Raw genomic sequence first — 287,300 nt, forward strand, 5'->3', positions numbered from 1 at the left:
ACCCAACATGGGTCAGATGGAAATGGTCCTGTCCCTTAGAGTGGACAGATGGATTAACAAAAGCCTAAGCCAACACTCAGAATTAAAATTGTATTTTAAATAAAGTTGTGGCCAAAACAATGCCAAAAAACCCAAACCTAAAATATTGTGTGAGTTGTGAGTTATTTAGGGGGATTTCTGGGAGCTTCGTCATGCAATCGCAGGCTCCCTCGGCCTATAGAGCGAGTTCGTGACTGGCCCTAACGGTCAGCGGTACCTTTACTTTTATTGTGGCTGCACTGTGGCGTGAGTAACAAATAGGGCCGGCTCTAGGTAGACCCCCGGTGGCGCGGTGCGCCAGGGCGCCACGCAGCAAAGCTGCGTGGAAACCATGCTGTGCCCTGCGAGGGCGGGGGCGCCAGAGCGATCTCTGCCCCTCAGCGCCAGGGCGCCCGACCTGCTCAAGACTGCCCTGGTAACAAATATACTGCAGCTGCTAATGTCATAAATGAATTAAAGCATACACAACATGCCAATGTAAAATGAATTTAGAAGCAATGAAAACAGCTTTGTAGCTAGAAACAACACCTTAAAACAATATAAAACAATAATGATGAAATAAAGGAACAGTCCACAATGCTTGGCACCCATGTATCCACCTCTGCTAATCTCCAGATTGGGACTGCCCTAGAAGATGACTGAGCAACTGCAGTTGGTCCAAAATGCAGCAGCAGAGGACTGGCTGGATTTCCATTTAGATCTTCTAAAACCCCTGTTTTAAAACAGCTGTGGTGGCTGCCATTTCTGGGCCTAATCCAAGGTGCTCTTGTTAGTGTTTAAAGCCCTAAATGACTCGGGCCCCAATTGAAAGACTGCCTCCTTCCCTATAGATGGTCTTATGTGCTGTGACCAGCAGAAGAGGGCCTTCTTGGTCATTCTTCCACCTGAGCAGTTTGTGCATGCATGTTTGTGTGGCCTGAGAGAGGGCATTCTCTGTGGCAGCCCCTAAGATGTGGGACTCCCTCCGCACAGAGGTGTGTCTGGCACCTTCATTATACAGTACATCGCCCAGTGGATGCTGAAGATGCACCTCTTTACCTTAGCTTGATGTTGCAAAAGCCTCATGCCCACAAGCTACTCAAAATACATGAGTCTATTTTGACCACATTTATGTACGTACTGCGGAAACCACCAGGTTGCGATTTCCAGTACCGGTAATTCCCGATAGGTCAGCCTTGTTGGTAAAGACTCTTTCAATACCCATTCTGGACAGCAAATCTTTGAGATCATAGGATGTAGACATTAAAAATTTTGGAAGGTGCAGGCTAACTTCTCTAGGAAACAAGAGAACAAAAACATTAAAACAATAGGCAATAAGGAGTTTTATTTTGCGAACATGTGTCCATATTTTCCAGATTTACAGAAGCTGGCCAGGTTTCTGATTTGATCCCGGGATGTCCCACTTTTCCTTAGGATGTCCCTATTTTCACTGGAGAGATGTTGGAGGGTATGGAGTTATGCAACCCCTGAGCCGAGGAGATACAACCTTTAGAAGATATCTGAAGGCAGCCCTGTATAGGGAAGTTTTTTAAATGTTTAATGGGCAGTGTAGAAACAGCAGCAGCAGCAGCAGCAGCAACAACAACAACAACAACAGAATAGGACATCCTTATTTTCATCAGAGAAATGTTGGAGAGTATGCATGTGGCATTTGGCGTTTCAGATTTGCATACATTTAAAGGCGGGCATTTCAGGTTTTTTCCTGCTACAATAGTTTTGATTGTGGTCTGCATTTATTTGCTGATATCAAGAGTGGAAGCAGAATGACTTCTTAAAGGATCATTGTGAGCTTATGAATCATATGAATCATACTATGTCCCTCCCAAAATCAAGCAGGGGTAAATCTGCCAAGCCCATGTTTCTCTGGAAAGGAACCTCAGTTTCTTTCTCCTTGGGAAGGACCTCCCTCCCTATGCACTGTGGATTTTCTACCTGCAAGTTTAGGAGCTGAGGAGGAATCTTGGGGTGGGGGGGCACCAGACTCCTCATTTTTTGCTACTTCATACTACTGAGACACATGTGCTTGGCAATGCCTCTGATTGCTTTAATTGACTTTTAGTCTGGGCAGGAAAGACGAATCAGGAGATGAGGGGTAAATAGCTGAGGCAGTACAGTGGTACCTCAGAAGTCGATCGGATTTCGTTCCAGAAGTCCGTTCGACTTCCAAAATGTTCAGAAACCAAGGCACAGCTTCTGATTGGCTGCAGGAAGCTCCTGCAGCCAATCGGAAGCTGGAGAAGTCATGTCAGATGTATGGGTTCCAAAGAAGGTTTGCAACATTCGGGAGCCAAAACGTTCAATTCACAAGGCGTTTGGGATCCAAGGTATGACAGTATTGGGTTAAGAGGACTCTTTGGTCATCTGATGCTGCCTTGAATATGGCCATTGGGGCATCCTTTAGGTTTGGCATGCACATTGGTGGGGAGATGCTGAGATAGCAGGGCCACTCTTCACTTGTCTAGTTCACAAGGGTCTTGGAGAAAGGAGGAAATATTACTTCCAATACTTTTCTCCATGCCCTCAAACATGCACAGGAGTGGGGAGTGACCTGGTTCCTCCCAGCTAGGGAAACTTTTCTGCACAGATTACCGTATTTTTCGCTCCATAGGACACACTTTTTTCCTCCTCAGGAGTAAAGGGAAACCTCGTGCGTCCTATGGAGTGAATGCCATGGCTCCGGCAGTGGGATCCCTTGGATGCCGCTGCGGTCCAAGCGGAGGGATGCCTCTGCCGCCGAGCCAGTGCCTCTCCAAACCACAGGCTGCGGGCAGCTGCAGAGGCGGGGGGCAGCCTAGAGGCCAAAAGGAGCACCCCGCCTCTGCAGCTGCCCGCATTTGCCACTCGCAAGAGCAGGGATCGGAGCCTGAGGTCGGGAGAGACACAGCTCGATGCTGTGTCTCTCCCGAATGCAGGCTCTGATCTCTTGAGAGCATCAGAGGCAGGCAGCGTCAGAGGCGGTGGGCAGCGGAGAAAGAGCGCCCGAAAGGACTCCTTTTGGCTGCGTCTCCACCCCCCTGTCCAGCTCTGCAGCTGCCCGCCTCTTCCCCTCACAAGAGCAGGGATCAGAGCCTGCAGTCGGGAGAGACACAGCACTTCACTGTGTCTCTCCCAAATGCAGGCTCCGATCTCTTGCGAGCTGCAGAGGCGGGCAGCAGCAAAGGTGGAGGGACAGACGGAGAAGCGGCCAAAAGGAGCCCTTTCTGTTGTGCCGGGGGGGGGGGGGGGAGAGGAAGAGCAGCCAGCGGGGAGGAGATGTTTGACAGGGAGCAGGGAAGGAGTGGGAGCCGCCCGCCGCCCGCCCGCCTCTCCATCCCTGCTCCATGAAGCATCTCCTCCACTACCCCGCACCTCAGCCGCATTCAGTGAGAAGTGGGGGGCAGCGAAGGGATGCTGCTAGTTGCTCCCCAACTCTGTTTGCAAAAACAAGCCAGCTTTCGCGAACGGGGTTGGCGGGGAGCAACCAGCAGCATCTCCTCCCCCTCCCCCCGCGTTCAGAGAGAAAGCTGGTGTCTGAAGGGGGCGGGGAAGGCAGGGGGAGCTGCCCCCTCCAGCACCCCCTCCCAGCCTTTTAGAGGAGGGAAACCAGGAAAATTTTTTTCCTGGTTTTCCTCCACTAAGAACGAGGTGCGTCTTATGGTCCAGTGTGTCCTATGGAGTGAAAAATACGTTATATTTTGATTAAGCCAAGTATAATTTGGTCTGCAGATCCTGCAAGGAGCCATATTCAATAAAACTTTATCATTTTCACCCCGAGTTGTCTTCTGGTGTATCGGTAAAAATCCTTTGCACATATGTTCTCCTTTGTTTTAAAAGAATGCCTTCATTCCATACTCTTGTGCACAATAAATACTACAGAGGTACTTAGAAACGGCAGAGAGAGAAAGATTACCCTCGTAGTAAAGTTGTTTTCCACCTGGCCAGAGTATTTTGCCCCAATGAATCCTCCACTGTCTTCCGTTTCCCTTTGTCTGGCAGAACAAACCAGGCGACGGCACCTCCTCTGTACGGAAGTTCCACTAACCAGCAAGACAGACGTTCATCGTGGAGATAATTGAGAGTCTCAGTTTTGCGCATCATATTGACTTTCAAAGTTGTCTTTTCATCGACAAAAAAGGGTTGTTCCCAGGTAAAACGAGCTTCAAAAGGGTTCTCCCAGTTGTCTTGGAAGAAAAAGAATAGGTAACTGCCTATTTGAGGATTAACCTTCAAGCATGAAAGCAGCGCATCACATCAGGCAAGTGCAGTCAAAGGAGAAAAACTACCAAGTGCAATTCTGCAGACCCTTGAAGTTTTAGAAGAGAGAAAGGAAAAGACAAAAAGGGGAAAGCAAGGTCCCACAGCCCAAAATGTAGAGGGGCACTGTTTCCTGTCTGGTAGAAGCATCCAGGGACAGGAAATTTGGTGCCCTACAGATGTTATACCCCAACTGGCATGGCATTGGTTAGGGATGGTGGAAGATGTAGTCCCAGAACATCTATAGGGACATAGCTTTGTCACCCCTCCCCTCAACCCTTGCCCTTCTCTAATATTGCATTGAACTTATGTATTTTGGAACTTTCAACTCTTTTATACTTTACAAACTTTCAAAAATTGATCTGCAATATACTATTACAAAATCAATTCAAGACATGCAACTTTAAAGTCACCCATTTGAAAGTGATAACTTTTCCACCATTGCCTGCCAAATTATGTACTTTAGAGAGTAAATGTTCCTTTGTTTGTCATTCCTGCTATCTTCAGGTGATTAAGCAATTCAAAACATTGAATATTTGTTACTTATATGTCTTCAACATACCTTTGAAGTAGACATAGTTCCCAAGAAACATGCTAGTGTCTTGAGCTAAGTTTCTAACCATTTTGGTTATTTTCCCACGAGTTTTCTCTTTCACATAATCATTTATCTGCTTTTCAGCCACTGCATTGTCTTTGAAGTCAACAGCAAATATCTCAGATTTGTAGAAACTTTGGAGATCCTTATTGTACTTAGTGGCTATTTTGATGCCCTTAGTTAGGTACTGGACATTCCCTATGTTCACCTTGCCTGCTTTTTTTGAACTGGTCAGCACCTTGAGGAGCTTTTGAAATCCTGCATGTATATCGCTTGTGTCAATTGTCCTCAATCCAAGTCCGCTGTAGATCTGATTTTGGGTTTTAGACTTAGCACCCAGGCCAAGTGCTGAAAAAGCCATGGAGATACTCACAGGAGAGAACAAAATATTTTTGCCACTCTGGAGTGAAGCTACTTGTCTGGAGAATTTAAATGCAAAGTCAGCAATGCTGGAAGCTAGCTTTTCTTGAAGCGGATCTTTACCTCCATGACCACTGTGGACTTGAAGGCCAATCAGTAACAAGGAGAACTGGATGGCGGGTTTCATTGTGATTTGAGATTTGCTTAAAACAAACAAACCAAATGCAACACAACACAGAATATGTTAGCACTCTCCTTTATAAACCTACTGAAAGGAATTCATTTTGATCAAAAGCAAAATTCATTGGGAATTAGACACCCTTATTTGTGAGTGTGGCCCATGTAACAGAAATAAATCACTCTGCATACAGTGATTCAACCCACCATCCCCAGCAGGTTTGTGTGATCTCCTCCCTTCCCCAGCACCAGTGCAAGGTGTGCTAGTTTGGGGAGTGTCCTGTGGAGATAGTATACAACCTCAATAGAGCCTATTCCCAATGTTACTTGCATTTAAGAATGGCAGACAGCCTCTTAAAAACAGCCACTTCAGCAAGGGAGCACAGGGCTTGAGATTAACTCCACACACCTTCATGAGCTATCTAGCTTACCTCCTACTGCTTTTGCCTGCATTTTCATTCTATAGTTCTACTCCCCCACCCACCCACCTTGTGGATCATGCACAAACAATTATGAACAAACATTCCACGGATCCTTTTTTATACCTAACCTGGGTTTATTGTAAAATGTTCCCTGGTACCTAGGCACTTGGTCTGTCAGGCTTGAGATGTGTGGTCTTCACTCTTACACACAGAGTAAGCTCTCTTACTGGGTTGCTTTCAGTTTATAGCCCTGGCTAACTTCTACTTCCTGCTGCAGCAGGAAGGTTAAGGGCAATTAGGTAAGGACACGTAGCTGCTTTGAAAAATACAAAAAAATGGGGCCTCCCAAATTCAAGTCCAGTGGGTTGTAGTTTACTAGTGGGATTTAGGATAGTTCAGCCCCCTGAGTATGAGTAGTTTTGTCCGTTGAGTGGGTAATGTTTGATATTTTACTATGTTTTACATATGCTGTAAGCTGCCCAGAGTGGCTGGGGAAACCCAGGCAAATTATCATTCTGTTTGGAAGCTTCAGAACTGAAATACTTTACAACTGGTTTTAAAGAGAATTAATTGCTGAAATCTTTAACATGGACCAAGGCTTACTCTTACACTATAGTTTATATTCAGAAAACAATGAACCTCTTACCTTCAGAACAGAGTATGTATTATATCTCATACTGCCTGATCAACCTGGGCTATTGATAACCTTCATCTTGACTATACTTGTTACACAGAGGGTTCAAAGGAACTTAATGGCAGAATTAAAAACATAAGCATAAATAAAAATAAGCAGGTTTTGACATCCTAAAAACGCTATAGATGCAGGAGACAGCCTTCTTCAACCAACTGGGAATCCCACAGAATTGCAAATATTGAATTAGCTGGGGAAGTGGCTCTTTGAGGCTGGGTTAGACAACATTGTGTCTGTAGTCATCATGGGCGTAGGCAGGGGGGGCAGGAGGGGGCAGCTGCCCCCTCTAGAAGCAAAAAATTATTGTATTTTACAGACCATAACCAGCACTTTTCCCCTCCAAAAACTGAAGTGGAAAGGGCTTTGCTTTAGCGAGAGCAGCTCTCCACTTGCTGGGGGGCGGGGCAGGAACACAGCTGTAACAAAAACACATCAAATAAATAAAGCAAAGTGGCTACCGGTACTTAAGCAGTTAAGACAATGGAGCAGAAAATCCCTTCAGGCAAGGTTTGATAGCTGACCAATTCACCCTATTGTTCTTCAGTGGTAGTTGTTAATGAGCATTCAGGGATCGCATTAAGAGTTCTATTGGCGATTTAATGAGGGTGCATTGACTAAGGTGGCTCTGCAAGGCTAAAAGGAAATGAATAAGAAAGGGGGGGGGCTGTAGCTTTTGATAGACAAAGTGATGTTTATAAAAAGCAGAGGTGTTCCAGTCTGCCTCTCCTCCTGCATCTGTATACTGCAAATCAGGGGTGGCCACCTCCCAAGAGACTCTGATCTACTCACAGTTAAAAACTGGGAGTGATCTACCCCCTTTTGGGGGGTTCAGGTCAAAGCTGTTGAGTTTTTTTAAGGAAGGGAAGCCCTGTTTTTTTGAGTTTAGGTCAAACTTGTTGAGCTTCTTTTAGGAGGAAGGGAGGCCCATTTTTGTTTAGGGCTTCAGGTCATAGTTCAGCTTTTTTTAGGGAGGAGGAAAATTTTGGGTGAGCTTTTTTTAGGGGTGCCAGTGAACTAGCGGTGATCTACCACAGACATCCAGTGATCTACTGGTAGATCACAATCTACCTGTTGGACGTGCCTGCTGTAAATCAAGCAGAGAGAAAGCTGCTTGCAAGGCTCCTGTACAGGCGTACCAGTATCTTCCTCTTGCTGCATCACAGCGTCACCCAGCATCACAGCGTCACCCAGAGGCACCCACAAATGTGAGTTATCCCTCTCTCTATTTCTTCCTTCCTTCCCTCCCTCTTCCGTCCTTAATAAAATACGGGGGGGGCAGATAAGCCCCACATAGAAAGCCCATCAACATGGGGGGGGGGGTGACTCTTTAAAATACAGTATTTACCAGTAATTGGGGGGGGCACCTAGGCCTCTAGGAGTTGGCTGCTATGCTTAGGACAATTCAAGAAAGCAGATTGATGCATATGCTATGGTAATATATCAATAGAATCATGGAATTGTAGTCGGAAGGGACCACAAGGGTCATCTAGTCCAACCCCCTGCAATGCAGGATCTTTTTCCCAAGGTGGGGCTTGAACCCACGACATGGTTGAAATATTATGCTGATATGCAGCAACACCTCGGAGCTGTCGTGACTGCGGCCGTGCCTTCCCTCGCCCTCGTCTGCCCTGCCACCCCCTCTCGCCTGCCTGACCCTCCCGTCCTCTTACTGCAGAGTTCCAGCATCACAGCATCACCCAGAGGCACCCACAAATATGAGTTATCCCTCTCTCTATTTCTTCCTTCCTTCCCTCTTCCATCCTTAATAAAATACGGGGGGGGGGCAGAAAAGCCCCACATAGAAAGCCCATCAACATGGGGGGGGGTTGACTCTTTAAAATACAGTACAGTCGTACCTCGGGTTGCGAACACCTCGGGTTACGAACAACCCGGGTTACGAACTTCGCAAACCCGGAAGTATTTTCACCGTGCGCGCGTGCGCAGAAGCGCCACACGCCTTTGCGCATGCGCAAAGCGCAAAAATAGCGGAAATAGCAGTTCGGGCCCTTTTCGGGTTACGAACTGCGACCCGGAACGGATCGCGTTCGTAACCCGAGGTACCACTGTATTTACCAGTAATTGGGGGGGGGGGGAGATGCACCTAGGCCTTTAGGAGTTGGCTGCTATGCCTAGGAGTAGGACAATTCAAGAAAGCAGAATGATGCATATGCTATGGCTATATATCAATAGAATCATAGAATTGTAGTCGGAAGGGACCACAAGGGTCATCTAGTCCAACCCCCTGCAATGCAGGATCTTTTTCCCAAGGTGGGGCTTGAACCCACGACATGGTTGAAATATTATGCTGATATGCAGCAACACCTCGGAGCTGTCGTGACTGCGGCCGTGCCTTCCCTCGCCCTCGTCCGCCCTGCCACCCCCTCTCGCCTGCCTGACCCTCCCGTCCTCTTACTGCAGAGTTCCAGCATCACAGCATCACCCAGAGGCACCCACAAATATGAGTTATCCCTCTCTCTATTTCTTCCTTCCTTCCCTCTTCCATCCTTAATAAAATACGGGGGGGGCAGAAAAGCCCCACATAGAAAGCCCATCAACATGGGGGGGGGGTTTGACTCTTTAAAATACAGTACAGTCGTACCTCGGGTTGCGAACACCTCGGGTTACGAACAACCCGGGTTACAAACTTCGCAAACCCAGAAGTATTTTCACCGTGCGCGCGTGCGCAGAAGCGCCGCACACCTTTGCGCATGCGCAAAGCGCAAAAATAGCGGAAATAGCAGTTCGGGCCCTTTTCGGGTTACGAACTGCGACCCGGAACGGATCGCGTTCGTAACCCGAGGTACCACTGTATTTACCAGTAATTGGGGGGGGGGGGAGAGATGCACCTAGGCCTTTAGGAGTTGGCTGCTATGCCTAGGAGTAGGACAATTCAAGAAAGCAGAATGATGCATATGCTATGGCTATATATCAATAGAATCATAGAATTGTAGTCGGAAGGGACCACAAGGGTCATCTAGTCCAACCCCCTGCAATGCAGGAATTTTTTCCTAAGGTGGGGCTTGAACCCACAACATGGTTGAAATATTATGCTGATATGCAGCAACGCCTTGGAGCCGTCGTGTCTGTGGCCGTGCCTTGCCTCACCTTCGCCCGCCCTGTCACCCCTCTCGCCTGCCCATCCTCTCCAGCCAAGCAGGGTAGCCATCGATGCTGCCAGCCCCAGAAGCACAGCCCCAGAAGCTGCCGCCGCCACAATATCATCAGGCCAGCTGGCCCTGTAGCCCTGCCCACGTTCCCACTTCGGGGCCCCGCCCCTGAACGACCATGGCTTGCCCCCCCCTAGTTTTGATCCTGGCTACGCCCCTGGTAGTCATTGTTTTCAAAAGATGAATCTGCTCTGAAAGTCCATTGTCCCTAGTTAAAACCTTCCTGGTTAATCATCTTTGATTGATTGATTGATTGATTGATTGATTGACTGACTGACTGACTACCGGCTCATACTACTTTTTATTACTGTATTATTATTTGCCCCAACGAATCTATTTAAGAAAATATTTTAGCATTGTTCATCTCTCCATTGCTGTACATGCATGTTGATGTGCTTCGTTGTTAAATCGCCCCTATGCTTTCTAATAAATTCCATCTTTTCCTACAATCTCTGTGTGGGCACACTTTTGTAACTTGGTAGGGTTCAAATGGACACACACAGGACAATGATTAGTTTTGCTCCAGCTACAGATCCTTTTGTGGGCAGTGTTTCTGCAGGGTGTTTGGCCACCCACATGGGTGGCCAAATAGACATGTCTGTCCGACCATCCCTCCCATTAACAATGGCCACCTTCTGGGTAAAAGTGACAACAACTAGTCCTACTTAAAAATACCCCAAAGTAAAATTGACGGGCAGAATATTCTACCATCAGGTTGCTTCAGCAGCTGGCAGCAATAATGGTTTGTTTTCATCTTTGCTGTGCTGTTTACTGGGGGATAAAAGTGCCACAGTTTGATCCTCCACACCAGGGGAATCTTTAGCATATGTGCTGCCGGGGTGCAAAGATCCACCCAGCGCCCCCAAATTTAGTTTAGCCCCAAAATTAACTTTTATTATGCTTATGTCAGACACCACGCTCACGCCTTATCTCTTGTTTACGAAAGAAGGGAGGAAAAGCAAACAAACTTTTTTATTTGCTCATTTATTTTACAATACACTTATACTCGTTGAGTCTGACAAGTGCTGCAGCGCATCTTTGGTAAATGAGTGCACAAAGTCAAAAGCCCTTTAGTGAAACAGTCAGTATACATTTAGGTAACACCTAGGTGTATATGTATTTTGTTATTTCATAACAGGTAGATACTTGGGCAGCTTCAGCGGCGGCCCTGCTCCACACTGAACCAGCATTTGTCAAGACGTGGCTTTAACCAAACTGAGGTCAGTGAGCGCATAGAGATTTCCATCATTTCCTCCTGAAACCCAGGAGAGCATTGATCACAGATGAACAAGCTCTTCCAAAAAAATAAATAAATCTAACTTCTAAAAAATATATATGCATGAATTATGCCAAATGTTTTTAAATGTTGAGCTGACATTTCCATTATGAAGCTGAGGGTCACATCAACAGCTACATCCACCTAGAATTCAATTGAGCTTCCCATCATAAACTCATCCCAGTTATGCATCCTGATCTTGCTGAGAGCATTCAGTGTTCTGATGAATGCTTATCAGATGTTCCACCCTCCATGCTTATCTCATCTTCCTATATGTGTTCTGTACCCATTTAGATTGCAAGCATGCATACTGTGCCTCTAATGCTTGTTCTGCTTGTTCTGCTAGTTTCACTGTCCATTAGTTCCACTTTCCCCTATTCTTATGCCAGCCTATTATACCAGGATATCAACTTAGTAGAGTTCCACACGCCCCTATATCCTTGATGTATCTAGTTTCCCCCTTTTCCTAATTTAGTTAGGTACCTTCAGCAATGAGCAATGTTTGCCTCCTTGGCAGCCCATCTGGCCTTTTCTCCTCCTGCCAGCAGCTATGAATCATGCTTAATTTAAACTTAAGAGAGCAGAACCTAGTATTCAAATAATTTAAATCAATAATGGGGACTTCAAACATGCTTCACATCCATTCCCGTCTGCTTTCCAGCTTGGCCATAGCACCAAAACTGCCTTGGCTTCCCAGTTGGAAGAGAGATGGCAGTGGGGGCGGGGTGCAGGGTGTGACCTTGTTGGCTCTCCTTGACCTCTCTGAGGTTGTTGAACACAGTAGCTTTCTGGATTGGCCCGGGGAGATGGTGGTTGGGGTGGGAGCACTGTATTGTTGCACCCCACCCAGTCTCCGAGCGTCAGCCTACAGCCTATACTAGCTTCCACGTGCTGCTGACGGAACCAATTAGATCAGGGCACATTTACTTATCCTTTTTGTTATAAACACGTCCTGGCTGCTGCAGTGGTAGTTGGAGGTTAGCTACATGTTCTGATCCGATTGGATCCAGATGTCCATGTCTACATGGGCTCGACTCAGCTATGCAGCTGCATCCAATTCCAGTGAGCTGAAGTTTGATGCTGGGATTTAGGACAGTGGAGCCCCCTGGGAATGTGGAATCTTATAAGTGGAATGGACAATGTCTTACAATTCAGTGGGATTAAAGGGAGGATGTGGAGAGTAGCAGTCCCTCTGGAAAAGCAAAATAAAATAAAATAAAAATCTATATGGAAGCTTTAGAACAGAAACGAGTTTTCAGTTCCTTTCAAACTGATCCAAATGATGAAACCTTTAACTTGGACCATTGCAATTTAATTTATATATTCAGTGATCAAGAAAACTGTTGTTTCAGATCAGAAAATAGTGGCTATCTAGCACAGCATCCTTTTGTCACCGAAGTCAACTGGATGCCTCTGGCAAATCAGCAAGCACAAGAGTACTCTTCCCTCTTGGTTTCAAACAACTTGTATTCAGAAGCATACTGCCTCTGAAAGTGAAGGCAAAGCATAGCAATCATGGTTGGTGGTCATTGATAGCCCTCTCCTCCATGAATTTTTCTAATCCTATTTTAAGGCCATCCAAGTTGGTGTTCTTTACTGCCCTGTGCGGGAGCAAGTTCCATAGTTGAACTGTGTGCTGAGCTGCAACTTTTCTTCATACAGGAGCTGGTCGTCATCATTTCTGAACCTGTTCTGTCTCTGCAGTATCCATTTTGAGGTGAGGCAGCCAGAACTGCACACAATATTCCAAATCATCTTGGGGTGGGGGGGGGGAGGACAAGTGGAGTGCCACAGGATTCTTTTCTGGGCTCATTGTTGCTCAACATTTTTTATAAATGACCTGGATGAAGGCATTGAGGGGATGCTAATCAAATCTTCAGATGGTTCCAATCTGGTAGGGGAAGCTAATGTCACTGAAGCTATAATTGGCATTCAAGATTTCCCTAACAGATTGGAGTACTCAGCCCAAACTAACAAAGTGAATTGTAATAAAGATAAATTTCAGGTTCTGTACTTAGGTAGGAAGAAGCAGCTGCAACAAAAAATAGGATGGGGGTTGGGGACACCTGGCTTGCCAGTAGTATATGTGAAAAAGAACTAGGGGTCTTCATAGACCACTAGGAACAGTGTGATGAAGCAGCAAAAAAAAAAAAAAAGCTAATGCTATTCTAGGCTGCATCAACAGAAGAACAGTGTCCAAATCAAGAAAAGCATACAGTCGTAAAAAAAGTCAGGTAAACAACTTTTTTGCCTTTTGCCCATTTATGAAAAAGCAACATTTCCCTCCTCTTACACAGTTAGGCCACATCTACTTCCCCCCTTCCAAATAATGACCTCATGAACTTAATGGTTCCTGCTGTGGCTAGCTAGCTGTTCTGATCTAATTGGCTGCTGCAGGAGGAGGGAGATGCTATCTGGAGTTATAAATTGAAAGCAACCAAAAAAGCCTGCCGTCTCAGAAACTCGGCCCAAGCAATCAATCATCAAGTCCCAAGTGGCACTGGGGAACACTTCCAAAAAACTCAGGTCTGTACAAAAGTGATGGGCTCTGCCTGAACCAGAATGGGAAAATACAGTTTAAAATGATTGCCGGGGGAAAGTGAGCAGGATCTGAAGAGTGCCTGGTTCAGAATAAATCATCCATTAGGGATGAGGGTCAAAATATTTATGATATCCTAAAGGAATAGAACTAGGCGCCAAAACTGCAGGAACACTTAACAACATTCTAAGGAAGCCAAAGCACTGTAGGGCAAACACAAATGCCCAAAAACATTTGGCAGAAGACACAGTTTACACATGTTTATATACTAATGCTATCGACCTATGGGCCAAGGGGGAGACAATTCAGTACCTGTATTGTTAAAATATTGGACTTTACCCCAATCTTAGCTCTCACCTGGGATAAAACAATCACTCCCCTCTGTCTCCCAAACAGTTTCATGCTGGGTCAGACTCTTACTCGAGGGCCTGAAAATACCATGTCCATCTGTCTATGTACATTCAACACCAGTTTGTCACTGAAATGGTGAGATGGAACAGGCACCCAATCTTTTTCATTTTGTGACAATATGAAAGTGTCACCAAATACAGCCTGAGAGGCACCAGAAAATAGGAACAACGTGGTTCCACCTTGCTTCAACAATATCCCTGGGGCAGTTCAGTTGAGCTTGTTTGAAGGACTCAGAGGTGCAATCGCAAAGTTCAGGGATGATTGTTCTGGCAGCATTGATTCGAGGCCGCACTTTCTGCTTTGTGTTATCGGCCCTCTTTGGCTTGAGATGTCTATGTCACAGTCATCACTGTGATAGCTCTGTGTGAGATGAACATAGTTCAACACTGATTGTCCAGTGACCTTGCATATCGTGAGGACACTTGGTGTTTTGCCTTGGTAGAAAAGAACTCATGCAGCTAGTAAGCTAATAGACACCACCCAACTGCAAACATTCTTCATTATGTCATGGTAATGAGAAATTTTAATTGTGATTCTTTCTGTACAGACTACTTCCAGGGGAAGAAGACAATGTTTCATACCTACCTATATGGGCTTCTTGCTGGGTTCTGTGTTTTTGCCCACTGCCACCATACTTATGAACGCTGGGAAGACCATGGCAGTGATCCACCCTCTTTGCAGATAGCCCCAGGAAATACTGGGTTTGCCTTTAGATCATACCACCAGCGTGCTTCCGAACATTCTTATAATAACATTTTCTTTTCACCTTTGAGCATTTCCACTGCATTTGCCATGGTGTCACTGAGAGCTAGAACCACCACGTTGAGTGAGCTTTTGTCAGGACTTGGCTTTAACCAGGCAGATATCAGCGAGCAGGAAATACACGAAGGTTTCCGCCATCTCTTCCAGATGCTAAACAACCCCGATGGTGAAATCCACTTGAGCATTGGGAATGCCCTATTCACAGATGACCAAGTGCAACTCCTAGACAAGTTCTTGGATGATGCAAAAACTTTTTATGAGACCGAAGTTTTGCCAACTAATTTCAAAAATCCTGAGGAAGCTGAAAGTCAAATCAATAGCTACATTGAAAAAAAACTGATGGGAAATTAGTTAATGTTTACAAGAAGCCTGGCCCAGATGCTGTAATGGTTCTTGTGAATTATATCTTCTTGAAAGGTAAGTCATGAGGACATAAAAAAATTCCTTCAGTAGCACCTTAAAGACCAACTAAGTTTATATTTTGGTATGAGCTTTCGTGTGCATGCACACTTCTTCAGATACACTAGCTCATACCAAAATATAAACTTAGTTGGTCTTTAAGGTGCTACTGAAGGAATTTTTTTATTTTGCTTCGACTCAGACCAACACGGCTACCTACCTGTAACTAGAATCATGAGGACATGTTTTATACAGTGTTGTAAGTTCTTTTTTTGCTTATTCCTGCACTAAAGTCCACCAGGAAGACCTAAGATCTAATTTCCAGAAATGAAAAAAAAAAGTTTTTTATTGTTCCAAAAAGTCATATTCCTTTTAGAGTTTGTGAAATGGATTTTTACCTTAAGTATGGTCTTATTTTGGCTCTCTTCCTCCTGCTCTCGATCTCCAATGACCTGTATGCTGCTGTTGTTCTTCTTTCCATAAACCTTTTGGGAAAACCCTTTTGATTCTCAGAAAACAAAAGATAATGACTTCTTTGTGGATGAACAAACAGCAGTGACAGTCCCTATGATGAAAAAAGACAGCTTGCTTGAGTTTTACCAAGATGAGGATTTGTCCTGTAAGGTTGTGAAGCTTCCCTACAAGGGCAATGCTTCAGCATTATTTATTCTTCCTGACCAAGGGAAAATGAAGCAGTTGGAAGATGCTCTTAATGAAGACGTTTTGTTAAAATGGATGAATTCACTGAAAACACGGTAAGTGAGCATGCAGTCATGGAAAGAGTGTTGCACTTGAATATATCAATGCAGTTGGTTATAGCACAGTGCTGATAGTGCCAAACCTCTTCTTTGGCAATCACTCACAGCCGAATAAGATTGTCTTCCATAAACATGGTTTTAACAATGAGTCCATAAGTGACTGTGGAGACCAATTCTGGATCCACGATTGCAGGTTCAAACCCTGTATGGGACAGCTACATACTCATAGAATCATAGAGTTGGAAGAGACCACAAGGGCCATCCAGTCCAACCCCCTGCTAAGCAGGAAACACCATCAAAGCATTCTTGACATATGGCTGTCAAGCCTCTGCTTAAAGACCTCCAAAGAAGGAGACTCCACCACACTTCTTGGTAGTAAATTCCACTGTTGAACAGCTCTTACTGTCAGGAAGTTCTTCCTAATGTTTAGGTGGAATCTTCTTTCTTGTAGTTTGAATCCATTGCTCCGTGTCCGCTTCTCTGGAGCAACAGAAAACAACCTTTCTCCCTCCTCTATATGAAATCCTTTTATATATTTGAACATGGCTATCATATCACCCCTTAACCTTCTCTTCTCCAGTCTAAACATACCCAGCTCCCTAAGCCGTTCCTCATAAGGCCTCATTTCCAGGCCTTTGACCATTTTGGTTGCCCTCTTCTGGACACGTTCCAGCTTGTCAGTATCCTTCTTGAACTGTGGTGCCCAGAACTGGACACAGTACTCCAGGTGAGGTCTGACCAGAGCAGAATACAGTGGTACTATTATTTCCCTTGATCTAGATGCTATACTCCTATTAATGCAGCCCAGAATTGCATAGGCTTTTTTAGCTGCTGCATCACACTGCTGACTCATGTCAAGTTTGTGGTCTACCAAGACTCGTAGATCCTTTTCTGCTCTCAAGCCAGGTGCTCTCCCATCCTGTATTTGTGCCTTTCATTTTTTTTGCCCAAGTGTAGTACTTTACATTTCTCCTTGTTAAAATTCATCTTGTTTGCTTTGGCCCAGTTGTCTAATCTGTTAAGGTCATTTTGAAGTGTGATCCTGTCCTCTGGGGTATTAGCCACCCCTCCCAATTTGGTGTCATCTGTAAACTTGCTCAGGATGCCCTCAAGCCCATCATCCAAGTCATTGATAAAGATGTTGAATAGTCCTGGATTGCAGGGGTTTGGAATAAATGAACCTCAACATCCACCCCAACTCTACAATTCTATAATCCTATGTGTGCATATATAGAGATCTTAATACATTCTTTCAGCTTCATCTGATGCTAATCCTGCTCAGAGCACATCCATTAAAATTAATAGATATATTTTAGTCTTGTCTATTAATTTCAGGGGGTCTGCTCTGAGTAGGACTAGCACTGGATATAACCCCATTGTTATAAAAAAATCTATTTATTGTGATCTTTGGCTACTATTATTTAATCTTGTGCTTTTAGCAATACTTCACAACCCCTTTTAATCTAGCCATATTGTAAATTTCCATTATTTGCCTTATGCATTTTTCTTAAAGTGTACCTCACCAGCCTCTGATTCCTCTTTCAACAGGAGAATACAGCTATTTCTTCCAAAGCTTTCAATCTCGGGCAGCTATTCTATCAAAGGGAAATTACAAAAAATGGGTATTACTGACGTATTCACAGATCAAGCAGACCTCTCTGGATTTACTGGGAAGCCTGAATTGCAGGTTTCCGAGGTAGGCTTCTCAAAATCAATCACGTTGATGCAAAGGCTCTTTATTTTATTTCATCCTACATTTTGAGTCAAAGGGTTTAGAGTGCTTACACCACCATCCTATCTCTCATGGAGAGGAGGAGCCAAAAAACAGGCACGTAGCAAGGGAGGGGCGTAGGGGGCGGGCCACCCCTAGCTCCACTCTGGCGGGGGCAGTGCCCCCAGCCTCTGGCCTGCCACTCGCCTCCTCTGCCAGAGCAGGGAGAAGCAGAGCGTGTAAGCGGCTGCCGCTTTCTTTCCATGCAGGGAGAAGGGAGGAGGGAGCCGCGAAAGCCCCATGCATCCCTTCTCCCTGCACAGAAAGAAAGCGGCAGCCGCTTGCTTACACACATGTAAGTGGCTGGGGGGTGTCCGTAGCGTGCATACGCATGACACCGGGGTGCCTTCAGGTTTGCCGCCCCGGGTGGCCAAGGGGCTCCTTGGTTCAAAACAGTTCAAAACTGCCAAAAATTACTTCGTATTCCAGCTGTGCTGATGAAGAGGCACCACAAACAGCTTGATGACAATTGAGGAAAAGCCTAAGGTCTTCCAACAGAACTGGTGGAGAAAGGTTTAAGCCCCAGCTAACATCATATAAATATAAATAACACAGTATACAAAAAAACAGGCATCCATTTATTAAAATACATCTTAAAATTAATTCAGACAAATTAAAATCTAGACAAATGGCAGTTATCAGGTTAAAATTGAGAGCAGTTAGTACTTGCCAGGACCAACTGTTTTCACTGATAATATAAGGACCTGTGAACAGGCTGGGAGGCCTCCTTCATGCTTGTTCTTATACAAAGGAAAATAATTATGCATCAAATTCATCTTGTTTGACTTCCTCCCATGGCTTTCAATTTCAATCATCATCTTGCATATCATTATTTTTCCTATAAATTTCAAGTCTTATTTATAAATAGATTGTCCAGATTTAACCCATCATAAATGTTACAACCCTGCTAATGTTTTAACATATTTACAGTGTTCTTTAACATATTCTATAAATTTTATGCAATCTCGTGAAAATTTCTTCTCGTCTTGTTGCCTAATCCTCACAGTAAGTTTTGCCATTTTGGCATAGTCTATCATCTTCGTTATCCATTCTTCCTTTGTTGGTGTACCTTCTTCTTTCCATCTTTGGGCAAAGCATTCTGGCAGCCATGCATACATAAACAATCTCTTTAGGTTCTTTGCTATCTCTTCCCCCACTATTCTAAGCAAAAAGGCTTCTGGTTTTTTATGAAAGGTTATCTTAAATATTTTTTAAACTCATTATAAATCATTTCCCAGAAGTCTTTTGCCCTTCTACAAGTCCACTACATATGCAAAAAGGTGCTGTCATTATCTTTACATTTCCAGGATACTTTCGTGGAGTTTTTATACATCTTTGCAATCTTAACTGGGGGAAGAAGAAGAAGAAGAAGAAGAAGAAGAAGAAGAAGAAGAAGAAGAAGAAGAAGAAGAAGAAGAAGAAGAAGAGGAGGAGCTTGGATTTGATATCCCGCTTTATCACCACCCAAAGGAGTCTCAAAGCGGCTAACATTCTCCTTTCCCTTCCTCCCCACAACAAACACTCTGTGAGGTGAGTGGAGCTGAGAGACTTCAAAGAAGTGTGAGTAGCCCAAGGTCACCCAGCAGCTGCATGTGGAGGAGCGGAGACACGAACCCGGTTCCCCAGATTACGAGTATACCGCTCTTAACCACTACACCACACTGGTACTAACGACACATCATTTTCATGTAGTTTTCCTTTAACGAGCAACATAGAGTAAATTTTAAATCCTCTTTCCACAGCTTTTCCCATGATTCAAGTGGGATATTATGTCCCAAGTCTTTTGCCCATTTTATCATTACATCTTTAACCTCTTCATCTTTTGTTTCCCATTCCAACAGTAGCTTACACATTTTTGTTAATAGTTTTTCATTATTTTCCAACAAATCTTTTTCACACTTTGAGAATTCCTTCCCAAAGCCTCTCTCCTTGTCACTTCTAAATATGCCATTTAGTTGCTGGTATTGTATGGTTACCAGATTTTTGTCAATGAATCCGGGGGCAATTTTTTTAAAAAAAAATTTTTTGAAGCTGAGTAGCAACGGGGAGTCAGTAGTGGGGGTGGTGAGGCAAAAGACCCTGGGCCAAAGCACACATGCATATTGCATAAAGATGCAAAGCTCTTCTTTCGCACGCTGTAAAACATAAATGCACAGAGTTCTTTTAAAAAAAACTGGGCAACGGCGCACCGCTCGCCTGTGACTCCCGTGCCTTCCCCGATGATCTGCCCCCTTTGTTTTGACAGATCGGGGGAGGCTCGGGAGTCACAGGTGGGCAGCCATTGCCCAGGAGGGGCGCAAGGTGTGCTGTTTCTCTGCCGGGCAAGGTGCAAAGCCCTTCTTTTGCACCCTGTGAAACATAATAAATGCACAGAGTTTTCTAAAAAATACTGAGCAACGGCTAGCCAGCCATGACTCCCGAGCCTCCCCTGATCAGTCAAAACAAAGGGGGAAGGGGGAAGGAGATTGGGGGAGGCTTGGGAGTCATGGGGACGTGGTGCGCCGTTGTGCAGTTTTTTAAAAACTCTGCACAATTATGTTTCACAGGGTGCAAAAGAAGGGCTTTGCACCTTGCCCGGCAGAGAAACTGTGTGACTTGCGCCCCTCCTGGGTGTGACTCCTGAGCCTTCCCTGATCTCCTTCCCCCTTCCCCCTTTGTTTTGACAGATCAGTGAAGGCTTGGGAGTCACAGGCGGGTGGCGTGCCACTGCAGGAGAGTTCCCCCCCAAGATTTCTTGCTTTTCTTTCCAAATATACTGGAAAGTGTTCTTCTTCAAATTTCCACTTTCCCCACTTTTATCACTAAATCATCTCTAATCCAAACAGAGTCTGTTCTGCCAGCTGTCTGGTGTGGCTTTGAGAAATGTGTATACTCTCTGTTCCATGGGTATTTGAATCCCCAAATGTCCTTCAATCTGTGGTTTTCCTCCAGATTGAAGAATGTAAGGGATAGTCTCCCTTCTTTAGAGTCTATTCTCTTTGTTGATCTGTCCATGTCAGGGGAGACTACCCCATTCAAGTCTCCCATTAGAATGATTTTTTGATCCATATGCTCAAACATCTTCTAAATCTTTGTGAAATTCTGATTTTTTTCCTCATTGGGTGCATATATCCCTATAATCAATGTTTTTTTCACCTTGCAATGTTACTTGTACTGCAATCATTCTTCCCATTTCATCTTTAAATAATTGTTTTGGTTGATATTCCTCTTTTCTTACTTACATCTGAGGAAATAATATCTATGCCTATTTTTTTAATTGATCAAGACTCTTTTATGTTTTCTTGCCACATGTGTTTCCTGTAGGCATATTATGTCCAAAGTTTGTTTTTGTAAAATATGTTCAATTTCATTTCTCTTTTTTTATCATTTAGTCCATTAAAGGTCTATGTTAAAAGTTTCAAATCCATTATCCTGATTATAATTAATATTTTTTTACCTTATTTCATGCATCTACAGGTTCATTGTCATCCAAATCTATTTGTCCTGCTGTCTCTCCCTGTTCTTCATCACTCCTTGGTCTCTTTATCTTTAAATGTTTTTTTTTCCTTAAAGAACATTTCTGCCTCCTTTGGAAACCTACATCTTTGTTGTTTCCCTTTATAAGTAAATGAAATGCCTTTCAGATACTCCCATCTGTATGTTATTCTGTTACTTCTCAAGGTTTCTGTCAGAGCTTTATAGTTGGCTCTCTTTTTCCCCAATATTCTCATCGGGATTTCTTTCAAGATGATCACCCTTTGGTTATCAATCTGGAACTTCTTCTCATAGTTAGTCTATAGAGTGAACAAGGTCTCGACTAAAGAAGATTGGCAACTTAAGTTGACAGAATATGCACAATTTGCAGACTTAACATATAGAATAAGAGAAAAATAAGATTGGACAACATTTACTGATTATATGAAAAATAACTGTACAGCTGAAAACGCTGGCAGCATTAAGATAAATTCAACAGTGTGAATAATCGTTGATGGATTGAATAATGGAAAAGCAATTGAAATAATTTTTGTAAAATATGCAAGGATACAATATATGCAAAATGAACCGTGGAAAGGGAAGAAGGGAAGTCATTGGTATTTTAAATATGTAAAACATTTATTTGAAATTGTAAAACAGAAAATTTAATAAAAATTATATATACACCACTCAGATCCAATTCTACACCCCCACCTCCATTGATGAAGACTTTTACATGAACAGATAGATAATAAATGGGAGATCTAGTCAAACATATCTCTGTTCTTGCCATGCATCAAAATTACGATCAAAGTAACCGTAGGCTTACTTTGAAAATTTGAGACCCGATTTCATTTTGAAAAGCGTAAAACTTGTGATGCATTTTTGAACTAACCCTAGCAATGGTGAGGAAGAAGAGAAAGTGTATTGTCCTCTGAGGCCAAATTCTTGAATAACTGGAGGTGTGCACAATACACTCATGATTGGTGGGAAAGAGAGATTAATACATCATAGTTGTGAGAAATTACAAAATGAATTTTGTCTCGCATACCCTCTTCTGCTTGCAAGGGCCAGGACCATCTCTATCTAATAATAAGATATTGGCCTATGTTTGAGACTAATTCTTGATTGTCTCGCTGGCAGGCTTTTCATGAAGCTGTTCTGAATGTCCACGAGGCTGGCACTGAAGCTGCAGCTGCCACTGCGGTGGAAGCAGCTGGCCAGAGGTTTCGTCCTACAGTGATGTTCAACATGCCCTTCCTTGTTCTCATCTTCCATGACATCACCAATTCCATCTTGTTCATGCGAAGAGTTGCAAACCCTCAGAAGGGGTAATTACACAGCTAGGATACATCTTGCATGACTTACAATTATGTTCTAATTTAGTGTACAGTGTGTATGAAATTGTATTTTGAGTTAAGGCCACCATTGGCACAAATTATTAAGCAACTGAAGGATTTGTGGGATTGTTGTTGTTGTTGTTTTTAGTTTGACTGGCTGCTGCTTATTGTAATTCAAATGATGTTTGCCCAAGATGGACTTGAAGTGCTTGAAACCCAAGAGCAATTTCACACATATGTTGCCATTCTTTTATTTATTATTATATTTTATTACGAACATTCACAGCCTGACCTTCACCTTGGGCAGCACAAAAACAACAAAAATACAGCACATAAGATTACCTTAAAACACAAGAATGAACACACACAAAAACTTGCATAGATTTGCTCTTCCCCAAACACACCAGTCTTCACTTCAGTGCGCCCTTTTTTCCTTTGCAGGATGGGCTTCTGCTAAGAGCTGCATAGGAATTTTGGAGGGAGACCCTCATTTGCTTGGGGAATCCTCTATTCCACCTACTCCATACTGCTGGCAGTGCTTTGGTGTACTGGTGTTGTATTTTACCTTGTTTAATAAGCGGTCAACTATAGAGCAGGCATTGATCCTTAGACATCTGGCGGAAAAATACTCAAGAAAAGGAGGCTCCTTATACACAGCTTTTATAGATTTCAAATCTGATTTCGATTTAATACCAAGGGATAGACTTTGGGAAAAGCTTGGCACCACAAGCATAGAAAGACACTTATTGCACCTTATCCGTAGTCTATATGAAAACACTAGGATCAGGGTAAGATGTGATCAACAGGGCCACCTAACTAAAGAAATTCAAACTTATCACGGGGTTAAACAAGGGTGCGTCCTTGCGCCAACACTATTTAATTTCTATATTAATTCTTTAGCAGGAAATATGGCGAAAGAAAATGCCCACCCAGCCAAATTAGCAGGTATGCCCCTCCCAGTCCTCTTGTATGCGGACGATGCAGTCCTACTTTCTTTTTCCTGTGTTGGTTTAAGGAAACTTCTGAGATCACTTGCTAATTATTGTCAAGCCGAACAATTATCAATTAATTACAGTAAATCTAAAATTATGGTGTGTTTTTTAAAAAAGAAAACAAGAAAACATAAATGGAGAATTGATAGTCATCCAATTGTGCAGGTAGCAACCTTCAAATACCTGGGAATAACTTTTCAGGAAAGGGGCTCCTGGCACTATAAGATGAAAAACGCCATTGCCAATGCAGGAAGAGCAACCAAAGCTCTAACTAGATTTTTTTACGAGAAAGGAGGTCAACACATCCCGGCAGCCTCCCAAGTTTTCGCTGCAAAAATACTTCCGCAACTTATATATGGATCCCAGGTATGCGGTTTCAAAAATTTAGCTCACCTGGAGGCATTTCAAACTAATTTTTTTCATTGCCTACTAGGGATCCCCCCCCCCTGAGTTTCCAATATAGCAGTCCGCTTAGAAGTTGGGCAAATACCTGTCAGTGCACGACTGTGGACTCTAAAGATACACTATTGGCTAAAACTCATTTTTCCCCGGCTGGGCTGGCTCCTCTAACATTACTAGATACCTATCATTCTAACTGGAAAGACACTTTGTATGAAAAGTTAAGAAGCCTGGGGTTCTCTCCGCAGACCTTGATAGCGGTGGGATATGAGAGAGCCAGAAACCAAGTGCGCCAACGAATCAGGGACGTGGAGTTGCAATGTCATATGGGCAAAATGGACAAACCCGCTGAAATAAGAGATTATGGGAGAGGGTTCTCTCCTGCAAATTATCTGACAAAATTACAAATACCTAAGTATAGGCATTCCTTCTCCATGGGCAGATTTAATGTACTCCCCTCTGCCCTGTTGCAAGGCAGGTATGAGGGTAAACCTTATGAGACACATATTTGCCCATGTGGCTCATCGGAAGTAGAAACAAATACACATGTATTGCTATACTGCAGCCTCTATGAGGATTTACGTTTGTCCTTTATTACCCCAGTTTTACAAAAGTTTAAGTACGAACCAGAACCCCAATGCCTGAGAGCCCTGGTGGAAGTTAAGGACCCCGAAATCATGACCAATGTTGCAAAATTTTGTGTATCTGCTATTAGACGTAGGAAACAAGAGTTTCCGAATGGCAATTCGCAGGGGAATGCTAACATTTAATCTTATGTTTTCTAACTCTAAACTGTAATTGTTGTTCAACTTGTACTGAAATTGTCCCTGGTATCTTTCTATGTTATGCTCTGCTGACTCGCCACATGAGTCGAATTGGTCTGTGACCGTTCAATAAACTTTGATTTGATTACCTTGTTTAACTGCCTGTTAATCTGGGTAGGAAATACAACTAAAGAGATGGAGAGGCAAATAACTGAGGCAATATTGGGTGAAGGGCACTCTTTGATCACCTTATGCTTTCTTGTGTTGGGTTATTTGCGGTGCCCTTTGGGCTATCTATGTGCATTGGGGTGTATGCCAAGCTGGTGGGGACACTGTGTGCTTCTCAAGTCACATGTCAAAGGTTCTTGGAAGAAGGAAGAAGTAATGCTTCCAATCCTTTGCTGTAGGGCCACAGGTATTGTCTGCGGAGTAACCTGGTTCCTCCTGTCTTAGGGAAGTACGCTTACCCCTTCCTGGATGTGGCAGTATTGTGGGTCGGTCAGTGCCTCCTCTCCCCAAACATGGCGGAAGCCATTGGGGCCGGTGGCCATTCCCAGCCAGTGTGTGAGCTACGGCTCTCACTTCTTGCCTGGAAAGCTGGCTCTGAGCCAGCCTGCCAAATGGGCCAATGGCAGCATGGCTCAGAAGGCAGGAACTGCCCCTGAGGTGAGCCTGACAAAACAATTAGACTTCCCTCAGGTCCCACAACCAAGCTGTGCCTACCCTTGGCAACTGGCTCTTTGCATCAGATCAACCCACCCACCCACTCCTTCAATAATGCATTTTACAGCTGCTTTGGCATTGGTGGTTGCTGTATTCAGGGCCAGGTAGGAAATTGCCTTTCAGGCAATTTGGCTATGCGTGAAGGGTGAGCCTACCTCCTAGCAGTCATCACAAGTTTAGTGGTTTAGGCACTGGGTAACCTTGGTCTTGGCTGGAGGGGGGGTTGTACCCTTGCATCACCTTCCCCAAATAGGGTACCCCGTTAAGATAAGATAAGATATCTTTATTGTCATTGTCCCCTTGCGGGAACAACCAAATTACTCTGTTGCTACATCCACTCAGATAAAGCATTCCGCATAATCCAAAATTACAAAACCAAATTAAAAACAGTAAATATAATACAAAATAACAAGTAAAATAAGATGACTTCAAAGTCCAGGCTTTCCATTTAAGGCCAAAATCGCTCTAGAGAAGAAACTGTTCCTGAGACGGCTCGTTCTTGCCTGCATAGTTCTATATCTCCGTCTTGATGGCAGGAGCTCAAAGAAATGGTGACCAGGGTGCATTGGATCTCTTGATATGTCTAGTGCTTTTCTATGGTGCCTGGTGGTGTAGATTTGTTCTAAGGTGGAGAGTGAGCAGCCAATAATGCTCTCTGCTGTTTTAATAATTCTACGCAGCCCTGCTCTATCCTGAGAAGTACAGCTTCCGTACCACACACATAAACCGTATGTGAGCACGCTCTGTGTGGCACAGTGATAGAAGGCAAGCAGACACTTTAAAGGAATCTGTGTAAGAGTTGCTTCTGTCCTTATGCCTGGATGGGGGCCTGAGCCTCAGCACTCCCCTAGGTGGCGATCCCTGCCAGGATTCCCCCCATTTGATGTAAGTTATAAGAATCCCTGCTGCTGGGTTGACCCTTGAAGTCATTTCTGGCATATGGGCCAGAAGTAAATTGTTACCCATTGCCTTCATCTGTAGTCAATAAAGTTGTGGCCTGACTTGATCACATATTGATTGTGTGGTGTCCTTCATTTCTGGTCTGGATGGTGAAGTGGCAGGGGGAATGCATGGCCTGAGTCTACAACTTTCTGCTTTGTGCATGTGTGGGCACACATTAATCCACCTTTGTCACTGGAGGCTTGATTGGTATATGTGGTTTGAAGAATTATTATTATTATTATTATTATTATTATTATTATTATTATTATTATTATTCCCCAGCCACTCTGGGTGGCTTCCAACAGAAAAATAAAACACAGTGATCTATTAAACATTAAAAGCCTCCCTAAACAGAAATGTCTTTCACACAATTAAATAGTACAGTAAAACATGTGGTTGTATTACTGTGGGTGAGGAGTTGTTTAAGATTGGGTGGCTATCTGTAGGCAATGAAAGGTCTTCCTTCCAGAGCTTGAGAAAGAGAACTGTCATTGTCTAGGAGAGGTTGTAGATCTCTGATGATGCTTTGTACTGTTTTAACTTGGGAGCTGTATGTGATTACTAGTGGTGTTCTGTTATTTTCTTTTTTGGGTCTGCCTTGCAGCAGGTTCTCTCTGGGTATCAGTCTGGCTCTGTTGATCTGTTGTTTAACTTCATCAGGCAGATATTTTAGTTCTAAAAAAGGTTTGCTGCAGATTTCTTAGGTGAGAGTCTCTGTCTGTAGAGTTGGAACAGATACGGCTGGTTATATACAATGGATTGTTTGGTATGTTTGGGATGGTAGCTAGAAGCATGTAGATATGTTTGTCGGTCAGTTGGTTTTCGGTATAGGGTGGTGTCTATACGCCCATCCTGTATTTTTATAGTAGTGTCCAAAAATGTATTTCTTGCACAGATTGGTTCACTGTTATGTTGATGGTGGGGTGAAATTCATTGAATGTCTGGTGGAAGGTGTCCAGGGTCTGTTGACCATGTGTCCAGATAATAAAAATATCACCAATGTATCACAGGTACAAGAGAGGTTTGAGTGGGTAGGAAGTTTAGGAAATGTTGTTCTAAATCTGCCATGAAGATGTTGGCATACTGTGGGGCCATGCGGGTGCCGCTGATCTGGAGGAACAGGTCATCACCAAATTTGAAGTGAATGTGGGTAAGGATAAAATGGCAGAGTCTGGTAGCAAAGTCCGCTGCGATTTTATCTGAAATGGTGTTCCTTATGGCTTGTAAACCATCATTGTGTGGGATGTTGGTATACAGAGATTCCACATCCTTAGTGGCTAGTATAGTATTGTTAGGAAGATTTTCCTCAGAAAACCTGTGGTGTCATGTACATAGCTGGGAGCACTGATGGCATATGGTTTCAGAACAGAGTCCACCCACCGTAATAGTGCCAATACATGAGATGATGGGGTGTCCTGGATTTCCTGGTTTGTGTATTTTAGGTAGAAGATAGAAAGTCCTGGTTGAGGTTCCACTGGTGTGTTTGTGAGAATCTGTTCTTGGATGTGTGGGGGTAGCTCATTAACAATCTTGTTCTGTTCTTTTTTGTATTCTTGAGTGGGGTCTGAGTCCAATTTCATGTAAAAGGCGGTATTGGAAAGTTATCTGTGAGCCTCCTCGATGTAATCAGTTTTGTTAAAAGCAGGGGCAATTAACAGCCATCCAAGGAAGCCAAAGCACTGTAGGGTAAAATGCACATGCCTAAGATATTTGACAAGAGACACAATATACAGATATTGTTTGAGAAAACCATGCTGGGGCTTAGTAATCACAGCATCCATTCTAAGTGCTCACAGGCAGATTGTTTAATTATCTGTTCTAGGACCTTGAAGTCAAGGTCACTGGTAATGTCTTCTCCCCCTCCCCTTTTGAAGATGGGGAAAACATTTGCCCTCCTCCAGACTGCAAAGACCTCACCTGTTCTCCAAGAATTCTCCAAGATTAGAGACAGAGGCTCTTAGATTACAACAGGAAGCTCCTTTAGTGCCCTTGGGTGCAGCTCATCAGGCGCTGCAGATTTGGATTCATTTGAAGTTCCCATACCATCTTTTTTCCCTGTCTTAGACTGCAGCTCCTTCTATGGATTATTTTTTCTGTTATCACCAGGTTGAGCATTGCTTTTCTTTTCAGTGAAGACAGAGGCCAAGTATGTGTTGAGCAGTTCTGCCTTCACTCTGCCACCGAATATAATTTCTTCGTGTTCTCCACACATAGGACCTACTACTTGCTTATTCTTCCTCTGGCTTTGTGCATAGTCAAATAAACCTTTTTTAATATTTGTAACCTCTCCTGCTTCTGCTTCATTGACTATGCAAAAGCCTTTGACTGTGTCGACCACAGCAAACTATGGCAAGTTCTTAAAGAAATGGGAGTGCCTGATCACCTCATCTGTCTCCTGAGAAATCTCTATGTGGGACAAGAAGCTACAGTTAGAACTGGATATGGAACAACTGATTGGTTCAAAATTGGGAAAGGAGTACGACAAGGTTGTATCTTGTCTCCCTGCTTATTTAACTTATATGCAGAATTCATCATGCGAAAGGCTGGAGTAGATGAATCCCAAGACGGAATTAAGATTGCCAGAAGAAATATCAACAACCTCAGATATGCAGATGACACAACCTTGATGGCAGAAAGTGAGGAGGAATTAAAGAACCTTTTAATGAGGGTGAAAGAGGAGAGCGCAAAATATGGTCTGAAGCTCAACATCAAAAAAACCAAGATCATGGCCACTGGACCCATCACCTCCTGGCAAATAGAAGGGGAAGAAATGGAGGCAGTGAGAGATTTTACTTTCTTGGGCTCCTTGATCACTGCAGATGGTGACAGCAGTCACGAAATTAAAAGACGCCTGCTTCTTGGGAGAAAAGCAATGACAAACCTAGACAGCATCTTAAAAAGCAGAGACATCACCTTGCCTACAAAGGTCCGTATAGTTAAAGCAATAGTTTTCCCAGTAGTGATGTATGGAAGTGAGAGCTGGACCATAAAGAAGGCTGATCGCCGAAGAATTGATGCTTTTGAATTATGGTGCTGGAGGAGACTCTTGAGAGTCCCATGGACTGCAAGAAGATCAAACCTATCCATTCTGAAGGAAATCAGCCCTGGAAGGACAAATCGTGAAGCTGAGGCTCCAATACTTTGGCTACCTCACGAGAAGAGAAGAATCCTTGGAAAAGACCCTGATGTTGGGAAAGATTGAGGGCACAAGGAGAAGGGGACGACAGAGGACGAGATGGTTGGACAGTGTTCTCGAAACTACGAACATGAGTTTGACCAAACTGCAGAAGGCAGTGCAAGACAGGAGTGCCTGGTGTGCTATGGTCCATGGGGTCACGAAGAGTCGGACACGACTAAACGACTAAACAATAACAACAAAACCTCTCCTGAAAGCCTCAGCTCATTCTGAGCATTTGACCTACCTGACCTTCTCCCTGCAACTGTTGGCTACTTGTGGATACTACACCTGCATGAGAGATAATAATAAAATACTGTTAACCTGATCTTTCAAATGGCACAGGGATCTACACACAGACCCCAAATTATCTTGGAGTGAACGCTAGAGAGCACACTTAAAATAAACAGCTTATTTTTTAGGATTGTGAAAAAAGAAAGAAAAACGCCAAGTGATTTTGCAGACCACTCAATCAGTGTTTTATTTGTTCGGTTTGGGAACATGTGACAGTAATCACTCTGATACCTAAAATCATCTTATCAATCATGCTTCATTTTGGCAACCCCATGTTTTCTGTGCTGCAACACAAGTTGAGCAATCATGCCTCAGTAGGATTCATGACTTTTCCCATGATAAGGACGGTGCCAGTTTCCTCGTCGATAGTCAGCATCAGAAAGGGGCGGTTGAATCTAAGTACAGGAGGAAGGGAGGAAGGAACCATTTCAATGGCAGTAGTAGCTGCAGCTTCAATGCCATTCTCGTGGACATTTAAATAAGCTTTGTGAATAGCCTGCAAAGAAATACAACAAAAATTAGTGCAAGATTGTGTCTGACTCAGGGTTTTATCATGAGAAAATCTAGGCATCCATTGAATGTCTTAAGAAACAACGTCATGTGGTCATTTCTCACACTGATTACCTATTGATCTGGTTCCTCTAACCAGTTCTAAGCATCATATTTCTGTATCAGTCAGACTCAAGGAGGAATGGATGGAATTTTCTGAAAATCTTGATGTCAATCTTCTCCATAATTATTTTTTTCCTAGTTCTTGTCTCTCTCCCTTAATGTTGATGAGAAGCAAGATCCCCGTCCCTGGCTGATTATGCTAAAAATACAAACACTTCTTTCATATATACATCATACAGTGGTACCTCGGTTTATGAACACAATTGGTTCCGGAAGTCTGTTCATAAACTGAAGCGTTCATAAACTGAAGCGAACTTTCCCATTGAAAGTAATGGAAAGTGAATTAATCCGTTCCAGACGGTCTGTGGAGTAAGCGTTCATAAACTGAAGCAAACTTTCCCATTGAAAGTAATGGAAAGTGGATTAATCCGTTCCAGACGGGTCCGCGGAGTACTTAAACTGAAGCGTTCATAAACTGAAGCATGGGTGTAATTGGTTCCGGAAGTCTGTTCATAAACTGAAGCGTTCATAAACTGAAGCAAACTTTCCCATTGAAAGTAATGGAAAATGAATTAATCCATTCCAGATGGGTCCGCAGTGTTCATAAACCGAAAATTCATAAACCGAGGTGTTCATAAACCGAGGTTCCACTGTATATAATATTACCCTATTACTCCTATAATATTATAAATACTAGGTTTCCAAATGTAGCCATCACATAAACAAATAAATACAAATGTTTATATAACTGGATAAAATACATATTTAGTTATATACTTTAAAATTATGCTGCAGTAATACACACAGCATACAGTTAATCAGGAGTATTATTATTTTTGAAAACTACAATGCATGAGCAGGTCAGAATAAAGCAGGTATGTGATAAATCTGCACAAAGCTTGCAAATACAGTGGTACCTAGGGTTACAAACGCTTCAGGTTACAAACTCCGCTAACCCAGAAATAGTACCTCAGGTTAAGAACTTTGCTTCAGGATGAGAACTGAAATCGTCCTCTCGCGGCGCGGTGGCAGCAGGAGGCCCCATTATCTAAAGTGGTGCTTCAGGTTAAGAAGAGTTTCAGGTTAAGAATGGACCTCCGGAATGAATTAAGTTCTTAACCAGAGGTACCACTGTATATCCGATTTCTCCTCCTTCTCCAATGCTAACTGCACTTTTTGCAAAGCAACTAGCATCTAATCATCTGCTCTTGAAAATTCTGTGTCAGAGGTGGGGAAGCTGTGGCCCTCCTGATGTTTTTGGATCCCAACTCCCATCAGCCCCAGATAGCATGACCAAGGGAAGAGGGAGAGCTGGGCCTTTAGGGTCTCTCCATCAGTTCTGTTGGGAGACCAGCTCCAGTGGGGCTCCACCCCCTAAACTGTCATCAAGCACCACTCATGCCACTAGGCTATAGCAGAGGGAGAGATGGGATATTGGTGCCTCTTAGTCATCATAGCTGGAATAGCAAATATTTTTGGCTCCTGCCCTCCATGAGAGAGGGGAGTGTGGTTCAAGTACCCCAAATTATGTTCATTTGAACCTTCAGGCAACAGTGTACCTCTGGGGAAAAATGGAGGATGCAAGAAAATATAGATCAGTAATTCCAGAGAGGTCTGCTTGATCTGTGAATACATCCATAATATTCATTCTTCTTAACATCCCTTTGATAACATAGTTGCCAGAGATTGAAAACTTTGGAAGGGATAGATCTATTTTCCTGTTGAAAGAGGAACCAGAGGCTAGTGAGATATTGCTTTGGGGGGAAAATGTGCTGGGGTGTGTGTGTGCTCTCCCAAGCCCACATTCCTAGCATGTTTGCACTCCTTTCTCAGTGACATCTATGCTTGATTGACCCTGCTCTGGAATTACAAGGGACTTGGTCACTATACAGCTTATCACTATCCCTCAAACTCACAACAATATATTTACACCTACAAATATGTACTACACTCTTTACACTATGGCAGGCATGTCCAACAGGTAGATCGTGATCTACCAGTAGATCACTGGACATCTGTGGTAGATCAGTGGCCCCCCCCCCAAAGATGCTAAAAAACTTTGGCTCCCCATAAAAAATCTCAACATCTTTCCCCAGCACCCCTAAAATGACCTGAACCACCAAAAACAGGGCTTTCCGTCCTTAAAAAAAAGCTCAATGTCACTTTCCTCTTCCCTAAAGATGCTCAACAACATTTACATGAAATCCCCCAAACAGGGCTTTCCTTCCTAAAAAAAGCTCAAAAACTTTGACCTGTCAGTCTCTTGGAAGTTGGCCACCCATTTGCTAAGAGCATTTTCCAACTGCTTCATTATTCCTTGGTAAGGAAGAATAAATAATGCTGAAACGTCGCCCTTGTAAGGGAGCTTCACAACCTTGCAGGACAAGTTCTTATCATGGTAAAACTCAAACCAGCTGTCTTTGTTCATCATAGGGACTTTCACCGTGGTTTGCTCATCCACATGGAAGTCTTCTTCTCTTGCACTCCGAGGATTGAAAGGTTTTTTCCCAATTGGCTTATGGAAAGAACAATAACAGCATACATGTCATTTAATTCTTTAATATATTAATTGTCATACTCAGAGCTTTTAATAAAAGCTTCTGTTTTAGTGGCATCTAACTGTTCTTAATCTAGTTCCCAATTACTTAATCTCATTTCCAGGAAAAGGGTACTCACAGTATATTTGATTTGTTTCAATAATGGTGAAGCTCAATTTTCTGATTGATTAAAGGAGCTTCTCTGTGATGAGAAGTCTGATAAGATTATTCTCACACAGTGGGCAGATGATGACTCCAGACTTAAAGAACATCCAAGATGCATAATGTGTATAAAACAAGTCCATCTGACTTACCTCTCATGTAAATATAGTTCACCATAACCATTAGAGCCTCTGGGTTAAGACCCTTGACAGCATCAATTATTTCCCCGTTGGTTTTTTTTTTCTATATAGCTATTGATTTGACTTTCAGCTACTGCAGGATTCTTCAAGTTAGTTGGAAGAACATCCGTATCATAAAATGTTTGGCATCATCCAGGAACTTCTGCAGGAGTTTCACTTGGTCATCTGTGAATAGGGCGTTCCCAGTGCTCAGGTGGAGTTCAGGATTGGGGCGGTTCAGTATACGTAAGAGATCATGGAAACCCTCATGTATTTCCTGTTCGGTAATATCTGAGAAGCCAAGTCCTGACAAAAGCTGACTCAACGTGGTTGTTCTAGCTCCCAGTAACATCATGGCCAAGGCAGTGGAAATGCTCAGAGGGGAAAAGAAAATGTTCTTCTCAGCGGACCCTGAAGCAACCTGCTGGTAGAATCGAAAGGCGAAGTCAGCATTTCCTGGGGCTATCTTCAAAGAGGGCAGACCTCTTTCACCTTCAGCAGGAGGAGAATGGCCATGGCCATGGTTCTCTTTGTGGTCAGGGGTATGGTGACATTGGGCAAAAGCACAGAGCCCAGCAAGAAGCAAACACAGGTAGAGACGAGACATTGTGTTCCTCTGGAAGTAGTCTGTGAAGACAAATCGCATTCAAAATTCATCATTGCAATGGCTTGCCTTCGAGTCATTCGACTCTTATATGCCTTTCTGGCAGGATTTTAACAATCTCACTTTCTTTTCTTTTGGCAGAATGTTAGAAGCATAGTAATCTTTGTTAAAGCCTTTATTAAGGATGGAGTGAGGTGAAATAAAGCAAGATTGTTTTTGTACGCAAGTTTGTGTTTCTTTGTGGAAAGCAGTATACCAAACTGTTGAATGGTTTCTTTAAATATTAACGTATCTCTTTGTGTATCTCTTTAAAGGACAGAGTTGATATCATGACCTAGTTTTACAGCTGTGAAGCAGTATAGCAGGTGCTGTTGTGTTAATTAAGCTGTGTCAGCAATTGGGTATAGTATATAAAGAGCAGCATGTACCCTGGTGAACGGATTGATGGGTGGGTCATACTTATAGATGTAATGTAATGTGATCTGAAGAAGTGTGCATGCACACAAAAGCTCATACCAAAATAAAAACTTAGTTGGTCTTTAAGGTGCTACTGAAGGAATTTTTTTATTTTGCTTCGACTCAGACCAACACGGCTACCTACATGTAACTAATGTAATTTAATGTTAGAGGAGTTTTTGTTTTTGTAATTAAAGCCAAGCAAAAGATATTTCTGTGTTCCTTCATTTTTCCCTGAACGTGTGGTCTCCCCAGCTGGAAAGGTAACCTTGACATGAGCACCCCTCAAGGAATGGGTCCCTTCTTAGAAAATTTTCTCGTAATTCATAATTCGTGAGCACATCTTTCATACATGATTGTTTTCCCTAAATCTTGTGCCCACCTGATCATTGTTTCTTTGGTCAATTCATCTTTCGTTTCCCATTCAAGAAGCAACTCATAAATATTTTTTATATTTTTGTCTTTCCCTTCTAATAAAACTTTTTCCAAATTTTGACATTTCTCTCCCAAATCCGATTTTATTATCTAATTGAAATCTTTGCTTAATTTGAAAATACTGTAGCCAAACATTAAAGAAGCTTTTAATCTCATCATATTCCTTTAATTTCCAATTCCCTTCTACCTCCTCTAACAAATCTTTATAAGTTGGCCAATTTATTCCCATATTTCCATTTTTTAACTGTAATTATTTCAAAAGGTGATACCCACCACGGCATTTTTGGTTCTAATATGTTTTGATGTTTCTTCCAAATTTTATATAATGTTTTTCTCATAATATTATTCTTAAAGATGTTATGTACTTCCATTTTTTCTTTCATCATGTATAGGTGCCAGCCGAATCCTAGACCTACTCCTTCCAGATCTAACATTTCAGTGTTTTTAAGTTCCATCCAGTCCTTTAACCATAATAACCCTGCCGCATCATGATATAATTCTAAATTTGGCAAACCAAACCCTCCCCTTTCCCTTTTATCTGTCAAAATTTTATATTTTATCCTGGGTTTTTTACCACTCCAAATAAATTTTGATATATCTTTTCTCCAATCTTTAAAGCATTTTGCTCCTCCCAGAATTGGCATATTTTGAAAATGGTACATCATTTTAGTTAATATATTCATTTTTATAACAGAAATTCTTCCTAATATTGAAAAATATAATTTAGGCCAAATTTCTAATTTTTGTCTAATCTCTTTCCGTGTTTTTTCGTAATTCTCTTGGTACAAATCAATGCTTTTTGTTGTCATCTGAATACCTAGGTATTTTATTCTTTTTTTCATTTCGATAACTGATATTTCCTGTAATTTAATTTTTTCATCCTTTCCCAAAAACATTACTAATATACCACTCTTTTTATAATTTATCTTGAAACCCATACCTAACACTGGGAAAATTGGCTAAAATGTATAAAGGAATGAGTAATATTTGTTGGAGGTGCCAGGAAGAAATTGGGACTTACTTGCATGTTTGGTGGCAGTGCAATTTTTTTTAGAAATTTGTGAAGACATATACAATGAAATGAAAAAGATACTAAGATCTTTTCAAAGAGGAGCCAGAATTATTCCTATTAGGATTATTAAATGATGATATAAAAGCAAGAGATAGATCTTTAGTGATGCATGCTACAGTAGCCAACAGACTACTCATCGCAAAGAATTGGAAAAGCGATAAAATACCAAATAAGGAGGAGTGGATTATAAAATTGACAACCTATCAAAATTTAACAATAAAAGTGGGAAAGGTGAAAGGTTTGAAAGAAGAAAAATTAGAAAAAGATTGGAAAATGTTTAAACAATATTTAAGGAAACAGGTGGAAAAAGCCAACCTCCTGACAGAAATATAAAAGGCCCAAAATTAAAGATGGAAAAAGTATGCATAACGACAGAGAGAGATATAAACCAGAGTAGAGGGAAGACTGGAAGTCACACGAGGTGAAGGGGGGGTGCGGGGTGAGGTGGTGGTAGCTTTTTATTATTTGTATTTTATTATCTGTTTATTTTTTACGCTTGTTTTGTCCCTTATCAGTTACGCATTTCTGTTATGTTAAAATTTTTGATATTTGTTATTTGATTTCATACAAGATTATTTTATGATTTAAAGAGGATTTATATATGATTTGCAAGGATTTATAATTTATAGGTTTTATATATGATTTATAATTTATTGTTTTTTATACTTTATAGTTTTTCCATATGAATTTTGTATGGGTTTTTCCCTTTAAATCTTCTGTTTATATATTTGTATGTTTGCATATTAATAAAATTTTAATTTTTAAAAGGAATGGGTCCCTTCTAAGGGAATGCCTTCCTCTTCCTCAAAGTGATCTTCTCCATCCTTGAGAACTTCATTCTCCCTGACAGCAGTGGGGTTGTTTTTATTTAGTCTGGAGAACAGAAGGCTGGGAGGTAATAGGATGGCCCTCTTCAAATATATGAAGGGCTGCCACATGGAAAGTGGAGGAGGAGGAGAAGAAGAGGAAGAAGAAGAAATGAGTTTGGATTTGATATCCTGCTTTATCACTACCCGAAGGAGTCTCAAAGCGGCTATCATTCTCCTTTCCCTTCCTCCCCTACAACAAACACTCTGTGAGGTGAGTGAGGCTGAGAGACTTCAAAGAAGTGTGAGTAGCCCAGGGGTGTAGCAAGGGGGGCAATAGGGGCGGGACGCCATGGGTTACATCCTGGGGGGTGACACTCGGTGCACCCCTCGCCTCCGCCCGTGCTTGCTGTTCGGACATGTGCGGTCTGTACGGGCCGCCACTGGCGCATGGCGGCCTTGCGTGCTACCGCGTGAGTGGCACCCCATTACGGGCTGTCGTGTGTGAGTGCCGCCCCGTGCAGACAACGCACGCATGGCATCCCAGGGGGCGCACGGTTATCCCATGCCGGGGAAAGGGGCGGGGCGTCCCTTGGCTTCCGCTCAGCTCATCCTGGGGCTGAAGGGAAGCAGGAGACTCCCAGCCCCTTTCCCCCCTCTCCTTCCCAGAGCGGCAGCAGTGCCTCAATGAGGAGGCGACGGAGGAGGTGGGGGATCCGGAGAGCGCCACCCTCCCATACCTGCCAAGTCCGTGTCATAAATATATGGGATCGGCAGCATGCGCATGACCGGAAGTTGCATGACGTGACTTCCGGTGGCGCTTCTCCCTTCTATGGGCACCAGAAAATGGCGGCGCCAGCGCCGGAAGTCGCTTCCGCACATGACCGGAAACACGTAAAAGTGATTTCCGGCGCCGGCGCCGCCATTTTCTGGTGCCCATAGAAGGGCAAGCGGCACCAGAAAAATGGCCGGGTAATTCTGCTCCACTCATAGCTGCCAAGTATCCCGATTTAAGGGACAATACCGGGATTTTTCGCTAAACAGGAGACCGCCGGGAAACGGTAAGAAAAAAGGGGTTTTCCCGGCAGATACGGGATACTTGGCAGCTGTGCACCCTCCCCATCTGCTGAGCACCACGCACTCAGAGCATGGAGCCCGCCTGAGCCACCCGGAGGGCAGCAACAGCCTCCTGCCGGGGGGGGGGAGCAGCCAAATATGGGGCAGGACAAGGAGCAGCAAAATCTGAAACTCCCAAATCAGGGCTTTGTTATGAAAGTGCAGAAGCAGACTTGTGCGTGGGTGGGAAGCAGAGGAAGCACCAAGAGACCCTGTGCACACTCCCTTGCAAGGCTTACTTGCAAGTAAATGTAGACTGAGCTGCACACTCCACGTGTAATTGAATAAACATGCGTCGGAGGTGCGGGGCGGCGCCCCCATCCACGAGAGGTTTCTAACAGGCTCTACCTCCTCAGGCTTTCTCAGAATTAATCGCCAGGGTTGGATTAAATGAGTGGGTCCCCTTCTAACTCTACGGTTCTGTGATTCTAGGATTACTCCTAAAGTAAAGTAAAGAGAGCTTTAGGGGGACGGACGGGAGCCATGGCTCCCAAGAGGTCACAGCTTTCCCAGCGCCCCGGCAAATCGGCGGGCGATAAAAAAAATCCACACCGGGTACCACGTGGGCTTGCTACACCTCTGGACAAGCCCAAGGTCACCCAGCATGGGCGTAGGCAGGGGGGGCAGGAGGGGGCAATTGCCCCCCCTAGAAGCAGGGCCACTGGCCAGCCTGCCCCACTGCCCGCCCGGTGCCGTCTCCCTTCTCCCTGGCTGGCTGTGGGGCGGGCGGCGGGAAAGCACCAGAGCCGCGCAAAGCGTTTGGCTGGCTTTCCCTCCCTCCGCCCCACAGCCAGCAAGGGAGAAGGGAGACGTCCCTTCTAGCCGGCTGGCTGTGGGGCGGGCGGAGGGAAAGCCAGGCAACCGCTTTGCGCGGCTCTGGGGCTTTCCCTCCACCTGCCCCAGCGATTGCAGAGGGGGAGGAGGGGATCGGAGCAGCCCGATTTCGGGCTGATCCTGGCTCCCCCTCGTCCCTTCCGATTGCGGAGGGGGAGGAGGGAGTCGGAGCAGCCCGATTTCGGGCTGATCCTGGCTCCCCCTCGTCCCTTCCTATCGCGGAGGGGGAGGAGGGAGTCGGAGCAGCCCGATTTCGGGCTGCTCCGATGTGGCCCCGCCCCCGCCCCTTGGCCCCGCCCCTTGGCCCCGCCCCTTGGCCCCGCCTGATTTTCATCCTGGCTACGCCCCTGTCACCCAGCAGCTGCTTGTGGAGGTGTGGAGACGCAAACCCATTTCACAAGATTACAAGTCTACCGCTCTTAACCACACTGGAGGAAGCTTGTTTTCTGCTGCTCCAGAGCCAATGGATTCAAATGATAAAAAAGGAGATTCTGACTAAACGTGAGGAATAGCCTTATGACCATGAGAGCTGTTCAACAGTGAATCAAATCCCTTAGAAGTGGGAGAAATCTCCTTCAATGGAGGTTTTTAAACAGAGGGTGGATGGCCATCTGTCAGGCCTTGTTCAGCTGTGATTCCTGCATTGCAGGGGGTTGAGCTGGATGTCCCGTTGGTCCCTTCCAGTTCTTTGATTCTATGTCATAATTTCTTAACAGCATTTCTGAAGCTGCTTCTCTCTTCTATTCCATATTTGCACCTCCATTTCCACCTTTGCCCCCATTTCCATGCCCCTTCCTCACGTTTCCTTTACTGTCTTTTCCACTTGCACACCCCTTCTAGATCTTCCTCCTCCCATTAATTGCAACTATTAAGCCATCTTTTCCCCTTCCTCCCAATTCTAAAGCCATCCCTCCTATTTTCAGCCCCTTTGTAACCCCCCAATTTTCAGCATCACTCCCATTTCAATGCCTTCATCTCCCTCCCTTTTTGCAACTCTCCCTTGCACACAGACCCCCATTTAGCTCCTTCAATCTTCCCACCCAGTGCTAATTCTAACCACCCTTTTCAACTCCCCATTTCTAAAGCTGCTTGTATTCCGCAGCCTCCTTTGAACCCATTCCCCCTTTCCACCATCACCTCCTTTTTCATACCTGCTCTGCTCCCCTCCTTTTCAAACACCCTCCAAGCCAACATCTGTCATAGCAGCATCGGGAAAGGCACGTTTGATACTTACGTTCAGAGGTGTCTCTTGGAAGAAGCAGTGAAAGCTCCTTGCAGTGAGCTACTATTTATCTGTGTTGGGGCACTGTTGAGAAATGGTATGTTGTCCTTCACAAAACAGAGCAGGCTGTTTAGTGAAGAACAAATATTGACCATTGCTGGACACCTGTAGTCCCAAGTCCTGTTGCCCTTCATTAAACAAAGAAGAACACTAAACACTAAACAAGAACAAAAATTATTGACCATGACTTTGTTAATTATATTTCCAGGAAGAGCATTTGCCCTGTTAGCTCTTTCTTTACGGGCTGATAACTGCCAATTGAGTTGCTTTCCCTGGAGCAGCAAAAATCAAGGGCCTAGCTGCACAGAACTGAATTCCGGACTGAAGTAAAAGAGCAGGAATGGATCATTCTGGGACTACAATGGGGGGAAGCCCTTGTCTACATTTGAATGGACAAAATTACGAAACGTGGTCAGTCTATTGTGAGGCACAATTAAGACGTGCAGCGGTGTGGCACGGAGTGAAAGACAGCCCACCTAATGCTATAACAGCTGTGTGGACCATGGCCATGGGAATTATAGTTTTCTTAGTGTCTCCGGAGGAACTAATAACAATTAATGGCAAAGTCACTGCTCGTGAAATGTGGAATGCGTTAAAAGACGCACATTTGTGACAAGAAGCTGGTTCTGTGCTTCTATACTTCAGAAAGTTGCACACTAAAAAGCTAGAGCTAAAGCGTTATCAGCTATAAAATGTTGGAACTGTGGAAACCATGGTCATATTCAACGGAATTGTCCCAAGACAAAAGCAAAAATATGCAGATGGCAGGAAGAGGGGGGGGGACAAAAGTCAAAGAATGTGCAAAACAAGGCTTTTGTTACACAAGTGACTTCTGCAAAGACCAAAGGCAGATTTGTTGTGGATTCTGCAGCCACACACCACATTTGCAAAGACAAGCATTTGTTTACTTCCTTCAAGCCACAGGAGGGGCAAATTCATCAGGCTGATGGGACTTCTATCCAGATAGCTGCAGAAGGAATGATCGAGCTTAAGAGCTTGAATTCTACTATCAACAAAGTTCTATTTGTTCCAGAGTCAGCTGAGAACCTGTTGAGTGTTCACCAGCCCACAGAGAAGAACTTTAACGTTTTCTTTTCAAAGGGCATCTGCATCATCAGCAAGAATGATGCAGAACTCTTACATGCTGACTATGTGAATAATCTATTTCAGATTGCTTATGATGATAATGGTGTCAATGTGCAAAGTAATGATTCTTGTTGTGTGGCAAACACAAAGTTTTCCATGCAGATTGTACTCATTCACACCGTAAGAGATTTGGTCATATGTCCTGGCAAACGCTAACCAAAATGCCGGAAGTAGTTAATGGTCTAACCATTAAATCCTGTAAATTCTACATGAAATGTAAGTCATGTGCAGAGCACAAGATAAGGGTGGCTCCCAAGGGTAAGGTATCTGGTAGACAGGCTTCAAAGCCCTACCAAATTGTCCATGCCGACCTCGTTGGTCCACTAGAGCCCTCTCTTAGTGGAGCTAAATATTTCATCGTGTTGATTGATTCTTTCTCCAGGTGTATTTGCTCAAACAAAAGTCAGATGCATTTCATACGTTCAAGGGATTCTATGCTTGGTTGCGAAATGCCCAAGGAAAGCAACTGCAATGTCTTTTCACTTATCGTGGTGGAGAATTCACTTCTCAGCAATTTGAGGACTTTTTGACTGAGAAGGGAATCCAGCATGACCTCACTTGCTCACGATCTCCATGGGAGAATGGACTTTGCAAAAGAGCAAACCAAACATTACTACAGGGTTTTAAAAACTCAGTTGAATGATGCCAACCTACCAGAATCATTTTGGGGGGAGAGTTTGAATCATTTTGTGCATACTTACAATAGGAGACTATCAAAACCCATAGGTTACACCCCCTATGAAAAGATGTTTGGCAAGAAGCCTTACGTCAAGTACATGAGAATATTTGGTTCTGACATGTGGGTACATACTCCGCAGAGCAGCAAGCTCGGGAAGCGTGGTGTACATGGGATTTTTGTGGGATATAAGACAGGTGCCTACAGAGTGTACATGCCCAATACAAAGACAGTGAAGTTCACCAAGAGTGTGGAGTATTGTGCTAAATGGGGGGACAATGGGGGAATTTTCCAAAGTCATCCTGAAGAAGAGGAAGCTAAAGATGATGGCCAAGGTTCAGATTCCGATTTAGTGGGAGGTGCTGCTGACAGTGACAGCGAAACAGTAGACTACCAGAGCGTTAAAGCCTCACTCAGACCATCTGATGAATCTGAAACTGAATTGGATGAACCACTGTTCACCAATGGCCACATTTCTTAAAACAAGGAGGAGATGAGCGTTAAAGACTCACGTCTGATACACAAATCACAAAGGGCAAACCACCCAAAAGGTTTGATGATGAGTTTGTCACCACAGCTACTGCTGTCGTTGGTAACTCAGTGAAGATGTGGGAACCTACCAATTTTCAAGAAGTTCAAGAACTGTCCTCTAAGGAAGCTGAACCCTGGTTGAAGGCCATAGATGATGAACTAAGTTCCTCGGAAAGGAACAAGACCTGGGAGCAAGTTCCACTAGTCCCAGAAATGAGACTCGCTGGGAGCCAATGGGTTTTTAAAGCAAAGACCGATCAAAATGGTAAAACTGTAAGGCATAAAACCAGATTAGTTGCCAAAGGTTTTACCCAGGTATCAGGTCAAGATTATAATGAAACCTATTTCCCCACCATCAAGTATGAGAGCATTAGAACCATGCTCAAAATTGCTGCAGAGGAGAAGCTTCACGTCTACCATCACGACGTGAATACAGCTTTTTTGTACGGGATTTTAAAAGAGGAAGTGTACATGCTTCCACCTTACGGAGTGAAAGTACAAAAAGGGATGGTTTGTAAACTAAAGAAATCTCTATCCGGTCTTAAACAGAGTGCCAGGTGTTGGAACACCAAACTTACTGAAACATTACAATCTCTAGGATTACATCAAGGAAAGGCAGATCCATGTGTATTTGTAAAAGGGGAGGGGCAACGCAAACTGTATTGTATTTGTTTTGTCAACGATCATTTGTTGTTTTGGAAAGATCAAAATTTATACAGAAACACCCTTGCTCAGTTGAAAGAACACTTTGATATGAAAGATCTTGGCCAGGTATCCAATTACCTGTCTCTGCAGGTAGAGAAAGACCAAACAGATAATTTTCTGGTTCATCAAATTCAGAAAATCGCTGATGTATTAGCCAGACTAAATTGGACAGATGTGAATCCTGTGGACACCCCAATGGTGACAGGTTTTCAGAGAGATGAAAAGGCTGAAGCATTTTCTGATATAACATTGTATAGATGCATTCTAGGCAAACTAAATTTCATTGCCAGATGCTCAAGGCCTGACATAGCTGCAAATACTAATCTGCTTAGCAGACATTCTAACAGTCCTACTGTTCAGGATTGAAAAGCTTTAAAACACATAGCTCGTTACTTGAAAGGAACTATGGACCATGGGCTAAGGTTCACAGTCAGAAGACTGGAGGTCTTGAAATTTTTGCTGATGCAAGTTTTGATAGTGACACCACAGGCGGAACAAGCACTTCTGGAGTATGCTATATGTACAACCACTGTCTTAATGATTGTATGTGCAGGAAGCAGATGACAGTGAGTGTAATTTCTTGTGAAGATGAATTAAATGCACTGTCATTTTCACTGATGGATTGAGATTGGTTGATACAACTGTTTCAGGACATTGGAGTTAAGGTAACTTGTCCTATACAGGTGTATCAAGATAACAGATTTTCTTTGGCTTTGATTAATTCTGAGAGTTGCAAGCAAAGAACTAAGTACTTGCAAATTAAATTACACCGTACAAGGGAATGTAGCAGGAAAGGACTTATTCAAGTGTCCTACATGGCAGGTGACGAGATTCCCGCAGATCTGTTGTCTAAAGTTGTCAACAAAGAACAACTTCGGGTGTATTTACAAAAACTGCAATTGGTTGGTAATAATAGTGCATAATGTTACATGGAAAGGGGGAGGTTGTTGTAATGTTCCATTCCACCTTAAGAGAGAGAGAGAGGGTCATGTGACTGTGTGTCAGTTGGTGTCAGTTATTCCTGTCGGACGTGAAGTTTGTGTGTGCCTCTGATAACTTCTATGAAGAAGAACTGTTCTAGTGGGCAGGGCCGTCTTAAGCGCCCCTGGGCCGTGGTGCGCCAGATCCCTCCGGCGCCCTCCCGCCCCATTTCCCAGCGCGGTGGGTGGGTGGGCACCACACACAGCGTGGCTGCCACAGGCACTGCTGCTTGGCGGGCAGTTGCCGTGGGCGCAGCTGCGCAGCGGACCGGCCGGCCAGCGGGTGGGTGCAGCTCGCGGCGCCCTCCTGGCGGGCCGGCGCTGTGGTGCCCTGCGCCACCCAGCCTGGCCGCAGGGCCGGCCCTGCTAGTGGGGAGAGAAGGGAAGAGGCTTGCTTAACTGCTCATGGCTTCAACACACTCTGCAGCCAAAAGCCTCATCACCACCACTGCAAGCAGCAGATTTTCCAAGTAAAATGAATAAAGCTGAATGAAATAAGGTGAGAGATGAAAGAACTTTATTTTATTTTAATTATCTAATTCAGCAAAAACGGAAGCAAAAAAGGAAGTCAGCTTCCGTTTCTGTGGGACAGCTCTGGAAGGACTCCCTTGAGAATGGGAGTAGAGTAGTAGTGACAGCCAGTGGAATCTTCTTAACAGTTCAAGAAAGGACAAGGATGGCTCTCTCGGAGAAGAAGCTCATGGCCAAACAATTGAGCTCCTGCCCATAAAAAATGGCTCCTTCGAGGAAGAAGGGTGTGCCCTTAAAATGGCATTCCTGCCCAACTGCCCACTAGGAACGGTAATGCAATGAAGCAGCTCAAATAGTTGAGGAACTCTAGCAAGCCCAAAATTGGTATAATGGAACAGCCAAAGCAAGAAGGAGCTCCTTTTGCTACAGTGATAGTGGAATCCAGAAATTGCCCCAAATCGTGCTTAGCACATGATGGACGAAGGCCAGCAAACGAGCCTCTACACTGCAACCACAGCTAAAGCCCACTGCCCGGCATGCTGTCATATCGGTAGGTTAACCAAGGGGTGAGAGGTGACGCTGCCTCCAAGACGCCCGTCTGCTCCCCTTTGAGGTTAGAAATAATTCCCTGTAATGCTCTGTGACATTGGCAAACAGAAATTTAAATCAGATAACAGCAACATGCAGCAGGAAAGAACACATTCCAGCAGACTATCGTGGAGGGAACCAAATTAAGGTACCCCACAAAATTACAATGATAGAATTGCAATGAAAATGGTGGGAGTGGGAAGCCCCACCAGGGCCAAAAGGCCCTTATATAATTAAGGGGGAAAGGGGGGGGAAAGGCAAAATTAAGCTAAAGGACAAAAGAACTCAAAAAGGGACCAAAATTAAGTGATTAATCTAAAGGGGGAAATACAAAATTAAAGGAAATTAGAATGATTCACCATATCGTCAAAAACTGGTCGCTGATTCTCTCCGGTAGGCAGTGGAGACAGGTAGAGCTCTGTTCCGATGCACTGCGTCCCGAAAGAGAAAGCTCAGGGACCGTGCAGCATATATGTACGGTAATAGTTCCACAATCTCCTTTGACAGACATCCCACAGGCCAAATTGCACACAAGATCGAGGGACCACCAATCGGGTGTTGTGACCGCACCAATGTTCCCACACACAACACACTGACTGATTGCCAGGTCCCACCGCAACACGTGCCCTCTTGTTAGGGAGGACCCGATTCATCACAGCATCCTTTTCTAAGTGCTCACAGGCAGATTGTTTAATTATCTGTTCTAGGACCTTGACGTCAAGGTCACTGGTAATGTCTTCTCCCCCTCCCCTTTTGAAGATGGGGAAAACATTTGCCCTCCTCCAGACTGCAAAGACCTCACCTGTTCTCCAAGAATTCTCCAAGATTAGAGACAGAGGCTCTTAGATTACAACAGGAAGCTCCTTTAGTGCCCTTGGGTGCAGCTCATCAGGCGCTGCAGATTTGGATTCATTTAAAGTTCCCATACCATCTTTTTTCCCTGTCTTAGACTGCATCTCCCTCTATGGATTATTTTTTCTGTTATCACCAGGTTGAGCACTGCTTTTCTTTTCAGTGAAGACAGAAGGCAAGTATGCGTTGAGCAGTTCTTTCTTCACTCTGCCACCAAATATAATTTCTTCGTGTTCTCCACATTGAGGACCTACTACTTGCTTGTTCTTCCTCTTGCTTTGGGCACAGTCAAAGAAACCTTTTTTTTAATTATTTGTAACCTCTCCTGAAAGCCTCAGCTCATTCTGAGCATTTGACCTACCTGACCTTCTCCTTGCAACTGTTGGCTACTTGTGGATACTACACCTGCATGAGGGATAATAATGAAATACTGTTAACCTGATCTTTCAAATGGCACAGCCGCCTACACCCCGCCCCAAATGCTAGAGAGGACACTTAAAATAAACAGCATATTTTTTTAAGATTGTGCAAAAAGAAAGAAAAATGGCAAGTGATTTTGCAGACAACTCAATCAGTGTTTAATTTGTACGGTTTGGGAACATGTGACAGTAATCACTCTGATACCTAAAATCATCTTATCAATCATGCTTCATATTGGAAACCCCATGTTTTCTGTGCTGCAACACAAGTTGAGCAATCATGCCTCTGTAGGATTCATGACTTTTCCCATGAATATGACGGTGCCAGTTTCCTCGTCAACAACCAGCATCAAAAAGGGGCAGTTGAACGCAAATGCAGGAGCAAGGGATATAGGAACCATTTCCATGGCAGTAGTAGCTGCAGCTTCAGTGCCATTCTTGTGGACATTTAAATAAGCTTCGTGAATAGCCTGCAAAGAAATACAACAGAAATTAGTGCAAGATTGTGTCTGACTCAGGGTTTCATCATGAGAAAATCTAGGCCTTCAAAATAAACAAATCCATTGAATCTCTTAAGAAACTATATCATGTGGTCATTTCTCACTCTGATTACCTATTGATCTGGATCCTCTAACCCGTTCTGAACATCATATTTCTGTATCAGTCAGCCTCAAGGAACTGATGGAATTTTCTGAAAATCTTGATGTCAATCTTCTCTATAATTATTTTTTCCTAGTTCTTGTCTCTCTCCCTTAATGTTGATGAGAAACAAGATCCCTGTCCCTGGCTGATTATGCTAAAAATACATACCTTATTACTCCTATTACCCTATTACTCCTATAATATTATAAACACTAGGTTTCCAAAAGTAGCCAGCACATAAACACATCAATGCCACTTACCACCTGGCCTCTTAAGGACTGCTTCCACTGCTGCTGCTGCTGCTGCTGCTGCTGTTGGAGCTGCCCAGGACTTCCCTGCTAAGGTACTGAGGGCCCCGTTCCTGCCACTCACCACCTGGCCCAGGGTGGGGCCTCACAGACCTCTTAAGGACTGCTTCCACTGCTGCTGTTGCTGCACAGTGCAGAGTTCTTTTTAAAATGTTTTAACATGTTTTTTAAATTTCTTTTCACCTTTTTAAATTGTATGTTTGGTTGGGGTTGGGAATTTGTTTAATTTGGGTTTGTTTAATTTTAGTTTGTATTTTTTTGTCTTTTGTTTGTATTGTTTTATTGTATTTTTTTTGTTTTATATAGGTTTTGTTTTGTTTTTAAGGGGAGGGGTCAGGGCTGCCTGGGAGTGGGTCCCAGCCAACAAAATGGCTGGGGCAGATTCCACAGGGGGGGATGCACTGGGACAACCGATCTCAGTGATCATGGATAGGAGGAGGAGTTATGCTAAGACCAGACCATGTCATTACCGAGGAGGCAGGCTTAGTCGTTGTCTGAGGACTATCCCTGCCTCCGTGTCTGGTCCTGACCGGATGGATACTGGAATCAGCAAGGGATACCCACATGACCTGAAGGTGCTGCTGTGCAATGCCAGATCAATGATTCACAAGACAACTGCCATCCATGACTTGATCGTGGATGGAGGACTTGACCTGGCATGTGTAACAGAGACTTGGTTGGATGAAGCAGATAGGCCTGTTTTAGCTGCTGCGTGTCCACCAGGTTTCTCTTACGCACAGCAACCCAGGCCTTGTGGGCGGGGGGGGGGGGGGGTTGCAGTGATTTTTAGGAAGTCATTAGTTTGCACCAGGCATCCTATTGGGAAGACCCAGTTCTTTGAGTGCATGTTCTGGAATGTGGGCAATAGGGGCAGTATAGGATTCCTTCTGGTGTACCGACCTCCCTGCTGCACCAAGGATTCCCTGCCTCAGCTGCTTCAGGTCGTGGCGGATGTTCTCCTGGAGACACCTAGTTTGGTTGTCCTAGGGGATTTCAATATCCATGCTGACACGACCTTACAAGGGGCCACTCGGGACTTCGTGGAAAGCATGGCCTCCATGGGGCTGTCCCTGAATAAGTCTGGCCCAACTCATAGCCGCGGACATGCCTTGGACTTGGTGTTTACCTCTATGGATGTTGGTGATCTGACACTAAGCAAAAGCGAAACTAAAGAAGTGCCATGGTCAGTTCACTACCTGGTGCAACTGGACATCTCCGCGACCCTTCCCCTCTGCAGGAAGGTTGACCTATTCGGATGGTCCACCCCCGCCACTTAATGGATCCAAATGGTTTCCAGAGAGTGGTAGGGGATGCTTTATCCCATGTTGATGGCCTTTCAGCCGATTCCCTGGTGGCCTACTGGAATGTGGAGTTAACCAGGGCTATTGACTGTTTGGCTCCGAAGCGCCTTCTCCGATTGCATGGAGCCCAGACCGTCCCGTGGTTTTCCATGGATCTGAGGGCAATGAAACAATCGCTGAGACGGCTAGAGCGCCGGTGGCGGATAACTCATTCTGAATCTGACCGGACACGGGTTAGAGCTCAATGTCGAGCCTACCAAGTGGCGGTAGCGGCAGCAAAGAAGACTTTCTTCACCGCCTCTATTGCATCTGCAGAAAACAGTAGCAGGAGACTTTTTCAGGTGGTTCGCAGTTTAGTGGAACCACCAGATCAATCAGGGCCTAGTACGGGCCACATGATCTCCTGCAACGATTTTGCAAAGTTTTTTGCAGATAAAGTCGCTCAGATTCGGGAAGAGGTAGACTCCACCGTGGGGGCAAGGCCGGGGCGGGGGAGTGCTGGAGGTCTGTCTAGTCAAGTTGTGTGGGATCAATTCCAATCTGTTACCCCCGAGGATGTGGACAGGCTGCTTGGACGAGTGAAACCAACCACCTGTCTCCTTGATCCTTGCCCATCCTGGCTTATAAAAGCTAGCCGGGAAGGGCTGGGCGATGGGCTTTGCGGGTTGGTGAATGCTTCTCTCCGTGAGGGAGCCTTCCCAGACCTGCTGAAAGAGGCTGTTATTAAACCGCTTCTTAAAAAACCATCTTTAGATGCAGCCAATATGGCCAACTATCGTCCAGTCTCAAATCTTCCATTCTTGGGCAAGGTGATTGAGCGAGTGGTTGCTGAACAACTCCAGGCACGGCTGGAAGAAACGGACCATTTGGATCCCTTCCAGTCAGGATTCAGGCCTCATCATGGGACTGAAACTGCCTTAGTCACACTGGTTGATGATCTCCTGCGGGCTAGGGACAAAGGTGAGAGCTGTTTCCTAGTCCTGCTGGATCTCTCAGCGGGTTTTGACACCATTGGCCATAACATACTTCTGGACCGCCTAAAGGGGTTGGGAGCTGGGGGTACTGTCATACAATGGTTCCGCTCCTTCCTCCTGGGCCGTGTTCAGAAAGTAGTGGTGGGGGATGAGTGTTCAGGCCCCTGGGCTCTCACTTGTGGGGTGCCTCAGGGTTCTGTCCTCTCCCCCATGGTTTTTAACATCTACATGCAGCCGCTGGGAGAGATCATCAGGGGTTTTGGGCTGGGTGTTCATCAGTATGCGGATGATACCCAGCTCTTTTTTTTAATTAAATGTATTAAAGATTTTACAAAAATACAAAACACACAAAGAAAATTACAAAACATGAAAAAAGAAAAAACAAGAATACAAAAAGAATACAAAAAAGTACAAAAATGCAAACAGAAACATACATATATAGTTCAAAAACCATTCATCTTTTCTGACATTGTAAGTTGACCTCCTCAGCCCCCCTTACTGTGGTTCATCTTATACCCTCTTTGGCAATTTCATACTCTTCATCTTAACATTATTTCTTTCTATCTTAAACATGTTTATACCTTTTAAATTTTACACCAAATTTCTATATTTATCCTTTTCGTTATAGATTACATATTTATCATCTATGACAACATCATACTCCTCTTTCCTTACATATTATATTTCTGCCTTAAACATACTTCTTCATTTAATTCATATTATAAAATTCTAAATCTACTTTTACACTATACTAAACTAAAAATTCTCTTCCTTATACCCACACCTCTCCTCTAAGAACTCCCCATCTCAATCACAACCATATTTCTATTGTTAACCCTACTAATCACAAGTCCCCTTTTATGGTCGGCAAGTCTATATAAACAGTCCTATTTCGATTCGGATTACCCTATTACATAGCCAATTATATACTATTTACCCCACCCCCTTCCCCACCTTTCTTTCTACCCTCATTCCTTTAACCTTCCCCTGCTGCCCTGCGTCTTTCTTCAATCCTGTAATCCTAAGCACCCCTTTTCTGTTTTCTGTGGTCATCTTGACTCCTTGGTCCGATGTCTTCATCTGTCAAGAGGAGATATTTTTCAATTCATACTGGTTTTTCTCAACTACTTTTTCGTGCACAGATGGACTCTCACTCCTTCTGTACCACTCGATTTCTTCTAAATGGGCTGGGGTGCTCTCACCCTCCCCCAGTCCATCTTGTTGAGTTTTCTCCTCCAATTGCGACTGGACAGTTGGGCTCTCACTCCCACTGTTCAGTTCTTTCTGATCATCGCAACCTTTGATTTTTCTAATCTCCAAATTGCACTGTACCAAGTCATTTTTAATTTCCAATAGCTGTGCCAGCACAAACTGCATAAAGTCAGACATGTTTTGGCTATCTGATTTCCTTCTCCAAGGACAGTCAGTGTTTGCTGCTCAGGAAATGGTGGCCATAACTCACCCGAAAACGAAAGTCAAAAATAGTACTCCATTTTCAAACAATATATCCTTTTTTCTTTATTTTCTTCACCAAGATCCGATCCAATTCCCTTGTATATCCAGTCCTTATATTCAGTAGAGCTCTTGGCAATTCAGGAATTCAAAATCGAAAGTACATTCCTTTAGAATGAATCACAATAGCCTTTCGCCTGCCGCTTAGAGGGCTCTCCTCCAAAGTAAGTAACAACAATTTCCCCCAGTTCTTAGCTTCTTAAATTCAGATGCAACTTTGGGCTCAGGACAATATTATTGCCTTTTCCGTCCCACAATAATCAGGGGCTGACTTCCTATTTTCCACCCCTTCCCGTGGCCCGATTTTTGTTAATTTAGCTGTTCAGATATTTTTTCCACCGGTACTCACGGCACAGTCCTTTTTAGTTCCAAATTTAGAAAGAACCAATCGCTGATGCTGGCAAGGTCGCAACTTCGTGCCTCCGAGATAGCTTTGTTCCGCAATGCGCCGTGTTTTGCTTCTACCCCCTGCTCTCTCAGCGCCCAGAAATTAGGCGTCTGATGGAGGGGGGAGCACGCTCCTGGCGTCTGCTGGATCCATGCCCCCTAAAAGCTCAATTAGGGGTTTTTTTTCCTGGGGAGTTGCTGTGCTGTAGCAATTTCCCCTTGCCTCGAAGGCACCCGTCCTCCTCAGCTGAGAACAGTGCCTGCCATTGCATCGCAATCGGGCAGAAGTCTGGATGATACCCAGCTCTACCTCTCAAATCAGAACCAGTGAAGGTCCTGTGTGAGTGCCTGGAGGCGGTTGGAGGATGGATGGCGGCTAACAGATTGAGGATGAATCCTGACAAGACAGAAGTACTGTTTGTGGGGGACAGGAGGCAGGCAGGTGTGGAGGACTCCCTGGTCCTGAATGGGGTAACTGTGCCCCTGAAGGACCAGGTGCGCAGCCTGGGAGTCATTTTGGACTCACAACTGTCCATGGAGGTGCAGGTCAATTCTGTGTCCAGCGCAGCTGTCTATCAGCTCCACCTGGTACGCAGGCTGAGACCCTACCTGCCCGTGGAATGTCTCACCAGAGTGGTACATGCTCTAGTTATCTCTCCCTTGGACTACTGCAATGCGCTCTACGTGGGGCTACCTTTGAAGGTGACCCGGAAACTACAACTAATCCAGAATGCGGCAGCTAGCCTGGTGACTGGGAGCGGCTGCCGAGACCACATAACACCGGTCTTGAAAGATCTACATTGGATCCCAGTACATTTCCGAGCACAATTCAAAGTGTTGGTGCTGACCTTTAAAGCCCTAAATGGCCTCGGTCCAGTATACCTGAAGGAGCGTCTCCACCTCCATCATTCTGCCAGCACCGAGGGCCTTCTGGCGGTTCCCTCGTTGCAAGAAGCCAAGTTGCAGGGAACTAGGCAGGGGGCCTTCTCGGTAGTGGTGCCCACCCTGTGGGAGGCCCTCCCATCAGATGTCAAAGAGAAAAACAATTACCAGACTTTTAGAAGGCATCTCAAGGCAGCCCTGTTTTGGGAGGCTTTTAATGTTTAATAGATTACTGTGTTTTATTTTTCTGTTGGAAGCCACCCAGAGTGCCTGGGGAAGCCCAGCCAGATGGGCGGGGTATAAATAAATTATTTTTATTTTTATTTTTATTTTTATCAAAACAAAAGTTTATATAACTGGATACAATACATATTTAGTAATATACTTTAAAAGTATGCTGCAGTAATACACACAGCATATGGTTAATCAGGAGTATTTTTTTATTTAAAAAACAAACAATGTATGAGCAGGTCAGACTAAAGCAGGTATGTGATAAACGATACTGTCTACACGAAGCTTGCAAATATATCCGATTTCTCCTCCTTCTCCAATGCTAACTGCAGTCTTTGCAAAGCAACTAGCACCTAATCATCTGCTCTTGAAAATTCTGTGTCAGAGGTGGGGAAGCTGTGGCCCTCCTTATGTTTTTGGATCCCAACTCCCATCAGCCCCAGATAGCATGACCAAGGGAAGAGGGAGAGCTGGGCCTTAAGGGTCTCTCCATCTGTTCTGTTGGGAGACCAGCTCCAGTGGGGCTCCACCCCCTCAACTGTCATCAAGCACCACTCATGCCATTAGGGAGGCAGAGGGAGTGATGGTATTTTGGTGCCTCTTAATCATCATAGCTGGAATAGCAAATATTTTTGGTTCCTGCTCTCCATGAGAGATGGGATTGTGGTTCAAGTACCCCAAATTATGTTCATTTGAACCTTCAGACAACAGTGTACCTCTGGTGAAAAACGGAGGATGAAAGAAAATATAGATCAACCTGTTGAATTTTGAGAAGCCTACCTTGGAAATCTTCAGCTCTGGCTTCCCAGTTATTCCAGAGAGGTCTGCTTGATCTGTGAATACCTCTGTAATATTCATTCTTCTTAACATCCCTTTGATAGCATAGTTGCCAGAGATTGTAAACTTTGGAAGGGATAGATCTATTCTCCTGTTGAAAGAGGAACCAGAGGCTAGTGAGGTATTGCTTTGGGGGGGGGGATGTGCCGGGAGGATTTTGGGTGTCATATGGCAGGACAGAATTCCAATCAAAGAAGTGCTCTCCCAAGCCCACATTCCTAGCATGTTTGCACTCCTGTCTCAGTGATGTCTATGCTCAGTTGATCCTGTTCTGGAATTACAAGGGACTTGGTCACTATACAGCTTATCACTACCCCTCAAACTAACAACAATATATTTACACCTACAAATATGTACTACACTCTTTACACTATGGCATGCACACTTACTGTGATTTTGTTGAATTCATCCATTTTAACAAAACTTCTTTGCTAAGAGCATTTTCCAACAGCTTCATTTTTCCTTGGTCAGGAAGAATAAATAATGCTGAAACGTCGCCCTTGTAAGGGAGCTTCACAACCTTGCAGGACAGGATCTTATCATGGTAAAACGCAAACCAGCTGTCTTTGTTCATCATAGGGACTTTCACCGTGGTTTGCTCATCCACATGGAAGTCTCCTTCTCTTGTACTCAGAGAATTGAAAGGTTTTTCCCAATTGGCTTTTGGAAAGAACAATAACAGCATACATGTCATTTAATTCTTCAATATTTTAATTGTCATACTCAGAGCTTTTAATAAAAGCTCCTGTTTTAGTGATATCTTACTGTTCTTAATCTAGTTCCCAATTACTTAATCTCATTTCCAGGAAAAGGAGTCTCACAGTATATTTGATTTGTTTTGATAATGGTGGAGGTCAATTTTTTGATTGATTAAAGGAACTTCTCTGTGATGAGAAGTCTGAGAAGATTACTCTCACACAGTGGGCAGATGATGACTCCAGACTAAAGCACCAACAAATCTGAACCACATCTTAAAGTTTAAACCTCAAAGTGAGAACATCCAAGATGCAAAACGTGTATAAAACAAGTCCATCTGACTTACCTCTCATGTAAATATAGTTCACCATAACCATTAGAGCATCTGGGTTAAGACCCTTGACAGCATCAACTATTTTCCCATTGGTTTTGTTTTCTATATAGCTATTGATTTGACTTTCAGCTACTGCAGGATTCTTGAAGTTAGTTGGAAGAACGTCCGTCTCATAAAAATGTTTGGCATCATCCAGGAACTTCTTCTGGAGTTTCACTTGGTCAGCTGTGAATAGGGCGTTCCCAATGTCCAGGTGGAGTTCAGCATTGGGGCGGTTCAGTAAACGGAAGAGATCATGGAAAACCTCATATGTTTCCTCTTCGGTAATATCTAAGAAGCCAAGTCCTGACATAAGCTGACTCAACGTGGTTGTTCTAGCTCCCAGTGACACCATGGCCAAGGCAGTGGAAATGCTCAGAGGGGAAAAGAAAATGTTCTTCTCAGCGGTCTCCGAAGCAACATGGTGGTAGAATCGAAAGGCGAAGTCAGCATTTCCTGGGGCTATCTTCAAAGAGCGCAGACCTCTTTCACCTTCAGCAGGAGGAGAATGGCCATGGCCATGGTTCTCTTTGTGGTCAGGGGTATGGTGACATTGGGCAAAAGCACAGAGCCCAGCAAGAAGCAAACACAGGTAGAGGCGAGACATTGTGTTCCTCTGGAAGTAGTCTGTGAAGACAAATCACATTCAAAATTCATCATTGCAGGACTTCTGGCCACCGCCAGCGCTGATCGGCGGGGTTCGCCTCGAGCTCCGAGGCAACCCGGCTTTGCGAGGGGTGGAAAGGTGAGATAGCGACTCATCTCCCCAAAAGAGCCCCAGGTAGTGCTTCCTGGGGACGAATTAGCTCAGCGGCATCCCGATCCGCGACTCCTCAACTCCCCGGTATGCCTTAGAGCTCCGGAGAGAGTTGGAGTGGTAGTCGCGGGGGGGGGGGCATTTTGAAGCTACGTGCCGGCAGCGGAGAGCGGTGGATTCCTTCCCTTTTCTTAAACTAAAGAAGTTGGGACCCATGAGTAAATTATTTAAAACAATTGGAACTGAATCAATTTGGACACGGAGGAGGGGTAAAAGGGAAGTCAACCTCCTCTATTGAGAGACTGATGAAACAGTAACCTGATCCCTGCTGGGAAGGTGAAAAGAAACATTTAATTTGTTATCAATTGGACTTAAAAGCTCTCTCCCTGAAACGGGGGGGGGGGAGGGGAGTGAAGAGTAAAGTTTAAATTAAATTCCCTGAAGAAGCCCGTTCTGGGTCCCTGGAGGGACTGGCGCATGGACCATAGAAATTAAGTGAGGATTATGGATTTCATTTAACTTGGCTTGGATTGGATCTAAAAAAAAAAGCAAAGAACTTTAATCATAGAGTGAATTTAAAAGAGAAAAAATTTCCAGACTGGGTTTAAAATGGAGAACTAAATTTCTAAACAATATTCCTGCCATTTCCGGTTTTGCACTTGGCTGTTTTCCCACGGGATGGAAAGTGATAAGATGGCTGTAGTCTCAACATTTAACAAAGATGGACTCTGGCAAAGGATTTCTATGATACTCCTGGACATTAAAAATGAGCTGAATGAGCAAAATCAACTATTATAGAATATTTTGGACAATAGACATGGAGAGGTGTCAGAGGACCAAGAGGAACATTTGGCAACAGACAGGGAAACAGAGCAGCAGATTCCTATGCATGTTGAAGAAGAGGAGGAAGATGAGAAAAATGCCCCACAAGTGAGAGATGTGGGACAGAGAAAGGACATGCTACAAGAACCACTCAAGGAAAAAACAGGATGGGCCTTTGTACTCCCAGTGAGAGGGGGAGTACAGGGCATATTTGAGGGAAATTTTTAAAAGGCTAAACGATGTTGGGAGGTAGATAGAGGGAGGGAGAAACAGAAGGAGTGGTACAAAAAAGTTGGAAAGAGGATATGGGAAAGGGTGGGAATGGGGTAGAAGAATTCTATGAGGAATTAATGGACTGATGATATGGAAGACCCGATACTGGTTTGAATTACGGAATTCGCTGAAATCTCCAGAGAATCTGGAATTGGTGGAAGGAGGGATGGAGTTCTGATTGTCATAAATGTATTATGTATCATGATATAAGAGATAATAATTGAAGGATGATTCATTGATAGCAAAAAAATGAAGGTGAGGGAAAGTTATGGATTATATATTGAAAGGTAAATAGAAATGTGAGATTGGAATTATTGGAGAAAAGGAGAAAAAAGTAGAATTGGAATATGAGATACCATGTATATTGAATACTGTTAATCTAGTTATTATAATGGACCCAATATGGGGAGAATTGGGGAGGTCCTATAACGAAGTTATGAAAAAAGATTTGATAGCTAGATTTTTTTTGTTCTTCTTTTTCTTTTCTTTCTTTTTTTTTCTTGCTTTGTTTTGTATGTATGGTATTTTGTTTTTGTCTTTTTTTGTATTTTTGTATGTTTTGTTGTTTGAGAAAATTCTTAATAAATATATTTTTTAAAAAAACAAAATTCATCATTGCAATGGCTTGCCTTTGAGTCATTCGACTCTTATATGCCTTTCTGGCAGGATTTTAACAATCTCACTTTCTTTTCTTTTGGCAGAATGTTGGAAGCATAGTGATCGTTATTAAAGCCTTTAGTAAGGTTGGAGTGAGGTAAAATAAAGCAAGATTGTTTTTTTACGCAAGTTTGTGTTTCTTTGTGGAAAGCAGTATACCAAACTGTTGAGTGGTTTCTTTAAATATTAAGGTTCATTGTATCTCTTTGTGTTTTTCTTTAAAGGACAGAGTACATATCATGACATAGTTTTACAGCTGTGAAGCGGTATAGCAGGTGCTGTTGTGTTAATTAAGCTGTGTCAGCAATTGGGTATAGTATATAAAGAGCAGCATGTACCCTGGTGAATGGATGGATGGGTCATACTTATAGATGTAATGTAATTTAATGTAAGAGGAGTTTTTGTTTTGTTTTGCAAAAGATATTTCTGCGTTTCTTCATTGTTTCCTGAACGTGTGATCTCCCCAGCACAATTTCTGCAGTGCAATTAATCTGCTAAATACGCAACACAAACCTCTTTCAACTAGCAAGCAGCTGTTTACCTGTCCATTGGAGTAAAATGCAGTAAAGAGTTTTGTGGCAGTTTAAGGACTCAGAGCACAATCCTATCCATGTATAATTGAAAGAACTGGTGCTTACTCCCACCTAGGCAAAAGGCTATCTGGGCAACAAGCAACATCTGAAATCCTGGCACCAGGCAGGCAATTCCTCCTGCAATCTGTATGCCCATCGCATACATATATTCCTAACTACCACAATCCCCCACCAACCCAATGAAGAGGTAACTTTGACGTAAGCACCCCCCCCCCCAAGAATGGGTCCCTTCTAAGGGAATGCCTTCCTCTTCCTCAAAGTGATGTTCCCCATCCTTGAGAACTTCATTCTCCCTGACAGCAGTGGGGTTGTTGTCATTGTGGCAGCGGGACCTAACTACCACCTCCCTGAAGCCCATTTCCACCGCTGTCTTGGCTTCTCGTACACTTTCTAATTCTGCCCCCTTGGCCTCAAAGGAATGAACTTGATCCCAGGGGACCATTAGCTCATTGCACCTCTGACATGCCCATGGGGAGATAATCATACATACGGCCGAGGGTGCAAAACACTGGAAATCCCCCCATGTCCCTAATGACTTTCTACATGCATGGTTGGTTAATCTGTTGTCGTTGTTGTTGTTATCCGATTAAGATTAAGAGTTAGGGATTACATTGGGCAGAGTGGGGTGCCCTGGTCTCCTTGCCCTGCTGCTGAACTCACATGTCTAGGGCACTTCATCAGCCAGAACTGATTCTGGTTCTAAATTTATATTCTCCTGAGTAGCTCCTCCCAGCTACTGTAGTAGGCAAGAAGATCAGGATGTGTGGAACAACTTCCGTTAGCCTCCTGGGGATGGGGAGTGAACAATGGGTGGCTAGTAAATGACGTTTAAATAGTTGATTAATCAACCGTCTCCCTTCCTGAAGAAAAGCTACTGAAAAAGCTCACTGCTGTAGCTTTTACTTTATTTTTGTTTTATTTACTGCCAACAACCCACTTTTAAAAATGCCTGTTAACATATAGTTTTAAGTGGTACATTGCCCTCTTGTTTTGGATCATTAATTTGCTACCAAGACTTATGATGAAGAGTTGAGGGAGTTGGGTATGATGAAGAGTTGAGGGAGTCTGGAGAACAGAAGGCTGGGAGGTAATAGGATGGCCCTCTTCAAATATATGACGGGCTGCCAAATGGAAAGAGGAGGAGGAGGATTTATTTTCTCAAACAGAACACAGTTTTAGCACAGAAATCACTTTGAAAAATGTTAAATGTGATGCTGAAATTTAAGTCTCTTTAATGTTTCAATTTCAAACAAATCGAAATCATAAAGGGCCCAAGAGCAGGCAAATCACTCACTGCAACCTCTCTGTCTCGCAGAACTGCTGGGAGAAGTCAGGACCTCTGACCATCTAGCTTAGCACTGCCTGCACTGACTGGTAGCAGCTCTCCAGGGCTTTGGGTAGGGGGTTATTCCCAGCCATACCAGATGCCAGGGTTTGATCCTGGGGCTTTCTGCATTCAAAGCAGATGCTCTCTCACTGAGAACAACATAAAAAGGTACCTTATTCTGAGTTCAACCACTGGACAATTTAGTTCAGTATTGTCTACACTGACTGGCAGCAACTCTTTGAGATTTCAGACCAGGAATCTCTCCTAGGGATTGAACCAGAGACCTTCTGCATGCAAAATAGTGTTCTCACCATATAATAATCAGTGGTATACTACCATGAATGGTGCATTTTATTGTACATATTATGGGATCAGTGTTCCTTATGCACACACATTTTTCACAGCATCCTCAAAACACTGTTGGCCTAAAAATACTAACCTGTATCTCTCCCCCCACCTTTAATCTAGATTTACTTTTTCCATGGGAATTCCTATACAGTAAAATAAAATCCTGTTGCTAGTGCCCTATTTCCGATATCCAAAGTACCGTAACTGGAGTGGCTATATTAACAAACACAACACACCCCAGTCTGGAAGCACCCACTGCTGTCATGGCAAAAAGCCACCGAAACTGCCTCTGAAATCTGCCAAATCTTTCAATTATGCAATCTAAATTAGAAGCATCATCGTTTTGTGGCATAAGTTAAACACAAGTAGTGTGAAAAGAAGTTGCAGTCCACTTAACTTGCCTCACAGGGTTGTTGTTAGGATGAAATGGGGAAAGAGGCAGACCCATACAGAACTCGCTCATGCACACCAGTAATGATACAGATTAACACCAATGATTCCTGAGGAATAACTATATGCTTTTTAATCTCCTGGTTATTCATTCATTCATTCATTTTTTAAGAATTAAAACATTTTGGTGCATTTTAATTTGGTATTGTATGCTTTTAAAAAAATTAAGTTGCTTTGAGACAAAAAAAAATTATATTAAGCAACCAATACATATTTAATCATCATCGTAAGTGGTTTGAAACCTGGAGGGGAAGGAAGTCCGAGGGACAGCAACTGCCCTCTCTGAATGGCACCACTCATCTTGAATGCAGAAGTTCATTTGATGAAAATAAAAAGACTTCTCCCACTCCTATTTTCTGCTCAGTGGACTCACTTTCATCTCTGGCACAACTAACCAGAAATGTCACTGATAGTTGAGAGGAGGCAACCAGCTGTTTTGGTCCTGTGACCTCTCATTCATCTTCCCTGACTTGACTTGCTAATGTGCTCAAAAATATCAGCCTGCAGTTTCTCTAGGGCTCCTAATAGGTGTACCATATTTACTTTAAATGTGTAAATAATTTTTCATATGCCAGTGAAGAATAAATTTAATTTCCCACAAATGTGCAGCACAATTATTTATGTTCCAGAAAGTCGCTATTTTGGGATGAAATCCAGGCAGCCGGCGTGCCAGGCAGCTGGCAGCTAGGGGCGAGGGGAGTGCCGCTCCTCGCCATCCCGGTCACCGCGGCTAAGGGAAGAGGCGCGTGTGATGCGGGGCCGCGCGGCGGGCTGCGCCCCCAAGGTCCCCGGAAGGCAGGAGAAGCAGGAGTGGCACAGGAGAAGAGGGCAGCCAGAGGGCGCCGTGCCAGCCCCATCCCGGGCGCAAGCGAGGCTGAGGCCCACCTAGCCATCGGGGCGTGCACGCTCCCACTTCGCGCTCCGTCTTGCGGTGCTCTAGGCCGCTCTAGGCAGCTCTGATGACGCAAGCGAGGCTGGGGCCCACTGAGCCGTTGGGGCGCGCACGCTCCCACTTTGCGCTCCGTCTCGCAGCGGCGGCAGCGTCCTCTCCTGTGTTGGGGACCCGGACACCTAACCCACCTGGGCTCATGGCGCTCGGCAGGGCGACAGGGCGAGGAAGGGGAAGGAGCTGGGCATTGCAGGGAAGTGCCTCTGCAGCCAGCAGCAAGCAGCAGCAGGAGGGAAAGTGACGAGAGGCGAGAGGCAGGCGAGCGGGTGGCAGGCTGGCAGCGCCCCTCGGATGATGGCGCTCTAGGCAGCTGCCTAGCTTGCCTTTATGGACGCACCGGCCCTGCCTTCCCCACAACAAATACTGTGTGAGGTAAGTGAGGCTGAAAGACTTCTAAGAAGTGTGACTATTCCAGGGGCATAGCAAGGGGGAGCAATGGGGCAGGGCGCCCCGGGTTCCACCCTGGGGGGTGACACTTGGCACGCCCCTCACCTCTGCCCGCACTTGCTGTATGGACATGTGTGGTCTCTACAGGCTGCCGCTGGCGCCCCATGCAGACTGCGCACACGTGGCATTCCAGGGGCCCACGGTTATCCCACACCGGGGAAAGGGGCGGGTGTCCCTTGGCTTCTGCTCAGCTCATCCTGGGGCTGGAGGGAAGCGGGAGGCTCCCAGCCCCCTTCCCCCCTCTCCTTCCCAGAGCGGCAGCAGTGCCTCAATGAGGAGGTGGAGGCATACCTGCCAAGTTCCTGCTGGAAAAATAAGGGATTGGCAGACTGGAAGTAACGCTGCCGCCATTTTGGAACTGGGTAGAGCAGCATCAAAAGTCGCTTCTGAGCATGCTCTGCCCAGTTCCAAGATGGCCGCCGCGCCGGAAGTCGCGCTGTGGCCATTTTGGAACTGGGCAGAGCAGCATCAAATGTCGCTTCTGAGCATGCTCCACCCAGTTGCAAAATGGCCGCCGCGCCAGAAATCGCTTCTGCACATGTCCAGAGGCTCCAGACATGCGCAGAAGGAGCCTCCCCTCGCCGGTAAGTAAACCGGGGGAAAACAAAAAAATCCGTTTTTCCAGCTGGGAACGGCTGGAAAAACGGGGGTTTCCCGGGGAATACGGGAGACTTGGCAGCTATGGGCGGAAACAGAGGAGGAGGTGGGGAATCCGGAGAACGCCTCCCTCCCCATCTGCTGAGCGCGATGCACTCAGAGCATGGAGCACGCCTGAGCCACTTGGCGGGCAGCTGCTGCTGCGGCACAACATGGAGGCGGCAGTGCCGCCACCAGGCTGCTGCTCCTGTCGCTGCTAGCCACAGTGGTACTTTGGGGGAGCTTGGCTGGGCGCCGTTCGGGGCCGTTCGGAGCAGCTTGGTTGGGGACCGCTTTGGGGCGGTGGCGGCGGGGGGGGGGGCAGTCGGCAGCTGCCTTTCCCGGGCTTGGGGAGAGCGGGGAAGCCTTTTGTTGTGCAGTCGGAAACTTCTCCGCACAACTCAATCTCCCAGGACATTCTATACAAGAATGTATATGAAGAACACTTCAATCTCCCAGGACATTCTATACAAGATCTCAAAGCATCTGTTTTATTACAGAGAAATTTCAGGAACAGACTGGAAAGAGAAGTTGCTGAATTGGAAATCATTACCAAGCTTAAAATCATGGAACCACCTGGGATGAATAGAGACATTGGATTCTTATCTCATTATGCATGATCAAGCTTTCTTTAGCACCTCAGCCCTTGCTCCCCCCCCCCCCCCAGGACTAATTGCAGCCATCAGCAGCCATTAACAGCCATCTACAGGTTTACCACTCCCATCAGCCCATCACCCATTCCCACCCACCCCCATCACCCTCTGTATATATATAGGGTCTGACACTTCTGTTTCTAGTGTATCTGAAGAAGTGTGCATGCACACGAAAGCTCATACCAAAATATAAACTTAGTTGGTCTTTAAGGTGCTACTGAAGGAATTTTTTGACAGAATTACAAGCCTGGTAGATGAAGGGAACGCTGTGGATGTAGCCTATCTTGATTTCAGCAAGGCCTTTGACAAGGTGCCCCGTGATATTCTTGTAAAGAAGCTGGTAAAATGTGGGCTAGACAATGCTACCATTCAGTGGATTTGTAACTGGCTGGCTGACTGAACCCAAAGGGTGCTCATCAATGGCTCCTCCACATCCTGGAGAGTAGTGACTAGTGGTGTGCCACAGGGTTCTGTCTTGGGCCCAGTCTTATTCAACATCTTTATCAATGACTTGGATGATGGGCTTGAGGGCATCCTGAGCAAGTTTGCAGACGACACCAAATTGGGAGTGGTGGCTAATACCCCAGAGGACAGTATCACACTTAAAAATGACCTTAACAGATTAGACAACTGGGCCAAAGCAAACAATATGAATTTTAACAAGGAGAAATGTAAGGTACTACACTTGGGCAAAAAAAATGAAAGGCACAAATACAGGATGGGTGACACCTGGCTTGAGAGCAGTACATGTGAAAAGGATCTAAGAGTCTTGGTAGACCACAGACTTGACATGAGTCAGCAGTGTGATGCAGCAGCTAAAAAAGCCAATGCAATTCTGGGCTGCATCAATAGGAGTATAGCATCTAGATCAAGGGAAGTAATAGTACCACTGTATTCTGCTCTGGTCAGACCTCACCTGGAGTACTGTGTCCAGTTCTGGGCACCACAGTTCAAGAAGGATACTGACAAGCTGGAACGTGTCCAGAAGAGGGCAACCAAAATGGTCAAAGGCCTGGAAACGATGCCTTATGAGGAACGGCTTAGGGAGCTGGGTATGTTTAGCCTGGAGAAGAGAAGGTTAAGGGGTGATATGATAGCCATGTTCAAATATATGAAAGGATGTCATATGGAGGAGGGAGAAAGATTGTTTTCTGCTGCTCCAGAGAAGCGGACACGGAGCAATGGATTCAAACTTCAAGAAAGAAGATTCCACCTAAACATTAGGAAGAACTTCCTGACAGTAAGAGCTGTTCGACAGTGGAATTTGCTACCAAGGAGTGTGGTGGAGTCTCCTTCTTTGGAGGTCTTTAAGCAGAGGCTTGACAGGCATATGTCAAGAATGCTTTAATGGTGTTTCCTGCTTGGCAGGGGGTTGGACTGGATGGCCCTTGTGGTCTCTTCCAACTCTATGATTCCATGATTCTAAGAGTCAAATGACTCAAAGGCAAGACATTGCAATGATGAATTTTGAATGTGATTTGTCTTCACAGACTACTTCCAGAGGAACACAATGTCTCGCCTCGAGGGGTTTGGATTGGATGGCCCTTGTGGTCTCTTCCAACTCTATGATTCTATGATTCTATGATTCTTTTCCCAAAAGCCGCCACACTGGGAAATGGAAACAAACACACACTGGCCATGATTTGCATGGAAGCCCCTGGATTGGTCGTTGTTGTCAACGACCCGCCTCTTGCCGGGGGGGGGGGGCAGCCAAATATGGGGCAGGACAAGGAGCAGCAAAATCTGAAACTGCCAAATCAGGGCTTTGTTATGAAAGTGAAGAAGCAGAATTGCAGGTGGGTGAGAGGCAGAGGAAGCACCAAGAGACCCTGTGCACACTCCCTTGCAAGGCTTACTTGCAAGTAAATATAGATTGAGCTGCACACTCCACGCGTAATTGAATAAAAATGCGCCGGAGGTGCGGGACTGCGCCCCCATCCACGGGAGGTTTCTAACATGCTGGTTCAGGCTTTATCAGAATTAATCACCAGGGTTGAATTAAATGAGCGGGTCCCATTCTAACTACGGTTCTGTGATTCCAGGATTACTCCCAAAGTAAAGCGAGCTGGGGAGGGAGGGAGGGACAGGAGCCGTGGCTCCCAAGAGGATGCAGCTTTGCCAGCGCACTGGCAAAACGGTGTGTGTGGGGGTGACAAAAAATTCTGCACCGGGTACCACCTGGGCTTGCTCACCCCGCAGCTGCATGTGGAGGAGCGGAAATGCAAACCCGGTTCACCAGATTACGAGTCTACCGCTCTTAACCACACTGGAGGAAGCTTGTTTTCTGCTGCTCCAGAGCCAATGGATTCAAATGACAAAAAATGGAGATTCTGACTAAACGTGAGGAATGGTTTTATGACCATGAGAGCTGTTCAACAGCGAATCAACTCCCTTAGAAGTGGGAGAAATCTCATTCAATGGAGGTTTTTAAACAGAGGTTGGATGGCCATCTGTCAGGGCTTATTCAACTGAGATTACTGCATTGCAGGGGGTTGGGCTGGATGACCCGTTGGTCCCTTCCAGTTCTATGATTCTATGTCATAATTTCCTAACCCCATTTCTGAAGCTGCTTCTCTCTTCTATTCCCCATTTGCACCTCCATTTCCACCTTTGCCCCCATTTCCATGCCCCTTCCTCACCTTTCCTTTACTGTCATTTCCACTTGCACACAGACCACCCCCCATGGCAACCTCCTAGATCTTCCTCCTCCCATACATTGCAACTATTAAGCCATCTTTTCCCCTTCCTCCCAATTCTAAAGCCATCCCTCCTATTTTTGCAGTCCCTTTGTACCCCCCCCCAATTTTCAGCATCACTCCCATGCCCATGCCTTCACCTCCCTCCTTTTTTGCAACTCTCCCTTGCACACAGACCCCCATTTAGCTCCTTCGATCTTCCCACCCAGTGTTAATTCTAACTACCCTTTTCAACTCCCCATTTCTAAAGCTGCTTCTATTCCACAGCCTCCTTTGAACCCACTCCCCTTTCCACCAACACCTCCTTTTTCATACCTGCTATGCTCCCCTCCTTTTCAGACACCTCCACTTGCACACAGACCACCCCTGTGGTACCCTACAAGCCAACCTCTGTCATAGCAGCATCGGGAAAGGCACGTTTGATACTTACGTTCAGAGGTGTCTCTTGGAAGAAGCAGTGAAAGCTCCTTGCAGTGAGCTACTATCTATCTGTGTTGGGGCACTGTTGAGAAATGTCATGTTGAATATGACTGTTGAGAAATGTCATGTTGTCCTTCCCTAAACAAGAAGAACACTAAAGAAGAAGAAAAAATATTGACCATGACTTTTTTAATGATATTTCCAGGAAGAGCATGAGCAACTGACTTGCCCTGTTAACTCTTTCTTTACTGGCTGATAACTGCCGATTGAGTTCCTTTCCCTGGAGCAGCAAAAATCAAGGTCCTAGTCTTCAGTAAGCTAGGCTCACTTTCAGATTTCCTATCACAGCAGAAGTGGCACTACAGAGGCTGCCATGAATGTTTTTATCAGGCACTTATTTAACAAACAGCTGGGCAAAAGATGAACAGATATGTTATAAGAATTTTGAGGTCACACATATATAAAGGTCACACATATATAATAAATGTTCATAAATGTACCAAGCAAACAGTACAGGAAGACAGGCCTGAAAACCATTTTGACTCTCCCAAACTGTAAGCCAGGATGAGCCAGGCTGCTCAGGTGGCAGATTTGGGTTCATTCTTCACAAGTGGTACCAGCCTCATCTCTTCACAGCTGCTTGAAATATGCCCCGCACATTGCAATCAGCAAAGCTTCCTTTTACATGCACTTCTGCTTTTAAGGCACTAGGGAACTATGGAAGCTGTGAATGCACATAAGTGGCAGCACTAGGGAGCGGTTGGAGCTGTGAATGCACATGACAGGGCAGTGGAGATGGGTAACAACAGCCTGGGCTTCTTGCTCAGGTTGTTTGCTTTCTTATGAAAGAGGCTTGAGGCAGGTGAAAAGTAATCTAGGGTGCCCACTGAGCCTCTTGGTCATATTAGGCTGCCTGATTGCAGGAAGGTGGGATCACCCTCAAGAGCTGATAGCTTCCAACACCTTCCTAGAGACGACATTTCTAGCAGGCATTAGGCAACTTCATGATCTCTCCCTGTGCCTCGTTTCCTCCCTTCTCTACTCCTGCTACTCTTGCTTTTTTAATTGCATTCCTCCTTCTGTGACCAGAATCAGCATTTTAAGAAGCGAGGCTTAGGTAAAAGGTAAAGGACCCCTGGACAGTGAAGTCCAGAGAAAAGGAAACTATGGGGTTGTGGTGCTCTTTTTGCTTTCAGGCCGAGGGTTTTGGTTTTGGTTTTGTTTTTTTTTAAAAAAGAAACAAATGTGCCAGTACTCATCATGAAGACTCATCATGAAGTTGCTATAGGAAGTTCCAAACTTTTAACAATTAAAAAATAAATAAATGGTTCCAGAACTGTGTGCCCTTGAGCACCCCCAGAGAAAGCACAGGTTAAAACCTTTGTCAATGACCCAAAATGGAATAAAGTAAAATAAAGCAAGATTTGCCTGCTGCTATTTCTAACCACCCTTTTCAACTCCCCATTTCTAAAGCTGCTTCTATTCTGCAGCCTCCTTTTCAACCCATTTTTCACTATCACCTCCGTTTTCATACCTGCCTCTTTTCTCCTTTCCTGACATCTCCATTTGCACACAGACTGCCCCCGTTGTACCATCAAAGCCAACCTCTGCTGTAGCAGCATCGGGAAAGGAATGTTTGATACTTACAGTATGTTCAGAGGTGTCTCTGGGAAGAAGCAGGAGAAATGCTTTGCAGTAAGCTGCTATTTATCTTGGGAAAATTCTACCTGTGCTGCTGACACAACTAATACTGTAGTATAATACATGCAACACATGGGCGGCACACAATAATCTCCAATTATACATCATACATTATTTATCAAACTTCTGGGGAAAATAAAAAGCCTGATGCAAAAGCCACAGACTCAATCTTTTGATTTCCTTAGGATAAGTACATAAAGATACTGACAAGGGTAAGTGTTATGTACTGAGCTGAATCCTAGAACAATAGGATTCAGAATCAGCGGGAGCTACCCAATCCAACTCCAGGTGGAAGTGAATCCGCAACCTGATTGGCCTGCTGGAGCAGCCAATCAGGCGGCTGGCAGAAGTGAATCTGCTACCTGATTGGCCTGTAGGAGCAGCCAATCAGGCTGCAGGCAGAAGTCAATCCACAATATAATTGGCCCACAGGTGTAGCCCTGAAGTAGCCAATCACGCAAGGCCCATTGTGTAAATAATGTATATAAGCAGATGGTTTGGGGAAAAGAGCCATTCGTCTTCTCTTCTCCTCCTTGATGACTATGAGCTGAATAAAGAGCATGAAATTCACTCTTGACTCCGAGTATATTTCAGTAAGTTCCATGGTATTCTCAATACTGTGAGGTGCTGATGATGTTGAAGAAATGGGAGTGCCTAATCACCTTATCTGTCTCCTGAGAAATCTCTATGTGGGACAAGAAGCTACAGTTAGAACTGGATAAGGAACAACTGATTGGTTCAAAATTGGGAAAGGAGTATGACAAGGCTGTATATTGCCTCCCTGATTATTTAACTTATATGCAGAATTCATCATGGAAAAGGCTGGACTGGATGAATCCCAAACTGGAATTAAGATTGCCGGAAGAAATATCAACAACCTCAGATATGCTGATGACACAACCTTGATGGCAGAAAGTGAGGAGGAATTAAAGAACCTTTTAATGAGGGTGAAAGAGGAGAGCACAAAATATGGTCTGAAGCTCAACATCAAAAAAACTAAGATCATGGCCACTGGTCCCGTCACCTCCTGGTAAATAGAAGGGGAAGAAATGGAGGCAGTGAGAGATTTTCCTTTCATGGGTTCCATGATCACTGCAGGTGGTGACAGCAGTCATGAAATTAAAAGACGCCTGCTTCTTGGGAGAAAAGCAGTGACCAACCTAGACAGCATCTTAAAAAGCAGAGACATCACCTTGCCGACAAAGGTCCGTATAGTTAGAGCTATAGTTTTCCCAGTAGTGATGTATGGAAATGAGAGCTGGACCACAAAGAAGGCTGATCGCCGAAGAATTGATGCTTTTGAACTATGGTGCTGGAGGAGACTCTTGAGAGTCCCATGGACTGCAAGAAGTACCTATCCATTCTTAAGGAAATCAGCCCTGAGTGCTCACTGGAAGGACAGATTGTGAAGCTGAGGCTCCAATACTTTGGCCACCTCATGAGAAGAGAAGACTCCCTGGAAAAGACCCTGATGCTGGGAAAGATTGAGGGCACATGGAGAAGGGGATGACAGAGGACGAGATGGTTGGACAGTGTTCTTGAAGCTACGAACATGAGTCTGACCAAACTGCGGGAGGCAGTGGAAGACAGGAGTGCCTGGCATGCTCTGGTCCATGGGGTCACGAAGAGTCGGACATGACTAAACGGCTAAACAACAAAAAAAAAACCCAAGAACAACAAATATTGACCATGGCTTGCATTGCTGGACAACAATAGTCCCAAGTCTATAGTGTAGTGTCCCCTCTAGCAAGGATAAAATTGGGCATGTCAGTGGGTTCTCCTGGCAATCTCATACCCCACAATGGTCCCATCATGGATCACCGCAGTCAATCCCGGATTCTGTTTCGATCTGCTGTTTCCAAAGGTCCTGGAGGCAGACCAAGGAGGAGGGGGGAGGAAGGAAAAGGAGGGAACTCATGTCTGTAGCAAAAAAATCTTCCAGGGCTTACGGGCATTGGTTTTGGGGAGAAGTGTCTCTCTTTGTGTGAGAGAGACAGCTTTAGTTTTCTGGTGACGGAGAGAAACAAGAGATGACATTGGCTGATGGGTGGATGTGGGTCAGAAAATGCAGGTCACACAATTGAAGTTGAATCCTGAAATGACAGAGGTGCTTTGTGTTCTGAGCAGTGTTGCACATCCTTGGAAGGAGCAGCTCTGTAGCATGCCGGTACTCCTGGATACTAAATGGTCACTATCCAAATACTCCCTTGAATATCAACTGAATTGCAGTACATTGTCCACTACACTGATGAATCTCCCCATTCCCAGGGAGTTAAACTATCCCAAATCCCATTATCACTTTTGAACACCGGGAATACCATGGCAGTGATCCGCCCTCTTTGAAGGTAGTCCCAGGAAATACTGGGGTTGCCTCTAGATTATGTTGGGATGCGCACCTGGGGTAGATGGTATACCCCCAGCGCCTCTGAGCGTAACCCAGTTGGCACACCTCTGGCTGGCATTTCCCCTTCAGTCCAGGGTGCCTTAAAATGGCATTCCCACCCAACTGCCCACTAGGAATGGGAATGCGATGAAGCAGCTCAAATAGTTGCGGAACTCTAGCAAGCCCACAATTGGTATAATGGAACAGCCAAAGCAAGAGGGAGCTCTTTTAGCTAAAGCGATAGCAGAATCCAGAAATTGCCCCAAATCGCGCTTAGCGCACGACGGACTAGGGCCAGCTACACCACAGCCACAGCTAAAGCCCGCTGCTCAACACGCAGTTGTATCAGTAGCTTAACCAAGGGGTGAGAAGTGGCGCTGCCCCCAAACCGCCCATCCGCTACCCTTTGAGGCTAGAAATAATTCCCTGTAATGCTCTGCGACGTTGGCAAACAGAAATTTAAATCAGATAACAGCAACAACATGCAGCAGGGGGAAACGCGATCCAGCAGACGATCGTGTCGGGAACCAAATTAAGGTACCCCACAAAATTACAATCATAGAATTGCAACAAAAATGGTGGGGAGGAAGCCCCGCCCGGGCAAAAAGGCCCTTGTATAATTAAGGGGGGAAGGGAGGAGGGGGGTGAAAGGGCAAAATTAACCTAAAGGACAAAAGAACTCAAAAAGGGACAAAAATTAAGCAATTAAACCAAAGGGGGAAATGCAAAATTAAAGGAAATTAGAATGATTCACTGTATTGTTGAAAACTGCTCTCCTTTAAAGGATTGCTGATTCTCTCGGGTCAGCAGCAGAGACAGGTACAGCTCTGTTCTGATTGACTGCATCCCGAAAGAGGAAGCTCAGGGACCGTGCACTGTATATGTACGGTAGTAATCTCACAATCTCCTTTGACAGACATCCCACAGGCCCAAATGCGCACAAGATTGAGGGACCACCAATCGGGTGTTGTGGCCACTCCAATGTTCCCACGCACAACACACAGACTGATTGCCAGGTCCCACCGCAGCACATGACCTCTTTTTAGGGAGGACCCGATTCATCACAGCATCCTTTTCTAAGTGCTCACAGGCAGATTGCTTAATTATCTGTTCTAGGACCTTGACGTCAAGGTCACTGGTAATGTCTTCTCCCCCTCCCCCTTTGAAGATGGGGAAAACATTTGCCCTCCTCCAGACTGCAAAGACCTCACCTGTTCTCCAAGAATTCTCCAAGATTATAGACAGAGGCTCTTAGATTACAACAGGAAGCTCCTTTAGTGCCCTTGGGTGCAGCTCATCAGGTGCTGCAGATTTGGATTCATTTGAAGTTCCCATACCATCTTTTTTCCCTGTCTTAGACTGTATCTCCCTCTATGGATTATTTTTTTCTGTTATCACCAGGTTGAGCACTGCTTTTCTTTTCACTGAAGACAGAGGCCAAGTATGCGTTGAGCAGTTCTGCCTTCACTCTGCCACCGAATATAATTTCTCCGTATTCTCCACACTGAGGACCTACTACTTGCTTGTTCTTCCTCTTGCTTTGGGCACAGTCAAAGAAACCTTTTTCATTATTTGTAACCTCTCCTGAAAGCCTCAGATCATTCTGAGCATTCGACCTACCTGACCTTCTCCCTGCAACTGTTGGCTACTTGTGGATACTACACCTGCATGAGAGATAATAATAAAATACTGTTAACCTGATCTTTCAAATGGCACAGGGATCTACACACAGACCCCAAATTATCTTGGAGTGAACGCTAGAGAACACACTTAAAATAAACAGCATATTTTTTAAGATTGTGAAAAAAGAAAGAAAAATGCCAAGTGATTTTGCAGATAACTCAATCCGTGTTTTTTTTGTTCGGTTTGGGAACATGTGATAGTAATCACTCTGATACCTAAAATCATCTTATCAATCATGTTTCATTTTGGAAACCCCATGTTTTCTGTGCTGCAACACAAGTTGAGCAATCATGCCTCAGAAGGATTCTGGACTTTTACCATGAATATGATGGTGTCAGTTTCCTCTTCAACAGCCAGCAGCAGAAAGGGGCGGTTGAATCTAAGTACAGGAGGAAGGGAGGTAGGAACCATTTCAATGGCAGTAGTAGCTGCAGCTTCAGTGCCATTCTCGTGGACATTTAAATAAGCTTTGTGAATAGCCTGCAAAGAAATACAACAAAAATTAGTGCAAGATTGTGTCTGACTCAGGGTTTTATCATGAGAAAATCTAGGCCTTCAAAACCAACAAATCCATTAAGTTTTTATTTTGGTATGAGCTTTCGTGTGCATGCACACTTCTTCAGATACACTGAAATAGGAGTCCCCAGGCGCTTATTTAGAGAAGGGGTGGGGAGGGGAGGGGAGGGGAAGGGGTATCACTCAGAAGGGTGGTGGATGTGGGTGATTGACTGACTGATAGCTGTTGATGACCGAAAATGACTGCAAATGGTATTGCATGAAAAAGCAAGGGTTGAGATGGCTGAAGGTCGCTTATCATGTATAATGAGATAAGAATCCGATATCTCTGTTCAAACCAGGTCCCTCCATGGTTTTGAGCTTGGTGATAAGTTGTAATTCAGCAACTTCTCTTTCCAGTCTATTTCTGAAATTCTTTTGTAGTAAGACAGCTACTTTGAGATCTTGTATAGAATGTCCTGGGAGATTGAAGTGTTCTCCTACTGGTTTTTCTGTCTTCTGGTTCCTGATGTCAGATTTATGTCCATTTATTCTTTGGCATAGGATTTGGCCTGTTTGTCCAATATAGAGAGCTGAAGGGCACTGTTGGCATTTGATGGCATACACAATGTTAGAAGATGAGCAATTGGTTCCGGTTTCCGCCTGCAGGAATGGCGGACCTGTTTTCCATCCCTCTGACCTTCGTAAGGAATTTGGCGGTTGCTAGGGGAGTAAATGGCAACCCCCTACCCTCTCCGGGGGTTACGGAGAGGGGCCGCTGGCCCGCGATGCCCCCAGACCCACTCCGACTGTTTATGGAGTGGGGGGAGCTTGGGCTGAAGCACTTACGAGGGCCAGGACTCCCGGACGCTAATCTGCATGGCGGGGATTTCCATGATTAAAGAAGATAATTAGGCTTAAATCTATGGACATACTTCAGAAGGAGGGGCAGAAGCGCTGTTTACTGCCGAGAAATCTATGCTGCTGAGGGTGAGGAGTTAAAGGCTGTATTTCATCTGGAAGAATTGATGGGGACGGAGCGATAAGGGAAGCGAGTCTTTTTTATTTTTTTTCATATGAGTTACTTCGTACCTTCCCAGACGTGATGTCCTGGCTTGTTTGGAGTGAAAGAGAAGCAAAAGACTGTGTGAGTTGAACTTTATAAACTGTTGTTATTGAGCATATTTTTTGAAGATGAGGAGTTGCTGACGAGAAAAGCCCCCCTCTAGTTGGATGGGAGGAGTGCCTGGACGCGTTCAGAGGATTTATGAGTTGTGACGCACTTTGAATTGGAGCAGCGACCTGAAGCTAAGTTCAGCTATAGGGCAAGGAGATCCATTAATTTACCAAGAGTCTATGCATGGTGTGAGGTTTGGTTCTTCTGCCTGGAAAAGCTGTAAATTGTATAAAGATCGTTAATCTATGAGAGAAAACGAAAGTGATTTGAGTTTTTTTAAGATGGCGCTGCTTCGTGTTGAGAGTCGACGCAATAGGGACGCTCCAGACCAAGAAGATTTATGGGGAGGCTGGACTGATTAACTCACACAGGAGAAAGAACATTTGTGAAACTTTGTTTGACATTTATCTCAGCAGCTGGGAAATAATCGGTTGAAAGAGGAAAACTGTAAGGGACTGTAAGGGAAAGATCTGGATTATTATGAACTCGGAGAGACGATTTGAACTTTAGAAAAAAGACGGCAGTGGACGGTTGCGAGGAATCCCCAATTTCTTGAAGCATGGGAACCCAAAAAAAATTTTCTAGATGATTTGGCATAACATTCGGTTTGATTGATATATATGTGTATAATTTGAAATAATGAATGTGATATAATTGGTTTTAATTCGAAAAATTAATAAAAATATATTTTTTTTAAAAAAAAAAAGATGAGCAATTAAATAGTCCTGAAATGGTATGTTGGATGTTGTTGGGGCCAGTAATGGTGTTGTCCGGGTGTATGTGGCAGCAAAGTTGGCATCTGGGTTTATTGCAGGCTCTGGTACCAGTGTCCATGTTAAGTCTGGTGGTTGTATTATTGTGGGTGAGGAGTTGTTTAAGATTGGGTGGCTGTATGTAGGCAATGAAAGGTCTTCCTCCCAGAGCTTGAGAAAGGGAGCTGTCATTGTCCAGGAGAGGCTGTAGATCTCTGATGATGCGTTGTACTGTTTTAACTTGGGAGCTGTATGTGATGACTAGTGGTGTTCTGTTATTTTCTTTTTTGGGTCTTTTTTGGGACTGACCACTAGTCATGTGATGACTCCTTTCTCAGTGACATCTATGCTTGATTGATCCTGCTGTGGAATTACAAGGGACTTGGTCACTATACAGCCTATCACTACCCCTCAAACTCACAACAATATATTTACACCTACAATTATGTACTACACTCTTTACACTATGGTATGCGCACTTACTGTGATTTCATTGATTTCATCCATTTTAATAAAACATCTTTGCTAAGAGCATTTTCCAACTGCTTCATTTTTCCTTGGTCAGGAAGAATAAATAATGCTGAAACGTCGCCCTTGTAAGGCAGCTTCACAACCTTGCAGGACAGGATCTTATCATGGTAAAACTCAAACCAGCTGTCAATTTACCAAACTGTTGAATGGTTTCTTTAAATATTAAGGTTCATTATTGTTTCTTTTGGCAGAATGTTAGAAGCATAGTGATCTTTGTTAAAGCCTTTATTAAGGTTGGAGTGAGGTAGAATAAAGCAAGATTGTTTGTGTGTGCATTTTGTGTTTCTTTGTGGAAAGCAGTATACCAAACTGTTGAGTGGTTTCTTTAAATATTAAGGTTCATTGTATCTCTTTGTGTTTTTCTTTAAAGGACAGAGTAAATATCATGACCTAGTTTGACAGCTGTGAAACAGTATAATAGCAGGTGCTGTTGTGTTAATTAAGCTGTGTCAGCAATTGGGTATAGTATATAAAGAGCAGCATGTACCCTGGTGAACGGATTGATGGATGGGTCATACTTATAGATGTAATATAATTTAATGTAAGAGGAGTTTTTGTTTTTGTAATGAAAGCCAAACAAAAGATATTTCTGCATTGTTTCCTGAATGTGTGGTCTCCCCAGCATGCTTTCTGCAGCGCAATTAATCTGCTAAATACGCAACACAGATCTCTTTCACCTAGCAAGCAGCTGTTTACCTGTCCATTGGAGTAAAATGCACTAAAGAGTTTTGTGGCAGCTTAAGGACTCAGAGCACAATCCTATCCATGTATAATTGAATGAACTGGTGCTTACTCCCAACTAGGCAGCAGGCTATCTAGGCGACAAGCAACATCTGCAATCCTCGCACCAGGCAGGCAATCCCTCCTGCAGTCTGTATGCCCATGGCATACATATATTCCTAACTACCACAATCCCCCACCAACCCACTGGAGAGGTAACCTTGACGTAGCACCCCCCCCCCAAGAATGGGTCCCTTCTAAGGGAATGCCTTCCTCTTCCTCAAAGTGATGTTCCCCATCCTTGAGAACTTCATTCTCCCCGACAGCAGTGGGGTTGTTGTCATTGTGGCAGCGGGACCTAACTACCACCTCCCTGAAGCCCATTTCCACCTCTGTCTTGGCTTCTCGTACACTTTCTAATTCTGCCACCTTGGCCTCAAAGGAATGAACTTGATCCCAGTGGACCAGGAGCTCATTGCACCTCCGACATGCCCATGGGGAGATAATCATACATCCCGGGCGCAAGCAAGGCTATGGCCCACCGAGCCGTCGGGGCGCGCGCGCTCCCACTTCGCGCTCCGTCTCGCGTCGTCGGCGTCGTCCTCTCCTGCGTTGGGGACCCGGACACCTGACCCACCTGGGCTCATGGCGCTCGGCCGGCCAGGCAGCGCCGTCGCTGCTGCAGCTGCTGCTGCTCATCGCCTCGGACTCGGAGGAAGTGAGCGCGGCCGGAGGAAGTGCGACAGGGCGAGGAAGGGGAAGGAGCTGGGCGGGCGCGCTCAGGTTCCACTGCCTCCCCGCCTGCAGGGCATTGCGGGGCATTGCAGGGAAGTGCCTCTGCAGCCAGCAGCAAGCAGCAGGAGGAGGGAAAGCGGCAAGTGGCGAGCGGTGGGCGAGCGGGCAGGCGAGCGGGTGGCAGGCTGGCAGCGCCCCTCGGATGATGGCGCTCTAGGCAGCTGCCTAGCTTGCCTTTATGGACGCACCGGCCCTGCCTCCCCCACAACAAACACTCTGTGAGGTAAGTGAGGCTGAGAGACTTCAAAGAAGTGTGACTAGCCCAGGGCCATAGCAAGGGGGGCAATGGGGGCAGGCGCCCCGTGTGCCACCCTGGGGGGTGACACTCGGCGCACCCCTCACCTCTGCCCGCACTTGCTGTATGGACATGTGCGGTCTCTGCAGGCTGCCGCTGGCGCCCCATGCAAACTGCGCACACGTGGCATCCCAGGGGGCGCACGGTTATCCCACACCAGGGAAAGGGGTGGGCGTCCCTTGGCTTCTGCTCAGCTCATCCTGGGCCTTCATTAAACAAGAAGAACAGTAAACTCTAAAGAAGAACAAAAAATATTGACCTGACTTTTTAAATGATATTTCTAGGAAGAGCATGAGCAACTGACTTGCCCTGTTAACTCTTTCTTTACTGGCTGATAACTGCCAATCGAGTTCCTTTCCCTGGAGCAGCAAAAATCAAGGGCCTAGTATTCAGTAAGCTAGGCTCACTTTCAGATTTCCTATCACAGCAGAAGATGAACACATATGTTTTAATAATTTTGAGGTCACACATATATAATAAATGTTCATAAACGTACCAAGCAAACAGTACAGGAAGACAGGCCTGAAAACCATTTTGACTCTCCCAAACTGACCCGAATAAAAGTGATATCCATCTTGTTGTAGGAATTTCCCCTACCCCACTGAATCACACCCAGACATTTCCACATGACTAGCAACTTGGGAACCATAATCCTGTAAGCCTGAGGCTCTGCCAACTGGACATTTCCCCATCAATGGTGCCAGACTGCTAGCCATCTCATTCACAATGGAAGACTCCTCCGAACAAAAGACAGTGATCAACTCTAACGAAAATGTTAATTTCTCTTTGTGTTTAGGAATTCACACCTGGGAGGGGTGAGAGGAGGAGAGGTGTCAAAAGTGCTCAGATTTCTACCTTGAACCCTCCTTTTTTGTGAGGTATTGATTACATAGCTGTGATGTAGGAATGATGTATTGGGGGTGTTTCTTGGTGATGGGAAAACTGATAAAAGTGGAGGTTCTATTTTGTTCTGGGTTCCTTCCTTGTTCTCCTGCGTGAGGGGAAGGACCCTGTTGCAACAGCAAAAATAAAGGCTTTGCTTCTCAAACTTCTCTGGTTGGCCTCTGTTATATTCTCTGACCGATGGAGAACACAATAAGGGCTCTTGTGTACCCCATAAGGGAATAAGGGCAGATTTTTTGCATATATCAATATACAATGTCTTCATGTCCTAAAGTAAAAGAAAGAAAATCAACTTCTCCATAGAAGTTACAGGGAGCACACTGATTGATTTACCTCAGACAGGTTAACTTAACCATCTGACACCAGTCACATGACATTCTCTCTTAAGGTGGAATGGAAAATTACAACAGACTTGCATTGCTGGACACCTGTAGTCCCAAATCCACAGAGTACTCTCCCCTAGAGTGAGGGTTCAAATGGGTTTTCCTGGATCCTGTACAGAATATGGGGATTGGGGCCCCTGCATCCCTCTCTCCTGGAAATATCTTTGCTTCTGTATATATTGTTGCAAAATAGATTCCGGGGGGGGGGGTTTCCAGGCACTCACCCACTCCTTTGGAGAATTGAAGACATGACAGAGGCTGTTGCAGCTTTAAGAAATATGGTTTGTTCCCTATTTACACCACTGTAATCTTGTATAATACCATTTTGCAGGGTGAGCCAGGGTGAGCCAGGCTGCTCAGGTGGCAGATTTGGGTTCATTCTTCACAAGTGGTACCCAGCCTCATCTCTTCACAGCTGCTTGAAATATGCCCCGCACATTGCAATAAGCAAAGCTTCATTTTACATGCACTTCTGCTTTTAAGGCACTAGGGAACTGTGGGAGCTGTGAATGCACATAAGTGGCAGCAGGGATGGGTAACAACAGCCTGGGCTTCTTGCTCAGGTTGTTCGCTTTCTTATGAAAGAGGCTTGAGGCAGGTGAAAAGTAATCTAGGGTGCCCACTGAGCCTCTTGGTCATATTAGGCTGCCTGATTGCAGGAAGGTGGGATCATCCTCAAGAGCTGATAGCTTCCAACACCTTCCTAGAGAAGACATTGCTAGCAGGCATTAGGCAGCTCCATGATCTCTCCCTGTGCCTTGTTTCCTCCTTTCTCTTCTCCTGCTACTCTTGCTTTTTTAATTGCATTCCTCCTTCTGTGACCAGAATAAGCATGCTCATGGGCGTAGGCAGGGGGGCAGGAGGGGGCAGCTGCCCCCCCCTAGAAGCAAAAAAAATAATGTATTTTACAGACCATAACCAGCACTTTTCCCCTCCAAAAACTGAAGTGGAAAAGGCTTTGCTTTAGCAAGAGCAGCTAAGTCTCCGCTTGCTGGGGGGGGGGGCACAGCAGTAACAAAAACACATCAAATAAATAAAGCAAAGTGGCTACCAGTAGTTAAGCAGTTAAGACAATGGAGCATATATCCCCAGGCAAGATTTGATAGCTGACCATTTCACCCTATTGTTCTTAAGTGGGACTTGTTAATGAGCATTCAGGAGCATTAAGAGTTCTATTGGCGATTTAATGAGGGTGCAGACTCAGAGGATTCAATTTGACTAAGGTGGCTCTGCAAGGCTAAAAGGAAGTGAATAAGAAAGGGGGGGCTGTAGCTTTGACAGACACAGTGATGTTTATAAAAAGCATTGGTGTTCCAGTCTGCCCCTCCTCCTGCATCTGTATACTGTAAATCAGGGGTGGCCACCTCCCAAGAGACTCTGATCTACTCAGAGTTTAAAACTGGGGGTGATCTACCCCCTTTTGGGGGGTTCAGGTCAAAGCTGTTGAGTTTTTTTAAAGGAAGGGAAGCCCTGTTTTTTGGGGGTTAGGTCAAACTTGTTGAGCTTCTTTTAGGAGGGAGGGAGGCCCATTTTTGTTTAGGGCTTCAGGTCATAGTTCAATTTTTTTGAGGGAGGAGGAAAATTTTGGGTGAGCTTTTTTTAGGGGTGCCAGTGACCTACCAGTGATCTACCACAGACATCCAGTGATCTACTGGTAGATCACAATCTACCTGTTGGACGTGCCTGCTGTAAATCAAGCAGAGAGAAAGCTGCTTACAAGGCTCCTGTACATGCAGAGTTCCAGCATCACAGCGTCACCCAGAGGCACCCACAAATATGAGTTATCCCTCTCTCTATTTCTTCCTTCCTTCCCTCCCTCTTCCATCCTTAATAAAATACGGGGGGGGCAGATAAGCCCCACATAGAAAGCCCATCAACATGGGGGGATGACTCTTTCAAATACGGTATTTACCAGTAATTGGGGGGGGGAGGCACCTAGGCCTCTAGGAGTTGGCTGCTATGCCTAGGAGTAGGACAATTCAAGAAAGCAGAACGATGCATATGGTATGGTAATATATCAATAGAATCGTAGAATTGTAGTCGGAAGGGACCACAAGGGTCATCTAGTCCAACCCGCTGCAATGCAGGATTTTTTTCCTAAGGTGGGGCTTGAACCATGGTTGAAATATTATGCTGATATGCAGCAACGCCTCAGAGCTGTCGTAGCTGCGGCCATGCCTTGCCCCGCCCTCGCCCGCCCTTCCACCCCCTCTCGCCTGCCCGACCCTCCTGTCCTCTTGCTGCAGAGTTCCAGCATCACAGCGTCATCCAGAGACACCCACAAATATGAGTTATCTCTCTATTTCTTCCTTCCTTCCCTCCCTCTTCCATCCTTAATAAAATACGGGGGGGGGCAGATAAGCCCCACATAGAAAGCCCATCAACACGGGGGGATGACTCTTTCAAATACGGTATTTACCAGTAATTGGGGGGGGCACCTAGGCCTCTAGGAGTTGGATGCTATGCCTAGGAGTAGGACAATTCAAGAAAGCAGAATGATGCATATGTATGGTAATATATCAATAGAATCATAGAATTGTAGTCGGAAGGGACCACAAGGGTCATCTAGTCCAACCCCCTGCAATGCAGGATTTTTTTCCTAAGGTGGGGCTTGAACCATGGTTGAAATATTATGCTGATATGCAGCAACGCCTCGGAGCCGTCGTGGCTGCGGCCGTGTCTTGCCTCGCCCTCGCCCGCCCTGCCACCCCCTCTCGCCTGCCCGACCCTCCCGTCCTCTCCAGCCAAGCAGGGTAGCCGCCAACGCTACCAGCCCCAGAAGCACAAGGTGGCCGCTGCTGCCACCGCCACGATGTCATCAGGCCCGTTGGCCCTTTAGCCCCGCCCACTTTGTGGCCCCTCCCCTTCTGTGCCTTGGCCCCGCCCCTGAACGACCATGGCTTGCCCCCCCCCCTAGTTTTGATCCTGGCTACGCCCCTGAGCATGCTAAGAAGTGAGGCTTAAGTAAAAGGTAAAGGACCCCTGGACAGTTGAGTCTAGAGAAAGGCGACTATGGGGTTGTGTTGCTCTTTTTGCTTTCAGGCCGAGGGAGCTGGCATTTGTCCCCAGACAGCTTTCCGGGTCATGTGGCCAGCATAACTAAACTGCTTCTGACGCAATGGAACACCATGAAGAGTACCAGAGCGCACGGAAACAATGTTTACCTTCCTGCCGCAGTGGTGCATTTGGGCAGAATATTAGGAACAAAGTTGCGTGACAAAGCTCCCAGAAATCCCAAAATAACTCACAACTGACACAATATTTTAGGTTTGGGTTTTTGGCATTATTTTGGCCACAACTTTATTAAAAAAATACATATTAATTCTGAGTGTTGGCTTAGGCTTTGGTTAATCCATCTGTCCCCTCTAAGGGACAGGACCATTTCCATCTGACCCCCCGTTGGGTCAGGACCATTCCATCTGCCCTGGTTGGGCAGGACCAATTCCATCTGACCCCCTTTGGGTCAGGACCATTCCATCTGCCCTGGTTGGGCAGGACCAATTCCATCTGACCCCCTTTGGGTCAGGACCAGCTCTGACTTACCTAATGGTAGGTAAGTCAAGTGAACACCCCAAGGGATTGGAGGTACGGTTCACAGGCACTCTCTTCCCCCATGGAGTGTTCCCCAAGGCTCGGCTCTGTAATGGCCGCACCATCCTTGCCTATGGCAGGATGAATGGACTAGAGTCCCTGAGCCCCAGGATTCCTTTAACGGAATACTTCTATAAGGAGCAAGTAAGGGGGGTAGGCATTTTTATGCCATGCCCCACCTATACCAATTTTTAACCAAAGCCTATCGGCCAAACAAGCTGCCCCGGCTTGCCGCCAACACTCATAATCCTAATCATCTTCTTAAACCCTCCAAAACATCCCTCAACCAGGTGTCATTCCCAACCGGGGACAAATGAACGCCATCGGGACGAAAGAGGGAAGTGGCCTTAAATGTAATGCCCGGATGAAAGATTAAAGCTCCCCCCAGCTCCATTACTTGCTTGGAAACCGCACTATTAACCCTTTTCCTGGCTCTCTCAGTGGCAGCAGGGCAATTGCTGCCCCTCCATTCATTCGTTGCAGCAGCTAGGACCAAATCACTGTAACGCCTGGCATCAATGTCCTTAGGTGTGTCAGATCAGACTGACTGGCCATGTGTAAAGAGAGAGTGTCCATAACTGGGAGATCATTTTCACTTAACTGCAGAACCAATACTGTCGGGAACCCGAGGGCAAAAACCTTGCGCCGAAGCAATGGGAGGAGTTCCTCCCATTGCATTCCTCTCTTGCCCATCCAAGTTATACGAACATGATGTGGAGGGCCGAGCTGGAGCCCCAGGGTGGATTTGGCAGCGTGGATGCCCGCCCAGTGGACAATGGTATCCAACTATCCAAATCCGCACTTCCGCAAGGCCTGGAGAAAACAGGAATAAACAACCACATTAGCGACGGTATCTCACATAAGATTTGTAAGCGTCGGACTTCCACCGCCCCAAATCCTTTATTCTGTTAACTGATAGCCCCCAGTGGGCCGCCGTGGTGGCCGCCCCGATGCGGAAGGAATGAGGAGCGTAATCAGCGGCAGAGCAACCGCACGCCGCTAACACTTTCCTCATGACCCGCATGAATTGTTGCCTGGTCGAAGGAGCGTTGTCACTGTGAATAAACAGAGGCCCGTCCCCGGGAGGCCTATCAGCCAAATATTTGGAGACGTCCTTAACCAGGCAGGGACCCTTCTGGCCTGTAGCAGGCAAACGCATGACAGAGCCCCTGCCCAATTGATCAGTTTTGGAGCTCCTAATGGTGAGCAACAATTCAGTAGGAGATAAACAGGCATCCTGAAGTAAAAGACCTCTGAAGGAGCCCGGGCGGATTTTTTCCTGCACGATTTCACCTATCTTCAGGGCACTGAAAAAGGCCACCGAGAAGGCGGCAGAAAAAATGTGGGCTTCGTATTTTTACCAGCATACTGACCTCAACTTAATGCGCATGCTGCAAAGGAGAGCGAAAGAAATAGGCTGTCTGGATGGAAGACGGGGAGGATATAACCTACCCCAACCCTCCATGGCCCTGCAAACTATAAATTTAGCACAGGGATCCTTATTAAAGAACAATTTTCCAAAATAATAATAATAATAATAAATTGAAATGGCGGCAGACTGCAACTTAATGGTCCTAGCCACGCTTCCCAATTGAAATAGGTGCACGAAATACTGCAGCACCTGGGATGAAGAAGGCCGTACTTCACCCTCAACTGCAATGGACTGCTGGCGATAAGTTAAAAAGTCAGTCCAAGCTTTTTGGTAAGCCCGCAGGGTGGAGGGGGAGACTGAAGCTGCTACTCCCTGCAAAACTAGCAGCTGGCAAGGTTCCAAAGACGATCCAGGAAAAGGCCCGAAGAAGGGCGGATACCCCAGTAACTTTGGAGGACTGCTGCTAAACGTTCATGACGGCCAGATTGTCCAACCAGAAACACCCCCGGCGGTCCTTGAAGTCATCTACCCAAAGATGGACAGCCACTGCGATGGGAAAAACTCAAGGAATGTTAGTTCGCGCGCGATATCGGTGTTCTGCCAAGACAAGGGCCAGCGTTGCACACACCATCGGTCGTTTCAGTACAAACCAAAACCAAGGGAAGCCGCTGCACCCGAATTAACTTGAAAGTCATTGTGGAGGTTCAAAACGTCCTGCCACAATGACACACCATTGAAGCTATCAAAAAACTCCAGCCACATAATGAGATCCACCTTTTCGTCTTGTATCAATCGCAAATAATGGTGCGGCAAACGCAAGCCCACAGTGCACTTGTTCAACCTAGCGCAGAAGGGGCGCCCAGGCGCCACTACCTTGCAAGCGAAATTGAGGTGACCCAGCAGCGATTGAAGCTGCCTCAAGGTCACCTTTCTGGGCAGAAGCATCTCATGTATGACAGCCTTTAATTTAGAAATTTTTGTAGCTGGTAAGCTGGAAGTCTGTGCCACAGTATCCAAACGGATACCCAAATAGGTCAGCCATGTAGCCGGACCTGGAATAAAAGGTACCTTCAAAATGAAACCCCAGTAACCAGAAATCCTGAGGGTGAATTGTCAAAACCTAAAAGCAGACTCAATGTTGCATTTTTGCTATCAGCGCGCCACGACAAAATTTCCGAATCATCTTTATAGCGTGATCCGGAGAGGCATATTTAACCGAGCATAGCTCAGGAGGAATCACGCCATTCACCGCAGTGTCTGTTCGATGTGACAGATTGTGAATGAGGCGAAACTCTCCGGGGGCCTTCTTCGGTACGATTCCGAGGGGAGAGAGGTGCAGGTTGTGGAAAAGAGGGGCCTCAAATGGGCCAGCGATACGCTGCAGTGAAATTTCTTTATCGATCTTCCTCTTGACCACCCCACTCAACTCCCTCACTGACTTCTGGTTCCTAGGATTCCGCGCAACGGTTGGCGATGCTATAGGAATCCGAAAGCCAAAAGTAAAACCCTCACGAAGCTAGGCCGCCGCCTCTGTATTAGGATAGGGTCACAACCAGTGCACAGGGCCGGTACGCATATGGGGGACCGGGCCAAGAGAGAAGCTGGTTATTTGAGGTGGAAGCGGCGGGGGGGCAGGGAGGGCTGCCTTTCCTGGATCCTTGTAGCCCCCCCTGCCTCCACGAAAGGGCTGCCGACCACCGAAGCAATAGGCCGCAGGGTGATTACCCCCGCAGTTGTCACACTGGTGAGCGTAGCTGCAGGGCTGGCGCTGACAAAATCCCTTATTAAAATCCCAACAGCGCCGCCTATTGGCCTGTTTAAAGGCCGAGGCCTTTGGTTTTCTTGCACGGGGGTCTTTCTGGAAAATTAAAGGCCCCATGTAAATGCTCATTATAAGCGATAGCCGATCGCATGATCGACATGTAAATGACGAGGTGTACGGCCCTCCTTGGGTAAGCAGCCAGCACTATCCCTGCAAACACCTGGAAACCATCGAGCCAACGCTCGAAGTTTCGCTCTACCCTTCTAACCCAGTCCCTCTTTCTTGAGAGGGAAGGAAGCTTCCCCTGAATGGAGACTTCATCCTTGGGAGGCAACAAACCAAAGATGTCCACGAATCGGCCGTCCAAGATACAAGGGCGCAACTTGGCAGACAAATGGCTACACGGAATGATGTCCCTGGCGCCATTTGTGGGAATTGTAGTTTCGGGCAAAAGTTCGCCATTAAGGCACTCCTGCACCGCGCTACAGCGGGCGCAATGAGAGTTAGACCCAGTGAGGACTCTGAATCCTCGGAACTCGACAAACCTGTAGAAGTTGTTGTCGAGTCGCCCCTGCGATGCTTGGAATGTTTCGAGCGACGCTTCTTACGATGCTTCCCGCGGAGCGACGCCCTGGCAGGCACTGAGAGAGGGTCCTCAGCTGAGGAAGTGGTGGGTTGCTCCTGTTGTATTGCGACCACTGCGGTCTGAGAAAAGAGGGCAGGTGAGACAACCCCACTAGTACCCACTCCCACACGTGCAGTCTGTGCAGTACCCTTGGTACCCGGCCCTTTGGACCTCTTTCGCCCATGCTTCCGGGCCTGTTTACCCCTCTGCCGCGCAGGGGGCATGGCAGAAGGAAGGGCCACGGAAGGGGCCATAGGCACGACAGGCAACATGATCCCCGAAGGCGGGATCACGTCGTCATACCCGCTAGAAAAGAGAGGTTGAGGGGAAGACACAGAAAGGGCCAGCCCTATTGGCGCCTGTGTTACTTGTGGCCACGTGGCGGCGTGGGCTTGCGCAAGCGCCTGTTGCGCCATGGCGGAGGTAGAGGGAGCCGAAGAGGCGGAGCGTTGATTAAGAGCATCCAGGCCAGCATCAAATTGCGCCAAGGCCTGAGGGTCACTGGCTAAATTTGAAATGAAGGCCTCCATGTGACCAGCTGCAGAAGACTAGGAGCGCCAGACCTAGTCTTATCCTATGTTGGAGCCGCCATCCGTGTTGCTGAGCGATCAACAGCCATCCTAAACAAGTAACTAATGGAAAGGAATAAAAAAGGCACAGCAGGTGAACTCTCAGAAATAAGCTGAAAAATGGCTGCCAATAAGAGGCAGCAGAAATTAAGGATGACCAAATAAAGGTAAATTAAGATTAAATTAGCCTTACCCGCAGTGGCAGGCCAAACCTGAAGACAATGTGTGAAAATAATATCGAATAAAAAATTGCCTGTAAAATCAGGCTTCAATGCCAAGGGGAGGCAAGCCAATTGAAGAAATAAAATTAAAATACAATTGCCTGCAGTATCAGACCCCAAATACAAAAGGGGGGGGGAACCAAGTCGATTGGAAAATAAAATTAAATAAAATTCTTTTGCCTGTAATAGCAGGCCTCAGCCAAAAAGGAATGGGGGCCAAGCAGCGAAATAAAAATAATAATAAAAAAATAAAAAAAATAAAGTCAAAAATTGCCTGCAATAGCAGGGGTCTGCCAGCCTGGATAAAAAGAAAAGGCAAAACCGGAGGCTGCAATGTGCACAAGCCGCCACCAGGTGGCAGCAGGTCGCTCTTCTCAAGCTCCATGCAGTACAAAAGGCTGCAGAGCTTGTAAAGGCCACATAAGGCCCCAGCGCTGCAAAAAAATGGCGCGAAAAAGGTGTGGGGACGCCAATGGCGATCTGAGCTGGCCCTGGCCTCCCTGGACCAGCGAACAGGCTGCGCAGCAGTAAGTCAGCACTGAGCTGACACCAGACGGCCAAAGAAGAAGCCCCCAGGCGCGAAAAGGGCGCCCAGCCAAACCCCCCCCCGAAGGAGAAAATGGGAGCAAATACGGACAGAATAAAGCCCCCAAAGGCACTCAGGGACAAGGTCACAGACCGGGGGTGGGCAGGACGGCCCCAAGGGCACCCCCCCCCCCCAGCAAGGCTGTAAAGGCCGCAGTCGGCTGGCTGGCGGCACGGAAGCACAGCGCCAACCAGAGGCCCTCCTAAGCTACCCAGGGACCACTAAAGGTAGGAGGGGAGCAAAACAAACGGCCTGGAACTTAAATAAAAATAAAATCCCCAACTAATCGCCCCCAGGTGCGCCTTAGGTGGTGAGGGGATAAGGGAAGGAAGGAAATGGGGTGATGTGGGAGGAAGGGGAAGAAGGAAACAAAATAAAAGGGGAAATGAGATGGGGTAGGGGTTTGAATAGGTTAAATAAGGCAATAAATCCAAATAAACAAAGGAGATATCAGTATATGACCGTTTACAGCGTTCTCTCAGTCAGCGAGAATCAGCAGATTCAAAGCCTTCCAATTGTAAGGGAAAGCGAAAGTAACATGGGCTTTAAATAGAAAAGTACTGTCAATCAAAATCAATGGCACGCCCCATGATTCAGCCTAACTACAGCCCACCCCCTCCCAGATTTCTTTTGAGCTCGTCCGCAACCCCCACTGCACTCTATGAGCGCAATGGGCTTTATCTTTGTTAAAACCCATACTTTTTGTTGTTGTTTTTTAAAAGAAACAAATGTGCCAGTACTCATTATGACTGGTGTCAGCTCCTATAGCATCATGAAGTTGCTATAGGAAGTTCCAAACTTTTAACAATTAAAAAATAAATAAATGGTTCCAGAACTGTGTGCCCTTGAGCACCCCCAGAAAAAGCACAGGTTAAAACCTTTGTCAATGACCCAAAATGGAATAAGGTAAAATAAAGCAAGATTTGCCTGATGCTATTTCTAACCACCCTTTTCAACTCCCCATTTCTAAAGCTGCTTCTATTCTGCAGCCTCCTTTTCAACCCATTTTTCACTATCACCTCCTGTTTCATACCTGCCTCTTTTCTCCTTTCCTGACATCACCATTTGCACACAGACTGCCCCCGTTGTACCCTCAAAGCCAACCTCTGCTGTAGCAGCATCGGGAAAGGCACGTTTGATACTTACAGTATGTTCAGAGGTGTCTCTGGGAAGAAGCAAGGAAAACGCTTTGCAGTAAGCTGCTATTTATCTTGGGAAAATTGTACCTGTGCTGCTGACACAACTAATAGTATAATACATGCAACATATGGGCGACACACAATAATCTCCAAGTCAATTATACATCATACATTATTTATCAAACTTCTGGGGAAAATAAAAAGCCTTATGCAAAAGCCACAGACTCAATGTTTTGATTTCTTTAGGATAATTACATAAAGATACCAACAAGGGTAAGTTCCATGGTATTCTCAACACTGTGAGGTGCTGATGGTGTTGAAGACAGATGTTAATGAGATACAAATGAAAAAACAACCTTCAATGAAAGAATGTATTTATATTCAGATCCAAACAGGGTAACCTTGCTAAGCAAGTCTAGTTATTCAGCTTAAGCCAAGAAATAGCTTCAGTTTAAGCCAAGAAATATTACTTCATGAAATGTAAGTAATATTTGACACAATTTTTGTAGTAAGTTTGAAGCCATATAAAATGGGCAAGTATTTTTGATTTAAGTTACTATTTGTAAGTGCTAACAAGATTTGGTTTTTATTATCAGTGAATCTCAATATATACATCTAAACTTCGAGAATCACTGAAGAAGCCCAGAAATTATCGTGGGAGTCTATCATTTGTTAAACCCCAGTCAAAGGGCCCCACTGGGGCCGAACAGCAGTCCCTTAAACAACAGGACTGCCAGGGTGAAACAGGTGGAAAACGCTGGCACTCTGTCGTCTCTTCATTTGCATCCCCATTAACATCTGTCTTCAACACCATCAGCACCTCACAGTATTGAGAATACCATGGAATTTACCCTTGTTGGTATCTTTATGTACTTATCCTAAGGAAAACAAAAGACTGAATCTGTGGCTTTTGCATAAAGCTTTTTATTTCCCCCAGAGGTTTGATAAATAATGTATGGTGTACAATTGACTTGGAGATTATTGTGTGTCGTTCACATCTTGCATGTATTGTGCTATCCATTCTCAGGATCCCCCCTTCTGTTGCGGGTGCGATCATGAGATTGGAGACCGGTTGCCAAGCCTTTACGTATGTGGCCCTGAAAGCGAAATTATGGCTATGGCTCAAACTATGTTTCAGACCGATGGGTTTGGCCCCCCTGATTCTGAGGGATAATTTTAAATCTCCATGGGAAAGGGAAGTGGTAGAGGAAGTGCAAAAGTGCGGTCTGTCCTCCCTTTATATTGAGTCCATGACATAGAGCCGCGCTAAAGCGATGATCACTCAGAGATTGGGGGATATCGCCAGACAGGAGGACATAGCCCGCGTGAAATCTGGGATGTTTTTAGGGGAGCAGGTGTATCGGTCTCCACCAGCCCGTTACCTGGCGGATATCCACTACGTGGAATACCGCAGACTAATTACTGCGGCTAGACTGAATGTCCTTGATTCGGCGGTTTTGAGGGGAAGATTTGGAGGAGTCCCATACGGTCAGAGAATGTGCCATTGTGCCTTGGGTGAGGTAGAATCCACAGAACACATTCTACTGAGTTGTCCCTTTTATAATGATTTAAGGCAATATCTTATAGAACCGTATTTATCTCAGTTTAGTTCCCGACCAAGAGAACGGCAGGCAGCATATTTGCTAAACAAGCCCACTGGGAAAATAACCTTCTCGGTGGCTAAATTCCTCTTCCTGGCGCTCAAGTGTCGGAAACGTATAATCGAATGTCTTGATGTGGGTTATCTGTAGGAGGTTTAGTAGCGCGGTCATACCCCATTTATGTACCCCTCTGATGCCTTCAGTTTTATATTTTTATATTTTTATGTATCCCTCTGATGCCTTCAGTTTTTTTTTTTTTAAAAAAGCTTTATTGATTATTACAAGTCATTACACAAATACCTACAAAAGAAAAAATGAAGACAAGAAAAACCATCAAAGAAAATCAGCACCAAATAAAAACATGAAAACTACGAGATGTATATGTGTGTCCCTTCAATTAATTAGCATCTAAAATACAACAGCTAGTTACCCCCCCTCCCCCCACCCCTTTCCCTTCTTCTCAACCTTCACTAAACTGTCTTTTCAGTTCTCCTTCTTGTTTATATCTGCACCTTTTGATTCCTATTCTTACAACACATTCTTTATTTCACTACTCCTCTACCATTTTTTTACCTTCTTTCGACATTATTTCTTTGTTTCTACCTTTTATATCTTATTTCTTTCTCTTTTCTTATTCTTCTCTCCCTGCCATAATTTCACTTGAGCGTTTAACAATTCTGTACTAGGTTTGGTTTTTCCGCCTGGCACCCAATATAGTCTATAAATAATTTCCAATTTTTCGCACTATCTTCTTCCTTTATTCCCTTTACTTCCTCATATCTTTTGGCCAAATTACAATAATTCATTACTTTGATTTGCCAATCTTCCTTAGTTGGAGCCTTTTGAGATTTCCATTCCTTTGCTATTAGTAATCTTGCTGCCGCTGTGGCGTAACTTATCAAACATCTATCCTGTGGTTTGATATCTTCCCCTAGCATGCCTAGTAGAAAAATTTCCGGTTTTTTCTTAAATGAATATTTCACTATTTTTTTTAATTCCCTATAGATTTCGTCCCAAAACACCCTGATGTGTTTGCATCCCCACCACATATGAATGTAGGAGCCTATCTCATTTAGGCATCTCCAGCATTGATTACTGGCACCCGGGTACATCTTTGCCAATTTCTCCGGTGTTAAATGCCACCTATTCTGCATTTTTAGCAAATTTTCTTTTATATCGTAATTGGGTGTAAATTTTGAATCCCTATCCCATAAGCTTTCCCATTTATCCATTGTAATTGTCTTTCCCAAATCTTGACCCCATCTAATCATTGAATTTTTTGTTAGTTCTTCTTCTGTCTCCCATGTCAATAAGGTTTGATATAAATTTTTTATATGATTTTCCGTAGATCCCAGTAATATTTCCTCTAATTTTGATTTTTCTTTCTCGAATCCGATCTTTTTATCTTGTTGGAACCTTTGGTTTACCTGGAAGTACTGCAACCAACTGCTGAAATGATTTTTAACTTCTGCGTAATCTTTTAATCTTAGTGTTCCTTCTTTTTCTTCTAAGAGAGTTCTATAAGTTGGCCACCTGCCTTCCATATTACGTCTTTTAACAGCCACAATTTCTAATGGGGATACCCACCAGGGGGTTTTGGGTTCGAAATATCTTCTATATTTCTGCCACACTTTATATATAGATTTTCTTATAATATTATACATAAAAACGTTTTTTTTTACTTATTTTATCTCTCAAAAGGTACCAATGCCATCCGGCCCCTATTCCCTCCCCTTCCAAGTCCAACAAATCATTATTTTCCAAGTCCATCCAGTCTTTAAGCCATGTCAATGCTGCTGCATCGTGATATAATTCTATATCTGGCAATCCGGCCCCCCCTCTCTTTCTGTGGTCTATCATAATTTTGTACTTTATTCTTGGTTTTCTCCCATTCCAAATGAAATTCGATATATCTTTTTTCCAGTCTTTGAAGTGCTTTTCCTTACCTAAAATTGGCAGATTCTGGAATAGATAATTCATTTTTGATATGACGCACATTTTAATTAAAGATATCCTGCCCATAAAGGATATCTTTAATTTTTTCCAGGTTTCCATCTTTTTTCTTATCTCTTTCCATGCGGCTATATAATTCTCTTGTATTAAATCGATATTTTTATTTGTCATCCTTATTCCTAAGTATTTCATTCTTTTATTAATTTTTAAACCAGTTATTTCTTCTAATTTACATTTTTCTTCTTTTTCCATGTTTCTTGTTAGCATATTCGTTTTTTCATAATTTAATTTTAATCCTGCCAATTTCCCGTATTCTGTAATTTTGGATAAAGCTTGAGGGACACTAATTAAGGGGTCTTCCGTCGTTATCACTAAATCATCGGCAAAGGCCTTGATCTTATATTTTCTATTACCAATTATTATACCTTTTATTCTCTCATCTTCCCTTATTGTCTTCAATAGAGGTTCCAGCGTGATTATAAAGAGCAATGGCGAAAGGGGGCATCCCTGCCTAGTGCCTCTTGTGATGTTTATGTTGTCTGTAAGTTTTCCATTTATTAACAAATTAGCTTTCTGACTTCCATATATCGCGCCAATTGCCTTCTCCATTTTGTCTCCTAATTTTATTTCTTGTACTGCTCCGAGCATAAACTTCCAAGATACTCTATCGAATGCTTTTTCTGCATCGATGGCTAGTACTGCCGCTTTTTTATCCCTCCTATTTTCTAAGCATTCAAATATATTAACAATGGTTCTTATATTGTCCTTTGCTTTCCTACCTTTAACGAAGCCCGCTTGGTCTCTGTGAATTAAATCTGCTATAACTTTATTTATTCTGTTTGCTAGGATTTTTGCGAAAATTTTATAATCTGTATTTAATAATGAAATTGGCCTATAATTTTGTATTTTTTCTGGATCTGCATCTGTTTTGGGGAGGAGTATAATTTGAGCTTCACTCCAAGATTTAGGTGTGTATCCTTTCATGAGGGCCATATTCATTAAGTCCTTCAGGTAGGTCAACGTATCATCCTGGAGATTTTTATAATATTCAATTGGTAAGCCATCTGGGCCGGGGGCTTTCCCTTTTTTCATACCTTTTATTGCCTCTTTTAATTCTAACATTGTAATTTCTTTATTTATTAATTCGGTTTTTTCTGGTGTCAATTTAGGTAGATCAATTTTTTTTCAGAAAACTCCTTATTTCTTCATCGTTTACCTCCTCTCCTTGGTATAATGCTTTATAATAATTTTGGAAGGCTTTCATAATTTCCTTAGATTTATCTATGAATTTTCCCTCTAAATTGATTCTACTTATAATTTTCTCTTTATTTTTCTTTTTAATTTGCCATGATAATAATTTGCTTGGTTTATTCGCCCATTCAAAATTTTTATATTTCCAGAATTGGATTTGTTGTTCTATTTCATTTTCGACCAAATTTTCATATTCACTCCTCAAAATTTTTATTTCCTGCATAATCTCTTTCTTTTTTGTTTTGCACCAGACTTTTTCCTTCCTCTTTATTTCTTCTTTTAAATCTTCCATCTTTTTATTTTTTAGTTTTCTTATACTCGAATTTGCTTGTATGAAATAACCCCTCACTACTGCCTTGCCGGCGTCCCACACCACTTGAGGATCAACGTCTCCATTGCTATTATCTGCAAAATATTCTTTCATCACCCTGTTTACCTCTTGGATTCTTTTTTCATTGTTTAGGAGGAATACATTTAGCCTCCATCTTCTATCTTTAGATTCATCTTTTAGTATCATTTCTACTGGGCTGTGATCAGAAATTGTTTGTGCTTTAATCTCTACTTTTTGAACTTTTAATAGGGTCTCCTTTGGGACCCATATTGAATCAATCCTACTCGCCGTCTGGTGGCGCGCTGAGAAAAAGGTGAATTCCTTCTGTATTGGGTTTTTATGTCTCCATACATCAACCAATTCTAGGTTTCCCATCATTTCTAGAAAGTTTTTTGGCAATCTATTCACTTTTTTATTATGTTTGTCTGTTGATTTATCTAATTCCGGGCTAATTACGCCATTTAGGTCTCCCATTATTATATATTTCCCTCCTATATGGTTCATTAATTGTTCTTCTACTTTTTTGAAGAAATTCACCTTTCCCCCATTAGGCGCATATAGTCCCACCAGAAGCCATTGGTCCCCCTCTATTAATGCCTTTACTATTATTATTCTTCCTTCTTTGTCTCTCCAAATCAATTCTGGATTCCATTTGTTCTTTACATACATCACCACTCCTCCCCTTTTTTTTTCACCTGCTGTGATGAATTCCAATCCTAATTTTTCGTTTTTTAATACCCTTTCATGTCTAATGTTTACATGAGTCTCTTGGAGGCATATTATGTCCCAATTTTGTTTCTTTAAGATATGGGCTACTTTGTTTCTTTTTTTTTGTTATTCAAACCATTTACATTCCATGAGGTAACTCTGAGATTCATATTGTTATTTCTTTCCTATATATAACTTTTTTGTTTGTTTTTTGTTTTTTGTTTTTCTTTCTTTCTTTATTTCGTTTTATTGTGTTTATTAATATACTATAATTGACGGTAATACTATTTGTTTATTTTTTTTAAAAAAAAGAATTTTTATTGAGTTCAAAAAATCAAATGAAGTAATATCTCTTGATGTGCTATTAGATTTAGTCAGAGACTGGAAAAAAAAGCGTAATTGAGAGAGGTAGCGAAAAAAAACGTAGTTGAGAGGTAGATCGGGGACTAGAGAGAAAGATAGAGAGAATACAGCAGCAACTAGATAGTTTTCAATTCAACTCAAAACCTCCCCATCTTCCTTTTCCTTCAGTTTTATATGTTTATCTTTGTATTGAGAAATGTTTTTTTTCTGACTATCGGTCGAATAAAGTATATTGATTGATTGGTATTGTGCTATTTATCTTGGGGCATTGTCTCCTTCATTAAACAGAACTGACTAACCCAAGAGGGTGAAAGAGGAGAGCACAAAATATGGTCTGAAACTCAACATTTAAAAAACCAAGATCAGCAGTCATGAAATTAAAAGACGCCTGCTTCTTGGAAGAAAAGCAATAGCAAACCTAGACAGCATCTTTAAAAGCAGAGACATCACCTTGCCGACAAAGGTCCGTATAGTTAAAGCTATGGTTTTCCCAGTAGTGATGTATGGAAGTGAGAGCTGGACCATAAAGAAGGCTGATCGCCGAAGAATTGATGCTTTTGAATTATGGTGCTGGAGGAGACTCTTTGAGAGTCCCATGGACTGCAAGAAGATCAAACCTATCCATTCTGAAGGAAATCAGCCCTGAGTGCTCCCTGGAAGGACAGGTCGTGAAGCCGAGGCTCCAATACTTTGGCCACCTCATGAGAAGAGAAGACTCTCTGGAAAAGACCCTGATGCTGGGAAAGATTGAGGGCACATGGAGAAGGGATCGACGGAGGACGAGATGGTTGGACATATAAGTTAAATAAGCAGGGAGACAATATACAACCTTAATAAGAAAATTCCTTCAGTAGCACCTTAAAGACCAACTAAGTTTGTATTTTGGTATGAGCTTTCGTGTGCATGCACACTTCTTCAGATACACTTGAAAAAGAAGTGTCAGACCCTATATATATACACAGAGGGTGGGGGGGTAGGTGGGAATGGGTGATGGGCTGATGGGAGTGGTAAACCTGTAGATGGCTGTTAACAACTGTTGATGACTGCAATTAGTCCTGGGGGGGGGAAGCAAGGGATGAGGCGCTAAAGAAAGCTTGATCATGCATAATGAGATAAGAATCCGATGTCTTTATTCATCCCAGGTGGCTCCATGGTTTTAAGCTTGGTAATGAGTTCCAATTCAGCAACTTCTCTTTCCAGTCTGTTCCTGAAATTTCTCTGTAATAAAACAGCTGCTTTGAGATCTTGTATAGAATGCCCTGGAAGATTTAAGTGTTCTCCTACTGGTTTCTCTGTCTTATGGTTCCTGATGTCAGATTTATGTCCATTTATCCTTTGGCGTAGGGTTTGGCCTGTTTGTCCAATATAGAGAGCTGAGGGGCACTGTTGGCATTTGATGGCATACACAATGTTAGAAGATGAGCAAGATGCCAACTATTCAGGGGTTATTGTCAGATAATAATGATGGAGTTACTTTAGTGGTGGCTGAGTTTTTGTGCTCGGTTCATGCAGAGAGATTGGGCCACTGTGGAGAGGACCAGGGGATGCTAATTGAAAATTGATATATTGTTCTAAAATATTAATTCAATTAATATGTATTTTATTTCATGAAATTTATAATGCGAATGTTTATTCATAACTTTGTTCTGAAGCTTCTGAATTTGTCATGCCTAATAAAGGTTATTGATTTGATTTGAATAAAAAAGGTTTCTTTGACTGTGCCCAAAACAAGAGGAAGAACAAGCAAGTAGTAGGTTCTCAGTGTGCAGAACATGGAGAAATTATATTCGGTGGGAGAGTGAAGGCAGAACTGCTCAACGCATACTTGGCCTATGTCTTCACTGAAAAGAAAAGCAGTGCTCAACCTGGTGATAACAGAAAAAATAATCCATAGAGGGAGATGCAGTCTAAGACAGGGAAAAAAGATGGTATGGGAACTTCAAATGAATCCAAATCTGCAGCACCTGATGAGCTGCACCCAAGGGCACTAAAGGAGCTTCCTGTTGTAATCTAAGAGCCTCTGTCTATAATCTTGGAGAATTCTTGGAGAACAGGTGAGGTCTTTGCAGTCTGGAGGAGGGCAAATGTTTTCCCCATCTTCAAAAGGGGAGGGGGAGAAGACATTACCAGTGACCTTGACGTCAAGGTCCTAGAACAGATAATTAAACAATCTGCCTGTGAGCACTTAGAAAAGGATGCTGTGATGAATCGGGTCCTCCCTAAAAAGAGGTCATGTGCTGCGGTGGGACCTGGCAATCAGTCTGTGTGTTGTGCGTGGGAACATTGGAGCGGCCACAACACCCGATTGGTGGTCCCTCAATCTTGGGTGCAATTGGGCCTGTGAGATGTCTGTCAAAGGAGATTGTGGGACTACTACCGTACATACACAGTGCACGGTCCCTGAGCTTCCTCTTTTGGGATGCAGTGAATCAGAACAGAGCTGTACCTGTCTCTGCTGCACTGCTGACCCGAGAGAATCAGCAATCCTTTAAAGGAGAGCAGTTTTCAACAATACGGTGAATCATTCTAATCTCCTTTAATTTTGCATTTTCCGCTTTGGATCAATCGCTTAATTTTGGCCCCTTTTTGAGTTCTTTTGTCCTTTCGGTTAATTTTGCCCTTTCACCCCCCTCCTCCCTCCCCCCCTTCATTATTTAAGGGCCTTTTTGCCCAGGCGGGGCTCCCCCACCACCATTTTTGTTGCAATTCTATCATTGTAATTTTGTGGGGTACCTTAATTCGGTTCCCGACATGATCGTCTGCTGGATTGCATTTTCACTTCTCACCCCTTGGTTAAGCTACCGATATGACTGCATGTCGGGCAGCAGGCTTTAGCTGTGGCTGCGGAGTTGTGGCTCATTAGCTGGCCCTAGTCCGTCGTGTGCTAAGCGCGATTTGGGGCAATTTCTGGATTCCGCTATCGCTTTAGCTAAAAGAGCTCCCTCTTGCTTTGGCTGTTCCATTATACCAATTGTGGGCTTGCTAGAGTTCCGCAACTATTTGAGCTGCTTCATTGCATTTCCGTTCCTAGTGGGCAGTTGGGTGGGAATGCCATTTTAAGGCACTCTGGACTGAAGGGGAAATGCCAGCCAGAGGTGTGCCAACCGGGTTACGCTCAGAGGTGCTGGGGGTATACCGTCTCCCCCAGGGGCGCATCCCAACATAATCTAGAGGCAAACCCAGTATTTCCTGGGACTACCTTCAAAGAGGGCGGATCACTGCCATGGTCTTCCTGGCGTTCAAAAGTGATAATGGGATTTAGGATAGTTTAGCTCCCTGGGAATGGGGAGATTTATCAGTGTAGTGGACAATGTACTGCAATTCAGTTGATATTCAAGGGAGTATTTGGATAGTGACCATTTTGTATCCAGGAGTACCGCCAAGCTACAAAGCTGCTCCTTCCAAGGATGTGCAACACTGCTCTGAACACAAAGCACCTCTGTCACTTCAGAATTCAACTTCAATTGTGTGACCTGCATTTCTCTGACTCACATCCACCCATCAGCCAATGTCATCTCTTGCTTCTCTCTGTCACCAGAGAACTAAAGCTGTCTCTATAACACAGAGAGAGACACTTTCCCCCAAAACCAAGGTCTTTCTATAAGCCCTGGAAGATTTTTTTTTTTTTAACTACAGACATTAGTTCCCTCCTTTTCCTTCATTCCCCTTCCTTCTTGGTCCAGGACCTTTGGAAACTGCAGGGTTGGCACTGTTGATTTGTGCCAGAGTGCCCATCTTATATGAGACATTCCAGGATCCAAACATCATCCAGATTTGACGTGGTGATCCATGATGGCCCACTAAAAATGGGACAATTGTGGGGTATGAGATTGCTAGGAGAACCCATTGTCACGCCCAATATTATCCTTGCTAGAGGGGACAGTACACTATAGATTTGGGACTATTGTCCAGCAATGCAAGCCATGGTCAATACTTGTGGTTCTTGGGTGTTTTTTTGTTGTTGTTTAGTCATTTAGTCATGTCCGACTCTAGGTGACCCCATGGACCAGAGCACGCCAGGCCATAGCTGTCAGCCCTCCCTTTTTTGCGGTAAACTCCTTTATTCCAGCGCTGTTTGCCGCTGCTATCCTGGATTGTTAGATATACCGTAGACTGTCCCTGGGACAGGTGCGGCTGCTGCTGATCCCTTATTTTCAAATCCAAAAGTGCGCCAGGCACTCCTGGGAAAGATTGAGGGCACATGGAGAAGGGAATGACAGAGGACGAGATGGTTGGACAGCTTTCTCAAAGCTACAAACAGGAGTTTGACCAAACTGCGGGAGGCAGTGGAAGACAGGAGTGCCTGGCGTGCTATGGTCCGTGGGGTCACGAAGATTCGGACACGACTAAACGACTAAACAACAACCTCTCCTGAAAGCCTCAGATCATTCTGAGCATTTGACCTACCTGACCTTCTCCCTGCAACTGTTGGCTACCTGTGGATACTACACCTGCATGAGAGATAATAGTAAAATAATGTTAACCTGATCTTTCAAATGGCACAGGCATCTACAGCCCCCAAATTATCATGGAAAACGCTAGAGAGCACACTTAAAATAAACAGCATATTTTTTAAGATTGTGAAAAAAGAAAGAAAAACGCCAAGTGATTTTGCAGACAACTCAATCAGTGTTTTATTTGTTCGGTTTGGGAACATGTGATAGTAATCACTCTGATACCTAAAATCATCTTATCAATCATGTTTCATTTTGGAAACCCCATGTTTTCTGTGCTGCAACACAAGTTGAGCAATCATGCCTCAGAAGGATTCTGGACTTTTACCATGAATATGATGGTGTCAGTTTCCTCTTCAACAGCCAGCAGCAGAAAGGGGCGGTTGAATCTAAGTACAGGAGGAAGGGAGGTAGGAACCATTTCAATGGCAGTAGTAGCTGCAGCTTCAGTGCCATTCTCGTGGACATTTAAATAAGCTTTGTGAATAGCCTGCAAAGAAATACAACAAAAATTAGTGCAAGATTGTGTCTGACTCAGGGTTTTATCATGAGAAAATCTAGGCATCCATTGAATGTCTTAAGAAACAACATCACGTGGTCATTTCTCACTCTGATTACTTATTGATCTGGTTCCTCTACCAGTTCTAAGCATCATTTTTTTGTATCATTCAGCATCAAGGAACTGATGGAATTTTCTGAAAATCTTGATGTCAATCTTTTCCATAATTATGGTATTTTTTTCCTAGTTCTTGTCTCTCTCCCCTAGTGTTTTTTTTAAAATCATTTTATTAAATTTTCCATTTTTACAATCTTATCAAATCACATCAAATATTCCACATTATATATACACAAATCAAATACTCCAAATATTCTGCCAAATTTATAATTTTGGGCGGACTCCCCATGCTTCAAAACTTTGGAGAGCTCTAATCAACATCAGAATCCTACTGCATTTCAAATCTTCTGGTGATTCTTATTTCTCTTTCTGTTGCTATCCTTCCTTCGTTCACAGCCTCTGAGTTTGCAAAGCCTCTGAGTTATTCCCACAAATGAGTTAGAACAAACAATAATATGTTTCTGTGTGGATTTTATGTCCTTCATTCCCTTCAATTAGTTCGCAGTATCTCATCACACGCTGGTATTCTGCCAATTCCTTCCAAAAGTCTTCTCATAACAAGCAGACACTACTGCCGGCTGATGCCATCTTCACACAATTCCAATGAATTCACATCTAAGCGTCTGCCTCATTCATAGTTTTTCCAGGGGGAGCTCAACAAATTACAAATATACAAAGTACAAATATTAATGCATATTAAGGGTTCACCGCCCCCTATAAATCTTTTAATTTCTGCAACTCGATTGGATTCCAACATGGTGGATTTCCAATTTTCTACTGCGTCACTTTTGATAAAAGTTCTGGGAATCCATCCAATGTTTTTATCAAAAGTCCAGCAAAATAATGAGATTTGTTTCTGTCTGATGTCAGCAAAATAGGGAAACCTTTTATCCTCTTCCAAGCAAACCACAAATCAAGGTCTTAATTATATTGTATTTTCGTTTCCACACAGCTTATGCTTTTAAAGCCATATTATATCAACGGATACCGGTTTGTTAGGTAAATAGTGAGGCACAATAATAAAGAAAGTCTCACCCTCCCCTTTCCGTTCTGTTCACATACCACTCTGACTCTGACTCTGATGTAATCTTTCCTCGACTGTCTTTTATTTCCTCAGTGGCTGGGCTGTTTGGCAAGTTAATTCCTCCCTCCTCGTCTGAAGCTTGTCCAAAACTTAAATTCAAATTTTCCTCTCAAGTTATGGAACTTGACTGTGGGGATGGCGTCCAGGAGAGCTAACCCCCAGCCCCTCCTTCCTTCCGAATTTTGGACCGGTTTGAATGGGCACCTGCGGATGAGACTGCATCTTCCCTTCTCTGGGAAGATTTTGGGAGGCTGCTTACTCTCATAACAGCCTCTAATTAGCCCTTGATAGTTGGAGCGATGGAATGTTCAGCCATCTTCCGTCGCGCCTCAAGCAGAAGTCTCTCCCTTAATGTTGATGAGAAGCAAGATCCCCGTCCCTGGCTGATTATGCTAAAAATACATACACTTCTTTCATATATACATCATATATAATATTACCCTATTACTCCTATAATATTATAAACACTAGGTTTCCAAAAGTAGCCAGCACATAAACAGATCAATACAAAAGTTTATATAACTGGATACAATTCATATTTAGTAATATACTTCCAAATTATGCTGCAGTAATACACATAGCATATGGTTAATCAAGTTTTTTTAATAAAAACAAAAACAAAAAACAAGCACAATGCACGAGCAGATCAGACCAAAGCAGGTATGTGATAAACGATACTGTCTGCACAAATCTTTCAAATATATCCAATTTCTCCTCCTTCTCCAATGCTAACTGCAGTCTTTGCAAAGCAACTAGCACCTAATCATCTGCTCTTGAAAATTCTGTCCCTCCTTATATTTTTGGATCCCAACTCCCATCAGACCCAGATAGCATGACCAAGGGAAGAGGGAGAGCTGGGCCTTAAGGGTCTCTCCATCAGTTCTGTTGGGAGACCAGCTCCATTGGGCCACCCCCCCAACTGTCATCAAGCACCACTCATGCCAATTAGGCTATAGCAGAGGGAGAGATGGGATTTTGGTGCCTCTTAATCATCATAGCTGGAATAGCAAATATTTTTGGCTCCTGCTCTCCATGAGAGATGGGATTGTGGTGGTTCAAGTACCCCTAATTATGTTCATTTGAACCTTCAGACAACAGTGTACCTCTGGTGAAAAACGGATGATGCAGGAAAATATAGATCAACCCACTGAATTTTGAAAAGCCTACCTTGGAAATCTTCAGCTCAGGCTTCCCAGTAATCCCAGAAAGGTCTGCTTGATCTGTGAATACATCCGTAATATTCATTCTTCTTAACATCCCTTTGATAACATAGTTGCCAGAGATTGTAAACTTTGGAAGGGATAGATCTATTCTCCTGTTGAAAGAGGAACCAGAGGCTAGTGAGGTATTGCTTTTGGGGGGGGAAATGTGCCGGGGGGATTTTGGGTGTCATATCTACTTCATGGATCAATGTCTTGTCATGGCGAGGGGGCTTGAATAACTCAGAGAAGCTATGAGCTTATGAGCTATGCCATGCAGGGCCACCCAAGGTCACTGGAGCCCGCTCATACCAGGTGGCACTTGAAGACGCACGCTTATGGCGCCGACACCTTGACCAGCTGAGGCGCAGGGTTGGGAATTTGGACACTACCACAGTGCCCCCAACTGCACCCCCAGCTCCAGAGCATGCTCTAACAGAAGGCGAGGCTCAAACCTCCCTCACAAGTTGCAGACATGGATCCTAGCCAAGCCACGTCAGAGGCTCAGCAGGGCCCCCCCCCCAGAGTCTAGAGCCACTGCTGTGCGTGACCATCCGCCGAGTCCACACATGGTGGTTCCTTCGGCAGTCACAGAGACAGGAAACATCGGTGGCGCCACTGTCACGGTCCGGTCGGCGGGCGTTAGGACCAGAGGCAAGATGGTGGTGAAGAAGCAGGGTCGAAGGCAGAGGCGAAGGTCCACAGGGCACAAAGCAGGGTGAAGGCAAAGCGAGGGTCCAGGAACAAGAAGCAAGGCGAAGGTCCACGGGGCAAGAGCAAGGCGAAGGCGAAGCAAGGGTCCAAGGAGCAAGGAGCAAGGCGAAGGATCCAGGAACGAGAAGCAAGGCAAAGGTCCACGGGGCAGGAGCAAGGCGAAGGCGAGGCAGGGGTCCAAGAAGCACGGCAGCAACAAGGCAAGGGTCCAAGGAACAGGAGGCCAGATGCAACCAGGCAGGGATAGCGAAGGTCAGGAGGCAGGCAAAGGTCAGGAGGCAGGCGTCCCAAAGGCGAAGGTCCGAGAGTCAGGAGGCAGGAAGCAAGAGGCCAGACATAGCAAGGTAGAGAACGCGTTGCTGTGGCAAAGAACTGAAGGGAAATGCTGGGCTGTTATCCCTCCCAGCTCCTGCCACCAGGTGCAGTGAGATCTCAAGTGGCCACACCTGGGTGATTACTCCTTGCCTCTCCAGCACAAGCTGAGGACTTCACCTGTGTGGCCACGCCTTGCTTCTCCAGCACAAGTTGAGGCATGCCCCAGTCCTGCAAAGCACTACAGGCCCCAGAGCCTGACTCCTGCCCATACTCCTGACAGCCACAGTCTCAGCAGGAATCGGCCAACCCCCTGGACACTGGTACTGGCCCTCGGCATTCCACCAGGGTCACCAAGCAGCCATCCTACTTACGGGACTATGTCAGTAACTGCTTTTGAAACATTGCATTGTAGACTTCCGGGTTGAACGCGAGCGCCGGCGGCAGCGGGAGAGATTTTCTCCCGATCCTTGAAGGGTCCTGGGGGGATCTGCAGAGCACGCAGCCCCCCAAAACGTCAGGTAAAGCGACCTGAAGCCTTGGCGACCCGGCAGCTGTCCTTTTTAGACCTCCTTCCCCCCCCCCCGAAGAGCCCCAATAAGGGCGTGAGAGCGGGGAAGGTGGAAGGCACGGACACAGCAGGCACAGCGCTTCCCTTCAGTGGAGCAGCTCTGACTTCTGACGGTGGAACAGCATTCAACTTTCTTCTAAAAATAATCATCTGAATACCTGGATCTGGCCACAGTGAGTAAAGCCTGAAATTTGGAACAATTTACAAGCAATTTGGCCATTGGGAGAACTTTTAAAACGGAGGTCGGGTTCTCCCCCCCCCCCCCTGCGGTAGAGCGGAAAGCAAAGACAAGCCTCCGCAGTGAACTGTTTAAAAAGAGACTTTGTAACCTTTATTTCTTGGACTTCTTGCTGCAATATAAAAGAGAGCAGGGTCTCTAAAATAACCCTGCAGATTTAAGCTTTAAAAGTTTAGAAAGATCGCTTCGGTAAGCCTGGGAGCGGGGCTCCGTTCGCTCTAGCCAGACACCCTTTGTGACGTCAGAGGACAATCAGCTCATGAACTTCTGTTCACCCTTTGACAGGCTTTGATCTGCCTGCAGCCTTCCTGTCAAAGGAATGAAGGACTTTTTAAGGGAAATTTGCAACTTTCTAACCCCAAAAAGCAAGGAAATTTATGCTACATTATTACCTCGTAAAAACTGTTTCAATCTTATTGCTTAGACTGGCTCATTGTGACTGTGTTACTAGCTGGCTCAGGCTGGGAAACTTCAGATAACAGTGACCTTGGGAGCCTGGCTCAACAATTGAAAGGCTGTCTGTTTATAATTGCTTCCCCTGATAAAAGGACATCTGGACTACAGACTGTGAGACAACCTTTTGCTCTGTTATTGAACTGGAAATATGTCAGGACCAGAGCCCCCTGCTGGAAAAGGGAAGAAAAAATCATCCTTTTCCTCCACGTTTGAGGAACAAGTTTTAAATGCATTAGCAACACTACCAGCACTGAGGGAAGGATTGGAACGCAACACTCAAGAACAGCAGTGCACCACACAAGAAGTGAGACAGCTCAGGGAAGAATTAGGAGCTATCTCCAAAGATATTTCACAGGTCAAATTACAAGTGACTGGAGTTGAGCAAAGAGTGGTACAACTGGAAGAAGGAAGGGTCCCTGACCTGGAGAAGCAAGCCTACCAGACGCAGGTTGCGCTTGCCTTTCTACAGATGAGACAGAGAGAGACAAATCTCAGGATCAGAGCATTCCCTCTTATAGAAAAGGACGATCTGAAAGCCATAATAATTGAAGAATTTGTAAAAGCTTGGAACCTTCCAAAGGAAGAATTGGAATCACAAATTTTAAAAGCATTTAGGTTTGGTGCAAGATCAAAGAAAGACAAAAATTTTGTCAGTGATTGCATGCTAACATTCCAAACCAAAGAACAAAGAGATAGAATTTTGAGTCTACATTACAAGAAAACTTTGAAGGTTCAGGAAACACAGATCATCCTTTTTAAAGATTTGCCTAAATTCTTTCTGGACCTGAGATCTCAATATTCCGATTTGGCAGCTATCCTGAAAAGGAAAGGAATCAACTTTAAGTAGGAATTTCCGGAAGGCCTAAATTTTCAATTTCGACAGAAGAAATATAAAATCAAGTCAGTGGACCAGAAGAAAGAGTTTCTCCAGAAACACGAGAGAGAGCTGTCACGACCAGGACTAACCTCAATTCCAGGACAACTGAACGACCCATTTTACTATGTGAAAGGATATGAGAAGTGTTAATGTATTTGTTTTTGTTATTCCCTTTGTTATATGTTTGTTTTTCTTCTTTTTTCTTCATATATTGCCATTTTTGTGAAAATTCCAATATTTATTTAAAAAAAGAAACATTGCATTGTAAATAGAAGCTATGTACCTTGAAACTGTTATGCTCTTGTACCTAACTGAAACCATTACGAATGGAACTAATGCCTTTTCTCGGTGGGGAGGGGTGTTATGTATTAGTGTATATAGTTTTCCCTCAGGTCCTCAGGTCCTTGACAGTTGTTTTAGGAGGGAACTTTAGGAGGGAACTTTGAATTATGTTTGGTACATTGTTTGAGCCAGCCTCTATAAAAGCAGGCCAGCTCAGCAATGCAGTTCAGTTCTGTTCAAGCTTCCAAATAAAGAGCTACTTTGGAGAGATTGCTGTGTCGTCTGCTATGCTTACCCACAACTTAACAGAGACCAACTAAGTTTCTCATAGGTATGAGCTTTCATGTGCATGCACACTTCTTCAGATACCATGCACATGAAAGCTCATACCTATTACAAACTTAGTTGGTCTCTAAGGTGCTACTGGAAGGATTATTTATTTTTATTTAGACTGCGTCAGACCAACACGGCTACCTAAAGAAAGGCTGATCGCCAAAGAATTGATGCTTTTGAATTATGGTGCTGGAGGAGACTCTTGAGAGTCCCATGGACTGCAAAAAGATCAAACCAATCAATTCTGCAACATAAAAAGCAGCAGAAATTGATAATAGAGGGCAAGGAAATTGTGATAATGAGAGAGGTGCCACCAAGGCTGCTGAAGAAAAGATCTAAATACAAGATGCTGGCTGATGCATTACAGAGGAACAAGATATTCTACAAGTGGGAATTCCCGGAAGGGATTTCCTTTAGGTACAAGCAAGTCTGGAGAAAACTATCCTCCGGATATGAAGTAGATAAGTTTTGGAGAAAATATGAAAAATTTCTAGGGGGGGGGGGGGGGAGGCGGTTGAAAAGAAAGGAGACAAAGACAGATCGGACAGTGAGAAGGAATGAACCGAAATAGAAAAGTTCGGTGATACTCTTTGCTTAATGGATGTGGTACAAGGAGTTTTAAACAAAGTGCCTTTCAGAGACAAAATATAGAATACATTTCTTTATTTCTTTAATTCAATTTTTTCCCCTTTTTACTACTATTTGCTCTTCTATTCCTCTTTCTTTTATCTATTTTTATTTCTCTCTCTATTATCTCTATTTTTACTTTTACTTTTTTTATTGCCACTCCCTCTGGTGGAAGAAACAAAATTCATCTTAAGCTAAAGAAAACAGGAAACAGGAATAAATAAAGGTATTTGACTATATAAACCAAGATTGAAGGATGGATCTAAAAATTATTACTTGGAATGTGAATGGGCTAAACAGCAAAGTGAAAAGGAATAGGGTAGAACATTTATTGGCTAAAAGGAAACTAGATGTCATATGTTTGCAAGAAACGCACATTGCAAAAAAGCATCGTAAATTACTGGTCAATAAAAAATTAGGGGAGGAATTTATCTCCTCAGGTACAACAAAGAAGAAAGGAGTGGTAATGTATATAAATCCCAAATTGAACCCAGTGCAAATTTATAAAGATAATGATGGCAGAATTAATATTGTTAAAATACGAAGAAAAAAAATGGAAAATATATTTATAACAGGAATATACGCACCAAATGAAAACAAGGCTGTTTTTTATCAAAAATTAGAGAATATCCTAATGGAATATAGTGATCAAAAACATATTATAATGGGGGATTTAAATGGAATTGTAACTCCAGATTATGATAAATCAAATGAAGGAAAAAGAAAAAAAGAAGGGAAACTCCCAAAAGCCTTCTTCCAATTAGTAGATAAATTAGACCTAACAGATATATGGAGATGCTTACACCCAACACAAAAACAATTCACTTTCTTTTCTCACCCACAAAACTCGGAAAGCAGAATTGACATGATTTGGTCAACCAAGGATATATTATTAAGATGTAAAAAAATTGACATTTTACCCAAAACCCTATCTGATCACAACCCGGTGTTGATGGAATTAGCAGGAATAGAGAAGACAATCAAACGATGGAAAATGAATGAGTTATTACTGGAAGATGAAAATGTGGTTAAAAAGGCGGAGAATGTAATAAAAGAGTATTTGGAAATAAATTTAAATCAAGAAACAAATATAAACACAGTGTGGGATGCCGGAAAGGCAGTAATTAGGGGATTTTTCATAAGTCAAAGTAGCTGGAAAAAGAAGGAAAAGGAACAGAAATTAAGCAATTTATTGAAAGAAATTAGGAAAAATGAACTAGAAATGGGGAAAGTGAGTAAAGTGGATAAAGAAGATTTGAAAAGAAATATAAAAGTATTGCAAAGTCAAGTATCGAACATACTTGACAAAGAAATAGAAAATAAGATAAGATATTTGAAACAAAGAAGTTTTGAATACTCTAATAAAATTGGAAAATATTTAGCCTGGCAATTAAAGGAAAAAAGGAAAGAAAGAATTGTAACGAAATTAGTAGAAGGGGGAAGGACGATAATGGAGCCCAAAGAAATTTCGAAAACATTTGCACAATTTTACTCAAAATTATATACAGAGGAAAAAATTGATTGCCAGAAAGTGGAAGAGTATATTAAAAAAACCAATATATTCAAAATTGAAGAAGGAAAGACGGAATTAATAAAAGTATCTCAAATATAGAAATCCAGGAGGCAATTAAGAGAGCTAAGAGTGGAAAATCACCAGGGATGGATGGGTTACCTTCACTATATTATAAAAAAATTGGTAAGGTATTACTAGAACCATTAAAGAAATTAATGAATAACATCCTAGAAAAAGGGATAATCCCAGAATCGTGGGAAGAAGCTTATATTGTGGTAATTCCCAAACCAAATTCGGACACAACACAGATTAAAAATTTTCGCCCTATATCCTTGTTAAATAATGACTACAAATTATTCGCAGACATATTGGCAAACAGAATGAAAATTACATTAGGAAAATTAATTAATAAAGACCAAACGGGGTTTCTACCAAAGAGATTAATGTATAACAATATGAGGAATATTATAGATATTTTGGAGTATCTAAGTGTGAAAATAAATAAGAAAGCGGCCCTTTTATTATTGGATGCAGAAAAAGCATTTGATAAAGTTCTATGGATATTTATGAAAAAATGTATAGAAAAATTGGGTTTTGGAGAAAAAATTGTAAAAGGTATAGGAGCAATTTATAATAAACAAAGAGCCAAATTGATTATAAATGGAGAACTAACAGAGGAAATCCAGATACAAAGAGGAACAAGGCAAGGCTGCCCTCTTTCCCCATTATTATTTATCCTATGCTTAGAGTTTCTGCTAAAAAATATAAGAGAGGATGAGAAGATTAAAGGAATAACAAGGGGAAGAGACACCCATAAATTAAAAGCGTTCGCTGATGATATCATACTTACATTGGAAGACCCAGAGGAAAGCGTACCCCAAGCATTAGAGAAAATTAGAGAATTTGGGGAGCTAGCGGGGTTTAGTATAAATAAAGATAAAACGAATATGTTGGTTAGAAATTTAAGGAAAGAGGAGATTGAAAGGCTACAAGAGAGAGTAGGATTGAAGGTGGTTAAAAAGGCTAAATATTTAGGAATTTGGGTTTCTAACAATACTAATAATTTGGTGAAGGATAACTATGTTAAAATTTGGAACGAGGTTAAAAAAGATCTAGCAATATGGAAAAGATTAAATCTATCACTTCTGGGCAAAATAGCAACCATTAAAATGAATGTTCTACCGAGAATGTTGTTCATATTTCAAATGCTCCCAATCTTAGGAACAGGAAGTGGAATTTTTAAACAATGGAATAAAGATCTATCCAAATTTATATGGAACAATAAACCAGCCAGAGTAAAATTTAAATTATTAACCGACATAAAAGAGAGAGGAGGATTGGGGCTCCCTAACCTAAAAATCTATCATGATGCCGCAAGCTTTCTTTGGATAAAGGAATGGATTACCTTGGAAAACCACAAACTATTAGACCTAGAAGGATTTCAAAACAAATGGGGTTGGCATGCCTATTTGCAGGATGAAAAGGTAAAAATACATAAAGGGTTTAACACGCATGTTATTAAAAAAATCTCTATTGAAGGTATGGGAAAGACATAAACCCCTGATGGAACCGAAGACACCAAAATGGTTGTCACCTATTGAAATAATAACAGTGAAAAAAGTAAATAATGATGGGAAATGGATAAAGTATAAGGACTTAATAGAGGAAAAAGAAGGGGTGTTTAAAATAAAAAAATATGAAGATGTTAAGCAACAATTGGCAGGGTGGCTCCAATATTATCAATTAAATAGTAGGTTTCAAGAAGATATGAAAAAAGGAGGGTTTATGTCCAAACCATCCCTACTTGAAAAAAGTCTATTACAAAGTGAACGGAAAATCATATCCAAAGTGTATAACACCATTCTAGAATGGGAAGTGAAGGATGAAGTCGTGAAGGAGACAATGACGAAGTGGGCAATGGACCTAGGGAAAGTAATAGAAATGGGTAAGTGGGAAAAACTCTGGAGTGCAACATGGAAATTCACGGCGTCAGAAACAATTAGAGAAAATTTAATAAAAATGTTCTATAAGTGGTATCTGACGCTGGTCAAAATTTATAAAATGTATAAAGATAAAGACAATCATTGTTGGAGGTGTGAAAGAGAAGTAGGTACATTCCTACATATTTGGTGGCAGTGCCCAAAAATTAAACCTTTCTGGAATGGAGTGTTAGAAGAGTTAAAGATAATATTTAAATACAACATAAAGAAGACTCCAGAATCTTTCCTATTAGGAATGGTTGAAGAGGAAGTGGCAAAAAAAGACGAAAATATATTTTTATATTCAGTAGCGGCGGCAAGAATTTTAATTGCAAAATTATGGAAAAGTAAGGAAGTACCCACCATTAGAGATTGGCAGGAGAAATTAATCGGTTATATTGATTTGGCTAGATTGACGAATTCGATTAGGGGCGGTTCCAATAAAAAAATTTATTGACAATTGGGAAAAATTTGGAGTATATTTAAAAGAACTTGGGTTTGAAACCAATATTTTGTAGTATTCCAAGGAGGAAAGTTAATGGAAGCAGTAGGAAGATAAATAATTTTATAGTCAGGATAGAAGAGAAGGGGAAGTCGAATTACAAAAGAAGATGTGAAGACAGAATGGAAGATATATAAGACAAGTTGATGATATATTTGAGAAGATGGAGTAAGTTTTGTTTGAAATTGTATGATTATCTATGTATGTATTGATTTTGTTTATATTTTAGAGGATTGTTTTGTTTTATATTGTTTTTAAACTCAATAAAGATTACAAAAAAATTAAAAAAACAACAACAAACCAATCAATTCTGAAGGAAATCAGCCCTGAGTGCTCACTGGAAGGACAGATCGTGAAGCTGAGGCTCCAATACTTTGGCCACCTCATGAGAAGAGAAGACTCCCTGGAAAAGACCCTGATGCTGGGCAAGATGGAGGGCACAAGGAGAAGGGGACAACAGAGGACGATATGGTTAGACAGTGTTCTCGAAGCTACGAACATGAGTTTGACCAAACTGTGGGAGGCAGTGCAAGACAGGAGTGCCTGGCGTGCTATGGTCCATGGGGTCACGAAGAGTCGGACACGACTAAATTACGAAACAACAACAACAACATGGCAGGACAGAATTCCAATCAAAGATGTGCTCTCCCAAGCCCACATTCCTAGCATGTTTGCACTCCTGTCTCAGCGACGTCTATGCTCAATTGATCCTGTTCTGGAATTACAAGGGACTTGGTCACTATACAGCTTATCACTACCCCTCAAACTCACAACAATATATTTACACCTACAAACATGTACTACACTCTTTACACTATGGCACGCACACTTACCGTGATTTCATTGAATTCATCCATTTTAACAAAACATCTTTGCTAAGAGCATTTTCCAACTGCTTCATTTTTCCTTGGTCAGGAAGAATAAATAATGCTGAAACATCGCCCTTGTAAGGGAGCTTCACAACCTTGCAGGATAGGATCTTATCATGGTGAAACTCAAACCAGCTGTCTTTGTTCATCATAGGGACTTTCACCGTGGTTTGCTCATCCACATGGAAGTCTCCTTCTCTTGTACTCAGAGAATTGAAAGGTTTTTCCCAATTGGCTTATGGAAAGAACAATAACAACATACATGTCATTTAATTCTTCAATATATTAATTGTCATACTCAGAGCTTTTAATAAAAGTTCCTGTTTTAGTGGCATCTTACAGTTCTCAATCTAGTTCCCAATTACTTCATCTCATTTCCAGGAAAAGGGTACTCACAGTATATTTGATTTGTTTCGATAATGGTGGAGGTCAATTTTTTGATTGATTAAAGGAACTTCTCTGTGATGAGAAGTCTGATAAGATTCGTCTCACACAGTGGGCAGATGATGACTCCAGACTAAAGCACCAACAAATCTGAACCACAGCTTAAAGTTTAAACCTTAAACTGAGAACATCCAAGATGCAAAACATGTATAAAACAAGTCCCTCTGACTTACCTCTCATGTAAATATAGTTCACCATAACCATTAGAGCATCTGGGTTAAGACCCTTGACAGCATCAACGATTTTCCCATTGCTTTTGTTTTCTATATAGCTATTGATTTGACTTTCAGCTACTGCAGGATTCTTGAAGTTAGTTGGAAGAACGTCCGTCTCATAAAAATGTTTGGCATCATCCAAGAACTTCTTCAGGAGTTTCACTTGGTCATCTGTGAATAGGGCGTTCCCAATGTTCAGGTGGAGTTCAGCATTGGGGCGGTTCAGTATACGGAAGAGATCATGGAAACCCTCATGTATTTCCTGTTCAGTAATATCTGAGAAGCCAAGTCCTGACAAAAGCTGGCTCAACGTGGTTGTTCTAGCTCCCAGTGACACCATGGCCAAGGCAGTGGAAATGCTCAGAGGGGAAAAGATAATGTTCTTCTCAGCGGTCTCCGAAGCAACATGGTGGTAGAATCGAAAGGCGAAGTCAGCATTTCCGGGGGCTATCTTCAAAGAGGGCAGACCTCTTTCACCTTCAGCAGGAGGAGAATGGCCATGGCCATGGTTCTCTTTGTGGTCAGGGGTATGGTGACATTGGGCAAAAGCACAGAGCCCAGCAAGAAGCAAACACAGGTAGAGGCGAGACATTGTGTTCCTCTGGAAGTAGTCTGTGAAGACAAATCACATTCAAAATTCATCATTGCAATGGCTTGCCTTTGAGTCATTCGACTCTTATATGCCTTTCTGGCAGGATTTTAACAATCTCACTTTCTTTTCTTTTGGCAGAATGTTAGAAGCATAGTGATCATTGTTAAAGCCTTTATTAAAATAAAGCAAGATTTTTTTTGTACGCAAGTTTGTGTTTCTTTGTGGAAAGCAGTATACCAAACTGTTGAGTGGTTTCTTTAAATATTTAGGTTCATTGTATCTCTTTGTGTTTCTCTTTAAAGGACAGAGTAAATATCATGACCTAGTTTTACAGCTGTGAAGCAGTATAGCAGGTGCTGTTGTGTTAATTAAGCTGTGTCAGCAATTGGGTATAGTATATAAAGAGCAGCATGTACCCTGGTGAATGGATCGATAGATGGGTCATACTTATAGATGTAATGTAATTTAATGTAAGAGTAGTTTTTATTTTTTGTAATTAAAGCTTAAGGACTTAGAGCACAATCCTATCCACGTATAATTGAATCAACGGGTGCTTACTCCCAACTAGGCAGCAGGCTATCTTGGCGACAAGCAGGGCCGGAGCGTCCATTTAGGCAAACTAGGCAGTCGCCTAGGGCGCCAAGATGGAGGGGGCGCTGGCCAGCCTGCCCCCCGCCGCCCCGAAGTGCACCTGGTTGGAGTCCAGGCTGACTTGTAATCGTCCGGGAGAGCCGAGCTGAACAGAGCTCGGAAAGAGCCCTGCAGTTCCCGAAGCTGCCACTGGGGTCGCAGGGAGTCCTCAGGCTGGAAAGGCTGGCTGCTGCCTCCTTCCTTCCTTCCTCCTTCCCTCCCTCCTGCCTGCAAAGATGGATGCTGGCGGCCGTCCCTAGGCCCGGGCTGTGGGGCAGCAGGGCGTCTGGCTACCAGGTGCACTGTGGGGAGGAGGACGTGGGAGGCGATCCTCCTCTGAGGCCGCTGCTGCTCTGCGTGTCTTCCTGGAGGCTGACTGTGCCTCTGGGCACCGCCCCTTCCTTCCCGCTCAGGTGGCCGAGCGGGAAGAAGCGGGCCGGGTATGCTGTGGAGCGAAGCGGGGCTGGTGGTGCACTGAAAATTTCACCTTCGAAGCGCAAGCTGGAGGGATGCTTGAAGCCGACAGGACAGCAGGGAAAGCTGTGAAAACAAGAGAGTGGGTGACTGACCGACAGGTTTCTTTGCGCCCTATCCGCGCTTGCTTCGCAGGGCTCAGCTTAGCTTTGCGCGGTTTTTCCATATCACATTTATGAGGTGATTTCAACCCAGGGGCGTCTTTACCCTTGGGCTCCGTGGCGCAGCAGTGAACCAGGGTGGCAATCCAGGGAGAGGACAGGTGGGCGCTAGGACCCTGTTCGCTCTACAGCGCCAGGGTCATCCCTCATCCCAGTGCTGGGCTTGGCTGGCTGGCTGGCTGGCTGGCCGGCTCCAGAGAGCGAGCGTGAGCAGCGCCTTCCTTGCCGGCTCCCTCCCACCCCAGCTGGCTGTATTCCTCCCTCCCCTTGCTCTGTATTCCTGACTCCGAATCACCATCTCCTCTGGGATGGAGAAGGAGGAGGAGGAGGAGGGAAAGGAGCTGGTGGTGGAGGAGGAGGAGGCTGGAGAAGAGGGGCGTAGCCAGGATCAAAACTAGGGGGGGGGCAAGGGGCGGGGGCAAGGCACAGGAGGGGAGGGGTCACAAAGTGGGAACGTGGGTGGGGCTACGGAGCCCAGGTGAGGAAAGACATAAGCTCTGGAACCTCTTAAACAATACCGCCCCACCCCAAAAAATAATATATCTCACGTTAGATGTATTATAAGAAAGAATAAGAATAAGAAAGAAGACGCTCCAAAGCAGTGTTGTGGTGCAGAGACAGAAAGACAATTCTTTGGGAGCAACCAGATTTGTATGTGTCAAACAAAAGCACCATTCATTGCCCTGAATGTCCAGGGAACATTAGGTGCTTCTGAATGTCCTTTTCATTGGACATGCATGCATCAATATTATTTGCACCTGCAAATGTTTTGGGACTATCCTACATACTTCCTTTCCCACCATGAGACTCATGAGACAAGCAAACCCCAGGGACTAGGAACTTGAGCATCCAGCAATCTTTAATTAAAAATACGTTTAAATAAATAACAACAGAGAGGCTTGTACTAACGGTTGGAAAAGAAAAAGGCGGGAGAAGCAGGGATCCCCAAACATGGCGCCAAGCAGGAGGAACTCTTAACGAAATCTGCTTTGGAGGGGGAAGTTTTGAGCTGCAAACTTTTCCCAGAGGGCGGGGATTCTCCCGATTTCACACACCCACACAATAAGAGGGGGGGGGAGTTATCAATGCTGACTCCTTAAAGGAGCAGTAAAACAACATAGGAAGGCAATTAGGGGGAACAATGTAAAGAGCAATTTAGCCAGCAGAGTTTAATCATTATCTAGAGAGCCATTCGGCCAGCAGATTTTGTTGCAAATTCAACACAAAAGAGTAAGGTGTAAGTAAGCTTCCTCAAACAAGAATAGCGCTGGGCAAAAACAATGCCTCCTCTCCCCCATCAGAAAACACCCCCACATTCCTTGCCTTTTGCCTCTCCAGCCCCCCCCCCCACTCCTTCAGAATAATAAAATACAGTACAGCAAAAGTATTTTCCTCAGACCAGAATAGCGCTGCTGGGACAAAAGCAAAGCCTCCCCCGCCACCAGCTAGACTTCTCGAAACTGCAGGCGCTCTCCCAGCACGTGTGGGAGACAGAGGAAATGGGGAGGGCGAGGAAGAGGACCAGCAAGCTCCGTGCGGCCCCGCCCCCTACTCTTGAGTGGCGTGTGAAGAGTATGAGGAGCTCCGTCTGTGAAAAGTAAAGGGAACTTAGGGAAGGTAATGGTGGCTGCAACATCGGGGCTCCAGCCTCCAGGATGCCGGTTGTGGCGGCGGCCATCGGAGGTGGTGGTCACCCCGCCCCATCCAGCCTGCTGCACTCCCCCCCCCGCCCCCATATCACTACTGGTATGCTACTGTTCCAAGGCTGCTGGGCTGATCCGCGGGCCCGGGCCAGTTAGGAGGGAGGGGCGTCACCATAGCTGCCAAGTTTTCCCTTTTCTCGCGAGGAAGCCTATTCAGCATAAGGGAAAATCCCTTTAAAAAAGGGATAACTTGGCAGCTATGGGCGTCACGCCAGCTAGCCACTAACGTGGCGCCTCGCTTGCCTAGGCCACCCCTCACCTCCTCCCAGGGACCCAGCCTGGCAGCCTCAGAGAGAAAAATACAAAAGGAAGCCACAGGCGCACCGGCCCGGCGAGTGAGATTTCTGGCTCGGCTTTTGAGGCACCGATCGCGGGGGGTGCGGCCCCGAGTGCCCCCCCACTCCAGCAGGCACCCGCGCGGCACCCAAAATATCGCTCGGCCGGCGAGCTCGCCTGTAGCTTTCTTTTGTATTTTTTCCGAGGCTGCCGTGCAGAGGCGAGGGGCGGGGCTGCGGCCCATAGCTACACCCCCCCTGCCCCCTGCTTGCTCCGCCCCTGCCTCGTCGACTGAGAGCCTGGAGTCGTCGCTGAACGGCGACCTGCGCGGGTGCAACAATGAGGTGCTGCAGGCTCTCAACAACCCCTTCGCCGGCCCTGCTTCTAGGGGGGGGCAGCTGCCCCTCCTGCCCCCCTGCCTATGCCTATGCTGGAGAAGGCAAAGCTAGGGGGAAGCCATCCTTGCTCTTTCACTCGGTGTTCATCCATGCTGCGAGCGCTGAAGGATTGCAGGAGGAGGGAGCCAAGGAATCGCTCCTCCAGCCCCACCGTAATCTCCCCTTTGCTCACATGTGATGGGGTGGCTGGTGGCCACCGCTCCTGAGCGTTGTGTGTGTGCACGTGCTTTGCAGAGGGGTGGATGCGCCTTGCAAAGCCAGTGGCAGATGTTTCAGCGCAGCGTGGCTCTCTTTTTTTCTCTCTCTCTCTCTCTCTCACACACATACACAGAAAGCACACGTTAGTGTGATCTGCTCTTCTGGGGTGCAACATTCACATCCCCAAGGGGAAAGGCTCTCTCGCCCCTTCCAGCCATCCGTCAAACACAAGGGTTCCAATCACCCAAAGACAGACACCAGCTTGATTTCACTTGCTTTTGACAGGGGCAGAGGGGAGCTGTGGGGTGGAGATACCTAGTTTTCTCCAGGTTACCTAACTGTACCCAGCCCCTGCCCCCTTGAAGTGTTCCGAGGCTGGTGGCTACCCCATCTCTGATGAACAGAGCTCAGCCTTAGGATGCCTCCCCCGCCCCATGCCAGCCCTGAGACACTTAAAGTACTCAGAAAGAGAAAGGGCTTTGAAGCAGGTGGACACATGTCTTGCCCTCACCTTTCTTCCAGTCATCAAGAAGAGGCCTTTGTTTTCCGGTTGGGGCCACTTTATGTACATTTTGTTTTGCAGCTGAGTTGCTGTCAGTATTTCTCACAATGTGAGGCTGGAAATGTTGTCCCCTGTGGGAAAACTTTTCAATAAATATTGTGTGTGTGTGTGTGTGTGTGTGTGTGTGTTTATCAACCAACACGGAAAGAGGCAGCCTCTCTTAGTAGTTAAGAGCAGGGCTACCCAACCAGATGCCCATTAGCCAACATAGATCACCCAATACCACAAAAGGGGGAAATGTATCCTGCAACTAAAACAACAACTCTAATGTAGATTTATTTTGTTATAAAAATGCACACACCGTGGCTTTGTTTCTGTTGGCTATTCTTCACATTTGCCTTTCCTTGTTCTTTGTATGCATGAAGACAACCCTCAATACCAACTTCTCAGATGGAAATAATATGTATCTGTCTCTCTTCTGCACACCTTTGCTGAGTATTTTAATCATAGTATCACAGAACTGGATGGTTGGAAGGGACCCCCAAGGGTCCTCTAGACCAACCCCCTCCAGTGCAGGAATCACACCACAAGCATCTCTCACAAAACAAGTTTGCCCCATCTTCCCTGTGAACAGCCCTTCAGATACAACAGAATAACAGAACCATTCAAAGAGTTGGAAGGGAACCACCAGGGTCATCTAGTCCAACCCCCTCCAATGCAGGAATCTTTTGACCAACATGGGGCTTGGAACCACAACTCTGAGATTAAGAGTGTAAGTGTTGTGTCAGCTTGGTGTCTTGCAAATCAGCGTTGATGTGCTTGAAATTGAAACATTAAATAGACTTAAATTTCAGCATCACATTTAACATTTAACAAGTGATTTCTGTGCTAAAACTGTCTTCTGTTTGAGAAAATAAATCAGAAATTGTTTTATGACTTGTTTTCACAATTAAAAATAAATAAATTAACAATTTCAAATTCTGTGCTTTTCATTCTTCCTGTGTTCAAAATATCATTGGCTGGGGGGTGGGGGGCGTCAGAAGGTGATCTCGCCTAGGGCGCAAAAAAACCCTAGCACCGGCCCTGGCGACAAGCAACATCTGCAATTCTCGCACCAGGCAGGCAATTCCTCCTGCAATCTGTATGCCCATCGCATACATATATTCCTAACTACCACAATCCCCCACCAACCCACTGGAGAGGTAACCTTGACGTGAGCACCCCCCCAAAAATAATGGGTCCCTTCTAAGGGAATGCCTACCTCTTCCTCAAAGTTCTCCATCCTTGAGAACTTCATTCTCCCTACGTTACAACCGTATCTGTTCCAACTCTACAGACAGAGAATCTCACCTAAGAGATCTACAGCAAACCTTTTTAGGACTAAAATATCCACCTGATGAAGTTAAACAACAGATCAACAGAGCCAGACTGATACCTAGGGAGAACCTGCTGCAAGACAGACCCAAAAAAGAAAATAACAGAACACCACTAGTCATCACATACAGCTCCCAAGTTAAAACAGTACAACGCATTATCAAAGATCTACAGCCTCTCCTGGACAATGACAGCTCCCTTTCTCAAGCTCTGGGAGGAAGACCTTTCATTGCCTACAGACAGCCACCCAATCTTAAACAACTCCTCACCCACAATAATACAACCACCAGACTTAACATGGACACTGGTACCAGAGCCTGCAATAAACCCAGATGCCAACTTTGCTGCCACATACACCCGGACAACATCATTACTGGCCCCAACAACATCCAACATACCATCTCAGGACTATTTAATTGCTCATCTTCTAACATTGTGTATGCCATCAAATGCCAACGGTGCCCTTCAGCTCTCTATATTGGACAAACAGGCCAAACCCTACGCCAAAGGATAAATGGACATAAATCTGACATCAGGAACCATAAGACTGAAAAACCAGTAGGAGAACACTTCAATCTCCCAGGACATTCTATACAAGATCTCAAAGCAGCTGTTTTATTACAGAGAAATTTCAGGAACAGACTGGAAAGAGAAGTTGCTGAATTGGAAATCATTACCAAGCTTAAAACCATGGAAGCACCTGGGATGAATAGAGACATCGGATTCTTATCTCATTATGCATGATCAAGCTTTCTTTAGCACCTCAGCCCAGGACTAATTGCAGCCATCAGCAGCCATTAACAGCCGTCTCAGCCCAGGACTAATTGCAGCCATCTGCAGCCATTAACAGCCATCTACAGGTTTACCACTCCCATCAGCCCATCACCCATTCCCACCCACCCCCACCACCCTCTGTATATATATAGGGTCTGACACTTCTGTTTCTAGTGTATCTGAAGAAGTGTGCATGCACACGAAAGCTCATACCAAAATATAAACTTAGTTGGTCTTTAAGGTGCTACTGAAGGATTTTTTTTATTTTGCTTCGACTCAGACCAACACGGCTACCTACCTGTAACTTCATTCTCCCTGACAGCAGTGGGGTTGTCGTTGTGGGAGCGGGACCTAGCTACCACCTCCCCGAAGGCCTTTTCCACTGCTCTCCTTGGCTTCTCGTACACTTTCTAATTCTGTCACATTGGCCTCAAAGGAATGAACTTGATCCCAGGGGACCAGGAACTCATTGCACCTCTGACATGCCCATGACTTCTGCCCCATAGGGAGATAATCATACATACGGCCAAGGGTGCAAAACACTGGAAATCCCCCCCCATATCCCTAATGACTTCTTACATGCATTATGCTGTTGTTGTTTTTGTTCTCCAATTAAGAGTTAGGGATTGCATTGTGTAGAGTGGGGTGCCCTGGTCTCCTTGCCCAGCTGCTGAACTGACATGTCTAAGGCACTTCATCAGCTGGAACTGATTCCGGTTCTAAATATATATTCTCCTGAGTAGCTCCTCCCAGCTACTGTAGTAGGCAAGATCAGGATTTGTGGCTCAACTTCCGTTAGCCTCCTGGGGATGGGGAGTGAACAATGGGTGGCTAGTAAATGACGATTAAATAGTTGAATAATCAACTGGCTCCCTTCCTGAAGAAAAGCTACTGAAAAAGCTCACTGCTGCAGCTTTTACTTTATCTTTGTTTTATTTACTGCCAACAACCCACTTTTAAAAGAGCTGTTCAACAGTGGAATGGACTCCCTTAGAAGTAGGAGAAATCTGCTTCACTGGAGATTTTTAAACAGAGGTTGGATGTTCTAAAGTCACCCCTCCTATTTTGCAGCCCCTTTGCACCCCCCCCCCAATTTTCAGCATCACTCCCATGCACACAGACCCACATTTAGCTCCTTCGATCTTCCCACCCAGTGCTAATTCTAACCACCCTTTTCAACTCCCCATTTCTAAATCTGCTTCTATTCCGCAGCCTCCTTTGAACCCACTCCCCTTTCCATCATCACCTCCTTTTTCATACCTGCTCTGCTCCCCTCCTTTTCAGACACCTCCACTTGCACACAGACCATCCCTGTGGTACCCTCCAAGCCAACCTCTGTCATAGCAGCATCGGGAAAGGCACGTTTGATACTTACGTTCAGAGATGTCTCTTGGAAGAAGCAGTGAAAGCTCCTTGCAGTGAGCTACTATTTATCTGTGTTGGGGCACTGTTGAGAAATGTCATGTTGTCCTTCACTAAACAGAGCAGGCTAACCCAAGAAGAACAAATATTGACCATTGCTGGACACCTGTAGTCCCAAGTCCACAGAGTACTCTCCCCTAGAGTGAAGGTTCAAATGGGTTTTCCTGAATCCTGTACAGAATATAGGGATTGGGGGCCCTGTATCCCTCTCTCCTGGAAGTATCTTTGCTTCTGTATCTATTGTTGCAAAATAGATTCCATGCAGTAGCAAGATTCCAAGGGGGGTTCCAGGCACTCACCCAGGATGTGTACTCCTTTGGAGAATTGGAGACATGGCAGAGGCTGTTGCAGCTTTAAGAAATATGGTTTGTTCCCTATTTACACCACTGTAATCTTGTATAACAGCATTTTGCAGGGTGAGCTGTAAGCCAGGATGAGCCAGGCTGCTCAGGTGGCAGATTTGGGTTCATTCTTCACAAGTGGTCTCCAGCCTCATGCCCTGCACATTGGAATCAGCAAAGCTTCCTTCTACATGCACTTCCACTTTTAAGGCACTAGGGAGCGGTTGGAGCTGTGAATGCACATGACAGGGCAGCAGAGATGGTCATCAACAGCCTGGGCTTCTTGCTCAGGTTGTTTGCTTTCTTATGAAAGAGGCTTGAGGCAGGTGAAAAGTAATCTAGGGTGCCCACTGAGCCTCTTGGTCATATTAGGCTGCCTGATTGCAGGAAGGTGGGATCATCCTCAAGAGCTGATAGCTTCCAACACCTTCCTAGAGAAGACATTGCTAGCAGGCATTAGGCAGCTCCATGATCTCTCCCTGTGCCTTGTTTCCTCCTTTCTCTTCTCCTGCTACTCTTGCTTTTTTAATTGCATTCCTCCTTCTGTGACCAGAATAAGCATGCTAAGAAGTGAGGCTTAAGTAAAAGGTAAAGGACCCCTGGGTAGTTAAGTCCAGTAAAAAATGACTATGGGGTTGCGGTGCTCATCTTGCTTTCAAGCTGAGGGAGCTGGCATTTGCCTGCAGACAGCTTTCTGAGTCATGTGGCCAGCATGACTAAACTGCTTCTGGTGCAATGGAACACCGCGACAGGAACCAGAGTGCACAGAAGCAGTATTACCTTCCCGCCGCAGCAGTACCTATTTATCTACTTGCACTGGTGTGCTTTCGAACTGCTAGGTTGGTAGGAGCTGGGACAGATTCGAACCACCGACCTTTTGATTGGCAAGCCCAAGAGGCTCAGTGGCTGTTACCACAGTGCCACCCATGTCCTTGTGCTAAGAAGCAAGGCTTAGACATAGTCCAAGGGTAGGGGACCCCAGGCCAAATGGCACCCTTCAGGTCTCTCTCCCTTTACCTTTTTACCTATCAGGCTCTCCCTAGGACAGACCTCTCACTGGTGCTACACCATCAAGTGCATTTGCTTCTCTAGAATGTGTCCTTGAAAGGTGATAAATGCGGAATAAGATAAGATAATATATCTTTATTTTCATTGTCCCCTTGCGGGAACAACGAAATTACTCGGTTGCTACATCCACTCAGATAAAGCATTCCGCATAATCCAAAATTACAAAACCTAATCAAAAACAGTAAATATAATACAAATGACAAATAAAACAAGATGACTTCAAAGTCCAGGCTTTCCATTTAAGGCCAAAATCACTCTAGAGAAGAAACTGTTCCTGAGACGGCTCGTTCTTGCCTGCATTGTTCTATATCTCCGCCCCGATGGCAGGAGCTCAAAGAAATGGTGACCAGGGTGCGATGGATCTCTTGATATGTCTAGTGCTTTTCTATGGCACCTGGTGGTGTAGATTTGTTCTAAGGTGGAGAGTGAGCAGCCAATAATGCTCTCTGCTGTTTTAATAATTCTGCACAGCCCTGCTCTATCCTGAGAAGTACAGCTTCCATACCACACCATAACCAGCTTCATATAACCACAATATGCTTAAGTCTACTTAATGCATGAAAGGGTTAAGCTGTCTTGCCAGGCTTACCTATGTCCACTTCCCTTATATTGAGAGGAAATGGACAATCAAGTCTATTGTTCTCCCCAGTCTACCTGTGTAGCTCAGCATGTGAAGAGGTTTGAGCTAGTTGCTCCACACGGCTCTCATAAGCCACTCTTGAATTCCTATACTAATAATTTATGCCCGGCCAAATGGGCGGGGCATAAATAATAATATTAATAATAATAATTACTATTACTATTATTATTATAAATTTTGCCAATTTGTAACTAAGCTAAGTTTTACTACCTGTGCAAGTGGATGGGAAAGCACATGAATAGACTTTTGAAGAGTTTGTATGGAAACTAATTTGTAACTTACCAAACATATGTTATTTTCCTATGCTGGGGGAAGTGGGAAATTTTGTAAGGAACTTGGAATGGCATAGTTTAAAGGTATAACAGCCTATGCTTCTATGCTTTACTTTGCTGCATGTTTTGTGATTTTAAATCTCTGCTGGGGTTTTCTCACCACAGAGCATTTGCCCCAAACTTGGATCTTGGCATCTAGGAAATCTATTTTTTTTTTATTTATTTATTTATTCATTCATTCATTCATTCATTCATTCATTCATTCATTGCCAGAGGTTATTATGGCTACTCCTGTGTAATGACTCTCCACAAACTTGTCTTTCAGAGTCTTTATTGGTGCACATTATTTACAGTGTGATGAGCTGTCGGTTTCATGTCCGCGCTATTCCATGTCAGAATCTGGCACTGCCCCTTTTCTCTCCTTGGACCAACATAAGAGCCTAGGGACAGCGAATCTCCTCCCTTTTCTCCTCCTCCTTAATTCCGCTGCCGGGGGAAAGGGTCTACGCTCTGTCTTTTCCCTCCCCCCTTTCCGTCTCCCTCTCTTCCCGCCTGTGGAGCAGGGGGTCTTCCCTGCTGCCGGAGCCCTGGCTCTCCCTCTCTGCTTCCTGACTCGCTCCTTCAGACCCTGAGCTTCCATGGCTGCTTGGGGAGGAGCTGCTCCTGATGATAGGGGGAGGTTCCCTATACTCTCTCCCCCTTACATTTATTTTTTTATATTATTTATTTTCAATTAATTCACATTACATAATTGCCATACATCTTCATCATTGTACAGTCAGTTTAAGTACGCTTTGGGTTAAGTACGCTTCAGGCTGAGTACTCTGCGGACCCGTCTGGAATGGCTTGATCCACTTTCCATTACTTTCAATGGGAAAGTTCGCTTCAGGTTAAGTACGCTTCAGGTTAAGTACGGACTTCCAGAACCAATTGTGTACTTAAACCGAGGTATCACTGTACATAACATGAATATATTATTCCTTTAAATTCCCCACATCTAACCCTCCAACCACCTCCCCTCACACCCAAATGCCCGTGTCATGAGTCTATGTGTATTCCTACCCTTGGTTTGTGCAGAGCACCATGGGAGTTGCAAAGCTTCATGGGATCCTGGCCATCGAGAGAGAGAATGGCCTGGGAATCTAAACTCTTGAACTCTGAGAAAGAGGATTTTTGACTCCTATCCTGTTCTTTGATCCCGTGTATAATTTCCCCAACTCTGCAGCTGTGAAATCTTACATTCCGATGTGATAAGGAATTAGGGAGGAAGGGTCGTCCGGTGTGTGCTGGGAACTGAGAGTGTTAATTGCCCTGCAGGTTGATTAATGGGTAAACACAAGGCATCTTTGTAGCCTCTAATTGATTGACAGGACAAACTGTTGTGGAACTTTTGATTGGATTATTCAAACGCCAAAACCCACGTAGATTGGATAATGACCTGTAAGCCCACGTGGAACACCTCGAGGGTTTTGAAGATTTAAGTCTGTAAGAAGTGGGCTCTAGTGTCCTTTTGTCTTGCAAAATGGCCCAGCAGGGTACTGCTGTCCTGTTCCTCTTCAAGGAGCCTAAGAGAGACTGAGGTTTGCCAATGGCTCTTGACTGCGATTTGCCCGAGATGGAGAGATGCAGTCTTCATTTCAACTTTGCCTTAAGTTTGTATTTGTATGTTTAGTTATGCTTTTCTTGTTTTATCTTTGTATTCCCCTTTTCTTGAGAACTGTTGCATTTTACTTTGTTTAACTGTTTTATAATAAATAGTTAAAAGAGATTTCTTTGTGGATTTTGGTCCTTCCTGGTTACACTGCTAAATCTAGTCCTAGGCTGCTTTGCCCTCTACCAGGCTGAGTGCATTATTGATCCCGGTGGCTTTAAGGAGACCCCGGGTGGTGGCAGCTTTGCCATTTGAAGGAACTGTTTTGTAACCCCGTTAGAGCCCCTGAGCATAGCTAGATCCTTCCCCAGGTAGCGTGGGGCAGCCAAGCGGACTCCGGAGGGAGAGCGGGCGTGCCGGTGGGGAAAGAGATTGAAGGTGTCACAGGGCTCTAACGTGACAGCCCGTGTGACTTCCTTCACCCATATGCGTTATATCCAACTTATTACTTAATAAAAACCTCTAACATTGTGTTCATTTTTATTCATTACAATAGTCATTCATCTATTAAAAAGAAAAGAGGAAAACATAACTTCTTAACTTAATGGGTTCAGTCTATTCTTATCCAGGGATTTCTAATAGAATGATTTTGCACAAAAAATTCTTCAACACATTTCCATTCCTTTCTTAATTTTTGTTTTCATTGCAATCTGTTTGATGCTGTCATCTTGGCTAGTTCAATATATTCGCAAAATTTAATTTGCCACTCTAAGATTGAAGGAGTCCTCTCACTCTTCCAATTTTTGGCCACCAGTATTCTAGTGGCCGCTGTAGCATACAAAAAAGCTCTAACCTTATCCTTGGGAATGTCTTCTGAGACCAGAAACACCTCAGGTCTTTTATGGAAGGTTATTTTAAAGATTCTTTTCCAATTCATTGTAAATATTGTTCCAAAAGGACTTCACACAATTCCACCAAATGTGGTATAACGAGCCTTGGGCCTTTTTACATCTCCAGAACAGATTTCAAGGTTATTTATAAATTTTTGCCAATTGAACCGGGGTCATGTACCACCTATAACACATCTTCATGATGTTTTCTTTAATAATAGTAAAAATTTTATAATTTCGCCATAACTTTTCCCACCTCTCAAACCAAATTGCATAGCCCAGATCTTGTCCCCATCTATATATAAAAAAATGTAAAAATCTTGAAAGTGTCGGCTGCACTTTTCTCCCTAACCGCTTGACCGATCGTCCTGAAATTTTGACACAACGATCCAGGCCACTCCCTGAGCGTTGTTGGGGACAAAAATCCCTGACATCTCACATCTGGGCAGGTAGAAACCTGGTTTTCCACCAAGTCAAACAGCGCCCTCAAGTGGCGTTATACCCTCCTCCACCCCTCCCTTCCTGTGAAATCTAAGCCACACCCACAAACCAAATGACAGCATCAACCAGGCAACTGAAACCACCAAGGCGGCCATTATCAGACCGCTAGGCCACCACTAGGCCCGGGGGGGGGTAAAGAGGGCGAGCGCCCAGGTCACTAGGCCTGGGGGGGGGGATAACCCACAGCAACGCACTTGGGGGCACGGCAAGGGGGGTTTTACTTTACAATTTAGCACCACTACCCCAAAAAAATCCCCCACCAAATAACCACAAGAAAAAAATAAATACCATCCTTCAAAACGTCATGAGATACGCCGGTCACGGAGAGCGGGGGGGCAAACAGAATAGATCATGGATTGGGACACATGGGGGCAGTCACAGGGATTAGCCACAACAATGCGCCACACTCACAAACCCTGCCTCCGCCACGAGATCCTGAAAAACAGGGGGACTCTGAGGCTCAGGGGGATCTGAAGGGGGCCTATTACCCTCCATTTGACAGACTGACGCACAGCAACCCACAAAACCCGCCTCCACCACAAGATCTACCACTCACATACATACATCTGGCAGAGGTGTTGAAGACCAAACCAACTGAAAACAGGTAGGTAGCCGTGTTGGTCTGACGTAGTCGAAACAAAATTTAAAAAATTCCTTCCAGCAGCACCTTAGTTGGTCAAGGCTGAGTGCTGAGTGCTACTGAGTGTATAAACACAGTATAAGCACAGGACCGGACATGGATATTCCTTATATGTACTTGTGACCCCCTTTGTGTTTATGAGAAGGACAGGATACAGATTTTCCTAATATGGATTTGTAACCTGTGACCCCCTTGCGTGCGCACATTTACAGAAGAAGGGGAAAGGAGCCCAAGAAGTGTATAAGCAGCTTTGCAAATTGGTGTTTCTTTACTCTGTTCGTGAAACATGGATCACCGAGAGTCCCTTAAATTTAAGGATTAAATTCTTTCTCTGAATTCAACCGCCGGTGTCATTATTGACTGTCTCTGTCCTGCCTGGGCCCTTATCAGCAAATAAGGCTACAATTGGTAGTACTGAAGCCAGCTAGTGCAGTATACTTTTAATTCTTCATACAATTAAAGTTTTAACTGTCCTCCTCCTTCCTCTATTACCAATTGTCTATATGTTGCTCCAATTTTACCCATATTTTTCTATTTGATTGAAAGTGTATCAAATGGGGTCACCCACCATGGGGTTTTGGGTTCCAGAAGCCTATGATATTTCCTCCAGACCTTAATAAATGGATTCCTGATAATATGGTTAATAAAATCCTGATGCACTTTTGTCTTGTCTTCCAATAATAATAATAATAATAATAATAATAATAATAATAATAATAATTTATTATTTATACCCCGCTCATCTGGCCGGGTTCCCCCAGCCACTCTGGGCAGCTTCCAACAAAATATTAAAATACAGAACAGTAAGTAAGCCTGCCATCCATTCTTTTGTCATGCCCCTCAAGGTCTAATATATTGGTATTCTCATACCGAATCCACTCCTTAATCCAACAGAGGCAGGAGGGGAAGGCAGCCAGCGAAAACGTCCCCAAATCAGCATGCTTCGGCTCCCGGTGACTGGGCCAAAGCGCGCCAGTGCGGGGGTGTTTTTCCAGCTGCCTTCCCCTTGGCTTGGGGAAGGCAGCCAGCAAAAACGTCTCCAAATCGGCGCACGTCGGCTCCGGCCCCCGTATCAGCGCTTTGGCTCTCGCCCGCCTCCCCCGACACGGAACGCAACTTCGGAGGTCTCCAAAGTTGCGCTCCGTGCCGGAGAAAATAAGGGACAAAAAACATCTAGCGAGTTGCGGCCGGGGGAAAAACCATTCGTTAAGCAATGCAACCTCCGCTCGAAAAAACCTTTCGTTAAGCGGAAATTTCGTTAAGCAGGGCATTCGTTAAGTGAGGCACCACTGTATATTCATTTTGATTGCCACTATTCCCCCTCCCCCCAAAAATAGATAGTTTTAAACTATGCCAAATTTCAAGATCATTTCTAATTTGGCTCTATAGTTTAATATACTTATCTTCAATAGATTTAAATTTTTCATTGTAATTTGTATACCTAAATATCTAATCTTGTTAACCATTTGTAATCATTTCGTCTTTGTCATATTTAGTTTAAAACCGGAGACTTTCCCATAACTCACCATTAAATCTAAGGTTTTCTTAACACTATCTATTGGGTCCTCCAACGTCAGGAGAAATTCATCAGCAAATATGATTTATATCCCAAGGCAATACCTTTAATAGTCTCCTCTAATCTTATGTCTTGAATGAGAGTCCTTAAAGTAAAAATAAACAGGAGCGGGGAGAGTGGGCGCACTTGCCTTGTTCTCCTTTCAATTCTAAAAGTCTCTGACATTTCGGAGTTATCAAATTTGCCTTTTGAGATTCATAGATAGTTGTTATCCCTCTTGTAAACCTTTTCCCCAGCTCATTCTTCTCTAGATTTTTCTTCAAGAATTCCCATGATTCATTATCAAACGCTTTTTCAGCATCGATAAACACGAAGGCAGCTTTCTTTCCTGGGTGCATATCCAAATATTCTATTAAGTCAACCACTATTCTGTAACTATTCTCATGTTTGTACTCATTTTCCTCCCTGGGAGGAACCCCGCCTGTTCCTGACTTATTATTTCCTTCAACACATTTTTTAGTCTATTTTCCAGCATGAATGTCAGCATGAATTTTATAATCTGAATTTAACAATGAAATAGGTCTATAATTTTGGATCATTTCTCGCTTTGTACCTTCTTTTGCCAATAGAATTATATGGGCTTCCCTCCTGGAATCTGATAAATTTCCTTCTTCCATTATCTTATTTAAAAGTAGTTTTAGAGGAGTCAAAAGCACCTCCTTAAGTCTTTTATACTGGATTGCGGGGAGACCATCGGTACCTGGGGCTTTACCAAGTTTACTCCTTGAAATAGCATGTTCCATCATAGTAACCGGGGAGTTTCATCCGATATTCTGGGTAGAGATCTGCTTTGTAAGTACTCTTCTATCTCCTCCTCCTTTTCATTGCCCTTTTTGTATAATTTTTTGAAATATTTAACAGACCTCTTGGTGATTTCTTCCATTTTATCTATGATCTTCCCTCCATCCATTACTCTATCTATTAGTAGATCTTTCTGCCTCTTCTTCAGTTGCCATGCCAGTAATTCCCTGGTTTTATTTGCTGACTCAAAATACCTCTGTTTCATCCACCTGAAGTTATTTTCTATCTCCTGATTAACCAATGCTGACAATTGATTTTGTAATAGCTTACCATTTTTCATTGCTTTCTCATTTTTAGGATGTTTGGCTAGTACTTTTTCATTTTATTCAATTTCCTTTTTAAGACCTCTGTGCAGTTGGGGTGATGGAGGCACCAGCTCCGCCTCTGTTCTCAAGCTGCTCAGATGCTGCCCAGCCTCTCTAGTGTCAGAGAGACCCTCCCTTGCAGGGCACTGTACCTGCTTGTCGCTGCTGCATGACATCTCTGGCATCGCTCAGGGATCTCAGCATCACAGACCCCTTGTGCCTTCTTGCTGAGCTCTCTGCTGACCTCTGGTGGTCCCCTGACAATCTTTTAGGATTTTTTCATCCATTCTCCATCTTTTGTTTACCCTTCTCCTATTTCTTAGTTATACTGTAACCAGGTTGTGATCAGTTATCAATCTAGGTAGAATATCGGGGGTGGGGGTGGTTTACCTTCGGCAGTAGATTGTTAGATTGTGTAATGCCACACATCTTTCAGATTCAAACTCTCCACCATACTAAAGAAAGTGGGGGGGGGGGTCTTCCTCTTGGTCTACCTCCTGAGTCTGTATGATCAAATTCCAATGAGGTAACTCCATTTAAGTCTCCTAGAAGAGTTTGGATTTGATATCCCTCTTTATCACTACCCGAAGGAGTCTCAAAACGGCTAACAATCTACTTTCCTCTCCTCCCCCACAACAGACACCCTGTGAGGTGGGTGGGGCTGAGAGACTTCAAAGAAGTGTGACTAGCCCAAGGTCACCCAGCAGCTGCATGTGGAGGAGCGGAGACGCGAACCCGGTTCCCCAGATTACGAGTCTACCGCTCTTAACCACTACACCACACTGGCTCTCACACTAGCCATATAATCTCCTCATTTATAAATTCTAATAGCTTATCACCCACTACCTTGATAGTGATGTATGGAAGTGAGAGCTGGACCATAAAGAAGGCTGATCGCCGAAGAATTGATGCTTTTGAATTATGGTGCTGGAGGAGACTCTTGAGAGTCCCATGGACTGCAAGAAGATCAAACCTATCCATTCTTAAGGAAATCAGCCCTGAGTGCTCCCTGGAAGGACAGATCGTGAAGCTGAGGCTCCAATACTTTGGCCACCTCATGAGAAGAGAAGAATCCTTGGAAAAGACCCTGATGTTGGGAAAGATTGAGGGCACTAGGAGAAGGGGCGTCAGAGGACAAGATGGTTGGACAGTGTTCTCGAAGCTACGAACATGAGTTTGACCAAACTGCGGGAGGCAGTGCAAGACAGGAGTGCCTGGCGTGCTATGGTCCATGGGGTCACGAAGAGTCGGACACGACTAAACGACTAAACAACAACAACAACCTTGAAGAACTCTGTCTTATTTCCACTTGGAGCATAAATTCCTGTTATCACAATTATTTTGTTACCTTTCCCCAGTTGTATACCCAGAATTCTACCTTCATTGTCCTTACAAATTTCTTTTACTTCAAATTTTGAGTTAACATATATTACAATGCCTCTCTTTTTCTTTCAATCTGAAGATATAAATTCTAGACCTAAAGTTATAAATTCTAGACATCTAGGAATTCTCATTTGCTTCTCTTTCTTCCCTAGGTGGAGGATGGAGAGATGCAGACATGCACATAGAGAAACCTCTTGCCCGAATGTAACCTATTGTAGAAATGTCAGAGGCATGTCAGTTACTCCACCCACTTTTGTCCAATCCGCTGCTGGCATGTGATCTCTGTAAGGTTGCCCATAAGGAAATGTGACCCATGAGCTGAGAAAGGTCTTCCCCTCCCTGCCATAGCCATGGACTCCAGTAGAGTCAACTGCTGCACCATAAACCACATGGACATGGCAGATGTCAGAATCTTCCTCTGCTATGTAAAAGGAAAGGGCACCACTGCAGACTTCTTAAACAAATGCCTGCATGTTCAGGCCAGCATCTAAGAATATGAATTATTTCTTTGGTTCTGTGTGTGGCTGGGTGCATAAATAACTGGAACTACTGACACAGTTCTATTCCCATTCAAGTTAATGGCAGAATTTCATTGATTTTGTGACAGAGCAGGGATAAACCAAAGTTGTTTAAAGGTTGTCAGGATTCTCAGGTAAGCATCAGAATGAAAATGAAATAGTCTTTGCTATTCAAAAGTTGATTTCAAAATGATATGTGAAAATAACTATATACATAGATACAGGCATATATAGGTATAGATACATAGTTGTCAAAATTAATATTACTATGTTAAATTCCCAAAAGTGTGAAATATTTCACAAAGAAATATTCCATGGTTAGAATGTGCCAGGTTTATTTTTAAATAATGAATTTATTTTTTAAAAAAACACCAAACCCATTGAAACACTGAAAAACACAAATGTGGAAACAATTTTCTATCAAAACTGTATGTGATTTAGTGAAACTAACAACATTCTTTCTTACGCCACTCACAGGAAAGGTGAATTATTTCTATTGTATAAATGTAAAGGTCTAGGGCAGAATTCGCCTTTGTTGCAGAGCACGCATGCATTTTTGGATCGATCCTTTAACATCTTGTATGGGAATTATTAGCAGAAGAATTGCAAATCCCAAATGAAGCTGGTCATCATCCTCTCCTTGTTACTGATTAGTCTTGAAGTCCAATGCCATCACCACCCAGGACACAACGATGACCAGGCTAGCCCAGTAATTCTGACTTTGCATTCAGATTCTACAGGAACATAGCTTCAGGCGCAGGTTCGAGGAACATTTTCTTCTCCCCCATCAGCATCTCTGCAGCTTTTGCACTGCTGACCCTGGGTGCCAAGTCGGAAACTCAAAGTCAGATTCACAAAGGACTCGCGTTTAACCTATCTGTGACTGGGGAGAATGAGATACACAAAGGATTCCACCACCTCATCCATGCCCTTCACCGCCCGGATAACAAAGCACAGGTGAAGGTGGGAAATGCCTTGTTCATTGAACAGTCGTTCACCAACTTCACCATTCCCAGAGTGGCTAAAAGGCAGATAAATGATTACGTGCAGAACAAAACTCGGGAAAATAGCCCATGCGCTTGAGGACCTTTGAGGCTAGAAATAATTCCCTGTAATGCTCTGCGACAAGGTTGTATATTGTCTCCCTGCTTATTTAACTTATATGCAGAATTCATCATGCGAAAGGCTGGACTAGATGAATCCCAAGCCGGAATTAAGATTGCCGGAAGAAATATCAACAACCTCAGATATGCAGATGGCACAACCTTGATGGCAGAAAGCGAGGAGGAATTAAAGAACCTTTTAATGAGGGTGAAAGAGGAGAGCACAAAATATGGTCTGAAGCTCAACATCAAAAAAACCAAGATCATGGCCACTGGTCCCATCACCTCCTGGCAAATAGAAGGGGAAGAAATGGAGGCAGTGAGAGATTTTACCTTCTTGGGCTCCTTGATCACTGCAGATGGTGACAGCAGTCACGAAATTAAAAGACGCCTGCTTCTTGGGAGAAAAGCAATGACAAACCTAGACAGCATCTTAAAAAGCAGAGACATCACCTTGCCGACAAAGGTCCGTATAGTTAAAGCTATGGTTTTCCCAGTAGTGATGTATGGAAGTGAGAGCTGGACCATAAAGAAGGCTGATCGCCGAAGAATTGATGCTTTTGAATTATGGTGCTGGAGGAGACTCTTGAGAGTCCCATGGACTGCAAGAAGATCAAACCTATCCATTCTTAAGGAAATCAGCCCTGAGTGCTCCCTGGAAGGACAGATCGTGAAGCTGAGGCTCCAATACTTTGGCCACCTCATGAGAAGAGAAGAATCCTTGGAAAAGACCCTGATGTTGGGAAAGATTGAGGGCACTAGGAGAAGGGGACGACAGAGGACAAGATGTTTGGACAGTGTTCTCGAAGCTACGAACATGAGTTTGACCAAATTGCGGGAGGCAGTGCAAGACAGGAGTGCCTGGCGTGCTATGGTCCATGGGGTCACGAAGAGTCGGACACGACTAAACGACTAAACAACAACAACAATGCTCTGCGACGTTGGCAAACAGAAATTTAAATCGGATAACAGCAACACGCAGCAGGGAAGAACGCAATCAAACAGACGATCGTGTCGGGAACCAAATTAAGATACCCCACAAAATTACAATGATAGAATTGCAATGAAAATGGTGTCAAAGAAACCTTTTTTATTATTTGTAACCTCTCCTGAATGTCTCAGCTCATTCTGAGCATTTGACCAAGTTGAGCAATCATGCCTCAGTAGGATTCATGGCTTTTGCCATGAAAATGATGGTGTCAGTTTCCTCTTCAACAGCCAGCAGCAGAAAGGGGCGGTTGAATTTAATTTCAGGAGGAAGGGAGGTAGGAACCATTTCAATGGCAGTAGTAGCTGCAGCTTCAGTGCCATTCTCGTGGACATTTAAATAAGCTTTGTGAATAGCCTGCAAAGAAATACAACAAAAATTAGTGCAAGATTGTGTCTGACTCAGGGTTTTATCATGAGAAAGCTCTAGGCATCTATTGAATGTCTTAAGAAACAACATCATGTGGTCATTTCTCACTCTGATTACCTATTGATCTGGTTCCTCTAACCAGTTATAAGCATCATATTTTTTTATCAGTCAGCCTCAAGGAACTGATGGAATTTTCTGAAAATCTTGATGTCAATCTTCTACATAATTACAGTATTTTTTCCTAGTTCTTATCTCTCTCCCCTAGTGCTTTTTTATTATTAAAAAATCATTTAAATTAAATTTTCCATTTTAACAATCAAATCAAATCACATCAAATATTCCACATTATACATATACAAATCAAATAATCCAAGTATTCTGCCAAATTTATAATTTTGGGTGGACTCTCCATGCTTCAAAACTTTGGAGGGCTCTAATCAACATCATAATCCTACTGCATTTCAAATCTTCTGGTGATTCTTATTTCTCTTTCTGTTGTTATCCTTCCTTCGTTCACAGCCTCTGAGTTTGCAAAGCCTCTGAGTTATTCCCACAAGCAAGTCAGAACAAACAATAATATATTTCTGTGTGGATTTTATGTCCTTGGTTCCCTTCAATTAGTTCGCAGTATCTCATCACACACTGGTATTCTGCCAATTCCTTCCAAAAGTCTTCTCATAACAAGCAGATGCTATTGCCGGCTGATGCCATCTTCACACAGTTCCAATGAATTCACATCTAAGCATCCACTTACAATTTTTCCAAACCTGTTGCCTCATTCATACTTTTTCCAGGGGGAGTTACCAAATTAAACTGGAAGTACAAATATTAAAGCATATTAAGGGGTCACCGCTCCCCTATAACAATTTTAATTTCTGCAACTCGAATGGGTTCCAACATGGTGGATTTCCAATTTTCTACTGCATCACTGTTGATAAAGGTTTCGGGAATCCATCCAACGTTTGTATCAAAATTCCAGCAAAATAATGAGATCTGTTTCTGTCTGATGTCAGCATAATAGGGAAACCTTTTATCCTCTTACAAGCAAACCACAAATCAAGGTCTTAATTATACTGTATTTTCATTTCCACACAGTTTATGCTTTTAAAGCCATATTATATCAATGGTTACCAAAAATTCCAAGCTATCCATTCTTGCTTGCTATAAATGTTAAAAACGGTTCTTCTAGGCGGGGTTTGTTAGCTAAATAGTAAGGCACAATAATAAAGAAAGTCTCACCCCCCTTTCTGTTCCGTTCCCATACCACTCTGACACTGATGTAATCTTTCCTCAATTGTCTTTTATTTCCTCAGTGGCTGGGCTGTTTAGCAGGTTAATTCCTCCCTCCTCATCCGAAGCATGTCCAAAACTTAAATCCAATTTTTCCTCTTAAGTAATGGAACTTGACACCCTGCAGGGATGGCATCCAGGAGAGCTGGCTATCTCAGGTGCTTTCCATCCAGTGCCCCCCAGCCCCTCCTTCCTTCCGAATTTGGGACCGGGTTGAATGGGCATCTGCAGATGAGACTGCATCTTCCCTGCTCTGGGAAGATTTTGGGAGGCTGCTTACTCCCATAACAGCCTCTAATTAGCCCTTGATCATTGTGTTAGCATATTTAATTCTGTCCACTGCCCAGCTGCATGTGAGACAGGCTGATTGTTTTGATGTATGGCTGCTGTAACTTTCCCACACAGGAGAACGGATGTAACCTGATCTCCTGTCATGTGATGTTTTTGTTCTCTTACTTTCACTTCTAACTGAGAGAGATGGCATACACACTGTTCCATCGCTCTCTAATAAACGTAGTTAAAGGCTACGATTGTTTGCTGTCTTCTTTACCAAAGCCAGTGGCAGAAGAAAGAATCTAGGGCTTACCATCCCTATATTCTAACAAGTTAGAGCGATGGAATGTTCAGCCATCTTCCGTCGCGCCTCAAGCAGAAGTCTCTCCCTTAATGTTGATGAGAAGCAAGATCCCCGTCCCTGGCTGATTATGCTAAAAATACATATGCTTCTTTCATATATACATCATATATAATATTACCCTATTACTCCTATAATATTATAAACACTAGGTTTCCAAAAGTAGCCAGCACATAAACAGATCAATACAAAAGTTTATATAACTGGATACAATACATATTTAGTAATATACTTTAAAATTATGCTGCAGTAATACACACAGCATATGGTTAATCAGGAGTATTTTTTTATAAAAAAAACAACCTACAATGTATGAGCTGGTCAGACTATAGCAGGTATGTGATAAACGATACTGTCTTGCAAATATATCTGATTTCTCCTCCTTCTCCAATGCTAACTGCAGTCTTTGCAAAGCAACTAGCACCTAATCATCTGCTCTTGAAAATTCTGTGTCAGAGGTGGGGAAGCTGTGGCCCTCCTCATGTTTATGGAGCCCAACTCCCATCAGCCCCAGATAGCATGACCAAGGGAAGAGGGAGAGCTGGACCTTAAGGGTCTCTCCATCAGTTCTGTTGGGAGACCAGCTCCAATGGGGCTCCACCCCCTCAACTGTCATCAAGCACCACTCATGTCACTAGGCTATAGCAGAGGGAGAGATGGGATTTTGGTGCCTCTTAATCATCATAGCTGGAATAGCAAATATTTTTGGTTCCTGCTCTCCATGAGACATGGGATTGTGGTTCAAGTACCCCAAATTATGTTCATTTGAACCTTCACACAACAGTGTACCTCTGGTGAAAAACGGAGGATGAAAGAAAATATAGATCAACCTGTTGAATTTTGAGAAGCCTACCTTGGAAATCGTCAGCTCTGGCTTCCCAGTTATTCCAGAGAGGTCTGCTTGATCTGTGAATACCTCCATAATATTCATTCTTCTTAACATTCCTTTCATAACATAGTTGCCAGAGATTGTAAACTTTGGAAGGGATAGATGTATTCTCCTGTTGAAAGAGGAAACGGAGGCTAGTGGGGTATTGATTTTTTTGGGGGGGAGGGATGTGCCGGGAGGATTTTGGGTGTCATATGGCAGGACAGAATTCCAATCAAAGATGTGCTCTCCCAAGCCCACATTCCTAGCACGTTTGCACTCCTGTCTCAACGATGCCTATGCTCAATTGATCCTGTTCTGGAATTACAAGGGACTTGGTCACTATACAGCCGATCACTACCCCTCAAACTAACAACAATATATTTACACCTACAAATATGTACTACACTCTTTCCACAATGGCATGCGCACTTACTGTGATTTTGTTGAATTCATCCATTTGAACAAAACATCTTTGCTAAGAGCATTTTCCAGCTGCTTCATTTTTCCTTGGTCAGGAAGAATAAATAATGCTGAAACGTTGCCCTTGTAAGGGAGCTTCACAACCTCGCAGGACAGGATATTATCATGGTAAGTCTCGAACCAGCTGTCTTTGTTCATCATAGGGATTTTCACCATTGTTTGTTCATCCACATGGAAGTCTCCTTCTCTTGTACTCAGAGAATTGAAAGGTTTTTCCCAATTGGCTTATGGAAAGAACAATAACAGCATACATGTCATTTAATTCTTTAATATATTAATTGTCATACTCAGAGCTTTTAATAAAAAGTGCCTGTTTTAGTGGCATCTTACTGTTCTTAATCTAGTTACCAATTACATAATCTCATTTCCAGGAAAAGGGGTCTCACAATATATTTGATTTGTTTCGATAATGGTGGAGGTCAATTTTTTGATTGATTAAAAGAACTTCTCTATGATGAGAAGCCTGATAATATTCTTCTCACACAGTGGGCACACTCCAGCCTAAGGCACCAACAAATCTGAACCACAGCTTAAAGTTTAAACCTTAAACTGAGAACATCTAAGAAGCAAAACATGTATAAAACAAGTCTATCTGACTTACCTCTCATGTAAATATAGTTCACCATAACCATTAGAGCCTCTGGGTTAAGACCCTTGACAGCATCAACGATTTTCCCATTGGTTTTGTTTTCTATATAGCTATTGATTTGACTTTCAGCTACTGCAGGATTCTTGAAGTTAGTTGGAAGAACGTCCGTCTCATAAAAATGTTTGGCATCATCCAGGAACTTCTTCAGGAGTTTCACTTGGTCATCTGTGAATAGGGTGTTCCCAATGCTCAGGTGGAGTTCAGGATTGGGGCGGTTCAGTATACGGAAGAGATCATGGAAACCCTCATGTATTTCCTGTTCGGTAATATCTGAGAAGCCAAGTCCTGACAAAAGCTGACTCAACGTGGTTGTTCTAGCTCCCAGTGACACCATGGCCAAGGCAGTGGAAATGCTCAGAGGGGAAAAGATAATGTTCTTCTCAGCAGTCTCCGAAGCAACCTGCTGGTAGAATCGAAAGGCGAAGTCAGCATTTCCTGGGGCTATCTTCGAAGAGGGCAAACCTCTTTCACCTTCAGCAGGAGGAGAATGGCCATGGCCATGGTTCTCTTTGTGGTCAGGGGTATGGTGACATTGGGCAAAAGCACAGAGCCCAGCAAGAAGCAAACACAGGTAGAGGCGAGACATTGTGTTCCTCTGGAAGTAGTCTGTGAAGACAAATCGCATTCAAAATTCATCATTGCAATGGCTTGCCTTTGAGTCATTCGACTCTTATATGCCTTTCTGGCAGGATTTTAACAATCTAACTTTCTTTTCTTTTGGAAGAATGTTAGAAGCATAGTAATCATTGTTAAAGCCTTTATTATGGTTTCTTTAAATATTAAGGTTCATTATTGTTTCACAAGATGTGTATCTGTTTAAAGGACAGAGTAAATATCATGACCTAGTTTTACAGCTGTGAAGCAGTATAGCAGGTGCTGTTGTGTTAATTAAGCTGTGTCAGCAATTGGGTATAGTATATGAGGAGCAGCATGTGCCTCTCTCAGTACCCTGGTGAATGGGTCATATATATATATGGGTCATAAAATATTATATATATATACATAAATGTAAAAATGGTGAAAGTGTGGGCTCCACTTTTCTCTGTAACCGCTTGACCAATCGTCCTGAAATTTGGACACAACGATCCATGCCACTCCCCGAGTGTTTGCAGAAGAAAAATACCTCAAATCTCACACCTGTGCAGGTAGAAACCTGCTTTTCCACCAAGTAAAACAGTGCCCTCAAGTGGAATTCCTCCCACAGTACATCCCCTCCCTTCCTGTGAAATCTACACCACACCCACAAACCAAATAATGACATCATCAACCAAGCAACTTGAAACCACCAAGGTGGTCATTACCAGACCCCTAGGCCCCTGCCAGGCTGCTAGGCACCCACTAGGCCCGGGGGGGAGAGGGGGAGTGCCCGGATTGCAGGGCACAGCACGGCCTTTGTTTTATGTAGGCCCCTGCCAGGCCGCCAGGCCCCCACTACGCCCGGGGGGGGGAAGAGAGGGCAAGCGCATGGATCACAGGCCGCAGCACGGCCTTTGTTTTATGTAGGCCCCTGCCAGGCCCCCAGGCCCCCACTAGGCCCGGGGGGGGGATAACCCACAGCAACGTACTTGGGGGCACAGCAAGGGGTTTTTACTTTAAAATTTAGCGGGCATTGTGTCAAATGCAAGGCTCCGGTGGCCATTTTAAATAAGGGCACTCGTTCCCCTTTTAACCTACGCTTTATACTATGACTGATTGCAAGCCTCTGTGTCTTAAAAAAACAACAACCATGCACTTTCTTTCCCCAGTTTAAGTCCTCGGATATTTGCAGTGGCCAAACCCAGCCCCCCCCCATTTACAATCTCCTACCTTCCCCTTGCCACTTCCTGGGTTTTTTATGGAACCAAACAGCTCGGGTGCTTCGGAACTCGCCTTCTGTTGCTACGGGGCTGTAGGTCTTCACTATTTGATCCCCCCCCCCCCCGCTGCTTGGGATTATTAAAGTAGTTCTCTACTCCAAAATTATAAAATCCAAATAACAAACACACACACACACACACACACACACACACACACACACAGACCGAAACACACAACAACGCCCAAATCATACAATACTCACCAAAATAAATGACAACCCCTAAAATAAAATTAAACAATTATAACTTCTGCTTCTCATTTTCTTATTTCGAATTTTTTAAATCTAAATATATAAAAATGTTCACAATGCTTACACAGGGGCCAATGTATGGCGATATAGGGTGGAGGGGGCAAAACTCCCCGGGGAAAACAGAGGGAAGGGTGTCCTACCGAAACACAGGGATGAGCCAGGGGGGTGGAGGGAGGAAAGGTGGGATACGTCATGGATCGGGACAGGGTGGGGGGAATCACAGGGATGAACCACAGCAACATGTGGCCGGGCCAGCTAGTAGATGTAATATAATTTAATGTAGGATGAGTTTTTGTTTTTGTAATTAAAGCCAAACAAAAGATATTTCTGTGTTTCTTCATTGTTTCCTGAACGTGTGGTCTCCCCAGCATGCTTTCTGCAGTGCAATTAATCTGCTAAATACGCAACACAAACCTCTTTCACCTAGCAAGCAGCTGTTTACCTGTCCATTGGAGTAAAATGCAGTATAGAGTTTTGTGGCAGCTTAAGGACTCAGAACACAATCCTATCCATGTATAAATGAATGAACTGGTGCTTAATCCCAGCTAGGCAGCAGGCTATCTAGGCGACAAGCAACACCTGCAATTCTCGCACCAGGCAGGCAATTCCTCCTGAAATCTGTATGCCCATCACATACATATATTCCTAACTACCACAATCCCCCACCAACCCACTGGAGAGGTAACCTTGACATGAGCACCCCCCCCCCAAAGAATGGGTCCCTTCTAAGGGAATGCCTTCCTCTTCCTCAAAGTGATGTTCTCCATCCTTGAGAACTTCATTCTCCCTGACAGCAATGGGTTTGTCGTTGTGGGAGCGGGACCTAGCTACCACCTCCCCGAAGGCCTTTTCCACCGCTGTCTTGGCTTCTCATATACTTTCTAATTCTGCCCACTAGGCCTCAAAGGAATGAACTTGATCCCAGGGGAGCAGGAGCTCATTGCACCTCTGACATGCCCATGACTTCTGCCCCATAGGGAGATAATCATACATAAAACTGAGGGTGCAAAACACTGGAAATCCCCCCATGTCCCTAATGACTTTTTACATGCATTATGCTGTTGTCATTGTTGTTTTTGTTATCCAATTAAGAGTTAGGGATTACATTGGGCAGAGTGGGGTGCCCTGGTCTCCTTGCCCTGCTGCTGAACTCACATGTCTAAGGCACTAAGGCACAGCTGGAACTGATTCTGGTTCTAAATATATATATTCTCCTGAGTAGTTCCTCCCAGCTACTGGGGATGGGGAGTGAACAATGGGTTTCTAGTAAATTACATTTAAATAGTTGATTAATCAACCGGCTCCCTTCCTGAAGAAAAGCTACTGAAAAAGCTCACTGTTGCAGCTTTTACTTTATCTTTGTTTTATTTACTGCCAACAACCCACTTTTAAAAATGCCTGTTACCATATAGTTTTAAATGGTACATTGCACTCTTGTTTTGGATCATTAATTTGCTACCAAGACTTATGATGAAGAGTTGAGGGAGTTGGATATATTTAGTCTGGAGAACAGAAGGCTGGGAGGTAATAGGATGGCCCTCTTCAAATATATGAAGGGCTGCCACATGGAAAGTGGAGGAAGCTTGTTTTCTACTCCTCCAAAGCCAATGGATTCAAATGACAAAAAAAGGATATTCTGACTAAATGTAAGGAATAGCTTTATGACCATAAGAGCTGTTCAACAGAGGAATGGACTCCCTTCGAAGTAGGAGAAATATGCTTCACTGGAGCTTTTTAAACAGAGGTTGGATGGCCATCTGTCAGGGCTTGTTCAGCTGTGATTCCTGCATTGCAGGGGGTTGGGCTGGATGACCCGTTGGTCCCTTCCAGTTCTATGATTCTATGTCATAATTTTCTAACCCCATTTCTGAAGCTGCTTCTCTCTTCTATTCCCCATTTGCACCTCCATTTCCACCTTTGCCCCCATTTTCATGCCCCCTCCTCAATTTTCCTTTACTGTCATTTCCACTTGCACACACACCACCCTCATGGCAACCTCCTAGATCTTCCTTCCTCCAATACATTGCAACTATTAAGCTGTCTTTTCCCCTTCCTCTCAATTCTAAAGCCATCCTTCCTATTTTTGCAGCCCCTTTGTACCCCCCCCCATTTTAAGCACCACTCCCATGCCCATGCCTTCACCTCCCTCCTTTTTTGCAACTCTCCCTTGCACACAGACCCCCATTTAGCTCCTTCGATCTTCCCACCCAGTGCTAATTCTAACCACCCTTTTCAACTCCTCATTTCTAAAGCTGCTTGTATTCCGCAGCGTCCTTTGAACCCACTCCCCTTTCCACCATCACCTCCTTTTTCATACCTGCTCTGCTCCCCTCCTTTTCAAACACCCTCCAAGCCAACCTCTGTCATAGCAGCATCGGGAAAGGCACGTTTGATACTTACGTTCAGAGGTGTCTCTTGGAAGAAGCAGTGAAAGCTCCTTGCAGTGAGCTACTATTTATCTGTGTTTGGGGCACTGTTGAGAAATGGTATGTTCTCCTTCATTAAACAAGAAGAACAGTAAACACTAAACAAGAAGAACAAATATTGATCATTGCTGGACACCTGTAGTCCCAAGTCCACAGAGTACTCTCCACTAGAGTGAGGGTTCAAATGGGTTTCCTGGATCCTGTACCGAATATGGGGATTTGGGCCCCTGCATCCCTCTCTCCTGGAAGTATCTTTGCTTCTGTATCTATTGTTGCAAAATAGATTCCATGCAGTAGCAAGATTCCAAGGGGGGTTCCAGGCACTCACCCAGGATGTGTACGCCTTTGGAGAATTGGAGACATGGCAGAGGCTGTTGCAGCTTTAAGAAATATGGTTTGTTCCCTATTTACACCACTGTAATGTTGTATAACACTATTTTGCAGGGTGAGCTGTAAGCCAGGATGAGCCAGGCTGCTCAGGTGGCAGATTTGGGTTCATTCTTCACAAGTGGTACCCAGCCTAATCTCTTCACAGCTGCTTGAAACATGCCCCGCACATTGGAATCAGCAAAGCTTCCTTCTACATGCACTTCCACTTTTAAGGCACTAGGGAGCGGTTGGAGCTGTGAATGCACATGACAGGGCAGTGGAGATGGGTAACAACAGCCTGGGCTTCTTGCTCAGGTTGTTCACTTTCTTATGAAAGAGGCTTGAGGCAGGTGAAAAGTAATCTAGGGTGCCCACTGAGCCTCTTGGTCATATTAGGCTGCCTGATTGCAGGAAGGTGGGATCATCCTCAAGAGCTGATAGCTTCCAACACCTTCCTAGAGAAGACATTGCTAGCAGGCATTAGGCAACTCCATGATCTCTCCCTGTGCCTTGTTTCCTCATTTCTCTTCTCCTGCTACTCTTGCTTTTTTAATTGCATTCCTCCTTCTGTGACCAGAATAAGCATGCTAAGAAATGAGGCTTAAGTAAAAGGTAAAGGACCCCTGGATGGTTAGGTCCAGTCAAAAATGACTATGGGGTTGCGGTGCTCATCTTGCTTTCAAGCTGAGGGAGCTGGCATTTGCCTGCAGACAGCTTTCCGGGTCATGCGGCCAGCATGACTAAACTGCTTCTGGTGCAATGGAACATCGCGACAGGAACCAGAGTGCACGGAAACAGTGTTACCTTCCCGCCGCAGCAGTACCTATTTATCTACTTGCACTGGTGTGCTTTCAAACTGCTAGGTTGGTAGGAGCTGGGACAGATTCGAACCACCAACCTTTTGATTGGCAAACCCAAGAGGCTCAGTGGCTGTTACCACAGTGCCACCCATGTCCTTGTGCTAAGAAGCAAGGCTTAGTCATAGTCCAGGGGTAGGGGACCTCAGGCCAAATGGCACCCTTCAGGTCTCTCTCCCTTTTCCTTTTTACCTATCAGGCTCTCCCTAGGACAGACCTCTCACTGGTGCTACACCATCAAGTGCATTTGCTTCTCTAGAATGTGTCCTTGAAAGGTGATAAATGCGGAATAAGATAAGATAATATATCTTTATTTTCATTGTCCCCTTGCGGGAACAACGAAATTACTCGGTTGCTACATCCACTCAGATAAAGCATTCCGCATAATCCAAAATTACAAAACCTAATCAAAAACAGTAAATATAATACAAATGACAAATAAAACAAGATGACTTCAAAGTCCAGGCTTTCCATTTAAGGCCAAAATCGCTCTAGAGAAGAAACTGTTCCTGAGACGGCTCGTTCTTGCCTGCATTGTTCTATATCTCTGTCCCGATGGCAGGAGCTCAAAGAAATGGTGACCAGGGTGTGTTGGATCTCTTGATATGTCTAGTGCTTTTCTATGGCACCTGGTGGTGTAGATTTGTTCTAAGGTGGAGAGTGAGCAGCCAATAATGCTCTCTGCTGCATAGCTGCCAAGTTATCCCCTTTTTTAAGGGATTTTCCCTTATGCTGAATAGGCTTCCTCGTGAGAAAAGGGAAAACTTGGCAGCTATGCTCTGCTGTTTTAATAATTCTGCACAGCCCTGCTCTATCCTGAGAAGTACAGCTTCCATACCACACCATAACCAGCTTCATATAACCACAATATGCTTAAGTCTACTTAATGCATGAAAGGGTTAAGCTGTCTTGCCAGGCTTACCTATGTCCACTTCCCTTATCTTGAGAGGAAATGGACAATCAAGCCAAACCTATTGTTCCCCCAGTCTACCTGTGTAGCTCAGCATGTGAAGAGGTTTGAGCTGGTTGCTCCACACGGCTCTCATAAGCCACTCTTGAATTCCTATACTAATAATTTATACCCGGCCAGATGGGCGGGGTATAAATAATATATTATTATGACTATTACTACTACTACTACTACTACTACTACTACTACTAATAATAATAATAATAATAATAATAATTTTGCCACTTTGTAACTAAGCTGAGTTTTACTACCTGTGCAGGTGTATGGGAAAGCACATGAATAGACTTTTGAAGAGTTTGTGTTGTTGTTTAGTCGTTTAGTCGTGTCCGACTCTTCGTGACCCCATGGACCATAGCACGCCAGGCACTCCTGTCTTGCACTGCCTCCCGCAGTTTGCTTTTCGGGACCGTGGACATCCAGCAGAGCTCCTTGGAGTCCCGTTCGCCGCCCGATAAGCCCCTTTTTGGGGGGCGACATGAGCAGGCTGAGCGGGACGGAGCCTTGGATTGATTCGCTTACTCTGAGGCGCAAAGCTCCGTGCCGGTGACAATGAGCGTCAGATGCCTCCAAAGAATTGATCTGGACTTGTAAGTAAAGATACTTAATTAATCTGGAAAAGAATTTGGACTTGGGAGGGGAATTCAAAAGAAAACGGAGGTCGTTCCCCCCCCCCCCCCGAGAAACCTACAGCAATTACTGAGCCTGCAGCCTTCACGCTGAAACGGGACTCTGAACTTCGCTAAGAATTAAGTTGGACCCCTTCCCTGTGGTAGCGGAGCCAAGGGGAGGTGATTTATTTTCTTTACCTGAATTTCTGCAAAAATTGGAATTGATTTACTAACAAGCTCTCCGGCAACTGGGTGACGGGAAACTGGAGGTCCCGACCAGCTAATATCAGGATCTGTCTCTGGCACAACAGCCTATGTGCCATATTGTAACTTGAGAAGACAAAGGGTACAGACAGTCAAAACAATCTTGCAAGATGTGTGGGAACGGGATACAAAGTGTCTGGGAAAAAGTTCAAGAAGTGATGATCGGAGTAAAAGAATACAAAAGACTTACAAAGTTATGGATTGAAACCCAGCACCAACTTTTCCCCATGGACAATTTTGAGCCACAGACTGAGACTATAGAAGATAAGAACATTAAAGTTTTAAATGAGGAAAACCAAGAGGAGCCACAGACTTTGATCGAAGTGCAAGCGGTGAGAGAGGTTTCACAGGACATGCGTTATGACAAAGGAGCTTCAGTGTGTGGGGACTTCCAAGAACTGCTTCTCCCAGTGAGAGAGGGAGAGCAGGTTCTTGGCAAAAATGATCATGCTGTGACAAGGAACAAAGAGGTGGCCTGGATTCGAACCTTCCTAGTGAAAGAGGGGAGGCAAGAACCAGGCGAAGGACTTGTTAAAAGGGGGGACAAGAAAAAGGAAATACTGGAGCAGGGTCGACAAAAGAGTTGTTGGGAAGAGGGAGCTGGGCTGGAGTGGTCGAGAGACGGAGTGGGATGATTTCGAGGGTGATTAAGGGACGGATTAAATGGTTTGAAACTGGACTGTTTATAGAAGATGGACGGGATACCCAGGGAAATGTCACCCGGGGGAAGGAGGGGGGAGTTAGAATAAATATTATTTGGAAGAGTGATAATAGATTTGTTAGAATGGAGTAGAAAGAATATTTTTAGAGAAAATTAATAGGCTAAAGGGAATAATTACAATAATAAGGTGTTTATTATTTGGATAAAGGATTTGATTTAAGGTATTATTTTAAGATTCAAATTGATAGTTCTGGAATTGTTTAAGTATGAAAAATTGCCAAAATGGGATGCAAATAGACTCGGGTAGGGAGGAATGAGGAAGCCGAAGTTATGACAGTGTTATTAATATGGTTGTTTTTTTTCTTGCTTTTTTTTCTTTTTTTTTTCTTGTTTCTTTTTCTTTTTTCGCCTTATATGGTATTATGATGTGATATGATTAAGTGAATGTAATATCAAGTTGAAAATCTTAATAAATATAATTTTTTTAAAAAGATAGGGGGAGGTTCTCTATACTCTCTCCCCCTTACATTTATTTATTGTTTTTTATTTATTTTCAATTAATTCACATTACATAATTGCCATACACCTTCATCATTGTACAGTCAGTTTAAGTACGCTTTGGGTTAAGTACGCTTCAGGGTGAGTACTCTGCGGACCCGTCTGGAATGGCTTGATCCACTTTCCATTACTTTTAATGGGAAAGTTCGCTTCAGGTTAAGTATGCTTCAGGTTAAGTACGGACTTCCAGAACCAATTGTGTACTTAAACCGAGGTATCACTGTACATAACATGAATATATTATTCCTGCAAATTCCCCACATCTAACCCTCCAACCACCTCCCCTCACACCCAAATGCCCGTTTGACTTCCTTCACCCATATGCATGATATCCAACTTATTACTTAATAAAAACCTCTAACATTGTGTTCATTTTTATTCGTTACAATAGTCATCCATCTATTAAAAAGAAAAGAGGAAAACATAACTTCTTAACTTAATGGGTTCAGTCTATTCTTATCCAGGGATTTCTTCTATTCTTATCTTCATGATGTTTTCTTTAATAATAGTAAAATTTATATAATTTCTCCATAACTTTTCCCACCTCTCAAACCAAATTGCATAGCTCAGATCTTGTCCCCATCTATATATATATAAATGTAAAAATCTTGAAAGTGTCGGCCGCACTTTTCTCCGTAACTGCTTGACCGATCGTCCTGAAATTTTGACACAACGATCCAGGCCACTCCCTGAGCGTTGTTGGGGACAAAAATCCCTGACATCTCACATCTGGGCAGGTAGAAACCTGGTTTTCCACCAAGTCAAACAGCGCCCTCAAGTGGCATTATACCCTCCTCCACCCCCTACCTTCCTGTGAAATCTAAGCCACACCCACAAACCAAATGACATCATCAACCAAGCAAGTGAAACCACCAAGGCGGCCATTATCAGACCGTTAGGCCCCTGCCAGGCTGCTAGGCCCCCACTAGGCCCGGAAGGGGGAGAGGGCAAGCGCCCAGGTCGCAGGTCGCAGCATGGCCTTTGTTTTATGTAGCCCCCTGCCAGGCCCCCACTAGGCCCGGGGGGATCACCCACAGCAATGCACTTGGGGGCACGGCAAGGGGTTTTTACTTTACAATTTAGCACCACTACCCCCCAAAAATCCCCCACCAAATAACCACAAGACAAAAATAAATACCATCCTTCAAAACGTCATGAGATACGCCGGTCATGGGGGGGGGGCAAACAGAATAGATCATGGATCAGGACACGTGGGGGCAGTCACAGGGATTGGCCACAACAATGCGCCACACCCACAAACCCCGCCTCCACCACGAGATCCTGTATCTCGCCTCGACTCAGGGGGACTCTGAGGCTCAGGGGGATCTGAAGGGGGCCTATTACCCTCCATTTGACAGACTAATGCACAGCAACCCACAAACCCCGCCTCCACCACGAGATCTACCACTCACATACATTCATCCGGCAGAGGTGTTGAAGACCAAACCAACTGAAAACAGGTAGGTAGCCGTGTTGGTCTGACATAGTTGAAACAAAATAAAAAAACTCCTTCCAGCAGCACCTTAGTTGGTCTTTAAGGTGCTGCTGGAAGAAATATTTTTATTTTGTTTTAACTGAAAACAGGCCTTTTCCAGCAACAAGGCCCAACATTGCCAAGTGGAGGTTGGGGCCTGCCTGGGGGTGGGGGGCTGAATAGGGAGCAGGGATACGTAATGGGTCAGAACAGGGTGGGGGGGAGACACAGGGATGAAACCTGCCCTCTCCACAGTATCTCACCTCGACTCAGGGGGACTCTGAGGCTCAGGGGGATCTGAAGGGGTGGCTATTACCCTCCATCTCACATATACTACGACTGAATGCAACCCTCTGCGTTTTAAAAAAACAAAACAACCATGCACTTTCTCTACCCAGTTTAAGTCCTCAGATATTTGCTGTGCCCAATTCCCCCCCCCCTCGATTTACAATCCCCTACCTTCCCCATGCCACTTCCTGGGTTTTTTATGGAACTGAACAACTCGGGTGCTTCAGAAGGCGCCTTCTATTGCCAGGCCCTTGCAGGGCCAGACAGAGGCCCGGACCAGGTAGATAATGTGGCCCTGTTTTTAACCCTTTTGTTACTTTTTTCATTTTACTGATTGTGAATATGCTTTGGATTCAGAGGCCCGTGCCAAGTGGCCCATATGACCCCCCCCTCCTTCTGTCTGGGCCTGTCTGTTGCTACGGGGCTGTGGGGCTTCGCTATTTGACCCCTCCCCCCAGTCGGGATTTTAAAAGTAGTTCTCTGGGTCCCAGGGCGCATCATCACCCCCAATCCTTAATCTAAATATATAGAAATGTTCATGATGTGTACACAGGGGCTAATGTATGGAGATACAGGGGGGAGGGGACAACAGAGGGCTCAGACAAAAGTAAATACTGGGAAATGGAACCCAGAGACTGACAGTTCCTTCTCCAAGGGTGGGGGCCAATGTAGGAAGATACCGGGGGTAGGGGCCAACACTCCCCAGTGACAACAGAGGGCTCAGACAAAAGTGCATGCTGGGAAATAGAACCTAGAAGCTGACAGTTTCTTTTCAAAGGGTGGGGACCAAGGTATGGAGATACAGGGGGGAGGGGCCAACACTCCCCAGGGACAACAGAGGGAAGGGTATCCTACCGAAACACAGGGATGAGCCGGGGTGGAGGGAGGAGGGGCAGGATACGTCATGGATCAGGACAGGGTGGGAGGGAATCACAGGAAAGAACCACAGCAACACATGGCTAGGTCAGTTAGTTTTATCATAAATTCTTTTGTTTGTTCATCTTTTAATTCCCACTCAAGTAACAAATTATACATTTTAGAAATGTTTTTCTTTGTGTTTTGTTATTGGAATTTCTGATTGGAATTTAGACTCTTCCTACAATAAGCCAATTTTCTTATCATGCACAAATTTATCGTTTAATTGGGAGAGATTTGCCAATTGTGTTTTTAAGCGAAAATCTGATCCTATAGTTTGCATTACCTGCATTGTATAATTCTGATTGTGTGGCTTAGCCCCCATATTCCTGGGATGTCTTGCTTAAAATGCTTTTTCTTTGCCTCTCTCTGTGTGCCAAAGTGGAATGTAAGCCAAAGTGGAATGTAAGCAAAAGGAACAGGATGCCCAGCTTGCTATCAAGGCCGGATGGCTGGCCTTGTCTGACACTATCAGCCTCATGCACAGAACAGTCAGGGACTCAAGCCCCCACTCAAGGCTGAGTGCTGAGTGCTACTGAGTGTATAAACACAGTACAAGCACAGGACCGGACACGGATATTCCTTATATGTACTTGTGACCCCCTTTGTGTTTATGAGAAGGACAGGATACAGATTTTCCTAATATGGATTTGTAACCTGTGACCCCCTTGCATGCGCACATTTACAGAGGAGGGGAAAAGGAGCCCAAGAAGTGTATAAGAAGCTTTGCAAATTGGTGTTTCTTTACTCTTGTCGTGAAACATGGATCACCAAGAGTCCCTTAAATTTAAGGATTAAATTCTTTCTCTGAATTCAACCGCCGGTGTCATTATTGACTGTCTCTGTCCTGCCTGGGCCCTTATCAGCAAATAAGGCTACAATTGGTAGTACTGAAGCCAGCTAGTGCAGTATACTTTTAATTCTTCACACAATTTAAGTTTTAACTGTCCTCCTTCTTCCTCTATTACCAATTGTCTATGTTGCTCCAATTTTACCCATATTTTTCTATTTGGTTGAAAGTATATCAAATGGGGTCACCCACCATGGGGTTTTGGGTTCCAGAAGCCTATGATATTTCCTCCAGACCTTAATAAATGGATTCCTGATAATATGGTTAATAAAATCCTGATGTACTTTTGTCTTGTCTTCCAATTATTATTATTATTATTATTATTATTATTATTAATTTATACCCCGCCCATCTGGCCGGGTTCCCCCAGCCACTCTGGGCAGCTTCCAACAAAATATTAAAATACAGAACAATAAGTAAGCCTGACATCCATATCTTTTGTCATGCCCCTCAAGGTCTAATATATTGGTATTCTCATGCCGAATCCACTCCTTAACCCAACAGAGGCAGGAGGCCTCAAAGTAGATCTTCAAATCAGGGAGGCCAAACCCCCACCTTTCTCTCTTATCTGTGAGGAGTTTGAATCTTATACAAGGTCTTTTACCCTGCCATATAAAATTTGATAGAGTCCTTCTCCACTTGTCAAAGCAATCCATTTTATTAATTCTAGGGATCATTTGGAAGAGAAATAAGACCTTTGGGAGTATATTCATTTTGATTGCCGCTATTCCCCCCCCCCCAAAATAGATAGTTTTAGCCTATGCCAAATTTCAAGATCATTTCTAATTTGGCTCCATAGATTTAAATTTTTCATTGTAATTTGTATACCTAAATATCTAATCTTGTTAACAATTTGTAATCATTTCGTCTTTGTCATATTTAGTTTAAAACCGGAGACTTTCCCATAACTCACCATTAAATCTAAGGTTTTCTTAACACTATCTATTGGGTCCTCCAACGTCAGGAGAAAGTCATCAGCAAATATGATTTATATCAAAAGGCAATACCTTTAATAGTCTCCTCTAATCTTATGTCTTATGTCTTGAATGAGAGTCTTTAAAGTAAAAAGTCTCTGACTCAAATTTGCCTTTTGAGATTCATAGATAAACCTTTTCCCCAGCTCATTCTTCTCTAGATTTTTCTTCAATAATTCCCATGATTCGTTATCAAATGCTTTTTCGGCATCGATAAACACAAAGGCAGCTTTCTTTCCAAATATTCTATTAAGTCAACGACTATTCTCATGTTTGTACTCATTTTCCTCCCTGGGAGGAACCCCGCCTGTTCCTGACTTATTATTTCCTTCAACACATTTTTTATTCTATTCTATTTTCCAGCATGAATGTCAGCATGAATTTTATAATCTGAATTTAACAATGAAATAGGTCTATAATTTTGGATCATTTCTCGCTTTGTACCTTCTTTTGCCAATAGAATTATATGGGCTTCCCTCCTTTTCATTGTCCTTTTTGTATAATTTTTTGAAATAGTTAAGAAACCTCTTGGTGATTTCTTCCATTTTATCTATGATCTTCCCTCCATCCATTACTCTATCTATTAGTAGATCTTTCTGCCTCTTCTTCAGTTGCCATGCCAGTAATTCCCTGGTTTTATTTGCTGACTCAAAATACCTCAAAATCCATCTGAAATTATTTTCTATCTCCTGATTAACCAATGCTGACAATTGATTTTGTAATAGCTTACCATTTTTCCTTGCTTTTTCATTTTTAGGATGTTTGGCTAGTACTTTTTCATTTTATTCAATTTCCTTTTTAATTTTATCCATCTTCACTTCCCTATTCTTTTTTTGAATTGCATGTTGTTGAATATAAAAGCCTCTCATAAATGCTTTACTCGCATCCCATATTACCCTAATATCTGTATCCTGTATCTTGTTATTTTGGAAGAATTCCTTAAGTAATTCTTGTGCTTTGGCTAAAAAAAATTCATCTTTGTGAGGGGAGCTGGTGCAGCTTTCCACAAGTAACAACTCCCAACTCCACGTCTGTGTATTTACAGATTTTTATCATACAGATATGTACAGGACAGAGCTAAAGTTCTCATGTCCATTCAGTCACTTTCAGATCCAGGACGTGGCGCCCTACGGGAACGCCTCCAACATGTCAATCTGGGAATCACTAGGCGCCTCCTTTCTTCCCTATAGTTAAGACCTCTGTGCAGTTGGGGTGATGGAGGCACCAGCTCCGCCTCTGTTCCCAAGCTGCTCATATGCTGCCCAGCCTCTCTAGTGTCAGAGAGCCCCTCCCTTGCAGGGGTCTGTACGTGCTTGTTGCTGCTGCATGACATCTCTGGTGTCGCTCAGGGCTCTCAGCATCACAGACCCCTTGTGCCTTCTTGCTGAGCTCTCTGCTGACCTCTGGTGGTCCCCTGACAATCTTTTAGGATTTTTTCATTCATTCTCCATCTTTTGTTTACCCTTCTCCTGTTTCTTAGTTATACTGTAACCAGGTTGTGATCAGTTATCAATCTAGGTAGAATATCGGGGGTGGGGGTGGTTTACCTTCGGCAGTAGATTGTTAGTTATCCGTATTCCATCAATCCTGCCCGCTGTCTTTTTTGCTTGGGAATGATGGGTAAAAAAATTCTCTATAGGGTGCTTGTAATGCCACACATCTTTCAGATTCAAACTCTCCACCATACTAAAGAAAGTGGGGGGGGGGAGTCTTCCTCTTGGTCTACCTCCTGAGTCTGTATGATCAAATTCCAATGAGGTAACTCCATTTAAGTCTCCTAGAAGAGTTTGGATTTGATATCCCACTTTATCACTACCCAAAGGAGTCTCAAAACGGCTAACAATCTCCTTTCCTCTCCTCCCCCACAACAGACACCCTGTGAGGTGGGTGGGGCTGAGAGACTTCAAAGAAGTGTGACTAGCCCAAGGTCACCCAGCAGCTGCATGTGGAGGAGCGGAGACGCGAACCCGGTTCCCCAGATTACGAGTCTACCGCTCTTAACCACTACACCACACTGGCTCTCACACTAGCCATATAATCTCCTCATTTATAAATTCTAATAACTTATCACCCACTACCTTGAAGAACTGTCTTATTCTCATTTGGAGCATAAATTCCTGTTATCACAATTTTTTTTGTTACCTTTCCCCAGTTGTATACCCAGAATTCTACCTTCATTTTCCTTAAAAATTTGTTTTGCTTCAAATTTTGGGTTAACATATATTACAATGCCTCTCCTTTTCTTTAAATCTGAAGATATAAATTCTAGACCTAAAGTTATAAATTCTAGACATCTAGGAATTCTCATTTGCTTCTCTTTCTTCCCTAGGTGGAGGATGGAGAGATGCAGACATGCACATAGAGAAACCTCTTGCCCAAATGTAACTTATTGTAGAAAGGTCAGAGGCATGCCACCCACTTTCATCCAATCCGCTGCTGGCATGTGATGCCTGTAAGGTTGCTGTTATGTACTGCTTGAGTGCGCCGCTGTACTCGGTGTACTTCCTCCCTGTCAGATTCGGATTCGTCGGTGAGGTCTTCGTGGTAGACCCTCGGTTGGGATGGCGGGGCCGGTCGTGCCTCTTGCGTTGACCTCTCGGCGGCTTCGGTTGCCAGGGCTTCCTCCAGAGCAATCTGGAACGTGAGGTCTTTTTTGGCGTAGAGGCGTCGTTGCAACATCTCGTCCCTCAGGCCACCGACGAGGCGGTCACGAAGCATGTTCTCCAATTCTGAGAAGTTGCATAACCGGGCGGCTTGGCGGAGGGAGGTCACAAACCCAGTTATGGTTTCCCCCGGGGCTTGCCGCTTTGCGTAGAAGGCATTTCGGCAAGCTACCACCGAGGGCTGTGGTGAGAAGTGCTCCTTCAGCCGTTCCATTATTGTTTTGTAAGAGACGGTAGCGACATCTCTAGGTGCAAGGAGAGCCCGGGCGATTTCAAACGTCTCCTCTCCACAGACGCTGAAGAATGTCGCCCTCTTCATGGCATCGTTGGTGACTTCTTTCGCTTGCAGGAGGAAGTTGAAACGGGCGGCGTACCCTTCCCAGTCTCCTGATGCTGGTTTGAATGGCGAGAAGCTGCTGTCGGTTGCCATTCTGGGTTCCTTGGGTCCTGGAGCTGAAGCCTGGATGCACGGTGCGATGCAGCGGTGCAGCAGGTGGCGGTGCTGCGGTGCAGTGCGTGGTGGCGGTCAGCTCAGCAGGATCCCACCCTCGTTGCCAGTGAAATATACTCGGAGTCGAGAGTGAATTTCATGCTCTTTATTCAGCTCATAGTCATCAAGGAGGAGAAGAGAAGACGAATGGCTCTTTTCCCAAAACCATCTGCTTATATACATTATTTACACAATGGGCCTTGCGTGATTGGCTACTTCAGGGCTACACCTGTGGGCCAATTATATTGTGGATTGACTTCTGCCTGCAGCCTGATTGGCTGCTCCTACAGGCCAATCAGGTTGCGGATTCACTTCCACCTGGAGTTGGATTGGGTAGCTCCCGCTGATTCTGAATCCTATTGTTCTAGGATTCAGCTCAGTACATAACAGTTGCCCATAAGGAAATGTGACCCATGAGCTGAGAAAGGTTTTCCCCTCCCTGCCATGGCCCATGGACTCTCCCATGACTCCTCCCTCTCACTGTTTATTCCCATCTTTCCCCTTCCTGTTTCTCACTTTGTCACCTTCTCTACCGAGTCTTTGTGTATATCGTTTCTCTCTCTCCCCCCCCCCTTAGTCCATTATTTCAGCCAGCCCTGCTCTCTTTATCCCTTTCATTTTCTGCTCCGTTATCATTTAGTTTAGTTAGCTGCTCTGTCAAGGAAGTGGAGGAGTGGGAACTGCCTTTCCTGAGGCATTGATATAAGTGGAGGAGATTCCTTATTTATAGTACTTTTAGATTACCCAATAACCGAGGCTCTGCACATGGTTGAAAATAATAATAAAATATAGAAACATAGAATTGTAGAGTTGGAAGGAACCATGAAGACCATCTAGTCAAGGAATATAGGAATATATATTTGCCTCGGAGCAAGCAGTGGTGGGTGCTACAATAATTGGCCACAATATGAGCTTGGACTGCTCAGAAACGAGTGGCTTGAGATCCCTTTGGTCATGGAAGTTCATGCTTATTTATTTAAAATCCAGCTCTTTATCAACCTGTAGTACCATTGTGCAAAGGTCGGGCGGAAGCTACAAATCCCTTGCATCACATTTTGTACCTGACTCCCTTTGGCAACCCATATTTGCTCTGCTTAATGGTTAATAATGAATACTCCGTACAAGCCTGGTATATAAATTACAAGTTTAAGAGGATCGTAGTGCAGAAGGGTGCTGCAATAATCTTTTGGTGATCTGTAAGTAAGCTGTACATTTTTTCACTTCTCTCTCTAGCTTGTTTTGGCATGGCTTATGATTTCTGCTGTATAGCCAAGTGTTTATTTCATTTCCTTTTCTGGGTTAACATCCATGCAGAACTAAATCAATCTCTGTTTAATGTTCAGACAGATCGGAATTATAGGCTAGATCAGGCATCCACAAACTGCGGCCTTCCAGATGTTTTGGCCTACAACTCCCATGATCCCTAGCAAACAGGACCAGTGGTCGGGGAAGATGGGAATTGTAGACCAAAACATCTGGAGGGCCGAAGTTTGGGGATGCCTGGGCTAGATCAATGGCTTTATTCTAAGTGGGACTTAATCTCAGATGCAGCAACTTGTTATGGTTGCATGAAATCTCACCCACTCCCATTACAGGACTGGTTCATCAAACTGGAAGCTCACAAGTTCCACAACATGTGGTACAGAGCAGCCCAGTAGAGTCAACTTCTGCACCATAAACCACACGGATATGGCAGATGTCAGAATCTCCCTCTGCTATGTAAAAGGAAAGGGCACCACTGCAGACTTCTTAAACAAATGCCTGCATGTTCGGGCCAGCATCTAAGAATATGAATTATTTCTTTGGTTCTGTGTGTGGCTGGTAGCATAAATAACTGGAACTACTGACACAGTTCTATTCCCATTCAAGTTAATGGCAGAATTTCATTGATTTTTATGACAGAGCAGGGATAAACCAAAGTTGCCTAAAGGTTGTCAGGATTCTCAGGTAAGCATCAGAATGAAAATGAAATAGTCTTTGCTATTCAAAAGTTGATTTCAAAATGATATGTGAAAATAACTATATACATAGATACAGGCATATATAGGTATAGATACAGAGTTGTCAAAATTAATATTACTATGTTAAATTCCAAAAAGTGTGAAAACATGAGAGTATCACAAAGAAATATTCCATGGTTAGAATGTGCCAGGTTTATTTTTAAATAATAAACTTTTTTTTAAAAAAAAAAACAACAACAACAACCCATTGAAACACTGAAAAACACAAATGTGGAAACAATTTTCTATCAAAACTCTATTCTGTATGTGATTTAGTGAAACTAGCAACATTCTTTCTTACGCCACTCACAGGAAAGGTGAATTATATCTATTGTTACAGGTAAGTAGCCGTGTTGGTCTGACGTAGTCGAAACAAAATAAAAAAATTCCTTCCAGCAGCACCTTAAAGGTCATCACCAAATCTGAAGTGCTTGTGAGTAAGGACATTGTGTATGCCATCACTGTAGCTGTCTTACTACAAAAGAATTTCAGAAATAGACTGGAAAGAGAAGTTGCTGAATTGCAACTTATCACCAAGCGTAAAACCACGGAGAGACCTGGTTTGAACAGAGACGTTGGATTCTTATCTCCTTATAGATGATAAAGCGATCTTCAGTCATCTCACCCCTTGCTTTTTCATGCAAGACCATTTGCAGTCGTTTACAGTCGTCAACAGCTATCAGTCAGTCAATCACCCATACCCCTCCCCACCCTTTCTCTACATAGAGCAGCCCAGTACATAGAGCAGTCCCCCCTTTCTCTGGGGACTTCTATTTTAGTGTATCTGAAGAAGTGTGCATGCACATGAAAGCTCATACCAAAATAAAAAACTTAGTTGGTCTTTAAGGTGCTGCTGGAAGGATTTTTTTAATGTTATTTCTATTGTATAAATGTAAAGGTCTAGGGCAGATTTCGCCTTTGTTGCAGAGTACGCATGCATTTTTGGATTGATCCTTTAACATCTTGTATGGGAATTATTAGCAGAAGAATTACAAATCCCAAATGAAGCTGGTCATCACCCTCTCCTTGTTACTGATTAGTCTTGAAGTCCAATGCCATCACCTCCCAGGACACAACCATGACCAGGCTAGCCAAGGAGACAAGACATTACTGGAACATCCACATCTTTCTTCAGAAGAACAGAGACAGGATTCCTCCAGCTATCTTAAGATAGGTCCCAGTAATTCTGACTTTGCATTCAGATTCTACAGGAACATAGCTTCAGGCGCAGGTTCGAGGAACATTTTCTTCTCCCCCATCAGCATCTCTGCAGCTTTTGCACTGCTGACCCTGGGTGCCAAGTCGGAAACTCAAAGTCAGATTCACAACGGACTCGCGTTTAACCTATCTGTGACTGAGGAGAATGAGATACACAAAGGATTCCGCCACCTCATCCATGCCCTTCACCGCCCGGATAACAAAGCACAGGTGAAGGTGGGAAATGCCTTGTTCATTGAACAGTCGTTGAAGTTTCTGCCTAAGTTTTTGGAGGATGTCAAAACCTTCTATGAAGCAGAAGGCTTCCTCACCAACTTCACCATTCCCAGAGTGGCTAAAAGGCAGATAAATGATTACGTGCAGAACAAAACTCAGGGGAAAATAGCCCATGCGCTCGAGGACCTTGATCCAAGCACTATATTGGTTCTTGTGAACTACATCTTCTTCAAAGGTAAGTTGAAAGAGTAATTAAACCAATGGGACTGGCAATACAAAGTTCCTTTGAGAGGAGTGCTCCAGTCAGCCTGGAATTAGGAGCCTTGGAACTCACTCCCACAAGAGGCAGTAAAGACCACCAGCTTGGATGACTTTAAAAGAGGGTGGGGTAAATTCATGGAGGAGGAGGAAATTTTCAATGGCTCCTAGCTAATGGCTATGAATCCCAGTTGCTGGAAACCTCAAGAGGGGAGAGTGCTTATGAACTCATGCCCTGCTTGCACGTTTCCCCACAAACATCTGGGTGGCCACTGTGAGAACAGGATGCTACATTAGATGGGCCATTGGCCTCATCCAGCAGACTCCTATGTTCTCATGCTTGCAGTGCTGTTCAAGGAATTTCAGTACTGGGGAAGGGAAAAAGAGACACCTTTTCTCTCTGCCCCCCTACACTTCCCCTGCTGTGCTGGGTAGCATTTGAAGTTTGCCAGTCCCAAACCTAAGTGCTTTATATGGCAGAGATGGGCATTCCATGCTGGAAATTGAGAAAAGGGAAAAGATTTGCCTCCTTTCTTATTGAGAGATGAAATGGTTCCATTTTCCTTTCTTCCTCCCAAAACATCCCTATAATAGTTCAAGGGGTGAGTGGGAGCTATTATAATTAGCATTGGCATTCATTGTGTTAATAATGTTATTATTACCATTCTGAAGAAATTTTAAAATATCCCTGTTCACCCAGTCATTTGATTGCTATCAGATACTGCTCCTAGCAACTTTGAAATTATGAGCTGTAAGGATAGGCCACTGTTTGTAAATGTTTTTAGATGTTCTAAATGTGTCCTTAATTATCTCAATGTGCTTATTCATTAATTTTTTTTAAATTGTATTGTCTTCCTGCTTTGCTCTTTGCCATCCTGGGCTCCTTTGGCAAGACAGGCAGCATAGAAAATTAATATCTTCATAAATTTGTGGCATGCAAATTCCAGCCCTTGGTATAAGCATACCTACACAAATATTGCATACCTGCTGTTCTCATTCCTGGGCACTATGCATATAAAGTACAATCATACCACTTTAAACAGTCCTGGCTTCCCCCAAAGCTTCCTGAGAACTTTAGTTTAAGGGTGCTATTCCTCTCACAGAGCTACAATTCCCAGAGTGCTTTTACAGTCAATCTCTTTTCCCAGGGAACTCTGGGAATTGACGCTCTGTGCGGGAAATAGAGGCCTCTTAAACTCCAGCTCCCAGGATGTCTTGGAGGAAACCAGAACTGTTTAAAGTGGCATGATGTTGCTTTAAATTTACAGTGCGGATGGGGCCCTAGGCACATCAGGCCTTGCAGTCATGAGGGGAAACTTGAGTAGAAAAGTGCTGAGTGGTTGCACCTTGGGGCTTTCTTTTGTCATCCAGTGGACTCTCTCACTGTGATTAAACTGATCTTCCACGGTCCTTAATCATCTAAGGAGCCTTTCTGCTCCACGAGTTACACTAGAAGACAAGGAAGCGGAAAGCACCCACATGACAGTAGGGACAGGGCTAAAGCACTGGCCCTACAGCTCTTTTCTATTTCTTTTGCCCTTCCACCATTATAATATCTGAAGAGGACTAGAATCTGCCTGTCTCCTGCTTTCATTAGACTGTTTCTCTCTCCCTTTCTCTGTGGACTGGAGTACCATCGATCTTCTGAAAGGAACCTTCTGTCACAAGTTCTTCTCAGGCAATTTATGTAGCTTTAAATTTTTGAAAAAGACAATGTTTATTTTTTTTATTTTTTTTTTAAAAAACCTTCACATTTCTGTATACCTAGGAGGTCCTCCCCAAATATTTAAAAACCACCTTTCCTGTTGCTTCCATTTTGTGACCATTTTTCCCCCAAGCTGATAGGCATTTAACCAGCTGACATCACTATTAAAGGGAATAAGTGGGATCCAAAACGCAATGTTGCAAATATATATCCCTGTTAGGTGGGCATACAAACATGTAACGATGGCAACTTTTTAAGGCTCTGATAAATATTCATCTAAAACTCTCAAGAGCTGTTGTGCTCACATCTTTCTTGTGGGTTTTCCACAGGCACCTGGTTGGGCACTGTGAGAACAGGATGATGGACAAGATAGAAAAGCCAGTTGGATCAGACCAATGGCCCTATGTGCTTATGCCTTTTTTGAAAAAAAATGTTGCTCCTGAAACAACAGGGAGCAACAACAAATTTTTGTGTTTGTAGTTGGGTTTTAGAGCAGAATATAGCACAATGAAATTGCAGCCTGCCATGGAATGTCAAATTTTAAATTGTTAAGCAGAGCAAATTTCCAGTACACATGAGGAGTTGAAAAGAAAAAAACAAAACATGCTAAAAGGTTCAACTTAATGATTAGCTCAAAGTCAGAGAGGATGACGAGACAAGATAATCGTTTGGTAGAAGCTTCATCCCTTTGTGTGGTGTGGCCCCATGGCTACTCTGTTCCCTAAGGTGCAAATAACTAGACAGCTTATTGGGTTTGGGGGATCAAGTAAGGCCACAACTTTATTGGTTACAGATGTGAAAGATTTGGCCATAGGCATTTAGGTAAGCAATGGCGCATGACACTCCCGCCCGTCCGCCAAGAGGGTGAAGCCAGTGGTCCGCAATGGAGAAGTGGTCCTAGAATATGGCCCTAGCCCCCATCTGGGCATCGGACAGGAGCTGCTCCTCCCGGATCCTTTTAGCAGGATCTCCTTACTCGTGGAGGGGCAGACAGAGGCTATAACCTCCCCTCCAACCAAGACTAGGCTTACCCAATGCCTAACCACCTTACAAAATTGTGGCAATTGCAATGAGGCAGGCAAAAACCCAAATGGTGGAGCCAGTTTGCCAGATGGGGGAAAGAAATTTCTGGCCGGCCCCTGAATTCAGCGACCGACATTGTCCATTGCAAGGTTGTACCACTGGTAAAAAAACAACCAAAAACCTAATCTGAGGGATGGTGGGCAGGAAAATGGGCATGGCAACAGAGTGGCTGAAAGACCCTGCCGGCTCGATATTTATCCTTTCCCTGGGCATGGTGCCAAGCGCTGCTACTGGTCATTGGCACCGTGATGCCCCATGCATCGCTGCCACCGTTGGCCAATTTGGTGGCAGGAGTACAATCCGGCTGGCAATAGGCTGGTTCATAGGGGAGACACAGTGCCCACCCACCCCAGGAGGGCCACCCGCCCCAGGAGGGCAAACGGACTTACTCTGTGGGTATTCCACTGTGTCCCATTGATGTTTTCACCATTTGTGTTCTGTTTTGCAAGCGGCCGCTACAGTTGTTTTGTCTAGGTTTTAGGTTTGTTTGTTTTTAATCACTCTGTTCTATGCCTCTTGCATTTCCTGTACCGGTACTTACATGACCAAATACTTACCTATTGCACACAAAGTTGCCTTTGGAGGGAATTAAAAGTCATGCAACTCTTTTGCCTAATCTTTTTCTTCCAAGCTTACTGGCAAGACCCTTTTGATACTCACATGATCCAGGAAAAAGACTTCTTTGTGGATGCAAACACTACAGTGAAAGCCAGCCTGATGTATCGAAAAGGCTACTACAAATACCTCCATGATAGAGATTTGTCTTGCTGGGTGGTAGAGATTCCATACAAAGGAGATGCCACGTCATTCTTCATTCTGCCTGACAAAGGAAAACTGCAGCATGTGGAAGGTGCATTGGTAAAAGAAAATCTGTCTAAATGGATAGCATCTTTTAAATCAGAGTAAGTCTTTTCTCTGCACTGTTTTTTCAAATGCTGCTAATTCAAAGAGTTGAAGCTTTTTGTTTTAAAAGGATACCAGATACACACACACACACACACAAGTTTCAGGGGGCCACTGGTAAGGACACCCCATAGCCCTAACCCCAGCTACTGCTGTCAGCTCCCTAACTGCAGGTTTACCTAGATGTGGGTTCGGGGTGGCCGATATCTGGTTTTCAACATTGTGACATATCACCAGCTAAACATTGTGATGTACCGATAGATCATAGAATCATAGAGTTGGAAGAGACCACAAGAGCCATCCAGTCCAACCCCCTGCCAAGCAGGAAACACCATCAAAGCATTCCTGACAGATGGCTGTCAAGCCTCTGCTTAAAGACCTCCAAAGAAGGAGACTCCACCACACTCCTTGGTAGCATGTTCCACTGTCGAACAGCTCTTTCATTAGACTGTTTCAGACCACAATGTCTGGAATAAGGATGGAACTACGCAGAGGCGAACAGTAGGGCTGGTGTCAGGATGCCGCCAGTGGCTCTTGGCTGGTTGCCCAGGAAAGTATAAAGACAACAAAAGGTTTCTTACCATCCCTTTTCTTTCAATATTTACACAGAGAGGCTATAGAACCCAGTCTCTTGGATAATGGCATTGTCCTGAGTGAATCTCCACCCCCATCTTTCCCACTTCCTCATTCCCATCATCTTCTCTATGGGTGCTGCTACGTGCCCTCTGCCTTTGAGCTCTTTGTTCTCCTACTTTTATGGCTCCCTGGGTTCTGGGAGATGGAGGGTCTGGGATGCTTTCTGATGACACCGTGTCAACCAGCTGCCTCTCCGCTTCTGCCTCCTCCTCCTCTCCCATTATTTCCCAACTCTCCCCCTCATCTGCCTCTGAGCTGTGACCCCCAGCAAACCCCTGTTGTAAATCAATACTGACTTCCTCTTCCTCCTCCCTAGAAGGGTCAGGATGGGGAGGCGGTCTCCATCATTCCTTCTCTGCCCAGTCCCTGACACTGATGGTTCCAGTCTGCTAGACCTGTGGCCCTAAAAAAGTTACTGCCTTGTTTTCGAGCCATAGGCTCCCAAGGTGTGAGGTGATGGAAGCTTCCCTGGGAGTGAGTCCTCTGAATCTGAGGAGCCCACTAAAAAGCCATGAGAAATCTCCATCCCATGGGCCTAATGGAGCCCAGTAGGGGTCCTAATTTGTCCTATTAGGTTATCTCTCCCAAAGCCACATTCACCTGCCCACACAAGGCATCATATATGATGTTAGTTGTGGGGCAGGTTATGACACAGCACATTGGCATAATAACTGTGGTTTGCAGGTGCTGCCAATCAAGTTGATCACCAGCACTTGCAACCCCCTGAGAATCTGCCACCGTGATTTGATTTCAGCGGACATTTTGGCGATATCAGTCCCGCACGCCTGTCAAAATGGCACATGGCAGTTGCTGGAGGTCAGGATCTGGCCTGCAAGCTAAATCCAGTTCCTAACCCCCTCTACTAAAGCAATGTATTCTGGCCTGGGAGGACTTGGAATGGAGAAACAGTGACCCTTCAAGATGCTTCAAGAGACCCTTCCTATGCACTGGGGCCCTTTTCCATGCTTGAATGTGCATCAAGGCCAGGGAATGTCACTGTGTGGGTCACGACTCAACAGCTGAACACCAATGAATTAACACATGGATTCTTTTTCTTTTTCTTCACCAGCAATATACGTCTTTTCATCCCCAAATTTTCCATTTCTGCATCCTATGATGTCAAAGACTTATTACAGAAGATGGGTGTGCAAGACGTCTTTAATGATGCTGCTGATCTGTCTGGAATTACCGGAGAACGTGAGCTGCTGGTTTCCAAAGTAAGTGCGTTCCTTCTTGGATCAAGTGCTTCTTTAAACCTTCATGCTCTGTCATTTGGCCCTCAATTAAAGAATACTTGGCAAAATTACCTCCAATAATTTCTCAGAAGCACGTGAAGAACATCTGAGAAGGAACTCTTTTTGTTGCTATTTTTCTCGTTTGCAAGAAGCCATGAAAATGTTGCAAAATGTGAATCACAGATCCATACCATACATTTAAAGTGAATTCAGTGTACATTTAAAGCACATACTTCCATCAAATAATTCTGGAAGATGGAATTTCGCCTTCACAGACTTACAATTCTCAGCACCCTTAACAAACTACAGTTCCCAGAATTCACTGGGGAAAGTCATGTGCTTTAAATTTGCATTGAATGTGCCTTAAATCTAGACTCAGCCATACTTCCTTTTGTGCTGCATTTCTAGGCATAGGTCCTGGCTTTCCAGGTCTGAGCAGAGATGTATTACTACTACTACTACTACTACTACTACTACTACTACTACTACTATTCCCTGTGCTTTCTCCAGGAGAACCCTTGTTTAATGCTGAATTTGAGCAAATGGTTTTCAGCATTGTCACTTGCTCTGATTCAGCAGTGAAATATGGGTTTTCCTGGGGGAAGTGCTGGGGCCAAAAAAAACGCCCACAGACACAAATCTGGGAAACCCAAACCTGTGCATAGAAAGCATGGAGTGACGGGAAATGTGGGTGAACCCTCAGTGACATTGGTTTGTCTTTAGACTGACACCTGAAGAATGTATTCTAACAGGAGTCTCATGGTTAAATGTGGATTGGATGGTACATCATGTGTCTACTACATTCATTTGTTTATCAGACAAATCAAGGTTATCTGGGCACTGAACAAAAGAGAACACTGAAACAATTCAAATAAAACCAGTGAATACGGCATAAGAATGCATAGGTAGAAGTGCTACACTCCCCTTTGAAGGAGCAGGTCCATCGCTGGGGATACAAATTGATCCAAACAGTCACTGAAAGTTCATTGGCCTCGGTGGTTAGGAGTGCCTGTTTCCTGCTATATAGTCCCTTTTGGACAGAGATAATTATTATTATTATTATTATTATTATTATTATTATTTATTTATTTATACCCCGCCCATCTGGCCGGGTCTCCCAAGCCACTCTGGGCAGCCTCCAACAGAAGAACAAAACACAATAATCAATTAAACATTAAAAGCCTCCCTGAACAGGGCTGCCTTCAGATGTCTTCTGTGTGTACTCTGTGACTACATTCTCTTCATTCAAATTCAAATGCTCAAGACTCATAAACCCTTCCAGAAAGCACTCATTTCTAAAGACAACACAAATGGTGAACAATCATAGATAGCAACATTATCAAGTCCTCAGATCGTTAAGCTTACATTATCACCTGTCAGACAGTATGCTTACTTCCAACTGCTAACATTTAAAGTATTGTGGGGTAAGCTTCCACAAACCTATTATCCAGGAGCAATAGTTCAGGAGATGAATCAGCCCTAGTACCCCCTGCTCTGGTAACTTCCAGAATACATTATTGCAATCTCTGCTTTGTGAGGCAGCCCCTGAAAATGACTTGGAAACTTTAGCTGATCCAAAATGCAGCGGCCCGATTACTAGCTGGGGTTCCAACTAGAACCTGCATAACCCACATTTTAAAACACCTACCTGGTTGCCAGATTGTTTCCAGGCCAAATTCAAGGTGCTTGCATTAATGTTCCAAGCCCTAAATGACTTAGATCCCAAAGGTCGGAAATACCTTCTCCTTCCCTACAGCCCCCCTTGGGTGCGAAGACCAGCAAGGGAGGTCCTCCTGGTAGTCTCACTGCCCTCAGAATTCAGGGAATGAGGGCCTGGGAGACAGCATTCTCTGCAGCAGTCCCTAAGTTGTGGAATTCCCTCTCCACAAAGGTGTGCCTTTGTTTTGTATTCCCCATCATGTGCTGAAGACACACTTCTTGACCCTGACTTTTGACAACACGGTATATTTTGGGACGCGCCATATTCTTGCAGACTGTGGAGACATTTAGAAGCTCCTCAAAGAGCTACAATATCCAGAGCAGTTTAACATTCAATCCCCCTTCCCAGGGAACTCTGTAAATTTTAGCTCTGAGCAGAAAAGCGGTCTCCTAAGAACTCTTAACACCCTGGACAAGGTACCCCCAGGATTCCTTGGGGGAAGCCATGAATGCTTAAATTGGTACAGCACCGCTTTCAATGTACAGCGCAAAAGAGACCTAGGTTGCAGTATGTGCTTGTTTGTAGTGTTGGCATGTTGCCCAGGACATTTTCTCCTGTTTGTGAATGTGCTCACACACACACACACACACACACACACACACACACACACCACCAAAGGTTGGTAACCCCTGCTTTAGCTAAAAGAGCAAACACCCTCTTGGATTTGAAGGTCATTGTGGACAAGCGATCACAGAGAAAGCAATTACAGTAGATAGAGCAACCGCTTCAGGGAGGTCTAATAGAAAGACCCTCAGTATGAGAACAATGATCATCTCAAGGGTGTCCATATTCACCTGTGAACTACTGGAGAATGTGACCTGCAGACAATGATATGTTGTTCTTTCCTCACAGGCTGTTCACAAGACTGTGCTGGATGTTAACGAGAGTGGCACTGAGGCAGCGGCAGTCACCACGATAGAGTTTATGTTCCGTTCCGCTCCAATTCATTCTGTACTTACTCTCAAATTCAACAGACCCTTCTTGATTGCTATTTTAGATAAGGCAACATGGAGCATTCTCTTCCTAGGGAAGATCATGAACCCTACACTGGAATGAATATTAGAAGAGCCAGAGTCTTAAGAGTACAGCCTTTTTTAGGAGATTTTTAAAAAAAACCACTGGATTTCCAGCTTTGCGTTTTCTTAGCTAGTCCTGGTGCTGCCCATAACCAGTTGTCTCTGGGATGAAGAAGAAGATGACTGACTTCAAAGCCATTTTATAATAAAAATGATTTTAAAACATTGCGATATTGTGGGTTAACTTCATGTTCCACCCTTTTGAATCTGCAATATGTTTCTGCCGTTGAAAGGGGCCCACTAATCCCTAGGTGACCTCCTAAATCCTATTTTAGAAAATCAAGTCCCTAAGTGAAGGCTGAGCAGACAGTAGATCACAATCAGCCAGTAGATTTGCAGGAGGGTTTCTGCCTCCCAGTTCTTTGAACAGCAACAACAAAATGAGTTTGCCCCGGTAAAGTAGGCTGCTGAAATTGGGGGGGGGGAGCTACCCAGAAGTGGACTTGTGTACGAAACGTTAATAACCTCAGTTCAGTTCTGGTTCTAAAAATAAATTCAAACCAACTCAGAAGGTGCTCAGGGGCATCCTATGTCCTTTAATTCTAACTGTATCATTTTCACATATGGCTCCGGTTGGGAGATATTGCAGAACTTTCTCCTAATATTATCCACCACTATGTTAGGGTGCCAGCCTCTGTGGGCCTTGACATACCCATTTGCCCCAGGTGCTGTTCACTACTGTACTCCAGAGGGGGGGGGCTCATTTGGGACTTCAGGCCCAAGGTCCAGCTCTAGTTGCACCGCCGGGCACTGGTGGAGGAAGTGGAGTGGGGGGGGAGCGCACCGCCCCAGCAGTGCAATCCTGGTGGGGTGCCATTGCACCTACCCCCCTGCCTGCAGCGCCACACCTCCACAGACGGTGTGCCATGCCCCAGGATGCATGCCACGCCCCTGCGGATGGAGAGCCATACCCCCAGGACGCACGCCAGCCCCGCCCCCACCTGCTCTCTGACCCCCGGTGCCAGAGCATGAAGCTCCGCCACTGCCGCTGGGGTGCGCAAGCCACAAAGAATCATAGAATCCTAGAGTTGGAAGAGACCACAAGGGCCACCCAGTCCAACCCCCTGCCAAGCAGGAAACACCATCAAAGCATTCTTGACATATGCCTGTCAAGCCTCTGCTTAAAGACCTCCAAAGAAAGAGACTCCACCACACTCCTTGGTAGCAAATTCCACTGCCGAACAGCTCTTACTGTCAGGAAGTTCTTCCTAATGTTTAGGTGGAATCTTCTTTCTTGTAGTTTGAATCCATTGCTCCGTGTCCGCTTCTCTGGAGCAGCAGAAAACAACCTTTGTCCCTCCTCTATATGGCATCCTTTTATATATTTGAACATGGCTATCATTTCACCCCTTAACCTCCAGGCTAAACATACCCAGCTCCCTAAGCCGTTCCTCATAAGGCATCGTTTCCAGGCCTTTGACCATTTTGGTTACCCTCTTCTGGACACATTCCAGCTTGTCAGTATCCTTCTTGAACTGTGTTGCCCAGAACTGGACACAGTACTCCAGGTGAGGTCTGACCAGAGCAGAATACAGTGGTACTATTACTTCCCTTGATCTAGATGCTATACTCCTATTGATGCAGCCCAGAATTGCATTGGCCTTTTTAGCTGCTGCATCACACTGTTGACTCATGTCAAGTTTGTGGTCTACCAAGACTCCTAGATCCTTTTCACATGTACTGCTCTCAAGCCAGGTGTCTCCCATCCTGTATTTGTGCCCTTCATTTTTATTTTTATTTTCCCCCCAAGTGTTGTACTTTACCTTTCTCCTTGTTAAAATTCATCTTGTTTACTTTGGCCCAGTTGTCTAATCTGTTAAGGTCATTTTGAAGTGTGATCCTGTCCTTTGGGGTATTAGCCACCCCTCCCAATTTGGTGTCATCTGCAAACTTGCTCAGGATGCCCTCAAGCCCATCATCCAAGTCATTGATAAGGATGTTGAATAAGACTGGGCCCAAGAGAACTGAGCAGTCCCAGCAACCACAATTTACTTGGCTTCTCGCAGCGAGGGAACCGCCACAAGGCCCTCGGCACTGGACCTCAGTGTCTTGGCAGAGCGATGGAGGTGGACACACTCCTTCAGGTGTACTTTTTGAAAAATTATCTAAAAAGAGACAACGTTTTAAACAGGGTACAAGAACCTTTTCCACCTTCCAGCAGTGGGTAAGAGCAGGGGCAAAAGTGAATAAATGTAAACATTACGTTTATATAGTAGGCTAGTTTCTACACCTCGCTCTGACCTCCATCTAGAAAAACAGGATGAATTATCAGAGTTCATTGACACATTCTAGCCAAGCAAAAACACTCAAGGGGAAGAAAGCAGCCAGTGAGAGGTGCATACTGGGGAGAAAAGTATGGAGAGGGCCCAGATAGATTAAGGCCAGAGGTTCCTGACACGCTCACCTGAAACCTAAAGAGATGAAGAAATGTAACTATTTCCATCTCTGAAACTTTGGGAGAATATGAGAGAAGACACGGGGGCACAAAAAGACTTGAGGCCTCAAGGTTTGGGGCCATTCAAAGGACCCCTTATCTTGGCTGCTGATACCATTGTGCAAAGTCTAGAGATCACTTGAAAATCCATTGCTTCACATTCTGCTCTCTGTCCCTTTGATAATCCATGTTTGTTCTGCTTAATGGTTAATGCTGAAGACTAAGTATTATTTAAGTCTGATGCAAAACTAAGCAAGGAGTCACATAGCAACTAGAGTCAGTTGGAGATTCTGTAAGTATGATATACATTTTTCTTTTTCTCTTTATGTTTTATTGAATTCTATGCATGAGAACAGGATAGTTCCACTTTCCCTCTTCCCCCACCTTCCTATCCCTTCTCACTGACTTTGGTTTATCACAAAATCAGGGATGCAATACACGACAGTCAGAATGACCAGTTATCTCAAGCACACACATAACAAAAATATTAACCACCAACAACATTTTTTGTTGATGGACTGGATACTTTTTTATTCTGCAGAGGTACCATTTGGGATGCAATATCTCAGAATGCATGTTTTCATGGGGATTTGCCTCAACCTGAGTAGGGCACATTTAACCCCAAACTGGAAGCTCAAAAGTTCTGCAAAATGTGACACATTGCTGGACATTAATGAGTATCTGTCAAAAGCACAAACTGGATTTTCCTTGTGTTATATTAAAGGACTGGGCACTAATGCAGACTTACTGTTTTTTTAAAAAAACCTTTCATACAGCTTCTAAAAATATGACATGTTCATTCAACTGCACTATTCACAAGAAATGTGAATTATATATGCTGGGTGCAGGGCAGGGTATGTAAAAATGGGTCAGACATGGTATAATTCAGATCCTACTGGAGTCAATGGCAGAACTCTTTTGATATGTTCTAACACATTCCAATGCATAGAAATGTAAAAAGAAAAGAAAAGACAATACAAGAAGAGGAGGAGGAAGAGGAGGAGGAGGAGGAGGAGGAGGAGGAGGAGGAGGAGGAGGAGGAGGAGGAGTTTGGACTTGATATCCCGTCTTTCACTCCCCTTAAGGAGTCTCAAAGCAGCTAACAATCTCCTTTCCCTTCCTCCCTCACAACAAACACTCTGTGTGATGTGTGGTGTATTGAGTCAAAGGATTTTATATCTGTATTACTATTGTCTGTATTTGCATTAGGGTAAAGTAACTGCCTTTTGGTTCCAGAAGGTACAGCTACTATTGGTTCATTTAAGCTGCTGTATTTGGATCCTCTATCTTATTGGTTTCCTCCAAATGGCAGCACTGTGATTGCCTGATATTGTTGCCTCCAAAATGTATCTTTTTCTAGCTAGTCCCCTGTCCCTATAAATGTAGCTTTCCTCTCCTCAGAGCTCAGTCTTGTTTGCTTTAATAAAGAAGTGTTACTAGAGAACTGTCTCCAGCATATTATGTCAAGAGAGGTGAAATCACGAACCCCACGACACAACAAGGCGAGTGAGGCTGAGAGACTTCAGAGAAGTGTGACTAGCCCAAGGTGACCCAGCAGCTGCATGTGGAGGAGCGGGGAAGCAAACCCGGTTCACCAGATTACTAGTCCACCGCTCTTAACACTACACCACACTGGTGGTTCTCTGGTGGGGGCGGGAGTCAAACCCTTCACCCAGTTCTCTAAAATAAAATGAAATAGTTTTTGCTTTGAGGAAGATGATTTGTTAATGATGCAAACAAATATTTTGAATGAATATTTTATTAAATGCATCATGATCACTCTAGAATGCAAGTTAGGAAACTTGCAAACTTAAACACAAAAACAAATATATTTGATATATGGAATAATTTAATAGTAGCTTCTTTTAAAAAATGGGAACAATATTTTATCAAAATGTCATTGTTCTATACAAAACCTATACAAATCTGTGCAGCTAACGTTTGAAATGTCTTGTTATGCTGTTCACAAGCTCCATGGATGAATCATATTGTGTGATTTACAAGCCTAACCCACCATTTCAACAGTTCTATTCATTTCCAGTGGAATCAATTCTTTAACAAAACCCTGTCCTTTAAACAGAGTTGAACAGGATAATTTGATTAAAAATAATTGCCTTACTGCCTGCAGGAAAAATAGTTACCGGTCCCAATGAAGGCCTTAATCTACCTCTCCTTACTACTGAGTGTTCTCCAAGTTCACTGTCACCACGTCCCAGGACATCATAAGGACTCTGAGGGTCATGGAGATATGCTATTGCATTAACTTGTGAAACAGCTCTCACCCTAAACAACAGGAAGATGATAGGGCAAACAATGCGTAACTCCAGCAAATCATTGGGGTGGAAATAATGGTGGCTTTATGAAACATTAAGGCAAGGAAGATATACCACAAATGTGAAGCTTCCCTCCATCCAGAAAACAGATTATTTCCTTTCCAAGGGGCAAAGACCAGAAATAGTATGTCAATATGGGAGGGGGCATTTCAGCTAGCCCTTCAAACTACAAGAAAGAAAATTCCACCTAAACATTAGGAAGAACTTCCTGACAGTAAGAGCTGTTCAGCAGTGGAATTTGCTACCAAGGAGTGTGGTGGAGTCTCCTTCTTTGGAGGTCTTTAAGCAGAGGCTTGACAGCCATCTGTCAGGAATGCTTTGATGGTGTTTCCTGCTTGGCAGGGGGTTGGACTGGATGGCCCTTGTGGTCTCTTCCAACTCTATGATTCTATGATTCTATGATTCATGGTAGTTGGACTGGGTTTCTGAAGCAAATGACTGCCAAAACTCATATAGGCACCAAAGCAATATTTTGTGGCCTAAACTTTCATCTGTACTACTGCAGTTGCCCACTAGGGAATCCCACTTGGTGAGGTTGATGTTGCCAGCCTTCATGTCACATTTGCCTTAGACATCAGTATAGGGAAACCTTCCTGATGCTATTGGATCCCAGCACCCCTCAGCTCCAGACAGCACAGTCTGTGGTCAGGGATGGTGGGAGTTGTACTCCTACAACATTCTGCAGGCATGTCAAACATGCGGCCCTCCAGATGTTTTGGACTACAATTCCCATCTTCTGCAGCCACTGGTCCTGCTAGCTAGGGATCATGGGAGTTGTAGGCCAAAACATCTGGAGGGCCACATGTTTGACATGCCTATAAATCTAGAGCATGGGTAGGCAAACTAAGGCCCAGGGGCCGGATCCAGCCCAATCGCCTTCTAAATCCGGCACATGGACGTTCTGGGAATCAGCATGTTTTTACATGAGTAGAACGTGTGCTTTTATTTAAAATGCATCTCTGGGTTATTTGTGAGGCATAGGAATTCGTTCATTTCCCCCCCCAAAAAAAAAAATATAGTCCAGCCCCCCACAAGGTCTGAGGAACAGTGGACCGGCCCCCTGCTGAAAAAGTTTGCTGACCCCTGATCTAGAGGAACAGGCCCACTGTCCCTTGCTCAAAGCTTTTCAATCTGCCATTACCTCGTGGCCTCAATGGGCAAAATGAAGGGACACGCTAGCAGGCGAAAAACAAATTGCATCACATTTTGGTTCCCTGCCTTCCTTGGAAAATCCTTGTTTGTTCTGATTAATGGTTAATTATGAAAATGGGCAGTTGGGGCATATCAATGGTTAAGAAAATAGTGGCAGAAGCCTGCTTAATATTTATAAGAGCAGGTTAAAATATCAGAAAACAAAAGCAAGAAACTATATTTGTAAATTAGGATAGTGGGAAAAGCCAAATAGGATAATATGACAGGCTTTTCGGGTGATCCACTTGCAACTTTGGCAGGTTCTGGTTTTTATGATATCTAAGTAATGAATGCACATTGAATAAATCTAGCATATGCTAAAAGAAAGGACTTGAATAGAGATGTGCTAATGACTTTCTTGAATAATTCAAAAGATTTAGTATTAAGAACAGCTAGAGATAATCCAGAATTTGCAAAACTGGGAGTGAAAATCAAATTATTATTTTTTAACAGCTCTCTCACCAGTGTCCCTGCAAAAAATAATAATGAATTATGTTTTCTGACTCGGAGACTAAAAAAATGATATAAGTGGGGTATAAGGTAAAGGTAAAGGGTCCCCTGACCATTAGGTCCAGTCATGACCGACTCTGGGGTTGTGCACTCATCTCGCATTATTGGCCGAGGGAGCGAGTGTATAGCTTCCAGGTCATGTGGCCAGCATGACAAAGCCGCTTCTGGCAAACCAGAGCAGCACATGGAAACGCCATTTACCTTCCCGCTGTAGCGGTTCCTATTTATCTACTTGCACTTTGACGTGCTTTTGAACAGATTTTAGTATATTTTTGATATGGGTGTAGGTGCTATACAATTGAAATTAAAGAGGAAACATTGCCTTACATAAATATGTTGGTTTAAGGGGAAATTGAAGCTACTGCTTCATTGAATAATTCCAAGTTAGCCTAATTAAGAGGGGAATCATTAATTGAGTGACAGAAGGGGGAAGAAGGTTTTAAGGATGAATGGAAATTGCTTGTTGAATTTACGAAATATACATATACTGTAATGTAAATATGGACAAATATAATCGTTTTTCTATGTAGTAAAATGTAAAGTGTGTGTGTATTTTTCTATGCGTGTATATCTTTAATACAGTTTATTTGGGGGAGGGGGGACAACCTTGAGTTTTGGCTTTCCAAAGGGCTTGTTTACACAGCTCTTTGCCAAACAGCTCTAGTCCGAACTAGGAGGCTGTCAGCATTTAGCAGTTGGTTGAGCCTCTAATGTTGTCAGAGACATGGCTGGCAGAGAGGACTCTGCAGAGGGGGAGGAAGAGGCAGAGGAAAATAGGAACTTGGTTCATTCACACCACGAAAGTGAAATAAGCCTTTCTCACTCTGGAATGCTGCCTGTAAGTTTTCGCAGCAGCACAGAGATGAAGGAGCAGGATGCAGATGGTGGTAGGGGGTTGGATTCAACTTCAGAGGAGGGGGAATTGGCTGCACCTGAGTCTTCAAGAAGTAGGAGGCAGAGCAAGTGATTAGAAGAAAGGAAGACCAGCAGAAAGCAGGGGCAGGATTGGAATATATCTGGCCTTGGAAGGGGCCAGAAGCCAGTCAAGTCAACTGACTCTCACTGAGGAATGAGTTGTGGGAAGCTCGGCGTGCTGTAAGCCTGTTGTGGATAAATAAACCTCAACTAGTCGAACTGCCAGCATGTCGTGTCTTGTGTGAGAGAAGTGCTAAACCTGACAAATGTCATCTATGTGATTTATTTTATCAGAAGAAGAATGACAAGTTCCAGGGCAGTCTATCATTTACTTCTTCTTCTTCTTCTTAGTGTTTGCTCTTGAAGCTTATTGTCATCATGACCCATGGCAGCCCAAAGACCATGCTGATCATGGAAATAAAAATCAATCTAAAAAGCAATGTCCACCTTTGACACTATTCCGACCAAAAAGTGTCTGGCACTTTGTGTGTTTTGATTCTACAAGGAATCAGTTGTGCATTTTGATTCTACAAGGAAATTGCTTCTGAGGCAGCTGCCCAAAGCATTTTCACCACGAAGCATTTCCACACCCTTTGCAACGCTCAGCCTTGGGGCTAAATCTCAGACCCCTAGACTGATTTACAAGGGACTTGCTTTTAACCTGTCACAGATCATGGAGGATGAGATCCACAGAGGATTCCGCCAGCTCTTCTTTTCTTTTTTTTTCAAATATATTTATTAAAGATTTTCAGAAAAAAGAATACATTTATAAAAAAACATTCCATTATTGTTATATATCTACCCAAACCCAAAAGCACAGATAAAATACCAAAAATAGAAAAAAGAAAAAAGAAAAAGAAAAAATACCATAAAAATTAGAAAAAAGGAAAGAAAAAGAAAAAAGACAACAATCTTATTCATATTACTTGGCTATAACTTCCCGACTTCCCCGTCCCACCCTTTCCGAGTCTACTCTAAATCCCATTCAGACAGCTTTCATAATATGCGGGGGGGGGGGAACCCATCTAATATTACAAATCTATATCTTAATTTTATAATATCACATTACAATCTTTTTGAAATCATACATACACATATCTATCTCTAATTAATCCCTTTTAGCCTTTAATTTTCTCCCAAAAGTACCCCACTGTATTCCTCCTCTAACATTCATCTCAAAAATAATACAATCCCACCTAGATCCCCCCTCCCTTTCCCGGAAAACATTTCCCTAGGTGTCCCGACCAGCCTTAATACAATCCAGTTTCAGACCTTTTTAATCCATCCATCAATTAAAATTCACTGCATCTTTCATCCCACACCAACTCTTGTCCACCCCAACCCATGCTGCTCTCCCACCCTCCCATTCTGTTGTACAAATTCTATAACGTATCTCCCGCGCCAATTCTCATTTTTCACACTTTCTGTTCCCACAATTTGTCCATTGCATGGATAGCGCTCCCCTTCTCCCACTAGAGGAATGCATCTCCATGCCCCATCTACATCTTTTGCCCAAGCATCATAGTCTCTGTTTGGGGCAGATTCTCCCTCTCTCACTAGGCAAACCTGTTCCCAAATGTCCTCCTCTTCCCGAGCATGTTGGTTAAAATCTAAGACCTATGCTCCCTCTCTCACCGGTTGCCCCAGGTTCCAATTCTTCTGCTCCTCCTGAATTGCTCGTTCTATTGTGATAAAGTTCTTATTTCCCGTGTCTTTTGCTTGTGGCTTTGGGGTTTCCTTTGGTAGTGGAAAATGCTCTTCCTCTGAACTGAGTCTTTTGTCTTTGCGCAGGTCGCATAATATCTCTTGGGCCAGTTCCAGCAGCTGCTGTATCCAGTTCTTATCTAGTTGTAGACTATGTGCTTTGTCTGGCTGCATCCTTTGTCTTCTCGTATTACAAGCCTGGCATGGGTTGTTGTGCTCGAGATTGTGCTGTTTCTTCTTCTCTTTTCTTAATTAACTTCTGAAAAATAAGTCTGAACTGTTCCTTACTCTTATTTTAACATTATTTCCGCCACATCGTTCCGACTTCTCGATTTTTTACCTTCATCCGCGTTCTCTATAATCCATAAATTTAGGCAATCCAAACAAATAAATATTTCCTTCTTGCTGATACTTTGTTGCAACGTAATGGCAGCTGGTCACGGCTTCCCGGGAGCCATTCCCGAGTTACAGGGAGGTTTTCCCTTCTCCCTTCAATGTTTGCAGATCCACAATAACAAATCAGTCCTCTTTCCCTTGGTTCTGCTGCCAAGGGAAGAGCTTTTAGGTCCACTTTACAGGGTGGATTTCATTGCTTTGTATTGTTCTTTCCGCTAAAGGCAAATTAGCTGTCACACAGTTCTCTCGATACGGGGGGGGGGAGCGACCTCCGTTGCCTTTTTTACTCCACTTCCTGGCCAAATCAAATTCTTTTCAGATCCAAAATTTGTACTCACGGCCCAAATTGTGTTTTGGAGGTATCTGACGCTGCAAAGCCGTTGGCTTGGGGCTTCACGCCGCTGAGGTAGCGAATGGATCCAAAGCTCCGTCCCGGTCTGACTGCTCTCGGGGCTCTGAAAAAAGAGCTTGCCGGGCATCAACTGGGACTTCACGGAGCACTGCTGGATCTCCACGACTCCAGAACGCCCAATCTGAGGGTTTTCAGGGTGGCCGCGTCGCCCGAGCGGCTCACCCCTTCCTCAGCGGCGCTAGGGACCTCGGAGCCCGAGGAATCCCGTGCCGATCGGTAATGGCGCCAGACTGGAAGTCCCGCCAGCTCTTCTCTAAGCTTCACCATCCAGGCAACAAAGCCTGGGTGATCATAGGGAATGCCTTGTTCATAACATGTTTAAGGAAAATCCTCCCTCAGTTTTTGGAAAATGTCAGAACCTTGTATAAAGCTGAAGGCTTTTTGACTCACTTTTCCAATTCCACAGAGGCTGAAAAACAGATTAATGATTATGTACAGAGAAAAAGTCATGAGGAAATAGCCCATGTCATTGATGGTCTCAATCAAAAGGATGTACTGGTGCTTGTGAACTATATGATCTTTAGTCAGTTCCTCTCTGTTTATGAGGACCAGGCTCAAGACCTTGTCATGTCTTCCACCTTTAGGGAAAGGAAATTGTCAGCAAGGCAATGGAGGAATTTGTTGACCTTTACATGTTTGGCAGAGTCGTGACAGGTATTGGAGTAGTTGAAGTCTCCCATAACAACTATATCTTTCCTTTTGTAATGTTTGGTGATCTGCTTTAAGAAGGCATAATCCAAGTCTTTAGTCTAGCTTGGCGGTCTATAGCAGACACCCACAGTGAGGCCATTGGCCTATTATTTTTACCCATATACTCTCAATCTACTTTCCATGCTCCAGGTCATGGATTTCTTCACAATTAAACACATCCTTTACATATAACTATTATTAATCTTGTTTACTTCCTACCCTGTTTCTCATATTTTAAGACATACCCATAAAATAAGCCATAGCAGAATTTTTAAGCATTCAAGGAATATAAGCCATACCCCGAAAATAAGACATAGTGATAGGCACAGCAGCAATGCCGGCCGCAGCAGGAGGAGGAGGAAAAAAATAAGACATCCCTTGAAAATAAGCCATAGTGTGTTTTTTTTGAGGAAAAAATAAATATAAGACATGTCTTATAATATGAGAAACACGGTATACTCTGTGCATTGGTATAGAGACAACTGAAATCATAAGCCATTCCCTCCAGCTGCTTCCTTCTTGTCATTTCCTGCCCTTTGGCAGGTTTCTGGAGCAGCATCATTATCCTCAGTCCTAGATGTTCCTCTGTCATCTGTATTGTTGTCTCCCTCCCGCTCAGGATCTAGTTTAAAGCTCTCCTGATCAGATTTGTGACACTCTTAGCAAACACATTCTTGCCAACCGCTGTGGAGTGCTGCCCATCTTCTCCAAAAGTCCTTCTTCAAGGAAGCAGAGACCATGATCCAAGAAGCCAAGCCCTTCCTGATGACACCACCTGTGCAGCCAGTGATTTACTTCCAGTATTTTATTCTCTCTTCCTGGACCACGAACTTCAACAGGGTAGAGTGATGAAAAAACAACCTGTGCCTATGGCTATTCAGCTTTCTGTCCTTCATAGCCCCTTGCTGTATGCTGAAGCTGTATGTGGCAGTATTGTTTGTACCCACATGAATCAGAAGGAAAGGGTAGTGGTCAGTGGGATTTACATGAGGAAATGTAGCTATTTCCATCTGTGAAAACTTGTGAGAGTGTGAGAGGAAACCCAGGGCCACAAGATGGCTTGGTGCCATCAGGTTTGTAGGCCATTCAAAGGACCCCTTATCTTGGTTGCTGATACCATTGTGCAAAGTCTAGAGACCACTTGAAAAATCCATTGCTTCACATTCTGCTCTCTGTCCCTTTGATAATTCATGTTTGTTCTGCTTAATGGTTAATGCTGAAGACTAAGTATTATTTAAGTCTGATGCAAAACTAAGCAAGGAGTCACATAGCAACTAGAGTCAGTTGGAGATTCTGTAAGTATGATATACATTTTTCTTTTTCTCTTTATGTTTTATTGAATTCTATGCATGAGAACAGGATAGTTCCACTTTCCCTCTTCCCCCACCTTCCTATCCCTTCTCACTGACTTTGGTTTATCACAAAATCAGGGATGCAATACACGACAGTCAGAATGACCAATTATCTCAAGCACACACATAACAAAAATACTAACCACCACCAACATTTTTTGTTGATGGACTAGATACTTGTTTTTCTTGCAGAGATCACCATTTGGGATGCAATATCTCAGAATGCATGGTTTCATGGGGATTTGTCCCAACCTGAGTAGGGCACATTTAACCCCAAACTGGAAGCTCAAAAGTTCTGCAGAATGTGGCACAGTGCAACCAGAGAGAGCCCAGTCCCAACACTGGACCTTAACCAATATGTGGCCAGGGCACAAGCTGGATATTCCTTGCGTTATACAAAAAGACTGGGCACAATGCAGACTTGCTGTTTTTTAATAAAAGAAAAAGAAAAAAACCTTGCATCCAGCTTCTAAAAATGTGACATGTTTATTCAACTGCACTATTCACAAGACAGGTGAAATATATTTGCTAGGTAGGTAAAAATGGGACAGAGATGGTATTTCTCAAGTCCCACTGAAGTAAATGGCAGAGCTCTATTGATATGTTCTGATGGACCCTCCCAGTACACGGAAATGTAAAAAAAAAAACCCACTAGACTTCTGAAAAGTCAGCCCCTTCGCACAAGTCTGCAAAAGAAAATCAAATTATTTTTACTTGCAGGAAGATGATTTGATAATGATGCAAACATCAAAATGTCATTGTCCTACACAAATCAGCATAGCTAACTTTTGAAATATCTTATTCTATTCACATGCTCCATGGATGAAATATGTTGTGTGAATTACTAGCACAACCCACTATTTCATGTCCAGTGGGTTGAAAACTTGAACAAAACCCTGTCCTTTAAACAGAGTTAAACAGGATAATTTGATTAAAAATGGCTCTTTTACTGTTTGCAGGATATTTTCATTGTCGAAGAATACTTACCAATCCTAATGAAGGCCTTAATCTTCCTCTCCTTACTACTGAGTGTTCTCCAAGTTCACTGTCACCATGTTCCAGGACATCCTAAGGACTCTGAGGGTCATGGAGATAAAATTATATTTGAACACCCACATCCTCCTGTGGAAGAAGAACAGGCTCAGAACTTGACGTACGCTCATGAGATTGCTCCCAGTAATGCCAACTTTGCATTTAGATTCCACAAACACATAGCTTTAGGTGAAGCTGGCAAGAATATTTTCTTCTCTCCAGTCAGCATCTCCAGCACTTTCGCAGCACTGACGCTGGGTGCCAAGTCTGAAACCCAAAGCCAAATTTACAAAGGACTTGCTTTTAACCTTTCAGAGATTGAAGAGCACAAAATACACAAAGGATTCCATCAGCTCATCAGTGCCCTGAATGATCCAAACAACAAGGCCCAGATTAACACAGGGATTGCCTTATTCATAGATGAGCCACTGAAAATACTTCCGAAATTCCTGGAAGATGTCAAAACCTTGTATGGCGCCGAAGCCTTTTCATCCGACTTCCAGAATTCATCGGCAGCTAAAACCCAAATAAATGATTATGTGCAGGCCAAAACTCATGGGAAAATACCCCATGCGGTTGATGAGCTTGATCCAAGTACGGTGATGGTTTTACTGAACTACGTCTTCTTCAAAGGTATATTGAACGAAAGATAAATAAATTGGGGGTTTGTAAAAATAAATAAATCTCCAGGCATCTTCTAATCTGCTTTGCTCTGCCATTGGCTTTTGTAATTGCAATATTGGAATAAAATAAAAAATAAAAATCATCTTCAGGCATCTTCAGAATAAAAGGGGTTTTGTAGATGCAAATTAACAGCCATACAGGCACAAAGGCAGGTATAATAAAATTACCAGTAATTAAGAGGAGTTTTGGTTTTGAGGTAGAATGAAAGTCACAGCATGGAATCATGGGGGGGGGGTTAATTAAAGAAATGGGGGGTAGAGAAACTTTCCCATTCTTTTATGTTGGTTGTATGTGTTGGGTCTTTCAGCTTGTTCAACATCAACAAGAGTCAACATGGAAGCAGGGATACTTCTAATGGGCAATAAGATGTGATAAGATGTGTGCTTATCTTTGCTTTGGTAGTGTAGGGGTAGGAAACCTCTTCTCCACAGGCTAGATGCATTCCTCCAGACTTCTCTATCCATTCCTCGGGACTCTTCCCAGACCATACTCCCTTCCTCGGGGTCATGTCTCCCACTGGCCCTGCTCTGTATTTTCTTCAACACAGAGAATTGTATCCCCCAGGCTGCATCCCTCAGCCTTCCTGTTCCACATCCTCCATGCATTTGCATGGCAGGAATGTGTCCTTGAAGTGTGGCAATACCTCCCGATTCCCTGGGTCAAGAATAGAGAGATTGGTGGGGAAGTCTTTCTCTGACCATTTTTACCTCTGGCGCCAACTCCCCCTTGGCATGTTGCCCTTGTAAGGTTTCCCAGGAGAAAATGAAGCCCTTCGGCTTAAAAAGATTGCCCTCCATTCATTGCCCTGGTGAATTTCACGATCCATTTACTCAGTTCTTGGAACTTTTCTTTTCTTTTCTCCCTTCAAAGCCCATTGGAAATATCCTTTCAGCACTCACTTTACAAAGGAAGATGATTTTTTTGTGGATGCAAATACAACTGTGAAAGTCAACCTAATGTATCGAAATGGCTATTACAACTTTCTCCATGATGAAGAGCTGTCTTGCTCAGTGGTGGAAATTCCATACAAAGGAGATGCCAGTGCAGTTTTCATTCTGCCAGATGAAGGGGAAATGAAGCAGGTGGAGGATGGCTTGAGCATGGAATTTCTGGACAGATGTAAAAGATCCTTCATATATGAGTAAGTCTTCTATGTGCTGTTTTTAAAATGCTGCTGCTGTTAAGCTGGTATTCCATGGCATTTCTCCTTTGGCCATTTTGGGGAGAGAGGGCAATACAAAACTACCACCACCACCCCAAGAAAGAGAGCGGTGGAGGAGATGGGAGGAGACATTATGAGACATTTCATGAGGATGGAAGTGTGGAGATTTGTGCCCTTGCTCTTCCTATCTTTTACAACAGGGGCGGAGACCCTATAGCCCTCAAGATATTGTAGGACTACAACTCCCACCAGCCCCAGCCAGCACATTCAATGGTCATGGAGGATGGGAGTTGTAGTCCAAAACATATGGTCAACCAGAGGTTCCCCACCCCTGTTTTACAAGCAGGCCATGAGAAATAATCAGAAAGAAACACCCTCACTTTCTCAAGGGATGAGGAATTTTGGGGAATGGGGGTGGGATTTGGCACAGCACTACCTTTATTATAGCCAATGCCTTTATAGTACAGGACAAGAGTCATCAGTTTTGAAACCTAACTTGGATACATAGGAAGCTGCTTATCCCAAGTCAGACCATTGATCCATCTAATATAGCATAGTCGTAGGCAGCATTCACGTGGCAGCTTATTCCATTTTCACAATATTCTCTTAATCATTAAGATCCTCATTATACGTGAGCTTTCATGTGATATAAAAGACACCTCTGGAACTATAGGAATTAAAGGAGAGAGATGCAGGGATTGTAGAGTCCCATCTACAAATGTCTGGAGTTGTTTGGCCTCAACCCTCTTGATCATCTTCTCCAGAAATTGCAGTAAGCCACCGATATATACAGTAAACATACACGCACAACCAATTTGTTTATATTTTAAAATTAATATAAATGTATTGTTTTGGAACAAATTAAGTTTGAAGTGTGCTTTTGGGTGAAATATTAGGGGTGTGGCTCCCAGAGATCCATTGCATGAGGAATTTGGCTCTTCAGTTATACGTATATTCCGGCGTATAAGAGGACCCCCAACTTTTCCAGTTAAAATATAGAGTTTGGGATATACTCGCCGTATAAGAAATACGACCCAGTGTATAAGACGAACCCCGACTTTTGAGAAGATTTTCCTGGGTTAAAAAGTAATCTTATACGCAGGAATATATAGTAGAAATTTGAGATTCCAGAGTCAACAGGCTCCAAGTGAAAATCCATTGTATGGAGGTCAGTTCTTCATAACCACCATTTCTCCTCCAGTTATGGTCCTCCTTGATGCTAAAGTGCAGCCTCCCCCAACCTGGTGCCTTCCAGATTGGACTGCCCATCATGAGCTAACTAAAGTTGATGGCAATTTTAGTCTCAAAAATCTGGATGGCACTAGGTTAGGAAAGGCTCCTATGGAAGATGAATAACAGAAGCAGAAGGTGAGCAATGAAACCGCCCTGCTATTGATACCACCAGCATACAAATCCACTACTTGTCCCTGTTTAATTGTACATACCAATGTTATTTGCACTTCTGGAGGTAATCTAAACAAAATTATTTGCGCTCATAATTTAATGTTTGGATTTTGCTGTCCATGTGTTAATCAGAGAAATGCACCTGTACCTTCCAAAAATTTCCATTTCTGGATCCTATGATGTCAAAGGCATATTGCAGAGAATGGGTGTGACTGATGTCTTTAGCGACAAGTATGCTGACCTGTCTGGAATTACCGAGGAACCCGATCTGAAAGTTTCCACAGTAAGTATGTGAGGGGGACTGCTCCTGAATATTGTTGTCTTATACCTTTAATCAAGCACTTTAGAAAAGCATTTCATGAGAGATGTTCTGGTTGTGGGCATTATTATTGCTATTATTATTACTTGTGCCCTTTCACTCGGCATGTGCGAGGTCATTTGTCAAATTCATATACCCAAGGTGTTCAGTGCAAAGGGGGAGGATTGTTTCCAATCTTTGTCTCCACCACCTCAGGCAATGCATGTAAACATGCCCAGGAATAAGGAGAGCTTTCATCCCTTCTGCATTAGGTAGCTTCCATGCCCAGACTATATTTTGTTATGGGTAATGTGAATTCCTTATTCTGCAGGTCTTCAGAATCATTATATTTCTTCCATACGTTTGTGTCCTGAGTCATCTTGTGGGTGTGATGGCAATGCATTTTTCTTTATCTATGTTGCCAAGACATTTGGAATACTACGTACAATTCAAATCACCACACCTTAAAGAGAACACTGTAGACTAGGAAATAGTTCAGCAAAGGCCATCTGAAACAATAATAGGGTAAAGCAACGGCCTATAGAATTGTAGAACTGTAGAGTTGTAGAATTGTAGAGGTGGAAGGAACTGTCAGAATCATCTAGTCCAACCAGCTTTCGCATGAAGAGATCGAACCTGCAAACTTGGCATTATCAGCACCAGGCTCTAACCAACTGAGCTATAGGAGAAGTTACAATGTAGAAGTAGGGACAACGAAAGTAAATAAATAAATAAGAGGTGACATGATATTTCAGAAAGGGGCATCTAAATCGATTATGGGGGTAAAGGAACTCTCTGTTTCATTGCTGGGGCAGGGAGAATTGAGGCAAATAAGTGGCATGATAGAGGTAGAGAAGGGGGAAAGAGGGAAGCTCTTATCATTCATTGTACTAGAACCCAGAGGCACCTGGAACTTTTGGATATTTGCATGGAAGACAGAGGTAGTTACCCATTCAGCACACATGTTAAGGTAGGCTTTCCTCCATCACATATGAAGACAAGTAATATGTCACTATTTCCCTCCAGGCCATTCACAAGGCTGTCGTGGACATTCATGAGGGTGGCACTGAAGCCGCTGGAGCCACAGTTATAGAGCTTTCACCAAGGTTTGGAGGTCTTGCTCCTAATACTATCCTTAAAATCAACAGACCCTACCTGTTTCTAATTATGGAAAAGAAAACACACAGTGCCCTCTTCCTAGGGAAAATTGTGAACCCAACTGAAAAATGAATTCGTGATCAGATCGAAATTTCCCATTGCAATTTCCCCTGATCATTAAAACATGGATTTCCTCATTTTGTACTAGCCTAACCCCAGTAAGTGTTATCTGTTATCCCCCATTTGCTTTGAAATTAAATAAGGCAATGAGCACAAATCACTGCTGGAATAAAATTATTTGAAAATATTGTAATCTTGTAGACTATATTTCTTACACCATTTGTGGCCTGCAGCATGTTTCTGGCTATGGAAAGATATCTCTGTTTCAGTGGTTAATGCTGAATCCTGTAACAACCCCTGCTTCTAAAAAATGAAAGCTCCACAGGACCAGGCATAATTCTCAGGATCCCTATAATTTCTGCGGGATCAAGTAATGAGGGAATCAATCCGGGCCTGCTGAATATATTTTGCTGCCAGATGCAAGGAGCGAGATGGAACCAGTCATCCTTTTAGAAACAGAAGCCCGAGAGCTTAGATCTTCCTTCAAAACTGGCACTCACCATCACACCCCAGGGCTGCAAGCTAGTTTGGGCAGGTGCAAGCCAGGTCATGTGGTAAACACAGCTCTGTCTTCCACCAGATGGGAAACACCAGAGAGTGGGTTGAAGGAGGGTAGCTGGGGAGGCTGCCTTCACCACTGCCATTCAAGCATCCACCAATGAAGGCAGCTAATATGCTCTGTGTAATGGATGCAATTGTAGCCAACCCTGGATGCATAATGTTGGGTTGGGGGAGCAAGAGAAAAAAGGAGTAAGCACAATGGCCTTACAAAATATTAGGTTTAGAGTGGATCTGTTTGAAATGATTCAGCCAGAATCAAGGTTATTTTTTGCTGAAACAGGGGCCTGAAACATTCCGGTGCTTGGGAATTACTTCAACTGGGGACAGGAAGAACGATTTGCCTGTCTCCATTGCCTTAACCTTTTAAACACCTCTCTCCCTAAACAACAGCAAATCGATAGGGCAGACAATGTGTAACTCCAGCAAATGCCTGGGGTGGAGATGATGGTGATGTCTTCTTTATAGAAAATTGCTTTTAGAAATGTTAAGGCAAGGAAATGTTAATGGCTTTCCCCCATCCATGAAACAGATGGCCTTTTCTATTCCACAGACCTCCTGCCAAAGGGCCCAGACTCTTCTGTAACATCACACCGTTACCTTGGGAACATTCCAAACATCCTAAAAAAAATTCCTTCCAGTAGCACCTTTGTTGTTGTTTAGTCATTTAGTTGTGTCTGTCTCTTTGTGACCCCATGGACCAGAGCACGCCAGGCACTGCTGTCTTCCACTGCCTCCCACAGTTTGGTCAGACTCATGTTGGTAGCTTCAAGAACACTGTCCAACCATCTCGTCCTCTGTCGTCCCCTTCTCCTTGTGCCCTCCATCATGGGTGTAGGCAGGGGGGCAGGAGGGGGCAGCTGCCCCCCCCCTAGAAGCAAAAAATTAATGTATTTTACAGGCCATAACCAGCACTTTCCCCCTCCAAAAACTGAAGTGGAAAGGGCTTTGCTTTAGCAAGAGCAGCTCAGTCTCCACTTGCTGGGGGACGACGACACAGCTGTAACAAAAACACATCAAATAAATAAAGCAAAGTGGCTACCAGTAGTTAAGCAGTTAAGACAATGGGGAAGATATCCCCAGGCAAGATTCGATAGCTCAACACTTCACCCTATTGTTCTTCAGTGGGAGTTGTTAATGAACATTCAGGGATCACATTAAGAGTTCTACAGTATTGGCGATTTAATGAGGGTGCAGAGGATTCAATTTGACTAAGGTGGCTACAAGGCTAAAAGGAAGTGAATAAGAAAAGGGGGGCTGTAGCTTTGACAGACACAGTGATGTTTATAAAAAGCAGTGGTGTTCCAGTCTGCCCCTCCTCCTGCATCTGTATACTGTAAATCAGGGGTGGCCACCTCCCAAGAGACTCTGATCTACTCACAGAGTTAAAAACTGGGAGTGATCTACCCCCTTTTGGGGGGTTCAGGTCAAAGCTGTTGAGTTTTTTTTAAGGAAGGGAAGCCCTGTTTTTTGGGGTTTAGGTCAAACTTGTTGAGCTTCTTTTAGGAGGGAGGGAGGCCCATTTTTGTTTAGGGCTTCAGGTCATAGTTCAGCTTTTTTTAGGGAGGAGGAAAATTTTGGGTGAGCTTTTTTTAGGGGTGCCAGTGACCTAGCAGTGATCTACTACAGGCATCCACCTGTTGGACGTGCCTGCTGTAAATCAAGCAGAGAGAAAGCTGCTTACAAGGCTCCTATACAGGTGTACCGGTATCTTCCTCTTGCTGCAGAGTTCCAGCATCACAGTGTCACCCAGAGGCACCCACAAATATGAGTTATTCCTCTCCCTATTTCTTCCTTCCTTCCCTCCCTCTTCCATCCTTAATAAAAAACGGGGGGGGCAGATAAGCCCCACATAGAAAGCCCATCAACATGGGGGGGATGACTCTTTCAAATACGGTATTTACCAGTAATTTGGGGGGGGGGCACCTAGGCCTCTAGGAGTTGGCTGCTATGCCTAGGAGTAGGACAATTCAAGAAAGCAGAATGATGCATATGCTATGGTAATATATCAATAGAATCGTAGAATTGTAGTCGGAAGGGACCACAAGGGTCATCTAGTCCAACATTTTTTTCTAAGGCTTGAACCCACAACATAGTTGAAATATTATGCTGATATGCAGCAACGCCTCAGAGCCGTTGTGGCTGCGGCCCTGCCTTGCCTCGCCCGCCCTGCCACCCCCTCTCACCTGCCCGACCCTCCCGTCCTGTCCAGCCAAGCAGGGTAGCTGCCAACGCTGCCAGCCCCAGAAGCACAAGGTGGCCGCTGCCGCCGCCTCCACAATGTCATTGGGCCCGCTGGCCCTGTAGCCCCGCTCACATTCTCACTCCGTGGCCCCTCCCCTCCCATGCCTTGGCCCCACCCCTGAACGACCATGGCTCCCTTCTCATGAAGGGGCCAAAGATGATATCTGAAGAAGTGTGCATGCACACGAAAGCTCATACCAATAACAAACTTAGTTGATCTCTAAGGTGCTACTGGAAGGAATTTTTTATTTTGTTTCAACTACGGCAGACCAACACGGCTACCTACCTGTAATCCAATCACCCTGTTTCTGTTCACATTTCAGGGAAGGGGCAAAGGATAGTTCTCTTGCCCTGCCAATGGCCCTCAATGACCTTGAATTGCTTCTTAATGGCCCTAGCTTGGTCATGTCGTTTTGCATAGGCTAGTCCAGGAATTACTCTGCAGCATGTATTTGCCCTTCATATCCCAAATAATCAACATCCTGCCATTTATTAATTTCTGCTGTTTGCTAAAAGACTCGATGGTTAAGGATGGTGGGCGTTGAAGTCCAACAACATCTAGAGGAACACACATTCACCTTCCCTGGCTCAAAGCTTTTTCTTCTGCCCTTATCTCATGGCCTTTTTGTGCAATATGCAAGAAGACTAAAAACAAATTGCATCACATTTTGGTTCTCTGCTTTCCTTGGAAAATCCTTGTTTGTTCTGTTTAATGGTTAATTATGAAAACTGGGCATTTGGTGCATAGAAAATATGCACTAAGAAAAATAGGAGCAGAAACCTGCTGAATGCAAGAAGATTCTTCTGGATATTCTGTAAGTATGCACATGTCATATTGTTTATGCTCCTTGCAACATATCTAGTCTTAGTCCAGGCACTACTTTAGATTAATAGACACTGGAAAACACTGACTTATGTTCTTGGCTATGCCTTTCCCATAGCCACAGCCTTGGATTCAATCCAAAATAAAGCATGGTGGGAATGTAAGAAAGTGAAAGGCTTCTGGGAAATGTTTTATAATGAGATGAAAAAGATGTTGAAATATACATTTTTTTAAAAAAAACAAGAAGCATTTTTACTTGGTATTGTAGGCACTGACATTAAAAGACAAGATAAAAACTGTTTTTATATGTGACAACTGCAACAAGAGTATTTTTGGCACAGAAATAGAAGCAGGAAGAACTACCGATGAAAGAGGAATGACAGTTGAAATTGATTGACTACACAGAATTGGATAAGATGACAGGGAGAATTCAAAACCGGCGGGACCAGAATTTTTTTGAAAGATTGGAGTAATTATACGAGTTATCCGAAAGACAATGGTAACCAGCTGACTACACTTGTAGGACTACAAGAAGTTTTGTAAGGAGAACTATTTGAAATATTGCAGAAAAGATTTATGAGAATGGATTTTAAGTTATGGATTATTAAAAAGTAATAGGATAACAAATGCAAGATTAAGAGATGAGGTTTGAAAATCATTACACGTGGTTGATGGAAGTCTGAGGCTAAAATAGTTAAAATGTTGTTTAAGATGAGATGAGATGAGATGTTTGTTTGGAAAATATCTGTAAAAGCTAATAAAAATGTATGTATGTGTGTATATATATATATGGCACTCTCTATCTGGTTTCCCAGCCTTCAGCTTTTCGGTTTCTAGCTTACATTGCTCCACTCTGGCCTTTGTCCTTCTACCAGCCAGCTGAGGGAGGGGGGCTCACCCATTTTCCATCTGTCTCAGAGCCACTCCCTTTGTTTCCTTAATGGCCCATTACCTCACCAGAAAGCTCCTTGTAGATTTTAACACATGTTGGATCCAGGAATTAGAAGGGTATTGATATACAGCCTACCTGCCCCCACCCAAAAAACTCATAACAAGTGGTTAAGGATGAAGACTTTAACCGAGAAGGAGATATATAAGCAGAATTTTTAACAGGTATCAAGACTGGTTTTAAAATGATGCAGAAGTGACATATGAACAGATGAAAGATGGTATTCAAGTAAAGCCTCTCCCCCCCCCAGTTTTTACAGATCTAAAACTTTTGTTGTCAATCAACAGAGACAGAAATATAACTTAAATTGAGAGAAAGCTGAATTTGAAAAATTCGTTTAAACAAATGGCAGGCGGCAGAGTTAAACTAAGATATAAGAGATCTTATCAGACGGTCTAAAAGAAGAGGGAAATGGTTATAAAGTAAAATAAAATGGAATAAAAACTTGAAAAGGATTAACCCAGAAGACGTGCTATGCATTGGCAAGAGGTTTTCCAGAACATTGCAATCTGTTCATTTGTTCATTCATTTTTCATTTCCCCAATCCATCTGAAAATTTTGGGGCGACCTATCTACTAAAAAAAATTGTGTTGGGCAATGCAGTTTTATTATGTATAGTAGTTCTTAAAGTTTGTGGATGTTATCTATAATGCGATAACTTTGTTTTCAAAGTCTTTTGCTTTTATTGGTATCTTCTTATAATTTTTTTAAGACTATTTTACGGAAACCACTTATAGATTTATAGATGGATTAAGCCATGTACAGTAAAGACTTGGTAAAATAAATAAATCTGAACTCTTATGTGGGGAGGGGGATGACCACCACTTGTGCAGAGTGTTGCCCGGGAGGATGAATATGCAAATGAGGAGCCTGGCAACCTGGAACTGCGGGTGGAGGGAGGTTATTATGAGACCCGACAGAGAGACAGTGCCTTATGAGAGATGCAAAAGCAGTGAAGGGGAGATTGCAGAAGGCTTGAGAGGAGCTGGCCGGGAGATTGACTAAGCAAACGGAGGGAGGGAGGTTGGGACAAAACAGATGGAGGGTCATTGGAGTTGTGCAAGGAAGGTAGGGAAAAGACAGAGAAGTGAGAGGAGAGTAGAGTTGCAGTGTAGTAACAGGAAACTAAGGAAGATGTTAAGGAGACAGGCTGCCAAGGAGGCTTGAAAAGGCAGGGGAGATGATGCAGTCAGATTCCAGGGGGTTGTTCCTGCCTCTGTGATGAACCAAAGGAACAGCAACACACAGTGAAGTCTTATTTTTATTCTGTGCTGTAGCAGTTCATCATCCATTGATGGCCGTCGCTGGTGAAGCATCTCAGACTCCCTTGTAACATCCAGGAGGAATATAAAAACATTCTTGCTCCCTCTTGCTTACTCATCCCAGCAACCTTGGGGTTATTAATTGTGAAGGTATGTGGCTTTTTTAAAAAGGGCGTTCTTAACTGCTTTTAAATGTTTTGTTTTGTATTGTGTAGTTTTGGCTATTGTGTATGTTTGTCCAGGATTTCTCTGAGAGGAAGGGCAGGATAGAAATTGTGTTAGTGGCAGTATTAGTCTGGGAGGAGCTGATTGCTTTCAGGAGGTTATTTAAATTGTTTTTAGAAGGTCCTTTTGGAAAATAAATAAGTTTGAATAGTATTGTTTCAATATTGGTGCGTTTGTTTGGCTGGGGCTGGTGGGAGCTGTAGTCCTACAACATCTTGAGTGGCACTAGGTTGCCAAAGGTTTGTCTATGCCAGCTGGCAGTGGCTCTCCAGAGTTTCTGACTCCAGCCCTACCTGGAGATGCCAGAGATTAAGCTTGGCAGCTTCTGCATGCAAAGCAGAGGCTCTGCCACTGAGCTACTGAGCTACGCTGTAGGCTGGTGAGGAAGAGAGAACATGGGGAACTGCCCAATATTGAGCCCACTCACTGGCCCCAGCACCATCAACATTAGTTTCTCTGGTGTGTGCATTTTTATACACACTTTACCTTAACAAATGAATTGTTGTACCCATTGCTTGGTTGGAGAACCACGTTGCAAAATTCAGAGCACTGTCTTTCTGTTCACATTTTCTTTTGGGAAGGGCAGATTAAATGGGTTTGCCTTTAAATGCAAAGCCAACCAAATTTCTTCCCCCATCCCTAGCTACTGCACATCTCATTTTAGTCTTCTGTTGTGGTCATGTTCTTGTGTGCATGTTGAATGAAATAGGGAGGGACGTGCCTGTGTATGTATTCACATCCCGGCCTTTTTGTATGGGAGGGAGAGGAAGTTATGCCCTAGAGAACTCATGAAGGGATTTCTACAGCATAGCATTACCAGAATTAGTTGTGGGTCGTGCACACACACATGGATCCGCATCATACACAAGTGTTTGCAGAAGTATTACTCTCTTTTTTTCAAATAATTTTTATTCATATTAAAACAACATAGAAAAATATGCCCCAAAAAGCAAAAATGGAAAAAAGATAAAAAAGAAAGAAAGAAAAGGAAAAAGGAAAAATATATAACATCTTAATCTTGTTTCTTAACTTTGTAGACTTCCTCACATCCCCCTCATTGAGTTCGTTATTATAACTAAATCATGCAATTTTCATTTATCTTAAACACTTCTCACTATTTCTTAAATCATCTAACATTTCTTATATCTTAAACATTTATCAATAATAATCATTTAAACATTTATCAATACTAATCATTACAAACACCCTAGTCTAACAACTAATCCCCTTTACTTTTCTCCAAAGCCAATATTTCATACCCAAAAATATCCATACAATCTATTTCAACTTCTTATTCAAATTTAATACCTTTACATCTATTTCAGCCCCCCCTCCCTTGGAGTCAGTATCTCCAGAAGTTTCGACAAGCTCCTTATAACAATCCAGATTCAAACCATCTTTATCAATCCAGTTATCCCATAAATTAGCAACTTTTACCCCACTCCCACTCTGACCCACTCCACCCCTTGCTCTATCCACTTCATCACCTGCTGGTCCCCCAATTTCTTAAATAATTCCCACTTCTTTCCATTTTCCCTCCCCTTAAATCTTCTTCCCTTTTTGTGTTTGCAGAAGTATTACTTTGGGGGTTGTCAAGTTCATGCTTATATCAGAGAATCAGAAGTCTGTCTGAATGCAGGAAGCTTCTCTATAAATGGTGGGGAGAGAGAGAGAGCAGGCGTATTCCCCCCCCCCCATGAGTTTCTAAAATTTGTGAGCAAGTCGTCATATGGTAATGTCTCATTTTTAGGTGGATACACCTCATTGCTCATACACAAAGATAACAATAATTTAAACCTCGAAACTCTACATAAAGCACCAATGACCCCATTGCACAAAGTAATGCAGCCAACTATTAAGTCTACATCCCCCACGCACAAAAAAAACCTTCAGAGATATTGTTGTTGTTTTTAAAGAAACCTAATTACTTATACCTCAAGGGTACACACCTGTCCATACACAAAATAAATAAGAGCCTCTCACATTTGGGCGGGGAAACTTGTGCGAAATGGGTAAAGTCTGCCATCTAGTGAGAGAGAGTGTGCATTTGCAAGAAAGATCTGCTTGCTCTGACATTCCTGGTATTTTAAAGCTGCTTCATCTATGCATATTGGGATGATATGAAAAGGCCCTCCTGTTAGGTGAAGTGAAGTAGCCGCCTCAGGCAACTGCTTTTGGGGTGTCATGAAAGGATAGTGAATTATTAGTTAGTTAACTGGTGGGATTTTCTGCCTCTAGTGCCAAAATAACTTTGCAATCCTTGAGTCAAGTCTTGGTGTGGGCTATTTGTTGCCCCACCTTACTAAAATGTACTGGGCCAACCCTGAAGAAAGGGTCATAACAAAACCCAGAAAAGTCTTTTTTTTTTCCTGGGCACAAAAGTGGAGCACTACCAAGAAAACGTGGTCTTCAACACAACAATTGACAGCATGCAGACTCTGCCTGTCCTTCCCTCCCTTGATAAGTGGAAGAACCCCATCAACTCCCAGGCATGAGATAAAGCATGATGTTGCATTTGTTGACAATGCACTGAAACTGGTCTGGAAGTGTCAGGGCCTTGTGGCATGCATCATCTTGCTTCATTACCCAACCAGGGTGGGTAACCTTGAATACTATGCATTATCCTGGTAAAAAACTGCGAGGGATTCCTTACCAGTAGCAAGCAGGGGTCAGCTGCAGAAATGTGAGGAGCCAGGATGACACCCGATTGCATACCCTTAACCAGTGCTATTTTTCTAGAAAAAGAAGGGCCGGAACTCAACATGAATGCCTCCCTTGGTCTCTTTTAATGGCAATGGTGCCTACCTGAGAGGTGCCAGAACTAAATTCTGGTAAGTTTCAGCTGAAAAAAAGCCCTGCCCTTAACACAGAGAGACATACACAATCTCTCTCTCTCTCTCTCTCTCTCTCTCTCTCTCTCTCTCTCTCTCACACACACACACACACACACACACACACACACACACACACACAGCACTGTTTCGCATGGAAACAGGCATATGTTATTCAATGTTTGGTAACACCACTCAAGTTTTTAAATTCAATTTTCTCCATAAACTTTTTTTATTTATATACATTTTGTAAACAAACAAACAAAATCTTTCCAAGGCCTTTTATCTGTCCCAGCTGCAAATCAGTAACCCCAGCAGAAGAGTGCAAATAACACGAATGTGCAGCTAAATTCCGAGCCCTGCCTTAGAACTCTTCAAAGCCTCCAACTTCAAAATGCAATTGCATCTCTGAAAATGACATTCACACAATGACAAAATGCATGGACACTTCTGACAGATTTCCAAGAAGTGAAAGTCTCCTCTTTTCCACATGCAGCTGCTGGGTGACCATGAGCTAGTCACACTTCTCTGAGGTTTCTCAGCCCCACTCACCTCACAGAGTGTTTGTTGTGGGGGAGGAAGGGAAAGGAGAATGTTAGCCACTTTGAGACTCCTTAGGGTAGTGATAAAGCAGGATATCAAATCCAAACTCTTCTTCTTCTTCTCTCTGCAGATATTTTTGCAGAGGAAGGAGCTGCAACTGGACCCTTGGTACAACACCAGTCCTTTTCTCTCTCAGTTTCTATTTGCTGAACAGCTGATGGGTGGGAGGGGGATCCAGTGGCCAGATTAAACCAGTCTGTGGGTTGCTTCTAGCCCACGAGCTTTGAATTCCGCACCCTTGTTCTAAGCCACAGATGTCAAACACAAGGCCCGGGGGCCTAATCCGGCCCGCCAGACCTCGTCATGTGGCCCGCGTAGCCACCGCCAACATTAGCCACTGACAGTAGTTCTGGAGCCTGCGATTGGCCGAGGGTCAAAACCGGGGACGGGGCTGCAGGCGGAGGCTGGGGCGCTGGAGCCGCTCTGACGGCCTTGGCCAGGGAATTTCAATTTCGAATGAGGCTGAGGGAGGCGGTGGCACAGCGGCCAGACGGGGAAGTGAGATGCAGGAGGAGGAGGAGGAAGCCCGCCAAGGAGGTAGAAAAGTCCTACAGGCGCTGCCGGCAAAGTTGGTGCCGGGACGGAGCAGCGCTGGATTTTTTTTTGGCGGGCTTTGCTGTTGTCTCTGAGAGTGAGTGAGGCGGCACTGGGGAGCCGCCGCCCGCCGCTTCCCTTCCTCTCCTCGGCTGCATCCGGGAGGTGGGCGAGCGAGCGGGCGAAAGGGACGCGGAGTGAGCCTGAGGGGGAAGTAGGCGAAGCGCAACAGCCGCTCTCTTGATGGAGCCGGGTTTCTCTTCCCTCTTCCCCCGTTTTCTCCTCATAGACACTCGGGAGGGTGCCTGGCTTTTGCTCTGCCCCCCACCCCCGAGCCGTCCTTTGGCTTCTCAGTTCCGGCGGAGCTGCTCCCCGGGGGGCGGCTGGGAGGGAGGCGGCGGCGACGGCACGGGTTCCTGCTCTTCCCACTCTGCCGCCGCCTCCTCTCAGCCCCTCGTGATGTAGGGCTCCAGATGGAGTCACCTCGCGGTTTGAGTAGGTGGGAGGGGAATTTGGGGGGGGTTTCAAGCCTCCTCTGCCTGTAGTCCCGGTAGGGAGAGGCGGTGGCGAAGACGACAACAGCGCGGGTGGGGGGAAGAGCAGCTCTGAGGCGAAGATGCACGTCCGCTGGGGCTGCCTCCGCCTTCCTCCTCGGGAAATCCGCTGCCCTCCCTCAGCGGGAGGGGAAGGGACTCTGGCGCTGAGGAGGGAGGATGCAAAAGCAAAGCAGGGAGTTGGCGCTGCACCGCATGTTCCTGCCCCTCTCCAAAGCATGGGGTGGGTTGCAGCGTGTGGCATCCTGCCTAGCGGGGTTTGGGTGTGCGCAGGGCGGGAGAGGGAAGCCCTCTTTCCATCTGCAGGTTTTTAATCCCAGCAGTGGCTTTCTCCTTCCTGCCGAAGGTTTAGTTGAGCCCCCCCCCCCCGGAAGCCATCGATCCCCACCTTTTGTTCAAATTTCCCTCGTTTACATCCCCTCCCACACACGCGCCACGACGCAGGAATGTGATCCGCGTGGGGGCGTGAATGAGCTTACATTATTACAAAAAACAGTAATAATTGAATGCAGTGACAATAATTTATGATAATAAAGAGTGGACACATAGTCCTATAGACACAACCGGCCCTTTGAGGGTGACCAAACTGCTGATGCGGCCCCCGATGAATTTGAGTTTGACACCCCTGTTCTAAGCATTCGTAAAGCAGTACCTTATGCATGCTTCCCATATGGAGTTTTAAGCAGGAATATGGATCACATCCAACTGTAGACACTGAGACAAGAGGCAGGGTAGCAGGGCAGACCAAAGATTGCAATAGGGACTGCAGCAGCAAGCATGTGGCAGATAGAGAAGTACTGGGGCTAGCCAGGAAACTGCAGACACCTGCCATATTGTAACCAGCTCCTTTGTACCTGCTACCTGTTGTGTAAGCTAAAATTATGACCCCAGTGGATGTTGGATGTTGGGTCAACATTATAGCCTCCTATCAATTCTGGTATTCTGTAACGAAGTTGCTGAATAAATATTTTGCAACTCAGTAAACATGGGTGGGTGGGTAAATCAACTATGTTTCATCGTTGTTTGCTCTGCTTTTCCTGGTTGCTAAATAATCCACTCCTTTCATGTTAGGGATATCAGAGCTGAGGGTACCTTTTTCGTTCCCAACCTTCGAGTCAGCTTTCTTGTTTACTTAAGGCAGAGGTGTCCAAACTTTTTTCAAAGAGGGCCACATTTGATTAAGTGAACATGTGTGAGGGTCGACCAAAGGGGGTTTTTTTTAGGATTGAAGTTGTTGAGCTTCTTTTGGGATTTCCCCCCGAAGTTGTTGAGTTTTTTATTTAGGATTTAAGTTCTTGAGCTTTCTTTACGATTTCACCCTAGGAAATAAACTGCCACAGGGGCCGGATTAAACCGAATGGTGGGCCAGATGAGGCCCCTGGACCACACTTTAGACATGCCTGACTTAAGGACTCCTATAAATCCAGATGGCTCCAACTCATACACAGCGAAATGAGATCTATTGGTAATGACTTGGAATCTATATAAATAAAAATGTAAATGTCTGTTTGTACAAAGTCTATGCGCTCCAAAAGTTCTTGACCGATTGCTTTGAAATTTTGACATAATGTTGCATACGAATAGGGGAGTGTTTCTGTATAATTAGATTATATAGATGTCACACCTGTGGCAGGTAAACCCCTGTTTTTTGCAAACAGAGCACCATCTGTTGGGCGTCGAGATTATATAGATGTCACACCTGTGGCAGGTAAACCCCTGTTTTTTGCAAACAGAGCACCATCTGTTGGGCGTCGAGATTATATAGATGTCACACCTGTGGCAGGTAAACCCCTGTTTTTTGCAAACAGAGCACCATCTGTTGGGCGTCAAAGTAACACATGCTATACTAAATGCATCAGTGAGGAAATGCATCAGTGAGCAGAGGCTGCTGGGAGCGGCTGCCCAGGCGGCTCCTTCTCCAAGGGCGGCGGCCGGATCTTGCCCCTTCGCCCGGCGGGCCCCAGCAGGAGCATGCGGTATGTAAGTTGGAGAGAGGGAGAGGTCAGGGTGCCAGGTGCCATCACACAGGAGGAATATGATGTCACCCGCTGATGAAAAAAGAGACAGGGGTATCACAACGTCATGCGACTGGTGTGGGGAACGGCGACAGTGAGTGAAGGAGGCCCATGGGTTTGGGGAGCTTGAATAGGATGGGACGGGCGGGCGGGATTTGCCAGAATGCCCGTGGGTAGGGGAGTCTTTGGGGGGGAATTAATGTCTACAAAATGAAGGGGGACTATGAAACAGCGGGGAGGGGGACTTCTCTACTTTCAATACAACCCTGCTGTCTGTGTCTTATCTATCAACGAAACTCACCATTTGGATCCCTTCCAATTGGGATTCAGGCCTCACCATGGGACTGAAACTGCTTTGGTCGCACTGGTCGATGATCTCCGGCGGGCTAGGGACAAAGGTGAGAGCTGTTTCCTAGTACTGCTGGATCTCTCAGCGGCCTTTGACACCATCGACCATAACATTCTTCTAGACCGTCTAGAGGGGCTGGGAGCTGGGGGCACTGTCATACAGTGGTTGCGCTCCTTCCTCCTGGGCCGTGTTCAGAAAGTGATGGGGGGGTAAGTGTTCAGACCCCTGGCCTCTCACTTGTGGGGTGCCTCCGGGTTCCGTTCTCTCCCCCATTCTTTTTAATATCTATATGAAGCCGCTGGGAGAGATCATCAGGGGGTTTGGGCTGGGTGTTCATCAGTATGCAGATGACACCCAGCTCTACCTTTCTTTTAAATCAGAACCAGTGAAGGCAGTGAAGGTCCTGTGTGAGTGCCTGGAGGCGGTTGGAGGATGGATGGCGGCTAACGGATTGAGGTTGAATCCTGACAAGACAGAAGTACTGTTTGTGGGGGACAGGAGGCGGGCAGGTGTGGAGGACTCCCTGGTCTTGAATGGGGTAACTGTGCCACTGAAGGACTAGGTGCGCAGCCTGGGAGTCATCTTGGTCTCACAGCTGTCCATGGAGGCACAGGTTCATTCTGTGTCCAGGGCGGCTGTCTACCAGCTCCATCTGGTACGCAGTCTGAGACCCTACCTGCCCGCAGACAGTCTCGCCAGAGTGGTGCATGCTCTGGTTATCTCCCGGTTGGACTACTGCAATGCGCTCTGCGTGGGGCTACCTTTGAAGGTGACCCGGAAACTGCAATTAATCCAGAATGCGGCAGCTAGACTAGTGACTGGGAGTGGCCACCGGGACCACATAACACCGGTCCTGAGAGATCTACACTGTCTCCCAGTATGTTTCTGAGCACAATTCAAAGTGTTGGTTGTTGTTGTTGTTGTTTAGTCGTTTAGTCGTGTCCGACTCTTCGTGACCCCATGGACCATAGCACGCCAGGCACTCCTGTCTTGCACTGCCTCCCGCAATTTGGTCAAACTCATGTTCGTAGCTTCGAGAACACTGTCCAACCATCTTGTCCTCTGTCGTCCCCTTCTCCTAGTGCCCTCAATCTTTCCCAACATCAGGGTCTTTTCCAAGGATTCTTCTCTTCTCATGAGGTGGCCAAAGTATTGGAGCCTGAGCTTCACGATCTGTCCTTCCAGGGAGCACTCAGAGCTGATTTCCTTAAGAATGGATAGGTTTGATCTTCTTGCAGTCCATGGGACTCTCAAGAGTCTCCTCCAGCACCATAATTCAAAAGCATCAATTCTTCGGCGATCAGCCTTCTTTATGGTCCAGCTCTCACTTCCATACATCACTACTGGGAAAACCATAGCTTTAACTATACGGACCTTTGTCGGCAAGGTGATGTCTCTGCTTTTTAAGATGCTGTCTAGGTTTGTCATTGCTTTTCTCCCAAGAAGCAGGCGTCTTTTAATTTCGTGACTGCTGTCACCATCTGCAGTGATCAAGGAGCCCAAGAAAGTAAAATCTCTCACTGCCTCCATTTCTTCCCCTTCTATTTGCCAGGAGGTGATGGGACCAGTGGCCATGATCTTGGTTTTTTTGATGTTGAGCTTCAGACCATATTTTGCGCTCTCCTCTTTCACCCTCATTAAAAGGTTCTTTAATTCCTCCTCGCTTTCTGCCATCAAGGTTGTGTCATCTGCATATCTGAGGTTGTTGATATTTCTTCCAGCAATCTTAATTCCGGCTTGGGATTCATCTAGTCCAGCCTTTCGCATGATGAATTCTGCATATAAGTTAAATAAGCAGGGAGACAATATACAACCTTGTCGTACTCCTTTCCCAATTTTGAACCAATCAGTTGTTCCATATCCAGTTCTAACTGTAGCTTCTTGTCCCACATAGAGATTTCTCAGGAGACAGATGAGGTGATCAGGCACTCCCATTTCTTTAAGAACTTGCCATAGTTTGCTGTGGTCGACACAGTCAAAGGCTTTTGCATAGTCAATGAAGCAGAAGTAGACGTTTTTCTGGAACTCTCTAGCTTTCTCCATAATCCAGCGCATGTTTGCTATTTGGTCTCTGGTTCCTCTGCCCTTTCGAAATCCAGCTTGCACTTCTGGGAGTTCTCGGTCCACATACTGCCTAAGCCTGCCTTGTAGAATTTTAAGCATAACCTTGCTAGCGTGTGAAATGAGCGCAATTGTGCGGTAGTTGGAGCATTCTTTGGCACTGCCCTTCTTTGGAATTGGGATGTAGACTGATCTTCTCCAATCCTCTGGCCATTGCTGAGTTTTCCAAACTTGCTGGCATATTGGGTGTAGCACCTTAACAGCATCATCTTTTAAAATTTTAAATAGTTCAGCTGGAATATCATCACTTCCACTGGCCTTGTTATTAGCAGTGCTTTCTAAGGCCCATTTGACTTCACTCTCCAAGATGTCTGGCTCAAGGTCAGCAACCACACTACCTGGGGTGTACGAGACCTCCATATCTTTCTGGTATAATTCCTCTGTGTATTCTTGCCACCTCTTCTTGATGTCTTCTGCTTCTGTTAGGTCCTTACCACTTTTGTCCTTGATTATGGTAATCTTTGTACGAAATGTTCCTTTCATATCTCCAATTTTCTTGAACAGATCTCTCGTTTTCCCCATTCTATTGTTTTCCTCTATTTCTTTGCATTGCTCATTTAAGAAGACCCTCTTGTCTCTCCTTGCTGTTTTTTGGAAATCTGCATTCAGTTTCCTGTATCTTTCCCTATCTCCCTTGCATTTTGCTTGCCTCCTCTCCTCCGCTATTTGTAAGGCCTCGTTGGACAGCCATTTTGCTTTCTTGCATTTCCTTTTCCTTGGGATGGTTTTCGTTGCTGCCTCCTGTATAATGTTACGAGCCTCCATCCATAGTTCTTCAGGCATTCTGTCCACCAAATCTAAATCCTTAAACCTGTTCCCCACTTCCACTGTGTATTCATAAGGGATTTGATTCAGATTGTATCTTACTGGCCCAGTGGTTTTTCCTACTTTCTTCAGTTTAAGCTGGAAGTGTTGGTACTGACCTTTAAAGCCCTAAACCAGGGGTCCCCAGACTACGGCCCGGGGGCCGGATGCGGCCCAATTGGCCTGCCAATCTGGCCCGTGACGACCCCCGCTGCCGCCGCCGCCCACTCTTACGGCGCGCAGCGCGGCAGCGCTCTTCCGGGTCGGGGGAAAAAGTGCCGAAAATCCTTTGTGTGCATGCGTATGGGCCTCTCCCGACCCGGAAGAGGTCATTTCTGGTGCACTTCCGGGTCGGGGGAGGCCCATATGCATGCGCACAATGGATTTTCTGCGCTTTTTCCACCCTGGAAGCGCGCCGCCGCGCCAGTAAGCGCCCGTGCGCATGCGCACGGGCGCGCACTCCCCCGCCCGCTGGCCCGCCACGTGATCGGTGCGGTGGGAACCGGCACAAACGCCCGTAAGTCTGGGGACCCCTGCCCTAAACGGCTTCGGTCCTGTATACCTGAAGGAGCGTCTCCACCCCCACCATTCAGCCTGGACACTGAGATCCAGCACTGAGGGCCTTCTGGCGGTTCCGTCATTGCGAGAAGTGAGGTTACAGGGAACCAGACAGAGGGCCTTCTCGGTAGTGGCACCCACCCTGATGTCAAGGCAATAAGTAACTACAGTATTTTACTTTTAGAAGACAACTGAAGGCAGCCCTGTTTAGGGAAGTTTTTAAATGTTTGATGCTGTACTGTTTTTAATATTCGATTGGAAGCCGCCCAGAGTGGCTGGGGAAACCCAGCCAGATGGGCGGTGTATAAATAATAAAATATTATTATTATTATTATTATTATTATTATTATTATTATTATTATCACGTCCAATCTTAGACTGAGCCACAGCAACAAGTGGCCGGGTACAGCTAGTTACAGGTATGTAGCCGTGTTGGTCTGACGTTGTCAAAACAAAAACAAAACAAAAAATCCTTCTAGTAGCTCCTTAGAGACCAACTAAGTTTGTCATAGGTATGAGCTTTCGTTTGCATGCACACTTCTTCAGATACACTGAAACAGAAGTCACCAGACCCTTATGTATAGTCAGAGGTTGGGGGTATTACTCAGAAGGGTGGTGGGAATGGGTGATTGACCGATAGGAGTGGTAAACCTGTTGATGACTGTTAACGACTGTTAATGACTGCAATTGGTCTTGCTTTTTCCTGCCCTGCACCCCACTTCCTCCGCCCCTGTACCCAGCCAAGGTCAACAAATTGATTTCTCCTTGCCAGAAGAGCAAAGACTGTTCTGGGGCAATGTTTGGACAATGTTTAAAACGAATACCTTTCAACAGTCCCGGTTAAGGATTAATGAAGCACTTTGCTCACATTGCAGTTTGCAGTTTGCATAAATACTGTAGCAGATCATGAAGAATCAGAGGCTTTCTCACAGAAAGGAAGGTTCTGCACAACTGCTGTAAGTACAGTATCTGTCCTCTTTGGGTGCCTCAAAACTGTCACTGTTTTGCGGGGGAAGTTCAAGCGCATACCAGAACCTTTCAGGCTTGCACAGTTAAAATGGATTAAAGTGTTCTGTTGCTCTACTGCAACAAATCCATTGCTTTGGGAAACAATGGGTAAAAATGCACTTAAAAGTTTGGGGTGAGCAAATGATTAATTGGAAGATGTGTAAAAACAGCATAAGCAAATCAGGATGAGTGAAGGATAAAGGCTCGTTGACATGCAGGCCAAACATAGGGCAGTATCCAGCCAGTGTCCCATCAGTGCTTGGATTAACGTTTGCACAGTGGAACTGTTGCTCAAGTTTAAATATTTGCACTGACTAAACACGTTCCTTCCTTCCTTTGGGGATCACTCGTAGCTGAGTAAGATTGTCTTCCATAAACACGGTTTTAACAATGGGTCCGTAAGTGACTGTGGAGACGAATTCTGGATCCACACGTCCTTCCACAGTGGGGACATTGGTTTCCAGGCGGGAGCTGATCATGGTGTGGATTTGCCAAGCGTGCCTTCCTCTTAGCATGTTTCTCCCTTGAGTCCTGAGATCAAGTTTCTTCAAAGCCCATGACACCTTTGGTAAAGGCTGTTCTCCAACTGGAGCGCTCGCAGGCCAGTGTTTCCCAGTCCATAGTTGAACTACCATGCAAGCAAATCAAGATGAATACAGAATAAGCAAACTCATCTGAATAAACCGGGGGATGGGGCAGTCAAATACTGCTTTGCAAATACTGTACCGCATTTTCAAGTGCGTATCTTTAAATCTGCCTATTCCCCTGAAAAAAACCTGTCCTTAAGTGACTTCTTGCTGTCCATTTTCAGGGCCAATAGGAGTGATACTTAGAATTTTTATTTATTGCACTACTCAGAACCATACATAAACTTACTTTAATGTCCTCGTCGCTCAGGATGTTGGGTAATTGCAAAAATTTCCCCAATTTTCCCTTCAGATTTTGTGCTGATTGTTCATGTTTGTGCACATAAACCGGAGAAATGAAATCATGTTTTTTTGTTTCCAAGTTTTAAAATGATTTCTTTGCACTCATGCATGAAAAGGGAAGTGAACATCATCTGGTGCAGAAAAGCATATGCATTTCCAAGATCTGCAAGTATTATAGAGTTTTCTAATGATTTAGAAGAAAGTAAACATGACTATATTGAAAAGAGAATGTGATTACATGGAAAGAGCATGGGGGAAGGGGCAGAACAAGCCATAGCATCTTCAGGCAGGCCTAGGAATGCCCGCTGCCTGAAACTCTGGAGAGCAGCTATCAATCAGTGTAGACAATACTGAACTAGACTGAACAATGGCCTGGCTCGGTTTTAGATAACTTCCTATGCTACTGTAAAGCATGGGAGTCAAATTCCCAAAGCGTTGGGAATGTACCAGCCCTCTCTGGCCAGGGCTGTCTTAAGGTCTCTGGCATGCCAGGCGGCGGGGGCGGGGGGAGCCTCACAGTGGGGCCACACTGTGCCGGAGGCCACCCGCCTGTCCTATGCCAGATTGAGTGGGGGAGGGGCGCCGCTGCTCTGCGCGGCCTTCCTCCCTTCTCCCAGCGGGCCGGGGTGCCTGGGCAAGCTGCGCCGCGCCGGGGCCTTCTCGGCCGACGTCGGCGCTTGCTGGGTCCACGGCCGTTTCCTTCCCGCCAACAGGCCGCTGCGTTTCATTGGTAGAGGTGCTGCCATGTGGCGTCGCCTCTACCAATGAAACGCAGCGCTGGGGTGAGGGATGACCCTGGTGCTGCAGAGCGGAACAGGGTCCTAGTGCCCCTGTTCCACTCGCTTACCTCCCTGCTCTCCCAGTGCGGCTGGTGGAGGGAAAAGGGAGGCCGCTGCGCAGCTTCCCCACTTGCTAGGGTGCCCCTCAGCACCCCTCAGCACCCCCTGATCACCCAGGTGCCCTGGCGCAACGCGCCACTAGAGTCAATGGGCAAGCCGGGCCTGTCTCTGGCCAATGCCAGCTCTAAAACACTAAATGCAATTTAATGTTTATCACTGATAAGAAGTGACAGCCAGCAGTGTGATGCAGTGCTTACTCACAAGTAGATCCAATGAAAGACATGACCTCCTATTTCCTTTTCGTTTTCGTTTTCTTTCCTGTATAAATCTGTATAGAAGTCCTCAAACACTTTCCTTATTTCTTTAGGTCTTTCTACCACCCTCCCCCTTATTTTTAATTTGTTAATTATCCTTTCGCTTTTCCTTTTCTTTATTTGCCAGGCAAGTAACTTGCCTGGTTTGTTGGCCCATTCAAAGTGTTTATACCTCCAGAATTGTGCTTCTTTTTCCATTTCTTGCTCTATTAGATTTTCGTACTCTAATCTTAAAATTTTAATCTCTTGTTCTATATCATTTTTTTTAAACTTATATAATAATTTCTCCTTCCTTTTTATCTCCTCCATTAACTCTATTTTCTTAATTTCTTTTAATTTCCTTTCAATTTTACTTTGCTGGACGAAATACCCCCTAACCACCGCTTTTCCTGCATCCCATATTGTTTTCAATTCTACCTCCCCGTTACAGTTGAGCTCAAAATATTCCTTCATTAAATCACGTGCTCCCTGTACAACCTTTTCGTTGTGCAGTAGGAAGACATTCATCCTCCACCTTCTGCTTTTTTCTTGTTCCATTTCCTCTAAACAGAGGGTTACTGGGCTGTGGTCGGTCAAAGTCTTGGGGAGTATCTCTACTCTCCCAATTTTTGTTGTTAATTCCTTAGACATCCAAATCCCGTCTATTCTACTTGCTGTCTGGTGCATGGAGGAGTAATAGGTGAATTCTTTTTTAATCGGGTATTTATGCCGCCACGCATCGACCAAATCTAGATTTTCCACCATATTGTTGAAACTTTTGGGGAGTTTAATTTCTTTCCTTTTTCCCCTATTTACTGATTTGTCTAATTCTGGCTCTTGAACCCCATTGAAGTCTCCCATGATCAATATTTTTTTTCCATATGTTCAAATAGTTTCTCTTCCATGACTTGGAAGAAACTACCTTTGCCCCCATTGGGCGCATATATTCCTGCAATTAGCCATTTTATTCCTTCAACTTTTATCTCCACCATTATTATTCTCCCGTCTTGATCTTTCCATATCAAATTTGGTTCCCATTTTCTTTTAATGTATATCACAACTCCTCTTTTCTTTTTATCTGCGGCTGTCACAAATGCTTTCCCCAATTTTTCATTTTCCAAAATCTTTTCGTGTTTTTTATTAATGTGCGTCTCCTGGAGACAAATTATATCCCAATTAGGTTTTTTTAATACATGTCCCAATTTATTCCTCTTTTTTTTATTATTTAGGCCATTCACATTCCATGAAATTGTTTTAAGCTTCATTTTATTAAATTCTCAATTTTCAATTTATTATCAATTTATTTGGCAAAAGAAAGAGAGAAATTAATCTCTCTTATTAATAAAAAGGAAAAAAAAAGAAGAAAAGGGAAGAAAACTTACAGTTTCCCACTCCTTCCTTCCTTTCATCCACTAATACAACAGAAAACGGAACAAAGAAAAAAAAAACAAAAAAAAAAACACCAATACCACAACAGAAGAAGCATTTGTTTCGGGGGAGATTCTAGTATCCATTATTCTTAGAGGTGTAAAATATTGTTTCCCTTAACCCCCCTTGTGACTCCCATTGTCAGTTATTAAATATCTCAAGTCTCTTGTATCTGTCCTTCTTCTTCCTCTTCTACCTCTACCTCGTTTTCCTCTTCTTTGGCGCTAGCTTCATTTTCATCTTCCAGGCTGCTGTCTAGTTGTTCTTCTGCCGGTCTCACCCTTTCGCCACCTAACTCCTGCCAGTACTTTCTCCAGAAAATGTCCGCTTGCCCTACTGATCCAAACTTTCTCCGCCTTCCTTTGTAGAAAAAAGATAATCCCTCGGGATATTCCCATCGAAATATTATATTTTTCTTTTTTAGTGGTTTGGTTAAGAAATGGTATTTCTGTCGTTTCTGAATCAGTCTTGGCGGAATTTCCTTCAGGATCACTATCTCTACGCCGTTTATTTTCATTTTCTTTCTCCCTTTTTTCTGTAGGATTTTTTCCACTAGCCATCCGGCAGTGAAGGTGACCAAACAGTCTCCCGGCCAGTTGTTCTCTTTCGCTTTCTTTGAGTTCACTCTGAAGACTTTTTCCACTCTTTCCTCAATCCCGTCCTTCTCCACCTCCAGCCAACGTGCTATTTCCTCCACAATTAATTTCTCGATATCTTCGTTGTCTTTCTCCGGGATATTTCGAAACCTCAGCGTCTTCTCTCTTAATTTTAATTGCATCATCGCAAGCGCATCCAGAGCGGCCTCCTGTAATGCTCTTTGTGTCTCTAAGTCTTTCCTCATCTTTTCCATCTCCTTTCTATCCTCTTTCTTTTCTTTATTTGCTTTCTGGATGCTATTTTCTAGTGCCAAGATTTTATTTTTCATCTCTTGAATTTCTAATTCAGTTGCTTGACTTTTAATCTCCACTTCTTTCAGTTCATTTTTAATTTCAGTCCTTTCTTTTTCACTTTGATCCATCTTTTCTTCCATTTTGTCAACTTTTTCCTCCAAAGATTTCACCCTGTCACTCATTTCTTTTTTTATCTCCGTCAAGTCCTTTTTGACCTCTCCTATATCACTTTTCAGGCTTAAAATGAGCTCCCTCAAGTCCATCTCTACCTCCATTGTGGAACTCCTTCTTTGTTGTTGACTTCCTGTTCCTGCTAACTTTGGTGGCATTGTGATTTTTTAAACTGTTATTCACTGTAATTACTCTCTCAATCCACCAGATGGAGTCTGCACCTTGGCTTGCTTAGGATGGACTGTCTCTTTAAATTCCTCCTCTAGCGTCGCTATTTAATTCAGTTGAAAAAGGGCTGTCTTTCCAAGTTCTTCCTCTGGTGTCGCTGTTTTAAGTCACAATAGGTCTTAAACTCTCCCTTAAATCACCTCTCTTTGTCTTAACTCTCCCCCTATTTCCGGCTTCTTCTCTTAGCTTTTTTGCTCAGTCATCGTTAATACAAAGCGCCCACCATTTTTTTTAAAAAACAAGTCTTTTAGCAATCAGTCTTTCTCTCATGTAGCACTGTAGCCCCTCAGAACCTCGCTCCTTCTCAGCCACTGCTCTCCAATCGCTCACCTCTCACGCAGTTATCTTTCTCAATCCTTTCTTCTCAGGCAAGGTTCAGTTGCATGCATTGTTTGATATCAACATACGGAAGACTTCACTTAAAGCAGCTTCATAGACTTTAAAATCTTTGTCTTACTTCAGATTTATTCCGGCAGCGCCTTTTAAGTTATTTATGCTGTTTTCTCCTCACAGACTCTAGCTCCCTCCCCCTTCTTAGTGCTTTCCGTTCGCGTTGCTCTTCCCTCCTCCTTAAGCTCCTTTGAAGCACCTTTTAATCTTACCTTGAACCGGAGCGTGGGTTTAACAAAGAGCCGTGAGGAGGATTCCCCCCCCCCAATGAACTGAGATTAAAAGGCGTCGCTCTTGCAGGCTTTATATTAAGGAAGCTGGTCTCAGCGCCTCCGTGTCCAGGTCTCCTCCTCTCCTCAGCTTGCAGCGAGGGATGCCAGGAGCTCCTTTCAGACACAACCGGCTAATTCAGTTGGAGATCGCCTCCCCAACCTTTTTGGGGGCGCGGAATGCCGCCAGCACCCCTTTTTCCTTAATAAACTTTACCGAGGCTGCAGAGCTCTCGGCAAGAGCGCGTTACGCGTCCCGCGGCAAAACCGGAAGTAATAATAAGTAATGCCAAATTGTCAAAAATTATGAAAGAAAAAATGGGGAAAATGAATGAAAGTATAAACGAGTCGGAAATTAGAGAAGTAATTCAAAAAATGAAAATCGGAAAGTCCCCAGGGCCCGATGGCCTACCAATAGAATATTATAAAAAATTAGAAGATACATTAATGACACCATTGAAAAAATTAATTAATGAGATTTTAGAAAAAGGTGGGACACCGGACTCCTGGAGAGACGCAATTATAACTCTAATACCCAAGCAGAATAGTGATTTGGAATCTCCAGCAAATTATAGGCCCATATCCCTTCTAAACAATGATTATAAAATCTACGCAGGAGTCCTGGCCAATAGGCTAAATTTAGTCCTAAAAGAAATAGTACATGAAAACCAGGCCGGTTTTGTCAAAGGCAGACAAATTAAGGATAACATCAGAAATATTGTTAACATTATTGAATATTTGGAGAGTAATAGAGGGAAACAAGCGGCAATATTAACAATTGACGCCGAAAAGGCCTTTGACAAGGTATCGTGGGCATTTCTTAAGAAAGTATTAGAGGAACTAGGACTCGGAGAAAGGCTGAGAAGAGCAATAGGGACAATATATGAAGATCAAAGGGCAAGAATTGTAATAAACGGGATAACATCAGGAGAGGTTAAAATCTATAAAGGCACAAGGCAAGGGTGCCCCCTGTCCCCCATATTATTTATTATAGTTCTGGAAGTTGTGCTAAAGAAAATAAGAGAAGAAAAAGAAATAGAAGGGATTAGATTGGGAGCGAAAAGATATAAAGTTAGGGCATATGCGGACGATTTAATCGTCACCACCGAAAATCCCCTAAAAAGCATCCCTAAAACATTGGAAAAGATTAACGAATTTGGGAAATTAGCCGGATTTAAAATAAATTACAACAAGAGTGGTATCTTAACAAAAAATATGGAAGAAGCAGAAAAGAAAGAATTACAAGAGGTAACTGGCATTGAAATTAAGAGAAAAATAAAATATTTAGGAATCCACATGACAGCAAACAACATAAATTTAATTCAAGACAATTACGAAAGAACTTGGAAAGAGATCAAAAGGAAAATGGAAATGTGGACTAAGTTAAAAATTTCGCTGTTAGGTAGGATTTCCATCATTAAAATGAGTGTGTTACCGATGATGATGTTTTTATTTCAAAACCTACCAATTTTGGCAGGGTCTAAATGCTTCGAGATTTGGAAAAAAGATATCAGTAAATTTATTTGGGATGGAAAGAAGCCGAGGATCAGATATAAAGTATTAATTGACAAAAAGGAAAGAGGTGGACTAAATTTACCTGATCTTAAATTATACCACGATGCGGCCGCCCTGTTCTGGCTAAAAGAATGGATTGAGCTAAAAGATAGTGAAGTTTTGGACCTGGAGGGTGCCGGACTGGGGTTCGGCTGGCATTGGCACCTATTAAGAGAAAAACTGAATGTACACAATGCCTTATGGAATAATATCATTAGGAAGTCAATTTATAAAACATGGGTAAAATATAGGGGGATATTGGAACCAAGGACACCACGGTGGATATCACCTAAAGAAATAATCTCAGTTAAAAGAGTGAATATGGAAAGTAATTGGCCGATATATAATGAATTAATAGAGGAGCGGGATGGACACCTAAAATTAAAGGATTATAATGAAATTAGAAGACATTGTAATGTGTGGCTACAATATTTTGAAATTAACGAAAGATTTAAAAAAGATAAGACAATTGGTTTCGAAAAGGAAATGTCTAAATTTGGGAAAATAATATTGGAAGGGGGAAATAAATTTATAAAAAAATTGTATGAATTGATTCTGGAGTGGGAGACTAAAGATGAATTAACAAAAGACGTAATGGTTAAATGGGCGCAGGATGTGGGCAAACCAATAATGTATGAAAGTTGGGAAAAATTGTGGTTAAGGGATATTAAAATGGTTATTAGTTATGATTTGAAGGAAAATATTTATAAAATGCAATTTAGGTGGTATCTAACCCCGGTGCGCCTGGCAAAGATATACAAGGGAAACAACAATACCTGTTGGAGGTGTGGGGAGGAGACCGGAACATTTATACATGTCTGGTGGTGGTGTAAGAAAATAAGAAATTTTTGGGATGAGGTATATAAGGAGTTAAAAAAGATAATTAAGACATCATTTAAGAAAGAACCGGAGATATTTCTTTTGAGCATGGTAGGTGAAGAAATTAAGGCCAAAGATAGATGTTTGGTAATGTACAGCACTATAGCCGCCAGAACTCTAATTGCACAAAATTGGAAAAGTGACAAAATTCCAAATATTAAAGATTGGCTGATGAAATTAGTGGGATATAAGAATTTGGCTATTCGAAATGGGATATCAAAAGGATTGGGTAGGGAAAAAGCGGGTAAAAATTGGGAATCTTTTGAATCATATATGAAAAATAAGGTAAAATAAGCGAATCTGGAGGCAGAGATATGAAGGGCAAGGAAATTAAGGGGCAGGAGGAAATTGTATTAAGCATGCATCAGAACAAAGAAAGAAAATCAACATACAGGAATGACTGGAAGTCACCAGGGTGGAGGGTATGGGGAGGGTATTTAAGTTTCTCTTAACAAACTTAATGGTTAAGATGAATTGGACCAGAGTCCATAAATTAGGGGGTTGAGTATGAATGACTGTCTGAAGAGATATTTGATTTGTTTATTCATTATTTGTTTATTCATTATTTGCTTCTATTTTAAATTTTCTGTTTGATGATTAAGACTCTTACGTTAAAATTTTTGTTATAATTATGATTTGGATACTTTACAAATATTATTTGGATTCTGTTATGTCTTATTCACTTTGTTGAAGTGATTGTTTTCGAATATAAGGTCTTTCTTTATTTTCTTTTTTTGTATTATATTAGTTTTGTTTTTCCTTACTTTGACGTTACACGTATATGTGTGTGTTTGTGAGTGTGTGTATTTTAAACAATTCTAAATAAAGTTTATATAAAAAAAAAAAAAAAAAAAAAGAAAGACATGACCTCCACCTTGCTGTTTTTAATTTACCTCACAAACTTGTGTTAAGCCTATAGCAGGCTTCCCCAAACTGCGGCCCTCCAGATGTTTTGGCCTACAACTCCCATCATCCCTCGCTAACAGGACCATTGATCAGGGATGATGGGAACTGTAGTCCAAAACATCTGGAGGGCTGAAGTTTGGGGATGCCTGGCCTATAGCTACCCAGTGTAGTTTGAACTTCTTTTTCTAGCATTTTAAACCTAGGCTCTAGATAGATAGATAGATAGATAGATAGATAGATAGATAGATAGATAGATAGATAGATAGAGATGATAGATGCAACTTCAATTAAAATATATAGAACTCACCTTATTTTCCTGATTGTAAGTTGGTTTTAATATAATATATAATAAATAAATAAATAATTTATTATTTGTACCCCGCCCATCTGGCTGGGTTTCCCCAGCCACTCTGGGTGGCTTCCAACAAAGATTAAAATATAATAATTCTTACTATATAATAAAATTGTAAGACTGTCATCATGCTGCAGTTTAGGTAGCTGCCAACTGGTGGCTTTGACAATTCCAACGTAATGGCAGAATGGCAGACAGGCAAGTGAGCAAGAAGCGGGCAGCCCAGGTGAGCCATTTAAAGGTGGGTGGTAGGCGTGTCAGATAGCGATTTGGCAAACCACTCCCCCTCTGTTAAACATCATGCCGTTTAAAGGAGGGTGGGAGGTTCCTCAGAGAAGTGGTTTGCCAAACAGCTCTCTGAAGTGCCTGCCAGCCTCCTTTTAATAGAGGTGAGATTGGGGCTAGTTGCTTGAGGTGAACTGTGAGGGGAGGGTGGTTGGGGGAGCTGTAAGGGATAGGTGAGGGGATGGGTGAAGTGTAAAGGAAGGGAATTGGTCAGGTGTAAAGGAAAGAGGGGGTGACTAGGTATGGGGTGAGGCAGATTGTTAAAGAGACTAAGCATCCCCTAATATTTTGTAACCCAACCTGTGAATTTATGGTGAAGGGGCAGTGAAAAAAAGCTCCAGTAAATGACAATAATTATCATTTAGGTGAAATTGCCGTCCCATTTTTATATTGCTGTTTCCCCCCCCCAAAAAAAAATAGATTCAAATCATTACACATTCATTTTTAAGGCTACCTTGCACCTGCAATCTATATTGCTTCAACTCTAAAATAAAAGGTGAACATGTGAAAACTTTCACATTAAAAAAATAAATGTATGAATTTTATGTTTAAATTGTGAATATTGTGCTAAAAATCCAAAATGATTTTTTTTAAAAAAGTAATATTGAATAAACTTTATAAACAATAAATACATGTAGTATTTTAAACTCTTAAAGTCATCAGGTCTGCAGTCCTGGTGACTGGGTGATATTTTCACGGCTAATTGGCTCACAAGAGCTTGCTTTTGGCTAACCTGCAATAATTGCATGCATGTCACTTTAAATTACCCAAATCCTATGTGCAAAACCGCACAGTGGCACCAGGCATGTATCCCCAGGCAATGCTATATTTGCACACCTGAGACTTTTCATAATAATTTCCTGCAATAAATATTTGTTATTGTACTTGGGGATCAAAGTTTGAGTTTGGTTGGGTTGTTTTTGGTTTATTTATTTCATTTGGGTATGGGGTTTTTGGTTTTGTTTGAATTTCTAGATTTTCTGAATAGTTTTTTGAGATTAAGCTTCTTGCAGGGGAAATGCATTTCAATCCCTTCAAGTAACCAAAAATGAATTGCTTTGTGCATACTCCAGCAGCGGTAGTTTGCTCGTAGCAAAACTCTTTAAAGCACCCCTCCACAACCTACTGCCCTCTAGACATTTTTTTTTGTACTACATTTCCCATCATTCCTGATCATTGGCCATGATGACTGGGGCTGCTGACCAAAAGATCTGGAGGACACCAGGCTGGTGGAAAAATCCATTGCTCCAAGTAGTGTCTGGGTGACATGATACAAAAGTCATTGAGTGCACTTGTATCACTAGAGTTCTCATTTACTTTATTTATACACTGCATTTATGTGTCAGCTTTTTAACAAAGCACTCAAACGGTTTACAACCTGAGAGGATCAGTCACATTAATAGAGGATAAGTTTATTAACAGCCACAAGCCATGGTGGCTATGTTCTGCCTCCACTGTCAGAGATAACCTGTTTGTGAATAGCAGTTGCTGGCTGGAAATCACAAGTGGGGAGAGTGTTGTTGCAATCGAGTCCCGCTTCCATACAAGGGCGTAGGAAGGGAAGGGTGATGGGGGCGCTCTGCCCCGGACAGCGCGATCCCGAGGCGCCATGGCAGCTGCCCGCCCCGCCCCCAGAACGCGCATCACGCCCCTCCGGGCGGCGCCCGACCCCCAGAATGCGCGCCAGCCCCGCCCCCCGCCCCCGGCAGCCAGAGCATGAAGCTCCTCCAGGGCTTCCATGAGCACCTGGTTTTCCACTGTGAGAACAGGATGCTGGGCAAGATGGGGTTTTGGTTTGATTCAGCAGAGCTCGTCTGATGTTCTCACTGGCCAACCATGGACATTGTCATATCGTTCACATTTATGCCATGCCGTAGGCAGCTAGACCTGCAAAGCAGGGGTTGGCTCCACACCATGTGCACACTAACATACCCTCCAACATTTCTCCGATGAAAATAGGGATGTCCTATTCCATCACCATCATTTTACTATTTATACCCCACCCATCGGACTGGGTTGCCCCAGCCACTCCAACATATATAAAATCATAATAACACATTAAACTTTTTAAAAAAATACCCCACTTCCCTATACAGGGCTGCCTTCAGGTGTCTTCTAAAGGTTGCATAGTTACTTATCTCTTTGGCTTGGGGGGGGGGTTCACATAACTCCATACCCACCAACATTTCTCCAATGAAAGTAGGGACGTCCTAAGGAAAAGCGGGACATTCCAGGATCAAATCAGAAACCGGGAGGTGTTCTGTAAATCTGGGACTGTCCCTGGAAAATAACCAACATGTGCATATCTATATTGCAGATAGATGTGTTCATATTATGGCGTTGAGCAGGGGTCAGCAAACGTTTTCAGCAGGGAACCAGGCCACTGTCCCTCAGACCTTGTGGGGGCCAGACTATTTTTTTGGGGGGGGACGAATACCTATGCCCCACAAATAACCCAGAGATGCATTTTAAATAAAAGCACACATTCTACTCATGTAAAAACACCAGCCGGGCCCCACAAATAACCCAGAGATGTATTTTAAATAAAAGGACACATTCTACTCATGTAAAAACATGCTGATTCCCAGACCATCCACGGGCCGGATTTAGAAGGCGATTGGGCCTACCCATGGTGTTGAGATATCCATTGTGTTTAGAGTGGAGCCAGTAAAGTGCATTCTTGACTAAAGTTTGACAACGCATTGTGAAATGCTTCTTGCATCTTCCTCTCATGTTGACCTTCAGGATACGAGCTGACTCTGAATGGGAGCAAGACCTGTTTTGAGTTGTTGCTAGTGCTCAGGGCCGTCTTGAGCAGATCGCGCGCCCTGGTGCTGAGGGGCGGAGATCGCTCCGCCGCCCGCCCCGCCCTCGCAGGGCGCAATTGGTTGCCGCGCGGCGCCCTCCTTCCCAGGCCAGCGCCCAGCTTACCAGCCCTGCGCCATGGTGCACTGCGCCACCGGGGGTCTACGACGAGCCGGGCCTGCTGGTGCTGTTGCTACTAACACATTTTGTGGGAAGTAAAAATCTCTCTCTTTCTCTCAATTCGCAGAAGAACTGACCGGAAGAATGCGCTCTGCCATCTGTCTCTGTTTGATATTGGCCAGCCTCTCCAATGGGCACCACCTGGGTCCAGATGAACAGAACAGCACACAGCTAACTACTAGGATATATCCAAATGTTGGCAGTTTTGCAATTAAATTTATTAGTCTGGCTTCCTCAGCCTCACCTGATAAAAATATTTTCTTCTCGCCCATCAGTATTGTCTCCACCTTTTCCGTTCTTTCACTGGGGGCAAAATCTGCCACACGCACTCAGATCCTAGAAGGCCTTTGCTTTAACCTGACAGAAATTCCAGAGAAGGAGATACACCAGGCGCTTCATAATGACTTTTCCACGCTCACTCGCTCAGATTCTGGGTACCAACTCGAGCTAGGAGACGCTCTGTTTTTAAGGGAGGGCCTGGAGGCATTACCAACCTTTCTGGATGACATCAAGGCTTTTTACTCTGTAGAAGTGTTGCCCGCGAAATTCCAGGAGCCAAAAGAAGCCGAGAAACAAATCAACGATTATATAGAGAAGAAAACCCATGGGAAAATTTCGGAGGTTGTCAAGGGTCTTGATCCAGATACCTCACTGGCTGTAGCTAACTACATATTCTTTAAAGGTACACTTAGGGGCGGGGAATAAATTCAACTCCGTTCAGATTTTAAGACGAACCTTCTAATTTGAATTTTCCGAAACCATGCGAAAGCTGAAACGCAGCAGTCCTTTGAAATTTGCACTTTGCTTAGAAGGGGCTCATGGGCTCAGAGTAAATCCCATCTCTTGGCATTCCAGTCAGATGGGCGAGGTAGAAATAATAAAATAACTATTATTTATTATTATTATCAGGGAGAATCCTTTGCCTGTGACTTGAGGCATGTATCTGCGGACAAAGGCATGGAGTGAGCTTCTTCCCCTAATCCCCCCTGTGGGCTTGGATCCCACATTTGACCCCCGTCAACTAAACAATTAATTTTCTTTACTTTCTTACTGTATAAAATGCACTGCTCTGGTACAGCTTTGTTGCTATAGTATTTGTAGGGGCATGTGCAAAGTGCCCACCCCAATGTCACCAGAGTGTGCAAAAGACCAGAGAAACAGTAAACACTTCCAAGAAGAGTCAGTTGCTTTACTGACAATAATGCAGTTCCAGATACATGCAGCAGATACCATATTTTTCGCTTCATAAGACGCACCTGACCATAAGGCACACTTAGTTTTCAGAGGAGGAAAGGGGAAAAGCCCCGTTTTGGGGGGATCAGCTCACAGTTGTTGAGTTTACTTTGCAAAGGGAAAAAATCCTGTTCAACTCACAGTTCTGCAGCTTCTGATAATCGAATCAGCCAGATAATCCAATCAGCCAGTCACATGTTGCTGGGGAAACAAACAGCCTCCCTCTGCAGAACATTCAACAATGGAGGCCTGGGCAAGGGAACGGGGTGGGAAAGGAAGCTAGCTTCCCTTATCTCCCTCCCCGATCTCTTGCAACCAGCTGCTGAGCAGCTTCTTTTCAACACCCCTCTTTCCCTCTTGTTAGCCTTTAGCTCTTTTTTTAAAAAAGAGCACAGGGACCACGCATTCGCTCCATAAGATGCACAGACATTTCCTGTTACTTTTTAGGAGGAAAAAAGTGTGTCTCATGGTTTGAAAAATATGGTGCTTCCCTTACAGCATACAGACCACACTCTGACCGAGAGCAAATTTGCCTCTAAACACAGCAGCATTTATATTGTAGTTTATGCTGAGTCATTCTCACATGGTTGCTGGCTCATTCTCACATGATGAACTAGCTGCAGGTACAGGCAAACACACCCCAGTTAAAAAGCCCACCAAAAGCAATCATATCTTGCCCTTTTTTACTCTGCATGCATAAACATACATCCACAGTATTCAACCCTACATAGCAGTTCAGGAAGCTGAGCTGCCGTCTAAAGTGCTGCAACACTGCGATGGGAAAACAAACTGTGCCTGTCTATGAACCTCCTGACATGCTAAAGAATCATGTAGCAACAATCTCTGCAAGAGAGAGAAAACACCAACATTGCAAATAAGATTCAAATGTTGTGATTTGAATGAACTGTGTCATCTCTCCGTAATGTGGCGGTGGCCTCTTCTTTTCTCTTAAGGTGCCTGGGAAAAACCTTTTGATCCAGCTCACACAGAAGAAAGGGACTTCTTTGTGAATGAACACACAACTGTCAAAGTCCCGATGATGCACAGGTTGGGCTGGTTCCAGTATTACTATGATGTTGAATTACATTGTCAGGTGCTACAAATGGACTACAAGGGGAGTGCCACCACATTCTTTATTCTGCCAGATTCCGGAAAACTCAAGCAGGTAGAGGAGGCTTTCTCATTGGATACTTGGACCAAATGGGCAGTAAAGGTTCGACGGTAAGTTTTGTGTTGCTTCTTTAATGTTTTTGTTAGATATATTTGTAACCAGTCAGTAACTTAGGGCGAAGCTACATGGGTCAGTTATAACGTTAAAATGCATTATAAAAATGTGACACCAGAGGGTGCTGTAGAGCAGCGATCCGCCGGCAATAGGAAATTGTATTGAGAGCAATATTACGGGGGATTTTTTTACAGCGTTTTTACAAATCAGTGTAGATCCAGCCTTACTGTCTTGGGTTACCACACCACTTACAAGGTAAAGGACTAGATGTGGGCCATATAATATAGGAAAGCCTTTCTGAATGTTAGGACTACTCTTACTTTGCCATTATATTTTTGCCTTATATAGTACAGGCATCTTTTAGGCTACAGCTCTCATCAGCCCAGCCAGCCGGGCTGTGCTAACTAGGGCTTATAGGAACCGTAATCCAAAATACATGGTACGTACCAGGATGGTGACGGTTGCCATAGTTGGACAAGGCTCCAAGCACATTGAGTCTCAATGAGAACATGTTTCTATCAGATCTGCTCGGGATCCGTAAGATGCCCTTTTAGATGTCAGCCATTTGAGCAAATAATTGAAGTAATTTCTTGTATCTTTCTGTTCCTGAAGTGCTACAGCATCTGTGTTCCTTCCAAAGTTTAATATTTCTGCCAGCTATGAACTAAAGGAGCCCCTCAGCAAAATGGGCATTACTGATGTCTTCAGTGATCAAGCTGATCTGACAGGAATCACTGGGCAGCCTTTGAAGGTGTCAAAAGTAAGTTGAAAACAAATATTCCCATTAGTCACATGACCTTGTCCCCCCCCCCCCAAAGGATCTTGTTTTATTTGGGCAAATTGAATTAATTGTGCTCCATCTCCTTAAATTATTATTATTCATTAAATTTATATACCAATCTTCATCCAAAGTTCCCATTAAATTTGTATACCGCTGTTCATCCAAACATAAAAATACAAAATGAGAACACAAAATACATAATAAAACGAAAACAAACCAATAAATCCCCTCCAACATACACATTTAAAAGGGGTATAAGATTTTAATCACCCAAAGGCCTAGTTTAAGAGGAATGTTTTTCCGGCACCTAATGAAGGCACCAGGCAAACCTCACTAGTAGGTGCTGCTAGGGATGGTAAGCAGAGACTCCCTCTTACAAATCTTAAGGACCATATTGCCCAATAATACAAGTTGTGACACACCACAGAATTAAGGAGATGAGGACCAGAGAAAGTGGACATATTGAAGAGGAAGGAGCTATACAACCTGCTCGTGTGAATGGGAGATAATAATAATAATAATAATAATAATAATAATAATAATTAATAATAATTAATAATAATAATTTATTATTTATACCCCGCCCATCTGGCTGGGTTTCCCCAGCCACTCTGGGTGGCTTCCAACAGAAATATTAGAATACACTAATTTCTTAAAGATTAAAAGCTTCCCTAAACAGGGCTGTCTTCAGATGTCCTTTAAAAGTCTGGTAGTTGTTTTTCTCTTTGACATCTGGTGGGAGGGCATTCCACAGGGCAGGGTGCCACTACCAAGAAGGCCCTGTAACTTGGCTTCTTGCAGCGAGGGAACCGCCAGAAGGCCCTCGGCACTGGACCTCAGTGTCCGGGCAGAGCGATGGAGCTGGAGATGCTCCTTCAGGTATACTGGGCCGAGGCCGTTTAGGGCTTTAAAGGTCAGCACCAACACTTTGAATTGTGCTCAGAAATGTACTGGGAGCCAATGCAGGTCTTTCAAGACCGGTGTTATGTGGTCTTGGCGGCTGCTCCCAGTCACCAGTCTAGCTGCCGCATTCTGGATTAATTGTAGTTTCCGGGTCACCTTCAAAGGTAGCCCCACATAGATGAAATTGAGCACAACTACGATAAATAAGTGGGACACGGGTGGTGTTGTGGGTTAAACCGCAGAGCCTAGGACTTGCCAATCAGAAGGTCGGTGGTTCGAATCCCCGCGATGGGGTGAGCTCCCATTGCTCGGTCCCAGCTCCTGCCAACATAGCAGTTCAAAAGCATGTCAAAGTGCAAGTAGATAAATAGGTATAGGTACTGCTCCGGCGGGAAGGTAAATGGCATTTCCGTGCGCTGCTCTGGTTCACCAGAAGCGGCTGTCATACTGGCCACATGACCTGGAAGCTGTACGCCTGCTCCCTCAGCCAATAGAGCGAGATGAGCGCCGCAACCCCAGAGTCGGTCACAACTGGACCTAATGGTTAGGGGTCCCTTTACCTTTATGATAAATAAAATAAAAGTTACATTTGGCAGGATTAAAATCTAGCCATAATGTAGGCCCAGAGCAGGTGGCATAAGTGTTGGATACTACTGGGGTCTTGGCAGCTGCCATAGGAGACTAAGTATTGAAGCCAGGCCTTGTCCACCCTGTTCTTTTTTTATTTGAAGATGTGTGTTTGAAAAAGGACCATGCCATATGCTGTCTGACTATGATATTCTCTTCAGCGTTAGCCTCCTCAGTGCCGACAAAGCTCACGTGTCACAGTGGCCTGGGTGGGCTACTTCAGAGTAACGACTCCACACAGCTCTGCATTTTATGCTTTTATTGGTGCTGTGTATTTACAGTGCTGAAAGCAGTGCTATTTACAGATAGTGGTACATGTTGTCAGTCTTCCGCAGAACCTCCGAATGGCGGTTGGCGCGTTTTCTTCCAGCAAAGTAATCTTGGCATACCGAATCTCCGCCCCCTGCGCTTTTTACGCAATTCCGGAGTAGCTGGGATCGGCCTCTTTCCCACCGTTTCCCTGCTTCCCTGTTCCTTTCCCCGGCGGTGCCTGTGCTCCGCTAAGGTACTCGAGCTCCTGTTTCCACTTCCTGAATCACCACTCGAAGTCTCCCCCTCCCCACTGGAGGAGGAGCTGGTATTCAGGATGGGAGGGGGCTGCCGGTACCTCTTATCCCTCACATCACGTTTCTGAACATTAGGGTTCGCCCAAGAGTTCTGATACCCTTTTGAGTCCCTGCCTGCTGAGGGTCTCATTTGCCCTCATAGGCATTTATTGTGATTGGTTGCACCAACCCATGTGTTTTTGTGATGTCACCTCAGCAAAGTTACTCATTGACAGAGGGGGAAATCACATAGACTGCCAGAGGTAAGCGGCAGTGAAGACAAAGGCCTTTCTAAAAAGCATTTCCTTCACAAATGAAATCCTTTTCTCCTCTCCAAACTCTGATGTCTTTCTTTGTTCTTCCTCAGGCTACCCATAAGTCTGTGCTCATCGTGGATGAGAAAGGGTCAGAGGCAGCGGCAGCCACTGTTATAGAAGCCATACCTATGTCTTTGCCTCCGACCATAGAATTCAACATGCCTTTTTATGTGCTAATGTATGAAACACAGACCAACTACACATTATTTGTTGGCAAAATAGTAAATCCCACTCAGCACTAAGTGTCAGTGAATTCTGAATGCAGCTCTTAAATAAAGCATCTTGGCAACCCCAAGTTAATGTGGAGTCCTTCTCTTTTTCCAAACCAGAGGCAGTGCAAAATGATGTGAGAATAAAAAGGAGTCTCCAACTACAGTACTTGTTTTCTGACTGTTTTCCATGCACCCTTCAGAGCATAAGCAGTTGGTGTTCTGGTATTGTTTTTGCAACAAGCCAGAGGTTGAATCAAACATTACAGCCCCCACAGGAGCACCAAGAAGAAGACTGTAGTGTTTCCTGCGGTTTTTCAGCTGATCAGATACAATCTATACACTTCCTACATGGGTCGCCATACATCTGGATTTTCATGGACATTTCAGCGATTTCAGCCCAGGCACTGTTTCCGATGGCAGAATCCCAGCTATGTCCAGGAAATTCCAGGTGTATGGCAGCCCTACAGGTGATGGTGGTTGTTGTTATTGCTTACATTTATAGCCCACCCTTCCTCCCAGAGGAGCGCAGGACGACAAACACACAAACAGTAAAGCATATAAAAACAATTCCAGTACAGAAGCAGGCTATGAAATATGTCTAGTTGAAAGGCTTGTTGGAAGGAGGTCTTCAGTAGGTGCCAGAAATAAGATGGAGTCGTCATTTGTCTAATGTTTAAGGGGAGAGAACTCGCAAGAGTAGGTGCAGAATGTACCTCCAAATTAAGATAGGATCTGCAGGAGACCCTCACATGCAGTAACTGATTGGGTACATAATGGGTGGGACTATTTTTTCAGGTTACAACTCCTATCATTCCTGATTGTTGGCCATTCTGGCTGAGGCTGATGAGAGTTGGTTGGTGTCCAACCCACACCTCAAGGGACTCAGATTACCCGCAACCTGACATGGATCATCTTCATGACACTAATTCACAGAAGTAGTTTTCAGAGGTGCTCAGGTTTGGGGTGGGGTGGGGGTGGGGAAATAATATTTGAAGTATTTAATGTTTCAAGAGGAGCCCTGCTGGGTTAGATTCAGTTCTCACAGTGGCCAAATGATGAGACACACACAGAAATGCAGCTGGCGCATCAGCCCCCGCAACTGGCATTCTAGAAGCCATGGATAGCCTCATCTGCATGAATAATAGCACCATGAGCACAAATCGTCATGAATGCAGAATAAAAAGGAGATCAAGAGAGGCCCCAAGAATCTGTTACCACAATTTCTCAACAGTCACCAAAACTGCAATCTTTATTGATTTTTGAGTGAAACCAAAACAATTAAACTTGCTCCTCTCTTTTTTTATCTGTAGTATAAACACCCCCTATCTCCTAAGAGAAGGCTTCTGGTCTGAACCATGGAAATGCCCCCTTTTATTTCTCTGGCAGCTGTTTCGTCTCAGCCCCATCTTCTTGGCCATCCCTGTCTTTCGCCTCATTTATCTTCACTACTGTTCAGCGGTGACTCGTGTTTAATTGCTCCCCATGGCATCATCACATCAGATTATGATGACAAAAATCGCATACATAGGTCTCTCTTCAGTCAGTCAGATCCAGTGGTTGTCTGGGGGGCACAAAGGAGAGCGTAGGAAGGGCCCTGCTAGATCAGACCTAAAACCCATCTCATCCAGCATCATGATCCTACAGTGGCCAATCTGATAGCCATGGGAAGTTCACAAGCAGGACTTTCTGCAACTGTGCCCTGCCCAGATGTGGTTCCCAGCCACTGGCATTCAGAGGCACAGGACCTCCAGTGGTGGACATTCTCCATGATTTTGCTTATCATTATTATATGTTTAAAGTCATCTAAATTGGAACAAAGGAGTCCAAAAACAAGAAAATGAAAGCAACTGGGAGAGAAAAAAGGGGGCTTGAGCGGTATGCACAATGAATATTAACATACTTGTTTAAAAGATGATGATGATGATGATGATGATGATGATGATGATGATGATTTTAGATTCATGGGAAAAAACAGGAAAGTAGATGATTGCACTGGTGCCAAAAAAAAAAAGTCACTGAAATCACCCACGCCTAAGTCCTGCTGTATCCAACGGAAGTCAAATCTGCCTCACCTTCATTAGGTTTTCTTTTGGATCAGATAATATACTTCCTAAGCAATTTCGTACTATAGCGCCAAGCCAGGAGCACAGCATCCTGTAAGTACATTGCCAACCCTGTCACTTGTGTGGAATAAATCATACTCACATGGAGCCAGCTCTTAAAACTATACTCCAGTTTCCAGGGACAGGATTACTTCAATGGCAGGTGCGCGTTGGACAAATAAATCATAGCAGTATTCATCTCCCAAGCTTGGCTTCCTACCAGTGACACCTACAGAGACTACACATATGCTACCTTGACTGTCAGTTCCTTTGCATGCTGGCATCCATCTGTTTGAGAAGGAATATGCAAGGATAGCTACACTATACTTGCATCAACAACGTTTGAAGAACCCCTTCGTGAAGTGAAGACACGAGTCGGGAGTTGATGCAAGTGAGCTGTGCACATAGCAAGCTGAATGGCAAGCTCAGCAGAGGCTCTTTTTATTAGCAGAAAATACAGAACAAGGCAGATACATTTTTGGACTATGACCTTTACACATCCTCTAACCACAGGGTCGTGAGGTGACACAAGGTGATGTCAGTACCTGTTTCCATAACCTCATCTTCCTCTTAAACAAAGGTTAATCGAAAGTAGACAGAGGCCCCCGGCAGGGCATGGCAGACCACTAAGAAAGCAGAAGGTTAGAGAAAGTGTGTGGTGTTCCGGCAGAGCTAAGGTCGGATATAGGGTATGACTCTCTGACAGCTGTGGCTCGTCTGCGGTTGGGAGTGTGCTCCAACATGGTGAGGTTATCCCATCACCTCCCTTGCAGTGAAGTGTGCTTCAAGCCTTGCCGCCATCCTTACATCTTGTTCCCTCTCATGTTTGTGGTAGACCACAAACTTGACATGAGTCAACAGTGTGATGCAGCAGCTAAAAAAGCCAATGCAATTCTGGGCTGCATCAATAGGAGTATAGCATCTAGATCAAGGGAAGTAATAGTACCACTGTATTCTGCTCTGGTCAGACCTCACCTGGAGTACTGTGTCCAGTTCTGGGCAACACAGTTCAAGAAGGATACTGACAAGCTGGAACGTGTCCAGAAGAGGGCAATCAAAATGGTCAAAGGCCTGGAAACGATGCCTTATGAGGAACGGCTTAGGGAGCTGGGTATGTTTAGCCTGGAGGTTAAAGGGTGATATGATAGTCATGATATATAAAAGGGTGTCATATAGAGGAGGGAGAAAGGTTGTTTTCTGCTGCTCCAGAGAAGCGGACACGGAGCAATGGATTCAAACTACAAGAAAGAAGATTCCACCTAAACATTAGGAAGAATTTCCTGACAGTAAGAGCTGTTCGGCAGTGGAATTTGCTACCAAGGAGTGTGGTGGAGTCTCCTTCTTTGGAGGTCTTTAAGCAGAGGCTTGACAGGCATATGTCAAGAATGCTTTGATGGTGTTTCCTGCTCGGGAGGGGGTTGGACTGGATGGCCCTTGTGGTCTCTTCCAACTCTTATGATGCTATGATTCACACACACATGGCTTCATTGGCAGCTGAGCTCCTGGGCTAGTCAGTTTGATTGATTCGATTGATTTAGATGCCCCCTTTCTACGGTGAGCTGTGCTTAAAGTGGTTTACAACCACTTATCAAAATGCAAAACAGTGAGGCGTGGAGTCTAGGGGGGAGAAGGAAATTTACAAAGCATGCCTGCAAATTCAAATAAGACCAGAATTCAGAAGTTTATAACATACAGAACAAATTCAAGACTAGAGAAGATATAAATACATAAAAGCAAAGCAGAAAAGAAAGTTCCAACTGCTGGTGCAGCACTTCGAGCACTTCAGCAGCCTGTTTTAAATACAGTTGAGAGAGAGAAGGGTCTTCTCAGTAGGCTAGGTGATTTACAGCTGCCTCCTTTATCTCTCCTTCAGAGGAGACCAACAGCAGCAAAAGGGAAATGCTGGGGAGGGCAATGATGACTGGAGACATAGAGGTGGGTCTTCGTTTCTCGACTCAAAGCTATGACTTGGAGGCTTCCCTGGAAACCCAATGAGGAAGCAAGATCTGCAGGAGTGTTAATGCTGTGAGGCCCACCCCCCCTGCTCAGGTTGTACATGTGTGTAAATAAAACCGCATATCCTAAAAGCACCACAAACTGCATCAACCTTCATTCCAAGGAAACCGAACCCAGGTCAGCACTGGAACTCCTGCAGTCTCTTGATGCTCAGAGATGGGGGTTTCCACTTTATGTTCTCTGGGCAGCTTGCAAACATTCTGTTTGCAGCACTGGCTGAGAGAGAGGGGAAAGAGTGGCCGTGTTGGGAAGAGAGAAGGGAGAGAGAGTCAGGAAGCCCTTTCTCCTCCCTCCCATCCTCCTAAATTCCAGAAACAGAGCCAAAGGACCATCGATCCTCCTGATTGGCTGGCTTGCATTCCAGAAAACATTTTCTGGCTTCTCTTCAAATCGTATCAATCCTTTCGCCTTTTACAGAAAACATTTTGGGGGAACCTTGAAATCCACAGTGGAATCCAGTACATGCAAAGTTTGTTTATCTCCCTGATTTTCCTTGCTTCTGATGCTGCAATAGCAAGAGCTACCAGGGAGTGTAAATGAGCAACTGACACAATGCTTGCGCTTTCTCTGCCAAAAGTCACAATGACCATTCTAATTTGTGTGTGTGTGTGTGTGTGTGTGTGTGTGTGTGTGTGTGTGTATGTGTTTTCCAGTTCTTTTGCCTCTCACTGCTCCTGTGTCCTCCCCGCCCCCCCCAAATGTCTCTATCATGTTCGTTCTTTGCATTTCCTCTCTGTACCAGCCATTCTTCGCAGCCTCCCACTCTAACGCCCACACAGCAACGATTCCTTTCCCAGTACACAGCCATTTGTACAGAAGGTGGACTTCTCGATCTCTGCTCTTGCAGAGCCTATGCTATTACATTACACACCTCCATTTGATGGGCTTGTTCAGGAAGAAGAGGAACAGGTCCCGTGGAAGCTGAGGCAGCCTCTCACATTCACCTCCACCAACATTTAGACGTGTAGCATGATGCTGGCAAACAGCACTAGCTCCAGTTTCAGGGGGCCACTGCTAAGGACACCCCCTAGTTCTAAACCCCAACTGCAGGTTTTATCTAGAGGTGGGTTAGGGCTGGATGATACCTGATTTTCAACATTGTGACAGATCACCAGCTATACATTGTGATATAAAGGTAAAAAAGGGTAAAGGACCCCTGGACAGTTAAGTCCAGTCAAGGGGGACTATGGGGTTGTGGCGCTCATCTCGCTTTCAGGCCAAGGGAGCCGGCGTTTGTCCACAGACTGCTTTCTGGGTCATGTGGCCAACATGACTAAACTGCTTCTGGTGAAACGAAAGACCGTGACAGAAGCCAGAGCGCACAGAAATGCCATTTACCTTCCCACCGGAGTGGTACCTATTTATCTACTCGCACTGGCGTACTTTCGAACTGCTAGGTTGGCAGGAGCTGGGACAGAGCAACAGGAGCTCACCCCGCTGTGGGGATTTGAACCGCCGACCATCTGATCAGCAAGTCCAAGAGGCTCATTGGTTTAGACCGATAGGTCACAATGTCTGAAATAAGGATGGAACTATGCAGGGGCAGGTGCGTAGCAAGGGAGGGGAGGGGCGGGGCGGGGCGCCCCTGGCTCCAGTCTGATGGGGGCAGTGCGGGGGCAGCGCCGCCAGCCCCTGGCCCGCCCCTCGCCTCCTCCAGCCGAGCACGCCCTTGCCGCGGCCACCCCCAGCCCTCATGCACCTGCCACTGCCCTCGCAGAGCTCACCTGCCGCTGCAGCCGCCCTCATGGAGCTCGCCCGCTGCCGCCCTCGCGGAGCGCGCCATCTGCCGTTGCCCTCACGCACCACCGCGGATGGACTTCACGTGTGTGGACATGCGCAGTCCGGCCTGGTGCATGCATCGTGACATCACGGCGCGTGCGTCAGGCCACGTTGTGATGTCACAACGCACGCGCCAGGGCAGTCTGTTTATGTACCGCCCCAGGCAGCCAAGCAGCACTGTTCGCCACTGCGCAGGGGCAAACAGCAGGGCTGGTGTCAGGATGCTGTCAGCAGCTCCCTGCTGGGTGCTCAGAAAAGTATAAAGACAAGGAAAGGTTTCTTACCGTCCTTTTTCATTTCATTATTTACAGAGAGGCTGTAGAACCCAGCCTCTTGGATAATGGCATTGTCCTGAGTGACTCTCCACCCCTGGCTTTCCCACTTCCTCATTTGGGTGCTGCCACGTGTCCTCTGCCTTTGAGCTCTTTGCTCTCCTACTTTTAAGGCTTGCCGGGTTCTGGGAGATGGGGAGTCTGAGGTGCTTTCTGGTGACACCATGTCAGCCAGCTGCCTCTCCGCTTCTGTCCTCTCCTCCTCATTTCCCATTATTTCCCAACTTATCCCCTCATCCGCCTCTGAGTTGTGACCTCCCACAAATCCCTGTTGTAAATCTATACAGTACTGTCTTCTTCCTCTTCCTCCTCCCTGGAAGGGTCAGGATGGGGAGGCAGTCTCCACCATTCCTCCTCTGCCCAGTCCCTGACAGCTGGGTGATATCTGGTTTTCAACTTTGCGATATATCACCATCTAAACATTGTGATATACTGATATATCACAATGTCTGAAATAAGAATGGAGCTGTGTATAGGCACTGGCCAACTTCACCCTTTTCCCCGCATCGTGATTTTTGCATAGCGCGCTCACATACAGACCATGATTTGATTCGCAATATATAGTCAGGTCCAAAAATATGAAACCGATATCAAAGCATGGACTTCAAACCGGTTTGGGATGATATATCAATACATCGCCCAGCCCTAATGTGGACTTATCCACTAGCCGTGGCTGGGACACAGCTGACCATTTTGACTGCCCACAATACCTCAGAGCAACATGATTTTCCCAGGATCCATCCCAGGATTCCAGGGCTGCATTCCGATTCCCACATACTGTTGAAATGGGAGGGTCCACGAGGATCATCTAGTCCAACCCCCTGCAACACAGGAACCTTTTTTGCCCAACGTGGGGCTCAAACCCACGACTCTGAGATTAAGTGTCTCACGCTCTACCGACTGAGCTATCCCAGGGGTATGTAAGTCCCTCTGAGCTCGGCACAACTTGCTTCTTTGTCAACACATAGAGGGTCGGTAAATATTTTAAGGCATGACTAAAATGTAAAAGAACTTCTCTTTTACATTAGTGGAAATTGCAGGGGGGCGTCAAACGAATGCAATGAAATCTGCCGAAGTACTAATTTTAGCACTGTCAAAGATTACTGCATAGATATTTCCTAGAGTGAGGAAGTTGAAGAAGTCACCTCAACCTGCTCCCAGCTAAATTGCCCTTCTTCTTTTTGGCAGCTGGGCTGTGTGCCAGGGTGGAAATTTCAGACCATAATAGATGAGGCCGGTTTTACAGGATTTCCTACACCAGGCATTCGTTCTACCCTTAATGCAAGTTAGTTGGAGCCTCTTGGATGCTATAGCTGTGTTTTAATGAGTGAGGCCATCCACCCCTACACTGCAATCCTGTAACTCAGTCACTAAGCATTTTGCAACTCAATGGAGATGGCTGTGTGGGCTCACAACATTTCACCATTGTTTGTTCTGCTTTATCTCATTGGTAAATAATCCAGCTAGCCTTGCAGAGGGCCACTTTACCTCAGAAGGAAGACATTTTAGGTGCATAAAGGCACATGCATATATTCATAAAATGATTTCTGGTAAATTTTTGAAGTTGTTTTTTTTTTTGGCGGGGGGGGGGGAGTTAACAGAATGCTTGGACCAGTTGGACCTATGCTCTGATCCAGCCTAGGCGCTTCCTAGGCTCTTCATAGCCCTCCACTGATGTGGCTTCTCAGCAACTGGTATTCAGTGATATATTGCCTCTGAAAATGGAGGTTCCTTAAAGCCATTGTTTTATGTTCCCAACAGAATGGCTCGATTGCTTAGAGCGTGGTGCTGGCAACAGCAAGGTTGCAGGTTTGATCCCCATAAGGGACAGCTGCCATATTCCTGCATTGCAGGGGGTTGGACTAGATGATCCTCAGGGTCCCTTCCAACTCTATGATTCTATGAGATTCTATTTGTTAAAATTATACACTGCTTGATTAGAAAAAGAAAAAAAACCTCAAACCGGTTTACAAAGAGCCACCTGAATTTAAGTCATCTAAGCTTCAAAGTCTCAGCGTTTTCTTCTCATAGACTCGAATTTTTACATTTCTGCTGTGCTATAATTGCTGTGTGGCTCCATCCTATGCCACTCCAACAAAGTAAGACCTGTATATACATTAACACTTGGGAACACGGAAGCACCATCTGTTTCCAGGCATAGAAAGGGATGTAATCAAACTGGTTCCACCACTTCCAATTGCAAAGGACTTCCATGACATCTAGTGGCGCCAGCTGGATCTGAACAAAAGCCATCTGCATTTCTCTTCCAATAACTGAAAGGATGCTAAGGAGCTAAGCCTTAACGTTAGGCGATGATGATGATGATTTATTTATACCCCGCCCATCTGGCTTCATTTCCCCAGCCACTCTGGGCGGCTTCAAACAAAATATTTAAAATACGATAAAGCACCAACCATTAAAAACTTCCCTAAACAGGGCTGCATTCATATGTCTTATAAAAGTCATATAGTTGTTTATTTCCTTGACATCTGATGGGAGGGCGTTTCACAGGGCGGGCGCCACTACCGAGAAGGCTCTCTGCCTAGTTCCCTGTAACTTCGCTTCTCACAGAGAGGGAACCCCCAGAAGGCCCTCAAAGCTGGACCTCAGGGCTGAACAATGGGGGTGGAGATGCTCCTTCAGGTATACTGAGCTGAGGCTGTTAGGCAAACTAAGGCCCAGGGGACGGATCCAGCCCAATCGCCTTCTAAATCCAGCCCACAGACGGTCCTGGAATTAGCGTGTTTTTACATGAGTAGAATGTGTGCTTTTATTTAAAATGCATCTCTGGGTTATTTGTGGGGCATAGGAATTCGTTCATTTCCCCCCAAAAAATATAGTCTGGCCCCCCACAAGGTCTGAGGGACAGTGGACTGGCCCCTGCTGAAAAAGTTTGCTGACCCCTGGTTTAGGGCTTTAAAGGTCAGCACCAACACTTTGAATTGTGCTCGGAAATGTACTGGGAGCCAATGTAGGTCTTTTATGACTGGTGTTATATGGTCTCGGCGGCCGCTCCCAGTCACCAGTCTAGCTGCCGCATTCTGGATTAGTTGTAATTTCCAGGTCACCTTCAAAGGTAGCCCCACATAGAGTGCATTGCAGTAGTCCAAGCAGGAGATAACTAGAGCATGCACCACTCTGGCGAGACAGTCCATGGGCAGACTATAATGAGGTGAAGCAATGTTCAGGGTTGTTTTGTGGGAAACTCCTGAGGACTATGATCTCTGCATTTTGTACTTGGCCGGGTCACCTGCTTCTTGGTCACAACTTAAAATCATCATTCTGTGCCTGAACCATCCTGAATATTCAGTGGAATCCTTTGCATGTGCTACCGTATGATGTATGAGGCTTTCACCTGTAGCTTGCAAAAGTCCACCCCACCATACAGATTACAAGAGCCTCTAAATGGCATCTTTATTTTTTACAATTGCAATTTATTTATTTATTTTGCCATCACTGAGTAGGGTTTTCTGTGCTCTTTCCCAAATATTTTCAAGAGCTTGTGAACTACGAATTGATGGAACCATCCCACATTTTTATGCTCCCATCAGACATAATCCAGACAGGTGCATTTGCCCTCTGCTGCAACTTTTGCAATGTGCAATAAAATTCTTTTTTTTTTTTTAGTTCACCAAATGTTGTAGGAACAGAACACAATTATTGGATGACAAATGTTCTGTCAAGGGCCATTGCACCATTTTTTGGAATTTGTTTAATAAGGAGGTTTTTACTTTTGGATAGAATATCATGAAGGCAAATTGGCCAGAAATACTAGCAATGCTAGAAAGAGTGCATGAAATTATTCTCAAAGACTATGACAAGATTTCTCCTACTTTGGTCTAATGCAAAAAGTCTTGTGCAGCATTTCTTGTTGCTCTAAACGAATTATGTCTTTGTTAGTGATTTTCACTCACTTTTTCTCATTCTGTTTTCACCTGTTCATTGTTCATTTTGCAAGATTTGCAGATTCCGGGAAATGGTGCAATAATGTTGGGTGGGTGGCTGCCATCCAAGAATTATGTGGTGTTCATCCAAATGCTTCTGAAGATGCTTCTATCCCTAGCAGATTATATAAGGCTTTCAAAAAATTGTTTTATCCAGTTCGTTTTAGTAAAGTTCAATATTGCACAGCAGTGGCCTATGTATTTGAATGCATGCTTTTAAAAGAAACTGCAGGGTACAATTGAACTCAGTGCAATTTTAGTAAGCGTGGAACTTCAGTTTCCCTAGAAACTGAATAAGCCTAGAAACGAGGCATAAATCAAGCCATTTAAAATGGCATATCCAGCTGTTTTCAAAAGATACATATTTTTAAAATGAAATGGTATTTAATCTTAAAGCTTTTTGCCACCAGCTTTTGATTGTGAGCCCCCCTCCCGCTTGTAAAAGGTTGCAGCCGATGTGCTCTAATGCTTATTGTTAATATTGCAACTGGGTTCAAGGCCCATCTTTTCTAAAGACTCCAGATCGATTTTATCATCCTAGTCTCTCCACACAGAGATGATGGTTCAGATGATGGTGATGAAGAAGTTTAGTGGAGAAGGCACCTGCTGAATTTCTATTGGCAGAAAGGGGCAATAACACAGAAGGCTCAGGTTTGTGTTGATGTCAAATGAGCCCCACCAATTTGGGGCAACCAGCAATGCTCCTACAGTGGTACCTCTAGTTACGAACTTAATTCGTTCCGGAGGTCTGTTCTTAACCTGAAACTGTTCTTAACTAGAGGCCTGCTTTCGCTAATGGGGCCTCTTGCTGCCACTGCACCGCCAGCACACGATTTCCATTCTCATCCTGGGGCAAAGTTCTCAACTCAAGGTATCTCTTCCAGGTTAGCGGAGTTTGTAACCTGAGGCGTTTGTACAGATAATCTCAGTGGTCAAGCTGGGATTCAAGGGTTCAGGTGGTCCCCAAGGTAGCCTGGACCCAGTGTGCAGTAAGGAAAGGTGAGCTCAGTGCTACTGAGATAGGCACACTAGTTGTCAGAGACACGCCCAGCACAGAGGAATTTCCAGAGGAAGAGGAATTGGCTGCACCTGAGTCTCCGCCTCCAGAGGCGGAATTGGCTGCACCTGAGTAGCCAAGAAGTAGGAGATGGAGCAAGTGATTAGAGCAGAGGTGGGCCAGCAGGAGGAGGGGGAGGATGTGGCGTATATCTGGCCTTGGGAGGGGTCAGAAGCCAGTCGAGTCAACTTACTCCGACGGCAAAGGGTGAGCTGTGGAAGCTTGGACTGCTGTAAGCCTGTTATTGAGAAACTAGTATCTTGAAGCCCGTTAAATTAACGGGTGCTAGAACATGCAATTCCCCCCGCCCATTCCCCCCTCTCTCCCCCTCCCTTCTTTTCTCCACCCACACGTGCCAGGACTCTCCTGGGCTGCCACCGGCGCTGCTCCTCTGTCGCTGCTCCGCCTCCTCCTCCTCCTCCGCTGCTGCGGTCCATGCCTAGGCAGGGGAGCGGGGAAGGGGCGGCCAGGGCCCTCTTTCCTTCCTGCCCTCCACCTGGGCTCGAGCCTGCTTTTGCGAAGGGTTAGCGGGGAAGAATGAGCAGCATCCCTCCGCTGCCACCGGCTTCTTGCTGAACGCAGCGGAGGCACGGGGTAGCAGATGAGATGCTTCACGGAGCAGGGAAAGAGGGGCGGGCGGCAGGTGGCTGCCACCCGCCCCTCCTTCCCTGCTCCCTGTCAAACATCTCCTCCCCCCCGGGCTGCTCTTCCTCCCCCCCATGCGCTGTCCCCGCTTCTGTCTGCCTCTGACCCTGCACCGCGAGGGAAACGGTAGGCAGAGGGGTGGGAGGGAGGGATAGAGCGTGTGTGCGTGACGCCCGCTTGCTGCTGATCATCGGGGGGGGAGCGTAGGAGAGAAAAAAAGGGGGGAAAGCAGCCTCCTTCTCCTCGCCTTTCCCAACCCACCCAGAGCTGAGCCCGCCACACGCCGGGTGGGGGGAGGGGTTGGGATGCGGCGATGGGGTGGGGAACGGCGGCGGCGGGAACGCGCACTCGTATCTCAATCCCTCACGGTCCCTTCCCCTCTTCCCCTCGCGCCATTAATAGGAAGGCGAGGCGCGGAACAGCAGTTTGGAGGGGAAGCCGTTGAGGGAGAGAGAACCGCATTTCCCCCCCCCTGGCTCTGTGTGCATCCAGTCTCTGCGTCCAATCCGTGTCCGTGGGGCACATGCTCAGTAGCGCGGAAAACGGGACACACGGAATCTGGATGCAGAGACACAGGGACTTTATTATATAGGATAAACCTCAGCTACTTCAACTGCCAGCATTCCGTGTCTTGTGTGGGAGAAGCGCTAAACCTGACACTAGTCTGCTCTTTCTCTCTGGGCTGCGACTGAGGAAGGTCCCCATTGCAGTGATTCTGGGTAATGCAACTTAGGTCACACGCTACTTCATTGGTGCTCTTTAAGAAGGCCATTGCCAGCACATAGGTTAAGGGCTTAGATGCTTGGATTGGCTTCCCTTTTGCTACAGGATCATTTCAAGGTTCTTTATGAAGCCCTTCACAACATGGTTCCAGGACCGCCTTGTTCTTTATATCCTGGCCCAACCACTGAGATCTTTGGGGGGGGGTCTCCTTTGACGGTCCCCCGTGGCTCATAACTACTAGAAGGCATGAATGCATTGTATTGGGCCCAAGCCTGTGGAATTCCCTCACCCCTGAGAATTAGGTCTTGCTGTTCCTGACTTTTTTGCTCCCACTGGCATTTCAAGATAGTGTTCAGTTTTATAATAAACGTTTAAAATGCCTAATAATAATAATTTACAATAAACACTTTAAATTGCCTAATAATGATGATAATGATAATAATAATAATTGTCAGGGGGTCTCCTTACAGAGAGCCCCCACCCATCATTTTCACCAGCTCATCACCCAGCGTCAGCACAAGTAGCGAGTCAGAGGGGAGGAATGAGGAAATGAGCGGAGTGGAGAGAGGGCTGTCGTATGCTACAGAGCCCTTGCACCGCTCTGAGGGAAAGCTAAAGGAGGAGGAGCTGAGACAGCCATCGGACACAGGGTGTCCGTGAGGCGCACTACTACCCGTAGGGCAAGGGGGCGGAATTTTAGGGTCCCCAGGCTCTTATGTTGGGCGAAGACCAGGAAGAAGCCGTTGCGAGGTTCTGATACGGACTGAGCAGTCATGTTTCCTGATACTCTTGCACTGTAAATAGCATGCACAATAAAACTCTGAAAGAAAAGACGGAGTGGAGCGTCTTTACTCATGAGTAGCCACAGCCTTCTCTGACAATAATAATACCCCAAGATTGTTTGTGCAAGGGAAGCCAACTGTGGGAGAAGTGTTCTTTCAAAGCTCTGAGATGCATGTTCTTGAGAATCAGTGCTCAATACCTACCAAAACCGTGCTGTTCTTCCAAGTATGTGGACAGGAAACCAACTTTGGTCTTGCCTTTCAGAAGTGTTTACGTTAAACTTCTTGAAAGCCCTTTCATGCTGTTGTTCTTTTGACTCCACATGCCGCTTACTGGAACCTGTCTGGCATTGCAGCACTTCCTTCTCTGGAAGTCATATGTCCTGTTTGTCCTTTAGTTAATTTGCAACAGACAAAAATATGAAGCTACACTTTGGAACAGCAAATATTTACCTCAGGATCTCACTCATTTGGAATTAATAACATTGCAACTTGATTTGCACGGGAGTCAGAAAAGTAAGAGAGAAGCTGTCCCATTGGTAAGATTTGCAAATCTAAATGCATTTTAAAAGAATATAATGGAAGGGAGGTCAATTGAAAGTGGTCACTAGTTAATTCACTGCTGTATTTTAAACACTGAGGGTTTGTGTGTGTTTTAGGGCAGTTCAAAAAGTATCTCCTACTTTTGAATGCCTTAAGGGAAAATGTGAATAGCTCCACAGGGATTCTCCTCTGTATTTTTGAACTTTTTTCTTGTTCCAAAAGCAATCCCTATAAGATTGTCTATAGTGGTGGCATTTCATTGGTAAATCCTTAAAATGTTTGGGATTAATGCCTTACATTACAAGCAACGATGGAACTGCACCATTTGCTTGGAATACCTAGCTGTACCAAAAATAGGAAGCTGCGATATACCATGTTAGGCTGTTTGTCCACCTAGCCCAGTGCTGTCTACTTTGACTGGCAGCAGCTCTCCAGGGTCTCAGGCAATGCTTTCTTAATGCTTGCCATGTGACTCTTTAAAACGTTCTCAGACTGGTATCCCTGCGTTGTTTACATTCGAGCTAAGCAATATTTAAAACCAAGCTCTTTTCTTATTCTGCATTCACACATCTCCTTCTTCCTCTGGGAGCCTTGAAGGAGGGAGACCCTGCTTTCTAACCCACATTATTTTGAATGTGCCTCTAAAACAGACCTAGTTCAGGTCTATTCCAAAGTGCACACCTAGAACACCCCATTTTTAATTTTTCATCTAATCAGAATGTCATTGTTTTACCTATTTGAGACTGGCATTGCAGGGGTCTTTTCATTCACATTCACATTGTTCAGCCTCAGACTAAGACTTAAAAACTTAGTCACTAAGTATTTAATTGAAGAATTAAGCTCAGCAAGTGGCTTGGGTGGCAGCATTTCTCTTAGTTTAACCAGCAGATTGCCGCAAGGATAAAATGTGGGGGAAGCCTATTTAATCTTAGGCTGTGTACTCACCATACACAGTTTGTTAAATGTGCTGGGAATTGTAGCTCTGTAATGGGTAAACTACAGTTCCCAGGATTCTTGGTTTGGGAATGTGCTCTAAATTTATAATGTGAATGCAGCCTTAGAGGAGCCTTTTCTGAATTTGGATGCTCAGAAGTTGTTGGACTCCAACTTCCATCATTCTCAGTTAGCATAGTCAATGGGCAAGGCTGATAGGAATTGGAGTCCACCAATATCTGGGAACCCCAGGTTAAGGAAGCCAATCTTGGAGAAAAGATTAGATATGAGTATGATGCATGGGATAAAATATACCCTCCAACATTTCTCTGATGAAAATAGGGATGTCCTATTCTGTTGTTGTTGTTGTTGTTGTTGTTGTTGTTGTTGTTGTTGTTGTTATAATACCCTGCCCATCTGACTGAGTTGACCCAGGCACTCTGAGTGGCTTCCAACATATATAAAAACATAATAAAACATTAAACATTCCAAACCTCCCTCTACAGGACGGCCTTCAGATGGCTTCTAAAGGTTGTATAGTTACTTATCTCCTTGGCTCAGGCATTGCATAACTCCATACCCTCCAATGTTTCTCTGATGAAAATAGGGATGTCCTAAGGTAAAGCGGGACATTCTGGGATCAAATCAGAAACCAGGATGGCTTCTGTAAATCTGGGACTGTCCCTGGAAAATAGGGACACTTGGAGAGTCTGAAATATACTGTATGTCTACTGGCCTTTTGTTTGACTGCAAGAATAAAGCATTTTCATCCATTTCTCTGACCTATTATCATTTTATTCACCAGAAAGAAGTTCATTGCTGTACTCCAACATGAAATCTGCCTTTTTTCTTGTCTTATTTGAACTGTGGGCTGGCATGTGCTTATCAAATGAAACAGCTGGTGTTTCAGGGGTGGAGACAGAGCAGAGTCTCATCCTAAACCTCTGGCCTTTCAATGACACTGATAAACTATCCCTGCATAATACTGTGCCAGATCCATCTGGGGAAGAGTTTGTGCTGGAGTCCTCCATGCGCAACTTCACCGAAAAGAACACCAATTTTGGATTCAATCTCTACAGAAAAATAGCGCTGAAGCATGACAACAATGTGTTCTTTTCCCCATTGTCCTTGTCCTTCGCTTTGGCAGCCTTCTTGCTGGCTTCTGAAGGAGAGACGCACCAGCAAATGATTCAGACTCTAAACCTCCACCTTCTGGATGACAAAGAGAACCGGCTACCATCTTTGTTCCAGCAGCTAAGCGTCAGCCTCGCCAAGAACAAGGACTTCACTCTTTTGCAGGACAGCTTCTCTTTCGTCCAGAAAGGCTTCCAGATCAAAGACGTCTTCCGCAACTTGTCCAAGCGATACTTCGATATGGAGTTCCTGACGGTTGATTTCCACAACTCTACTCATGCCAAAACTGCCATCAACCAACATGTGAAACAAAAGACTAGAGGGAAAATCCCTAGCTTGTTTGATGCAGTCGATCACCAGGCTAGAATCATCCTGGTGAACTGCATTCTCTTTAAAGGTAACGATTATTGTGATCATAAATATCTTTGCTGTTTTTTGTTTCGTTTCTTAAGAGGTGAACAGAGATGTGGTTAACAGCTAGGTTTATGGAAGAGTCTTTCTGCCTGCCATTCTACATTACCAGCAAGACCAGACCCTCCAAGTGTCCCTATTTTCCAGGGACAGTACCGAATTTACAGAAGCCATCCTGGTTTCTTATTTGATCCCACAATGTCCTGCTTTTCCTTAGGACCTACCTATTTTCATTGGGGAAATGTTGGAGGGTATGGAATAGGATGTCCCCAGGGCTTTTTTTCAGCCAGAACTCACAAGGACTCAGTTCTGGCCCCTCTTAGGTGGGTGCCATTGCCATTCTAAGAGAATGAGGGAGGTGTTCAGGGTGAGTTCCAGCACTTCCTTTTCTAGAAAAATAGCAGTCAACATTTCTACTTTCACTGGAGAAATGTTGGAGGGCATGCAAGTCTTATCACCACAATCATTCCTTTTCTCTCATCTCTCTTGTTCCTTTATCGGCAGCCGAAGGGTCAGCTGCTTCTCATTAAGGGGCTCTAGGGACCAGCTGCCCATCCCTAGACTAGGGCTACTCCAGAGAAATCTATGTATCTGAAGCTAGCATTGTTGCCATAAATGCCCCCCAAAAGCAGTAACGAAATTTATAAAACAGGAGTGACCAGTCACCTCTCACCAATGTAGTGTAGCTATGTGAACCTTCGAACCACACTCAGGGTGAAGTTGGGTTCTGCTTGCAATCTGCTTGCAATCTTCCATGCAGGCAGTGGAAGTTGGAAAAGGAGCTCTCCCCCCCCCCCACCCCATGTATTTCAATGAATTTCAGGAAGTGAAAATAGGATTCTTAAAATGTGTGCATGTCCACTGCAGCTCTCCCTGCAGTTTTCAATGTAGGAGCTGGTCCTCTCATAAGAACATAACATAAAAATACAAGAGGGGTCCTGCAGGAACAGGCCCATGACCCATCTAAATGCAGCATGCTGGTCTCACAGTGGCCAAACAGAGGCCAACGGGAAGCCTGCAAGCAGGATGTGAGTGCAACAGCAGTTGTGATTCCCCGCAACTGGTATTCACAGGCATACAGTGAAAGCAGAATATTAGCTGTCATGACTGGTAGCTATTGATAGCCGTATCCTACATGAATGTCTCTAATCCTCTTTTAAAGCCATACAAGTTGGCGGTTGTCACTGTCTCTTGTGGGAGTGAATTCAAAGTTTAAAGATGTGCTGCTTGAAGATAAAGGTATAGGTAAAGGGACCCCTGACCATTAGGTCCAGTCGTGGATGACTCTAGGGTTGCGACGCTCATCTCGCTTTATTGGCCTAGGGAGCCAGCGTACAACTTCCAGGTCATGTGGCCAGCATGACTAAGCCACTTCTGGCAAACCAGAGCAGCACACGGAAACGCTGTTTACATTCCCGCCGAAGCAATACCTATTTATCTACTTGCACTTTGATGTGCTTTTGACCGAGCTGGGACCGAGCAACGGGAGCTCACCCCGTCATGGGGATTCGAACTGCCGACCTTCTCATCAGCAAGCCCTAGGCTCTGTGGTTTAACCCACAGCGCCACCCGTGTTGTGTCCCCACCCCGAAGATACTAAGGAGTTTTCCCCCACAAGATCAAGTGATGGCCATGAACTTACATGACTTTCAAAGAGGAAGCTGGTGGGTCTGGCACTAGTTCGGCATCCTGTTCTTACAGTGACCAGCCAGATGCCAATATCACTCTTCTCAATTGTGATTCCCAGCAATTGGCATTCAGAAGTGCACTAGCTCCAGCCATGAGGTACAACATTGCCATCGTGCCTTGTAGCCATTGAGAGCCTTTCTGCTCCATGAATTTGTCCTAATCCTCTTTCAAAGTCATCCAGGTTGGTGGTCATCAGCACATTTCTTGGGATGCCGTATAGATGCGGACCCACGTGGTCTCGTTGCTATTGCAGAATTTCGCACAGCGGCAAAAATCAAGGCCGCCTGCGTCCTCCCTCAATTTCTGTCGACCCTTTTAATAAGTGGAGAAAAAGATTGCAAGGAATGTTCCCAGCCATTGGGTGTTGCTTGTCAGGAATATTTTCAAAGGGCTCCATGGCAACCCAAAAGACACTGCAATTAAATATCCCCTAATTTCTCTCTTCTATATTTTTAGCTCCTGTTCTGATTTTTCACTCCTTCACTAATTGTTGAGTTGCGATATAAAGTGTACTGAATAGAGAAAAAGAAGCTAGAGCTATCTTGAGCACATGGAGGCTGCAGAAGCTCTATTGGCTTTGGTGGGCTTTAAGCAACCTACAAATATGCAGGATGGCACCCCTTTTGTGACTGAAAGGGCAAGCCTGGGAGGTCTAGAAGGTGACTCGTAGAGAAGAAGAGAAACTATGTGGAGTGGGGAGGAAAAGATGTCATAGAATCATAGAATCGGAAGGGACCCTGAGGATCATCCAATCCAACCAATATGCAGTTGTCCCTTCTGGGGATCAAACCTGCAACTTATCAGCACCATGCTCTAATCAACTGAACTATCTAGCCAACTATTCAGGGTGGAGACAAACAAGAGTCTTTTGAAAGTGTTACGATAACCCAAAGGCCACATTCCTTTCTGGGCAATTTTCCAGGCAGGACCAGAGGCAAAAGTAGGAACAGTAATGAATGTAAACCTTATTTTTGTACAATAAGCTAGTTCCTGCACATGCACACACACACCCCATCTCCATACTCTCCCCCCCCCCATATAAGCCTGAGGCATCATCACACTTCAAGGACACCTTTCATCCCGACAAAAATATGTATGAAGTATGGCCAACGGGGGCATGGCTTGGGAAGGAGGGCTATACACCAGGAACCCTATTAGAAAAGCAGTGATCAACCATGCCAAAGTTACACATGCTTTCAAATCCCATTCATTTCAGCGGAAGGGTTAAGCACATGCTGAAATGGCAATAAATGGGGACTTGGCTTTGTCTGGATTGTCCCTGAAGGTTCCTGCAGCTGATGTGGATTATGTCAGCGTTATAGAATAAATGGTTGTGTTTCTGTGATCTATTCTCAGGCAACTGGCTACACCCATTTCCTCCCAAGCACACAGAACTGGACACCTTCTATATTGACAATTACAGGACTGTCCAAGTGCCGATGATGTCCAAGACGGAGAGGGTTGCCATCACAGTCGATAAGAGCTTGAGCTGTGTTGTGCTGAAGCTGCCATACAAAGGGAGCGCACACATGCTGATCGTCATACCTGAGAAGGGTGCTGATTCTATGTCCATTGAAGACCATTTAACAAATGAGCTGGTGGAGTCTTGGCTTAGGACCATGAATAGCAGGTACAGGAAATGTTGTGCTTTTTGTTGCTAAGATGCTAGATTGATGCAAGCTAGAATATTCAAAGGAGAAGGAAAGAAAGAGGGCAATGTACCTGAATAAGGAAGGAAAGGGGTTTAACTATGATGGGTCCCTGGAGCTTGTCACCTTTTCCGCAAAGACAAGTTCATTGCTTTTTCTTCTGGGAAATGATCAAGCACAGGAACACAAAAACAGGTGTGTGTGTGTAATTATATATATATATATATATATATATATATATATATATATATATATATATACACACACACGCACACACACACACACACACACACACACACACACACCGTATATATATTCATTCCTGTATTTAGGCCCAAACTTCCTACACTATGCAGCAATGATGGGAACCATAGAAGTTACATTTCCCATGGCTCCTGACATCACAAATGAACACTTGTATGAACAAATGAACTACCATTAAGAGATTTTATATGTCTGTCAAAGCCCGCATTCTCTGAATGATATAGTTGACTCTCCTACACAGGGGTTACATTCTGGGGATAGTGCATAAAGCCAAAATCGTGTATAGTCAAAACACTCCCTGCGCCTCTGAACACCTTCCTAAGGCCACCAAACACTCTCCTTATACCTCAAAATGCTCTCCCAAGTTGAGTGCAATGGGGGGGGGCGATATCACCCCCTCCCGTGCCCATCCTCTTTTTTAAATTATTCACTCAAGTTAAATGTGTATAAGTTGCGAGTCAACTGGATCAGCAGATATGCCAAATCTTTTATATGATATATTATACACATTGACAGTCTTTTAGATGATATATTTATTATACAAATTGAATGTGCAGTCTCCAAGAGAAGAATATGCACACTGACCAAGCAACACTAATTGCTTTGCATATTCCCTGAGTTCATTCAGAGAGTATGCAGACTGAGATGGCACTAAACAAAATCCCTTGCTTGTAGAGCCTCCGTATGTCCGGATTTCCCTGGACACAGCCGAGAAACAGGCTTGAAAATGGAGTCCAGGGGGATTTCTGTGAATCGGCAAAATGTCTGGGAAAACCTGGACCTATGGCAAGCAGGGTTTTATTTTTTAAAAAAAACACTTCAACAAACCCAGAAAAGCCCATTAAAAGCTCAACAACATCAGCAGAAAAAACACACAACTGAGCAACTTTGACTCCCTACCTCACCCCCACAAATGAAAGCTCAACAACTTTTGTCCAGATTTTCACTTTGGGCAATATGGGAACTGTACCTGTTTGTCAATGTTCATTTATGCCCATTCTTCATAGCTGTCCAGTCAATGTGCACAATGAGCAGTTTTTTTATGCATATTCTCCATTCAACTTACATTCGTCACCAAATATTGTTTATTTGCATTACAGGAAAATGGACATTTACTTTCCAAAGTTCAAGCTAGACCAGAAATACCACATGCATCAATTGCTTCAAGATCTGGGAATTAAAGATCTTTTCTCCAATGAAGCAGACCTCAGCCACCTCACAAATGAGAGAGATGTAAAAGTATCCCAGGTAAGTGTGACCACTTTTCCTGCATAAAACTGCATGCTATCCCATTTCACAAGGCACAACTGCCCCAACGTTGAGATCCAGGCACATGGCTGTGTGCCATTTGTTCAGTATCAGTGTGCTGGGAAGAAGATTGGCATTGCCAGATTAGACAACGCTGATCACCCATTTAAAGCAATCAAAAGTGACGGTGCTTAGATTGCTTTGGTGGTCTGCACGTATCTCTGACCTACCCAATAACTTGCAGACTCCCGTGCTGGATTTGAGGCATTTTCACTTTTGCAGGACCCAATCCCAAAGAGTCCTCTGTGTGCAGAAAGTTGTTGCAGTTGTGTGGATAACCACCTTTGCTGGAATGGGACAACATGACTGCAATTAACATAGAAGGTTTTTTTATATATTAATTGCAGTGATGGAGCAGCCTTGAGAGACCAAGAGAGGGTGCAGTTTAAGCAGAAGTTTGGTACCTTCTCTCTTTGCCATGGTGCTGGCAAAAATCACCTTTCTGAACTTGCTATCTCAGCCTTTGCCAACCTGATGCCCTCAGTCTAGATGTTCTGTAGTCCAACCCCCCAAAAGTGAGGGAAGCATGTTGGCAACGGTTGTGCTATTTGAAGCTGCTTCAACGATGGCTGGAGTCCTGTTCTCATATAAATCTCTGACTCCCATGAGGGTTACCCAGCATAGCGCCCTCCAGATATTGGACTACAACTCCCATCAGCTCCAGATAACAATGGCCAATGGAGATCAGTGTTGCATGAAATGCAGGCCGCTTTACTATGAAACCTCATCCATTTCCAACGTTCTTAGGTTCTCCAAAGAGCAGCTATTGAAGTGGATGAGTGGGGGACCGAAGCTGTAGCTGCCAGTGGGTCAGAAATCATGGCATACTCGCTGCCGCCAGTCATCCGGGTGAATCGGCCGTTCCTTTTTATGATCTATGAAACGAGCATAAATGCATTGCTGTTCCTTGGCAGAGTTATCGACCCTACAGAGCTGTGAATAAAAGCCACACATTTCTATTTGGTCCATCTTCTTTTAGTGGTCCTTTATGGGTCAGGCATGCCTCTTTTCAAACTGTGTTCATTGCATTTCCTCTTCCAGAAAAAAAAGCTGGTGTTTGGAACCACAGCACATGGGGAAGAGATCAGCTTTTTCCTCCCTACTAATAGTTCAATTGGAGACAGCTGCTCTTTGCCCCTAAAGGTGCTGTTTGCAACTCCACTAGCATCCAGTCTGCCAGCTCTCTCATTAATAGATAATAATAATAATAATAATAATAATAATAATAATAATAATAATAAATTTATTTATTTATTTATTTATTTATTTATTTATTTATTTATACCCTGCCCATCTGACTGGGTTACCCCAGCCACTCTGGGTGGCTCCCAACAGAATAATAAAACAGAATAAAACATTAAACATTAAAAACTTCCCTAAACAGGGCTGCCTTCAGATGTCTTCTAAAAGTCAGATAGTTGTTTATTTCCTTGACATCTGGTGGGAGGGCGTTCTACAGGACTGGCACCACCAGCGAGAAGGCCCTATGCCTGGTTCCCTGTAACCTCCCTTCTTGCAGTGAGGGAACCACCAGAAGGTCTCCGGAGCTGGACTTGAACAATGGGAGTGGAGACACTCCTTCAGGTATACTGGGCCAAGGCTGTTTAGGGCTTTAAAGGTGAGCACCAACACTCTCGCAAAATACTGTGGCCATTGTTCTTCTACCTAGGTTCACATGCTCTCCAGCCAGATGAGGGGAGTGGGGAAATGCCTACCCCGCCTCTGGGAGAGCACCATCACTTAGCTCATTCTTTGAGATGCTGATGAGCAGTGAACTGCCCAGCTAAAGCCACTACCTTGACAGGGACTAGTTTGAGCTATCCCTTTTACATTTAAGCTTCACAGATATAAGAGCTGAGAATATGAAGCGACCCGGGGGGGGGGCATCCAGAATGACCCTCTCCCAACTCATGAGAACTTCACATTAAGTGCCAATGCATTTGCATGAGGACTTTTTTTAAGGATCACAAACTGATGCGGACTCGTGGAAAAATGAACTGAAGAGTGGATGAGAAATGGAGAGGAACTGAAATCGACAGACGACCATCCTTAGTGAAGGGTAGGAGGGGATGAAGGGGGAAAACCAACTAACCAACCAACCAGGAGATGGGGACATCATCCTAATAAGTGGGAGGGAGGTGTGGTGGAATGTGATAAATGAGGATAAGGCAACCTGAGGATGAACTAGCTAATCTCCTGAGGCTACTGGTCCAGGTGCTTTGCCATGCTGGCTCACTACATATGCTACAAGTAAGCATATGTTAACGCTCCATGTCACTTTAAACCTGGGAGGTAGGAGATGGGGACCACCCCACACCTGCTAAGGCTGGGCTGCAACACCCCAGAAAACCCTTTCAGTATTAGACTGTATTGATGCTGCACCAAATTTTCACGTTTGGTTTTTGCAGTGATAGTTCCTGTTTTGTAGGTACAAATATTTTGATTCCTCCCGTCTTTTCATGCCAGTTCAAAGACATTCCTGTCCTACCTATGTGCTGCTGCTGCTGCTGCTGCTGCTGCTGCTGCTGCTGCTGCTGCTGCACTTGGACCCTCAAATATTTCCAAAAAGGCACCAATCTTTTGCATGCTGAGAGGGAATCATAGATCAGAGTTGGAAAGGAGCCTCAGGATCATCTAGTCCAGGCATGTCCAACAGGTAGATTGTGATCTACCAGTAGATCACTGGACGTCTGCGGTAGATCACTGGTGATCATTGGCTCCCCCCAAAGCAGCAGAACAACTGTGGCTCCCCTAAAAAAAAGCTCAACATTTTACCTCCTCCCTGAAAAAACTCAACAACTTTGACCACCCCAAAAAAGGGGGTAGATCACTGCCAGTTTTTAACTCTGTGAGTAGATCGCAGTCTCTTGGGAGTTGGCCACCCCTGATAGTCCAGCTCCCTGCAATGCAGGAATATGCCGCTGTCCCTTACAGGGATTGAACCTGCAACCTTGGTGCTATCAGCACCACGCTCTAACCAACTGAGCTATTTGAGAACCAGCTAGATCGGGGTTTATCTCCATACAACTTCCTTTCCCTATCTAAAATTACTGCCATCACCCAAACCACTAAGCTGTCCTTTGCCCTGTAGAAGCCACAGTTGCAACTTCCCAGGGTGAACCTTAAATCCATTGCAATGCCATTCTCCACTGAGCTGCTGGGCATTTCATGCATTGGCCCTGTGTCGCCCTGCTGGTGCAGCATCTTCTACCTTATCCATGTGGCTCCCATTTTTAATATTTCTTGCCGAAAGATTTTCTCATACCCATATCAGTAAGTTACAGGCAGGGATCATGACCATTGTGCGTGAAGGCAGTGGCCACACCGCAGGACTCTGTGACCCGGACTTCCTCTTGCTAGCCACACTGGGAAAGCCAAAGGCACCTGGTTTGCAATTCAGACTTCTCTATATTGTGTGGTGCAGTTCTCCAGCAAATAACATGCACAGAAATACATATACAGTACGGTGGTGAAGTTTAAATTGTTAATGAAAATATATTAATGAAAATCCTACAAAAGTGCATTATATTAGGGGAAACCGTTCTGGGAAAAGAATTGTATTGGGCAAGGTTGTACGCAAAAATGTGTGTACTGGGAGAAAATTGCACGAAAATGCTGATGAACCTCCATGAAGACTTGAAAATAAATAAATCAAGAAACTTATGTGGAAAAACAAGAGAAACCGAAACTAACCCATCCCTAGTTGCTATATCAGCCTTTGATTATAGAAATGTAAAATATTACGCTAGTGTTAGGCCTGGAGCCAGAGCTGCTGGTATAGTGAACATAGGACCCATGTCTTTATGTCTCGGCTGCACTTCTCAATTGCAAAAATTAGATCTCTCCCCCCCAAAACATGCAAGTACTTTCATATCCTACGTTTTATTGTGCGTAAAGCATTCATTATTCCACATTGTAAAAAGTAACCACACACATATTCATTCACAAATTAGATTATCTTTATCATACACCAATATATTTAAAAAAACAGATTTCTGATATCAATATAGTTTTGCTGATTGCATTTCTGAAATAGAGAAGCTGACAATAGCTTCATACAGTCTCTCTCAAGTATTGGCATAAATAGAACTTTTTAAATAGAACTGCATGTTGCAGGCAAATTTTGATAGAAATGTTAGGATGAATACAAACAAAATGCCGTTGACATAGCTAAAAGCATGATAGCTTGAAATAACAACTAATTAAAAACTAGATTGCATTATTTCTAAAATGTTGGATAAAGAGAAACTACAACCTGAAATACTAGAAGTTAAAACAAAGTATTTATACAACGAAACTGAGATATGAAACTCATGAATAATCATTTGTATGCATTTTGGAGGTATTTGTTCTTATTAAAAGGTGAAAGGAAAACCCTTTTGAGAATTTGTATACACCAGGTAAGCAATCTTACTTAAAATTATAGCACAACTGTATTGTACATGACTACTCAATATTTCTTTGCCCATGCTTCCAGGTTCAATACTAAAGCTTTTTTTTTCAGAGATAAGATGTTACTTGGTCAGTTAATCCTATATGCAGATCAATTACACCTATATGGTCCTATTTCCATAGCAAAGATATAGTAGGAGCCCTACACTCATAAATAAGTATATTTTAAAGTAGGGGGCACTTGTATTCCAATTTGAAGAACCTGAACTATTAAAAGGCATAATTGAGAGGGAGGAAGGGGAGGTAAAACCCTGTCTCTTTAGCTGCAGCAGTTTTAAAGCACATTGCTAAAGTAACATTGAATTAAACACTTCACTTACAACATTGGAATTCTGCACATATTACATTATTTCTATGAAGGTATTTTACAACATAGGAATTTATTTAACTGACAGAAGATGTTAACATCGTGAGATGCAGTCAGTCTCTCCTCTCTGGTCCTCATTGTTCAAGATTTTACTCCAACTCCTGCCAATCCTTCATCCACGTTGCCTCCAGGGGTCTTTGGTGTGCATCCTTTTTTTCACCAGCTCTAGGAGTTTGACTTCCTGTTTTTCCTTCAGGTAAATACAAAAGAACCCAAATCAAACAAGTCAGATTGGAATAGCATAAGGCAGAACTGCTGAACTTCACTGCTTTTAAGTATATCAATGGGGGGGGGGAATATTGACTTAGTACAGTCATATTTTATAATTTCTTTCCTATGGATTTTGTGATCCTCAACACATTTATTGCAAGGTAAAAACCCAAAGCCATTCTCCTCTCTTGACTAGAACAAGAAGATATGATATCCGTGCCTCAACTTTGGTGTCTCACGTGCCCCATCCCTGCACCCCTCCAACGTCACCTTGGCCACCATAAAGGCTTTGGTGTACAGAAGTCTCTTGTTTGGCTTCCCAAATGCAGGTGGAATTCTCCCTCACGTGAAAGAACTTGCACATCCGTTTCTATGCAGAGAATCAATCAATGAATGCATTCTTTGGTATTAATTCCATCATTCCATACTTTGAGTGTGGAAACTCGTATATGCTAAACAGAGGCACACATTGGGGCCTCAACTGAGGCAACAGAGAGGACTAAATCTATTAATGCAGAGTATTTTATTAGAAATATGAGCTATCACAGTATTATTTCTCATCAGTTTTTAAAACTGATCCAACAGTTCAAAGTAGGCAGGATGTGACCTGCTTCTAAATTTCACGCTGGTCCATATGGGGCTCTTAGTCAAACTGTGCCTTGGCAATACATTTCTTCCTGATTCAAAAGAGGAGCCACAGAGCATAAAAACCCATTAAGTATCACTAAATACAACATACAGTCTACGGTGGGAACTATGGCATGGCAGTGGTGAGGGATAAGAATGTTCTGTTCCCCACCTCCCTGTGCATATGCTCAGGGTCATCTGGAAGGGCCATTTCAAGTGGTTAACTGGCTATTACATCTTTGTTTCTCCCAGCTAGAGGCTGATGCCTTGGCAGCCGACTAAGACTGACTTTCTAAACTCTTTGGCTGGGATCCAAAGAACTGCACTTCTAGTCCTGCAGAGCTGGGGGGAAGTAGCACATTATAGCATGTATCAAACTGCTTGGAAACTGGGGTTTTCATAAACACTCTCCGTTGCAAAGCATAGGTCTGTGTTCCTTTTGTTCAGTGAGGGGGGGGGAGTCAACAACTCCACTGGGCACACCCAAGTCTAACCATTAGGTAGGGTTGCCAGACTCAATAGTGGATAGGACTTCTGTGCCTTTAATTGCCCTGCTCTCTTTTGAGTCTGGAAACCTTAAAGAGAAACCAGCAGACCCTTTGTGTAATTTCCAAGCAAAGGGTCTGCTGGTTTCTCTTTAAGGTTTCCAGACTCAAAAGAGAGCAGGGCAATTAAAGGCACAGAAGTCCTGTCCACTATTGAGTCTATTAAAGGCACAGAAGTCCTGTCCACTATTGAGTCTGGCAACCCTACCATTAGCTCACTTGATCTTAGCCATAAACCACATATTGGAGGCATGCACACAGACACAGACAGACAGACAGACAGACAGACAGACAGACAGACAGACAGACAGACAGACACACACACACACACACACACACACACACACACACCTGCCTTTCTCATCTGATCTGTGTTGATCAGAGAAGGAGAGGGCTTATTGTCCCCTTCTACTTTTCAGATGATTGATCTGAGAACTGAGGAGGAATGATTTGCATTCGGGGGGGGGAGCTGAAAAGAGTTATTGAAATCTTTCCACCCATGCCACTGCCATCATAGATGGAAATCACCCACTCCTTGATTAATCTGGAGATGAGATGATTTGATCACCCAGCACACTTTGGCCCTGCTCTCTGGCTTTGCGATGGTGAGCAATTTCGCCCCTTTCTCTTTCTATCCTCACTGTTTAACAAATCTCGGGGGGGGGGGGGAATGACTCCTTCACTGTAGTTCTACACTGATCACAGCAGATCAGAAACAGGAAAGGGCACTCAGAGCTGTACTCCCAAGTGTTAAGGACTCAGGAAATGTTAAAACATGCCAAAGTCCTCCCTCCTTTTCTGCTCTGCTTCAGTTGAGGGAGGGGTGCTTCAAGAAGAGAGGGAAGGAGGGTTTTTCCTCAGAGGTGGTCCAGGGGGTGATGTGCAGCTCAGACCGCTGTATTTTCCCCACAGCTCTTTCCACAGATTCCACTGCCAGGCAGCTGACCCAATTAGATGGTGGTCTTGGGGCCAAAAACAAATGTGTGGGTGGGTGGGGGGGGATCAGACCCAATCTATGGGGCAAAGTAGTTTGCCACTCCTGTACTTTATCATGTCTTCAGCAAGGACTTGTTTCCATAAACTGTGAGAAAATATGACCTAAAAGCAACCACCTTCCTTAAACTTAGATGGTAATAGAGCTCGGCCTAGAAGTCAAGTCCTCCCAACTCACACTGTGTCTTAAAGTATACATGAAAAGAAGCATTATAGATCACTGATATGTGAACAACTCACTTCTCATTAAAGATGCCTGTCTTTTGGGAGCAGATGTTAAATTACTGGAATTAATTAGAATAATAATAATAATAATTTATTATTTATACCCCGCCCATCTGGCCGGGTTCCCCCAGCCACTCTGGGCGGCTTCCAACAAAACAGAAATTCTAAAATACAGAAATCCATCAAACATTAAAAGCTTCCCTAAACAGGGCTGCCTTGAGATGCCTTCTAAAGGTCTGGTAATTGTTGTTCTCTTTGACCTCTAGTGGGAGGGCATTCCACAGGGTGGGTGCCACTACCGAGAAGGCCCTCTGCCTGGTTCCCTGTAACTTGGCTTCTCGTAGTGAGGGAACCGCCAGAAGGCCCTCGGAGCTGGACCTCAGTGTCCGGGCAGAACGATGGGGGTGGAGACGCTCCTTCAGGTATACCGGACCGAGGCCATTTAGGGCTTTAAAGGTCAACACCAACACTTTGAATTGTGCTCGGAAACGTACTGGGAGCCAATGTAGGTCTTTCAGGACCGGTGTTATGTGGTCTTGGCGGCCGCTCCCAGTCACCAGTCTAGCGGCCGCATTCTGGATTAGTTGTAGTTTCCGGGTCACCTTCAAAGGTAGCCCCACGTAGAGCGCATTGCAGTAGTCCAAGCGAGAGATAACTAGAGCATGCACCACTCTGGAGAGACAGTCAGTGGGCAGGTAGGGACTCAGCCTGCGTACCAGATGGAGCTGATAAACAGCTGTCTTGGACACAGAGTTGACCTGTGCCTCCATGGACAGCTGTGAGTCTAAGATGACTCCCAGGCTGCGCACCTGGTCTTTCAGGGGCACAGTTACCCCATTCAGGACCAGGGATATGTTGCCATGTACTTCAGCACTGTATGCCCATGTGGTAAATTATTATGCACACTCTCCCCCTAACCCATATTGCAGTGATTCATCTTACAAAGTAAAGACACCTGATTCCTCTCCAGATATATATTCAAATCTGTTGCCATGTAGGAGTGTAAGAGTAAGCTATTATGTTGAGAGAAAATTTCTAAAGCCCTTCACAATGAGCAGACACACAGAGGATAATAAAACCAAGCCCAGCATAACAGCATAATAGTAGCAGAACAGATTCTTTTGTTAATCCCCATGTTTATGATTCAGGGCTGCCGTCTATTCTAGGATGACTCATTTAACGCAAACTCATTTAGCAATGAGTCTGTATGTGTTTCCTTCTTGCCGCCCGAAGAATACCTCCCCTATGTGTGGTCTCCTGCAGGTCTGAGGCACTTGCTGGATGAAACCTTCCACATTCTACCCATGTGCTACAAATGAAATTCATGGGCCTTCTGTAGCAGAGGGCTGATTCAGATATCTGGGGATTCCCAGTGCTCCGAGCTAAGTAGTACCAAAACACACACATGTTGGGGTGCAACCATGTAATAACACTCATATTTTCAGGTGGAAATAATACATAACCAGCAAAACCAGATTAAATCTCACATTTCTCTGATCCATAAATGGAAAATATTCTCATCATAAAAGCTAACTAACTAAAAATTCAAGGATGTAAAATTAGCCTTTCACTTTAAGGCTGCATAGCCTTAAAATTGTGCCCTAACTTTAGTCGATCACTTACAAGCTAACCTTCCGCGAATGGCTTTCTTTACTCCCGTTGCTCTTCTGATCAACTGAATTACTTGTATTACGAGAGGAAGATGGTAAGGTGGAACCAGAGGAGAACGCAGCAGTCCCACTGGGGTTGCTGGAGCGAGTACGGAAGGAATCATCTGAAAGACAAGGAGGAAATGTTAACACAGTAATTGGCAGTATGTGGGTGCAGCTGTTGCTACCAGAGCTGTGATTTTGTTAGCAGCTTGTACTGAATGTTTATAAAAATCATGTGTGCTTGTTTATTTATTTCATTTCTTAAAAAATATTTTTTATTGAATTTTCAAAAATTTTACATTTCAAATTAATTATCTTTTATTATACCATACCTTCTCTGGCTTCCCTCCCTCCCCTTATTCACCATTCCTGCATTAGTGTATCCATCTAATTCTGTTCTCCTATGTTACATCACTTCAATATATGTTATACTGTTGAATTTACTTTAATATTGCCCATGTTTTCAACTGTGCACAATTATTTTCAATATACTCAACAAAAATTTTCCACTCCTCTTTAAATACCTGTTCTTCTTGCTCTCTTATTCTACATATTAGACCTGCTGTTTGTTCAGTCTGGCCAGCGCTAAAGACAATGGGCCCCAAATGTCTCTGAGCTCACAAGGGGAAACTAATAAAAGAAATCTAATAAACACATTCCCCCCCCGCCGCCCCCCCAAAAAGTAACCAAGCTGCTTACCTGAAAAGGAGAACATAGAACCTTTTCCTACTGCTGAGACGGGAGTATATCCTGTTGAAGAACTTTTGCTGAAGGGGTACAAAAATATGTGATGATGTTATAAAGCATAACCACCATTAGCCATGGGCAGGCCCTCCCCCTCGCATTTCAGAATGGGCCCAGATAAATAACAAATAATTTCCCTTCCCAAATGGAAAAGAACTTGCATGATTTAAAATCCTATTCTAAGCACTTCTACCAAATCTTCTCCCATGAGCCCCTCCCACCCCCCACCTTTCCTTCCCCCTTCCCCCAAATGTGCCTGGTGAATTTGCAGCAACGAAGGCTGACACCAGTACCTCCATTATGTATTTATTGTAAAACATTTGTATCCTGCCTTTCAGTTCAAAAATCTTCATGGAAGCTCACATCAGAAACTAAAACAATCTATAATACGTTAATAATACAAAGGCTTTAAAGGAGGGGAGAATCAAATTAATGGGTCACAAAATACAGTAGAGACATAAAACAACTGCAAGACATAACAGTGCAAGGATATCCTAATGGTCCATAAAGATCAATACTGAGGCTACTGGTGCTTGGTCTTAAAGGTAAGATAATTCTGCAACCTGGATGCCACTACAGAGAAGGACCTGTCCTGCATCCCAGCCAATCGGAACGCTGGTAACTGACAGATATGGAATATGTCTTCCAATGATGGACACGGTACATAGGGTGCTTCACATGAGAGAAAACAGTCCTTCAGGTATGGCCCCAAAATGTTTAGGACTTTATACATAGTGACCAGAACCTTCAATTTGTGCCCATAAATGTACTGGTAACTGATAAAGATGGCATGGCCCAGTTGCGATTCTAGCTGCCACATTCTGTACCAGCTAAAGCTTCTGAACACTCTTTAAGGGCAGCCCCACACAGAGCATGATCCAATCATCTCAATTTAGAAAACATGGAATCATAGAATCATAGAGTTGGAAGGGACCACAAGGATCATCTAGCCCAAGCCCCTGCAATGCAGGAATCTTTTCCCCAATGTAGCACTCGAACCCACCACCCTCATATTAAGAGGCTTGTGTTCTACCGACTGAGAACTAGGGCATGTGAGGTAAGGGTGCAAATGGTATACTAACTGAAACTTTGCAAAGGCAGTCCTGTAAAAATGACTCCAGCAGCACTCCAGATGTCAAACCTGGTCAGTAGAAGTGCTACTCCATCCAGAACAGGCTGTAACTTTCATCCCTGACCAGTTCTGCTAAATGACCACTGTATCATTACAGCGTACCACTGTTCTTGCAGATGGAGGAGAAATCAACGTGAAGTTACATGGGGATTAGAATGAAACTTTCAATTGGTTACACACTTCTCCGAATTTTGCAGTGTGGTTTTTGATCAGACATATGCACAAATTGTTTATTTTTTCAGACGAGAGGCATACAAAATGCATATTAGGAAAAATGCATATAAAACAATAATAGTTTAGATGTGCTTTTTAAAAAACTGCAAAAAAAACCTGGGAAAGAATAGACTGCTAGCCAAACTAATGCAGAATGGGAAATTGTCTGATCCATCCTTCCCTAACTGTCCATCATTTCTCTAGAAATCAACTAAAGAATAACAGCATGCTACTAGTATACAACTAGAGAAAGATAGGTATGTTTCCATAAAGAACAAGCTAAGTGGTCTATAGCAGGGGTCCCCAGACTTACCGGGCTTTGGGCCGGTGCCCACCGCGCCGATCACACTTACTGGCACGCTGGCGCGCTTCCAGATCGAAAAGAATCGCCGAAAATCGCTTGTGCGCATGCGTATGGGCCTCCCCCGACCCGGAAGTGCACCGGAAATGACCTCTTCTGGGTCGGGAGAGGCCCATACGCATGCGCACAAAGGATTTTCGGCGTTTTTTTCCGATTTGGAAGCTCGCCGCCGCGCTGCACACCGTAAGAGCAGGCGGCGGCAGCGGGTGGCAGGGGTCGTCGCGGGCCGGACTGGGAGGCCAATTGGGCCGCATCTGGCACGCGGGCTGTAGTCTGGGGACCCCTGGTCTATAGGATTGCTATCTCTGTCACAGACACATAGAAAAAATAAATATTACATACCTGGGACACTTGTCTATGTTTCCATATTTTGACTGCAAGGCTTGACTACTGAAAGACTGGCTTCGAACTAATTTTGACTTTTTCACTTCTTTGCCTAGGGGACAATTAAAAAAAACCAACACAATTTCTTGTGGGCTTATTACATTTCTCATTTGTTTTACTACAGCAGTCCCATCAGGTTTGTGCCTCCTCCTCAGCACAACATGAGACTGAAAATGCTATAGCAATACACAGTCTATAATTTGCTGGCAACAATATGAGGATTCACACTGCAGGGAAAGAACAATTGGAACAGAGACCTAGAAAAGCATGATGGGAGTTCTGGCAATCAGTTTTCATCATTGCGTGTAAAGGTCTATCTATAATTTCATGTGATTTTTAGTCAAAACATGTAAGCAGTTACCCAAATTTACAGGGCTTGATATAACTGAAGGGGACTGAGCAAAAAAAAAAAAAAAAGCTTGTACGTGGCCATGAAACCTAAGGAGAGATTGTGGAAGCAAAGCCAGCAGGCAGGTTTCCTGAAACCCAAACTGTCCAGTTAGCTAAAGGACAAGGAGGATGTTCAAGCAACAACTGCAGAGGGGTGGGCAGCCACAGGGAATATAGAAGCTATGGTTGCATGGACACCTGTTCCTAGCAGCGTGAGACTGCAGGGACATTCACAGAGCACCTTTGGATCTTGGAATCATGCTGTTTGCTATTTGTTCAACTCTGCACTGGCAACTTGAGAATGAATGGGTTTGGACCCCACTCAGCTGTCTATCCTGCGGTTTTCTACCTGTGTTCATTGTGGCGTGGACATATATTTTAAAACAGGCAAAAGGTGTTGTTGTTTCTTCTTACCTGCTGCAGCACTTGGATTTCCGGAAACAGACATTGGTATAGTTTTGGCCAAAGTTGTTGATGCTTTACTGTCTCTACCTAAAACAAAGGTCATTTTAAGCATTCTACTCAGATTAACTGAAGAGGTAAAGACTGTGCAATATGACAGTCTCTCACAACATCTTAAACACCACACAACCATATTGAAACTCAGACGGGATAATACATTATCCTGGAGTAAAAACTGTCACGTGTCCCATCACTGTATCAATGCCATGCTTTCAATCACAGTATAAACTGACTATACTGAAGAGCACTATCTATTGCAGATTTTTTTGATATGAATTTTCCCTACTACAGGGCATGAATTGGACTAAGTGCCCCATGTTATTTCTTTCAGCTCTAAGGGACTGACCATTGAAACTGATGCATGAAGCACTTAGGAAAGTGTGGTTTGGGGTCTAGAGCAGATATAATGCTGGCTCCCGGAAAACCATGGTTTTACACCCCTTTTGCTTGTATTTAGTTTTGATTCAGATTTGTCATGACCAGTGGCTAGTTCAATAAAGTTATTTGGATTGGATTGAAATCAAGAGCAAATATGTTCCTTCCTTTTCTATTCTCCAAAGTGATTCCTCCCAACTTCTCTTCCAGTACTGACTATGGTTTTGTGCTACCTATGCAGGACATGTTCTCTTATAACTATTGTTTGCAAGCCCACTTCAAATTAGAATTTCTGAGCCTGAAAGGAACACAGCTTTCACTAACAATAGTTTGCATCAATGCACATGTAACACAAAAACATAGTCAGGCCTAGTAATGGAAGAGGGGCTAGATGGCTGTAGATCACAGGGGGCAGGCAGGAGGCAGGGTCAGAGGAAGTTATCCAAAAGGACATTTTCAGATTCCACAGATCCAAAAGCCTGGCACCCTGCTACTCTGGAACCATCTGCTCTAGTGTATTGAATGAGGTTTTGCCTGGTAACAGCAGAGAACAGGATCTGCCCCAGTTGCCCACTCCAGTCATGCAAGTTATTGATTGTATGACCCTGGCCAAAGAATTTCCTAAACGTTGGGTTGTAAGAGTGTGCAATGCTTTGACATGCATTTCTCACACTAAATTAGTAGCAGCAGCCAGAAGATTAATATCGCCATCCCCTGTGTTTGTGAATGTAACCCAGTTTAGAAATAGTCCTTGCCACCTCCACCTCAGCATCCTCCACGCCCCATAGAAAGAAATTAAGACGCCTCTGGGAAAAGAAACAAAAGAACACTTACGCTTCTTTTCATACATTTTATCGCTCATACTGGTAGACCTGCCCTCATTTTGCTGTTTCTCTTTTTCTAATTGTTCCTGTTGTGGAAACAATTTAACAACAGTAGTAATGGAAACTTAAAACCTAAAATTTGTGGGCTGCAAGCTGCAGACAGGCATGCTTCCACAACCCAGTCAGCTTCAGAAGAGAGAAAGATGCAGCCTGAAATGCCACCAATTATAAGTAATAAATTATTTATTATTATTGTTATTATTATTATTATTACTGGTTAAACAGCCGTTTGCTCATAGCACACTCTCCCCAGAAATTGTCCCTCCCCAACTTGAACTCATGTGCAACCCAAACCTGAACTCATGACCTGGACATATATGGTGAAATGTTTGCGACTGCTGCAAGAAAACGGTTTTAGCACAGAGACTAATAATATAACCTGAGAGTCAAGATGTTCCCAGTTAAAATATTGCCTCGGTCATGAACAGGGACAGGTCTGCCATGCAGCCGGGTGAAGCAACCTCACCACTGTCCACAGGGAGGATAAACGAGGGTGTTCGAATAGTGCAGCAAAGTGTCGTCCTCAGTAGGGTGTGCCATTTGGGCTCCATTTCACGCAGCGAAAGCTCTTCTGCTAGAACTGACTATGAACTCTGATACCCTAGGGCACTATTCCTTTATTTGCATCACAGTGCCAGCCTACCATCAAAAGCTGCTTGCCAGGAAGGATGGAGCTGCCACACTAGCTTTCTGGCAGGTGGGCCACTGTTGCTTACCAGGAGACAGAGGCAAAGGGGCAAGGCAGCAGAAAGGGTGGCACACTGCAAACACACTACAGTCAAACCTCGGTTTGCAACCGCCTTCGTTTGCGACCACTTTGGTTTCCGACCACCGCGGACCGGGAAGTGTTTACATCCGGGTTCCGCGGCACTGTGCACATGCGCAGAAGCGTGCATTGGGGAGCGACCGATTCGGGGAGCATCCGTGCATCGGGGAGCGGCCGTTTCGGGGAGCGACCGCCTCCGCGGAACGGATTGCGGTCACAAACCGAGGTATGACTGTATTAGGAGTGGCAGATTGGCTCCGTCAGTGTGTCTGCAACACCCTGACCTCCCCACCACTTTGCCCTCCTGGTAAGCAACAGGGACCCTGCCTAACCCAGCAAGCTGCTTCTGTCTACCTTGCAGAATTGCTGTATGGGTTATTGAGATAATGTTAGGTTACACTATATAAATATTATTATTACTGCTAAAAGAATCACAAACTTGCTGTAGTTTTACAGGGCATTTTCTCCTGCCAGTAATTTGAAATCTATATATGTAGACTGCAGCTGCTAAAGGCTCTGTCCATTTCTTCCTGTACCAGGACCTCCTCTCAGACAAATAAGCACTGTGACATAGTATGTCTTGAGTTACATATATGGAGAATGTTTAGGATTGATTGTTCTCTGGCCCTGCTTTATCAGGGAATTGTTTTAAATCTTCACTCTGGAACCACTGGAAAGTCTACATGATACTCAGCTTAATGTCTATCGTAAACATACCATTTCCAAAAGTAGGTGCTCCTCTCTTTCTTTTTGCTGGTCCAACAGATCATTTTCATAAAACCTCTTCTGAAACTGTTTGAAGGTTGAAACAAACAAGCCATCAGTGATCATGCCAATCGTTTCAGCTTGTTATTTCAGGTTATCATCTTAGAAGATACTTACAGCATCCAAAGAGGTTTCCATTCTGTCCAGTTCCAGCACCATCTATTTAAAAAGTTTAATTATTATTTTAGGTTGTTTTAATGTTTTGTTTTTTAAAAAGCCAGTTTGATCTCCTAACAGGAATCTTGAAATATTTGTGGGATTTTCCACAGAGATTTTCACATAAATGTGAGTAAAGGTATTGAAAAATAGAAAAGGAACTAACTAGCAACATGGGTTAGAGCAGGACAACTGGTCCTGTTAGCTAGGGATCATGGGAGTTGTAGGCCAAAACATCTGGAGGGCCGCAGTTTGGGGGTGCCTGGGTTAGAGTCTCACTAAAGTTTTTCATGTGCAGACATTTTGCATTGTTAGAGTAGAACAGTAAGACATTATAGTAAGGAAGCCTTACTATATTACATTATAGTATTCTGTCATCATCAGCATTCTCTGATCTATTGAAATCTAGATGAACACAACTGAAAATAATTTCTAACAATTGTGAAATTTACTGTCTTTTACTGTCTCAGCTCTAGATACAGGCACTAAATCACAGTTCACACTTTTGCAAATAAGTAAAACATATTCAGAATTCTTCCCACTATACTATATACAGTAAACACAATTTTAATGAAGTTAATGGTCATGACTAAGGCCTATTAATTTCAATGGGTCTACTCTAAGTAGGACTTAGTTAAGCACAACCCAGTGGGTTTACTCTGTGTGTGACTAGCATTTCATACAACCCCAGGAAATTACTAAAATGTACTTGCAACATGAAAAAAATACTGGATGAGTAAAAGAAGAAACCACCCCACATACTTTTTTAACAATGCTCAGAACATCTTTGTCTTTCTCCTCACACAGAAGTTTTCTTACACACAGTTCTAGCTGCTGCAGTAAATGTTTATCTGTGGGAACCTTGAGAGTAGACTTCACTTTTGGCAATAAATAACAAAGCTTCATTCTACAGAGGGAAAAGCAATATTTATATAGGAGGAAAGTAAAGATCTGGCAATAGGTTAAGAAAAACAAACAGTGTATCTCTCCTTTATTAGTATCCCTTGGTTTATGTACATAGGAAGACAGGAAGCTGCCTTATACCAAGATATCTTTGATCCATCTAGCTCAAAATTGTCCATGGAGACTGATAGCGGCTTGGTGAAAAATAGTATGGTGCACAACATACTATCCCAGCCTCTCAAACTTAGGTCTCCCAGATGTTGCTGGACTACAACTCCCATCATTTCTAGCTACCAGGTCCAGTGGTCAGAGATGATGGGAGTTATAGTCCAACAACATCTGGGGACTCAAGGCTGAGAAAGGCTGCTCTATCCTATATATTTTGTTTTGTTTACTCTTTTTAAAAGTGTACATCCACCTTGACCCATGCCCTTGACCTTCTGCCCTGTCACTTCAAACGCTCTCCCTTTTCTAGGTCAAATGATTCCTGAGTTCTCGATTGCAAAGGAGCAGAAAGTACTGTCCTTTTCTGTAGCTTGGTCCTGTCTACCTAATATAAGGTTTTAGGCCTCTGAGGCAAGGACCATGCTATTTATGTGTCCTCTCAACAGTACAATAGACACTGTACACTACAGGAATGCTAAACAATACATGTTATGAGCTGTTAGAGAGTTATATTGTTCCATCACTTAATAGCAACCAATTTCTGCTGACCTGCTTTTTAATTATCCTTTCGTGTACAGTGTAGGGCAATAAAGTAATAGTAAGGAACCAGTAAAAAAAACTGTGATCTCTGCTAAAATAAGGTGATGTAGTAACAATCTGCTGAACATTTCGGAGCAATGGGACATGCCACTTTGGGCAGAAGCTCCCTTCAAAGCAACCACATATGCGATCCTTTATGTATGTGAATTTGTGTAGATGTGTCCACAAGTCAAACAAACCAGCTGGTTCACCAGCCACAGCCATTTCTGGGTAGAAAGAGCTTGACCACAATAATCCATGCTCGAATAACTTCCTGTTTGGACTACTTCAATGTACCGTGTTTCTCATATTATAAGTCATGTCTTATAATCTTTTTTTCTCAAGAAAATAAGCCTATGGCTTATTTTCGGGGGTGTCTTATTATTTTTTAAAAAAATTACAGTATGGTACCTCCCCTGTCCGGCGCCCGGAACTGGCTGCTGCTGCGCTGCTGGGCGCGTTGTCGGCGCTTCAGCAGGGCACGCTGCTGGGTCCCGCCGGGTCGGGGCTTCACGCGGCGCGCGCTGAGGCTCTTGCCGGATCCCAGCTCGGAGCAGCGCGCGCTGCGGCTCTTGCTGCGTCCCGCCGCCGGGTTGGGGCTTGGAGCAGCGCCAGCGCCAACCCAGCGGCGGGACCGGCGGGACCTGCAGCGCGCGCGACAGGAAGAGGAGGGACCAGCGAGTGGCAGCCGCGGCGGCCAATGAAGGCTCGGCCGGGTGTTTTTTGTCGTTGTAGCTGCGTCCCGCTTCGTCCCTCCTCTTCCTGTTGTGGCTCGGTGCCCGGAACTGGCTGCTGCTGCGCGCGTTGTCGGCGCTTCAGCAGGGCACGCTGCTGGGTCCCGCCGGGTCGGGGCTCCACGCGGCGCGCGCTGCGGCTCTTGCCGGGTCTCGCCGCCGGGTCGGGGCTCGGAGCAGCACGCACTGCGGCTCTTGCCAGTCCCGCCGCCGGGTAAGCGCTTGGCGCGGTGCATGCTGCTGGACATTGTGGAGGGGCAGCAGCAGCCGGTTCCGGACGCTGACAGGCATCTTCCTCTTCCATGGCGCCATCCAGACCTGCTCCCACCACTACGGCTTATTTTTGGGGTATGTCTTATATTTCTTCAACTCAGGAAAATCCTGCCATGGCTTATTTTGTAGGGATGACTTAAAATATGAGAAACACGGTACTTTAAGATGACATAGAGGCTTCAACTGCTGAGGAATTCAGCTGCCATAGTATTAGTTCAGTTCAGTTAGTTGGAATCATGTGATGCTGATTCTAGAAGATTTACATTGGCTATCTACATGCTTCTGGGGTGAGTTTGAGGTGCTGGTAACCTATAAAGCCCTAAAAGACTTGGGGTCCAAAGAGCTGGAGGGACCCCTCTCCCTGTATCTGTCTGCCCATGAGCCAAGATCAGGAGAGGAGGCCCCTCTTGACGTTCTACCATTGAGACACGTACATCATGCAATGAGACATAAAAGTGTCTTCTCTGCGGTGACACTCCATCTATGGAATGTCATTCTCCTGGAAACATATGGAATGTCATTCTCCTGGAAAAAACTGACATTTTTACTGCCAGAGAAAGATTCATTTGTTTCCCTGGGCATTTGCAGCAGTCTCATGGTTTTTGTAATTTTAAAGTTTGTACTGCACTCTAAGTTATACTTGTTCTTTGTTTGACTGTTATAGTGTTTTACATATTGCGGGGGGGGGGGGGTTGCAATTTTTACTGTACCCAGCCCTGAGATCTTATGATGAAGGGTGGGTTAGAAATATATTTAATACGGTATAACGAATACACAATAATCATGACAAGCTCTGCTACACACCCATTAGGGACTTGCTGGAGTGTGGCCCTCATCTCCATCTGCTTTTTTTGTGTCTGAAGTTGTCTATTATAGAATCCCTTTCAACTTCAAAAAGTTATTTGCTCATCCTTTTTATATTATCTGGAAGGGTACATAGAAAACCACTTCAGCTTCTTCCTTGTAAACATTTTTCACACCTCTCTCCTCTTATATTTCCTTCTCTCCTCCATATGCCTCTGGGCAACATCATGCCTATTATATATTTTAATTTCTGTGCTACTTAATACACAATTTGCCAAACAGCCAATATCAAACCTGCTTAAATCAGGAGAAATATTAGCTTCAGACTTCAAAAGACTAAGGATTGCACTCAGAATAGATAGCCTCTTCTGAGGAAAGCCATGCCACTGTTACACAACAGTACAAGATATTGCAGCATTAATACTGAGATAATATTGGGTAACAAACAAGGTGGTGTAGAGGTGAATTCTTGCCACAATACTCAAGAATTGAATGCAAGGCTTCCCAAACAAACTGCCAACCCACTCTATATAACATCGATATAAAACATCTTGAACAAGCCACAAAGATTTTTTTTAACACAACTTGTGCAGTACCTCACGTTTGCAACTGGATCATGTGTAAGCTCAAGCACTGGGAGAAAGAAATATTCACAGAAAAATGATTTGGAAAAGAGTTCTATGATGAATTCACAGGTATCTAAAAAACGCAATCTGTTCCAGTAGCTTTTTCCTTGGCCCAACTCTGAAAAAAATATTAAAAGAAACTGACAATCACCATATGTAGATTTTCATTTTATTTTATTGCACAAGAAATGCATAGAAATGCAATATATAATCTCAAAGTTAATTTAATGGGATGAGCTCAATACAAACTGATCCTGAAAAATGTTTTATGTCATTTTCAATAATGTGAAAAGATTAGTCATAAGTCCTGTCAAGACTCAAGACATAACACTGTTAATCTTTTAAATAAATCTGAAAGATCAAGAGATGACCGTGGGCTCTCTCCCCTTTCTTCCTGTTCTCTAGCATGAACTCCACCAGGGTTTAGCATTAGGTTTGATCTTCTTGCAGTCCATGGGACTCTCAAGAGTCATCCTTATAGCAACCCTCTAATAAGGTAGGTTAGGCTAAGATATGGTGACTGGCCTAAGGTCACCCAGGGAGCTTCATGGCTGAATGGGGATTCAAACCCTGCTCTGTCAGGTCCCAGTCCAACACTCTGACCATTATGCCACACTGGCTCTCTCACACCTTTAGCTAAGAGATGGGGAACCTAAAGCCCTCCAGAGCTTATTAGACTCAGCTTCTCACAGTCCCAAACCGCGTGGGTCACTGATGAGGGATGGCAGAAGCTGTACAACCATGTCTAGGGCCACAGGTTCTTCATCCCTGCTTTAACTGAAGATATGACTGAACCTGGGACCTTAAGATTGTAAAATTGTTTGCTGCACTGTAAAGATGGGAACCTTCCCCTCTTGTACAACTCTACATATAGTTGCCATCCCTTTTTCCAAATTACACTGCTGTCCTCAAAACAAAGAGAAAATCAGGACTTACGCTCAATCAGTTTCTGGATGACTTCATGCCTCTGTTCTTGTTTGCGATTGTAACGTAAATATACACACAGGGTTCGAGCAGCTGCTTTTTGGACAGGTAAAACATTCTTCAAGAAAGAAAGGAAATACATTTAATCCTACAGTCTCTGTAAGTATTCAGATAGTCACATTGTTGATTGAAGAGCATTCAGGATAATTAATGGCTAATGGTATGGAAGGGGGGTGAAGGGAGAAAGTAGAAAGCAACTGAAGAATTGGTACTTAGGAAATCTGAAATGCACTTAAATTGAATTTGCCACTACTCCCCAAAGCCTAATCCTTAAAACTTGAATCTCAAAAATGAAGCAATTTCAAATGTTTGTGTGATAGCGGGTAGTAAATTCTCAAAATCATTCCCAATTGATTGGTTTCTTACTGAATATATTGCGTTTTACAGCTTATTTTATTTTGCTTATTTTTGCAATAAATAACATATGCTAAGAACATTCATAATGTGACATTATTCCTACAGGGAAATGATCGGGCAGGGAGGGGAGCAGGGAAATGTGTGAAGTCAGTGCAAGTTTTTATTTCACTCATGAGCACATGAGTCAGGAAATGGGGGGAGGGAAACACTTCTCTTTAAATGCAGAAGACAATCTGCCCAATCCACTGAAATGAATGGAGTAGGCTTTGGAGTTATGCTTCTGAACCACTAACCTTGCAGCAATCAGTAGATTAAGACAGATGCCTTTGAGGCCTTCATCCAAAACATACAAGAAGCTGGCGTTCCAAATGAGTGGATTTAGAATAGAGGTGGAAATCCTCTGGGAGGGCCGTCTTAAGCATAACCAGCGCCATGGTGCAAAGCTCCCTCCAGAGGCGCCCCCCCCTTTTCCAGAGTTGTCCACATTTTTTTAAGGAAGACGGCACTGCCAGTGGGGCTGGAGAAGGCGGGCAGCGGCTGGAGGGCGGCTCCTCCGGCAGGGAAGAGGTGGAGGCTGGATGCTGCGCCTCCCGACTCAGCTGACCGACTCAGCTGACTCAGTGGCCACGGCAGACGGAGGCTCTGGGCGCGGCGCTGCTTCGGCACAGCATGGCAGAGGCGGGCGAGGGCAGCGAGCTGATGCTGGGAGGTGCAACGTCCAGCCTCCGCCTCTTCCCTTGCGCCCTCCAGAACTTGGCGCCCTGGCGCCCCGTGCCACTAGCCTCTATGGGTAAGACACCTCTGCCCTCTGGGAAGCTTTAAATAGAGCTCTTTCTCTTTTTGCTGTTTCAGCACAAGTAGTAGAGTTTTGACCACATTCCACTTTACTTTTAATTTTCAGAAGTTATGCTACCTGCTGAATACTTCAGTGACAAAATACACTTAATAGTAATGAAGCACATTAAAATAAAACAAAATAAAGTTATCATGCTTCACACTGCTAACAAATGTTTTTCCACCATCTGGCATTTCATACTGCTGTGTCGTTTACTGTTTAAGGTTGAAATTCTACATCCAATTACCTGGGGATAAGACCCCTTGAACTCAGTGGGGTTTACTTCAGATTAGATAGCATCCCTGCTCAGAGCAGGAGAGTGAAAGATCCACCACTGCACCTGAAGCTCTGGCAGATAGTGCCAGCAGGGTGGAATCAACTTGCCAAGTTTGTCTGCAAGGCCATTTTCCCCAAACCACGCCCACCCACTGACATCACTCCTGACACATCTAACGGTGCTTGGGCATTGTTACATTCTGCATTGGCTGCACACCCATTCCCAGCAGTGGTGTGAAGGCAAACTGAGCAGGATTTAATCTCTGCTCATCCCACCCCTTACCACACTAGTGGCCAAAATTGCAGAAACCTTTTGGAAAACGTGTATTTCTGAGGTTTGATGGCTCATAACACCACTTCTTTTTGGAGTAATGCCATCAAATTATATATCAGCCCTCGCTGAGCAGGGCTGCTATCTAAGCTTGCTTTTGCCCTTCCCATTTCTGAAGCCAGTTGTATCGCTAGAATGTGCCACAACATCACCTAGGTGACCTCAAAGATCATTTCAATTTCAAATATTCTGATTATTTCTACTTTTTGTTAAGTATTTTTGGTTTTTTACTTCATTTAGGGGGGCAACTGCCCCCCCGGCTATGCCCATGCCTCCTATAATATTTCAGAAGGAAGTACAAATAAGTAAAATAAATAAAGAGAGAGAGAGGTCACAGGGAACTCACATTTGTCATAATGATGCTCAACATTCTATGCAAAAAACGATAATAAATTTGATCACTTGAGATGACATGAGGCAAGCAGGCATATTTTTGTAGTAGCTTCTCATGAGTCCTCCATTTCAAAGAGGTTGCTGCTCTCTGCTCCGCTCTTGTTAGCGCTGGGATCAACTCTGGGAAATTCAACAACTAAAGAATGGCAAGGATCCAGGGGACGGGAGAAGAAATGCAAATTATATCACTGAACAACAAACTGCCATCTTTCAAATGCACACAAATTCTACTTACTCTGCCATATGTGGTCTTCTTGACATTCACTGTGGTTCTCCCCCACCCCCAATTGAATTCTTCCTAGAGCAACAGAGCAGGGGGCTACAGCTGAAAAGGAGGACCGGGACTCCCACCCAGTGTACACACAAGTGCTCTGCATATGCACATGGGCTCGTTGGGTCCCAACCAAATCCTCAATGTCAACTCCATAAATAGCTTAGTTGGTGTGAGTTTGATACTTGGGCCATGTCTACCAAGCAGCAGAAGGAGTAATCTTGGTTGCTTTGTGCTACAAGGTGGTAGTTAGTTGCCCCAAAGAGGCAATTGGGAAACACTTCCAATGCTCAAAACAGGATTCTGCCACCTTACCTTGCTCTCTGTTCCAATGTTTTCTCCTCCAGTAGACAATAGTTCAAGAATTTCAGGAAGGTAGCCTATTAATGCATCTAACACCTAGTTAAAGAAAAGATGAGTCGCTGACATTTATGTGACTAAGACATATCATTAACGTTACATCTCTCTAGTTTTCATTTTAGTCTTCTCCACAGGACTACAGCTGCTGCTGTGTGGGGAATTGAAGGGGAAAGGAAAATCCCCACCCTTATCTGTAGGAGCCAGGAGGCAGTGGTGAAGGTAAGACACTATACAAGTCTACAGTCACTGACTGGACAGTTAGTTGGCTGTGGCACAGATGAAGGCTGTAAACATCAACAGAGATGCCTATTCAGTCAGCAACGGTATGTTCGTATGGTGCTAAAACATCTTTTGTCTCCCAGAGCAAATATCTGAAAGGCTGTCACATGGAAGAGAGCAAAATCTTGTTCACTGTTGCAGAACCAGGTCTAATGTGCTTAAGTCACAAGATGATTAAGTTGGCTGAACATTAAGAAAAACTTCTTAACCAAAATAACAGTTTTACAATGCAACCAATTACCTAGGAAAGCAGTAAGCAGACCCTCCCTGGGGGTCTTCAAGCAGAGGCTAGACAGCTATCTATCTCTTAATTTCTTGCATCAAACATTGGTTAGACAGAGGCCTAAACCCCCTCCAATTCCACAATTCCTCTTATTTCCAACATGTATTAAAATACCAAGAAACCATCAACATATCTATCAAACAATTCTTTTCTCATTTGAACATGCTTCAATCTGCTCATTTTCTTCTTCTTATAACTTACCATATTTTTGGGGGGGACTCTGGTTTAAGAAAATGGAGGGAGATGTATCCATGTATAAGACACCCCCAAATCTTTGACATTATTTTTTAGGGGGGGAAACCTGGTCTTATACATGGAAAAATAGAGTATATTCTACAGCCTGACTTCATACATTTTGATTTACCAACATAAATTTTGTGACACAACTAAACACTTCATTGCAAAATGAGTTGTTATTAGTGTTAAGTAGAGAATTCTTACTGATGATTCCTGAATATGATTTTTAACCTAGCCTATAAAATATCAGTAGTCTCTCACTGCTTTGTGCCACCATTTATGATAAGTGATGACTTGATCAAACCCAAGTATTCTACAAAGGTATTGAAGGATAGTTAATCCAAGATTGACCCTACTCTGGTTTAATGTTAATCTGCGAATCAGTACTGTTTGAATGGCACTTCTGTGTTTACTGTACGTTAGTTCATTTGGCTCCACATTTTTTAAACCTCTCTTGGGAAGATGACATATGGGCTTAAGTGAAAAGAGTTCAGTCATCACTTTCAAATAAATCTTTACTAAACACTTATCATGTTCTTTATGACTAGACCATGCAACAAACAGAAATGATTCATCCCACCAAGCCTTTCTTACTTAGTGTTGTTATAGTGTCATTTAGGATAATTGTAAATGATCTTAACGTAAGCAACAAATAAGGTAGGTTATTATTACCTCTAATGACTCATCCTGTAATAGGGCTACCAGTTCTTTATGTATTACATACACATCAGTATTTAAAAGCTTAGCAACCTGAAAAATACAGAACCGACAAAACAGGGACATTAGCCTTCTTAATCTGGTCATATTTATTTTTCAACAAGGTCTGAATAGCCAAAAGGAAACAAGGATATAGACTAGATCTCTAATACCAACAATCATACTTAAGAGAGTTGAGGTCATGTCCTTTTCTCACTATTAAGCAGTGTGGCATCACAAAGTAGCACAAACAGCACACTTTCAAATTGTGCCCTGGGGTACTGACATGACATTTTGCTTCTTTTTACATTTCAAATATCCAATATTTTTACACAGCCAAATATTTTAGCCTTCTGCCATGTAATTCCTTATTAACTTAAAATAATATAGCTGATCTAGTTGGTCACATATACTACTATACTAAACACAGTTTTCTCACTTTTTCCTCATTCCCAACCGAAACCATAGGTTGCATTCAGCTAGGTTTTACTCAGAGTTGACCCACTGAAATTAATGAGTACTGTACATTTACTTTGAGTAAAATATAGTTGAAAACCACCCCATATATTTCCACCATCCCATACAGGTCCATGGAATGGTGACACTGACTGGACTGAATCACAAGTAGCTTCTTGGTTAGGCAATATAATGGAAACTTTAAAAATAAAAAGTATATATTAATGAATTGTCATCATTTGATAGATTCTATAAAATGGATTGGTTGATCACCTATAACTTTTTCTTATGAGGATGTCAAAGCAATAGAAAATTATCTGGCTCTCTGGATGAAACATACTTGTTAAGAGCTATGATTATTTACTATCAGAACAGAAAGAGGGATCTGTAGTCATCTGCAGAATACTATATATTTAAAACATATCCAGTAGCAGAAATATGTAGATTACTATGGTACAGGACAGCTGGTGTAATCCAAGGTGGTAATTAACACAAGGCACCAAAGATACAGTATGTATTTTTAAAGTCTAATAGGCAATTTTTCATTCATATGAAAAGTGCTTCAGATGAGTACATAAAATTATTATACAGCAACAGCCCATTAAAATGCCAGGTCTTACAGTCCTACATAAGTTATGCAGAAGCATTGCCAAGTACACCACTCCCACCCCCTCTCACATCTGTATCTAATTCCCTTCTGTTTTGATTCCCTCTTTCCCCAGTCATTGTACTGTTTCTGTCTGCTGACAAGGAAATAGAACTCTCCTTTGGCCCAAATTAATTTTCTAAAGCAAGACCCTCAGATTTAAAACTTACACTATGCTGGGTTAAATCAATTAAAGCATCGTGCAAGAAACTTTCCTTCCCTCACCTCCCCCACATGCCTCTCTCCATTCCCCTCCTGATTTGCTTGGAGGGGTTGGGATAACCCCCTGAGCAGATTTAGGGGTGTGGGGTACATGGAGGGGGGGAGAAGGAGGGGAAGAATGAATACAGCCAACAGCTTCATTCAGCCTTTATTGGCATAATTTAGACAATAAAAACCATAAAAAACCATGCATAAAACATTGGTTATACAGACATATATGCAGCCCTCCAGATGTTCTGGCCAACAACTCCCATGATCCCTAGCTAACAGGACCAGTAGTCGGGGAAGATGGGAATTGTAGTCCAAAACATCTGGAGGGCCGAAGTTTGGGGATGCCTGGCTTTATTAATCTGTTGTCCTTTACTTCCTGTGAACTCAAACTAGCTTTAGCAAGAAATATTTTGCACATACACAACTGGAAAAATCCAAAGTCCTAATAACACAATTTGTGTTGAAAATGAGTTGCTCATGGCCTCATGCACTTTATTTGTTCATAATGGAAAAAGTATACATGGATTTATATTCTATTGTATTATAAGTGTTATACATAAAATACACCTCAATGCAGTCATAGGAAACAACCATAATCCAGTAAGAATCCAAAGTTAGTAAATTATAAGTTGCACTGGTTTCAATTAGGGAGGTTAGCATACACTAATATGTTAAAGATGAACATACCAATGAGATTGTATACAATGAATAGTTGCTGAAATTAATCTGAGGAGTATGCCTTGACTTACTTCATAGAAGCCAATAGCCATTGTGTGCCTGACTAGGACTTCAGGGTCATGACATAGACAGAAGAATGTTGAGTACAGTTCCAAATTGAAATTTTTGGGATCCACGAAAACCATCATGGCCTGGGAATAGAAATGATGTAACATTTAATGTGGGCAGGAACATATCATAACCACAAAGTGGACTCTTTCTCCAAATGCTTACCCTTATGTAGCCAAAAGGAACAATCCAAATATAAGAAGGAAGCATCACACTGGCCTGTGTGGAATCCCAAGGTTTGCAAGGTGTTTTTTTTAAAACAACAACTTTATATTAAAAAACAAAGAAACTGGGGGTGCAGGACAGTATGCTGTGGCTACATAATGCTGGCTGACCTTTAGGAGAAAGGGAACAGAAAACAGAGGATGGGGGGCGGGAATAGAATGGAGTGGGTGGAACGTGAACAGAAGCACTTTATACTGCAACATTTTGTTGCAGATCCCAAGAGAGCAGGCAAGTGGTAGTGCCTGTTTCACCATCCTCTGCCGCTGCCAGTGTAACAGCAAGGGATGCAGCCCTGCTAGCCTTATAGTCAGTGCTTTTTTTCTTAAAAAATGTTTAGAGGTACTCTCATTTTGACTCAAGAAAAACACCATTTTATAGTTCAATTTGGGGAAAATAAATACTGTAAATGGACAAAAGTACAAAGATCCACAAAATGTTTAGGGGTATGTGTACCCCTGTGTCTCCCCAAAGAAAACCCACTGCTTATAGTACACTTTCTAGTTTGGGGAAAGCATTCTAGAGGTGGGGACATCCCACCTCTTTAAAACCAGAAAATTTACCAGACTTCATTATTACTATTAAACTGATTTACTGTATATGAATTATAGGAACATTATGCACATATTATAAATGGATTTTCAAGTAAAATAGTAGCCCACTCACTGGTAAATTGTAAGCACAGTTCTTCCTCACTGAGATGTACTTCTTTTCCTGTTCTAGGGTTTGGAGTTGCACCTGGTTGTCACTGTGTCCATTTTCCTGCTCTAATCCCAGTGTGCAAAGCTTCTTGTAGAATTCCAAAAATCGCAAATGCTGCTCTGGTGTAAAAATCCCTTCAAACAAATGCAATATGTGTTTATTATTTTACATTCACATAACAGCACAAGAATGGTCTGTCCAGTGAGTCGGATTCATTGGAGTCAGGACCGTTGATGCTTGGGTGCACATCCCTGCTTTGCCATGAGGCTCATTGGCTGATATTGGGCAAGTTGCCCTCTCTCAGCCTTGCCTAGCTCGCAGAGTTGTTGTGAGGTTTATTTGCACCACAATGTGCAAGAAACCCATTTGTTCCAGAAATCACAGTACAACGCCCTCGTCAATTCTCATGAGACAACTCCCCTGGGAAAGCTTCCTATGTTTGTGTTAAAAGGCACGAAAAATTTGGAGGAACTAGATATTCATCCATAGGAACAATACCCTTATTTCTGTATTATAGAATTTACAAATGCAAGGGCTACAACCCAACATGCAGAAGGGCTTATTCACACACAGCAGGGCTTTCTTTCCTCTTCGCAAAAGCCAGCACTGCTGCAAACAGCGATCTGAAATTTCCCTAGACACAAAGCTAGGCATCATTACCACTGCATGTGATTTCAGCCACATATTTCTTTAGACCAGTGGTTTTCAACCAGTGTGATGTGGCACCTTGGGGTGCCTTGAATGATGGTCAGGAGTGCCGTGGGCAACACTGAGCTCTGTCCCTCTTTCATTCCCTCCCTCCTCTGATGCCCCCTTGCGTCTCTGCCTCCCAAAGGGTTGCACAGCTGTTTGTTGCAGCAGCCCTGGCTACAAATGCCCCAAGGAAATGGTGCCTCTGGGGCTGGCCAGGGGGTGCTTCCCAGGCCCCTGTGGGGCAGTATGAAGAGCCACCTCTCTTTGGGGCGGGGGGGGGCAGCTCAGAGACCAGGGGCAGCAGCTGTGGCTGCCCAGAGGTCTCCCAAGGAGAAGGGAGAAGAGAAGAGGCTGAAGGAACTCTCCACAAAGAAGGGTGTTTGGAAAGGGATAAGGGGCTGCCAGCTCTGCAAGGGGTGACGTAACTGGGCTCCTGAGCCCTACAGGGGTGCTGCAGAAAGAATGTAGTTGGTCAAGGGAGCCCTGGACCCAAAAAGGTTGAAAACCTCTGCTTTAGACAATAGCCATGGGGATTGTTTACTCCAGCTCTGAGGATTTAATATGAAAGAGGTATTTATTGCAGCTCTTGCTTTAGGGCTCTTCTGCAATGTGTTGTAAGCAGATAAGTGCTAACCTGCACTGGATCTTGCAGGGAGAAGGCATTGTGGGAGTAGACTTTTGATCATTTAAGATAAGACCTTAGAGCTAAGGCATTGTCTGTGGTTTATAAGGCCTTAAGGCTAGTTCTGAAACTTAACACGCCAGCAGAGATTTTACATTCCAAAGCAGGAAGAACTATGGCACACCAAGTTCTCATCCTGAGAGGAGGAACTCACTGAGGCAAAGCAATTTGTATTGTTATCTTGCACATGCATATGGAAAATACTGACAATCCAAGGACAAAATATTACACGTTCCACAGGCTGGCATTCATTGTTAACACACTGAATATTCATTATACCGTATATTGAATAATTTTCATGACTTCAGTATACATAACAAATGTAGATCAATTAATATTCATGTGAAATGTAACTGGAGGTATGCATGCTATATCTGTTGTTATTATTAACGCCTTTTAAATGTGTGGTTACAGCTACTGTACTGAGAGAAAGGGAATAGGTTTTTCCATCAATGCTCCCATCACATCAATCCTCTTTATAAAGAGGGTGTTTGCTGGAACTCTGTAGGAACCCTGCTTCAGTCTTTGCTATCATAATTGCAAGGGGTTGGACTAGATGACCGTTGAGATTCCGTCTAACTCTGGAATTCTATGATTCTGTAATTAATAGCTGGAAGCAGGTAAGGGGCAGGGGCAGAATAATGTGGCACTGATCTGCTTTCAACTCTGTGCTACACCTCTGCACTGACTGATCAGGAAATTCTTTATGTGAACCAGACTGTTAAGAGCACAGAACCCTTTTCAAATTCCCTTTATGACATTCCATGGCAAAAAGTCATTTTAGTGTAAAAAGCTTAGGTCAGACCTAAAGTTCTAAAATTTCTGGCACTTGCACACTGTTCAGAGATCTCTAGAATACTCACAAGAGGAATGGATCTTAAAATAGTCTAACTCCAAACAATAATAACAAATCTTTCCCTCTTCTGCTCCTCTTCAACTGTTACATCAAATAAAGGATTCAGAAAACAGGATCAACAGTTCACGGACAAGTCTGCCATTTCTGCTAGTAGGTAACGAAGTTTTAAATGAATTTTCATAGGATGTACCGTATCTGATTCCAATGCTATTGCTATGCAAACAAATGTGGACTATAAATTCAAATAAATGTCACATGTCGAGGGAGGGGGCAACAGCAAGTCAAATAATGTAATTATATACAATTTTCACCTTGATCATATTTACTTTGTTATTAAAATCATTTATTTCATTTACTTGGAGTTTTAGTGATTAAGATTCCAATGCAAATAAATACAAACCAGCACCCCTTAAAATATATATCATATGAGGATCATTTGATCGTACCATATAGTCCATTACAAAGCTTCCCTAAATGGAAAGATAGTGAAACCAGAATAGATTCATCTGCTTTGAACGATTTTTCACAGAAGGATTTCACTAATGGGAGGACTGTTTGACTTCTATCATCTGAAAAACAGAAAATATTATAAAGATGAACAGAACTATCCTTTTGTGATATTTAATAAAAATGTGAATAATAGCATATTGACAAAGAACATAGTCTGGCAACCAGAGGAATGGCTGTAGTACTAGGTTCAAAGCAAGTCAGTTCTGATCTTACCTGCATCAAACATTTCCAGCAGATTAACCAAGGTCTCAAAAGCTGCAAGACGTACACTGCTGCCTTCATCCCTTGCTAATTCTACCAGTTCAGGAAGCACTACATTTTTGGTCAGCTCAGTCCTACAAAAAGTATCAAAATATTTAGTAAAAAAAGACAACTGCTGCACTATCCACAGATTCTCCAGAAATAGGCAGGGGCTTCAAGAACAAGCTTGTATTTCCCCATACAACGTACCTTGTAAACCGCTCAGAGGTTTTATTACAATCAAGCAGTATTTAAGTTTTGTTAAATTATTAGAAGTCACCAGGCAGAGGTCAAATGGCCATCCTTTCCTTTCCTTTTTCTCATTTTTAGCAGAAACAATGTGCCCTTTGACATGGATATAATTATTTGCTTGTTTAATCCAGAAACAAAAACCCAACCCCAAGAATCCCCATCTCCCCCCACCCATGAATGGGAGCATGGGCGTACCCAGCGCAGGGCAGGGGGCAGCTGCCCCCCCCCCAGAAGCAAAAAAGGGGGAATGGTATAAAACAGCTCACGGCGTGCGCTGTTGTCAAGGCAGTTCACCTTCTCGGTCAGGTTCACGATCTTGCCACAGCGGGCAGGGCCGTCTTAACTATACCAGCCGCCATGGTCTGGCGGGCCAGGCATGGCGGGCAGCTGGAGAGCACGGCACGACAGGCAGGGACGCTGCCAGCTGTGCTCCGCCTCGGCCTGCTCGGCTGAAGCGAAACGGCAGCAAAGCTGCCTCCGTCAAGGGAAACCTGGACCTGGACCTGGGCTAACTTCAGCCCACACTCCTTCAAGTTACAGCGAGCACAGCACTGAGGTGCCGTGGAGCATTGTGGGGCAGCACTTTGTGCTGTGCTCGCTGTGACTTGAAGGAGTAGGGGCTAAAGTTAGCCCAGGTCCAGGTCCCCTTCGATGGAGGCAGCTTCGCTGCTGCTGTCTTGTTTTAGTCACCGCTGCCGGTAAAGGAGCGGGCGAGGCAGAAGCGCAAGCGCAGGTGGCTCTGTGTGCCGCCTCGGCAACGGCTGGAAACGGCCCCGTCCCTTCTGGGGGCGTGGACGTTGACCACGCCTCCTGGGGGATCCTGGCCATGTCATCGCCAGCCAGCCAATCGGGTGGCTGGAGGTGGGGTGTGTGGCTGGCGTGCCCCCCCCATAGTTTTGATCCTGAATACACCCATGCATGGGAGCTAAGTTAATCACCCCCTTTCCTCCCACCCACTGCTGCTCCTACACTCAACAACCCCCTCAACTGTTTTTCACTTTAAAACACCCCAACCAATACACCAACAGATTGGATAACACTGGCCAGCACTGCAGGGTTGTCATATGCTGCTCTCTTTTAGCCCCCTGCCAGGTACAAGTGCCACTGGTGGGATCCACAGTGCTGGTAGCCAGCAGAAAGCCCCCAAATGCAGCATTCCATGGGAGAGGCTGAGGCAGCCTGGGATACACCCGATCCTAAACTGGCCTCGCAGCCATCACATGATGATTACTACACCACCTCCAGGCTGGCAGAGCAAATTGTCTGCACACCCACACCCATTACTACCACCAGAGCTGCGGGTGCAAGGCTGGCCCCATTGGTACACTGAAACCCTGGATTTCTCCATTTTTTCCTCCTGGCAGCAATCACTTTTTTACCAAGGAAAATCTGTTATACCCCCAGGTTCTTTCAAGCCAAACCAGGAAGTCATTTCTCCCATTGTCTGAATGCATAGAAAAAGTAGGAAGCCTCCAATGAACCAGGAAGTCCGTTGTGGTATTCATTTTCAGAGTGTATGTAGGTTTGCTTCCTCCACTGAAATTAGATTTGATTGTAAGTAGATGTAAACAGGAATGACAAAAGTGAAGGTAACGAAAGGTGACAAGGGAGTGATAAAGCCAGATAAGGTGAAATTATGCTGGGGCAGGAATAGCTTTGCTGTGGAACTGGACCTTGAGGAAAGACTTGAAATGCAGAAAGGAAGTCCCTTGACAAGCAGAGAAGGAAGCTGTTGCAGGGCAAGGTAGAGGAGGGAGAGGGCACAGAGGTGGGAGAGGGAGAAGGAATCAAGGACAGCTAGCAGAGGTGGATCTCTTGATGGAGACGGAGCAAGAAGCTAAGTAAGAAATGTCAGAGGTAGAAAAGCATGCAGGAGGCAGGTTAAGAAGATGGAGGACCAAGAAGGCACCCTAACATTGGACCAGAAAGTTAAGAGGCAGGGTGTTTTTTTAAGTAGAAATACATGAACATGCCTAACAAAAAAGGGGAGAGCCAGAGAAAGATAAGGGCCAAATTACAAATAGCTGCGTGCATAATTTGTCCAATATTTTCTTTTCTAACTGAAAGCAGCCTCTGGAGCTGTGGTCTTCAGCAGAAGAAAAGTCCTTTACTTTGGGCCATTTTTGTCTTTGAAACCCACGTCCCAGGCTGCTTTTTCATCCTGCAGCACAAAAGATATGGGTGCCTGAATATTTTCTCCTACGGGGCAAAACACAACTAGGGTGGTACTTTGGGGCACCCACAACTTCTCTCCCCAAACTAGGAGCCTCAGAAGTTGGTTTTTGTTACTATGAAAAGGAGAAAAGGGAAAGGAACCACTGAATACAAGATACACTTGGCTGCATGCGATATGTGATGAGACCCGGAGAATGTGTGCAAAACTGAGAGGGAGGGAGACAGAACTGAAGGAAGAGGACCAAGGTAGCAAGCTGTAAGAGTTAGGAAGCAAATGAAGCAAACAGATATGGCAGTGGGTGAGAGGGTGGGCAGTAGGCGATTCACACTGGACACAGGGAGAGAGAGAGTCTATGTAGGTAGGGAGTACTATACTAGTTTTTCTTCTATACTGCTTTGTACCAGTATTTTAAACATCTGATGAAGTAGGTTTTCGCCTGTGTTTATGTAGATGTCAGTTGGTATATTCTAAGGGGCCACAGCACTTTCTGTTGCAGATCAGGCATGGGCCACCTTTTTTGTAAGAGTGGCTGGAGTCAACTGAGAACAGGACTGAAGCCAGCAGTAGGCACGTCTATCCCCTTTTCTCTCTTGTTCTTTCTGCTACTGCCTTCCTCCTCCTCCTCCTGAGCTGATCATTTGCAAAGGGCTTCTTTGAATTAGGCTGAGGGCCACAGGTTGCCCACCCCAATTCATGTTGTTAATCTTCTGACATCATTTCCACTCTGTAGTAATTATGCTCACCCTATTCCTTGAGCTATAAGCTCCAGTTGCCGACACATGCAGGAACGAACTTCATATTCTACATCCTGGCAGAGTGATTTTACCAGTGGAAGAATTTCTCTTTTAATTCTAAAAAGGCAAGAATTGCATTAATCAATAGACAGGAAAAAACCCACTCCATTTAGTTGACATGTCCAAGTTGAATAATGTGAAAGAAAAACCTTAATCGTCACATCACAGACAATATATAAACTGGATTTCTGCTTTTTTGAGTTTTGCATAATGAAGTAACATGAAAGGGAGATACTGCTATTTTTAGAAATATATAGGCATGACCAGTGATATAGCTTGGGGGGTGGGGGGACCATGGCCCAAGGCACATTTTTTGAGAGGCACAACAAGGCGCCCCCACAACATGCTCCCCCATCAAAAGGCCGGAGCCACAGTAAGGGAAGCCATGCACAGGGCCAGGCCTCTGGGGCTGGGGTGGCAGCGGCACCCACTTCTCTTTGTGGTCAGTGAAGGGATGTTCATGAGTGCCCCGCCCCTGAGCTGGACAAGAAGGGGGAGGAGGGCATAGCTGCTGCAGCTGCCACTGCCCCCCCCCAAAGGAGGAAGGAAGAGGGAGTGACCGGGGGGCGGAAGCAGCAGAGAGGCTGCAGCTTAGCATGTCATGTGAACCAGCACCCAAACTGAATAGTTTTGGACGATTCAGTCTATTACTTGTTTGAGTCATTGTCACATGTGTCAATTAATATGTCAATTATTTTCAAAATACAAAAAAAATGTGCATCTTGAAACATTTTTTAAGCTGAGAACTGTGCTACAACCATCAGAAAAGTGTGGAATCCAATAGTTATCTATGTTACGTTAGTCCAGGAGGTGCATTCATATCAGAAATCATGAAGACTGCACTCCTCAGGCATCCCTATCGGTGTAGCTACAAAAAAAGGGGCTGAGTTTGGAACACCAGCTGTGAAGCTTAATCCTAAAATCTGGTGCACAAGCACATGAGTTTAGGATGTGGCATTCCAAAATCAGCATACTTTTGGTAAAATCTAATATTTGGTGAGCATTCTAAGTACAAGAGTAGCACACGGGAATATACCACCAAAAATATTTAGAGCTGTGATTCCTGCCTATAAAGCAAAACGTTACTGTGAATTCAGCAGCAGAACCTCACACAAATAGCAGGCCTTCACTGACTTTGACAGAAGATAAATAATCAGTTGCTAGAGGGTACCCATCACTGCTGAGGGCATGCCTTCAAAATAAACCTTTATGTGGGATTATAATAGAGTTTAGCAGAGAAAATGAAAGCAAACTGGCAAAAAGTATTGGGCAGTGAGATCTTCCACCTTTAAAACAAGACTACTGTGAACTTGGACCCAACATTAATAAATCTCAGGGCATCTGCTGTGACATTTTTATTATTCTGTGAAATTTTAAGACAAGCAAAGAGATCCCAAGGCTGTCAGAGGAACAAACAAGGTAGCACTTGCAGATGAAAAAGGAACACCCTGGCTGTTACTGAAATTGGCTTCATGCAGAATGGGATGCTTTATCCACAATCTCTAATATGGGGCAGCAGTCTTGGTAAGGAGTTTGGAAAAGATCCCATAGAAAAACATGGCAGACAATAGGGAAATTATGGAAATCAGGATGAAATTGGACAATTCATTTGAAAATTCAATAGTGCTGATGAACACCTTTTTGGATCATGCCGTAAGTGTGAGAAAACACTGTGGTCTTTTTTATGGGTACAACCTACCATAAGAAGTACTCATGCTGTGCCACCTTGGAGAGCTTTTGGAGAAAGGATAAGGATGCACCGCAGCAGCATTGGTAAATTGAGTCCATCATATACAGTTTGAAATAAATTGACAAAGTTCTCATTTACACATATACATGCAGAACACAAAAGCAGGTCAACTTGTTTCCCTTCTGCAAGTTTTAATTATTAGGACATCTGAAAAACACACAAACTACTCACATATGAGCTTCAAACTTGTTAGCTAATTTCCCCAAGATTTTACAACTAACCAAGCGAGACTGAAGTGTTTGGGAAAGCTGTGCCTTGGAAACAAGAGGATTCAGGATCTATGGGGGGAACAGAAGAAGAAATTCAAATGGCATATCTCGGGCTAAACAGAAGCAAAAAAATAAAAATAATCAAGAACCACTTCATATATTGAAACTGATGTTAGTATCAGCTGCCCAGTCAGCATTCTTGCAAGTTACAACATTCACACCCTACTTGAAGCAATATGGGGTACACTCTTTCACCTTCAGAGGAATGACCTCCATGTAAGAAAATTATTGGCCTTCAAGTTAATTCCAAAAAAAATGCAAAATGCAAACTAAGGGGATGTTGGTGTAAATTAGCTGTACTCCTTATGTAAGATCAGAAAGAAGACAGGACAAGGACATTTATAATTATATTGCAAAAGTAGCACTTCCCACCCCTTTCCAGGAGATGACTTTTTCACAGTACATTAAGAACACATACATTAACAACATTAAAGTAAATTAAGAGCATCGGAGCTCAAAATATTACACTATTATATGCTTTCAATTCTGTGCTTCTTGCCAGAGGCTTTGTGACTCCCACTAATTGGGACTAGCTTGTTGCTTTGTAAATGGTTTCTAAATATTTAGCAACATGTAAGTTATCTGCAGTAAGAATCATATAAGCCAAGAACCACTTCTGACTTTACAGTTTTCATTCATTATATTAATATTAATAATAATAATTTATTATTTGTATGCCGCCCATCCAGCTGGGTTTCCCCAGTCACTCTGGGCAGCTTCCAACAAAGATTAAAATACATTAAAATTCATGGGAATGCTCTCCCAAGGCACTCCGTGAGAATTGTTGACATGAGTCTCAGGCAGTCCAAAGGCCAAGGAAAAACCAGCACATCTATGTATTCCTGTTTATAGATGCATTCAGACTAGTACTCTGACTTCATTTCAATTTGTCATTCCCTGGCTTCACATTCAAGCGCCTGGGGTCTGGAGCCAGGGAGTCTTGCAGCAAAGACCAAAGAAAGAGCTCCACAATCTGCAGCATCACAGCAGCGCAACAAAATGATGGAGCTGCTGCCGGGCTATATGCTGCCCTTGGACACCACCAAAGCAGCTGTTATTAAAAGATACTGCTGTTTGCTGACTCTGCAACTAAGAGGCGACAAGAGGGACTGAAAGAATTTCACACAGTCCTAAAATGCCTCAGATTTTTCCCTAGGTCCTCAGTCTGAGAAATATGTTGAAGGAAAAATGCCAAGCTGCTGTATATCCCACATACCTGGCCATCTTTCTGCCCATGATCTGCTCTGCTTCAACCCAATCACCCTATTTACTTAGTGATCATCTGTCTTCTGCTTTGACAATGCCTCCAGGCATCCAGCCCTAACCTACAGGCTTCCTTTGGCGATTTGTTTAACAGGGCATGCAAAATAATGAACCACCATCTTGAGAACAAAGGAATAGGGAGGTGGGAGAATGGTAGGAAACAATGTGTATTGATTTTTACAGCAGGGGGTTCTTTTGCTCTCAGGATGGCAGGTGGCACTCAGTGCAAGATGAAGCCAAAAGAAAACATTTATGAGGTTCATGCCTGTCCCTGTGCAGTGCCGCATGGGCACTTGTGATGGACGCAGAGAGTCTGATTGGATGGGCAGCAGGTAAGAGCAAAACAGAGACACTTCTTTCTTTGGGGAGTGCCATTAAGAGTTTCAGACTATGGTTGGGGAGACCCAGGCTCTCAGCCATGAAATTCACTAGCCAGTCACTATCTCTCAGCCTAACCTACTTCACAGGATTGAATTTCATAGAATTTCATAGAATCATAGAATCTTAGAGTTGGAAGGAACCCAAGGGTCACCTAGTCCAACCCCCTGCAATGTAGGAATCTCAGCTAAAGCTTCCATGACAGATGGGCATCCAATCTCTGTTTAAAAACCTCCAAGGAAGGAGAATCCACCACCTCTCATGGGAGTCTGTTCCACTGCTGAACAGCTCTTGCTGTCAGAAAGTTTCTTTCCGAATGCTTAGTCAGAATCTCTTTTCTTGCAACTTGATGCGGTTGCTTTGAGTCCAGTTTGTGCAGTTATATGTATGGATTTGTTCAGGAAGCCTCTAGGCAGGGCCTTTTTTCAGTCAGAACTTGCCTCTTAGGTGGGTGCCATTGCCATTCTAAGAGAACAAGAGAGGCGTTCGTGGTGAGTTCTGGCACCTCTTTTTCTAGAAAAACAGCACTGCCTCTAGGTTAGTTTTGGTGGCTGACCTGCCCCCACCCTCCATATGGCTTCCCACTCAGTCCTCTCTTAACTGCTACTGCGGAAGTACTGTTTCCTACTGGTAACTTAAACGTTTGGATGTGTTCTTCTCCTTGGGGCCTGCCCGGCTATTCCCAATAATAAATGCTGAATCTGCATACTTGCATCCCACACCCAACACCTACACACACTGCCATAAACATGCATTCTCTTATTTCAATTTCAGTCTCGATGCAGTGAACGAGGTTGGGGGAGGGGGGGCGGAGCTTCCTGTCCAGAACAATTACTGAACGTTTGCTTCTCCTTAACAAGACACATGATTAAAACCCAGTGCTCAAAAAAAAACACAAAAAAACCCCCCAACCTCAAACAAATAAACCAGACTGGTTATTTCATGTTATTTTCTATTGCAGACCACTTGAAAGATTATAGTGGTCTGAGCACACCATAAGCCATCCCCATTTTCTTATCTCTCTTTCAGGAGTGGCCTGTGGGGAAGCGTCTGTGAATGAAATGTGTGAAATCAGAAACAAACCTGAAAAGGAAGACTTGACATTTAGAGCAAATGAAACTCCAGAGTGCTTTCGTCTACTCTAATTAATTAGATTATGAAAAGGCCTACATGCCATACCTGACACGAAGCTACAAACATCTTACCAATTATATTCTGCACAACGCTACTCATGAAAGTTAATATTATCTTGTTTTCCAGTGTTTCCAGGGAGAAAATGCAAGAAGTCAATTAATTTTTTAAAGTGGATTTTTTAAAGCCAGAAGTGCTTTGTACCTCCCGAAACCAACGTTTATAGTTTTTTCACCCTTTAATTGCATTTTTTAAATTCTTGTCATTTATTTCATTTCCTGTGCAACCATTCATTTGATACAGCTTTCCTTCAGTAGGATGCCTGCCCCATCTCAGAATTTACAATGGAGTGTGTACAACATACTGAGAACTATTCCCACGCCAATAATATTTGACATTTGTACAGGATATTCTGACTGTTCAAAAACCCTCACGTACCTTGTGCCTTCAACCTTTACAACTGCCCTGCACAAATTTCTAGGCACCAATTTAGAATTTTAATCTATTTTAGTACTTTAACTTCTGTATGTTTTAAAGTATGGCTGCAATTTTTTATTGATTTTGTTGCTTTATCTTTTTGTAAACTGCTTTGAGGGTGGAGTTTTCGGGGGCGATCAAGCAGTGTATAATCTTTTTGAAATAAATAAACAAATGTGACTCACCAAGCTGGACAAGCACAGCTCACCAGACCACCAAAATGGCAGGCTGCCACATGGCCTGCTAAGCTGCATTCATTCAACTAGATGGGCCACCCGTTGTCTATGCTTGCTTTTCAACAGGGTTTCCCAAACTTTGGTCTCCAGCTCTTTTTGGACCACAACTCCCATCATCCCTATCTAGCAGGACCAGTGGTCAGGGATGATGGGAACTGTAGTCCAAAAACAGCTGGAGACCCAAATTTGGAGAAACCTTGCTTTAAAACAATCAGTATGTCAGATGCATGCACCCTTGCCAACCCAGAGCTACCCCTACCTTGTCCATCCTGGCAGGTGCAATGCAGTGCCACCAGCAAGACACCACTGACTTGCCCCCCGCCTCAACCACTGCTGTCCTTGTATGGATTGAAATTTGCTTCCAGTGCCCTTTAGATGTTCTCCCAGTCACATGAGAGCAACCTATCTGTTAACAGCTCCAGTAGGGCTGAGAGAATATTCAGGGGAACCAAGCACAGGGTTGTGAAACCTATTTATTGGGTCCGTCCCATGGAATCAGCACTACTCCAGGGGGATGAGGGAATTCAGATCTTCTCCTAGTCACACAGGAGCTCTTACAAGTAACTGGCTCCCTTGCAGCTGGAAGAACACCTGAAGCAGGAAAGGGTAACCTGTGGCTCTCCTGTGGTTAATACTAAAATTCCTATCATCCTTGACTGTTGGTGATGCTGGCTGCAGCTGATGGAAGTTGGAACATGGGTCATTAACAGCAGGAGTGGCTTCAGAAACTGGGATACCCCTACTTTGGCTCATGTTCACAGACAACAGTGATGGATGGACTCTGCTGCAGCAGCCGTATAGCAACTCAATAGCACACTGCTGGAGCCCACTATATTTTGCTGCCTGAAGCACACAGCTGGGAATTTTTGAAATATTAAGCGGTATGTAAGTGCTTTTAATCAATCAAATATAATTGAACAGCATGCATAGTTTGACCCTAAATAAAAATGTTAGGCCAAATGTTCAGAAAACTGTAGGACACACTACATCCTCCCCCCTTCCCAGACTGTATTCATGTTGTCTGTTATATTCAAAGGAAAACAAAATTACCTCATGTCTGATGGTTTCTTTTGGCAAAGCTTCTATTGCAGCAAGAAGGGTTTCCAGCCATGCATTACTGACACCTGTGAGGTACAAAAAAGACTGTAGATTTATACATGTTATATCATATTCCTATTTCATGGAGCTCCTTCAGGTTGTGACCTCAATTAACCAAGCTCTTAAATGGCAACTAACATGAGGATGGACAAACCCACGTGAAACTGCTGAGTGAAGGTCATCTGGAGTTAAAGAACGATGTGTCAGCAATATGCAGATGATATGTAACTCTCTTTTTCATCAAGGTAGCAAAAGGTGCTAAAACAGTGCTTGGCTGCAGTAATGGATAGGATGAGGATCAATAAACTGAGTCTCAATCTAAGCCAAATGAAAGTACCGCTAGCAAGTGGGTTTTCCCTCCCAGGTGAATGGTGACCCACCTTTTCTGGAGGGGCCTGCACTAATCCTAAAGGATCAGGTCTGGAGTTTGGGAGTGCTTTTTGTCCATCTTTTTCATTAGAAGCAAGTGGCCTAGTATGAACTGGTCACAGTATTCCAGCTGCGGTATGACCAAGGCAGAATAGAGCAGTAGTACTATTACTTCCCTTGATCTGGACACAATACATCTGTTGATGCAGGCTAGAATAGCAGTAGCTTTTTCAGTTCTTTCCTGCGTAGATCTTTAAAAAACGGTACATTTCTGGGATGCTGAAGGGCTGTTTCCTTATCTAGGACATTATTTTTCTTCTGGACCGTGCTAACAAAATCAAGTCAGCTTCCGGAGCACATACACACCACATGAGATCTGTTTTAAATCTGCTGATACAATTCATGGCTATTTGAACCTAAGCACAGGCAGTGATCACTTAAAGGGGAGTGTAGACTAGGAGCTTGAAGCTAAGGCCCTCAAAGCTCTAGTGTACTTCAAAATCAGGAGTTGGGTAATCGACTGCATACTGCATTATACATAGTGTTGGCAAGATCGCACTATGGCATTGTTTTATTTTTATTTTTTTATTGGTGCATGCACTGCTTTAAATGGTATATCACTGAGCAAAGAAAAAGCATAGCAAGCTAAGAAATCAGCAGCATGTCATGCCTCTGACCTGCATCTCTGTGCTCCAGATTCTGTAGAATGATGTGTAGGAAGGAGTGGGAGTAAGTATGGATAGATATTGACTCCTCTTGTAGAATAGTCAAAAGTGAAACAGCAGCTGTTAACTGCATTTCCACCCCTGCAACAGGAAGGACCTCCTATGTAATCAGAGGTTGGGGGGGGGAGAGAATATTTAAATCAAATAATGAGGCTTATAGATATGAAAGGCAAACATAACCATTACAGCAAGAAAGAGCATGGTCAGGCCAAAAATTATCTGTACTGTACCAGGCAAAATGCACCATAATTTTATAAAACCAGACGAGCATGCAAGGCAATGTGCTAATAATTCATCTTAAATCCTCTCTTTTTGCCAAATATAAACTGTCCAGCTAGTTTTGATGAGTTTCTTGCCTAGGCAGAAGAAACTCAATTTTGAATTATTCATTTCTGCCCCCTCTTCACTGACCCACATGCTCACAAATATCCTATCAAATTCAATCCAGCGGGTATGGTCATTTTATATTGTGCCATGTGTATGTAGAATACAGTCCAGCCTACATTTGATTTGGTCACCAATGTTATGTACCTCTGTTATATATGACTGTCAGTATTCTTGGGGGGAAGGCCAGTCCAAACCAGAATTCAGGCCGACCTTACCGCTGGTGTGATAAACAGCAACATTCAAGGGTTGGATCGTTTCCACCAAGAGCAGGTTCTGTGGCAGTCCTGACACTAATATGGCCTATGAAGATTAAAGGTGGCTGCTATAAATCTTCTAAAAATTCATGTACCATATCTGCCTTATTCTTGTTCTTATTTTCTTTGTTTGGTTTTGCTTTATCATCATTATTCTTATTAATTTAATTTAATTTTGTAAACAGCTGTGGGGCATTGTATGAACAGAGGCATATAAATATTTTAAATAAACAAACAATTTCTGCCCATCCTTGTTACCTAAATTCACACTGGCTTGTTTAGGTTGTTCCTTTTGTTATACACACACAACTATATAAATCATAGCAAGGACCCCAATATTGTGTATTGGTCACACTCTTAAATCTTAGGGATGTTATTACCTGGCTTGGAATACAAAATCATCCAGCTAATTCTCAAGTGGTACGAACTATAACACGTTTCACTCAGTTAATTTCTGGATCTGGAATACATGTGCAAGTTCAGCTGCTTAGGCTACTTTGTCTGTGGATGTGCTTTTGTTCTTTAATATTAACCCCTTACTCTTGCTGAAACTCTTCTTGGCTTAAAAAAAATGCAAACAAAGAAAACCGAGCCACTCTTGTTTGGCATCTTTGCCACTCAGGTCACTTCTATGAATTGTTTATATTAATGTTACCGCCATCCAGTTCTAAAAAAAACCCAAACCCACTTGCTCCCTGGTGTACTTCCTTTGGCATTGTGGGATGGGGGCTCACTTTCCAAGTGGCTTTCAGACATAGTTGGTGCTGGGAATTACAATTCACAGTGGGCAATCTGATAAACTGCAGCACAATCAGCCTGCATGCACAGTGTTTAGCCCAAACAGAGTTCTTGGAAACAAACAAGCTTTTTCTTGAACACCCACAAAAAACCCTTCAAAATACAAAGCCACTTCTGAAACAAGCTGAGAGAGTTTACCCAGTATGTATTAAGATTCCCAAGATTCTGTTGTGTATGCGATCTGGCTCTGTTCTCAATTGATCCTGCTAAATTCTATTGGACAAAATAATTGGGCTGCAATGTGGAACACAGTTTGAGGGGCAACACCTGTGCCTCACCCCAGATACGGAGTTAACTTGGAGCAGGATTAGGGGATTCTTAACCAGTACTGAGTCAACTCATTTATTTCCAGCAGAATGGCTGCTACTCATTCCAATTGTGGTGGTGGGGAGAGGTAAATTAAGTAGGGGAAAATGTGGCAGTGTGAGCAATACCTGCCTGCCCTGCCCCCAGCAAAGTGCAGCCCAAACTCCCCTGCAGTACAGTGTGGGTCTTCATACAGAGTCTAGAGAGGTGCCCTCTCTCTATACACAATCAGTCTATCACAATGATGAGCATTTGTATAATCAATAAATGGCATAAATATACCAAAAGCACTGTGCATCAGAAAATCAGTATGGCAAAGATGTAAATGGATTATAACGTTTTTTTACTGAATATCATTAACTGTGGCTTTAGGTATCTTTCCTGTTTAGTGAGGCTTCTATATTCATGTGATTTCCTCCATGCACAGCATGTCTGTCACCACAAATCAAGTAGAACTCATTTCAATTTATGTGTTGTGCCTCTGAACTGGAGATACAAATCTACTGCATACCTAGAAAAGACGTCTAAAATGTACAGGCCAATATTTAACTTTAGTTCCTATAAATTCTTGATATAGAAAGAATGTTTATAGTACAGCAATGCCTCATCTTAACCGGGGGTTCGGTTCCAAGGGTTATGCGTATACGCTGAAATTTCATACATATAGCCAAACCCTTGGAGCTGCCCTGCAGCTAGCCAGCCTGCCTCCTCTAAAGTGGCTGATGAAGGTGGGGGGGGGGATGGAGAGAGAGAGAGAGAGAGAGAGAGAGAGAGAGAGAGAGAGAGAGAGAGAGAGAGAGAGTGCATCCCCAGCAATCCTAGAGCTTAGTGTGCTGAGTGGACCTTGCCCAGCAAACAAGGCCAAGAGCTTAAAAGCTCTTTTCACTCCGGGTCCAATTGGGGTTACCCAGTAAGAAAAGAGCTTTTAAGCTCTCAGCCTTACTGGCACACCAGCTCTAAAAGTGCTGGGGATGCTCCCATGAGATCTTTCAGGAAGTCACATTGTCCCGTGAGATCTTGTGAGAGCATCCCTGCCAGTCCCAGAACCAGCCCACCTGAGTAACCCCAAGCGGACCTGCCACTGAAAGAGCTTCCAAGTTATTAGGCTTGCTTGGGACCTGACTTGCACAATTTCAACCAGACTGTCTTCCAGTGTGAACAGTTGAAATTACACAAGTCAAATGCACATTAGATGAGGTATATCATCTGGGAGGTGGGAAGACAAGACATACCGTATTTTAAGTATACGTAGAATGAGATTTATTGATACACTCAGCCTATTTGTTAAATGGTAAAGTAATCTGCTCAAATGGTTAACAATATAATAAATAAAATGTTAAGTAAGTTCTAATTTCTGTCAGAGTGAAAGCTGACAATATAAACTGTCAAGCTCTTTTAAAACCTACACAAAGGTATTACAAAGGAATAAAAAGATGCAGTACTTCAACTTTCCTTGATGACTCTGATACATAGAAAGAGCTGCACCAAGATGGAAATTTATGGCACAAAATTGAAACATTTGACATCCAAGTGAAACATCCTGGCTTAAAGATTTTGCTAACAGCTGTTGCGTGAATAGAATGTGTGCACGTCATTTCCTCTATGCAAGACGAACAACCATGACAGCTCAATATGGAAATGTCAATCCAGAATTACACATATGAAACACAAAACTATTGTTGTTGCTTAGTCGTTTAGTCGTGTCCGACTCTTCGTGACCCCATGGACCATAGCACGCCAGGCACTCCTGTCTTCCACTGCCTCCCGTAGTTTGGTCAAACTCATGTTCGTAGCTTTGAGAACACTGTCCAACCATCTCGTCCTCTGTCGTCCCCTTCTCCTAGTGCCCTCAATCTTTCCCAACATCAGGGTCTTCTCCAGGGAGCCTTCTCTTCTCATGAGGTGGCCAAAGTATTGGAGCCTCAGCTTCACGATCTGTTCTTCCAGTGAGCACTCAGGGCTGATTTCCTTCAGAATGGATAGGTTTGATCTTCTTGCAGTCCATGGGACTCTCAAGAGTCTCCTCCAGCACCATAATTCAAAAGCATCAATTCTTCGGCGATCAGCCTTCTTTATGGTCCAGCTCTCACTTCCATACATCACTACTGGGAAAACCAAAGCTTTAACTATACAGACCTTTGTCGGCAAGGTGATGTCTCTGCTTTTTAAGATGCTGTCTAGGTTTGTCATTGCTTACAAAACTATAAGGAAAATCAATTATTCACCTTTAAGGAAGAAGATTTAAATATGTTCACCATAGTGCCTGTGTGCCTTGATTAAAGAGCTATCTTTAGCATTTTACTGGATATGTGCGATTCAAATATATTTTACAATTCCAAGTTTCTCTGATTTTTCACTAAGGGATGTCTCCAAGGGCTTTGCCCTTGAATGCCATTAAATATCCCTTAATTTGCCATAGAACAAAGCACGGATATCTTGTAGTGGGAAAACAAATTGAGAGTGACAGAACATTGGGGAGAAAGGCAAGAAAGCACCAACAGATTAGGAGCATGAGCTGACTAAGGTCACTTTACCTCATTTATGCCCACTCGACTACTTGGATCCGCAGAACTGGCACTGTTATAGGTAGCACATCATACTAGATCCATACTTCTCAGAAATCAATATTTTGGTGTGGCAGCACCTACACTTTGGAACTGCCTGCTTATTGACATCAGGCAGGCATCTTCTCTGTACTTTTTTTTTGCTGCCTGCTTAAAATGTTTCTGATTAGGCAACCCTATAGAGACATGTAGACGTTACATATGTTTTATTTCTTTTTGGCCAATGTTTGGCCAATGATTTCTTTTTTGGCCAATGATTTCATTATTTCATTTCATTCTTTTTGTAATCCACTTGGAGCTTTCCTTAAAATTGAGCGGTATAAAAATAAACACAATGATCAACAGACTGCCTGCCACAGTCTTTAAAAAGTATCAGAGCCTACCCAGAAGAAAGGTCCCATGGGGATTCGTACAATAGCGTTGCTGCTTGGGAAAGGCAACAGATGATATCCAAAAGCCGTCTCAAATGATGGTCAGTTCTCTGTTCCCAAGAAAAACAATGGCAGCTTTGGAATTGTGACCTACAGGAGTGAAGTTACTAAACTAAACCTTGTGCTGGGCCATTGGGCAGCCTGATCTCTAACTCACATTCACTTAAACTGAACTTGCCATAAGTGCAATACTCATCCTTTTGTTGACCCAAAAGGATCCTAGTGATCAGGATTTACAAAGACATTCACTTCCTTCTCCTTGAAAATACAGATTTTTTGAAATAAAAGAATGCATCATCCTTGTATGTAATGTGCACACTTCCTGCATTCCTGATTGCAAGACATACTGAGCACTAAGCCAACTTGGCTTTTGAGTTTCAGCAAGAAAATTAACCTAAGAGCAGGACCCAGAATTACACAAGAGGAGCCTAACTTCCCTGCTCTCCCCTGCAATCCCCCTTGCACTACCCAAAGCTGTCCCAGTGCATTCCTCCAATCATTTGGAGCAGATTTTGAGGGAACACAGCAGGCTGCAGGCAGGAGTGGACGGTGAAGTCCCATTGCATAAGTGGAAGTCTGACCAGTGTTATTATTATAATTTGAGGATGTTAGAGCATGCCCACGAGCCACTCCTCTGTCTAAATCCATCTTCTCAGAATGGTTTACATTTAACTAGCTTGTAAACAGTGGCATAAATCCCAAGATTCCGGGAGCAAACCGTTACATGTCCTTTTTTTAATGCATACTAAGCATCTTCTCCCACATACCAGCTGCTTGGCTTGCAACAGCAAGGAACTCAGAATGAACAGTGCTGGCTTGCCCATTAGACAAATAAGACATTTGTCATAGGTGACAACCTTGGAGGAAGTAACAAGATGGCACACACACACACCCCTTGCTTCTGTTCCAGTTATGGAAGAAACCCTAAGTCTTGGTGTTCATTTCACTCCTTTTCCACTGCATCCTGTCTTGAAAAAGTCAGGTGGAGAGGACTGGGAGCCAAGGATGGGATGAAAGGCTCAACTGAATCATTTCTGCAGCTCAGGTCCAATTCCTATTCATGTGAAAGAGGTTAGAACCAGACTACATGAGGTCAGACTATTATAATGTTAGTTTGAAGCATGATCACAAATGGGACTTCACATTTTTTATCCTGTGAGCTGCCCTGAGAACTGCAGGTGTAGGGCAGTATACAAATGTAATAAATAAAATAAGAATAAGAATAATTCATTTTTTGCCTCCTGGATTGAGTGCTCTTTAACTGTCATTTGATCATGATTGCAACACCCATACGTCAAACCTCCCTTGTCTGTTCATTCTGAGATTTGCAAAGTTTCTGATATTGGGTTGGAATCAAGAGATTCTGTCACCATATACACTGACATTAATTTAA

General features: G+C 44.0%; 11 protein-coding genes and 1 long non-coding RNA gene across 18 annotated transcripts in view; 6 read left to right on the forward strand and 6 right to left on the reverse strand.

The window, feature by feature from the left end:
- Positions 1-5,414, reverse strand: part of LOC118078408 (serine protease inhibitor 2.1-like) — a 7,090-nt gene extending 1,676 nt beyond the window's left edge. Inside the window, exons 1-3 of the mRNA XM_035102256.2 lie at positions 4,835-5,414; positions 3,929-4,199; positions 1,160-1,313 (exon numbers count right to left, since the gene is read on the reverse strand). Coding sequence (XP_034958147.2) covers positions 1,160-1,313; positions 3,929-4,199; positions 4,835-5,414 — 1,005 coding nt within the window. The remainder of the gene's footprint in view (positions 1-1,159; positions 1,314-3,928; positions 4,200-4,834) is intronic.
- A 9,066-nt stretch (positions 5,415-14,480) lies between these two features.
- LOC118078407 (serine protease inhibitor 2.1-like) lies at positions 14,481-22,388 on the forward strand. The gene is given in 5 exon segments (XM_060282921.1): positions 14,481-15,011; positions 15,014-15,089; positions 15,556-15,826; positions 17,378-17,525; positions 22,197-22,388. Coding segments are annotated over 5 exon segments (1,218 nt in total).
- A 7,455-nt stretch (positions 22,389-29,843) lies between these two features.
- LOC118078410 (alpha-1-antitrypsin-like) lies at positions 29,844-65,424 on the reverse strand. The gene is made up of 5 exons (XM_035102258.2): positions 65,327-65,424; positions 54,262-54,915; positions 53,609-53,879; positions 53,163-53,310; positions 29,844-30,178 (listed from the first exon to the last, which is right to left on the reverse strand). The coding sequence occupies exons 2-5, from the start codon at positions 54,893-54,895 to the stop codon at positions 29,987-29,989; spliced, it is 1,245 nt and encodes a 414-aa protein (XP_034958149.1). The 5' UTR covers positions 54,896-54,915; positions 65,327-65,424; the 3' UTR covers positions 29,844-29,986.
- On the reverse strand, positions 30,346-119,060 carry LOC118078409 (alpha-1-antitrypsin-like). Of its 4 annotated transcripts, none has more exons than XM_060272100.1 (5): positions 118,949-119,060; positions 110,450-111,103; positions 109,797-110,067; positions 100,528-100,675; positions 30,346-30,493 (listed from the first exon to the last, which is right to left on the reverse strand). In XM_060272100.1, exons 2-5 carry the CDS (start codon positions 111,081-111,083, stop codon positions 30,419-30,421), a joined length of 1,128 nt encoding a protein of 375 aa, XP_060128083.1. In that variant the 5' UTR covers positions 111,084-111,103; positions 118,949-119,060; the 3' UTR covers positions 30,346-30,418. The 4 variants fall into 4 exon arrangements, with proteins under 4 accessions (XP_060128083.1, XP_060128079.1, XP_060128081.1 ...); XM_060272096.1 differs by lacking the exon at positions 30,346-30,493 and adding an exon at positions 97,831-98,150; XM_060272098.1 differs by lacking the exons at positions 30,346-30,493; positions 118,949-119,060 and adding exons at positions 97,831-98,150; positions 118,834-118,861.
- Positions 33,186-39,755, reverse strand: LOC118078411 (kallistatin-like). Its single transcript, XM_035102261.2, has 2 exons — positions 39,647-39,755; positions 33,186-33,799 (listed from the first exon to the last, which is right to left on the reverse strand). The coding sequence occupies exons 1-2, from the start codon at positions 39,687-39,689 to the stop codon at positions 33,279-33,281; spliced, it is 564 nt and encodes a 187-aa protein (XP_034958152.1). The 5' UTR covers positions 39,690-39,755; the 3' UTR covers positions 33,186-33,278.
- SERPINA10 (serpin family A member 10) lies at positions 39,165-240,388 on the forward strand. 2 transcript variants are annotated; one of them, XM_060272089.1, is made up of 5 exons: positions 39,165-39,168; positions 233,505-234,230; positions 237,290-237,563; positions 238,947-239,094; positions 239,902-240,388. In XM_060272089.1, the coding sequence occupies exons 2-5, from the start codon at positions 233,531-233,533 to the stop codon at positions 240,091-240,093; spliced, it is 1,314 nt and encodes a 437-aa protein (XP_060128072.1). In that variant the 5' UTR covers positions 39,165-39,168; positions 233,505-233,530; the 3' UTR covers positions 240,094-240,388. The 2 variants fall into 2 exon arrangements, with proteins under 2 accessions (XP_060128072.1, XP_034962650.1); XM_035106759.2 differs by lacking the exon at positions 39,165-39,168 and adding an exon at positions 231,644-231,762.
- Positions 131,695-140,515, reverse strand: LOC118075216 (alpha-1-antitrypsin-like). 2 transcript variants are annotated; one of them, XM_060272069.1, is made up of 5 exons: positions 140,413-140,515; positions 135,858-136,511; positions 135,210-135,480; positions 134,759-134,906; positions 131,695-131,969 (listed from the first exon to the last, which is right to left on the reverse strand). In XM_060272069.1, the coding sequence occupies exons 2-5, from the start codon at positions 136,489-136,491 to the stop codon at positions 131,778-131,780; spliced, it is 1,245 nt and encodes a 414-aa protein (XP_060128052.1). In that variant the 5' UTR covers positions 136,492-136,511; positions 140,413-140,515; the 3' UTR covers positions 131,695-131,777. The 2 variants fall into 2 exon arrangements, with proteins under 2 accessions (XP_060128052.1, XP_060128051.1); XM_060272068.1 differs by having other exon boundaries at positions 140,330-140,463.
- Positions 153,432-164,596, forward strand: LOC118080834 (alpha-1-antitrypsin-like). The gene is made up of 5 exons (XM_035106705.2): positions 153,432-153,575; positions 155,361-156,048; positions 159,491-159,761; positions 161,468-161,615; positions 164,206-164,596. Exons 2-5 carry the CDS (start codon positions 155,382-155,384, stop codon positions 164,407-164,409), a joined length of 1,290 nt encoding a protein of 429 aa, XP_034962596.2. The 5' UTR covers positions 153,432-153,575; positions 155,361-155,381; the 3' UTR covers positions 164,410-164,596.
- LOC118080839 (alpha-1-antitrypsin-like) lies at positions 176,160-182,351 on the forward strand. The gene is made up of 5 exons (XM_035106720.2): positions 176,160-176,309; positions 177,326-178,031; positions 178,953-179,223; positions 180,781-180,931; positions 181,973-182,351. Exons 2-5 carry the CDS (start codon positions 177,362-177,364, stop codon positions 182,174-182,176), a joined length of 1,296 nt encoding a protein of 431 aa, XP_034962611.2. The 5' UTR covers positions 176,160-176,309; positions 177,326-177,361; the 3' UTR covers positions 182,177-182,351.
- On the forward strand, positions 187,837-194,719 carry LOC132592508 (uncharacterized). The gene is made up of 3 exons (XR_009557978.1): positions 187,837-188,150; positions 190,965-191,056; positions 194,071-194,719. It is a non-coding gene; the product is annotated as an uncharacterized LOC132592508 (long non-coding RNA).
- Positions 199,452-217,995, forward strand: LOC118080841 (alpha-1-antiproteinase-like). Of its 2 annotated transcripts, XM_035106745.2 has the most exons (5): positions 199,452-199,550; positions 212,068-212,682; positions 214,187-214,454; positions 215,071-215,218; positions 217,682-217,994. In XM_035106745.2, the coding sequence occupies exons 2-5, from the start codon at positions 212,085-212,087 to the stop codon at positions 217,871-217,873; spliced, it is 1,206 nt and encodes a 401-aa protein (XP_034962636.2). In that variant the 5' UTR covers positions 199,452-199,550; positions 212,068-212,084; the 3' UTR covers positions 217,874-217,994. The 2 variants fall into 2 exon arrangements, with proteins under 2 accessions (XP_034962636.2, XP_060128064.1); XM_060272081.1 differs by lacking the exon at positions 199,452-199,550 and having other exon boundaries at positions 217,682-217,995.
- A 2,645-nt stretch (positions 240,389-243,033) lies between the features above and the next one.
- PPP4R4 (protein phosphatase 4 regulatory subunit 4) overlaps positions 243,034-287,300 on the reverse strand; it is a 79,850-nt gene continuing 35,583 nt past the window's right edge. Inside the window, exons 4-25 of the mRNA XM_035106785.2 lie at positions 281,120-281,267; positions 280,026-280,099; positions 275,393-275,499; positions 273,421-273,528; positions 270,223-270,344; positions 269,946-270,068; positions 267,233-267,402; positions 266,308-266,427; positions 264,220-264,297; positions 262,704-262,787; positions 262,071-262,253; positions 259,878-259,983; positions 258,912-259,059; positions 255,620-255,764; positions 254,819-254,860; positions 254,654-254,728; positions 253,121-253,196; positions 251,864-251,941; positions 251,018-251,111; positions 248,925-248,992; positions 248,197-248,347; positions 243,034-244,163 (exon numbers count right to left, since the gene is read on the reverse strand). Coding sequence (XP_034962676.1) covers positions 244,139-244,163; positions 248,197-248,347; positions 248,925-248,992; positions 251,018-251,111; positions 251,864-251,941; positions 253,121-253,196; positions 254,654-254,728; positions 254,819-254,860; positions 255,620-255,764; positions 258,912-259,059; positions 259,878-259,983; positions 262,071-262,253; positions 262,704-262,787; positions 264,220-264,297; positions 266,308-266,427; positions 267,233-267,402; positions 269,946-270,068; positions 270,223-270,344; positions 273,421-273,528; positions 275,393-275,499; positions 280,026-280,099; positions 281,120-281,267 — 2,325 coding nt within the window. The 3' untranslated portion in view covers positions 243,034-244,138. The remainder of the gene's footprint in view (positions 244,164-248,196; positions 248,348-248,924; positions 248,993-251,017; positions 251,112-251,863; positions 251,942-253,120; positions 253,197-254,653; positions 254,729-254,818; positions 254,861-255,619; positions 255,765-258,911; positions 259,060-259,877; positions 259,984-262,070; positions 262,254-262,703; positions 262,788-264,219; positions 264,298-266,307; positions 266,428-267,232; positions 267,403-269,945; positions 270,069-270,222; positions 270,345-273,420; positions 273,529-275,392; positions 275,500-280,025; positions 280,100-281,119; positions 281,268-287,300) is intronic.

This window comes from Zootoca vivipara, chromosome 1, assembly GCF_963506605.1.
Source record: "Zootoca vivipara chromosome 1, rZooViv1.1, whole genome shotgun sequence".
In the NCBI taxonomy this organism is placed as follows: domain Eukaryota; kingdom Metazoa; phylum Chordata; class Lepidosauria; order Squamata; family Lacertidae; genus Zootoca; species Zootoca vivipara.

Excerpts from the sequence above, each read along its gene's own strand:
- LOC118080834 (XM_035106705.2), top strand. The coding sequence starts at position 155,382 with ATGAAGCTGGTCATCACCCTCTCCTTGTTACTGATTAGTCTTGAAGTC. Across the intron at positions 156,049-159,490 it reads GAACTACATCTTCTTCAAAG|CTTACTGGCAAGACCCTTTT; the intron begins GTAAGTTGAAAG and ends TTTTCTTCCAAG. Across the intron at positions 161,616-164,205 it reads GTGAGCTGCTGGTTTCCAAA|GCTGTTCACAAGACTGTGCT; the intron begins GTAAGTGCGTTC and ends CTTTCCTCACAG.
- SERPINA10 (XM_060272089.1), top strand. The coding sequence starts at position 233,531 with ATGAAATCTGCCTTTTTTCTTGTCTTATTTGAACTGTGGGCTGGCATG. Across the intron at positions 234,231-237,289 it reads GAACTGCATTCTCTTTAAAG|GCAACTGGCTACACCCATTT; the intron begins GTAACGATTATT and ends ATCTATTCTCAG. Across the intron at positions 239,095-239,901 it reads GAGATGTAAAAGTATCCCAG|GTTCTCCAAAGAGCAGCTAT; the intron begins GTAAGTGTGACC and ends CAACGTTCTTAG.
- LOC118080839 (XM_035106720.2), top strand. The coding sequence starts at position 177,362 with ATGAAGGCCTTAATCTTCCTCTCCTTACTACTGAGTGTTCTCCAAGTT. Across the intron at positions 178,032-178,952 it reads GAACTACGTCTTCTTCAAAG|CCCATTGGAAATATCCTTTC; the intron begins GTATATTGAACG and ends CTCCCTTCAAAG. Across the intron at positions 179,224-180,780 it reads AAAAGATCCTTCATATATGA|AGAAATGCACCTGTACCTTC; the intron begins GTAAGTCTTCTA and ends TGTGTTAATCAG.
- LOC118075216 (XM_060272069.1), bottom strand. The coding sequence starts at position 136,491 with ATGTCTCGCCTCTACCTGTGTTTGCTTCTTGCTGGGCTCTGTGCTTTT. Across the intron at positions 135,481-135,857 it reads GAACTATATTTACATGAGAG|CCAATTGGGAAAAACCTTTC; the intron begins GTAAGTCAGATA and ends TCTTTCCATAAG. Across the intron at positions 131,970-134,758 it reads CAGAGCTGACGATTTCCAAG|GCTATTCACAAAGCTTATTT; the intron begins GTAGGCTTCTCA and ends ATTTCTTTGCAG.
- LOC118078410 (XM_035102258.2), bottom strand. The coding sequence starts at position 54,895 with ATGTCTCGCCTCTACCTGTGTTTGCTTCTTGCTGGGCTCTGTGCTTTT. Across the intron at positions 53,880-54,261 it reads GAACTATATTTACATGAGAG|CCAATTGGGAAAAACCTTTC; the intron begins GTAAGTCAGATG and ends TCTTTCCAAAAG. Across the intron at positions 30,179-53,162 it reads CAGAGCTGAAGATTTCCAAG|GCTATTCACAAAGCTTATTT; the intron begins GTAGGCTTCTCA and ends ATTTCTTTGCAG.
- LOC118080841 (XM_035106745.2), top strand. The coding sequence starts at position 212,085 with ATGCGCTCTGCCATCTGTCTCTGTTTGATATTGGCCAGCCTCTCCAAT. Across the intron at positions 214,455-215,070 it reads TGGGCAGTAAAGGTTCGACG|TGCTACAGCATCTGTGTTCC; the intron begins GTAAGTTTTGTG and ends CTGTTCCTGAAG. Across the intron at positions 215,219-217,681 it reads AGCCTTTGAAGGTGTCAAAA|GCTACCCATAAGTCTGTGCT; the intron begins GTAAGTTGAAAA and ends GTTCTTCCTCAG.
- LOC118078411 (XM_035102261.2), bottom strand. The coding sequence starts at position 39,689 with ATGTTGGCTTGGAGGGTGTTTGAAAAGGAGGGGAGCAGAGCAG. Across the intron at positions 33,800-39,646 it reads AAAGGAGGGGAGCAGAGCAG|ACTACTTCCAGAGGAACACA; the intron begins GTATGAAAAAGG and ends TTGTCTTCACAG.
- LOC118078409 (XM_060272096.1), bottom strand. The coding sequence starts at position 111,083 with ATGTCTCGCCTCTACCTGTGTTTGCTTCTTGCTGGGCTCTGTGCTTTT. Across the intron at positions 110,068-110,449 it reads GAACTATATTTACATGAGAG|CCAATTGGGAAAAACCTTTC; the intron begins GTAAGTCAGAGG and ends TCTTTCCATAAG. Across the intron at positions 98,151-100,527 it reads CTGAGCTGAAGATTTCCAAG|GCTATTCACAAAGCTTATTT; the intron begins GTAGGCTTTTCA and ends ATTTCTTTGCAG.